The sequence below is a fragment of the Ammospiza nelsoni genome, chromosome 3, assembly GCF_027579445.1.
Source record: "Ammospiza nelsoni isolate bAmmNel1 chromosome 3, bAmmNel1.pri, whole genome shotgun sequence".
Classification (NCBI taxonomy): Eukaryota; Metazoa; Chordata; class Aves; order Passeriformes; family Passerellidae; genus Ammospiza; species Ammospiza nelsoni.
Window position 1 is genome coordinate 77,257,629 of NC_080635.1, and position 288,358 is coordinate 77,545,986.

Sequence of the window (288,358 nt, forward strand, 5' to 3'; positions counted from 1 at the left end):
CAATGTAATCCTCAAAAATCATGGAAACATGGAGTCCTGGGACAGCAGTGTTATTACTGTCCACTTGAGAGAATACAAAGTAGTGGGACAGAAGTACCCTATACCTACACACAATACTGCCTTCTTTTCATTGAAAGCCTGTCTTAATTTTCTCATTGAAGATATCCCAAAACCTCAAATAAATTAATTTATGTAAGCAACTTACATTTTCTTTTTCTTTAATCTTTCTTTGACATTTGTTTCTGGGCTTGGGGAAAACACTAGGCCAAAGGATGGTATTTCAGAAGCAGTGTTTTGTGCATAGGGTGAGCAGCTTTGTATTCTATAGGTGATATGCATTCCCACTATTAAACTTACACTGAGGGATGAGAGAATATAAATGTATTTAATTTACAATAATCTGTGTAGAAACTATCTTCTTACAGCCATAGCCATACTTTTAAACAAAGTACATTTCCTAATTGTACATTTGTTCTTTCCATATCTACGAATTCCAAGAAATATATAGGGATTATATATTTTATATATATATATAAATGTACATTTATATATAATGCATAGTCTAACTTTAAAAACATTTTCTGCTAAAGTTAGCAACAAGAGTAGAACATATCTAAATAAATATAGAAATTAATCAGTGAAAGAAGTTAATATAATTTACACTCAGATAAGCGAACAAAATTAAATGTTCCTGTCCTGGTATCTAGACCAACCATGATTAATAGGCTTCAACCAGTCCATACCAGTTTTATCTAGTGCTTAAAATGTTAGCTTGTCTTCCATTGTAAGCATCAAATATTTTTTCTGTGATTACTCAGTTGTTATTAATTGTTTATGTAATTGCAATTGTAAATGGAATGCTTCACTGATTCAGTAATTAGGGAGCTTGATTTTGAAATAATTTATTAGGTCTTAATTTATGTGCTGTGAAATCTGTTAGATCATTTGCTAGTCAGTATGTTGTCTAGAATAAAGGCATTTCTACAAAGGGATTTTAGGGTGAGGGTCACCAGTATAATCAGAAACATACTCAGTCTGGCCTCCAGCTAAAGATTATATGCTTTTAAGTGTATTTCTGTTTTGCAAAATGGCCTTTTGAAGACTTAGCCACTCCAACAAAATTCCTTTTTTCTATATAAAAAGAGAAAAAGCAATTATTTTGCACTGTTGTTTGACTTCCCACCACCACCAGCACCCTGTCCCCTAGATAGATGACCCAGCTGATCAAGTGTGAGAAGTACATAGTTCTCTGCACTGACCTGCCTGAACCTCTGGAATGAAATCTTCAAAGTTAGAAGCAAAAGTTGGCATGAAGACTAAGCAGGGATTTGATTAAAGATTTGGAGTTACCCACACAATAAATTGAACCAAACTGATTTTTGTCATGTACAAAGGCACACTTATGTTTTCCACAATGCATGGAAGGAAGTGACTGACATCAGTTGGCTTTCAGTGTCAATTTATTGTATTCATCCATACTCTTATTATAATAGAGGATTTGTCAGTATGTTCACTATAAAAAAGAAACCCAAAAAAACAGCCAGGACTGGGGCTGGTCCTTTTTTATTGTCAAGCTCAGCTGTTACAAATGATATTTGACTAAAGCCTCAAAGCTTGTCTGCTTGTTCAGGATGCTCTGAAATGGAAACCTTGCACTTTGAATGGCTTTAGAAATGTAAATGTAGAGGGGTTTAAGGAAAAACATGGGGCTGCTGAATATATTGCTTTGGGCAGGATTTATCTGACAAAATATATATATATCTATACGTCAATACATACATTTGCAGCTGTCTATATTGTAGACTTCTGTAGATGTCCATAGGTAAATGTCAGTATTTCAATTAATCACAGACTCTACATAATCAAAGAAGAGAAGTGTGGTTCATTTTAATCCAAAGACAGCAACTATAAAGTCAGATGTCATGGGCACACCCAAGAGTACCTGTGAGAAGGGAATTAAAGGTGACTGAACTGCAATAATATAAAGTGAGAGACAAAATTCAAGCAGATTCTGTAATACAGAAAATACAGAGGAACTGAGGTCAGGAGTTTGACTTCTAGATCCATTGTTTCATTTTATCACTCAAACATTGCCCCAGACTGCTTTGTAACTCAGGCAGAAGAGATTCTTGAGATTGATTTTGAGTTTGTGAAGTGAAGTGAATTGAATTTCTTCAATTCACTATAAAGTGAAGTGAAATGAATTTCACAGGAATGACCTGTAGTTTAATGCTTTGAAGGGGCTTCTTTTATCCAAGAGATTATCTCTTTAGATTTTTTCCTCCATTGTTAATGACATTTCATAGTCAAGGAACATATTTTTGAGTAATCTCACATATAAATATTTTGTCTCTGGAAAAGATGTAAACTACCATAGTTGTATCAATGACCATGGTCAAGAAATGTGCAATATTCAAGTTCATTGTCATAAGTGAAAATAAATTTAAAATACAAAGCAGGCAAAAGTCTGAGCCTTTCATTCCTCTTTTATTTTTCTTTCCAAACCTAACTCTTCATATAGTTACAGTCATGACCTATGCAACCTTCCTTTACTCTATAGTGTGTATTCAGCAGAAACTCCTAATTAACAACTCTCCATGAATATCAATGGTTCAATAAACAGAAGTGATAAGCAGATTTTTTTTTCTCTCAGAAGTTTTTTTTCTGGAGCCTGGAGAAAGCTAAAAATAAGTGGAGTGGGTTATTAGGAAAAGGAAGAAAATGCACATTGGAAATAGAGCAGGGTAAAAGACAGAGGGAGAAACACAACTAGTAAACATATGAAGAATAATTTTAAATGGGAAACAGAGAATATGGAAGCACATTTAATTGAATTTTATTTGTGCAATCATTTAAAATTTCCCTCAGATGCAGTTCAGTTCTTGGATATATTAATAGGATCTGCTGAAACCAGTGGGATAATAATGAAGGACAGATTTTCTCTCTGAAACTGAGATGGTTATAGTGTCAGCACAATCTGCAATCAGTGAACTTTTCTTATCTGGGAGCTTCAAGATTAGTTCCTAAAAGGACCTCTGAGAAGGCAGGCACAGAACAGACATTAATAAGTAAAAAGACAACTGTTCTTCATTTAGTCAGATTCCAGAAACTTGCTTTATCAGAATAACTGAAGCAAAGCAGAAAAAAAATGTGTATTGAGAAGCAGTTGTCAGAAATTTCCTTTAGGAGCTTGTGATTTACAGCTGAATTTTATTTCATTATTTTATAAATAATTCCTTAAAGATTCATCCGTTGTTCTTCTGTCAATACATTTAATTTAATGTTACCTTCTTTAAGAACATCTAAGCAAAGTTACCTGCACAATATCAAAAGCCAAAGTGACAGTATGGACTTTCTCAAGACCAACAAAATGCTTGTCAGGAGACAAAAATCATGATTATTTCTCTCACATGCTTGCTTTTATTCCCTACTTGGCTTGCTGCTACATTACCTGGATTCCCAGGGGTTTTCTAACTCTCAGCCAATAATCCTCACCAAGGAGGAGGAGGAGGGAGGGAGTGTTACATTTCTGTGAGAATCTTTGCAGTTTGTTGCCACCGAGTGAATTGGAACAATTTGGCTTTGAGGAAGTGATTTATATACACACATCCATCACATATAACCTGCTCTGCTCTGTTAACTCTCTGTTTGATCTCTGGAGGGTTCAGTAGATTAGGGAGGGTCTTCACACAGAGGTTTCATTAACAACCAATTGCTTAACCTGGCATGACTCCTGTTTGTGCATTTGGATGCTTTAAAGTGGGAAGAATAGGGGGAAAAATTGTTAATGGGGATCATTATTTACCAGTCCAGGAAACACCAATCATGCTTTTAGAGAGAATATGCCTCCCATTTCCTCGATTTTATGTTTTAGACATTGTAGAAAACAGAATTGAGGTTTACAATTTGAGCCATTCAAAAATGGTGATCACAGCATGTGAATTCTGACATACAAAGTATATCAGTAACCAGAGAGCATGAACTTAATTAAATTCATTATTTAATTACATATCCAGCCATAAGCTGGAAACCTGAACATTACAACCCAATTTAATGAGATAGTAAATGCAGGCCAAGCAGTCACACTTTTAAATATTCCAGATTAATGGGTCTCTGGTTACTGTCACCTGTTTGTCTGTTCAGGGAGGGGGGAGGCATTTGATCAAGTCAAAGAGTTGATATTATTAAACAAAGTTAAAGTTTGTTATAAAAAAAGTTAAAGAACAAAGTCAGAATCATAGAACAATATGACTATTCCTGCTACTGGTGGGGAATTTTGAGATATTAGCAGCATGCAGTTTTGGAAAACATCATCCAGAGCTGCAGCAGGGAGTTCCCATGCAAGCATAGTGCACTGTGTCTCTGCACTCTCTTACAAAAAAGGGATATTCTGTTAATGAAGGATTAAATGTAGTACTTTATGATATCTTTATAAACCAAATGACTGGTTTTAAACCAGCAAAGTGCTCACCATACTTTAACAGTTAACAAACTAGTGAAAGCATGTGAAAATTAACAATTTCTTATTGAACTCAAGAACATGGAAGAAAATAGGTATTAGTAATTTTTTGGAAATATGTGGAGAAAGTTGGCAGAGCAACTGTCAGGGTTTATTAGTGGCAACTATGGCAGCAAGACAGAAATTTGGCAATGATTATTAATATTTATTTCAATAACAAAATATAAAGGACAGTGTTCCATTCTGTCCTAATATTTGAATGCTTAAATATTATCTGTTATTAATGAATAACAGTGGTCCAATATATCCTAAATTCTGCCTATCCCATGCTCTCAAATCCCTCCCACCACAGATGTCCAGAAAAACAGATGTGCTCTGTAACATGCCCTGATATTTAAATGATAACAGACTATTGAGTACAAAGCTTTGGAAATTTATTCTCTTTCATATTAAAGTTACAATTCAAGCCTCAGTGGCATTTGCAAATGTGGTGATAACACATAAGAAAGAGAGAGAGAGAGAGATTGGATTTAGTACTTCATCGATAAAAAGCAGCAACCTTAAATGTATAAAGAATTTTATTGGTGGTCTGATGCTTTTCCTGTAGAATTGTTTCCTGTGTTTCCTTTACCTTTCATTACCTTTCCTTTTAAGCCTTCCCTTTAAGCCTTTAAGTCCCCTGTTCAGTTTCCCAAAATGAGCAGTCTCTTTCCCATGATTGTATGGGTATGATCACAGCTATATTCTTCTATATTAAACTTATCAAACTAAAGAATCTCTAAATCTAATGGAAAACAGAAAATTTTGTATCCATCACAATGTTTTTGTTAGCATTAACAATCACATCCTTGGATATATGTTTATTATCTATATGCAGATATTCATGCCCAGATATAACATTATATATCCTTATCTTCTTTATATAATTCTGAATTTTCCTCTGTTTTCTATAGTGATGAATTCTACAACGCCAGCAGCAACATTTAGAACCCCTCTTCACCTTTAACACCACAACATTCCACCACTGTTCCTCTGATTTTTATCTGTCTCACATGTTATCTGTTGTCCTGTATTATAGTTAAATCAAAGTTTGTGTAGCCAGGGCTGACCCTACCAGCCCACTACCTGGGACAAGGAGCTTTATCTGTTAGTACCACACAGAATGACAAGCTGCAAGTTCATTTCATTTTTGGTGAAAATAATTTTATTCCTGAAGAATAAAATTACATTAGAAGACATGGAAAGAAAAAGGTTGTGATCTATGATTTCTGTATTTAATTCATATGTCTTTTACATATTTGTGGGAGATAGAATAGCATGCAAACTGTGGGGGATTACAATCTTAAAAAGTGGTTTTAACAGTTTTGTAAAAGGACTATATATATTCCCATATAGGGTATTTCCCTGGTAATATTCTTTGAGCTCATGAAAATCACTGAATACAGTATTTGTTTATTTGTTTGTTTGCTGTATTGAAATCAAGCTTTCCATGATGATTAACATGAACAGGAGCCTTTAGAGATTTATTGCCAGAATAAGGAATGTCTCCTCTGATCTCTCCTGTAACAAATTTTAGATCTAGCCCCTCAGGAAACAGAAAGTACATAGTAATGAAATATTGGAGATTATTTTCAGTATGAAGTTACCAAAACCAGATATTGATTTCTACATTTTCTGGTCATGCATTTCTGGTTAAACATGAACCTTTTATTACCAGTTTTATCCTGACATTTCATAGTGGCTTACACAAGGATTACCATCAGATGTTGAGCATTAGGATGCATTGGCTTCTTAGGTTTACCTTTAACTGAATGTGCCTCTAGTCTCAACAAAAAAGGACTGGGTGAAATACTGAAAAGAAGCTGTTAATCCAGCTGGGCAGAGGTACCCAGCAGAGAGAGAAATGTGCTGCCACAAAGAGATAAAGGATGCACATAATCTTCTCTCTGCAGCTAGGTACACTCACCATGGACTTTTGCTTTAGGAATTAAGATACAGACAGCATTCATTTTCTATAAAAGATGGTATAAGATTTTCCTTTTGTTGTTTGCCAGATGGACACCCACCTTCACCCACAGCCAGCTCACACTGTGTTGAATCAGGGATTGATGCAGAGATGGAAACAATCAAGGGGAGCTGCAAGCACCGCAGCCCATTTCAAAAGCATTCCTTTTCCAGGCCATCAGCTGCAGCAGCAGCACAGGAAGCCTTCCCTGATTTTACCACTACTGAGCAGCAATTTGATGATGTTTATGCATGGCAGGACCCCACCAGCGAGGAGACCCACAGCTCTGAAGCACCAGAAGTGGTGTTCAGAGGAAGGGTACAATTGACAATGGAGCTGTTCACGGCACCAGAGCTGCAAGCCCATCAAGCATCCTCTCTATCACATTTATTGCTCTTTATTCAGCTTTAAAGAGGCTTTTTTATCCTGCACAATTTAACTGATATATGTGCTTTTCTGCTATTTTTCTTGTTCAGCAAATGAACATCGGGTTTGACAGACATCAGTGGGTCTAAGGGTTCATGGGTTACATTTATCTTAAAACAATGCTACAAGGCTTATCCCATGCTTCAGCACAGGCTGTCAAACATGTTTGTCCTCCCCATTACACTAACTAAAGCTGTTGTGTCACTGGGCTCTTCATGTCCCCTTTTCAGCTCTGCTAAAGGTCCCTTATCTTGTACTTTCATGGCATAATATCTGATGCTGAAACCACACAGAGAGAGAAGTCTTATGTGTGGCCCCCAGGTGAGCCTGTAACACCATAAATATAATATTTACCTCAAATATCACCCTCTTTCACTTGTGTCCTCTGACAATGCAGCCCTAGTCCTGGATTTTGCAGTGAGTGCCATAGCAAATAGACATCAAACACAGGAACAGGATTTTGCTTGATCCTATGAGAAAGCAAGGTGGGGAATCTGAAAATCATTATTGAAAGACTAAGATCTGCAAAAAAGTATCAATAGCACTAGTGAAAATACAGAAGAATTTCCCAAGGACTTCCAAAATGCATTAATGAATAAAGTTTCCCGTGCATGTTCAGTTGATGATGATGTCAAAAATATTTTCCATTTTAATAGTAACTCAGAAAGGTACTAAAAAGAAGCTCCTAAATGTAGAGTTTGCAGTGTCCAAATAACTTTCTGTAAAGGTTTCAGGGACAGGTTGTGAAGGAACCCTTTGGACCATTCATGGTTATTTTCAGTACATCATGAAACAACAGAGAAATTGAGGATATTTTAAAAGAGCAAATAAGACAATTGCATAATTATAGGCCTGTCACACTGACATTGATCCTAAGCAAAAGAGCTGGCTGAAGCAGGACTTGATTAATAAATTAAAGGAGGAAAATGTAATTAATGTCAATCAACATGGGATTACATCAAGCTAAACTGGTAGGTTTTATGATGAAATGACAAGTTTAGTTAAAAATAGAATCACAGAGAAAGCATATATTTAGATCTCTTTATGGTATTGATTTGGCACTGCCTTATTCATCTATTCATTTATTAAATTAAAAACTATGGTGACAAAAATGTAGCATTGTTCATATCAGCAAAATTATGTGACTGAGAGGTCTCCATACACACTGCAATCCATCACTGAAAATGTAGGGGGTTTTTGGATCCCCACAAGTTATTTGTATCAAAATCTAGGAAAAAAACCCAAACAATCCAGAGTGGTACAAGCCACCTCATAACCCAATCATAAACAAGTACTTTGATCCTAAATATGGCCACATATATAGTATTACCTGTGAGAATAATCACTCCTCTAGGTTGTAACCTCAAACAATCTCTGGAAGAAAAAAGAAAGGGGAAGAATTGGAGACAGAAGTATCAAGTTTTCAGCATGATTCCCTACTTTAAAGGATTGATACCATTACTGGCCACAGAAGGAAGGGAGGTTGCATTAACTCTGTGCTTGGAAATTCTGCTGGAGCGCCCCTGGTGTTGATACACAGACAAAGAACAACCCTGGAGACTTAGAGTTTGAGTAGAAGTCACAGGAATGATGTGAGGATTAGAAAACTTCTTTGTGAGGTACTTGAGCACTCAGTAAAATAAGTTTTGTCAAAGAAACAAAGACTGACTGTACCATATTCCTTAGGTACTTATTTAGGGACAAAATTTAATTACAGACAGCTTTTCAGTCCAGATAAAAGTGAAGTTTCCATTTCTATGATCTTAGGTAGAAAGGTTAGACCAGCAATTAGATAAAACTCAAAAAATAACTCAGAAAAACTTACTCTTAATGGATTCTTTCCTTTCCTCTCGGGCCTATTCCTTAGACCAATGAACCTTTAACTCTACTCTGCACAGTTGTGCTGGGAGGTGAACATATTCTCTCCCAAAAGCAGATTAAAGCTGATTGGGTGCTGTAATCTCTAGTGACATGGAAGAAAAGGATTTTAAAGCTCAAAGGCAGAGAGAATGTGCTTTTCATTCCTCTGTACCTCGGGTAATGCTCTAACCACCCATCTACAGGGCAAAAGCCATCACTGGTGATGATACCACTTTTTTGATGAGAAAGGAAAGAAGGTTGCTACATTTAATGTAGAACACAGTCATCCAAGAATACTCCCATCAACCATGTTCTAAAAGTATTTGCAGGCAATTTAGACAAAGCAGAAATATTTAGCTTCTGGTCCTTGAATACGGACTGAGCAGACCCCAGCTTCTCTCCTGTCTTATTGATCCACTTTTGATTACTTTCTGAAGGAAGGCTTAAGGCTCCTGAAAACTGTGCAATTCAGGAAGGAAATCATTTGCAGAACTGAGACAACTTTGGACTTGGAATCTGAAAAATAATTTTTATGACATCAGGAATTTAATTTCAAACTGAAGATGGACTTCACTGCTGTTCTAGGTCTTGTTCAGAATCCCTTATGTTCCATCATGGGTGCAATTTTTATCTTGTAATAAATAAAAAAATGCATTTGGAAGAAAAAAACTTAATAGAATAAACCCATGTGTCTTTTCATATAGATATGAACATGTTCTCTGATCATCATGATTTTCAAAACAAAAGGAGCATACAACAATATAAATGTGCATTTATACAATAATCTATAATTTTGCATAATTACATAAATATACTCATATCCAGTAGGTAACTTCCTGTAAATCTGAAAATGAAAATTTTAAATCTACATTTTCACTTTTCTCCTTTAACAAAATTAAACTTCACAAATAGAACTTTATATATAGTTCTTCCTACATCAGTGTAAGTTCAGACAGAGCAGACAATCCAGTAGCACTCAGCAGGGGTCTTGAAAATCCTGAAGAATATAATTTAGACCAGAATTTCCTACCTGAGCTTCACAATTCTTTGCTTTTACATTTTAGGTAGACCCTTAGCTTTATTTAAATGGTTTTTTTTTTGATTGCATCTCTAAAATATTGAAGTTTAATATATACAGCATCATTATCTTACATTGTGAAAACCACAAAAGCATAGGAAAGTAATAGCTTTCTTGACGCACAAGAGGATTAATTTGTATGAATTGAATTTTTCTGTGGTCTATGAACTCACATTTCATGGACAGGCCAAATTTATAGGTGGAAAAAAATCCTCATCCAGTTAAAACCTCATAGAAGCTTAACATAGAAACATGAGAGATGTGTGCTCCTAGAATTACCTTTGCAAATTAAATTTCCAGATGGAGCTCATTTGAGAGTATACTTGCAGGAGTGATTATTTTTTAAATAATGCTACAATTTTATTTAGTACATGAGTTTGGTATTTTCTCTCTTGCTTCAGAAAGCTATTATCAAAATTGTTTAGACACATAGAAAGCAATGTAAGCTAAAGGATGACCATTTTTATAATCAGCAAGTCAGTATCTTTTAGACTTGTATGACTCAAAACTTCCACAAAAAAAAAGTGCTGCTAAAGGCAAAAGCATTTTAAATCTATTATCATTAGCACTTTTCAGTAAATCCCTTGTATTTGTAGAAAAAGCAATAGTACATAGCACCTTTTACTTTTGCTGTGTACATTAGGACACAGCCATTTGGGCTACCTCCATGATCCTGATGACACCCATCTATAAGGTACAGGGGCACACAAAGACTTCTTAAAACATCACTATACAGACTGCTTCTCACTTTTAGAAGCAGATTTTTGAATAATTATTTCTGAATTTTTCTCCAGTACTTATGTAGATCAGCTGGATTCCAATAGTCATGGGGTTCCACTGCTGTCTTTCAGCATGTCAGGCTACAGTAGGGTTTTATTTGTCCACAAATCCTTAGCTAAGTACTCTTTAGTTGATTTTGATCAACTAAAATGACAGCAAAGGGATGTTGAGGCAAACTAAACTACCCAAAGGCAATTTTTAAAATTTTCCATTTGGAAAACATATGCAAATCTATATGGGTATAATTAAAACACATCCAGTACCACAGCAGAAAATGATGCCTAAAGAAGAGCAGGGGCTGTAATTCTCTGTGAGGGTGTCTCTCACAGACAGGCTGCAAGGTCATCCCCAGCTAACCACAGGAGCACTCAAGCATGTGATCTGTCTGGGAGCCTTAGTGGCAGTAAAACAGGCTGCATCCTCCCACTCTTCTTTAGGGGTGTATCAAGGCACACTGTGTTGATAAAAATCAGCATTCCCACATTCACCCCACCTGTCCAGGAGACTCTGTTGGCCATGAAGCATGATTGGTCCTGGTCAGAGCCGTCCAGGCTGACTTCTTGTTCCTGATCTGTCAGTCTGGATACACAATAATCACTTAAAAATCACAGAACACTTGCTCACTTTCAGAGAGCAAAGGAAAAGGAAAAGCTGGAAAGAGACTTTTTACGGGGACATGTACTGATATGACAAAGGAAAATGGCCTTAAACCAAAAGAGGGAAGATTTAGATTACACACCAGGAGGAAATTCTTCACTGTGAGGGGGCAAGGCACTGGCACAGGTTGCTCAGAGAAGTTGTGGATGCCCCATACCCAACAGTTTTCAAGGCCAGGCTTGATGTAGCTCTGAGCAACCTGGTCTAGTGGAAGGTGTCCCTTCTCAAGTCAGGGTATTAGAAGTAGATGATGTTTAAGGTCCCTTCTAACCCAAATCTTTCTATGAATCTGTAAAAGTGTGCAAAACAGAAAAGTAACAAATAAATAAGTAAATCAATCTTGCAACATTCTCCTAGACCTTCACAAAGTACAAACTGTGCCAATCTTTGTTATAAGAGAAACTATAAACCAAAATGTAGTCCCCAGCCTAGTCCTTGGCTGTGTGACAAACCACTCCTTAGCACAAGAGGGAATTTAGTGAGTCTTTCAAACAGCAAAACCACACACAGAGTCAGCCAACTAACCTGCAATTTAGTTATTCCCATAAGTTCTTGTCAGTGTGCACAACTAGTGTTATCACCTATAATTGACTGGAGGACTTCAATTATGCTGGTAAATTTAGCAATAATTACACATCTTTGCCACCATTCAGGAATTACCTCTCAGGGCATGGAATCTGTTTATACTCACTTCCAACACATTCAGCCTTGACGTGTTTGCTCAGCTCCATGGGTTCAACCAACCATAACGATCTCGTTCCTTACGTGAAGTGTTGTGCTCCAGGAAACAGCATCTTGAACCACACCGTGGTTTCTCAAAGAAACCAGTGTAACTATAAAGGACAATTTTTTTGGCACAGAAAGAAAAGCACCTTTTATCCTCCTAACACAGCAGAACTTACGAAAAAGAATTTCACTGGCATAGGAAATGGGTTTTGTGGTGGGTAGAGTGGATGCCCAAAGAAATCCGGGATCATCTTAAATATGCTCCTTTCTTCATTATGCTCATTATTTCTCAATCTCATCCTTTCTGTTTGTTCCTTCAAAAGAATGTTTTTGAGCCCAAGAGTTCATATCATTCCTTCTGGGAGAGCAGTGAGGAAAATGAGCCACTCTTGACAGATATCAGAGGGCATCACTTCAGGAAAGCTCTCATCTACCACAGTGCCAGAACAAGGGCTTTAGAAAAATAAAGCTGACTGTGCCATGTGATTCACCATTTTTTCCTCCAGTCAAATGTAGAATGATTTACAGTACCATTCCACTGCTGCTCTTAATTTTGCCCCTTAGGTCTCATGCTAGCAAGTGTTCTGGGAGGAATGTTGTGCTGTTGTACCCTCCTTACCTGGCAGATATCTTTGCTCTTCCCTTGAGCACATCCCCTAAACCAGAGGTAAGGGAAAGCAATACCAAGACATCTGGCACAGGCAGGTGAACCAAGAATGTGATGTATCATGCAAAGGGAAGTCTGAAATAGGGTCAGTTCATAAAAAACGACAGTGTTTACTTGTGACACACAGGTGCAAGCAGAACTCCAGCTAAAACTTTTCACATCACTGTATCAAACTAAGCCTTGGATGGGCTGTCCTTGCCCACTGCTATCTTCCCCCTCCAGTTTTTTTCTTGTTAAAGTAACAGATTAAATTAGTAAAACTAAGGGAAATTCCTGACACTGGTCCTGTGAAATGATACATACATGCTTTTTAATACCAAAAACTTTGCAGAATAAAACCTTATAAAATCTGTATGGCAAACAAAACAAAGTACTTGCTGCTGACACAATACAAAAACATTTATATTTAACAATATAACTAAGATAAGCCAAGAACACATGTAATACTGGAAATTGTTTCTCATAGCAGCAGCACTTCTGGAAATCAACTCCTTCTTTAAAACTTTCTTTCTCCACATCAAACACTTGTCAGGAGTGCTGTGGCTGCTCTCTTAGGAAACAACAACCACTGCGAGACCTAATTTCTGTCTGAAGGTTAATTAGTTTAATGCAGGAAATAGTCTAGTGGAGCTGGGGATTTCTTCTTCAAATAAATGAGTTAGAGGCTTGAGTTTGGTAAGAATTGCCTGAGAAATTGTGGCTGTTGGATGTGGTACTTTGAACAACAGAGCATCACTATACAAAAGGAGAAACAATAGCATTCCGCAAGTTCTACCTGAGTTGGCAATTTGTTAGGTTTTTTATTAAACACTTAGAAACACTGGAATAGCCTCATTTGGGGGTGGAATTGCTTCCTGCTTACTTTTGTTACACTCTATTTTGTTCAGTACAAACCTAATGTGAACCAGAACGTAACTGAGGTTGGAATTTGTGAATGAGCTGCAGAGATTGACATCTTGCTGAAACACAGATGCTGCAGTGAGAGGATTTTCCATCATGGCATATCAAACCACATTATTTTAATTTGCCTTCAACAATAGCAGTATGCAAGAGAGTAAAGAGAATTTGTATTTGCTGTATATTGATTTGCACAGTCAAGATTATCACAAAGATTTAAGACTGTAAGACACTGATCTCTGAAGATCATAACCTTAAAACCAGAGCATGTTTGGGCACCACAAACCTAATTACCCCAAATCATGTAACTTATGGAAACACTTATGTAGAAGATTATTTTCAAGCTGGCAATTTAGGTCTCAATCAGGATTTGATTTGCATTCCTTCTTCGATTTGTGGAGTTTGCATTTCTTCCTTATCTTGCCCTGATACATTTTCTCCTCAGCCCATGGCTGTAAACTAAAAGCCACCATGGAAACAAATCCTGTTGATATAGGAATAAAAGTTAACTCACTTTTCATCAGTAGGGTAACAGGAGAGGCAACTGGATGCACACAGGGTCTAACAAGCAAAAAGGTCACTTTATCGGATGTCTTACAAAAAAGGAGACAACTTTAAGGGGGTATTATATAGGCTTGATGAAAATATTTTGTATACAAACCCGTATTTCTGATTGTTTCAGTAGCCTGTGCAGTGTTTACTTGGACAGCTTCCCAGGGATTTCCTGCTTTTTCAAGGAGACTGCATCCTGGAGGACAGCATTTACATAAGTCACCTACACGATAAATGAGATAAGTAAAACACATGGAGGAAGCTTCTGATACCATAGGCATTATTCAGGAGAAAACCCCAAGTTTAATATGGAAAGATTAGCAACAAACTTTTTCCTCCTTTTGATATAAAGACTATTTTTAACCCATCAGGAAAAGCTGTTTGAACATACCATAGAAAAGTTAAATCTTAGCAAGAAAATACAGAAAAAATAGATATATTTAACATATACTAAGCACGACATAGTTTTAGAAACTTGGACTAAATGCAGTCCATAGTTAAAAGCATCACCTGGCAACAATGGCTGTTGGCAAAACTCCTAACCAGAGTTTGGGCTGCTGACAGAAAACTACAGATGACTTCAGACTATTTTACAATTTTGAAACTGATTTTAAATTCTGTTCTCACTTTTTAGACCATTAGAAATACCACAAAAGATCAGTGCTTAGAGGTGAACAGACTGTCTTTTTGTAAAACTTACTTATTTTTAACCATTTCAGCCAAACACAGCTTAAATTCTTGTTATAAGGAAGAGCAATGTGAGTTGTTGTTTTTTTTTAAAAAAAGGTTAAGACTCAATAAATAAAAACCCCTTAAACCTATTACTGCATTTGGTACAGGGCTGGTGAAAGCATAACTGCATGTGCTATATACTAACAACTCTCTACTTCCTATTTTAAATCACTTAATTAAAAATACCGTTATTGTTCAGCGGAACTGTAATAATCAAAAAACAATCACAAAGGTTTTTTAGTAGAATAGAATAGAACAGAATACATTGCTTAAAACCTAAATAACAGACTACTCATCATATTGATATACACCGAAGAGTTAGAAATGCCACTGAAAGCAATTTGGATGCAATTTCTATTATTATTTTAATATCCTACATTATATCCTTCGTTACTCATACAAGAAGTTGAAGTAATTCTAACACAATTACAGCTTTGGTTAAAAGGATGTTGGTTCCCAACAAGGCATCTGTGGAAGGATGGTTTTAATTGATACCATCCAAATCTTCTATGAGCAACAATCAACAAACAGACGGAAGTTACCACTGGACAATCCACAACATTGCAGTGCTCTCCAAAGAGAGCAAACTGAAGAGGAAACACAGTTTAGGAAATGTAAGGACTATGATGTTTCCATGTGTGTTAGAGTTTTTAAATTCAGCTCTGTTTTACACAGAGGATGGTTTAGGTTGTCCAAACACAAGCTTTTCATGCTGTTTAGACAGGGTACCTGAATTTTCTGTCTAGTACTGGCAGGTCCAACATAACACCTACAGAAAGGAGACCTGTAATTTCTGGAGAGGCAAGATTATCCTGTCACCCACAAAAGTGTCAGCTCAATGTTAGCTAGAATCTGAATTCCAGCAATCTATTCTCCATGTATTAAGTTAGCTGTTTGTATTTTTAGTTTTTCTGCTAAATAATAAATGAAGAAAATCCCTTCAGGACAAGAGAAATTTTCTGCTACACACCCTAGGCACTCCAGTAAGCAGCAGTACTCAGCAGTCATGGGATACACTTCATGAATGTACCTTTATGTTCTCCCATAATAACAACCATTATGAAAAAGACAAATTCATTCACGTGCTGAGTATCTTGAAACAGCATTTAACATATTACTGCTGCAAAGATATTACGACAATTCTTGCCAGTCTTGGCTGACATTCAGCTGATTGCTACACCTCTTTACCTCAGTTTTTCCATCTGTGGATCTGGACACATTTTTTAGAAATCAAGAGATATAGACAAAAATCACTGCAAGAAGCAGAGTGAGTTTTAGACAAATTTTAATAAGAAATGATAAGGACCCTGCTCATCATTGCCTAAATGCCTTAGTTACTGCAACAAGTAGCAACTCTGAAAAGTAGCAACTTTTTGCTTTTAAACAATGAGTAGAAAAAGCATTATTAGAGAACTCCTTACACAAGGTTTCAATCCCCCTCACCTCTTGTATAACTTCATTTTGTCAACAGACAAGGGGTGGTGCAATTGCAGAGATAAAGGGTTTATCACATTCTCCCTAGCTGTTACACTTTTCCCTAGCTACAGAGGTGTAAGGCAGCAGGCTACACAATTCTTGGCAAAGTTCATCCTTCGAATCTTCCACCTATTTTTCCTCTTTCTTACATATACCTAATCTAATCTACTTGAGATGCAGCTATTTTGCTAACTGGCTTAAGCAGGAGCCCAGTTTACTGCATTATTTGGATTCACATATGGTAGTGACCACAGGCCAATTACCTCTTCAAATAGACCAGGCACGTTTATTTGTGTGTGTGATTCCATAAACATGAGAAGACTGAAGTACAAGTCTGTGTTGCCAGCAGCAATTTTGTCTGCTTTCACAGTAGCAAAACAGAACCATACTTAAAGCTAAGAGACCAGCAAACTCCTCCTACCTTTGGAGCTTGCTAAAAGGGGCCCCAGCTCAGCAGTTTGGACACTGAGTGGCAAACACCATCTGTATCCTTTTCCCTTCCATAAAAGGAACCTTTATAGGAGTGTAAAGGAAAACAAAGAAAGATTACTACTAGTAGTTATAAATGAATAGTTAATCATCCAATAAGAATGTGAGTTCTCTCAAAGACATTGTGCTAAAGCAAATTAGTCAAAAATACAAAGCTATTGAACAAGGGTGCTCCAGTAAGCAAGTAATAAACTCAAGAAACCAAACAAAAATATCTCCCTAAATCAACTTTATAGCTGTTATTAAAATATAACTAGTTAAAAAAAAAAAAGGTTAAAACTAGAATTTGTTTTTTTTTTTTTTCATTTTACTCAGGCTAATCTTGAATTTCTCTTTCCTTCCTTTTGGTCAGGAAAGCTGAAGCACAGCAAGAGTGTCTACATAGGATTTGCTTACACAATTTTAAAACCAGTAAATGCAACAAATATTGCCAGGGGCACTGATGAAAGCCTATTTTTTGTTTCTTTTTTCAGTTCGCAAGCCCTAGAAATCAGCACTGAGAAGAAAAATAAACACAGTTTTGACATGTACAGTAGCAAGAATTAGCTTTGTACCCAGACAAGGAACAAGCCCTTTAAAGCAGAAATTCGTGGATTAGCAATCCGAGCAGCTCACATTGCATGTTTTTATTCAAGCTGCGACAAGAAGTCAGGCAGTGAAGCAAGGGCCCTTCATTGTGAGAGTGCGTTCCACACAAACAGCTCCAACAGCTTTAAGTTCTTTTTAGTTTAGGAGTTTGTTTGTTTCTAAAGAGAAAAAAAAAAAAAAAAAAAAGATAGGGAGAATGTAATTGACCCAGTTGGGAGCAGCAGGCTGGGATAGGAAAGGGGATACGCGAGACGCGAGCACCACCACGAGGCGGGCAGGGCTGAGCGCGGTGCGAGCGACCCTCGGGACAGACAGACAGACCGGCCGGAGCCCCTCGGGACAGACAGACAGACCGGCCGGAGCCCCTCGGGACAGACAGACAGACCGGCCGGAGCCCCTCGGGACAGACAGACTGCCCCGGCCGGGCACGAAGCACACGCGTGCCCAGCAGCACCTCGGGCAGATACCTACGAGATGCGGACAAAAATCAGCTAACCTGATTTCTCCGAGAGAAATTATTTTTTCCCAATCACTTGGAGCATTCCAATGAGATGTACAGCATCACCTGATTCTGATTTTTTTTTCCTTGGATAGCTGTTGGCTTTTGACATCCAGTACAAAAATATCTTCATAGCTTTGAGTGGTGTGAAAGCAAGTCAGTGCTTGGTTCAAGAGAGGCAGTTAAAGCTTTTAACTGGAATCATGCCAGTCTATCTTGATATGCCTTATCACTTCCTGTAACCAGGTATAAAGGCATGTTCATTCCCAAATAAAAACAACAAGAGGCAGGAAACATCATATCAGGGAAAATTGTCTGCACTTAATTCAGTGTAATTTCATTCAACTTGTTATTTTATTTTGGTTTTTAAGATTTTTAATAGCCATACTTGCTTTCTGGAAAAAATATCAAGTTTTCCAGTAAGTCCATCTTACTGGTTTAAGACAGCAGTAACTGCAAGTAAACCATCTTACTGGTTTAAGACAGCAGTAACAGCAGTACCTGTCAGATCCCTCCAATTGCTAGTTTATATGCCATCTGATCTAAATACTTTTCCTAGAGATTACTGATTATGGCAGTGGGGATTTTCTGCCATTTAGCACAAGATACATTTAAGTTCTTGACATCTCACAACCTTTGAAGTCTCTCAACCAGAAACTCCCCTGTACCTCTTTCATCCTACTACATTTGAAGGCATATCAGCAAAACTCTTCTGAAAGCAAGTATACATCAGTCCAGTGTAGTAATTTCAGCTCCAGCACCAATACAAAATTTAGGTAAGAATTGGCATGCCTAAATTATATGCCTAAAGTAATTTTCTTTTTTAGCACCATTTTTTTAGCCCTAATTAATCATGATTTGTAATTTCGATACTGAACAGCAAATCTTGAAAGATATCAGCACTTGGGTAACATATAGCAAATTAAGAATGTCACATTTCAACAAAAAGATCAATGCTCCTAAGACTTTGATTCCATCTACCTACCATTTCCCGTGATTTAGAAGTATTTGCCAAGATATATGTCTAAACTAGATGAAACTGGTTTTAATCTTAGCTTCAACTGGCAAACATGAATGTCTAATTCCTTCTGCACCTAAATGATTTTCAGCATTGCAATAAATTAATTTTGAAATCTGTCAATCCTAAATAAATCATTACTTTTGTCTGAAAGGACCAACACAACACGATAGAACTTTTCTTCCCAAATTCTAATGATAAGCATCCCATGTAATCTCCTCTCTCCTTGGGATCAAGTAACATCACTAATTTCTGTAAATGCAATACTTTGTTTAAATTACTGAGAAATCTATGGTTTTTATTATAATCCTTGGGTCTCTCAGTCTGTCCCCTTCCAGGTAACACTACAAATCATTATTTGCTCAACCTGAGTTTAAATTGATTGTCATTGCTTTTTCAAGGGGATGGAAAATTCTGTGAAAAGAGGACTTCACAAAGAAGTCAAAAGCTAACTTGGATTTGAGGGTGTCTGGCCTTCCCAATGACCTGAGATATTTGGATGACAATTTGCAGGCAAAGTCACTGAAATTTCTAATAATCATCAGAAGAGTCACTAGAGAAAAAAAAGCTAAAAAGAAATTCCAAGCCAGTCTGCAGTATCTTCAACTGAACAAATTCAACATGCCTGAAAGCAGCACAAGATGCATTAAATATTTCAGCCTATACTGCTGCATGAAAAAGCTTTTCCTGCAGTTTTATGAAATGCTTTGATACTCACACTGTATTCCCCTATGAATTCAAAAGTATTGTAGAAATCTTTGTAACAATATTGCTACAATATTGTACAATCCATTTCAGAAATATAAGAACAATTAACTGTGAGAAGTCTAGAACTATAGAATCAAAATGCAGTTATCAGCCTAGATGTAGGGGGTTTAGGATAACAAAGAGCTTCATCAAATACTTACTTGAGATCTGGGGTTTTTTCTTATTTAGTATGAATATAAACAGCTGTCAGAATGAATATGAATCTATCTTTAGTCAGCCCAGCATTAAAAATTTACAGTACACAAATAATTATATAATTTTAAATGTAAATAAATAGAAATATAAACTTCTCCTCCCATATTTGCCTAACTACCCTTGTACTTTCCATAAATTAAAAAAATCACACAAAGAATGATTCTGCAAATTAATCCTTTAAGGCAAAAAAAACAAACAAAACCATTTCATCTTTGACTTGTTTTATTTTAACAGCTTACTCAAAGTTAACAGTGCTGAACACTCTGTTCCTCATGCAAGAAGTATATTTAGTTTTAACTGCTTTCTAACTACCTCTACTCAGAGACAGTGTGGGATTTTTGCATTTGCAGGGCAGAGCATTTTTTAACTCAAGCCTTCTCTCCAGTGTGGCACAATCAGAATGTTCTGAACAGCTGGTTAGGAAGATAGCCAAGATGCAAGAAAGATGTCTGAGCCTCCTTTTCAAGGGCAGCCAACTCTTGTACTGTAGGTGCCAGAATATCCACATGGCCTTTATACAGTCCACCTGCCGAAAGAGATACAATCTAAATTACATGTTCAAAGTCACTTCAGCAGAACTAACAATGCCCAACCACAGTCATTCAGAGAGTTAATTACTTTATTAAAAAAAAAAAAAAAAAGCACAAAAAACCAGAACAGGTATACACATACTGTTGTCACTGGCAACCTATAGGCTGCATGTAACAAATGAGAGCAAAGAGCTAGCAGCCTTTTATAATCCATTTATTTATCACCTATTTTTTTTTATTTATAGTCTATTATTCTGTAGTGACACAGGAGACAACAAGGAAACTGAGCACTGCATAGCAAGAGAACTTGAGAGTAGTTCATCCTTACCTCCCAGAGCTCTCTTCTGCCCATATGTAACTTTCCCATCAAAATCATCCACTGGTACTTTTATGTCTGGTTCAACTTGGGCAATAGTGCAGTTTAAGTGTTCTTCAATCTCCCCCAGCAACTAAGAGAAAAAAAACCAAGAAGTCTTTAAGTACTCTTATGGTCCAAGACTAGTCCAACTAGTGTTCAGAACGGTCAGATTTGAGTAGTTTGGACAGGAATGGTACACAAAACAGTTTGGTCACAGATACAGAAGACTAACACCTTTTTATTAGCTCAGATGACACAACTTCATTTCCAATTTCAGTGTGGTTTTACCCTACCTAGAAGTCTTCATTTCATACACTACCCTACTTGCATGAATGAAGCTACTTTATAACACAGCTCATAGTCCAAGCTTATTTTACCACAGATGAGGTGTATTTGCCCTTCCTCATTAGAGAAAGAAGGCAAGTATTGCTTTTTAACATGCATTCATGGCTGGTACACAAATCCCAATGAAAACCTACTTAAGAGATAAACTATTTCCAGGCTAAAGAAACAACAGTTTTAAATGACAATTTCGCAACAAACCATCTAAACTAACATTCTCTTCAGGATATATATCTTAACAGACTTTGATTAGGAAGACTATAAGGAAACTGCAAGTAAGACTCCAACAACATTGGCTAGGAATATTAAAATAAATTTTTATAATTAAACAACTTACAGAACATGTAACTTGAAAAGTCTTCTAATTTCTTCTTTAAATGGAATCAAAGGTTACAAACACCCTAAGACTAGATTTGTACTTCAACTACACAGGTGAAACAGGAACTTTATTCTGGAGTCTGTTAGAGGAACTGGGGAAGATTTAAGCAAAATGCTTACCTGCATCTCATTGTACCATATGGTACAACCTCCTTCTTCCTTCAGCCTGGTGTTATAACACCCTTTTCCACGACTACTGCATACATGATACCAAACCTAGAAATAATGCAAAATGACCTCTAAACTTTGTGAAATAGTGTAGTACATTCATTTTGCCTAATTATAGCATGAAAAAGAATTCAGTAATCTGTTTATGTTCTCCTTCAATTAAGTAGGGACAAAAGAGCAATTTTTCAATGCAGGATAAGAAGGTCAGATAGCAGCTGGGGACAGAACCTCAGTAAATAATGTCTGTTCATCTTTGCTTTAGAGTATAATTACCTTTTCTTTTTCTTTTGCCACAAGGGAGATTGCCAAACCCATCCTGAAATATTAGGAGACAAGGGAGGGAGAAATGTATTTCAGTAACTATTGCCAACTTGTGAAACAACAACAACAAATCTCAAGAACACCTGGTGGCTGCTCTGAACACACACATACCTCTCAGCTCTGCCGACTCTCCCAATTCGATGAACATAGTTCTGTTTTTCATCAGGGAGTGTCACATTGATAACTGTGTAACACAGACAGTTCACAGAGAACACAAGATTTTTTTTTTAATGTATGAGCTAAGGTCAGAGATCAGACACCTAAAGTATTATTCTGATTGCTGCAATTCCTCTCCTTAGTCTATGTACATACTTTATTACAACAGTTACAGGTACAACCTGCAATAAAGGCTCTCACACTCTAATTGCTTTCTCTCTGATTATTTTTTGGCAAGAATGGAAAACCAAATTAATGATTCCCAAAAATGCCAGACAACAAAGTATTTGAGAACTTATGGTGAACAACCAAATTAAATATTGCCTAGTTTCAGCCTTTAACATCTACATCTCTTAAAATTATGCTATAAGCCATATTTATTTTAACTACTGGACAGGCACATATATTGAAGCTCCAGTGCAATTCAACAGGTTAAGTTTAAAAAACTATCTTACCATATGGTACACCATGAATATCAATTCCTCTAGCAGCAACATCTGTGCAGATCAGGAAACGGACATCTCCTCTCTGCAAAAACAGAGCTGTAATGAAGTGTGCTAAACACAGCAAGCAAAATCCCAAGTAATGAAATCATAGTCCTTTGCACTTCACCTTTAAGAACACTTCAAGTAAAGCATGAATAGTTTGGTGAATTTACATCCCTGTTTCTTTCCCCAGAACCATAAGGCAAACAAAACCAACAGTTTCATCAAAACTAAACTGTAATACTGAAATGTTTTTAAGTGACCAAGTACTAAAGACCTTAAAAACAAGTGTAATTACTATAGAGTTTAAAGTTAGGTTTTTATTTCAAAGTAAGCCTACTATCTTCTGAATTCAAACTCACAAAGGTCATACTGATTACTAGTGCAGATTTCCACCTACAGAAAATGTGCCTTACAATTTCACGAAGTGGGACATAGAGCATTTGAATGCAATTTAATTTAAATAGAGAACTAGGAACACAAATTAACATACAAATTCAGATATTGGGAGGTGAGGAAAAAGCCTTCAAGAATCTGCTGCATCACCTTAAATCTTTCCAGGTTTTGCTTTCTTTCTTGAGGTTTTCTATCACCATGCAGACAGACACATGAGAACTGATGTCCCTTCCTATCAGGGCCTGAAAGAATGTATATGCATTAATTACATCACATATAAACTATGACACAAAACCATATAGAACTGGAAAAAATTTCAGAGGCATTGTGGTTGAAAAAATACACAAGACAAGCAGTAATACACAATTTCTCCCTCCTCCCAAGAGCAGACCTATGCAGGCACTTTTCCTTACTCCTTCCTGTTTTAAGTTTCCTCGTTTCTCCAAATGCTTATCTTCACCTTCCTCCTCACACATTGCTTTCACTGTTCCTGTGTTTTCTTTCACATTTCTCCAATGTCTTTTTAGGTGTGAACATCTCTTCCCATGTCTCTTCCCCTTAATGACTATCAATTTTACTAGCATATTTCAGCAGAGGCACCATATATCTTCTCACTGGTTCAAATTTTGGTGCATGATGGGTTTCCATTCATTTCAGAACTATCTGGAACAGGTGCAAGACAGTTCATTGCTTTCACAAAGAGAACCCCTGCAGCTGTCTGCTACAAAACTCTGAATTTTATGCCCAGTCAGCATGCAAAAAAACTGAAGCACGATTTTTTTGTGCTGTGTCCCAGTACTCGTGATCTCTATCATACAAATTTGGTGCTGAAAAAACACAAAAGTGAGAAAAGTGAGCTGAGTTAGGCTGACATGAAAACATTACCTCCACCTTGCTGGATGAAGTATTGCTCCATATTATCACAGTCTATTTTAGTCCTGCAGAAGATAATGGCTTGATCCATCTTGTGCTCTTTAATTGCTCGAACAGTGTATTCTCCTTTTAGAATTTTAATAGCTTCAGACCACATTTCTAAATAAAAATAAAGAAGTTATTTCACTCAAATTGTTTAAAAACACGAAGAACCTTTGAATTGCATATCTTTGAAGTTCTCTAGCCTTCAAGTAGACAGTTAAACTTTCATTATTAGAGTAAGTAAGCTAAGCCTTCAGTTTCTACCTCTTCCTTCCACGCTCCTGTGCTCCAAGGTGACACAATACAGGAAGAATAAAAGCACTCGTTTCTTATACACACCAACAAAGACTTGCCTACAAATCTGCAATATATATATACAAGTCTCTTTCCCACTTCCCAGTTACAGAAACACGTTTCTCTTCAAGACATTGAGAATGTGGAAATAAAATTTTGGAGGAACATGACTCAAGGCCAGTATCTACTACAATTTACCTTTATTTCAAAACATTTACAAGAATGTCATGATTTCTTAGTGTTGCTCATTACCTGGAGTGTTGGCACCAGGCCGTGTATTGTCTTTTGCATGTACTTCATCAGTCTAGGAAAAACACAAACAAAAAAGCCCCCCAAGTCAGTAGCCCACTCTTCACAGAGAAATACTGAACTCCATTAACTTGTGACTAGGAAGAAGCAGAAGTTTAGAAGTAATCTTAGCATTCTGCTCTCCTATCAGCCATGTTTACCCACCTTTGGCTACAGGAAGGTCTTGTATTTAAGAATACAAAACTTATATTCATAAAAAAGGGCAATAAAACTATGTAGCCACTGGATAGGAAACACCTTTGAACAAAGTGAAGAATTGAAAACACGCAAACAAACCAGAATAAAAAGACTTTGTAAAATATAGTTAAATCACATTAATAGCAATTCCTTATCTTTTCCCCTACGCTAGCCTGAATCAGATATAAACTTAAAATCCAAAAGAAATAAACTCACACTAAGACTTAATGACAACACATGACAAACAGATGTTCCAAAGACAAAGAGATTAAGAAAAACCATAGATTTGTAACTGCATCAGAGTTGCCAAGAACAAAATATGGTTCCAGGTTATTCAGAACTTGAATACTAAAGACCTGAACAACCAACACCTTCTCATGTGAATAGGTGTCAGGTGTATGTAGAATCTGGAATCTCAAATGCAGTCTGATAAGAAATCCATTCCTGTAAAACCTGCTCATCTCACATGGGTTGGAGACAGAGCTACCTTATAGAATGACCCATCTTGGCAGGCTTATTCCCTCCTGGCAAGTCAGAAAAGAGATACTAAGTAGAGTTAGGCCACGGACCATTAGCTGTGAAATGAGTGAAAAAGCACAATGCCATGGTTCTCTAGTGCAAATCAGACTGTTACTCTATCAAGCTCCTCCTCAGTCATGTTTGTAACACTGAGCTGTTCAGAAACAGAGTTATGACACCACTGATATGATGCTGACTACCAGGGAACAAACCATTTCAGATTGAGTTGTTTCAATAGCCAGCAAAGATCCTTCAATATTAGGCCCCTGTTCTGAAGGTTAAATAAGGAAACACGGACAAATAACCTCAATTTTCACTTACTCTGATATGATTCTTGCCGAGCCTTTCCCAGAGTTTATCAGTTTTTGGATTTACAGGCACAACTACATGGTGTACAGTTTCAGGGACAGAATCTTCTCCTTTCAAATCTACCCAGGTAGGAAAATGCATGATTTTTTCGGATAGTTTTTTCACATCAAAAGAATGCAGGGTTGCAGAGCACACAATCACCTGAGAAGAAGAGAGTCACATGGACACCACTGAAGATAAGATCCTCCCAGTCCAAAAAGGTGAGAGTAGAACTGTATGAATGTTATATAGTTAAATAGCATAATATAGCAAAACAGAAACTGTTTGGATCTCCTCATCACAGGAACCACTCAGTTGGCAAGAGTCAGGCAACACAAAATAAGTTGATTAACTATTCTGTTACAGAGACCCAAAAAATTACTAGGAATAATGCAAAACTATTGAAAGCTGATGAATCAAGATTATTAATATGTTAGAAATCATAAAGTTTGTGTTCAGTCATGTTTGCTAGATTTATATATAAATAATTCAAAATAAATTGAAAACTCCTGAACACTAGGCTTCAACATCTAGGAAGCTAAAAATATTTTCACGGGCAATTACTGAACTCACTGAACACGCATTAGTTTTGGACAAGAGCTTTTGGGAACTCCAAAGAAGCATGCTCTATGCCAAATAATAGTCAACAACTGAAAGCAGAACACACAACACACCCCCAAAAATATTTAAGCAAACAAAACAAACAAAAAAAAAAAAAAAACCCACAACAAAAAAAAAACCAAACCACAAATATTTTATACCTGGAGTCTCTTTCCATCTGAGGTTATCTGAGGAATTTGACTATGGATTCTGTGTATGAAATCTGAATAACCTTGGAGGAGAAGGCCATCCTGTGTGGAGATGAAATAAAAAGAGATGAAGCTACAAATCTCCTCTCATTTCTCAGTCTTTACACTTGAGTTAGATAAGCAATACAACCCTTGTCTCAGAAGTTCCTGCTTTTAATTAGCTGGACAGGTCAATGCATAGCAGGGATATTATTACTAAGGAGGAAAACCCAGTAAAAATGTGGAGCACTTACATTATAGCTGCTGAGAAGCTCAGCAGCGACTCCTAGCTAACACCCCAAGGCATTTGATCTTTGTGAATATTCAGATGTACGACCAGAGATCAGAGAGATGCCCTTATTTCATAGCACATTCAGTACAACATTCACTGTCCTCAAGACCTGCTGGGTTAACTAACATTTATATTTTGTCTTTGTCCTTCGAGCTCCATGCAGTGGCAGGGACAGACTTCAGTATCTTGTAAATATAATTTGAAATGCATTTTCCTATCAGAAAAATTCTAAATAGATTTAACAGAGAGGCCAGAAGTGTGGAAGGGAAAACAAAAAAAAAAAAGTAGGTTACTATGGTTGCAAACAAGGAGAGGATTAAGGTGGAACAGTCCACAGGTACCTAACTGTTCCACTGAATTATCAAATACTATAGAATAATCATGTTTCACTTTTTTGCAATTATCATACTGCATTTAAGAACAGAATTTAAGTAGCACTCAGTTCTCTACATACAGCTTCATCCAGAACCAGGAATCTAACTTGAGATAAATTAATCTTCCCTGTTGAGACCAGGTCATCCAGCCTTCCAGGAGTTCCAACAACAATATCCACCTATGAAGTACATAAAGAGTATGAGTTGGTCCTGTAACTAACTAGAGACATGAAAAGTTTTATCTAAGCTTAACAATATGAAACAATTATTTTCTATTAATTATAACTTCATAAAATCCTAGAGTAATTTGTGTTGGAGGGATCTCTTGAGATTATCATTTGGTCTCCACTCCCCACTTTCACATGCAAATCAAGGACAATTTCTAGGTTACTTTAGGTAGCTGCCTAATACAATTTTCAGTACCCTTCTGGAAAGGGATCCTACAACCTCCTCTCTGGGCAACCTGCATTTTTGTTCTACAGTCATTTCATTAGCAGAATCTACCTTAGGGAGGAAGCCTTCCCTTTTTTGGGAAGTGCTGTGCCCATTTTTTCCTTCCCTGAATCTCAAGCTGTGTAATCTTGTTATCAAAAGCCAACAAACAGATTTGTTTTTAAATGGGGATAAATTTTTCTCAAGGTAGAAGGATACAAAATCTACCAACTACAGAAATAACTACAAATTTTGCCAGACAGAAAGGTTCACAATCAAGAACTTAGCAATCACATGGAAGTCGAATAATCTTCCAGTTCAAGTAGGCTTAACAGAAAATTTTTATTTTGGCAGCTAGAACCACTAGAAAATTTATCAACAGTGATGTGCTTTCACTTCCAAAAGTGAGTGTTAAATAAAAAACATGGCCCTGTTCACCCTACAGTGAGATTGAATCAATTGTACATTCCATGCTGCTGAAACCAGACCACTTCCTTCTATATAGGACTGATTTGTAGTGCAGGTTCATCTTGATAACTGCAGACTATTATTATTTACAAAAACAGGACAGAAGTTAATAGGAAAACTGCCTTGTTGTTAAAGAACAAATGGCAAACAATTGAACTTTCATTTTAAGATTTTCAGGAGTACTCAGGCTCCAAGAGAACTTAAGTGTATAGGTACTTGTATTGACATGGAAGTAAAGGAACAGCTGCTAGATGCTGCAACATGAGCTTCCTATCGACTGTACATTTTCGTTTTAACATGTTTATTATTCTTATTACCTGAGTTACCACCATTAATATCCTCTAGCAACATCATCAATTACTTGGAACCCAAACTAATAAATCATGAGAAAAAATACAACTTACACCTTGTTCCAGTACAGAGAGTTGATCTCTTGCAGCCACTCCACCAATAATAAGCAGTTCCCTAAAATTACATCAATATATTCGACATTTACCCATTTACTATAGTCAGAAGGTACACTTAGAATCAGTCTTCAGACAGATGTTTTTATTGATAGCTGACAATTAACAGCTCTGAACAGTAATTTCAAGAACAAAATAATAGAAAAAATTAATTTTGAAACTCATCCTTTCACATATACTGTACTTCAGTTCAAGTGAAACTTTGTTACCAAATTGTAATTGGATGTGATTATCATCGTTGTTTTAAGCAAATTAGCACCGTAACAAGTTTAATCTTACAAAAAATGTTTCTTAAAAATCTTGAAGATAATGTAACTTAGTTCACTAAAGTTTCCTGTGTCTTGAAAGTTAGAAATGCAAATAACAGTAAACTAAATTAATCGTTCATTGTAGCCTGCCCATTCCTATTGCTTAGTCCCAGCAATTCTAGCAAATGAACTCTTATAAACAGATCGCAGTTTAGAATTGGGAAATGTTTAAGTTTTAGAAGCACAGTTGTCTCTCAAAGCAGAGACAACTTAAACCCAAAGCAACTTACAGATGAATCATTTTTCAGAATTGCACCTCTACGATAATTTGTCCTGTAAGCACATTAATTAAAGAGAACAGACCCTGTATACAACTATTTGAGGGAGATGAAAAACAAACAAAATGAGGGGGTAGAGGGAGATGGGGGCATAGGAAAATGTTTAGAAGAAGGGCAGTAAGCAGATAATGTTTTTAACCAAGAGAAGCATGTGAAGTATCATACTAGTTATCACTGATAATTAAAAAAAAAAACCACCTACCCACCAAATTTCTTGTATGAGAAAAAGGCAGTCCACTGATAAAACATACCAAAACCCCCTAAGTGGTCTAACTGCAGTTGCATAGTCAGAAGTTTGGTTGGTAGCAGGTTATTACTGATATTATTATGGTTGCAGATTATGGTTCACTTACTACAAAGTGGAACCTACTCCCCATCTCCACATGAAGTTACAACCATGGAAAATACCACAAATGCAACTAACAAATTCACTTTTACCTTAATTTGGGATTATCAACATATTTTTTGAACTGCTTCACATTGTTCAAAGTTTGTTCTGCCAGCTCTCTTGATGGTTCCACAATCAATGCTTTTGGAGCATTTGGCAGGTTCTGTGCTTGAACGACTTGGGCATTTCCTAGGTGGAAAAAAAAAAATCACCATTAAGATAAACTCCATTCCTATTCTGGAATTTTTTACTGGAAACAGATCTGGATTTTCTATTAGTAATTAAAATCTAATAATTTTAAATGCTCCATTGAAAGGTGATGTGATTGCTTTCTCAATTATGAGTTACTTCAGAAAAATGATCAGAACTTACAAGTGGGTGTACTAGCCATGCAGGATAACCCATTGCATTGTGGAGCATAAAGACAGAGACATTTTTACAATAACAGTGTTGAAAAACTTAGCTGGACTTATTTTATGTGATATACTTCTAAATTCAAAATATTGATAACTATTGGTGGTTTAACAGTAAGAAAATCTGATATACTTTCAAAAAAGCATCAATATTTCTTCATTACTGCTGTATTTAAGATCTTTCTGATTGCAATTAAAGAGATTCAAAGATGCTCTGCAACATAATCTGAATATAGAGATAAGAGAAGTTTGTAAAAACCCAACCTACCTGAGTGTTGTGATTTTACAATACTACCCTCAGGAGCCTTGCAAAGGCCAACATAGCCATCTTTTGGTGGAAACTTGAAATCTTCTTCACCAAAATTGAATTTCAATTCGGCATTCTAGGTTTCAAAGAAGTTGTGTCATACACACAGATTCAAGAGACCACATAAAATGAGCAACAACTCAGTAATGAAAAAATCAGATTGACAAGGATATAAGCAAGGTCTTTTCTTCTCCCATCTTATACATTCCTCTTCCCCAAGTTGCTGGAACTTAAACTCCCAACCAAACACACAGAAAAAAGTCAACAAAAAACCCAAAGAATTTTTTCTGAACTTGTACATCTTTCTAACCACTGAAAAGATTTTTTGCTAAAACCTCTACTGCTTGAGAGACAGACTCAAGAAGATTAACTCAGAAAGATATAGTACTACCTTACAGTAATGTTAGAGTTCAGAACAAATGAAACAGGCTATCTGACTTTCAAGCTATTTGCTTGTATCAGTTGAATGGCAGTATACAATAGTTTATAACACACAACATAGCACTGTTATTAAGAATTAGTTGTCCATTCTACCTATAAATTCAAGATTAAAATTTGAATTTTAACATTTAGCTTAAATGTAAATAACTCAAAGCTATTTTATTACTTAAATGGTACTCAAAGCTACTTTATTACTTCAGCAGTGAATACTGGTAAACCAAAGAAAACTGACTTTACATGCACAACTGCAGTAACTGTAAGTGGCTATGCAAATTTTATACTTAAGTATAAACAAACCCGGAAAAATTATAAAAATCTTGGACATCTGCAATATTCCTGTTACCTTCAGTACACAAGCTGCAAAAAGTGCTTGGTTCCTTATATGTGGTGGGATTTCAAATGCAAGGCCAAGGTCCTTCCCTGAAAGTAGGGTTGGTTCAGTCAGACTCTGCAAGTGTGTGCATTTCTCTCCTTCCCTCCCCTCCAGAGAAAGCATCCAAATAAAATTCCAAACAAAGAGAATAAAACTTACCATTTTTGGAAAATTTTATTTGTCCTTTTTCTGTGTCTAGATAACAGCCAATTGTATCATGCATAGTGAACTCCTGCAAAAAAAAAAATGTTTGTGAAGCTAAGACATTTTCTGTGCATTAAGACAACTTAGTGCTCATATTCTGTCAGTTTTTAGTGTTCTCATCTCTCCCTAACAAATGCTGATTATTGTATAAGCAAGTTCAATTTATTTCAGTCAGACCATTGTAAATAGGACACACATTTTTATTTGGTTACAAGTCTTCAGTAAACTGCCCAACTGATCTTGATATTTAAACATTTATTACTGCTTAAAATTTACGTCAGAAACCGACACAATGGCAACAATACATTTAAGTAATTTACCTGGAAGTATTCTGCATTATGGAAAAGCACACTATCACATATTTATTAGCCAATGTAAATCTAAGCTTAGAACACCAAACATGACATCAGAAAACTGTATTTTAACTATAATAAAAGGCTAATGCTTGAAGATGACACTATATGAATATCATGTATGCTTAAGTGCTTTATTTTAGTAACTTAATCTGCTAATTTTAAAAGTATTCAATAACATTTATACATTATTAAGTGCTTCCAATCAGCAGCTCAAGAATCCCTGTTAACCAGGCTACAGTAGTCATAAAAGTTGCAGGTTTTATGACATTGTGGTGTTATTATCAACACAAAAAAATTAGAGTTTCTGCTTTAGTACTCATTTATTTATGTTTAAACATCTCAATTCCACTGCTACACTACACAAAATCCATTACAGATATTCCCAGCAGACACTTCAGAAGTGTACATTAAGGTAATGGCAAACCCAACTCAATAGCCAGAAGTAGTGCACTCTGTGTTTTAGTAGAAATTAATAATGCATTTTGACAGATTACAGAGTTGTGAAATTACTTCTATTTTAACTTCTAGTAAACAGAATATGATGCCCTCACTTGCATGTATATACAGTGTAAACATATGGGTTGATTTATTCAAGCTAAAGATGAAGTCAGTCAAGACAAATCTCAAGAGGTCAATTAACTTTTAACCTGTAACACACAGCAAAATTTTAACTTCTAAATAAGAGTCAATATAATTGCAGTATAACCACTATCATGTCTCAGCTTATAACTGTTTTGTTGAATCTTTTAATAAGCTTTTATGCAAAAATGCTTCAATGTTCCATTGCCCTTTTGCCCAGTGAGCCTCCCTTAGCAGTGAGCCCTATTTCAAAAGACAGTTGATTGTAACAGCACAAAACTAACATGCAAAACTTTAAAAAAGATTTCTGCCAAATGCAATTCAAGCTTACCTCACCATAGCTGTCAAATTGCTTGTTGTGAGATTTCTTACCAGTGCCACCAAATCCAAAGCCAAATTTATCAGTGCCTGAAGACAAGACAATAGGTTTTTATCTTTTGGTTGACACATTATGCTTTTTCCTTTTGGTATTAGCAACTGAAATTTCCAACACTATCACATAAACAAATAACACACAGTGCTAACCACTAACTTATGACCTGGATGTACACCAAACCAGATTTATTGATTTTACCAGTCTCCAGTCATCTTCATTAAAAATAAAAAAAAAAGCATGAAAGGCAGAAAGTCACAGCAGACAAGAAAGCACTGCCACAACCAAAGACTTCCCCTTACAGGAATTAAAATACTTATACAAAACATTTTCAACTCCCCAATATTGGGATCCTTCCCGAAGACTTCATTCTCTGCAACACTGGAACAGCACTCCACCCATTCTATGTCAATATAAAAACTACCTATAGGTTCTTCAGAAGGAAACTTACCCAGATCTAGTGAAGCCTGCATAGTTGACCAACCAACTCTGCACAAGCCTTGGTCATGACAGGAAACTTCATAGTAGTATTTGCCTTGAAAAGAAAAAGAAAGGATCTAATACAATACCCAAATTCATTAAGGTGGTTCAGTCTTGCTACTTCCAAGACCATACAAATCTAACATCCCAGTCCTGCTGAAAGTGCCATGAAATCCCCTACACTGTGTTTGTGTTTGTGTGAAAAGGTTGATTGTATACCTAGGTAGGAAACGAAGAAAGAGCAGGCAAAAGAGACTCACTGAGAAGTAGAGTGTGAAAGGCTCTAAAGGAGTGACAAGCAAGAGAGAAGTGGTCCTACTCAATGCACAGGACCTGATAAAACTCGGGACACAAGGTTCTGCAGAATCAGAACCAGACCAGCAGCATGCCCCAGCATCAACAACTCCTTGTGCCACTTGAAGAATATCCAGCTGGCTGTTATGTACACACAGACAACAGAAATATCTGCACACCCCATTAAAGGAGACTGTTTAGGGTCTTGCTGAACATGCTCCCAGAACCACTGGAGTATCAGGATGACTCTACTTCTGAGTCAAGTGTTAGGGTTGGCCTCTCACCTACTGCTACAACCACAGAACCAAGAAATTTTTGAACATCTGCATGAAGTCTGTGAGGAAACAACTCAAAGTACTGTGTGTATAGCCATTTCCTAAAAAAAGGCATTCTGATGAATATTATCTACAATTCTGCCTCCTGCAACTCAGTCTCCTATTGATGCCTGAAGATTTTTAGCTTTCTCTGCATACTTCATGTATTTGTAGCTTAGTAGAGTGTTAAATGCCTAGGTATAACTTCTAGTACTTTTCCAGTTCTCTTTGCAATAGGGAACAAACTGTTTGATACATTCTTAGAAGTTTTGTTTAGTCCTGCTTGTTAGTTTACCAAGGACATTTTATTTTGTACCACATATCGCAGACATAATAAAGGCAGAATCTGAGGACCAGGGGGAGGACTCCAATGGGGCAGAATCCAGGGGGAAGGGTTACCCAACCAACTGCTCCTCTATCTGGAAAATACTGGCTGGATATTCTAACTGTCCAATCTTATAAAACTATAGGAATCTAATTTGGGGTGTGGTTCTCACCATATTGTGCACCTGAAGGCTTTCAAGTAAATGTTTGCTTTTCTATTATAAGTTTAAGGTTGTTTGGGAAGATTTTGTTCTACTTTCAGGCATCACTATCAGGGAAAAGGTAATTTACAACACAAGGAGAACAAAACTGAGGTATATGTAACTTCCAAGTCTTAAGCTACTAAATTTGGTCAGATGGATAGAAAGTTTTTAATGCAACCATCTACATTAACAATGGCTGACCAGCAGGCATTTCAGCTGAAACTTTTCTGGAAGAGTATTCAAAACACATCACTTTATATGTACCTTTAGTCACTCCTCTAGTCGCTCTGCATCCATGCCATTCTTTTATTTCTCTGCTTTGACAACACAAACCATCCGATCCAATCGCTGAAAATCACAAGACAGTTTTAGTTAAAGAAGTTGCCTGCTTTTAAAAGAAAACTTCATGCATTCTTTCCTCTAGTTTATTCTTTTTTACCAAGCAGAAGTTCTCAAGTGAACAGCGGGACAACTCACCAAAAGCTGATCCTCTGTCATAGGGGTTCATTTGCCATTTATTGAGCACTAAGTTTGAAAGACAATAACAGAAAAAGCATTTAATCCACAAAGCAAGCCTGAGAAACTCAAATTAGAAGTGCAATTGTTTCTAGAGTGTGTGGCTCAATTTTCTGGGGAAATATTTTCATTTCAATGAAATTCATATAAGCTCAAATGAAGGCCTACAATCCGAAGGAAGGGCACAAATGCTTAATGCAAACGGATTCTATGGAAGTTTAGATTATTCCATTAAGAACACAGATTAAGTTACTTAAAATTGCAACTGCAAACAATGAAGACTTTTATAAAATAAGGTGCTTCACACAATCACCATCAAATTCAGATAGAAAATATCCAAAACTATATTAAGAAGAACAAATATGAAATGCATTATTTGCCATTTCTGTTCCAAGCTTACATTAAGGTATCCTTCAGGCTGTAAGCTAAAATGTCATTACTAAGGAGCTAAGATACATGCACATAGAATTTTTGACTTCATTTTTCATATGCCCAACAACATGCTATAATAAAATACATACATGACTTAAAAAAAAACCAGGTGCCATTTCAGTTAGGTTTACTGAGTGTATTTGTGCATTCATATTACATTCTCTCAAGGAGGATTTGATTTTAACTTTTTTAAAGTTGACTTTACTGTCACCAATGTAGCAGTAGTTATAATGATGACAACTTCTATAACATCTTCAGAGTGTTGTTTGTGTAAATACTGCTCATTTACATAAAACCCAATCTTATCAGTACCAAAGACTGGACATGGTTATTGGCTTTACAGTTTCAAGCCTAATTAAATTGATGCATAATAGACTCTCAAATACTGTGAGGATATTATCAAAGTTACAATCCATTCTATATGGGTGAGTTCCAGCCCTATGCATTTCCTGCTCAATTCAATGTTTACTAGAAGAAACAAGATTATCAATTATTCAATTCCAAACCTAGGCAGGTGCCAAAAGGAACACAACAGATCTACTCGGCACAGCAGAATTGAAAGATCCTACACTGTTATCCCAGCCACACAAAAATATGTTTGAGCCCAAAAGAGATTTCTGCTCAAGCTCACTTAAGAGGCCCAAACCAACTCCATGGTGTCATAGCTGGTCTCACCTAATCCTGCAATAGAAAGATATCTTTTAACTCCTTCTTTTAAGGTGGACTGCTACCACTTCACATCTTGCAAGGCATTCACCTAGTATGGGGCTTCCAGAAGAATGCTGGAAAGCCAGGTGTGGATCAGCCAGCCTCAAGCTGAAAACAAGAGCATTACTAAGAGTCTGCAGTCAAATGCACACCAGTTCTTCCCATGACTCCACCACTAAATTTATATTCTCTGTTTAATAAAACACTAAATGATGATATTTACATTACTCCAAATTATGGAAAAAATATTTATCTAATGGCAGGTTAACTTTACTTTTAAAAGTGACAAAATCAACACAAGTTAGCAGAATTTTTAATTTAAGGAGTGTGACACAAAAACTTACCTGCCCCTCCAGTTTTAATAGTGGCTTTTCCTTTCTTGCCTTCCATTTGGTCTTTCAGTGTTTCATAAACAATCTGGATAACTGGAATGCTGAAAGCCTAAAATGAAAAGTCACTTTCATTCCACAAGTTATACACTTATTTCCAGCCTCATTTTTGGGTGCAATACCCACAGCCAGAAATACTGAAATACATTCCTACATATATGTTGGTAAAGACTATTACCAAAAATGCTTAAACATATATAAACATTCTTCCTGCATTCCTTAAAGACTATTACTTTCTGCTAATATAAATTTGATTACTTACACCAGTTTTTCCACTCCCGGTTTCAGCAGCCTATAGGAAGAAAAACACAAGAGTTTTACCAGGACTGTAAGGTCTGTTCTAGAATTCTGTTTTGATAAACTAAGTTTATTTTCTAGGAAGTATTATTTTGGCTTATGGAATGAAGAAGACAGAGAACCATAAAAGACACGATGAACAAGGCATACTAGTCTGATACTTTCAAGACTATTGATACTGCAGCATTGGCTTGGGCAGTATCAGCCATGTTCCATACAGAGCTGGGTCAAGTATTTACAGCCAAAAGGAGCAGATGAAATCAGACAGCCCTCATTTATGTGACAGTGCCTGTCAAGAAGCCAAAAAATAAAGCCAAAAAATTTCATCTGCAAGAACAGCCAGAAACACACTAGTAGCTCAAAGAGAATATACTTTCTATTGAAGCAGGACAGGAGAGCAAGTCTAACTATGGACCCATCCAGAAAATTCACCACACAAACAACAACTGAAAGACACAGGATTTCTAAGAATAGGCTACTCTGCCTACATACCATAAGCACATCACCACCTCCTAAGATCAACGGGATGGATTCTGCTTGGATATCTGTAGGGAGACTACAGGAAAGAACTCATTAACACAAAAAAATGTTCTACATCAATAGAAAAAGAAATTTTCGCTTATCTAGAAATTCACAGAAACCAAATCATCTGCAAGATAAAGCAGGTAACTGCTATTTCTCCTGGCTTGCAGTGGATTCAGCTGCATCTTGGTAAGAGCACTACATTTCACATCATTATGCTAAACTATAAAAAACCCCCTTATTAACTATATATTCCTTGTCTTCTTTTCTTCAAACGAGTTTTTCTTTAAAGCCACTTATGCTGACCTCATTTACATGATTCCTGTACAAAACTGGAAGAAAAAAATTAAAGACAACTAAGCTCAAACAGCATTTCCAGACAATCACAGCTAATTAATATTCATATGAGAAGAACTACATACATTAAGTTTGTCCATACTGACAACTTTCTGAATGACAATTCAAAACAAACTCTGAAGTAAAAACATGTTGGCCAAACAAGTAACCAAACACAAGAATAACAAATTTTTTACAAGACTGACACACATGCGCTAAGTTTGAGAAACACAATCATAGATCAGTCTGGAAAACATGCACTAAACTAGCATTCATTATGTGACAGTATTTCATCTAATAACCCCATGATACATATAAATAAAGCAGAGAGGCTTCTGTGAAACAAAAGAAGTCAAGCACAAGCAGTGACACTCTGCCTGCCCAAGGTTAAATGTCAGAGCTGCAGTCACAGTTTGTGCTCTTCAGTCTCTCACACTGCAGAGAAGCATGAGAGATGCAATGACAGTTTAAGGAAAACACACATCCAATTTGCTTTAATGTGACAGCAGAGGTGCTTTAAAAAGCATGTCATACATTGCTGAAAGGCAAATTAGAGTTTGCCACACTCCTACTTACAGCCAGTCCATCTCCTCCACTGCTTGAGCTATCTCAGGCATAACACCCATTTCTGTAAGACAAGCAAAGAAGGATCAAGCAGTGTTATTAACCTCACATTGCCCAAAGATTGCCAAGCATCAACACTTCCAGCTACAGACAGAACCATGGAAAACCACAGAAACCAAAAAACATGCTGTTTAGGGCAACAGCATGTGCAGCCTTCACTCCAGCACCCACTGATGGAGACGTTCTCCCTCCCTCACAGGCAGCTTTGAGAGATGTCCCCACTCAGAGCAGAGTAAGTCAGGCACACACAGGGCACAGGGGCAGATACAGACTCAGCAGCAAAGTGAACACACTGGGAACAGAGCCCCATTCCAAGGGCAAGGTATTTATCTATGCACCTCTAAGGAAACTGCCTATGCAGACAACAGGTCAGACTTTGTAAATCACAAATACCCAACTTTCCCTACGGCTGAGGTGCAAACAGTAGAAAAAACCTGATCCTCTAAGGACTCAAGTTCACCAAATCTCGCCTGACAATAAGAACACAAGGCTTTGATTTTGACAAAGTTATTAATGACAGCCATCTTTTAAAGTTTTTTTCTTGGAAACCCTTCTGGCAAGCTCATCTCAAGGTCTGATGGTTGTACCTCAGACACAAGTTAAACATGGAGCAACATGCTTGTACATTGATGAACAAATCCTCTGTACTTAAAAAGAAAACAAAACAAACTTGCAGCTATTCAATACAGGCAAGAGGAAAGCAAATCCTAAGCAACCCAAATGCTGGTACCATCAAAATTACAATTTATCTGTTGGCTATCTCCTTGGGTATACATAAGGTTACTCTAAATCAATTCCTTCAGCTACAAACATGCACCCTTATGAGCAGAGGTTTCACACACTGGCCTCTGCACTGCCACATGCTTGCCACAGCAAGCACATGCACACACACTGAGCTGGGCTGCTGCAGGTGGGTGTGCACAGCCAAAGATGATTATTATTATTATTATTCCACTTGCTATAATACAAATGCTGTAAGAAATGTGTTTTATTTGTAATGTGATTGCAGGAAGCTTTAATATTTTCAAGTGCTGGACTCTAATCCTACAAAAGTAGACAATCCACACAAGCAACAAAATCAATAGCAATCAAAACCAATTCCTACTAATTCCAAGTTGGAAACAAGTCCATACTTTTTTTTTTCCCATATACTTCCAACTCACACAGTTTAATTCAATATAAAGTACACAAATTTAATCAAACAATGACACCATGACATTTTCCTCAACTACATCCAAATTAATCCAAACTGACCTCTAGATCTTGGGAAGAAGCTTCAGCATTTCCCCCCCATGATAAGATGCAGGAAGTTCAGTTAAAAGGAACAAATTAAAAACCCATATACATTAAAACTTTACAGAACTCTGATCTTGGCTGGCTGCCTAGTTCTACAAATATCTACATGGGGAAGGGAACACAAAGAGTGAGGCTTCCTCCTTTAATAATAAGCTTTTGGATTACAGTTTACTATTATATACACCTATATGGTTTATATAATATATATAGTTTGCTAAACCGTATCGCCAAGCAGCGCTTCTCTTACAAAAAGCCAGTTATTAGCAACTGCTATACAGAGAGTAGTTATGATAAACCTCCTGTTACTGAAACCAGCCAGCATGAGGAACGAGCCTAACTTCTAAGCAGCCCCTTTGCTAGATGCGCATATGCAATAAAACCTGCCAAGCCATTCCGACATCAACTTCTCACAGCCTACAGAAGGCCGAGAACACGGGGAGAGGCACGCACATCCCCCGCAGGCCTCGCAACCTCCAGTCTGATCTATGGTCAGCCACACACCCTATCGCGGGCCAGGCTGGCAGGGCGGCCGAGGAGCTTCCACGGTGCCTCAGGGAGCCCGGGAGCCGGCGGGCAGAGGCGAGAGGCTCCCCCAGGGCCGAGAGGCCGCGGCCCCCGCGCCACGTACCCGAGAACGCCGCCATCTTCGCCCCGGGAGCGCCACGAACACCGCAGCGCGCAGGCGCGCGGCCCGGCCTCCGCTTTATGGGGCCGGGTGGGCGCAGGAGCCGCCGCGCCGCGCGTTCCGCCCCGGCCCGTGAGCGCCCCCGAGTACTGACGGCCCAAGGCGCCTCAGACTGAAACACACCGCATATACACGAACAAGGATACTTTATTCGCCAGGTTTTACAGAAACTTCTCCAAATTCTGCACCATCTTGTTCTAGGGTAACTTCTACTGACATTAAACGCAAGAACCTTCGGGGTTTTTTAAAAAACAGAATGAGATTGCAAGTGCAGAAGTGCAGCTTCTACAGTTACATCAGGAGCCAATGGTGCATTTGTCTGCTAAGTGGAAGGCACGGCATGAACCATTGCCTACTGCTTTCCACTGTGAAACACAGCCTCAGTCCTTCTGAAGGCAGCATGAGACACAGACACATCTGGGTCAAAAGCAAAAAAAAACCAAATCAAGCATCTCTGACAACGTAGTTCTCTTGGGTACTGTGTTGCAATTTGAATACTGGTTTTGTCCAAATAGATTGTTTCAAAATTTTTTTTAAACTTGCTGAGCGCCACTAGCTGTTAACTTACACTGTAGAAACTGGTATCATGCAGAGAAAAATACAGCAGGGTACTTTATACCCTTCATACCAGGCTGTTTGCATTGCAACGGTTTCTCATGTATTAATAATTCCTTTGGGAGTATCTTCCTTTGATGTGCCTCTTTTCTTTCACTATTATTCGCTATATCTGTCAATCATTAGTTTGTTGCTTTCAGGTAAATGACAAAACTAGAGATTTTTTTTAAAGGCACAGATGTGAATAATGCACAGATTCAACCATGACTAAGAAAACCAGTTTATAGGCAGACCTTGATATCAATATATAGTGCTGCTTGTTAGTGTGGAACGTGGAGTGTAATTTACGATACATCTCCCACAATTCTTTGAAACTTACAAACAAAATGTTATACTATTTACTATTGCTTTACAAGCTACATTGTCAAATATAGTTAAAAATATAGAAACAGCAAAAAGGCATTTTTTCTCAGTAGTTGTTTCTTCTTGAAGTCTTTCCCAAGCATGCAACAGAGCTTTCATATTGCCCTGAATCTCTAGTTTCAAAATTTGAATTTTTGTTTAACCTAATTCTAGGATACACAGTTGCCTACAAGAGCTTACTAACACAAGAGAAAATTGGACTGCAGGAGCAGAAGTGTCAGGGTGTGAAGTAATTTTATTTCTATTTTACAAATGCTTTATAAAGTCGCAGGAAAGAGGCTGAAACATCAGTTCTTTCACAATTATTTCACAGAATCAGATTGGGAAAGATATCTGAGATAACTGAGTGCAACCTGTGATGGAACACCACCTGGTCAACCGGACCATGGCACTGAGTGCCACGTCCAGTCCTCTCTTAGACAGCTCCATGGACAGTGACTCCACCAACTCTCTGGGCAGCCTATTTCAATGTTTAACAACTCTTTCTGTGAAGAAATCCTTCCTGGCGTCCAACCTGAATCTACCCTGGTGCAGCTTAAGCCTGTCGGCTCATCCTATTGTTTCTTGCCTGGGAGAAGAGACCAAACCCCTCTGGCCTGGCTCCAGCCGCCTTTCAGGTGGTTGTTCAGAGCGTTAAGGTCTCCCCTGAGGCTCCTTTTCTCCAGGCAAACACCCCCAGCTCCCTCAGCCGCCCCTCATCAGACTTGTGTCCCAGAGCCTTCCCCAGCTCCCTGCCCTGCTCTGGACACGCTCCAGCCCCTCAATGCCCTTCCTGACGTGAGGGGCCCAGACTTACAAACAAGCTCATTTTATCTGCTTGAGAGAGCTGAACGCTAGGAACTCTAACTCGTACGACTGAAATATTTACAAGTCCTACGTAGCACCATTAAAGCCGCAAGAACCACTAGCGAGAAATCCACCTTTTGCCTTTTCCCCCACTGCTTGCCCCTATTCGGTAAGGGCGCAATCCATATCCCGAGGTCTCGGCTGCACCGGCGTTCCCCGCTCCGGGCCGGCGCCGCACGAGTTAAAGGCGGAGCGGGTTGGCCCCCGCCGGGCGCCGTCGCCGTGGCGGCGCGGGGAGGGCGGGACGGCCCGGCCCGGCATGGCCGCCACCGGCGGGGACAGCGGCGGGGCGCCCCGGGAGCGCGGCATGGCCGGCGCCGGCGAGCAGGCGGAGGACGGGGAGGAGAACATCCTGTACGACCTGCTGGTCAACACCGAGTGGCCTCCGGAGACGGAGGTGCAGGTGAGCGTGGCCGCCGCAGGGCCGCGGGCGGGGGAGGGGACCGGCCCGGCCACGTTGGCGTGGGCGGGGAGGCGGCGGCGCTCCGGGGGCTGCGGGGATGCGCCGGTGCCTGCGGGGCGGCTCAGCGGGATGGCCGCGCTGCTCCTGGCGGGCACACGGGGTGATCGTGCGACCCTTGTCCCCTTGTGCCTTCGTGTCACTTAATTCCCACCGTGGCTTGTGCCACCTGGGATGCCTTGAAGTGTTTTTTGCTTATTGAACAGGGTATATCGCGTTTTACTGTTGAGCTGGCACAAGCTCAAACCCAGCATTCAACTATGGTGACTGATGTCCAGGTGTCATCTCTAAAAACTGCTGTGCAAAGAGATGTGGAGTCTGTGCTGGTGAAAATACGACCTTCGTTGAGTTTACCTTGTATGAGGAGAATTAGATCCTCTCTCTGGACTCCTGTATCAGTACAGTTCTGTCTCTATTTGCAGGAGTGGGGTAAAAGGGAAAAATATTTCACTTTTATGTCTGCAACGAGCACAGATACCCATTTCTGTTTTCTTAAGCCAGCACTTAAGAAATCACAAAACACTGTTCTTGTACTGCAGGTTTTTAGTTGTTTCTAGCTGTTCTTCTTCCCAGGTCACTAGAAGGGCTGAGAAGCTCTTTCATCTTACCTTTTTCATGTTTTTCTCTGCAATGTGCTGAGCTTGCTGCTTCTATGTCTGCTCTTGTCTGACTTGGATATAAAGGATGCAAACAATGTGTTTTTATTTCTTTCTTGTAGTGGCTTTTAAGTCCACTGGAGTTTTTAATGCATTTCCTCCTGAAAGTTGGTAATAGAAGCATTTTAGCAAAGTTTTGTGCTTAATGAGAACAATTGAACAGAAAAGATGTAAAAACACCACAAGTGGAAGAATGTACCTGTTAAAAATTACTAGAACCATGCTCAAAAAAATAGGTTTTCATTTATCAGAAAGATTTTTTTGTTGTTGCTTTTGATTTGTAAATCCTCAGTTGCAGCAACAGGTATGGGTGTTGGAAAACATGATTGCACTATTACCGTTTATTAGCTTAATAGGTTATTTGTGCAGATAATCGATAGTTGCACCTATTTTAATTCAACTGTGTTGAGAAATGGTAAGTAGTCTTTGTTTTTAGTAGCATATGGAAACAATTTTCCTGTTGGAAACCATGAGGAGGACTTGGGTATGATGACACCAGGCTGTGGTTCTACAGCCCTGTTAAGGGGGCACATTTCTGACAAGTGCCTTTTCTGCTGCCATTAGTGTTGTTGAAGTTGTACAGTAAGTTGATTAAAGAAGTGTTTAGTCTGAGACACAACCGTGTTGTTTCATCTCCTTTTGCTAAGTGGTCCCTTTAATACCCCTGTAGGTACCAAGGGGGCTGTGAATGGTATGTCAGTGAGGTGACACCTCTCTTCAGTGGCAGCATGTGGGGGTGCCAGTATAAAGTGACTGTGTAACCACAGTCTGAGGGTCTTCATCTGCCCTGGTAGTCAGAATTTCTAAGCATTGTTGAATTCTGCTTGTCAGCTTAAGCAGATGGTGCTGTTTATTTTAAACTTGGTATTTCTTGCCTATTTATTTTAAAGATAATACCTGTTTTCAATAGCAGAAGTTGCAAGGTTTGAAAATACTATGCTGTATAGTTTGCTTGGATTTACATTCTTTTTGGAAACTGTCAGTATGAAGGACACTTCTGATAGTCTTTTTACCATTTTAGTGGGAAATTGATTTTATGCTGACAACATAGGCAAACAGATTATTTTGTCAGTATGAGTCAGGTTTTGCCTTAAGGTGTCTTAACAGTGATATTACTTAGTTGATTGTCCTAAGCCACTAAGTGTCCTTAGGTGACTTTCCCTTTGGAACATCTGTCTCTTTTAATCCTGTTTTTTTCACACTGTTTGGAAAAAAATCACACCCTACTTTCTTGTAGAACTGAATCTTTTGGAATAAGTGAGGTATGGAGTGGTAGAAAGGGAAAGAAAGTTGAATGCTGCGCTGTGAAATGAAATTAGTTGTCTTCCTATGCAGTAATTCAGGCTACAAAGCCAGACCTTAAAGTTTTACAGGTATTTATTGACTTTATTTTTTCTGTTATTTCATTTAGGATGATTAATTTTTAATTGCAGAGTACTAGAACTTACAGCTGTAATTATTGGAAGATGAGTCTTGTGATGAACATGTGAAATCTTGTTACATTCAAGACATTGATGAAACTGGCATGGATCTCTTAGACTGAATGCCCAAATTTGCTTTAATTTTAATTTTTGTCAGTATTGTCATTTACCTGTACTGAACGTTCCAGTAAGAATTTTTTTGAGGGAAGAAGAGGAGGGGTAGGGGAGGTTACAGCAGTTATTTGTGAAGGAAACACACAAGGAATTGATTTCAGCAGAGAGGAGAGTGGTGTGGAAATCAAGCAGTCCGTGTTCAGGATGTTGATGCCATTGTATATAATGCACTGTTTGAGAACACTGATATATATAATGGGAATAAAAGGAATTACTGAGTAGTAGATCCATGAAAATAGTGAATGAGGCAGTGGCTGTGGGCAAGGTTGCAAGAGAAGACTTGTGAAATGATTTATGGAAAAAAAGGCTTATTGCCTCTATTTCTCTCTTCTTCAATTTATTTTCCAAAATGTATCACCTGGTCTTGTGGTTTTGTTTTTTTTTCATTACACTCTGATGTTTTGAGATTTCCCCAACACTCACCAGCTGCTGTCCCCCCAGTAAACTTGCAGGGTATGGAAGAAAATCCAAAACTAAGTGGGTGTCTTGTCAGCAAGAAAGTTACTTAGATTTTATTTCTGGAATACTGTAGGGAAGGAGAAGTTGAAATTGTTTTCCCAAGAAGGAATGAATTAAAAAAGAACTACAGCATATCTGGTAACCACTGCTATAATTGAAATTATAAGAGTATATTATAAAAGTAAAATTCATATCTTCAGGATGTAACAGTAAATCAGTTTTGCAAAGTGTTGAAGATGTGTGGAATAGCAGCCTGTAGTTTAGGCTCAGGAGCAGACACTTTAAATATTAAAAAAATTCTAAAGAGATGTAAGCAGTTTTAGAAAACGTTTTTTACTGGGAACTTCCCCGTAAACCAAAAACTTTTAACAAGCTCTGCTTTTAAGGTCCTTAGGAAATTGCAGCTCTCCCTGAGGTACTAGGGTAGCTGTAAGAAATAATTTATGCTCTTGCTTATTTTACTATAATGCCTTGTTATTTCCTGGCTGATCAACCTGAATGTAAAATGTTATCTATTAGTACAGCTGTGTTTGCTTCTTACATGCTGCGAGATGACGGCCTGGTTATTTGAAAGACTGTTTATGGATTGCCAACTTTGCCTGGAAAACTAATCTTTAATAATTTAAATTTGGGAGCCCAAATATTATTTTTAAGCAATGACATACTGCAGAATGTTGATAAATTTGTATGTCTTTCAGTGTTTACTACTTTGTAACTTGGTGAGGTCTGAATATTTCAGTTAACGAGAAATTTGGTCTAGGTATTTTATCTTGAATGGAAGAGAAAATTCAGTCATTGCCTAATGCTTAGTTTGTGGTGCTGTAATATTCTCATTAGAAAGGTATAAGCACGATTGCTTATTTTTAGGATTTGTTTGTGGATCCTTCCTTGTTGGTTGTCCTTGTTCTCGTCTCAGTTTTGTATCTTTTTTTCTGCTTCTTACTAGTAAATAATTTTATCTCTTCTTATAGATAAGAATATATATCCTGTGTTGTTTTGTGTTCCTTTTTTCTGTGTTTGGAGAGTGCTTTCATTTGTGTAGTGACTGCAATTGCTCCCTTTGCTTAAAGTAGAGCAGGGCAGGTGGAAAGGCTGTGTGAGATGCTGTGGAGTATAGGTGGTTATCTGAGTGGCCATATTGCATGGTACACAATGATGTAAAAAGGGGGCTTTTTTCAGAAATAGTTTGTTTTTCTTGATGTTTCTGAAACTTTAATGAGCAGTCTTTAGGTAGCTTAGCACTTAGATATTAGCATAATATGTTGCACACCAAGTACTTTGACTGCTAGGCATTACAGATCATTGTGGCATTTATTTGGCATAAAAAGAGTGCTTTATAATACCTTACAGGAGAACATAATCAGAAGGCAATGTCTTTTGTTACTACCCAAAGATTGAGGCAAAGCTGAATCAATAGACAATCTGTGGCACATTTTGTTTATTGCATCTTGGCATTTAAATGATTTGGTATTATTACCTGTTTCAGCTTATGCAGTTAAAGTAGACATTATATGAAGTGGTGAGTAATAGAAAATACATAAGGAACTTGAAGGCTAGGAGCCAACTTAAACTTAATCAGTGAATGTATGTATGAGTATTGTATTTAAGTTAAAATGTGTGACATGCTGTCTGATGATTATTATTGTAATTGCAGCCAAGAGGCAACAGAACACATGGTGCATCATTTATCATCTCTAGAGCAATTGCAGGTAAATATTACTTGTTCCTGCCTTCATGCCTTCTAAGACTGTGTGGATTGCTTGTAAATTTTAAAATTTCTGCCCTTTAGAGTGCCTAATGATGGAAGTAGAATACAGCATTTGTTTTCAGGAAGATGTTTTCTGATTTTGAAATGGCTGTGTTATTTTTATGTCAATTTTGTGAGCATTCTTGTCTCCCTTAGTTTGTTGGGACAAATTAATAAACCATACATCTTAGAAATTAACAAGCTCTGTGTTTTGCAGAGCTTCTTAATTTCTTGCACAGCTTGTTTTGCAGAGCTTTTTTTGTGTTTGTATTTGAGCAATTTTTTTTTCCTCTCTTAACATGCTTGGCACTGGGTTGTCTGTTAGTTCTATGAAGAAGTTTTAGATTCTGATGATGTTACATTGCATAAACCCAGTGTTAAATGGCAGTGACTGAATTGTATTTTCATCCAGTAGGAATTTCTCTTAGAATTTAAAAAATGTGCAGTGGATTTTTTGTTTGTTTAGTTTGTTTTTTATTTGGCGTTTGCATTTATTCTAACATAAGAATTCGTTGTCCGAGTATAAAGGATATTTCCCTCAATACCTTTTTCTTTAATGAGAATTTGAGATTCCCTGTGCAGTAACCTGGAGTGGGTTTTAAGACTACTAGAGGTGTAATTTTTACCTCTTTCCATTATAGGTCCTGCATTATTTTTGCTTCGGTACATCTGGTACAGGTAAGTTTTACAAGAATGCTGCAAAAAATATTGGGTAATATTTTTATAGCTTTTTGATTTGATGGAAAGTAATTCCTGATGGGAGTAAAACTGAACACTTGTTTAGAATATTGTCCAAGGAATGCTTAGAATACCCACTTTTCATAAATTGAGTTGCAGCTGAAGTCTAAATAGAAGAAGACTGGTATGTACTAGTTTGACTTTGTGCTTTTGTCAGAAGCTGAAGTAACATTGCAGTTGGAACAGGTTTCTCCAAACACATATTTGTCCTTTCCACTCCCAGCTGAGATACTGCCAAGGAAGCTGTTGTGAGGTTTTTTCTTAAGCCTCATTGACAGATATGATGTCATGACAGAGTTCGCTTCCTTTGGAGTAGTAATTTTGAATTTTCTTTCTTTGACAATTCAAACTCATACGAAAAGCTTGGTAACTGTTTGAGCAGTACTCATGCCATTTATAAATGTAAGTTTTGATTCAAAAAGTCATGAAATGGTCCCAGAAATTTGTTGGGGTGAGTACAACGTTTCTGGAAAATCAGTCATTATATGGCTCAGCAGGTTTGAAGATAAGAGTTTCCTGTTTTAAAGGATAATCTGTTATGTGGAAAGGGACATTAATGTGACTTCCTGTGAGAATGGTAGTGTACTTGAATTTGGCAGGGAATGCTCTTTTCCCTATTGCTAGTGTTCTACTTTATTTTTGTGCACCTACTGCCCCCCACCCCTTTTCTCATGAGGGATTGATGTTTATGGGCAACATATGGTCGTGTGAGTCTAGTTGTACGAACTCAGTTGTAGACAGAATTCACCTACTTTTCTTCCCTCCCTACAGTAGTCATAGTTAAAAGCTAATTTCAGGTTCTTATAATTTATTCTAGTTGCTGTTTTCATGTATTTGATAAAAGAGTTTTGGAGGGAGCTTGGGAGGCCTCTAGGTTAAAGTCCACTAAAATCAGGAGAACACTGAATTCCAGCTGAGTTCCTTGCGGCTCTATCCAGCTAGGTCCTGGAAAGGTTAAAGGATGGAGAACCCAGAGAGTTCTCTGGTCAGCCTGTTCAAGTGCCTGACTGTCTTCATGGCAGTGAAAAAAATCTCTTTTTAATGTCATCTTGGACCCTCCTTGGTTTTGAAATTACAGAGACATTTAGGTTGGAAAAGACCTTTACGGTCACTGAGTCCAACCATTACCCCAGCACTTCCACGTCCTCCAAAGGGTTGGTCATAGTTTCTTCTGTTCCAGCCACGTACCTCTGTTGCTCCCATCTTCCTGGTATCAGTGAGAATGCTGCTTTTCTGTTATCCTGAAGCTTTCTCTTTTTCAGGCTAAACAAATGAAATTCCCACAGCATCTGATGTATTGTAGGGCAAGTACTTCAATCCCCTGATCATCTTGGTGCCCCTCCTGTTTGCTGGTATTCTTCTTTCAGTGAGTGTAGCAAAACTGCCTGGTGACAGATTGTAAAGAGTGATAAATGAATGATTAGTTCCCTTAATATGCAGTTTTGTTCTGTTAGTAAAAACAAGGCTGTTGTTAGCCTTTGTCGTTGGCAGGGTGCAGTGTTGATTCATGTTCAGTTGCAAACCCTCTCAGGTAACTGATGGGTGCCTTGAAGCTGAGTTGTGTGGTGTGTGTATCTCAGGTGCTGCATTGGTTCTCTGTGTGTTCTGATTGATCCTGATGGTTTTGGTATTTCAGCCCTGCAAAGTTTTCTCTGCCCACTGGACTGGTTCGCCTGGTTAGTAAGCAGATCAACTGGCACCTCGTACTTGCAAGGTAACCAGCTCCCATGCTTTGCCATTTCTGCCAGGAGTGAATGTATTAATGCTTCCTCTGCTCCTCCACCATCCCCACTCAGCCATGATGAGTTGGTGTTGTGCTGAAGATGGGCTTTTCTTTCTGTTTAAGAGAAATACTGGAGGCTCTCACAGGTGGCCTCAGTGTGCTGCCTAGGGGCTTCTACCTGCTTCCCTTCAGTTAGTGCCCCTCTCACTCAGGGCTGAATGTCTGTCTGGCTTTTGGGGCAAAGTGACTTGCAGTGCAGTCATTTTCAATTTCAAGTCCTGAATTTAGTTGATTAAAGACTTAAAACTTGACAGGATGCATAATTTTAAAATAAGCAATTAATGTTTGTGGAAAGTGAATGCATACCTTCAAGACTTGTCTGCTATTCCATGCACAGAGAGAAGTGGGTTCCAAGGCTAGAGCCAGCTGTTCTGCAGGAATTTTAGCAGCATCAGTGAGATCACTGGCTTTTAAAGTAAGCACAGAAAAATGGTTCAGTGACATGGTTACATGAAGGCAGTAGGGAAGGTTTTAGTTTATGTTGTATGCAAAGACACATAACTTAGTGAATTATGATAGTTGTTTATACCAGGTAAAGCAACACATAGTTGTGTGCATTGCTGTTGTAAAATTATCTATAAGTAACATGTGACTCTGACCTCTCATGCAGTGGGATTTTAGACCTTGTGCTGTTTTCTTAGTGCTGCTGGAAAGGAGTGGCAGATAGATTTCTCTGAAATGAAAGCAATATCATAGCATGGATATTTGATTTTTAATAAAAACCTGATATTTCCTATTTTAATATTTTTTAATTTTTAAATGAGGCAATTTATATCTAACCATAGAGAAAAGTGCCTAGGACTCTGATGCACATTCTATAAGGAGTGGACTTTAAATGAACTTTCACATCTGTTTTTTCTTTCAGCAATGGTAAATTGTTGGCAGTTGTTCAAGACCAATGTGTAGAAATCAGGTAACTTACTATTATCTGTTACTTCAGCTCTGGAGTTCTGACAAAGTGTTTCTGGTCATTTGCTAGCAATACTTTTACAGATTTCTTTTTTTGTTTTGCAATGTTACATATTGTGAAATTTATCCATGGAATGATCGTAAAACCAGGCGCCTAAAAAAAACAAAACCCAAACCCAACATAAAATGTCCTTGACTCCCTCAATTATAACAGATGTGTTGATATAAGTATATATTTGTATCTCTCTCTCTGTTTTCAATATGTGAAAGAAAAACAATCAAGATCCTCAAAAACACTCAGCACAAATGATGGTCTTTCTAACCTTTGCCTTTCTGCCCCCTCTAGAAATTCTCCCCTATAAATGGGACAAGGAGCTAGTACCTAGTGTTCTTCTCTTGGAGTAGCTGGCATGCATAATACTTCACCTTATTTTACAAGTGGTGTGGATTGCTGTAAAGACTGATGCTTTCCCTTTTCTTGTGCTCTCTTAGGAACAAGCTCTCCTTTGCCAGTTCAAGAGCACATTTAGCTGTAGAACAGATCTTGATTGAGTGTGTTTACTTGCTTCACAAAAATCCATTTGCTAGAAGGTCAGACCTTCCATTTATATGTAAAAGAAGCAAGTGTATGAAAATTGTTCAATCAAAAGTGGTGTGAGCACCATAAACGTCAGCTTAAACACTATAAAATAAATCTTGTGTTTCAGCTGTATTAATGTAACTATATTCTTGCATTGTTTCTAAAATTGTAACCTAGAGAATACTGACTAGGTTTTTTTTTTTCTAAAATTATATGAAGCCCTGAGATGATGCTGTCCTATTTTGTACAGCATTACAAATAAATGAGAGATGTTGGTATTTATGAAGTTGCACAGTCTCTAAAATACTATTGTTGGTTACTGTAGCTGCCTGGAGGGTGAAAGTTACTATCTGCTTTTTTGAACAAGTAGTTAGAGGCATGCAGGCCTTTGAATTGTGCATTTGGAATATTTTTATAGTGTTCTGTTACAGAAAATTGAACAGTGGATTTTTTTGTATATAAATTCATAGGAGTCTTATTTCTGCAGGTCTGCAAAAGATGACTTTGTATCCATAGTTGGAAAATGTCAAGGTATGGCAACCTCTTCATTATTACTTAGTGTCATCATTGTTATTCATACATTGCTAAATGGTGGTGTTGGTTTACTTTAGCTTCTTAAAATCATTGGAAAGAATCTCTTAATAATTTTGCTTTGTGACTAGCTCTGTTACCCTCTCTCTGCCACTTCTTTCTATTCTGAATATATGAAACCTGAATTTGCAATGAAATTATAGTTAGAACTAATGGCTCTGGGAGACATACATGGTTTTTCTTTCTTTACCCTCCTCTGAGAAAAGCTTGTAATGCTGCTAAGCCCCCTGCATTTTTTGATGCAATTGGCTTTTTGTTCTGTTTAAGGGATTATATTTATTTTTTGCTTTTATTAATAATTTTATTCTTTTTTCATAGTGCCAAAGGATCCTAACCCTCAGTGGAGGAGAGTGGCATGGAGTCATGATTGCACATTACTTGCTTATGCTGAAAGCAGTGGAACAGTCAGAGTGTTTGACCTGATGGGTAGTGAGCTTTTGGTCATTTCACCGGTATGTGTTCTCTTGGGTTAAATACCAATATAGTAGAACTTTTTTTAAGGATCATGGGTAATTTCCACTTTTTGACCTTTTTAAAATCATGGCTTAGTTTGCTATAAATGCTTACACTGAAAACCACATAGAAATGGACTTTAAAAAGTTCTACTATAATACACCCACCATAGGATCAACAAAAGTCATGTGTAACCCTTACAACAGCATAAAAGGATATGTTTTACAGCTGTCCTAAACTGTGATACATCTGTAGGTGCATCAGCCAGTGGAAGTATGGAATCACCACAATTTGTATTAATAGATAATAAATCTGGACTTTATATGCAGAGTCAAATTGTAAATGAAGAAATATTTCTGCCAAAGTACTTTGCTTGGTACAATATTAGATAATTGCTGTTGACAGGCCCCACACAATATATTTTCTATTTTGCATGTTCAAAGGGTGTATTGAACTGGTTTGTGAAGGTGGCTCAAGTGTATTTCCTCAATATATTGTCTTTGCAAACATTGTAATAATACGATTTCTTGATAATCAAGATAAAAGAAAATGTATTTAGTTTTAACTGAAACTTTATTTTTTAAATACAATATAGTTAATTTAACTTTCTAGTTCTTTCAGTAACAGAGACACTTCTTTAAAAATCCCCTTTCTCTCCCAATGTCTGCCCTTATTTTTGGGTAAAGACAGCAAGTTTTCCAGGCGATCTGAGTTACGCTATTGCTGGATTGATCTTTCTAGAATACAAAGCAAGTGCCCAGTGGTCAGCTGAGCTCCTTGTTGTTAATTACCGTGGAGAGCTGAGAAGTTATCTTGTGAGGTAAGCATAAATTTTGACTTGCTTTGAGATGCCACAGTGAACTTCAGAGAAATTCTTTCTACTCTTTAAAGAATATAAATCTGAAGTAACGCATATTTTTTTTTTCCTGGCATACCTAGTGTTGGAACAAATCAAAGCTTTCAAGAAAGTCATAGTTTCAGCTTTGGCAGCCACTATGCCCATGGGATAACAACTGTCATTTACCATCCTGGTCACAGGTAAGTGTTCTGTTTGCTACTTGACATTGATATGTAAATGATGAACAAAAAGTGGCAAAATAAACATTGAAGTATGTTCGATAGGGAGGGGGAGAAAAATCTATTCCTGCTAAAATTGGTATTTAGGGCATCAGTGATAACAAGTCATGTTTCTTTCTACTATGAAAGAGGAACCTTAGTTCATCTTACTTGACTTTCATTATTCCATTAGTAAAGTTATGTCCTTTTCTGTTTGAGTACCTTGCATAAGCAACATGCACTTTTTAGAATGTCAGGAATAGGTTCAAAAGAGGTTTCTGAATGTGATGAAAGATGGGTAATGTTGAAGGGTAAATTTAGAGGTTTTTTTTCTTGTTTTTTTTCTTTTTCTTTTGTTTGTTTCGGGATTTTTTTTAGTGGTTTTTTTTTGTTGTTGTTGTTGCATTTTGTTTTGTTTTTCCATCTGGAATTCACTGCTGGACTTACTGGTGAGCTCATTGTAACTGAAATAAATCCTGGTTAGCCTATTATATATGCTTAAAATGGGTCCATTTTTTTAGTATCAATTTGTTATGTACCAAGATCAACTCAGCAACTCTGTTTCTATTTCTCTTCAATTGTAGGAACCAAACTTTGTTCTAGATATTTTTCTTGTATTAGATCTGCTAGGATTGAATCTTTCAGTGCAATATTACATGCAATGTTACATCACTGTATTTTTTTAAATGGAAATTAGGCCTGGCTATAAACTACCAGAAGAAACTGTTGAAAAAACTTCTCATTCTTCAGTATTAAATGAGCTGTCATATCTATCTTAGGAAAACAAATTATTATTAATGAGATGTAATGTTCTTCTAGCTTATTCTTTTTAAAGATTATTTTGTATATGGCTTTTTCTTTCAACTTAATTAATATTTAGTGATTTCACATCATTATTACTCAGTATACTGACTTTACAGTTTTGAGGTAATAGTTGTGGGTTATGGAGCTTTGGTAGCACTCCATGACCAGACAGCAGAACCAACCCCTTGTATCCTTTCATCAGATCAGGTTTAATGGTTGTAGTATTTCCTTCTATGTGCAGCCTGTTGAGTGGCTTAGTAAAGTTGAAAAATTGACACTTGAAAGAATGGATAATTGGATGGAATGGATGGAAAACAAAAGAACCAGAGTTTTTCCCCTGATGGATGCAAGTCTTTTCTGTTTTTAAATGTAGTCTGTGGTAGAAAGCTTGTAAATTTGACATTGGAGAATTCCAAATTTGTGGGTAAAGTCTCTTGCTGAAACTTTCTTGTTATCCCAAAAAACCCTGGAAGTGCGTGGACACAAGTACTTGAAAGTTGTGCATTAAAGAAAATTGTTGATATGCCTCAAATTTTTAATTTTCAATAATGTGTTTGATCACTTAACACATGTTCAACTTTGTCAGTTTGTGCCTTCTTGCATTTCATTTAATTTCAGGTGGTGAAATTATACTGATCTTTCTTCATTGCTTGTAAGGCTTGACTTACTGCATTACTGTATTACTGTGTATTTGCTCATGACCCATTATAGTGCAATAAAATAGCAGTTAAGAACTTAATTTACTTAATTTTTTCAGCTACATGTATGGTAATTGCAAAGAGACTATGTCAGTAGGGAATGTTTCTGAACATGTAGGAAAACTTGAAACTATACCTTTTGGAAAAATCCAATGATGACTTTTACTGTTGTGGAAAAGTTTTATGTACCTTAAGTTTGATATCTAGTGCTGGTGTTCTCTTGTCATCCTGCTTTCATCTAGGATGGAATTTACAGTGCATTTTAGTTGACAAAACTTAAATGTCTGCTTCATTGTGAGCTCTTTGTAAACTCAAATCCAAGGTTCAACAGCTGCTTGTTTTGCTATCCTCATCTGGAACTGAATGTGTCATTTCTGGGTTATCTGCAATTGCTGCAGAATGTGTTTGATACTAAAGTATAAAGTTTGCAATGAAGGGCTTGTGATGGAGGAGTTAGAGGGTTTCAGATTTATCTAAAGTTTTTGTACCAAAATTGCTAAGTAAAGAAGGGCATATCAAGTTTTTCTCTATTACCTCAACTGAGCTTGTTCTTGAGACTGGTGTTACACTGGTTATCTTCAACCCAACTTTGTACAAACCTATGGAGTGGAGTACAACTGAGGTACTGCAAGAGCAGCCAGTTTTTGAGGCTGGAGGAACTCTTTTAGATTATCTAATCCACTCCCCTTCACCTCAGTGTCAACTAGAGGAGGCTGCTTGGAGCCACGTCACTGCAAGTCCAAGACCTGCACATCTGTGTCCTCCCTTAGGAGCATGGTCTGTGTCAAGGCCTCTGAGGTGCTGGGGAGCTGCTCCAGAGGGTGCTGGAGACTGAGCCTGGCAGCACATCACTGTGATTTTTTTTAGATCGTACACAAATACAGGGTCTAGCCATCTTTTTCTGCAAAATGCTGCACTCTAGGCCTGGCATTTACATAGTTATTTCCCATCTTTTTCTGCAAAATGCTGCACTCTAGGCCTGGCATTTACATAGGTCTTTTCCCAGGTTTTGTTGAAAGGGTTCCTGACCCCTGCCAATCAGGTGTCTCTCTAGAAGAGAAGCTCAAAGCACCCTTTGATTAGGAACAGTTGGCAGAACTTGCTAAAAGCTTCTAAAGCATGCTGGCTAGCTCTTCCTGTCAGTGACAGGCATTGTGAGGTTCCTCAAAGGCTTTGCAGGAATTCTGTGATGGTCTCAGGAGTATGTAGCTGTTTAAGGATATAGGAATGAAGCCTGGAAACTGCTGCATGTTGGCTGGGCCATGTGTAGAGTACATGTGCAAGGAGAAAACATTAGTCTTCCTCAAGTTCATGTCTCTGGTTGCAGTTTTTGGTGAAAGTGACTTCTTTTTTTCTGCTGTAGGTTATTCTTAACACCAGAGAATAACCAAAACTCTTGAGAACTTTAAGCATCATTCTTGAGACAGATCTTACCACTTTCTACAACTATGTGAAAGGTGGTTGTAGCCAGGTGGGGATCAACCTCCTCATCCAAGGAGCCAGGAAGACATAGAAGAAGATGAGGCTTAAGCTGTTCCAGGGGAGTTTCAGATTGGACATCAGGAGGAATTTCTTCACATTAAGGGTGATTAGACATTGGAATGGACTGCCCAGGGAAGTGGTGCAGTCACCATCCCTTGAGCTGGTCTAGTTGACATGGTAGTGTCTGATCATAGATTAGTCTTGATGATCTCAGAGGTTCTTTTCCAGCCTGATGGTGCGATTTTGTCATTCATCCATGGTATAAAATTATCCTGCTGTAGGTTAGTGACTAGCAGGAGACTTGGCATGATTAAATAAGCTTTACTGATGTCTTAAAAAGGATTAAATGTGGAAGGAATTTTTTTTTTCCTTTATTCTTTCTTTGACTTTTGGAGGTGTAGTTTTGGCATCCTGGTGGCCAGAGCTGTGCTGTGTGAGCGGCAGCCACTGCTGGGGGCAGAGCACTTGGGGAATGGTGCAGCCTTGGGAAAGGGGTCATGCAGCATTCCCAGGGCAGAGTTTGGGCTCCTGCAGTGGTGCTTTTTATTGTGGATACTTTACCTTTTGATATGTGATTCATTACAATTATGCTTCCAGACTACTTTTCTGAAAGTTTTCATCAAAGTAGTGATCAGTTAAATATAGAAGTGCTTGTTAATAAGGTGAAAGGGCTTCAAGGGCAAATACTGTGATACGGTTTAGTGTAATAAAGACAAGTTTAGTGTAATAATTACAAGACTTACATAAAAGTTTTTAAAATGCCACCTGTGGCATTAGTGTAATGATTACAGTTTAGTGTAATAATTACAAGACTTACATAAAAGTTTTTAAAATGCCACCTATGGTATGCAACAAAAGTATTACATACTCATGTATAAATGGTGCAGTGGCTTTAGAAAACAGAATTGACAAGCCTTAATGTGTTCAGTTCTTCAGTGAAAGAGAAGTAGCTTTTGTACAACATCTGAATAAATGAGAATCTGATGCTTAAACAGAATGATTGGAACTTGTTATATGCTTAAGCAGTAATTTTTAATCATTTTTGAGGGTAAGAAGGAAACTCAAACTTGTGGCCAGACTTACTGTATTCTAGATGTTGGGAATTATGCTACGAATAACAAATGTTACTTGAATGATATTGAAGTTTTTTAGATTTAAGGGTATTTATTCACAAAGTTTATTGGGCTGTTAAGTGTCTTGGTATATTTAGCCTTTTGTTACCCCAAGCAAACTGCTATAGACTTAAGAAAATTAAAAAATATGTGGCAGTATGGCAGTATATGAAATCATAATGCATCTTTATATATATTACAGACTTCTCCTTGTAGGAGGCTGTGAAACAGATGAAGATGGAGTATCTAAAGCAGCTGGTTGTGGAATATCTGCTTGGAGAATTCTGTCAGGCTCTCCCCATTACAAACAGGTCACTAGTTATGAAGATGATGTTAGAACAGTAAGTTTGTCTCCTCATTTTACTGGAAAAATATTGTCAATGGAAGGTCAATAAATATCTCTTTATGAAAGATGAATTTAATGGGATGTTTTGCTATTTTCTAAGCTATGATACATATGTCTAAACAGTTATCTTTTTCCCACAGCATCCATTTTTGCTTTTTCTGTAGTATGATCTGAACTTTAAGTTCTTAATTATCACTTGTGGTTTTAAAACCAAAAACAAGAAGAAAGGAGTCTAAATTTCCAAGCTACAACATTTTTTGCTCCTAGCTGTACATTGGGATATATTACCTGTCTTTGTTGGAGAAAAGTTACAGTTTGTTCTTCTGTTACTTCAGAACAAAAGGCAGCATGCCTGAAATAAATATTTCAGTTTAATTATAGCTCTTGATTTCTTTTGCTTCTAGTAGAAGTAAATGTTTGATTTGGTAACAGCTTGGTTATACTGAAATAAATTTACTATATTCCAGGATAAATTCCAATGTTTACTCTTATATAGGTATTGCTTAGTATTACAAGTGAGTTGTTAATTTAATTGCAAATGAGGAGTGCTTTTCTGTGACATGTATACCTACTGAAGTTGATAGAATGATACAAACTGGATTTTATTATGCTTGCATTATTTTAACGTAGGCAGTCTTATGGAAGTTTAAAAATAGTTACATCACAGAATAAGCTGAGTTGAAAGAGACCCACAGAAATCATCGAGTCCAACTCCTGGCTCTGCACAGGATACCCAGAGTCACACCGTGTGCCCAAGAGCGTTGTCCAAACACCACTTGAGCTCTGTCAGGCTGGAGCTGTGACCACTTCCCTGGGGAGCTGCTCCAGTGCCCAGCCACCCTCTGGGTGAAGAACCTTATCCTGATATGCAACCTAAACCTGCCCTGGCACAGCTTCAGGCCATTCCCTCAGGTCCTGTCCCTGTCACCACAGAGCAGAGATCAGAGCCTGCCCCTCCTCTCCCCTCCCAAGGAAGCTGTAACTGCAGTGAGCTCTGCCCTCAGCCCCCTCCAGGCTGGACAGACCAAGTGACCTCAGTCACTGCTCACAGGCTTCCCCTCAGGGCCCTTCACCATCCTCATGGCTTTCTTTGGGCACACTGATGGCTTCATCTCTGCCATATATTGTAGCCCTGCTGACTCATTCAACTCACTGTCAACCAGGACACTTTCTGCAGCACTGCTCTCTAGCCTCTCATTCCTCAGTCTCTGCACACAGCCAGGGTTACCTCAGATACACAGTCTGGCACTTGACCTTGTTAAACTTCATATGGTTGGTGATTGTCCATCTCTCTAATTTGTTAAGGTCTTTCTGCAGAACCTCTAAAGAATCTTGCAAAGTTATTTTAGTATTTTAAATATGACTTTATTTTTGGTGGATGGAACTGTGGGAGATTGTTTTTCATTGTATGATTTGTTTCTGTTCTTACAGGCACAGAGAAGAGGATTATTAAGGATTATGAATTTAAGATTTTACAGCAGGCGAGGAACAGAACAGGTATTAAGATCTAGGTCTACCTCAGAAATGTATTTTACGAACGTAATTGTCTATTAATGACTACCTGAGAGACTGACTGCAAGTAGGTTGTAATTTATGCAACTTAGGAATTAACATTCTATTAAATTAATCAAAAAGCTTTAGCATTAAATGGAGTAGCTTGCCACTTACTTGGTTTTCTTAAAAATCCACTTAGTTCATTTGCTGAAGTTTGAGTCACTGGGTTTCAGGAAGAGGTCTAGAGATGTAGAGTTCAATATTAAATGTAAACCCTTATTCAAAAAAGAAAGGATTAGAAGCCACCTAATTATTTGTTAATGAATGTGATAATCAGACCATGTTAGATGTGTTATATATTCTACAACACGAAAGTAGATTGTAATGATGTTTCTCAAATAAAATATATGCCCAAAGAATAAGAACAAAACTCAGCCTTCTGCACTACATGTGTTTCACTAGAAAACAACAAAAAAGCCTCAGCCCACAATTTTCACACCATGTGGGAAAGAAAAAATGGGTGGATTCAAACTAATAATTTATGGCTTAAGTAGGGCAGACAGAAGGACTTTACTTTTACACTTTGAGATACTATGGAAACATTTTGCTTATTAGCTTCCAACGTTTATTATGGGTCAGACTTCTATTCCCAGGAGCCTAATGAAACTGCTGATCAGAATCAACTTATTCTTAACAAATTCTGGGTATAGACCTTATGTTCTCCTCTGCCATGAATGAGTGTTAAACCTTGAATGTCGTGCTGAAGTGTAGGTGTGTGCTTTCTGTATTTCTAAAGTGTTGTACGTGGTGCTCATTCATGGCTTTCTTCTACATGCCTTAGGAACTTCCCATGCAGTACTGCTTTTCCTTTTCTTATCTCTTGTCTACTTGTCATGTATAGCCTTGGTTTGATTCCTTTTTCTATCCCCCTTTCCCTTCTTGTAAGAGAAATTGTTTTCCCTTCTTTGGCTTTACAAGGAAAGAACTGTAAAGAATCTGTCTACCACCTTCACTCTGTGTCCTTCTGAGTGGAAAAATGGCTGATCTGAGTTAGAAATGACCTTAATAGATTCTTGGGATGTTTTAGGTGGCTGGTTGAAAGAAGAAGTTGCCTGCTTTATTGGAAAGGGAAAACAAATCTTTCTGAATCTTTCTCAAGGGTGGAACAGGGAGAGATTTTATTTCCTTCACTGAGAATGCTAAAGATAAAGCTGACTTAAGCTTTTTTAGCTGAAAAGCTTGTATTGCATGTAGCTGTACTAAACTTCAACTTCATTGCACTTGCCAATACTAAATTAATGAAGAAATATGGAAACTTATTTATCCTTGAATGTTTTGATTTAATTTCAGAGATTATGGCTTGAATATATAATGTATAGTTTTTATTCCCAGTGTGAAATTAACGTCCCATTTAAAATATGATGGACACAGCAGCTAGAGGACTTGTATATTACAACTGGCTACACTGGGATTTGATTCTTAGTGTTGTTAAATGACACTTAAAAAATGTGAAGTGCCAGCCTGCTGAGTTTCTCAACATCTTTTGCTGTTCCCTTAAGCTGATGAGCTGTTTACAGGGGCAGCATTGCCTGCTTTGGCAAAGGACTGATTAATTTTTATAGATAACAGGGCTTGGGTGATAAATTTGAGTGTGTTAATGACCACCCAATATCTAAATCTCACAGCCAGAGAATTATTACTGACTGCTGAGTAAACATTTACTTCCTTTCAAGATCAGTTATCTGAACAGGTTATATATTTTACCTCTGTGTTTCTGGGTCCTTTAACAGTCTTTTGTTCTTTGTCTGTTGTGCAGGCAAATTAGCTTGTAAAGAGAGAAGTTCCATTAGAAGGCATGTACAATTCCTGGGCAAATTACAGTTGAAAGTGCAGTACTGCAGCTGCCTAAGAATATAGTCAGAGAATATGAATTTTTTTCTAATAGAAATAATTCTTAATGGGTTTAAAAAAAAACCTTAATGCTGTCCTTTTCAATTAAAAACACATTTTAGGCATTGATTTAAGGAGTGCTCTCAACAGCTGCAAACCACTGTACAACAATAAACATTTCTTGATTGTCATTGCTTCTCTGGCATACCTAGCACTTTAAAAAGACTAAGAAATAAAATAAAAATAATAGTAAAAAAAAAACCTCCCAAGTCCCAACAAACACACTAACCTGAAAAGAATATTTTTTATCTTAAAATAATACCTACCAGTAACATTCTGCCATTTAAACTTCTTAATTGATGGATGTCAGCTAACCTTTCTATGCTTCGTTTGTGTTGGGATATTTTCTGAGAGGGGTGGTGCTGGCCTAAAAAGAATTGGTTAGCTGCGTACTTGGAAAAATTTAACTGTGAATCTTTATTAAAAGGTTTTTTAAAGTGAGCTAACAAAATGGAATTTTAGGAACAATGTAATTTTTGGGAATCTGTATCCTGCTGTCTTTTAGGGAAGATGAGACACTTTAAGAAATTAATGATCTTTCTGAAAACATAATAGAGAGGGGTGAATACATGTAAAATGTATTTTCAGAAATTGTCATTTATTGCCAGTGTCACTAAATTTGACTTTAAAATGTAAGTGTGTATTTAGAGTGTCTTGTGGAAATAGCATACAGATCCAGTTGTCAATGTGCTGGATTTTGTGAATCCTTAAGAAGGTATTTTGCCTCTTAAAGTGTCCAGAGCTGATGGAAAACTTAATCTAGGAGAATTTTTGTAGCCTTAAAGAAGTTAATGTATAAATGCTGAATTAATTTATCTATATAGACTTATTCTGATATTCACTATGTTACTACTTGGTCTGTTGTCACTCGAGGTTCTTGGATTTTGATTCAGTGTCCTGAAACGAACAGTGTTCTCCTCCAAGATCTCTTATTGTCTGATTTCTTGTATCCCTTTTTTTGCTTTCCTTTAATTTAAGAATTGGATTTGTAATAATACCAACCTATAAGTTTGCTCCCAAGGAGGAAGAGTTGTACTAAGCTGTGGTTTGGTCAGTCTTTCTTGAAGACTATTAAGGAGCAATCAGGACAAGAGAGTCAGAATAGTAGAAAACTGAGGCTGCTGGATGTTTTTTCTGTGCAGAGAACAACCTGTGCTTTTCCCTTCAAGCAGCTCTGCATTGCTGTCAGGGTGTTCTCTTAGGAATGCTGCACTTCCAGGTTTTATTTGCCATATAACAGCGTGATACAGAAGTTTACATTCCTAAAGATTTGTTCATGCTAAGATAGTGGTCTTCCTTTATGCAGGTTGTTTTTATTCTTCCATGTCGCAACTGATCTCTTACTTTTTTCTTTTAGAATAAGGGTTTTTTTGTTTGATTTTAATTTAAGGTATGTTAACTTTTCAGGGTGGAAGATTGTACAATTTTTTGTTTCTCTAAAAGAGAGGAAAAAAAATGTATTTGGAGGAATTTTTTGGGGTATTCCTTGGTGTATATTTTTATTATGTTTGTTTGTTTATTTGCTTGGATGCCATGTTCGGCAGGATGGAGTTTTCAAGATGAATCTTTCTCCTGATGGAGCTCTTTTGGCAGCTATTCATTTCTCAGGAAAACTGACGATCTGGTCTATTCCATCTCTCAGACAACAAGGAGAATGGGACCAAACTGCTCAGGTAAGAAGAATGTACATGTTTAGAAACTTGAATTATATATCTTACTCTGCTCCTCTAGAATTGTGTTTTTGTAGGAGTGAGAGGAGTTCAGGTAACTGTGTGTTAGCTACACACAAGCTTCCCAGTCAGCTCCATGTTTTTCAAGAGCCCTATACTTACATTTATTATAATCTTTCTATGTTACTCCCATGAACTGTGAACTTGAAAAATTAAGAAAAAGAACCAATCATGTTGCAATGAATTTTTCATGAGGCATTTTGGTACCAAGTAGGTAACACTGTTAGAATTAGACTACAACACCATTAGACTGAAATGCAGTTACAGAAGAGAAGTAGAGGCTAACATGGCTAAATTTGTTTCACTGGTTGAAACTAAATTCTGGATGTCTTAGTGTATTCTATTCCTCCCTCAAAATTTACCATACCTGGTTCCAGATGATGCTGTAGAATATTTTCTTAATCAGTTTGCTGTTAAGTCCGATGCTTTCTGCAGGAATTATTTGCAAAACTAAGTAGAGGAACTTTCATTAGGAATTTCTCAGACACTGGCAAACTTTTAGTGACTTGTGTGAATTAAAACACTGGAAATTTAAAGCTAATTAGTTTTCAAAGAAAAAAACCCCAACTTTATTTTAATGAGGAAATGCATTCTGAAAAGTGAAAAATCTGAAGTGAAGCACACTAGTATGTGAAGTGTTGTGATTTTCCTCCCATTAATTTCTTGACTAATAGTTAAAGAAAGGCTTTTCACTGGGAGTACTGTATGCTATGCTCTGAACCTGTGAGATATAAACCAATATACGTTCCAAGCAGGGTAAACAAATGGGATCGAAATGTAATTTCAAGCTTATTTAGAAAAGCATTTTCAAACAGCAACCAAAACAAACAAAACCTCGAAGAATTTCTGTTCTAGTGTTGAGATGAGTACTGTGTCTATAAATGCATATCTATTTATCTCTGTTTTTAATATATACTTCAGACAAATTTTGCTCAAGGATGCTTACAGTGAGTTGTATTTTTTCTTTGTTTTTAGTAATAATGAGTATGTATTCTGAAGGAGCATTCAGGACTTCATAATTCAGTGAGGGTGATATAAAGGAATATTTAGTGCTTGACTATTCTCAAAATTTTTTTATAGGTGAAACTGGTGTCCAAGTATAATGTGTATTTTCATAATATGTGTGAAATTAAATTAGACTGGCCTTATGTTTACTTTTAATTAGTAGACTCTCCTCTTTCTACTGAAAAATCAAGTCTGAAAAACACCTTCTGCTTTATCCAAATGTGCTTTAGTTATTTCAGCTTCCTGTACTTCCACTGTGTTGCACTTGGGGGCAGGATTTCTGTCACTGCTAAGTCACGTTTAAAATAACAGCACTGCAACCTAATTGTAAACCTTGTGGTGCCTCAGTTAATAATGCTGCTGCTTTTCTTGCACTAGTCTTCAAAGGGGCTTTATATTTCTGAAAACAGCTGGGGAAAATGCTTAGAGAACTGTGCTAGACTGTCACACAGGGCCACTACACAGACTCTCTTGGAGATTATTTTATGTGCCTGCAGTCCTGTGTATAGACATGAAAAGCAAACACTTGGCTTTTGATTGCTGGAGAGGAGAACCTTTATTTCTGAAATCTTTTGGGTATGATTACTGTTTAAAGCTGGTCAGGCCATGACTTGTGGTTTTGGTTTTTTCGTTTTTCCTTTTAATTGTTTGTGGAAAGGTACAATGGTGCTGCAGCAGTTGTATATTTATGCTTGAGAAGAGTTTGAATTTGTAGAGAGCATTTTAATTGAAAAATGAGTGGGTCAACTACAGAGTAAATAAATGGATCCTGTGTTACTTGCATGTCTTTTTTTTTTTTAGCCTGGCTATGATGAGCTTAACCCAGACTGGAGACTCTCTAGTGAAAAAAGAAAGAAAATAAAAGGTATGCAGTACAGTTAGATCATTATTTTATATCACTGTGGAGTTAAAAATAGTAATGCAAATACATGAGGACTGAAATAGCTGAATTAAATCTCAGTCAGGGTGCCAAAATTGCGTGATTTGAATTTGTAGCATGGTAGATCTAAATGACTGTCACAATAGGTTTTTTTTCAGATTCTCTTTTAGGAATGCTTATATAGCTATAAAAAAGTTGATATTTCAGTTAGCACAGGATTTCATTTTTTCTTCCTGTAAATGTCTAATAAATCTTGAAAGGTACTTTAATTAAAAGATACCAGTTAAAATTCTAAAAACAATTCTAAAGCAATTTCCTCTAACTGGATTTACCTCATCGCACTCTATTATTTTCTGAAAGCTCAGGCCAGTCTGAGCAGCCATTTAGCACCTGGTTATTGCATGGCTGTTCCAAGAGTGCAGAGATCAATAGCTATTCCATGATCCATTTGCTGCTGCTTATACACATCTATATTATTAAAAAATTCCTGCTTCTTTTTAATATTTTCTTTGGAGATTCTGTCTTCAGGTTAATTCATCTGACTTCATACGTAGGCACTGCTGGTTAAGCACTATTTAAAAAAGGAATAATCTGACCTGTTTGTTAGTGCTGTTTGGGAAAAGGTTGTTTTCATCAGAGAAGAGGGAAGTGACATGTGGGGGCGAGCAATATGATCCCACTCTCTGATGAGCCTTTTATCCCAATACCCAGTTACCATAATCAAGACAGTGACTGGAAATGCTATAGCTTCCATCCTCAGTCCTAGAAACTTTCTCGTTTACTTGGTTTTTTAGTTTAACATTCCTAACAACATTCTCTTGGAATATGTTGATATGTTTACTTGTCCTCAAAAGTACTGTAGCCTGTTCTGATTTTCACTATTAGGTTTGTTGTCATGTTGATGGCCTGATAGGTAATGAAGTAGATCTTTATCATAGATGAAAAATCTGTTAGTTTTCGTGCAAGTAAATCAGTTTACTGTGAATTTTTTCCAAATAATTTATATATATTATGTTTGTAATTGTGACTTTTTTTTTTGTTCTCAACAGCTTTATTTAATACAAATATGGTTTAGTAAAAGATAACTGATATAAAATACAGACTTAGTGAACCAAGGTTGCAAATATAACAATAAATATCTGTTAAATTAGACTGTATTTCTTCATAATGGCAGTCTCCTCTGTTCTTACCTGAGGTTTAACATTATCTTTCTTTATATGGTGCATTCTTATTTTAGATAAAGAGTCCTATTACCCATTGATAGATGTAAATTGGTGGGCAGATAATTCTGTCATCCTTGCTCGCTGCTCTGGTGCATTGACTGTGTCATCAGTCAAGACATTAAGGAACCTGCTGGGAAAGACTTGTGAATGGTTTGAGAGTTCTCCCCAGGTCACTTCAGCTCATGATGGAGGATTTCTAAGTCTGGAGGTGAGCAATGCATAAGCAGGTATCCTTGTGGATTGCAGTATAACAGTTTGCTCTTTTATATGTGATCCTTAGGTAGGGGGGTTAAAATAGAAGATGTTACTGCTAATAGGAAAAGTGATTCTTCTTCCTTATCTGTAGATGGGCATTGCAGGGGGGTTCTGAACTTGCTGCAGCTTAACTGTTCTAAGAAAAACTTGATCAAATAATAAATAACTTCTGGAGAGTAGAAGCAAAACTCCTGGAACGTTGAGTCTCAATGAGAGGAAACTTGCAACAGAAAAGAATTTGTGTTGACAGTAACCTTGCATTGTATGTTAGTGTTCTGAAGAGCATTGCAACCATCCCTCTTCCACTTTGAAATGCATGACTCATAAAGAAGGAGTGAACACGTTTCACTTAGACATACGGAACACAGTGAAGGCAGAGCCACATAAGAGATATATTTTTTTGTTTATTTTTAGTAGGATTCCAGAAGGGAGTAAAGGATAATAAAGTTAACCAGTAATTTTCTTTAAAACAGAGAAAATTACTCCTTTTTAAAGCTTATATTGAAATAGGTCTTAAACATCTTAATCAAAAGTTTAACATTAGAATCAGAAAATCTCAGTACAAAGCTTGTGTGTATGTTTTTGGAAAGTTGTATTGTTCTGGAAGTAATATGTACAGCTTGTGACTGGCATACCACAGCCTAAGGATGTAGTCTGAGATTGCATTGAATAGAAAACCTTGATTTGAACAGCTGAGAGTTGAAAACACTCCTGTATGCTGCAGGAAGCTATAGAAAGTGTGGAAAGCTGTCTCCACTGTTCTGCCTTATCTTGGCTGATGCAGGAGGTGTAGGGTAAAAGTAGGTTACTAAGAAGCCTTCACTTTGGTAGGTGAGGGATGAAACCTCACATCCAGGAGACAGATGCAGTCAGGGTTTGTGGAACAGGTTAAGCAACCTGAGAAACGAAGGGTTTTAAGGAGAGAGGGAGGAAGGATGTTGATTCTGTAATTTGAAGTGGAAGATGTACTCAGTTCTTACTAAACTAGTTAAGATGTGCTAGGTGGATGCTTCTTGTTCATGTTTTCTTGCAGTGTGAGGTGAAACTCGTTCCAAAAAGATTGCGCTTGGAGAGCAGGCCTGGTGATGAAGATGAGGGAGATGATGACTCAGACTCAGATGAGGAGACTTCTGCTAAGGACAGATACTTCAGCTACCTAAAGCAAGGCCTGTACTTTGTAACAGAAATGGAACGATTTGCTCCTCCACGGAAACGACCACGTACTATTACAAAGAATTTCCGCCTTGTCAGCTTAAGATCCACAACTCCAGAGGAACTGTACCAGAGAAAAGTGAGTCTGGAAGGAAAAGTAAAATCTCTTTTAATCAGCTTTATTTAGAAAGAGCTTTTTCTTTTAATTCCTGCTGTACTGACAAAAGGATTTAGGCACATATTTCTGAGAGTCTCTTAACTCTCAATGTGCTGTGTCACCTGATTAAAGGGATCCATTTTTAAAAATAGCAGTATGATAACTGAAATGATGTGATGTTTCCACTGGGAGTCATTGTGTAGCATTGGCTTGGCTAGTCTTGGACATGTACTCGTGTTTGCATGTAGTGCAAGACTTGGCATATATATTGAATGAAATCAGTTTCACTTGTTGTTGGCCCAGGAGTGGGTTAACTTACAGTCTTCTGTGAATGTTTTGCCTATTTTTTCAGATATATGTAACACATTAAGCCTCTGAGTCATTCTTACCAAACAGATACTGCTCTGTTTTTAGGGATCTTGGACAGACTGCTTTGTCTGTGCTATTCCAGTTGTTCTGCTGGTAAACCAGCCCACTCTGTAACTCTTACAGTTCCCAGGGAATGCTGCTGTCAGACTAAATATGATGTATAACTAATATAATGTTACCTAAATAACATGTTCCTTTTATTTGAGGGGAAAAAATCTTTGATTTTCCAGAGGTGTCCATCAGATCTGAATCTTACTTATCTATATCTTGAACCAGTCTCTTTCCTACCTGCTTATGCATACCCACAGTAATTATCCCTCTGCCTCTTTCAACACACAGAATTAACAATTCATTGTTCAATATGGAAAATCAGATGACTTTAATTTTCACGTGTTTGCTTTTTAGATTGATAATGAAGAATATGGGGAAGCTTTGTCTTTAGCTCAAACATATGGCCTTGATTCTGATCTTGTGTACCAAAGACAGTGGAGGAAGTCGGCTGTTAATGTCGCTTCAATTCAAGACTATTTGGTGCGTTTGTGTTTTGTGATTTTTTTTTTTTAAGGCTTTCTTATCAGACTGTCTGTGTTATCTTTACAGGAATGGAATTCTCAATTGTGTTCTAATTTATGCAATGTGAATTGGTGGCAGTTTGAAGAATTGCTCTGAAAATTCCATTTCATGTCATGTGTAAGAGAGCAGTTTAACTGAAGCCCTGATCTAGAAACCTTGGCAGCGAATGAAAGTCTTTTGGAATATTTTCTAACTTCTGTTAATAGCAACACGCTTCCTGTGTGTAATCTCTTCCCCCACATGCCGCAATAGATTATTGCCTGGCAGATGAAGAATAATAATTGGAAATATCAACTGTTTATACTTCAAGTTATTATAGAAAATAAATTGTGAAGGTGAAGTTGGTACAGTAGCTGTATCACAAAGTTTGAATAACAAAATTTACAGTGAACTCTGGAAACTGTAACTGATCTTTTCAGTAGAATTCAACATGGGGTTTTTTTGGCTTGGAAGAAAAACTGCTAACTCAGCAGAAAAATGGTGTTTAAGTTGTACAACCTCATGGTTGTGGTAAACTATTAGTAATAGAAATATACTATTACTATAGAACAGTAATATATAGTTCAGTATTAGAATAGCAGATAGAGTATGGTATTAGTAATACAGGTATATTAGCGTATATATAGTAGTATAGATAGGTATGTCAGTCTAGTATTACAAGAGATCAAGAGAAGTGTATTCTATATCTTTTCAAGTCAGATATTGACTAAATGTTAAAATTTAGCCATTCCGTATGTGATCTGTAATGTCAACCAAAGATCAGCAGATAAGGCAAATATATTGTGTAATTTGGGTGCCTGTTCTGTCACAGAATCTTAGTGAATGTGAAGAAAATGGTATTGAAAATTACTCTAGTGCTGTTGTGGAATTTATACACTTGGTGTATAAAACATGTATTTTACCCCCAAACCATCACATTGTATTTAGTGTAAAAAGGAGTAAAGTTAATTAGAAAGTGCACATAATTACTTCTGTTCCAGTTGTGGAAGTTCTCCTAAGTAATTTGATATTTCCATGCCCTTTTCTGCCACATATATATTCCCCGCTGAGGGGATTGTGTTTATTTTGTTCTCATCTCTTTTGTTGGTTTGCATTGTCAGTCACCAGGGGAGCTTGACATTTTCTTAAGAGGACGAAATACATGAGAAAACTTTATTGTAATCTCTGATTCTGTTGCTTTGGATTGGACTGCGTAACGTTGTGTCTGTTCTCTTGTTCTTGGACAGAGCAAAATCAAGAAACGTGCATGGGTTCTTCATGAGTGCTTGGAAAGAGTTCCAGAAAATGCAGATGCTGCTAAGAAGCTGCTTCAGTATGGCTTGAAAGGCACAGACTTGGAGGCTCTTGTGGCCATAGGAAAAGGAGAGGATGGTGGCAGGTTTGGGAAGAATATTTTTTTTGTTTGTTTTCTTTTTAAATAATGGTGTATAAAGTATTTTATGGTAATTTGGTAATTTTTTTTTTGTATCAACCACTAGTGAAAATATTGGGAAGCTTTTGTAGGACATAAAGAAAGGTCATGCTTTGACTCAGACTTATTCTATAGATGTCCATAAAGTACCTATATATTTTACCTATGTATGTATATAAAACACAGTGTTCATTGTAAATATATGCCCTGTAATTTCTTCATCAGAGGGAATTTCTGATGTCAATATTTTACTATGAGAATCTGTTTCTCTTGCTGCTTCTGAAAGCTGCAACTAATCCTATAAATGTGTTTGGTTATGTCTTAGTTGTATTGATCAAGCAGAAGCAAGACACAGTAGAGACAATTGTCCTCAGTGTTCAGTTTCTGGTGGTAGAAATAGAAAGAGGCTGTTCTTTGTGCAGTCTTCTATTGCCATTGTGTGCTGGAGAGCTGCTGCCAATCCAATTGCTGGCTGTGGAATTTAGAAACTTCTATCAATTTTGGATTTGGTTTGTTTTAGGGAGGGAGTGGAAACAGAAGTTGATGTCTCTTGTTGGCTTGGGAAGAATCCCTGCTTGTTTAAAACACAAAAATTCAGTATTTTTCTATAAATATGCAGATTTTTAGTCAAAACATAGACAAAAGGCTGTTTTAATATGTTTCTTCAAAAATGATTTAATTTCTTTTTTTCCCCCTTTGCTTAGATTGTTGATTTTGTCTTCCAGATTTATTTTACCAGGGGAAGTGGACATTGAAATTCCCTATGAAGACCTTCTGTCACCAGATGAAGAAAGGGATACTAGAAAGAAAAAGGAGACCAAAAAGTGTCAAGAACTGCTAGCATCAGTAAACTTCTCAAAGTAAATGAAATGTTAAGCCATGTTTTATTCAGAATTATAGGTTTATAATAACTACACAGTTGCAAGAACATAATTACTCATATATATTATTCCTGCTAGAAAAGTGGTATAAATTTTAATTGGCATTATATTGTGTCAAGTTCTCGGTTTAGTTAATTTCTTGATATATCCCAGTGCACAAAGTCATTAAAATGTGTAACCTTTGTCTTCATATGCCTGTGACATAAAATATTAATGGCAAATGTGAAAATTCCTGTTCTGAACACAGGCTGACCCTGGAACAGAAGGAGCTGTGCCGTAGCAGGCTGAAGCTGTTAACTTACCTTGATCGCCTTGAGACCTATGAGGTGAGTTCTTCTGAGTTCTCACACCCCAGGTGTTCCTGCAACTTTTGCAGCACCTCATCTTACCATTTTTTGTTATTTATTGTGGTATTAATGTTTATTGCCTTGTTGAAAGGCTATAAACTCCAGTCTATCACTGGAGAAAAGTAAGATGTTTTCTGTTTGAGTGACTGTTTCTCCTGCTTCACTGTTTCCAAAGGATGGCTTCTAGTCTTGAGAGGTGCAATTGGGCAAAAGCCTGCTTTGAGCATCCTGTGTCTGCAGGGAATTGAGTTATGCAAATACAGGGGATGTAGAGTTCAGGCACGGTTACTGTGATATCCCTGTCTGTCAAATTGACAAGTTCTGTGCAGGTTCTCTAACAAATCTTTTTCTTCCATGAGCTTACAAATGTGATAGTTTTTGGAATGTCAAACTGTATTTTACTAGGTTTTTAAATTTAAAGTTTGCAGTTGGTAATGCACACACTCCCATTTATGGCTTTTACCACATCCCTGTAATTAATGATGTCTAAACCTTAATTAAAATAAGGCAGAAAATGGTTTTAGCTTATCAATCAAAAATGCATCTGTTTTTTTCATACTGAAACAAAAAACCCAGCATACTTTTCAGCATATATCTCATACTTACTCATCCTAGGATAAAAAGATGTGTGGACTTTTTGATGCTTTTGTAAATCTTGTATAAAAAGCAGTCTTTTTTTTTTTTTTTTTGAAGGAAATCCTTGGAGGGCCTCATGCAGCTGAACATTACGATGGAGAATTCTTTAAGAAGTTCAGAAATCAGAATATTGTACTTTCAGCAAGAACTTACGCTCGGGTATTAATATTTATGTTGCTAGAATCCAGTGTTGTTTTGATATTGCTCTTTGCACTAAAGTGCTTTTTCCTCCTCCTTTTGAACTTGGTTGAATCTCAATGGAAATTTAAGAGGTAGTGTCTTTGATTTTAAATAAATGAATGCTGTGACCCTGACCTTGTTTTTTTGTTGCTAAAGAAAATTTTAAAATGAACTGTTTGTTGTATGACCTAAACTTTCTTGCTCATTTTCATTACATTGCTCTATTTTCAGTCTAAATCAGTCTTAAGCTCTGCAACTTACTGTTCTGTTCTTTAGGAAAGCAATGTGAGAGCCCTGGAAATTTTGTTCACTTTCCATGGATCAGCTTTACTTCCACACAGACAGGCGATTCTCTCCAATTTCCCAGAGACCACTTCGCCACACGAGTATGCTTTGCTGTTACCTGAAGCTTGGTAAGGCTGCATTGATAGATACTAACTCAAAGGGAGAAGATTTTTAGATTAATACATAAATTAGTTTCCCTGTATGGCACTCTGTTATTGGTTATTATCTGGAATCAAGAGAGCAGCTTTGTCTGTATGGGTTTTGAGTTTACCAGTCATCGTTTTCAGCTTTACTTTGTGCCCTTTGTGGAATCCTTTTGGTCGTTAACAGGAAAGTTGGGATCTAGAGGTTCTTTACTCCATTACATATCTAAGAGGGAACATGGACTTGTCTGACCTGAAACTGCCCAGATTTTCACCTGTGTAGTACTGGTCTTTAATTGGCTTGTGGTAACAGCCACTGTTAGGAAAGGAATAATACAAATGTTTAGGTCCCTGGAAGCAAATGCATTTTTCTGGATTTGTTTTGTGAAGTAATTTAACACTTAAGCAGTCAGTAACTTCAGAAACATTAATCTTATTGGTACTAATTCTTCTGTAACTTGGTAAGGTAGAATTTTGAAAAGCTTCAAATACAGACTTTCCTACTGTTTCATTTCAGCATAAAAGCTTATTTTATTGTAAATTTTATTTTTCTAAGAGAGTCTTCCTTGAACATCATAATTAAGTTCTTCATATTAATTAGAAGAATTTTTTGCTTTTAGAGTGTTTCTTTTCAACTCTTCAATTATGATATTAGTTTTGAAGCAAATTGTTCAGTGCTCATAAAGAGATGGACAGATTTCATTATTTGGTACTTTACAATAGGACTTTGAAGCCTTACTTAAAGAGGGAAAGTTTCTAGAGAAGCTAATAGAATTTTTTTGACATTATTATAGTCAAACTTTCCACTTCAAGGTTTTGCCAGTCCCATTTGGGCAATTCTTCTTTTACAATAGGGTTTTTCAATTCATTCCCCTGAAACTTTTCCTAACTCAAAATACTTACCAGTTTTGTTGTCTCTGAAGAGAAAGAACAGTCTTTATTTCATGATAGCTAATGCTTCCCTTTTTATTTGTTGGTAGTATTAGGAACACATTTAGTGATTTAATTAAGGTATGAAAACACTTGTTTTATCCTTTTCTTTAAAGTACAAGTTATGACCATGAAGAGAAATTATTGAAGTGTTTATAAATTGGTAAAACATATTCAGTTTTTCTCTTTTTTTAAGGTTTGGAGTGTGACACACAGGGAAGAATGGTCATCTTAAATGTGGTTACGGTCCATTGTTGGTCATAAATAGGGTCCTTGCGTTTCTGAAGGGTTATTTGTTCTTGGTTTTGTTGTTTTTCTTTTTGTTTTTATAATTTTTTTTACTTTGTTGTTCTGTTTGTTTACAAAACTGACTTATGTGCCAAGAGACAAGATGACAGCTAAAATAAAACATTTCACCAGTGATCTAGTAGTAAAGATGGGAAGTTATGGGGTAAGAACTTAGTTTTGTCTGCTATTGAAAAATGAAAGTATATATTTTGAATTTTTATTCTCATAGCAGACAGAACTTTCCAGTGCTAGGATCAGGTATGTGCAGGTTCACACTTTTTATCCTCCAGATTGCAGAATAGACAATACTGTGTGTCTTTTGAAGTTTTTGTCTTTGGACAACTACAAAATGAAGATGAGATTAACACAAATCCCATACACTTATAAAACCAAAAATACACTGTATATTTGATATAAGCTTTTCCTAAAACTGTTTCTCTGCTACAAAACTGATTGCTCATAATGTTGTTAAATATACTCCCTAAATCAATACTTTAGTTATATGATTAAATATGTACTGATGGCAGTGTCTATCAATGAGACCAATATACTAATGAAATAGATTTAAGTTGTAGACAGTGAAATTTTCTTACTATTTTAAGGAGGCTTCTGGCAATTCTTGTGTCATATGAATTGAAGAGAATTGAAGTTCCTGGTAATTTTTTTGTGACTTTATTGTCCTTGTCTCTTTGGTGGTTGTTTTTTAGGGAATTTATTAGGATGGTAAAATTGCTGACATTCTGTAGATAGGGGCTCTCTAGCTTATGTAGCTTGTAGATACAGGCATCTCAGGACAAGCAGTGAATCAATGTTGATGAACTTTGACTTTAGGCAAATAGATTCTGAATCAGGAAAGGACTGTCTGGTTTTCCTTTTGAAATTTCACACTGTTGCACTTGGGAAATAGGGGGTTATCCTTCAGGAGCTTTTTACCTCTTAGTTGCAAAAAAGGCTGCTCTCCAGTGATTTCTCTTAGATCCTTGTTTTTTCTGAAAATTTTCAGTCGCAGTATTTGTACCAGTAGATTTCAGTAGGGTATTTGGTGCATGTGATGAGACCACTGGCACAGGTCAGCTGATGGCATTGCCTGGTCAGGAGTGCAGCCTGATCCAGTGGCCTTGCTTAAAGAGCACCTTGTTCATGCCTTGTTGATGCCTTTGTTGCTCAGTTTCCTGCAGCTCAGACCCCTGCTGATCAGAAACGGTTTTGGTGGAGGTGTCTTCTGCATCTTCCTCTATGGCTCTGTGTGTGTTTGCGTGTGTAGGATGAAGTTCTGTTTTGAATTTACCATATTGTTGTGTCTGTGTATGCTGCACACTTAGAACAATAAGGGGGTTGATTCCCAGCTGGAGCTCTGTGAGGTGACACTCATCCCTATGGGAATTCACTGCATTGCTCTATGCTCACTTAGTTCTTCCATCTCAAGGGAAATCTGGCAGAGGAGAAACATGAGATTGTGTAGCAGGTGCTGCCTTGTTAGTGCATGGAACAGATGAAGTGAGTAAACAGGCACCTCCATCTACAGCCCAGGGTAAGAGCACTGAAACAGTTGCTTGCTGTGCACCTCCACCAACATGAATACACATTCAAGTGCTTTATATGATGAACTTCCTGACTAGTAAGAAATGTTTTTGTGAAGGTTGTGTTACAACTGTTCATCTGTGTCCTTCAGTTCACCTGCCAGCTCTAAATTCTAAGTACCTGCTGAAAGAAAGGTTCCTTTGGTTAGTGCATTCTGTAGGCATAAAGTAGGTGTTTTTCTTGTACTTGGACATGTAATTTACATCAGGATGGCATTTAAAGGGCAGTGTCACAAAAATTTGAGATCTTGTCAGTCAAGGAAGAGCTGGCATAACAAATGGAGGAAAAAAGTAGATTTTTTTTCTCTTTTGTGACAGGTTATTAGGAAATACATATATTTTTTTCCTGTATCTGCTTGTAAAAAGTCTCAAATAGTAGATATACTTTTGTTTCTCATTTTTGGCACATATTTTATAGCTTAGCATCTTTTGGGGTTACTCAGAAGAGTTCAGGAGTTCTGTGTCTAAGCAGGGAATTTATTTATTCATGAGACTTCTGCAAAAGTCTGTGATTTAAGTAAGCTCAACAGCTCCCTAGTTGAGAAGGAATCTGAAATAAAAAGACACATTGGTGGCTGTAAATGGTATTGGTTTCAAATTGGTATTGTGATAGATGAACATTACTAAGTAATGTGTTTTTGCAGAATTCGGATTGTAGTGTTTTCCTACTCTTTTCATATTATTTCTCAGCTTCTTTTATGTTGATGGCTCCTGTATCTCTGCTGTCTCTTATTGAGATTCATGCTCCTTCTCAAAGAGCCATCAGATGCACAGACTACATCTGTTAAGACAACTAGAATGAAGGTGGTAAAAGTTCAGGCATTCAAAGGAGCTGATAGCTCTTTTTAATCTCTGTTTTAATAGCTATAGCTAGTGTTCTTAGTCTGTAGTTAAGACTGTTGCCCTGAGGTTTTTAAATGTGATCTAGGAAAACAGTGTTTTACTGCCATTATAAATATGTAACCAGAGTATTTTTCCATTTTTAAAAGTTTCTTATCCTTTGTACTAGGCCGAACTGCTGTATTATAACATTACTGCTCACATTTTCAACTCACAGAAGTCTGGAACTTCAAATGTGTGGTTCCCTCAGCAGCCATAAGTCTGCTATATTGCACATTATGCTATAGTAAAAATCTTCCCCCTAAGATAGCATTTTTTAATGTTTCTGTGTTTTTGCTTTTTAACTTTTTCAAATACCGGTGTTCGGTTGTGACATAAAGTGAATTTTTACCAGAGAGTGCTGGATGAACTCCATTTGCCTGATGAACTGGGATAGGAATGTGGAAGTATCTCCTAAAAACTTAGTGAAGGTTTTAAAACCTGAAAATTTCCATGTAGTTGACTTTCATCTATGAATGAGTAAGTACTACTAAGAGTTCATAAGCAGTTGACTTTGCCTTTTCCATAATGATATCTTCTCCTGAACTAGGTTCTTAGTTATTGCCTGTGGCACTGTAGCTTCAATAAAGCTCTTAGAGGTTCATCTCTTCCCTTCCTTATATGTGCATGTAAATAGATTTGATAATGGAATGTCTGTGGAACTGTCTAATATATAGTCCCCTCTTTTTCATATTATTTTTTTTTCTTGTGAAGCTAAACTTTTGGTTTTAGTGTAATTCAGAGGTGTTCATGTTAAAAGAATTAATCTCATGGTTAGTTCCCTTTTTGAATTTGCTTGAATTGATTTGTATAGTGCTACAGTGAAAATAATAAGGGCCTGTGTTTTATATGCATGTCTTTTATCTTTGCACTAATAGGAAGAAAAAAACAGTTCAGAGGAAGAAATGTAGTTAATTTCAATGATGTATTTGGTAGAAAAAAACAGCAAATCTTACCTTCTACTATGAAGTAGAAAAAATAATTTTTTGAGAGAAAGATTAACTTGTCATGATGACACTCATGCTTTTGTCTGGATTGACTTCTGGTAGGAGCAGGGAAGGTTCTTGTCCATGTAAAAATGAAGCAGTGATTTGGAGGAAGAGAGGCTCCTCTGCAAGCTGCTTGTGTGTGAATCTGTGATAACAACAGGAATAGCTCATTTATAGCCAGGAGGCTGCTGCAGACTGTGAGCTGGTGAAAGTACCATAGATGTTGGTTGTGAGGAGCTTTTGAAGAAGAGAATGAGAACTTGAAGCCATGAGGGAGATGTGGAGAACATGAACTGTCAGGGAGGAAGGAGGGAGGTTTCACAGAACCTGCTGTTCTGGAGCTGAGGTGTCATTTAGCTGAGAGAGCCGAGTATGTTCAGCATGGAGGAGGTTTCAGACAGGCCAGTAGCAGCCTTCACATAACTTCCTGTAGCATGTGAGTTGAACTGTGGCTGTTTATCCACAGAACATTGACAGGATTTCCTTTGTATTTCTGGCTAGTTAATGCTGGACATATTCTGACTTCATCTACCATGTGTGTCTCTTGCCTGCATAGTCCTGAACTGGGGTTTGGCTTGCCTTGTCCAATCTTCTGGTGAGGTGTACCACTGCTGTTGTCTCATCTGTTCATTGTTCTTTTACAGGGTTTAGAATAAAATTTCTCCCAGGAACATTCATTATGCTTTATAAATGTACACTTCTGAAGTAGTATTTCATGATTTGGTGGCAGACAGCTTTGATCTTACTTGGAGTTCAGCTTTGTCTTTAAAATAACTTTCAAAAAATCAAAATGGGCTATTGCCTTACAATTTTAATTGTATGCATGAAGAAAAAAACCACAGTGAGTTTCTGAACTGTGCTTGTGTGGTGTTAGCTGACTTTTCTGATGTTTAGATTATTCATTCTAGGTTGTTTAGGAGTGAAGAAAGTTTCCCTCTCCCCAGATTTTATTAGAGGTTAGCCACATCGTTAAAACATAGCTTGATTTGTTTATATGAAATCAGTTACAACTTTCTCCTCTGGTGGCAGAGCTGCTTCAGAAGGCCTGAAGTAGTCACTACAGTGTGCATGGCAGGGATTCTGAAGGTTAGCTAACTGTGGCGGGCAAAAGCTGTGGGATACCTTTTCCACTGGTTTATGCAGACCAGCTTTCCCAAAATGCAGGATGTTTTAGGCAGCAGCTGCACTTCAGTCTTGATAAATTTGTCACACCCTATGGGTATTTCTGGAAAATGAAGCACTTCTCTCTCTCTGCTCACCACTTCTGTATCTGGTAGTATATTGAGCAGTTGGAAACCTAAAAATACATATAATCAGTTCTGTAGTTACATTTACTAATTCATTGTTCAAATTCTATAATGAAAGAGGAGAATGCTTTCATCCACTATGAACAATGCAATACATATCCCAGCTGTTTGAGACTGTATATCTTGGATGCATTTCTTATATTTCATCCTCAACTATGGAATAATTGTGACATAACAAAACTGTTTTAGAGATATAAGAATTGCAGAGCAACAGAAAGTGGCGTTGATTTCCCCATTGCTATCTGAGAAGATACAGCCTTTGGACTAAAGAGTTTCTAAATTAAAGGAAAATAGAATATTTTAGTTATTTTATATATATAACACACAGGCTTCCAAATGAGGAATAAACGAGTGTTTCAAACTATTTTTCAGACAGGGAGACATGATTAAAAAAAGACAGCAAAGGTTTATCTACTTCCAAAATGTCCCAAACCTACTTCTAAAAACATCAATGTCTTTCACCAAAAAGATACTGTTTCATAAATGTTTTGGGGCAAGTTGCACTATGCATTCAATGTGGATGAGTTTACAAGGGAAAAGATTTAAAGAAAAAATACTCTGAATTTTCAACTTGAAGAGTCCTGGAGACAGGCCTGTTCTATGAAATGCTTAAAAGGGAAAAAAAAAGCAAACCCACACAGCTGGTATTGGTAATTGAGTGAATTGGAATCTGACCTTAAAACTGAGTTAGACCTTCCTCTTTTGAAAGCCTGTCCTTGGAGAGAAAATAATCTTCCGGATTCAATAAATGCAGTTGGTATGATACAGAAACTACAATAGCAGGAACTTCTTTTGTCAAAGAAAAGAATGGGAAGGATTGCCAAGCCAACATAAGCAATAGAGTGAAAAGAGCAATACAGGAAAAGTCAGCTCTTTTTGAAGAAGCAGAGCTGAATACCTCCATAATCAGTCAATTTACTGGATTTCAATCATATTTATTCTGCTGTTGAAAAGAGAGAAGGTTAGAAGGTGGGGGAGAAGCAGTGGCTCAGGAAAAATAAAAAATACCTCACAGCCATGCTAATATTTGCATACAATTATAGTATGGCACAGCTGATAGTTTTGTTTGTTGGGAGAGAAGGCCACCTGCCTTGGTGACTGCAGTGGTCTGTCAGCAGCCATGTCTGGAATTCCAGGTGCACATGTCTCTGACCTCTGTGGGGTTTCAGGTACAAGAACAAACCTGCAGAGTTGTGTAGCACCAGGAGAATGAGCTCTGGATCCAGTGCACAATGCATAAACAGCAGGCTGGCTGTGCATTCACACCTCAGCCCTGCTAGATCTCTCTCTGGGGTGCAGGGCATGTGTGGAGGTTCTGATGTGCCCCCATTCAGCTGCATTTGCTGTACAGGTGTTGTACACAAAGCATTGTAGAAAAATGTGAGTTCCGCCTCTTTTCAGATACATGTTCAAACTTCTGTACCGTTTTGTTTCTTCTGTATGCGTGAATTTTCAGACTGCAATGGTATTTTGACACCTGAAGACTTTTTCAACTGACTTGCTTCCTTTTTAACAACTATTCCAGAGTTTTGTTGCTCTCTGTTTCTGCATGAGTCACTGAAATAACTGAGAATAGAAATCCAAGGGAAAAAAACTAGTCTGTGCTAAAGCATAAGTATCAGTTAAGAACAAACCTTTTGGTAAATGTTGAGATAAATATAGCATTCTAATCTTTGCCTTTATAGAGGGCTTAGGTACAGGGATGTCTCATCCTTTGTTTGTGTCAAGACTGGTTTGTTCCAGTCCTTGTATGTAATTTCAAATACAGGAGTTTTTATTAACTCTTCAGAATGAGGAGAGATAGTCAGGACAGTTGGACACAGTCATGTAGGGGGCAAGAGGAAATTATATATTTTATTAGTATTGTTGAGAAGGTGAATGGAGATAGGAGTCATCTCTGAGTGCTCTGGGTTCTGCTAGGGTTTTTTGTGTGTGTTCTGAGCTCACCAAGAAACTTACATGTTAGAAGTAACTTTGCATAAATGCTGATTTATACTAGGATAAAAAATCTAAATATCTTGCAGCTGTATCTTTATTGGTGGTGTTTTCTTTAAGCATTTAGAGAAGATGGTTTCTGAATGCTGCTTGACTCTTAGTGAGAAGTTAAAAGTCTGAAATTCCTCTCCCAACTTACTCCAGTGGTGAACCTGAATACTTTTAAAAAGGCAAATGGAGCCAGAGCAGAAAATACTTTAAAAAGTATTTTCCATGGCTTATTCATACACCTGACTTAAAATATTTAACTCTTAACTTTTTCTGCTGTGAGAAAGGGGAAAAAGATAGAGGTAGACATTTTGTAGTCAAGTTTGCACTGCATTTCATTTCTTCACCATGAAATGAAAAATCTTTTCCTCTTTAGTGTTTCACAGTGAGGTCTTTTAATAAGCTTTTATGAAAGACTTCTGAAGTATTCGTTTAGCATTTCAGGAATTGAGGTGTCTGGACAACTGTGGGGTTCAGTCCCGAAAAACCTTATGCTGAAACATAGGTAGACTTGACCAGAAGGCAAATGGCCAACAGTAGTTTTCAGGAGAGGAAAATAGGTACAGGCAAACACACTGCAACATTTACTTGAAGTTTCTCAAGTGAGAAATAACATACTTCCATAAAATATGGCTCAGATATCCTCAGCTAGATATTTTCTAGATGTGAACTTTCATGAGATTTTATTCCAGTACAGTATTCAAATACATGGTGGTTTATCTTCTATGCCATGCAGCAGGTAGTTAGCAGCTCAGCTACATATTGTGTAAAACAGCATCTGCTGTTTATTGTAAATGAGGCCCAGTCTCATCAGGATTTACAGTATTGTAGGAAGTAAGTACAGTGAAATATCATTGCCTATTTAAGTGAAATGATAACATGAACAACATGGAATCAGTCTTGACATATTGTTTCTTTCTTCTAGGATTCTTCACTCTGCTCTGGCATTTAGAAAAGGGACATCATACACTTCTTGCCTCTAGTCATTCATATTGCTTGTCTCTGTACTTTTCACCTTTATTTTTATTGCACTCTTTTGAGAAAACAGCCAGAGAGTTGCACATTGCTTTGTCCCTTGATGGATTTTGGAGTTGCAGAGAAAGGGGAAAGGAAAGCAACTTTCACAGAGGGCAAAGCCTGGGAACCTGAATTGAGTGAGATCTTCCTTAACTGTTTTTTTTTTTTTTTAAGCAGTAAACCTTCAGCTTCAGTTGACATTATAAACCTGGGATGTTAGGGAAGTTATTTTTAATGTAGTCTTTATGTAATTAATGACTTCTGCTCTTCGGAAAGGATTCTGTTTTAAAGTCTATTGAAAAAAATATTTTAAATAGTTGGTATTTAAGGGCAAACCCAAGTGGCTTTTGTGTTATAGAAAAGGGGAAGGATGGGATAGGAAAGAAAGTATAAATGTTTAGCTGGGAAGAGCAAAATGCAAATTATTTTCTGAAAATATTAGGGATATGGAGTAGTTGCATGTCTGTAAAAAGAAGCATTTGCTAAGAACTGTTAACTTTAGGCCGAGGTGAGTAACACTTGCATGAAAATTAAACTTTTTAGTCTCTAATACATGTATGTCAGAGTGAGTAAAATAACTCAACTATGTTATAAATAATTGGAGGTTAGAAATGTGTAATTTGTATTATTACATAACCCAGTTAAAAATATGCAAGTTTTGCCAAATTTAGTGGTAAGCCTTTTATGCTACTGAATCTGTAAAGAAATGACTTCTTATTTGGAACTATATGTCCTGGATGGAACTTGCCTAGATGTGGATGTCCACCACATGTATGGCAAGTATGCTGGATGTGACAGCAAAATTATGAAGAATATGTTCAATGTGGTATTTGGCAGTGGACAGGCTTGGGTCACTAGAGTTTTCTTTAACTTCTTTCTTCTTTTTTTTTCTTTTTCTTTTTTTTTCCTTTCTAATTTCATATGGAGGGGATTGTAGCATTAGGGTTGTGTGTGTGTATTTTGAGATATTCTGGCTCCTTGTGATACAGATCTCATTCATGCAGGGGTGGTTTTAAATTTACATTATAAATATCTGTATTTGTTTATTTGTAGTAATTTTCTTTTCACATAATTTTTTAGTCTAAAGAGGAAAATGTTGAAGTTTAAATACCCATGAAATGTGTGCACCTCTTTCCTTACTATTTTGCATGACTTCTTTCTCTCAATAACAACCAAAGCAACCACTGGAAGAACACCTAAACCAAAGAAAATTTCTTCTGGGCTTCTGAGATTAGATAGCAAGATTTATTTGGGTGGGAAGCTCTTACTTAAGAGAGTCATAAAAGTGCAGGTGACTACTGGGAACAAGACTTTGCTTTCAGAGTAAATACAATAAGTGACATGTGCAGCAATTTTCTTAAGGAGTCTTGCTGTAATTATTTACTTACTGGCTAAGTAATTGCTCTACTGTCAGGTAAAGGCATCAGAGACTCTTGCAAAAGCCAGATTTTGGAAGAGAGGGGTAGGGGTATAGTTTGTGTTCTCTTTAGTGGAATGATGGAATAGGTTGTTTTGTAAAAGACTCTTAAGATCAAGTCCAGCTTCAAACCTAACACCACCAAGTTCACCTCTGAACTATGTTCTTAACTGCACTCCTCCATGTCTTCCAAATACCTTTCAGTGGTGGAGACTCGGCCAAGAGGCGAATGAGAAACTGACGGAGGGTCAGACCTTGTTTTACAGGTTCCTTGGTACTCTTTGGGCTGTTCTTAGTGGAGCTGTGGGTAGGAATGGGACTAAGGGAAGGGCAGGATCTAGTGCATGTTCTTTGCTTTTTGATTCTTCATCCTCTGAAACTGCTCAGGCCCTCAGGCTGCTTTTAGAACTTCTATTGCCAGCTGGTCCTTGCCAGAAGCTGAATATTTCTTGCCCTTGTAGTTTATAAAAAAATAATTGCTATTCTATTGTTTTACTAATAAAGAAATAATCTCAAATGGGCCTGTAGGACTTGACTACATCAAATAATTTTAACCAAGTACATTACAAATTTTGGGGACAGAATAATAGTTAAGACATTAGTTTGTAAGCTAATGTTGGAGGAAAAAGCTATCTGTAATGTGAAATTGGAATTGTTACCTGAAAATCTTCTCTTAATGTTATTCTCTCATAGTAGTTCTGGTACAGTTTTGCAGACACTTGAAACAGCTGCTGAAATGAAGCCCTTATCTGTTTGCTGTATAAAAACACCTTTTTTCCCATTAAGAAGATATGTTAATATTAAAAAACCCCACTTAATTCCTCCCAAAAGAATGACAATAATAAAACAACCCCAAACCAAGCCAACCAGCTGAAAAACCAAACAAGGCCTCTGTCACATGAAAACAGGAGGTCTCCTCAAACCCTTCATGTTTGATTAGTCTGAGACCCTCATGCTAGACCAGTCTGTCAGTGTCTCATTATGGAGACTCTTCATGGAGTGGTGCTAAGTGTGAGGGCAGTTCTGTGCCAAACAGAGACCCCTCCTGGGTCTGCACACCCTTATTCAAGTGAGTTCCCTGCTGCCAGTGGCTGACAGCCCCCTTGAAGGACTCAGGCTTGCAGGTTATGGAATAACACTCTTTATTAATAAAATTGTGACAGTTTAAGGTTCAAGGATTGCTGGTGATAGTATCTGACTGCAAAAACATATTCGAAGCAATATGCATCACATAATGTAGCTCTACTCCCTAACAAAAGTTAGCTCAAAGTTCTCGTTTGGTGTGTACAGAACATGGTTCTTACCCAGTGGACATTCCTGTGGGGGAGAAGACAGGTTCAGCCCATTGGCTGATCCCAGAAGTTGTGATGGAGTCTTTCCTGACTTCTCCCCATTCTTCTATACTATTCCTTTACATTTAAGGAAGAAATTAGTATAAAGGTATATACTTTTATACCTATGCAGTGCGGGTTGATTGTATCTTGGAGGCCGGGAATGTTGGGATGGGAATATGCACCAGTCCAAGGAGAGTATTTTTCCCATGGTTGATGATTCAACAGCAAGATATCTTCCTTTATCTCCTTTGGGTTTTAGCTGCTCTGGGATTTACCAGCTAAAAAGTACTGCTGAATTCCCTTCTCTACAAGGATTTCAGCAGAGCCTGGCCATGGTGTCTACACTCTGCTCCACCTTTCATTTAGGCCCCCTTGGCACCTATTGCACGGGGGAAATCAGGCACACTGACCTCATTCCATGCATAGAGGAGCAACTGCATTTTCCTCTATAATTTCCATGCTGTTACAGCTGTGTGTATAACTTTGCACTTTGCTTTAATTTTACCCCCAATCTTTTCCCCACCTTCACACTCCCTGCCTCCCCAAACAAAATAACCAGCCAGCCAACAAACGTTCCCTTCAAATGTCTTCTTAAGCTTACTGGGAATGAGAAAAAGTTTGCTAATATAAATTGTCTTAGACAAATTTTATTCTGCTTTCTTTTCTGTTAAATAGAACACAGAAAAGGAGAACATTATCATTGAAATATCAAGTCCTGCTAGTACTGTCTTGATTTTATATTTTGGAAGACATTATTAATCACACTTTGGCTTTTCTGGTATTTGACATTTCAGCTGATAAAGAAAATTTTTTCACTACAAGCTGGGCCTTCCATAATAACATTCTCAGGTATGACATTTGAAATATGACTGTATTAATTTAGTTTATGAAGTCAGTTTTAAACATTAAATTATGTTATTTAAGATTTAAACAACTACAGCACCCCTTATCCCCAAAATGTATTGGCTGATGATGAATCTTTCCAAAATAAGAAAGTTGCTTTATTCCTGTTTACACCATAAATGTTAGTTTGGAGTTTTCGTTATGAATTATTTTTTAATGATGTTGCTACATGGTCCAAAATTATAAAGACAGCCATAGAGTATCTTGTTCAGGCGAACTAGAATTGAAAGCAGGTGTTACTATAGCTCTGACACAGGAATTAGCAGTTTTCCATCCTCACTCCTTCATTTGTTTGACGCCTATAATCTGCAAACCTGTCTCTACCATTTTACTGTTGCATTACTACAGCATGTGTAATTTGGAGGGTTGGAATGACTGTGTTAAAACGTAATGTATTGCTTGCTAATGCACAGAGGAGGGAAAGAAAAGAGTGACCAGTGTTCTGGGTGAGATGTGTATGGGGCAGGGCAGTTTATGGGCATGCCTTGCTTTGTTCAGTGAGTTTAATGGCTGTTGCTAAACGAGATGGAGTTACTGATTTTTAGCTTATTGTTTCAACTCTTCCTGTATTGTGAAATTCATTTGTTGGTTGGAGTTCTGTTTATTTTTAAGGTACTGAGTTACAGTGCTGCTCTTCAAGGGATGAGAAGATTGAGTCAGTTGTTAGTTTATAAATAGAGCTGGCCTATGTAGTATAGCTGTTGCTGTTTATTTTCAGGGTGAGGGAAAAATGAATTAAATTTAAGATAGCGTATTGTTTCGGTATGCTGCGCCTCTAATGTCTCTACTTTGTACATGGTTTGTTTCCTATTTCTACAAGTGCCAGAACCCATAAAGTACTGCTCTTCCCCATTGGTTTATGTTCTGCATAGCTTGACATGGTTTTCTAGTGTTTTATGCTGCATAAACAGCTAGCCTTCTACACCAAGCCATAACTAATCATTCTAGTAATAATCCATGATGTTCTTAACCTGCATCTTAAACAGGTTTTATTCCCCTTCAACCTCAGTATTTAGAAGGTGTTTCATTGTAGAAACTTGTAGTCAGAAACTCAGATTAAACTTGAGATAAGCATAGCAGGACATATGTAGTTTCAGTATGAAGATTTGTGCTAAAATTTGAATGATTTTTTTTTTTCCAAGTTGTGAATATCATAGGTTTTTACTCATTTCAGTCTCTTGTGACAGCGTATGAAGTCAGAATACTTAGTGTGAAATGCTAAAAACTCTGAAAATGTATAATGAGTTTTTTCCTTTGTTTAAAGCATGGTCAGTAAGGAAATTTATTAATCTTTTTTATTTGCCCTTTAATGGTATAGGTAGAATATGGGTTTGTATGGATAACATGCAGGGAAAACCCATACTTCTAAAGCTGCACTAAGAAGTAATGAATCTTAAATAATTGATACTGTAATTGACTGACATGCCTTTTATGAATTCACTGAAATATTTTTTGTATGCTTTGTATTCCATTACTTGAGTGCCATAGAAAATTAAAAGGACATAAAATTATGTAAAGCTTCTCTTTTTTGTCATATCAGCTACAAGAAGGGGACATTGAAAATTCTTCCTTGGAATGAGCAGAAACATCGTGAAGAAGACTGGTGTGAAAAACAAGAATGCAGGTAAGTATATATAAAAGCAAAAATAGCAAGAATTTGTTTACTAATTCTTAAAATGTGGGAATTGACCCAGAAAGACCCACTATTTTTGTACACACTAACTTGTTTTTTCAGCTTTCTAAGGGACACTAACTGAGCCAAATGGAAAGCAGAGGTTGTGCAAACCTGGATCTTCAGTAGAGAGTGTTCTCTTTCACGATCTGTTGCATGTTTGAATTCTCTTACTAGTTCAGTAGAGAGGATTCTTTCTTTCATGATCTCTCTCCTGTTCAGAATCTTTTAGTAGTTCCTTTGCTGACAAAATCTAACACTCACTATTGTAGGTTGATCGTATAATTTTCTTTCAGAAGTTTTAGGAAAAAGACTGATGTTAAAAAAAAATAGGTAGATAAGTATATACTTAAACATATACTTATTTTTTTTAAAGGATGGTTATTGAACCGACTTTGCAAGATGAAGGCCAGTTTCTGTATGAAAAACAACCTGAGTTACTGAAGTACAGGACTACTGACCTTTCTGTAGATCTCGTCACAGATTGGTATTTGAGCAGAGCACAGGAAATTGAAGAATATGCAATGCAGGTGAGAATAGCAGTGAGGAAATGATGGCTGAGCAGCCTTTTTCAACAGAATCCTTAACAGTCTTATGCATATTAATAGGACACTTCTCCCTCAGTAATGTACACTCTGTCTCAACTTGATTATGGCTTTTGAAGTACTTGTTTTTTCTTCTGCAGTGTACTTAGGCTTGTTCTAAAGTTTACTCAGCCAAATTAATCCATAGAAATAAATAAGGAAGCCACTAGATTCTGGTTTACCATAGCAGACAGTAGCTCTTTTGTAATCCATGAAAAGTGTTTCCCATTGCATTTTATGTTTGCAATTGAGGGAGGGAAAGTTGTGCACAGCATGTTGGGAATGTGTTTTATGACCTGTCACACGCTGCTGTGTTGTGTATATTGATACATGCCTGTCACACATGTCACTCTCATGTCAGTAAATGGTACTGTCATGATTTCTTCCTGGCAGTTTTTTGTGTTTCTATGGGACTACTATGCAGCTTATTTCTGCTTGATTTTCTTTAAATGTTAAAAGTGTTTGAAGCTCTGTTGCACATAAGAACAGAGCTCATCACTCGTGTGCTCTGGTATTTTATTGCTTCTCAAGCCAATTTAGCTGCATGAAAAGGAGGGTGACTGAAAGTATCACTATAGGTTAGTTCTGATTATTGGGTTCTTCTGTTCCACAAGTCTGCACTCTACCAGGGCTCTTTTTAATCATGGTTGCCTATGATCTTAACAACCAATCAGTGGGTATGGAAATGAAAGCAACTTCTAAGGATCAGTTAAATTATATAACATACAAATTACATTGCATTCTGCTCTTCAAGACTTATGTCTGCCTTGCTGAATATTTACAGCCAGTATTGTGTCCTTTGAAATCAAAACAGAACCTTTCATATGAAGGTAGTTTCAGTCACTGGAGAAAGACTGTCATTGTTTTTCGTGATGTAAAATGCAACAATTAAAATTACTAAATCATGGTCAGCTAGAAAAGTCATATTGCACATCAATTACCTGATTGTCTTAGTTTAGAGCAATCCTTCATATTCCATATGCTGAGATGAGCTGTGTAATCTCCAGAAGGACTAATGTTCTAATTTACATGTCTCTATATGGTGGTTGGTTAAATGCATGCATCTTGGTTAAAAAGATCTAGCAATATCATCCCCTAAGATTAAGCATTTTGTGTGCCCTTCATAAAGCTGAGAAGGGAAATCCATTTAGGAATATGCAGTCCACAAAAACTTCTAGGAACTTCAAATTACCTATTAAGCAACAGGGGAATAAAATAGATGTACAGAAAGGACTCAGATTGAAGGTGGTGTTTGGCAAACAGTTGTACAGCAGTGTTTTTTGAATTATTTTTCAGGTTGACTGTGCTCTGTCCCTTGTTCGTCTTGGCATGGAGAGGAACATTCCTGGTCTGCAGGTGCTTTGTGACAATCTGATCACCCTTGAGACAGTGGTTTATGAGACTGATGGTGATCGAACTTTGACTTTGAAGGAACTTTTAGAGATGAAGGACATTGAGAAGCTGAGACTGTTGATGAAGAATGTAAGTATTTTCAATAAATCAATAAGTATACCTTGAAATCCAGTAACTCAGATTACCCTGGATCCTTTGTATATAAAGATGCTCATCTTTCTGGTGAACTTCCATCTATAATTCAGTAAAAATTCTAAATTTTCAGTCTTTTTTTTTTTTTTTGGTAGTAGGGTTTATTTCTTTTCCTTTCTAAAAAAAAGCTAAATTTGCTCAGTTTTCTCAAAGACCCACTTTATCCCTGGCTGAGGACTCAATGTTAATAAATCCTACTTGGAAAGCTTGCCTTTTCATTGGCCTATTTTTTTAAGGATCTTCAGTGTAGCTCTTGATGATGCTGCAAATACAACATTGAATGTGTTGCTTGGATGTTTCTTGGTGTCTTTAAATATTATCATGAAATTTTTATATTTGCCTCTGCACCAGATGTGTGGTTTTTGTCTCTGTACTGAGCTTGAGCATGGAATTTCAGAATAGAAAAAGACCTCTTGGAAGGGTTGCAAAATAGCTAGAGATGGAACAGGGATCTGAAATTCAGTTGAAGAACACATAAGCACCAGAGGAAAATAGGAAAGTACTCAGAAATTAAATATAACTCTTTGTTGTTTTGTTGTTTTTTTTTTTTTTGGGGGGGGGGAGTGGTTTGGTCTTCTGTTGTTTATTTGGTTTTGGTTTTGGATTTATGTAGCCACTCATGACTTGTTTTTCTATTTTGCATTCTTGTGAATTGCAGAAGGCAGTGCTACTCTGACATGCTTGCATGGTCTTTTACTCATTCTGAAGCTTCAGGAGGAAGGCAGGCTTTCCTCACATAATGGCCTTTCTTCCTGTTCTGCTCAGTTTCCCCAAGCCATTGGGTAGCAGGAAGATTGTTTCAGTGTTTCATGATGTAGTAATCTGTTTGTGATAGGTGAAGATAACTGTTTCAGTTATATTGATCAAAAAAAGTTCCATTTGTTTTTTGCATTTCCTGCTTGTTTTGGACCTGTTCTTAGATTTCCTCTCTGTAACTCTTTGTGCTTTCCAGTCTTCAGATGAAAAATATGTGAAGAATGTTTATCAGTGGATGATCCCTTTCCTCCACCGCTGTGAAAACCAGTCCCCTGGTCTTGCAAATACCCTTTTTAAAGAATACTTAGTAACATTGGCAAAGGAGGACTTGACTCTACCTCTGAAGATATTTCAGAATTCAAAGCCTGATGTAAGTAAAGAGCTCTGCTGATGATTCTACTAGTTTCTTTGGAAATTCTTGTCCTGGAGAGATGAATTCAGAAATAGTTAGTTCATCTAAGTCAGATCATCCTTCTAATCTTTCTCATTTTCTTGGACCCAAGATTTGTTATGTTTTGAAAATATAGAAAGGTTTTGCCATAAATTATAATGCAGCTAAACTGTCTTTGATGAGACTGTCAAACTAATGTAATAATGATTCTAGCCTAGTAGAATAAAAATTATTGAATTGATTCTTCTTCTAAGCAATTTCCTGGTGACCTGTTTGAAGTAAATTCTTGGCATATTTCCTTTATAAAAAGTGGATATGAAAGAGTTTAATGATGTCACTTTTTTTCTTGAGGAATTTTACTAGGAGTAGATTTCAAGTTACTTCCCCCTCTCCTGCCTTCCACAGCAAATGTAAAGAATAAAGTGGGGGCCATTAGAATTGAGGTGAGAGATGAATGAGTAAGGGTTGAAGTTGCCTTCTGTGTGAGTGTTTCATGCTATTTCTTTGGCATAAATAATTATTCCAGAGCACACATGCACATATTTGCATGCTATTGCAATGAGTGTATGGACAGAAATCAGCCAGCAAAGCACAACCACAGCTATTTTATGTATGTTGGTACTGTTGTACGTATTAAGTAAGTCTGACAAATGTTTGCAGCAGTTGCCTTCCTCTGTCCTGCACCCTTTCCACTTCTCAAATTCAGAAAGGGTATAATGGCATACCACTGTTCTTTCAAGTGTCTGCACTGCAGAAAACTAGCCAAGATAAGTTTCTGGTTGTGACTTTACCAGTTTGTTAGCAAGAGACCTTCTAATTGCACCTAAGACAATTTATTTACTCGGAGTACACGTATTTTTATATTGAAAAGAAAATTAACTGTTCAATTAGAAGCAAGAAATAAAAACCAGTTTACATTCTTTTCTTGTTAGTGTCAGCCAAAAATTATTCCTGATCAGGACCAGCTTATGATTACGGCGTTGGAGTGTATTTACAGCTGTGAGCGAGATGACCAGCTCTCTCTCTGTTATGATATTTTGGAATGCCTTCCACAAAGAGGATATGGGTAAACATTTTCAGCTAGTTATTTGTAAATATTTTAGAAATATTAAATATGGATGTTAATTAATGCTTTAAAAAGGGTTGTTAAATTACTAAAGGATAGACAGAGTTACTGGAATATTCTGATCACCTCTGAGTAGCTGTGACTGTAATGTGTGTATCTATAGACTTCTGCTGTGTGCATATTCTACCAGTTACTGCAGCAAAACAAAGGTTAAAGTAGCAGCCTAGACCAAGGCTTCTGTATTGTTTCTTAGACTTTTACAGTCTGATGAATTGAGACCAAATTTTAGTGCTGCCTTACTGGTTTTGTTACAATCGTGGCATCTTGCACTTAACTTAAAAGCAGCAATACGTCCCTGTGAGAGAGGGGAGATAGAAAAACCTATTGAGGGACAAGTAATGCTCAAGAAAGGGAAAGCTTGAAGAGGAGAGATCCTGTGATCTGTGAGGTGCAAACTATTCTTCCAGTATCTTTTACATGAAGGAAGAGAGAGCCTGAGAAAAGTCTAAGGAAGAAGGAAGACCTTTGCTCTTGGGAGACTGAGGGGGACCCTCTAGATTTTAATTGTCTTTACAGCAAGTAGCCCAACAGTTTTAATATTTACAGGTAAACATATATTTGATTTTAATCCAGGAGTCAGACTGCTTATCTTCATATCTATGTAATACGAATTACAAGAGGAAATGATAAGGAGTATGTGTATATGTATATATTTAATTGTGTGATATCATTGCAGGCCTGAAACAGATAAAACTAAAACTCTTCATGATGAAGTAGACGAACTGGAACAAATTCTTAGGTATTTAATTTTGCTAAAATAAATAGTGTATTCTTACAGAAATCACTAGGCATAGCCAGGAACTCTTTATGATAAGAAACCGGAAAAAATACTTACCTTTTTTTTTAATGCTGTCAACAAGGTGATCTGGTTTTTATATTTGGAACATAGATATTTTGAGTGGTTATATCTATTTGACTGTTATACATCTCTGAGATACTTTTCTTGGAATAAAAGGTTGGGGGGTTGTGTTTTGTTTTGTCCATTTTCTTGGGGTTTTTTTGTGGGGGGCTTTGTTGGGGATTATTTTGTTTGATTTGGGGTATTTTGTTTGTTTTATTTTGGTGGGTTTTTTTTTTTGTTGGGAGCTTTGTTGGGGATATTTTTTAATTTGTTTGGTTGGGGATTTTTTATTTAGCTTGTTTTATTTTTGGTGGGGTGTTTTTGGTGAGGAGGAAAAGGGTAACCTGAGGTATTTGTTTTGGTCTTGATACTTTATAATGCTTTGAGTGATTAAAGACTAAAACTGTGAAGGTGTGTCATCAAGTATTGGTGGTATATGTTTACCATCCAGTAGTAGTAATATATTTTAAAAAACGTAGGTGATGTTACTGTGGCTAGTTGATACTGTAAGGGATTTTTTGGGACTGTTTGCATTTGCAGTGCATGTTTTGAGAGCTTTCAGAGTGCTGCTGCTGCAGCAGTAGCTGCTCAGCTCTGCAGGGCTCTGAAGGGCTGGCTGTGTTTGCAGCGTGGCGGAGCTGCTGGAGAAGCACGGCCTGCAGAAGCCGGTTTCCTTTGTGAAGGACACCAAGGACAGCGCCGAGGAGGCTCGGAAGCTGATGGTCAGGCTGACCAGGCACACAGGGCGCAAGTTAGTATTCCAGGGGGACTGGGCGAGAGCAGGGGAAGGCGCTGAGGTAACAGAGCCTGCCTGCCTGCTTCCTGGCAGCAGGGAGCTGTGGTGTTCACCCTGCAGGCAGTGTACATAAACACTTTTGTTGAGCTGGTGATTAATGTGATTAGTGTTTTGGCTGCATTCTCCACAGTCAAAAATCTCTGCCTGCCTTCAAACCTGCTTTAGTATGTTCATGTGCAAGTAAACAAGCTTAAAATGCATACTGGCTGCAAAATACTGCAGGATGATGAACTGTGAAAGTTAACATGTTGTAAAGAAGATCCTTTAAGACCTTTAGAATTTTATTGAGAGTGTAGGATTTGTAAAATAATTCTTTGGTTTTTTTGGCATGTTTTCTTGGAATCCTTGTAATAGGGTAATTTATTGATTTTAGGTATTGATTCTACCAGTAGAATATATTCCCCGTGTAATTTTTCAGTTTGTCTAGTTTGACTCATCTTTCATTTAACTTATCTTTCAAATGCATATGAATTGTTAAATGGCTTTTGGTATAAGCAGGTAAAACTTTTGAATCATGGAAAACCAGGCATAACTGTGGGTGATTTGTCTTTCTTATTTAAAGGAAATATGCACAACAGTTTTCCGTGATGGTAGAGTGTTACTTATATTTTTAGTAGTTTGAAAGCTTTTTAAGACCTTTAGAAACTTCACTTTAGAAAGATCAAGACAATGCCTCTGTAGGAAAAATGTTGATTTTTCCACTACTGTTGGAGACCCTTTGTTTTGCCAAAGTAAAAGCTAATGCCACATGAGAAAATCACTGTTAGCTGGAACTAGCTCATGCAATTTAAAAAGGTCTTTTTTTTAATCTGAAAGGCTCACGATAATGTCAAAAAACATTCATAGTGTTTTTACTGGTAAAAGTTTTGGTAGAGCACAAGAAGTTTAAGCTTTGTGGATAAGCAGAGATTCATAGATCCAGAGGGTCAGAAACCTGAATACCACTAAATTTTAAGAAACAAGATCGAGTTGCAGCTTCATTCTCCTGTGATTGCATGCCATTGATTAGTCCTTTGAGATTGCCTACAATGAACAGCAGTTTAATGAGCCTCAGTTGCTGTTACAGACTTGGTTTTGCCCTGCAGTTCCCAGATCAGCAGGAAGATAACACTCCCAACTTCCTGATGTATTGTGGAACATTATCAATACCTACTTGGGAGATTTTGAGAAAGATGGCTTAAATCCCTGTCTTATCCCACAAAAAAAAAAAAAAAGAACTTTGAGTATTGCATTGTTTTCAAACCATTTTATCTCACAGATACTGTTTTAATATTCATTAACATTAAAAGCCTTCTGTCTTTGAATCACTTCTGGTTAAAACTCGAATTAAATATTGAAATAAAGTTCAGAAAACTTATATTTTTGGTGATGGAAATCTACTGCTTTTCTTTGAGGCTGTATTGGAGAAGCGAGTATTTAATTTTAAAAAATGTTTGTAGGCAACCGTCCGTTGGTGAGGCGCAGTGGAAGGAATTGCTCCAGGATATGTTGGACATGCAACAGAAAGTGTATAGGTGCTTACATTCAGATACTTGCTATGAGGTGAGTTTTTTGTCTTCTTACTGGCTTATGTCCCAAGTAAGCTACATGTTCTTATTTCATATTGTTGTTCACATGTTTAAATACATTTTTCTGTGTTATTACTTGGTTGCCTACTGCCTTTTTTTCCCCAGTATTTTATTTAAGTAAAAAATTTCTGGTGTTTATTAATTTTATCTAAAGCTCCTCTAATAAATACTGTGTATATCTTTTATTAAAATTCAACTTTTTCAAAAGTTGAGTCAACTTTGTGAGATTTTCTTACATAGTCTGTAATTCTGCGTACAAATGTATTTAGCAATAAACACTCCAGACTAATGAAAATAAAATGTTATCTTCACTCAAGCATTTCTTAAACATGGAGTTTTGGTTTGATGATATTATCCAAGATCATTATAGGATTATGGACTTTCTGCTGCTTGCAATTGAAGTAAAATTTTGTGAGATGAGAAATTTAATTTGAATGAAGGTAAAAACCCTTGCATGTGCATAAAGTCCAAACCAATGTCAGTATATGCAAAAGATTGCTGTTAGACAGATGTAGAATTTGCTGTGACATATATTATTAATTTACATTTTCACTTCAATGTACTGCAATTTATTACAGATGCATTAGTATGTCACCTATAATTAGTGTTTATATCAATAGAGAAGCAGGTTTTATTGCAATTTACAGAATTAGTTGCTTATGTCTACCCCTCTGATTAGCTCTTAGGAGAAGTTTTAAAAGCAAATCAGAAAAAAAAAAGAAGGAAAAAGACAATGCTATTCAACTTCTATATAAGAAAAATCACTCCTTTTCTGTAGTTGCACGGCTAGAAAAACTGCAACATGTTTAATAGCCATGTTTTTTTGGTGGGCTACAATTTAGGGTACTTGAATTTTTTTGTAAGTGCATGTTAAGAAATTGTAATACTAGAGCACTCTGCAAATAAGGCATTTGCTTTACTCAGATCTTAATGTAATTTTTCTATTACCATTATTTTTTAACTCTGAAACATGATTAAAAAAGAAACACAATGATGTGTTTTGGAAAAAATATTATGTAGGAGTGCTGAAAATGCTTTGCAATGTAGTGCTGTCATATGCAATTATACTTTGATGAGTTCAAAATTGATAAATTGGTGAGGCAGTAAGGATTTGCAATCCCATGTGATGCCTGCTTGCTCTCTTCTTTTTCCATGCATAGTGAATTCTGTCTTTTTGGCTTCATAAATTTTGAGAGAGGTGAATGTTCTGTGTGTGATCTTTGAGGGGGAAGAGTCAGCTATGGTATTTTGCATCTCTTGCTGTTCCTTGAGGGTTGGTATGTTGTGAAATGGAAGATAATCCACTTGTGTGATGTTCTTGAAGAACCACTGAATTGTTTTCCTTTCCCAGAGCATGAGATGGTTTGGAGAGGGTCTTCCTAGACAAGAAGTATCTTGAAATAAAGTGTGATTGGATAGAGTGCTAAATAGTCTCCTTCATGCCCTTTTTCAATGAAAGATTGGACCAGATGATCTTTTGAGATCCCTTCCAACCTTGGCTCTACGGTTCATTTATCCTCTTGAATTTGTTACAAACTTTTAAACCTTTGATAAAGGCCATATTGCTGCAGCTGTGGTATTTCTGAAATGATTACATTTTTTATGTTCCTTTTCATTAACACAGTAATGACAGTACTCAAGAAAAAAACAATTTTTTTAAGGAATTGAGGTTGAGTGTCTTAAATTGGGCAAAATTTCTACCTCTAAATCAGGTGTTTTGTGGCAGATGCTGCATTATATGAGTTTGCATTCTTTGAAGATAGTCTTGATTGAAATTTAAAGAACAGCTTATATACTCAGTTCTTAATAAATTTAATTAGTTTAGGAATACAAAATTTCTTCTTTTACATTGTTGGTTTTAAGTTCTTAATAATGAACTGCCCTTTCAGATTCTTACATTGTATTAATACCTGAGAATGTAGGTATATCTTGGTGTCTTAAGTCACACTGTAAAAAGACAATTGATTTTTTTTTTTTTTTTTTTTACTTCCAGCAAATAGAAACTAGTTACTAGTTAATTTTATCTTTACTTAAGTGCATTGTAGAAGTACTTCCCTTGGTAGAAGTTAGATTTTCTGCTTGGACTGAATATATTCTTTTGATTCAAATATCCTTGTATTCAAAGGGGTTAATGCCATACAATACAGATGCCAAATTGAAGCTACTGCTCCTGCAGATTTTTCAATTACTGTTCTTTCTTTTAGATATTCACCGAAAGTCTCCTGTGCTCAAGCAGTGTTGACAATATCCACCTGGCTGGGCAAATGATGCACTGCAGTGTTTGGTCAGTGGATCTACCAAGTTCATCAAAAGGGAGGCCACAGTACCGAGTCAGCTATGCCAGAAGCATTGAACTGGTTTTGGCTGCTGGTAGAGAATATTTCAATTCTTCAACCAGTTTGACTGATAGCTGTATGGAATTGGCCAGGTACCTTTACAACCATCCTATGCATAAACACAACTGATGAAATGTTGTCATAGCATTATTTGCTAGTATCACTCCCCCACCCAGTCTTCTGTTGGAAATGTTTTTCATAAGCAGGCTCTGAAAATACAGAGTAGTGTTGCTTTTCATGCAAAGAGTTTAAAGACCCCTTTAATGCCTAAGGGTTCTGTGACCAGCTTTTCTCTTAAGGTTTTATGGTGATAGTTCAAAATACATTTAGCTGAAATACTTGCTGTGAATGTGTGACCCTGTGTTTATTCTGTTTAATAACATGTTTTGGTTCTCCTCTGATTTACCTTCAATCAATTGTTTCATGGTAACTTAACTTGAGTTTCTGTGAGTGATTATTGTGTGTAGGTCTCCTAGTAGCCTTTGTGTATGAGTTGGTTTAGGTAGAATGTATTTACAGAATCACTAGGGTGGAAGAGGCCTTTAAGATCATCAAGTCCAACCCATGCCCTAACACCTCAGCTAAACCATGGCACTGAGTGCCACATCCAATTTTTTTTTAAACACATCCAGGGATGGTGACTCTGCCACCTCCCCAGGCAGACAATTCCAGCTTCTCTGTAGTTCTTCTATTCCACTCCTATTTTAATATTGAGCCTGAAGTATTTGTCAATATGCCTGAAAAATCTGCTGGATTCAGATGGGATTTTCAGCTAACATGCAATTTTGTTTTTGATTTAAAATGTTTATTAATTAATGAGTGGAGAAAAAATAGGGCAGGCTGGACAAATCAAATATTTTCCTAATCTAATGTGTATGGTGATTTTAGCCATATAAAATGAGATGACTTGCCATTTGGACGAGCTCAAGACATGAAGCTCATAATGCTCATGAAGTTCAGCAAGAACAAGTGCCGGTGCTGCAGCAGGATCTGGGCAACCCCTGGTGTCACTCCAGGCTGGAGGATGAACAGATCAGAGCAGCCTGGCTGAGAAGGACTTGGGGGTGCTGTGGGTGGGAGGCTGGACATCACCCAGCCATGTGCCCTTGCAGCCCAGAAAGCCAAATGTGCCCTGGGCTGCATCCAGAGCAGCGTGGGCAGCAGGGGAGGGAGGGGATTCTGCCCCTCTGCTCTGCCCTGCCCTGGTGAGACCCCACCTGCAGGGCTGCACCCAGCCCTGGGTTCCCAGCATGGGGAGGACATGGACCTGTTGGAGTGAATTCAGAGGGATGAAGCACTCCTGTGAGGAAAATCTGAGGCATTTGGGGTTTGTTCAGCCTGGAAAAGAGAAGGCCCTGGGATGACCTAAATACCAGTACCTGAAGGAAGCCTGCAAGAAAGACAGACTTCTAACAAAGGCATGTAGTGGGACAAGAGGAAATGGCTTCAGGATGGAGGAGACTAGGTTTAATTTAGATGTTTAAAAACATACTGTGAGGGTGATGAGGCACTAGGACAGATTCTCCCCAGAATTTGTGGATTCTCCATCTCTGAAAGTGTTCAAGCAGCTCTTGAGCAACCTGGTCTAGTGGGAGGTGTCTGTGCCCATGGCAGGGGATTTGGAACTAGATGATGTTTAAAGTCCCTTCCAACCTGTGGCCAGTCTATGATTCTGTGATTTTACATGTTCATTTTCTTTGTTCAATGTGCATTAGTAAAACTACATGTGACTACACTGTACCAGAATGCAGCTTGTATTTAAAAAAAACTATCTAAAAGCTTATTGCAAGAATATATTATTCATATGATTTAAAAACTCTATTTAGAATAATGTGCTCTTAATAATTTCATGCATTAATTCATCCTCAGAGGAATTTAGTGGGGTTTTTGTTATTTTTTTAATAAGCTTTGTTTTATTTTCTGTACCTAGTTGAGGAAACTGAATTTGTGACAATGACTCTTAGTGTTTCACTTCTGTTAATTTTTTACAGTGTTTTGCTTTTATAACTTCTACTATATGGCAATACCAAAACACTATAGTGGTAGAAGAAATATTTCCCAAAATAATTATGTATTTAAGTACATAAACCTTCAACATCATCTGTAAATTCATTGCAGATCTAAATTCAGGAGGGTTTAGGGGATGTGCTTATAACAACCAGTAGAAGGCTATGCCAAAATAGAAATTCATTAAAACATTTAGCCAGCTATAAGAGATGAACTGTATCAAACACCTCACATGTGCATTACAAAAGCACTTAGTATTCTGACATTTCATAAGCACATTTAATTTCTGCTGGTGGTTGTTTTGTTTTATTTTACTCACCAGTTAACTTCTCCCACAAGTTTAATTTAAAATGTTTTCCTCAGACTTCAGAAAAATGTGTTTGTTCTTATTTAGGTGTTGTCTGCAACTTATTGAAGACAGTCCAAGTGCTGTTCAGGAGGAGTTGGACCTCATTCGTGCTCTGGGTTACCTGGAAGAGTTTGGTGTGAAAATATTACCGCTGCAAGGTACTGCTTAATTTTATTCTTCATATGATTACTTGAATTATAGGCATAAATATGCATGAGAAATAGTTACTATTACATAAGTGTGCTATGATTAAAATAAAGAGTCCATATACTGCCTCCAAGCAGTGTACAGGCACATAGAAAAACTATATTTTTAATAGAATTTTTTAGCTTGTGAGGTAAGAAAAATATTTGCATATGGTGTCTTTGTTTTTTTGACTTTTAGCACAACTTTAAAATAGAATATCAAGTACATGAAACTCCTGGTGATTGAACAGAAATTGAGCTCATTTTTTATTTACCAAATAATCTGCACTTGGCTGTGTGCTTTAAAATAACAGGTATGAGAGAAGTACTTCTTGTCAGGCAGTTTTCATGTCTCCACTGGGTTGTTTCATTGTGAAGTATATAAAACCCAATGACAGTGGAAGTGAACTTTTGCAAGGTATTTCTTCTGATTCTGTGCTAAAACGAAATCTTTTGTAGCTCCAACTGCAGTGGAACAGAAAGGTGTTGGACAAAGGTTGGAAAGAAGTTATGATTATGTACAATGAAATTGCATGAACCCTACTCATGGAACTGGCAGAGATGAGCACTAAGACATGAGATGTGCTGATGATAATGTTTTACTTCTGGCATTGTGCAGAGAAATACTGGGATTTATGGAAAGCACTTCTGGTACTTTCCATATCATGGAAAATGAAGTAGATGTTGTCAGCAGCAGTTGTTACATTACTTGGTGCTCCCTTTTTGTTCTCTTTTCTTCCAAGTATTTATTCAAGTGAATTGATGCTCCAGATGTTATAATCAGAAATATTAACATTTCTGGACTGAGAGTGTCTGATTTTTAGATCTTGCAGTATTGGTCTGTTGATTTCTAGAGCAAAATTATTTTTCAGTCTGTTTGTTCAGCCTGTAAAAGGGTACATGTATTTTCTTCAACTTGTTTTGATGTGGACACGGAGATATCATTTAAAAAAAGTAGTGACATAATGCTGCATTAACAGAATGTGTAATACAACTGATCTAGATTAATTAGAATATGTGAAATCATGCATGTAATTTCATTAATGATCCTGACATCCTTGCTTCAGTATCTTTCATGTAAATCAAATTAATCTAATAAGATTAAAATCATGTTTTCAAGTTTTAATGAAAGCCTTTAAATGATCTGTTACTTTGACAGAATGTCATTAAAGTAGCACTAAGGATCAGCTGCAGCAATAGTCTTTTAGCAATAGACTTTTGTTTGCAGTTCTGTGTTTAGTTGTCTGTAGATCTTCCCCCACTTCTATTTTAGCAAAGTTAACAGTTTAAGTTTATGGACTATCATTATGCTATGTTGTAATAAAATCGGGTTTGAAGACTCAGTATTAAAATAAAATGTGAAGACAAGTTCATCTTTAAGTGCTTGACCCACAGTATTATATCAGATTACTTTTAGTTATATAATGTATTAAAAATTCCTGCTTAAATAATCAGTGACTGAAAACATTTTCCTGATGAATACTAATATATGCCTGTGATAGAATATTAAAAATGAAACTAAAAAGATGACCTTTTCCTGCTCTTCCATTCTTATTCAGTTTAGTCTAATTTCCAGAATTAACAGTTTTCATTATATTAATATGTCTTTGCTCTTATTTAGAGGCCTAATATCCTGTTTTAAGCCCAATATGCTAATGCAGAGTTTATCCCCATGCAGCCATTCACTCTTACTGAGTGTTAAGTGGGATATCTGCGTGCTGTTCCTCTGTGTTCTGAGAACTTGCATAGTATGAAAGCATCACCTTTTAGAGCAACAGCCTGAAGTTAGCCACCCACTAATGAGCTAAATAGAGCACTTGAATCAGTTAATGATATTAAATTATGCAGTTAAAATAGTTGTTTAATTCTTGGTATATTTTTTTAAACACAGTACTGATTATAAGCTGCTCAGGATATGGTTGAAAGAACCTTGTGATTTGCAAGCTATCCTTCCACTTCCTCAGGAAATTTTAAAGTAAATTAAAAAGAGCTGAAGCGTTTGCTAATGACAGTTCTTTCAGTCTGTATGATGTATCTTGTCCATGCTAAATAAATGAAATCTTAGTTGCAACATTCTAAATAAAAGTTAATGCCTGTATTAGCAGTTTAACGGGATATTGCAAAAATTATAATTAAAAAAAAAGTATAAAAGTATATCAGTTAATTGTACACATTTTAAAAGAGTGAATGTGAAAACATGAAACAAAATAGAGTTTCCATTCAGGTCAGTTCTCTCTTTTTGCTCCCTTCACAGCCTGACTTGCTAATGATTGGAGCTGGATATCCTGTGGTGTTATTTTAACTTTTCTGTTTACAGGTATAATTGAGGATCTGCATGCAAGCAGCTTTGAGCTAGTTTTCAGATTGTGTTTGCATTCTTGTATTCCCCAGCAGTCCTTCTGCCCTGAGCAGGAACACAGCAGTCAAGTTCATTTGTGCAGTCTCTAAACCAGTTCTCCTTTCAACAGTGCGCTTGTGCTCCGATCGACTCAGTCTCATCAAGGACTGTCTGGCTCAGATGTCAACAAACTATAAACAGCCTGCTAAGCTCCTGGGACTGGCAAACCTGCTGAGGGTTGCAGGTAAGCTGTGCTAGTAAGACACTGAACTGCAGTGCAATGAACGTTCATGTTGTGCTTTAGGGTATTTTAGGTGATGGGTAGAATATGAATTCAAAGATACCACTAAAAAGTCACCTGGAAGAGCAGTCATTGGGGAGGAATGAAGCATTTCACATGAGTGGAATATTTCATCTGTAAAACAGCTGAAATGATCAGCTGCTGTATTCTGCTAATACCTGAAATAAAAAAATGCCTTATCCAATCTAGAGTTGGAGTAAAGGCTGATTTCAGATTGGAGGAGTTGTGGCTGAGAATATCTTGTTTTACAGTTAATTGGTAGGGAATTTACTGAAATTACTGTGACTGCTATTACCTCTATGAAAGAAGGTAGCCTGATTTAATAATAGTTTCATTTAAGATACAGGGGGAAAAATAATCTGTAAAGCATGAATTTTAGCTGTTACACTTCAGTCTAGGCTGCATGTATCTCCTTTGGGCACTAAAAATAATGCATTAAGTTGAGTATTCATTGGAAGAGCTTCAAAGATTGAATCCTGAGGATATTAAGGAAATTTTTTTATGGCCTACCCAAAGTATCTGCCTTTTGATTTTTTTTAATTTTGAAAAATACTTAATCAGTGTAGCTGTAAACACCATACTGCTGTATCTTTAGGCTGTAGAAATAGAATATAGAAATATAAAATATTTTATATTTTATGGCAGGGCATATAAAATCAATGCATTCCGGCTGTGTTACTAAAACATGCCTGGCTAATTCTTTTCTCCCTCTCTATTTGTTAAATCATTTCAGATTTTTTTCTCACGTTTTCATGAGGCTTAATACTGGCTATTTTTTGCATAGTATTATAAATAGGAAGGGAGATCCTTGCAACTGTTGTGTGAGGTTGAGAACAGAGGTATGGAAATTAGGCTGTTGACCTCCCAAGACACCTTGATTCTAAGGAAGGGAGTCACAGGAAACGTCCTCACTCTGGTCAGCACAGCATTGCTATGTGAACGGTGGAGGAGGGGGTGGGATGGTACCATGATGAGTAGCTGGATCCAATCTACATATTAAATATGTAATCCATAGAAAAACTTAAATGACAGTTGTAACTTCTTTTTCTTTGCTTGTAAGGCTTTTGGGAAAAAAAACAATTCTCCCTTGGTTCATATGACAAGATTACTGTACTGCACTTTCTTTCTCCTCTCTGCTTTGTCCTATGAACATGAAGTTAAAATTCATGAATTTTTCTTAATATTCTGGGTTCTTTGTGTTAATGCTGCTGATTTTTGTTTTACCTTCTTTTTAATTCTTAAGTAATTATCTTTGTGTGAAAGAAGGAAAACCAGTATCCAGAGACATTCTATAAAGCTTTGTCCAGTAGTGTTATCCTAGTGCCTTAGCTGTAGGATTTACAGTGCCCTGGTATGTGCCTTTGAAAAGAGATCAAACTCGTGGCTCCCATCTCCAGAGACTGAAAGATGGCAGTCCCTGCATAGTATGTAGAGAACTTTAGGGAATTTGTATAGAGTTCATTGATACACTAGTGTCCGTGTGCTAGTGTTACAATCACAGTGACAGCTACTGAATCACCACTGAAAAGAGAGATTTAAGATGTATTTAAAGCCAGATGATAAAATGGCCCCCCAGTTTTTCTCTTCCATGCACTTACCAGGCTAGAGAAAAGCAGAAGATGAATGTGTGAGATGGTAAATTTTTAAACAGGTGAATGATTTAAAAACTACTACTTACTCAACTGGTGACATATATACATAGGAAGTGTGGGGCTCTGACTTTAGTGGTTAATCTTGAGAGTAATGCTGATGGTTGCTCCTATGGTAAGTTGGGAATTTTGGTAGTAAAATTATATTTCAAGAGTGAGTAAGGAATACACTACTTAGACATTTTTCTCTTATGATAAATATACAAGTAACTTGGTCACTTTCAAAGTAATCTTTTGCTTATAGAATAACATTTATTTATCTCAAAGGAAAATGCAGCAAGACAACATTTTCAGTAGTGACTTTCTGTGGTGAGGGATGTGAGGTGTTTTTTAAATTTTGTTTTACATACGTAGTTGTAAGATTTTGTGATTAAAAGCCGTTTCACTGTCACTGAAGGATAACTAGTTGTATTGCTTATAATGGAAAGCTGTCATCTGTAGAGAACATTCATTTATGAGTAAGATACGGATTTGGTACAAGAATGTCATAGTTGTGAATTTTATTTAAACCGAATTTTTATAGGAGATGGTCTATTGAAAACAGATTTATTTAATTTTAAGAAACTCATTATTTTTTAAATATACTTGTTTGCTTGTTTTTCTGGATTTGGAAGCTGTAAATGGCATACCAGTGTTACTGCAAATTTTTTGTGTCTGGCTCTCTAGCCCACTGAAAAGTATCCACAGGATTAGCCAGTAGCATACAAAAGAAACATCATTGTCTTCGTTTCAAAGCATGCATGTAAATACAATATTTTCTCAGATTATTTAAGAAAGGCTGTAGAGCGTTACTCTTTGGTCCTTTGTATACCTCTAATGAGTGATGGAATAGGTAACCTTACACTGAATTTAAAGAGTCTTAGAATTTGAGTAACTAGGTTATTAATACCTTTCAGAACAGTTTTTAAGTGTAATGCTGGTATAGCCTTAATCATAGTCTGTAATGAGGAGCACTGTTTAATTTGATGGTAGAGATTAGAAACAGGATTTCTACAGGACATGTAGTAATGGTATTTATGTATCTGTCAACTTGTAATTTAAGTTACTGAGTTCCAGTGAGTTATTAATATTAATTAATACTATTAATACTGTTTTTAATATGATGAAGAGTTATATTAGGACTTGGTAGCTCTGTTGTGTGATAACAAACACTAGTATTATTCCACAAATTACTTTATAGACAAAAGGGCAGATCCTGCATACAGATTCTAAGATTTTTGAATTAGCATACTTTAAATTTAATATTAGAAAAGGTAAACCTTCCCTGCAGTTTTAATATGGGTAGTCTTTGTTTGCAGGTGTAAAACTACTGGGGAAGGATATCATGATTTCTAACAGCTTCTGATGAAAGCAAATGGTTTTGTTGAGATATTTTGGGATAGGTCTGGATTTTGAAAAAGAGGATTGAACTTTACACACTTAATGAAGAATTAGATAAAATGATGCCAGGTGAAAGATTTGAGATTTGTCCTTAATTGGTTTTCACTGCTTACACAATTACCCTGATCTATGAGCCACCTTTGCTCTGTAAGAAGTTCTGATTTTGTCCTCTGGAACATACTTACTGGTATTGGTTATGCTTGTTTGAAGTTGTAGGTCCCTTCTGTTCCAAATCCACTTTGTATTGTCTTGTGTTTTGTCTGTTCAGTGGAGAAATTTGTTTCAGTATTTTCCCCTCTTTGCTTCCCCTGCCACTCCACCCTGTATAATTACTGATTGGAAAGACCTGCTTGCTGCATCTGTCCATGTCTATGTAAATTTTTTATGTGTGTGTCCATATAGAGCATAAAGTATATGCTGTGTTTTATTATATGTAATAGATAGCCTATAAAATCTTAAGAACATACATATTTTAATTTAAATTTTAAAAGAATGCATTTCTGTGGATGCAAGGGTAGATTGCACAGAGTCATTATTAAGGAGCTTTGTGAAATATGTATTCTGAATACGGTTTGCTTTGAGAGCAACGCTGAAAATTAGTAATAGAATTTATATTCATATTTATCAAAGTTAAAATCTTGCTTAGGTAATGATATATCAGCTAACTTCTTAATTGCTTTAAAGTATTCAATTAATTACAGTGAACTCTACTTAAGCCTCATGTCACTACCTCTGTAAAGTAAGCCCACAACTGTTATCTTAATTTCACAGATGGGTAAAGTGAGTGAGGAAGAATGTGCTCAGCATGACAGCCGGAAAATCTGCACATGCTCAGGGAGCTGGAGCTGCTCTGTGTCTTGCAATCCTCACTTAATTTGTGCTCTTTGTTAAGAATGGGTGTGACAAATTCACTTTATGCAATTACTTGAGTAGATGTGTACAAAAAAAAAGAGAGGAAAAAAGCATCTGTATCAGAAATCAGGAGCATCCTCTCTACTCTTACTGTATGTCAAAAAGATCTACTGAGTGTTGGTCATTATTTCCTTTGTCAGACTCTCTAGAAATGTCTCCATTATTCCCTTTTCTCTGTAGTAAATTTATTTAATTTTAATATCCATAAGTGAATCTATTAGCTTTAAGCTTTGCTGAGATTCCTTAGTTAAAGCTTATTTTTGAAATCTGTTGTTCTTAACATTGACTTTCTTACATTTGGAATTAACAATGTAGATGGCTTCTGGTCTCCTAAATCTAGGTGACATGGTATTTCTGAAGTACAATGTTGATATCATTTGACTTCTAAGTTTTAATGGCATGATTTCATTCAGGATAATGTTATTTTATCCACTCAAAAATAGCATGCATCTTACCCAAGGTATTTCAGTAAGATTTTTTTTCATATAATCCAGATTGGATCCAAGCTTTTAAAAAGTATTTCAATATCTTTTATTTCTCAAGGAAAAAAATTGTATTGTTTCTGAGCTTTCATGTTTTTTATCTCGTTATTTTTATTATAACCTCAGAATCATCTAGGGAATCATCTAGGTTATCCCCTTCCACTTTCCAGTTTCTGAATTGGAGTCTGTCAGGTGTTACCATTAAGGCTTGAAGCAGAATTACTATGTAATATAATCAGGTCACAATTTGAAGAATTTTGTCATTCCTGTCTTGGTTTTAAGTCATGGATAGCTGTCAGTATGGCAAGGGAGACAATTTAGACTTTAAAACTTTTCCTTTTATGAAACTATTATTAAAATACCATCAAATTATGTGTTTACAAAGCTGAAGCAGTAAATTTTTCTATACCTGAATGGAAGATGATGACTAAACTGCAGCAGTGAGCATTATCAGTCACTGCATGGTTAATGAAAGGTGTGTGGGAAAGGTGTGTGGCTTCACTCAGGGATTCAAGGAGTAACACTGGAGCCAGTGATTGTTCTCTGCCATAACAGTGAGTGCCAAGGTAATGGAAGTGTTAGTGAGTTATCCTTTTATTTTTACACTTGTACTTTTTTAAAACATGCAGAGTTGTATTCTCCTGCATCAGAACTCCTTGGCTGAAACATTGGGGATGGGAGACCTGATACCATACAGCTGCTCAAGCACAGTTAAAGAAACCCTTCCTTGATCCAAATGTTCTTCCTTTCTTTCTTTCTTTCAGTACCACTCATTTTTAAGTGGGCATAAATAGCAGTGATTATTTTGCCTGAATTTGAGGGATAATAGTTTGATTGTTTCTCTTGACTTTGCTTTGTGTCTGCTACTTAGTCAGATGTCTCTGTAAGAAGTCAAGCTGTCAGGGTGAAGTGGGCATCAGGAGTGGCAAGTACGTGTCCCTCGCTTAGAGAAATGACAGTTCACATTTAGCTTGTGAGGATAGAAGCATCTCTTTGTCATCTGTAATTGCTTTTGCCCGAATGAGAGGTTCCCAGGTTCCAGAGGGCATAATTTTGCAACAGGAGAGCCTTGAATGTGATTAATTTGCAGCATTGAGTGCTGGCAGTATATTGAGCAGGAGGCTGGAAGATAAAATGATGGGAAGCTAACCTGTTCTCCCAGCTGAGTTAGTCGTGATGTGCAGGGATTAGGGGAGCCTTGATTGAGTTCAATAATTAGGGTAACTTCACTTGCCTGAATGTCATTGAAGTGCAACTGCTACAGCTTTCCTTTTGAGAAAGCTTTAAAAAGAAATTTACTTTGTCCGTGGTGATGGATCTGCAAAGTGGAGCTAAAAATAACAGCTATGCAATTCAAGAACATGTACTCTTTAAATGGTTTTTGAAACTGGATCTGTTTAACCTTCTGAAATATTTGCATTTCACAAGTTGTAGTAATACAGTTTCATAAACCAGTGCCCTTTTCAAATTACTGTAACAACACTGACTGCATAAAATTGCTTTTAATAATAGAGGAGAAGCATGAGCAAGAGGCTTGCGTTTAAAAATCCACTTGTTTTTATTCTAAAAATTCTTTCCTAAATTAATAGTTTATTTTTTCTGTGCACGTTTTGTCACCTTCTTATAGAATGCATGGATGTACATAGTATTTTGAGCACAAGACTGGACAAACTAATGCCAGCAAATTGTTCACTATAAATTGAAAAAAGCTTAAAAAAATATAGATTACTAGTAAAGGGTGATAGATATAAATGTTATTTGTATTGACTATAAGTGGCTTTGAGATGGAGATGAGCTGTCTCGTTAGATTTTCATCTGTGAATGCTGATGTATTAAAATTGAGGTCAAGACGTTTTTCTACAAAGATTCTTGATGAAACTTTAGTCAGAAGACTTCAATAGTATCTAAAGTCTAACTTTTGATTCATAACTAGTGGAAGAGGCATTGTCCAGAAGGTCTGGTGACTGAGATGGAGGTGGTATGCAAAAATTAGTTTCAGTTCTACTCACTCACTTTATGAGGTTACAGATGTTTAAATGCTTACATTTTCTGCATCTCATGCATTATTTGGAGCCATGAAGTGGCAGTTTTAAATGGATCTCCGTATATTATGAGAAAACAAACATTTCAATTATTTTCTTGTACTACAGTACAAAGATTATTTTTTTCAGTGTCAGGATTTTGATTTATATGTCACTTAGCTTAAATATCAGTTTTGATCCTTTGGCCAACACATAAATACAATTTTCAAAAACTTCTTTTTTTTTAACCTTGACATAACGTGCCAATTGGTTTGGGGTTTTTTGCAAGCTTATGGTGCCAATGTTTTTTTAAAATACTAGCTCCTTTTATTGTTTCCTTCAGGAAAACACAGGCAATTTTATTTTTGTTTCAGTTTCAAGAGGGGCTTTTCATGTTGTGGTATATAGTTCTTAAGAAATAAAGTGGCAAGCTTAAGTTGACCATTAATTCCAATTAACTAATAATAAGTTTGATTTTTTTTTTCTTACAGGAGATGATCAGATGGAGCGAAAAGGTCAAGTTCTAATCCTTTTAGTGGAACAGGCTCTCAGTTTCCAGGACTACAAAGCAGCTAGTATGCATTGCCAGGAGCTCATGGCCACAGGTGAAGTAAATAAATACATGATGCATGAGGTGATGAGGTGGAAATCTGAGTTCTGACTTTTGTTTTACTGTGAGGTGTGGTACTTCAGATTGTTCCATTTCATTAAAATAGCAGTTACATCTTGTTAGTGGAAGTGCACTGGCATTGAATAGAGACACAAACAGCAAATACTGCATGGAATAAGGGTGTACTGAACTACTGGATGTGTAACCTCAGGCAGCTTTTCTGAATGCCTCTGGGAACAACAATTTCTACTTCTTTCTACACTGTAGCCTCCTCAGACAGGTAAAACCTTGCGACTGCAGCGAGCAGGAAAGCGCAGGTCTTTTAGAAGTCTACCTTTCTATCAAAACTCTAAAGATATTTATATGTTTGTGCTATTTATATAATTTGTGTATGTGACAGTATGAGTGAAGGTAAATGAAATACATGTGTCAAAATACTAAGGAAGATGGGATTTGTTTCTTTGGGTCTTTTTTTCTGCTTTGGGAATGAGGGGTGGAAGTTCAGTGTGTGTTGAGATTTTTTTAATATATCAAGTGTTATATATTTTATACTTTGTTTTTGTTTTTTACAGCCACTCCAGCAAGGTTTTCATTATCATGCACTGAAATAAATGAGGATTTTCTTATTGTAATATGTAAAAATATAGGATGTAAGCTTACAGATGTCTATTTTATTGTTATCTACAATATGATAAAAAATAGTCTTTTATGTATTTGGTCAGTCTCAAGTTGAGCATCATCTCTGTTTTATGGAGCCTTTATGGTTCCTTTTTCAGGGGATGTTAAGCCTTGACAGAAATACCACATGCCCTCCTTTATCTCATCCAATGAGAACTGGGCAGCATCCTCCTTTCAGTTGTGATAGGGAGTGTGTTTTGTGTTCCCTTGTAGGTTATTCTAAAAGCTGGGAGGTGTGCAGTCAGCTGGGGCAGTCAGAAGGCTTCCAGGACCTGGGCATGCGCCAGGAGCTGATGGCCTTTGCGCTGACACACTGTCCCCCCTGCGCCATCGAGGCGCTGCTGGCCGTGAGCAGCTCGCTGCAGACACAGGTACCTGCCTCTGGAGCTTCTGTTCAGTGCCTCCCAAAGTGAAGGGCACTTGGGCTCATTTTCAAGCTTGTTCCCTTAAGTTCTACCCTCCAGTATATTTATATTTGTTCTGCTCTGCTCTTCCACTTTCACTGTTATATTTCAGCAAATGAGGTCTCTTTCTAAGCAGTTTTGTCTGATGAATTGGTTTCTGAAGTGGAAAGGCAGTTGTGTTTTCTGTCTTTAGTATTTTTCATAGCTTTATTGATTGCCTGATTTAAACATTTTATTTAAAAATGCAGTTGGTGAAATCTCAAAATATTTTCCAGGTATTTATACTTTGTAATTCATCTTCATTAAATGCCCACATAAATGTGTATTAAGGGTTTATTAGATGATTTTTATGATCTTTACCCAATATGCAATGAAATTATTTTCTCACAGATTTCAGTGATGTAATGGTTTTAACAATGGCAAGAGGCTTTGTGTCTGAGCAGTCTTTATTAATTCTGCAGTGACTGACTTGATAGAGTCACATGTTAGGTGTTGAGCTGATTGCAGTATATATGTGAGAACATGTAATTGTGGCATTTAAATGCAACTTATGTCAAGGTGACATAGCAAAAGTTTTATTTTGAATTGAAGGGCAGTAATTTAGGTTGTCAAAATGTTAAATTTCTGTTCACTGTAATTGTGGCTAGGCCTACATACTATGACTTGTTTGAGTTCATAGTTATCTTAGTTGTCTAAGAGTTCACAGTGTTCTTAGATTTGTAATTGTATAATAGAGACATCTTAGAGGTCTTTGGACACAGAATGTAAGAATGGGGGAGAAGGGAGTCATAGCTACAGCACGTGTGCAGCCTGATTAAGGCACCTGCAAGAGTGTAGTCTTTTCCTTAAAAAATCCCCTGAACAGAAGTTTCTGTGAGACTACAAGCAATGTGAGAAGGTGGAAGTTCTGTGCAGAAATTCTACTCACAAAACCATTGTCCTGTGAAACACGTGTCTTTGTGGAGTTACCCAGTGCTTCAGAGTCTCAGTTCAGAAAATGGAGGTTTTCATGACATTTCTTTCCTCTACATTGTACAGCACGGCACATAAAGTTAAAAAAAAAAATCTTAGATTGTGGGAAAAATATTGCACAAAATTCATGGAGAAGGAAAGGTCATTTTGTCTAGGGACTCCAACAGTGAGAGGATGTCAGAGGTGCTGTGTTTCCTTCTTTGCATCTTCTCTTGCCCCCTTTTCTGTTATAGAAGCCTTTACATCAGTTTCTTGGGTTTTCTGTGAAATCAGTCATAATTCTTTCATTGGCTTCTTTGCTTGGCAAAAGATAATATTTATTTCATGTTTATAGATTCTTTATCAGGCTGTGAATTACCAGTTCCTTCCTTCTGAGGGAGGTGAGAATTCAAGTATCTCCGGGCCTTCTTTGTTGATCAGTAAGGATACAGAAGTAAGTTTTAATGTGAATTTTAAAGGTAATAATAAAATACATGATTCTGCATTACTCTCAAGAATGGAATTTGAGTTTTTGACAACATCTGTCTGCTTACTAGATAGAATGAGCAACATTAGACATGTAGTACTTTCTGTTGTTAGATTAACTTGAAGATTTTGCTTCTGTATTTATACTTTGTTCTGAGTTTTAGTTGCTTCTTCCTACAGTCTTAGTGCCATTGAAAAAAAACCATAAACCCAGAGGCAGGAAAAGTGCAAAAAAACTTATATTAAAATAGACATTTATATTGGTTTAGTTTTTTTTTTTTTTTAATCTGTCTCAGTTGCAAAGCAACAATTTTAAACCTGAAATACTTATTTAACCAAAAAATGTTTTTTAATTAAACTTATTTTTCCCCTTAGTTCTGTGCATCATGAAGTTTATTACTTGTTACTTTATAATGTACATACATTGCATGTGAAATTATTTTTATGTGTAAGATCAGAAGGAACCTTGAGTTCAGGCAGGACAACAGAAAACAAGTCTGATTATTCTTTCTGCTTTTATATCAATTATTTTATGCCTATATGTGTGCAATTGCAAGTACTTTTGTCTCTTTAAATAAGATGTAATTATTTACCTATTTGTGAGAACAGGAATGTTTTTCACACTCTTTGAACTGGAAAATTCTGTATTTGATGTATTTTTTTCTCTGTGTTTGGTTTAATGAAATAGGTGAGTGATAAATAAATCTAGGGGTGAGGAGAGGGGATCAAAAGCCTTAAAGAAATACAAGAAAGAAGAGATTAAAAGGGGTGGTGAAAGAGGGAAGGAAAGAAAGAAAGAGGAGGTTCATGTTGCATAGGGTGGCTTTTTGAGAAATTATGAGAGTTCCAGCCTCCTTGGAGAATGTGTCCATATTTTGTGTATGATTTTTATGTATGTACATATGTATAGGTGTGTGTAAACACACATGTGCATGTATATGTATGTATATACATGGATTTGTAGACATACCTGTAGATGTATGTATTTGCATATATATAAAATAAACGGCAGGAAGATAAAATAACACTACAAACAGAATTCAGAGGAATAGGGCCAACATTTTGTGTCTGCCAGAATCATCAGTATGAAGAACAGGTCTGTTTCACTGGCACAAATGCATTTTATTTTCTGGAAATCCATAGATGCATCTCTCTGAGTGGGAGGTTATTAAGTAGATGTTAATAAAATTTATATGGGTGTGGATGCATATGTTTACAATATTTTAATGTCTATAAAAATTTGTCATGCATTACCTTTCATCTGCTGAAGTACTGTATTGAGGCAGAACAATTAGACATGCATATAAATGATTCAAAAATTTATTCAAAGGTTTATCAGAGTTGAGTAAACTCGCTAATTAACTTTGCTATCATTTCAGTTTGCATATTGGAAGCAATTTTCATTATGCTGGAGAATTGACATTCAAAAATTTCTCCAATACAGCTTTCATTTCCCCACCCCCTTAGTTGTGGTTGATTGTCTCTTTAGAATTTGAAGTAGGTAGACAATTGACCTGGCAAGTTTGTATGTTGCTGCACTGAGGTGTATTTTCTTTTTCTTTAATAAGGCTCCTTGGCATGTCGTGTTTCAGACTGTTACACTAGGAAATAAAGTTCTGTATATTTGCTAATTTTTTTCCTTTTGTTCTCTCCCAGTTGACTTGATAGGGATTTAGAGCTTTTTTTTTTTTCCATTTCTTGGAATGACACGGGAGGAAACATAGCCAAAAATTTACTCACTGTAAAGCTTTGCCTTTGTTACAGACATCTGCAGTGTTAGAAAACCAATATATTCAATAACTGCAATCCTTGTAGTCACACTTCATCTAATTCCCTGTGCTTCACCTTCATCGTCTTGCACAGAATTTTTGTTTCTTTAAAGAAAAAAGAAACAAAGATTTTTCTCCCTTTTCTTGTACTCCTTTCACTTTCACTTACCTCCTGATTAACTTAGAGAATCCTCATTTCAGGGAATTGACAAATGGTTTTTCTCACTTACTGATACCTTTTCAAATTGATGCTCTAAGTCTAAGTTTTCTTATCCTGACTTGATTAAGGTCTGGCGTACATGTATTTGGGTCTGGCATACATGTGTTTGGGCATCCCTTTTTCTATTGCATTCAAAATACCTACCTGTAAGTATATCACTTTTGCTTTTTAAACTTTTAGTGACCTTTTTCTCTCCCTCTTACTTTTTTTTTTGTCTAGCACTGAATTATTATTCTCCATTACCATTTCTTCCCTTATGTCAAGCAACATCCTCAGCTGGTCATACTTTTTCATCAGCTTTCTCTTGGTGAACTCTTCCCTAGAAATTCCTGATATAATTTCATTTTTATTCAATTTTTCCTCCAAACTATTTCCCCTAAAACTTGCAGAAATCTTGATAGGAGTCTATATATAGTCTATGTAGTCTATATATATCATAGACTGCTTAGAAATGGTTAATTTAATATTCCTCTCATGATGGCTGCAGCATAACTTTTCTCCAGGTTTTTGGTGGTCCTCCTCTAAAAGAAATTAATGAATGCTGTGGTAAAGCTGCATGTCATTATTCTGTAGGAGCTAATGCATGTGCACAAGCTTTGTGTCAACTTCTCACTGTTGTCTGAACTCATGGAATCCATTTGAGAGGTTATGCTGTGGAAGCTGTCATGATTCCAATGTACAGATTGTTTCTAAGCAAAATGTTAAGTTTCACCAATCCTCATCCTTCTTACGTCATCATCTTTTTTACTTGTGTGTGCTACAAATTCCTAAAGAGCGAATCTTATGCTTCTCAACCAGAATATCTTGGTGAGAAGATTAAGCTCTTGATTATTGATTAGTGAAAAGCCTTTCAGAATATTATTGGTAAAATTATTAAATTCAAATAAAATGCTTAGACATGAGATGCTGTGTTGTGTATAAGCACAAAACAATATTAATCAGTTGCTTTGTGAGCTCTGAATTTATTAAATCTGCATAATATTTAAATTATGTTTACATCTGTTATAAATTATTATTTTGTCCATATCTGAATATGGAAGCGTAATTACTGTTACATGGCACATCAACCCAAGAGAAATTAGGTTCAAAGTTTTATTTTTAAATGAACTCTTGATAGAAAAGTGGATATATTTTCTAGACATTTTCTAGAGAAATTAATATGTTCAAATTATAAGAATTATTTTCTTATAATTTGAACAGATGTTTAGATTATAAGAATTATTTTCTTAAAGGCTTCTTAAAGAAAAGAAAATTTTTGATTAGCAGAGCATTAGTGTCTGCTTTTCCAGTTTTCCCAAGCACTATATCTGGGAAAAGACAGGATCTCTTAGAACATTTGTTTACATTAAATTGGTAGGTCACACATTGTTATCCCAGCTGCTTAGAAATTACTAGAGAGTCATGATCAGTTATGCTCTTGTCCTTTAGCTGCTGCTCCAGAATGTCTCTGTCAGATCTGCAGGTGTTAAGCAGCTGTCTTAATCACTGCTGCATCTCTCAGGCACTCATCAAAGCCTGTGTTTCAGCAGCTGAATCAAATGCATTGTGTCTGCTTAAGACTGGGTTACTTCTTTTTTCCCATGATGTTATGGCCCTAGTAAGAGCCTGAACATTCAGTGACTCTTGAACATTAGTGTTGTCATCTTGAGCTGAATCTTTTCCATAGTCTCTCATTTAGGGTCTGGTTTGTCATTGCAGGACTGGAGCTTTCACTTGGAGTGGTTCATAGCTGTAACAGACATTGAAAAAAAAATTTAAAATCCCCGATACAAAACCCTCCAAGGCACAAAAGAACCACATGTAGGTTCTACATGAGTACTTATGTAAAAAAAGGCTGTTTTAAATTCCTGTTTGGCAATGGAAGGTACCAAAAAGGGAAGAGGAAGACCTAAGGTGTGATGCTCTGTTTTTGAACAGACTCTCTTCTATCTCATTTCATTTCCTTCATAGTCTTGACATAAAATGATTCTTAACATACAAAGTGTATGCAGTGTATGGTTTTTGCAAGTTTTAATCCTTGCACCTTGACTAATTGTCATCAAAGACCAAAACCAATCCTAAAATCCATGCTGCTGTTGTTCTAGTTTATTATTGTCTCTTGTGTGGCTTGTCTCACAAACAGTTGGCTTTGTTATTTGTTCTCCCATGAGACTGTTTGGAATTATATAAGTGTGTGTAGGAGCCAAGGTGTATATATAAGTATTTTAGCTGTTATTTTAAAGTAACTTGATAATTCAGAATTTGTTGTCTTTTTTTATACCATTTAGATTCAAGCAGATTTTCAATCTGCTAATTTGTCTACTATTTAATAAGTTGTTGCTGTTATTATTTTGATTTTAATCAGAAGTGCTTACTTTATAAACGATGTCAGGAAGAATTAATAGAAGAAAATAATTTCTCCCAAACACCTCTCAGAACTCCCAAAATATAACTTCTCCCTAAAGATCCAATTAAATGATGCCATTAAAGTTGTTTTCTCGAGATGGGATCTCCAACCTTATTTAAGAAATACCTTATTTTGCGAGAGATTGATTTGAGATAGCAAAAAGTTGTAACCTGTAAGTGTTGCTGTTCCAGGTACAGAGTAAAATGTCTTCTCAGAAAACAGAATTTCTGTTTTTTGCTGAAAAACTGTAATTACTTGTAAGAGGGAAATTATTTTTAAACGAAAGTCAGCAGAGTTTGTCTGATAGTAGTAGTGCCATAAGCATTAACCCCTGCGTACAAGTTGGCTCATTAGTTTTCATACTGCTGAAGGAGGCTGATTTAAAGAAAAGTGCTTTGCTCAAATGCAGTTGATAACTTGGGTGGGATGGTTTTTTCTCATTCTGTTTTAGTTTGGTTTAGTTTTGGTTTAGTTTTCCTCCATGAAAAATCAACTAGGTGTGTTGCAGCATCTACTTGAAAATGGTGGCAGAGAGGAATTAGTATTCTGTATTTAAAATAAATTACAAAAATTTGTCTTACTTAATACTTAACATGGTTTATTTAGAAAACACATGAACAAGAAATTCTCCCCCCAGGCCACCAGACCTAGGATTTTCAGTTGCTTTTCTTTTTTCAGAGCAGAAAATTCTGACAGGTTGTACTTGGCATGCACTTTCTTAATTTGGTGAAGCAAGAGCTGAAAGTCCCAGTTTATCCAGTTGACTCATTAGTGGTGCATCTGTGAAATGCACAAAATGATTTCAAAAAAAATTAAAACAAATGCTGAAGGACTAAAGATGAACCTGCTATTTCAATGGTCAGCTTGATGCAGTAATTTACTGTACGTTATAGTAAAAGGTACTAAAAATAAGGTTTTCTACATGAAATTATATTTTATTGAAGCTGATATGTTTTTCCTCTGAGGTTACAGTGGGTCATATTTCTCTTCAGCATAATTTGGCATCCTTTGGCTCTCGTGTTTGAGGTTTTGTCATTAATTAGTAAATTGTAAACTAATACTTTCCACGCTGTTATACAGGTAGAATTTTTCTGTTCCAATATACTTCAGTGTATGGGGAAATTAATAGTAGGGTTGTTAGGGATAACCATATGGCTGTTAAAGTTTGCTATATGAAGGAAAATATTTGTTTTTTGTTGTGAAAACAGTGTGTTTACCTCTGTATGCTAATTATATGTTTGTGATTAATGTGCACGCATTGTAAAGCATGCAATTAACACAAACCTTTGAGAGCTGGAACAGCACAGATCAGACAACATGGATGTTCTGGATATTTATTTAAATGCTTTACATAGGAAGAGCTGGTGTAGAGAGCCCCATTTGTGGAACATGTATCTACTCTTAAGAGTGGAGTGATGTGTGAGTTCATACTAAGTGAAGGTATTTGTGCATGTATTGCAGAAGAAGTTCTTGATTGAGAAACGGTTTGGATTCTTGTAGTCCTTTAGGCTGGCTGGTTTTCAGTATTTTGTGTGCCAGCTGCAAAATTTGAAAGCTTGATGATACTTTATTACTTGGTCCAGAGATGTATATTTACATCTCTACTGTTTCCCCTATTGGGAGTTAACTTAATTAATGCTACCTCTGTAAAAATACAAGATTGTCTCTAATATCAGCTTTCTTGAATTGTCAAAGATTAACTTTAGTATACTCAATCATCATGTTTGTAGAGAGGTGATTATTTTAGTGGAAACATTCAACATTTATGTAGAACATTGCCATTATAAACTTTGGAATTAAAACCGGTGCAGTCTGTGGAAACAGGGGATGATAACTGAGTAAGGGGCCAAATGTTGTGCTGATCACACCGCTTACTTCACAGTGAAACTCCTAAATCACTTTCAGTTTGTCTTGTTTATTTTTGGCAACTGCTGTCTGAATTAATGGTCATTGATGTGTGTTATTAATAGAGTGTGCCTGAACTCTGATGCATTTGTTTGGCTTTAGGTCACTAACCTAATTACAGCAGGAGTCTAACCCTTGCATTGTGTGTTGGATATGTCACAGGATGAAAGCAGCGTCTCCTCTGGCCAGTCCGCTGATTTGTTGTACTGGACGACATCCAAAACCATGAAGGTGTTGTCCAACACAACTCTGACTACCAAAGCCATGCTGCATGCTGTCAGTGATGGGCAGTGGTGGAAGAGGTCCTTAACTTATCTGCGACCACTACATGTAAGGGATTGCTGATGTGTCCCCAGATGTTTACACATTTGTGATACATTAGTATAAAAACTCGGCTCCTTTGAAGGAGCTGATAGCTGAACCATCAAATCCATAAACAAACTACAGACATCATGGGACTGTTTGCAAGGAAATCCCAGTGAAGCAAGGGGTCTAAAGCTGTTTTCTAGTCTATTCTCTCCTGTTTTTTAGCATAGTGTTAGAAGGCCTAATTGAAATTTGGCAGAATTTTAAAACTTCGGGGAGCAAAGCATAGTAAAGCCCACTCTTTAAATACTGTCATCTTGTATTCAAAGCTGTTCCTTTGCAGTTTCTCCTTTCTACTTTCTCTATTTCAGTGACTTTCTATAATGTTTGTGCCACTATTTTCTGTGATACTACTTTTGAACATGATTCTCTTTCCTTTTTTAAGAATACTGGACTTCATTCAGAACTGGTTTATGTAAGATGACTCCTTTGTTGCTCCCCACTGAATTCAGTGATCTTTTCATTTACAGCTGTTTCCCTTCTGCATAGTGTTAACAGCATTTTTATGAGCTTTTTTACAGCTATAGGCTCAACTATGCTTATTTTTCCCAGGGCCAAGAATTTGGAGATGTATTAAAAAGTGAGTCTGGAGAAAATGCTACTGTGGAAAAACAAGGCTGTCATCCATTTTATGAGTCTCTAATTGATGATCCATATATCGCAGAAGTAAGTTACAGTTACAAAGTCTGCAGTTTTTTGTTGAGATCTTATAATCAAGTGAAAATACAGACTTTTTGATTATATGTGTGACTTGAAATTCTGCACCGTAGTAGGAAAAATAATTAAAATTAAACATCCTTAGAATTAAACAAAGGAAAGCAAATAGAGGAACTGAGTTAAGCAGCTGCATGTGATGCAAGTGATCCAAATAAAAATGCAGGTGTAGAGTGCCTATGTCAGTTGTCTTTTTACTTCCAGTCTGAGGTCAGCTATGGAACATACCAGAACAATTCCTTGGAAAGCTTTGCAGAAGTGTTGCTGAGAACAGGGAAACTTGCAGAGACAAAGAGCGAAGGAAAAGACCTACTTCCAACTACAGAAGGTATGGACTTATTGGATATATTCCTTCCATGTATAGTAAATACAGAAGTATCTGTGGTTTAAGTGTGGAGAATTGCACAGAACAATCTGAAGTATTTTCTGGGTGTTTTGCATGAATTGTGATGTGGTTCAATGGCTCTTGTTGGTAAGAAGTCTTGTTAGAAGTAGCTGCAGTGTTTTCAAGGGAATTAGTGACTTAGAGTTGCTCAGCAAAGACTAGAAAAATGAAAGTTCTCTTTAAATAAGCAGAAATTGTTATTTGGGAGTTGGCAATGATAGGAGGAATTGTTGAAGGTTTCCTGAATATGACCATATACGGGTCATGGGAATTTGTAAGCCATTATGAGTTATTTCTCTGTATGTCTGCATATTCAGATTCTGTGCCACTGTTTATCCAAGTTTCAGTATTGCAGGTTTATGGTAGTATTTTATTTGTCAATTAATGCTTAACTACAGCTTCTGGAATTGTCAGAATTTTTGTCTTCTTCTGAAATGTCTACATGTTACAGATTATATTTAATAATTTTTTAACAGACGCAATTTCACTTTTTAAAAAAAGATAAAAACCACCTGTAGTTATCTTTCCTTTTGGATATCTTCTGCTGGTTTAAGAAATTAACTGTTTAAATATTACATGCTGTTAGTGTCTTTTGAAGGAAGATAAATGTATTATACTTGGTTTGTGGTAAATTCTGTCGTGAAAAATGAGTATATTAAATCACTTGCTAGATGAGAAGTTTCAAGACAGGCTTTCCTCACAAGCCACACATTTACTCAAAGTGTTTCATGAAAACCAGCATATTTGTCTTACAAGTGTATGATTCAGTAGTCTGAGATATGTGGTGTTTGTACAGATAACTGTGTAGTTCTAATATAACAACACTGTGAATCAGAAAAGGTTGGCAACAGCTTGTATAAATTGGGTGTGTGCGTATTTTGGTCTTTACATGCTCTCTTAATGCAAAAAAATCCTTTAAAATCAGTACTTAAAATCTCATTTGTTGTATGCTGAATGCTCATAGGCCTTAAGCTTTGATTCCAGTGTCTTAAAGGAGGAGGGGGGGCAAGGATTAAAAAGTATTTATTGCTTCCTTAGGGAAAATGATTTACTTGGCAGATCTGTGGAAATAGTTCCTGCTCTAACTTGAGTAATTGGAGCTGATTGTTTACAATTCAGTGGCTGCTTTTGAGATGGAAATTTCAGTGTTGGGGACTTTTCCTTGAAGAAGAAAAGAAATTTTAGATTCTAGCTTCCGTTTTTGAGCATCTATCTCATTCCTTTTAAGTGTGAAGAATAAAATTTTTGCCATTAAATACTTCTCTTCCACCACTTTTATTCTGTAGTCAGAGTTTCACTTAAGAGTCCTTCCAGCTGTGCTCTGAAACAGAGTTCTGTGTTTTCCTCTGGCAAAATGGACTGTGTTTATTCTGAACTCACCAGTCCTTCTGTATTACACCTTTTGGTAGTCAGTAAATTGTTCTTAAGCATAACATAGCTTTCTCTAAATAACTGGATTAATAATTTACTACTTGTGGTGTGTTTAGCCCTGTGTTAATGGTATTGGATCCCACCTCTTTCCCCTTAAAGCTTTGCCTTGTCAATTCTCATGGAAGTCTTTATGATGAGTTAACACATTCAGGATTGTGCAGATTGAAAATATACCTGTTGATAGCACACTGCTGAAGTTTAAGGAATCACACAGATATGAATCCCGCTTAATATTCTGCATTTTTATCATTTTCAGGCTTCCTGTACATTTTTGGGTAGGATTTTGCCATACAAAACTTGAATGCTGATATGAGGTGTCAGCTACTGCGCTGGTCTAGTAACTGCAAGCATAAAAGGTTTCAGTTGATTTTGCTGACAAGTTTGAATCCCAGCTGTTTGCTTCTAGCTGTCTTGTAGGACAGCTACAGCAGCAGGTTTCAACTCCATCAAAAGAACTGAAGAACCTGGAGGGAGATGCAGTTTAGCAAAGAAGTCTTCATTGTACTTGGTACTTTTTCTTAGGAGAGGCTGGAGTAAGCATCAGACTTTATTTACTATAACAGTGCCATGTGCAGTGTGAGAGACTGGCTAAACACTTCCCCACTGACAGAATGCATCATCATAGAAGGGTAGAATGGTTGGAAGGAATCTTAAAAATCATCTCATTTCAATCCCTTGCCATGGGCAGGTATGCCTTCCACTAGACCAGGTTACTCTGAGCCCCATCCAGTATAGCCTTGATAAAACTCTGTAATAAAACTCAGGATCTCTTGCTGCTTTTTTGGATTGGGTAGTGTTACAAGCCTTGCATCTTGACTTTTCTTGTCCTTGCTGTCTGGATGTAGGTGGTAAACTGAGTATTTCCAAGTGAAATGGTAACTCTCATCTCTCTGAGTCCTGTAAAGTGCCCCTTCCTCAGCTGTGGGCTGATAGTTCACCCACACTTGGTGTGGCTGAGGCCATGTTGTGCATCTCTCTTTAACAGGAGTTTTGTTTCTCCTTAGGCCTTAGGGATTGATCAGGAGGTTGAAGATGAAATTTGAAAAGATGGCTGTATATCCTTCTAACCAGATTAGGCACTAAACTCAGAGTAAACCCAAGACAGTCAGTCATACCTATTAGTCCTCAGGGGTTTTGGAGCAACTAATACCTTAAGGTTCCCCATAATTTTGTGGTTAGTTGTAGATATGTCTGTTTAACTTCAGTATATGCTTCTAAGTTTATTGAGATTTTATCATGGACTAAATGAACAATTGAAGACTCAAAGCAGGTTTTGCATTTTTTTCAGAGGAAAGCCCATCAAAAGTGAGTTGTGAAACTTTCTATGTATGGAGAAATTCCAATTTTCACAGATAAACCATTTTTTTAATACTTAGCGTCTCAAACAGGCTGTGGCATAAAGACCTGCATAGGAAACAAAAATATTTATAAAATCAAAATATTTTTGTGTTTCTATGAGAAATTAGTGCTTCAGGACAGCAGCATTGGCATTTTGCTTGTCACTGCCTGCCCTCCCTGGTTTGCCAACCCTGTAATGTCCAATCCCTGTGGCAAATTCCAGATTTGGTAGTGGTCTGAAATGACATTAAGTTCTTGTAAATTTTGTGAGGATAGGTGATAGGACAGAATGTCATCCTGCTAATGTCTGGAGCCTGTGACTTGAACTCAGCCCTGCTAGACTGCAGAGGATTCTTGCATGGCTTCCCTGGGAGACAGGAAGCTGCATGAAATTATTTTTGCCTACATGTATTTGTGTGTATGTAAAGTGCACATCTAAGTATGGGTGCATGAAAACCTATCATGAGCACACTAGCATGCAGAAAAATTATTGAATTTTTTTTTCTTGGAAGGTATGACAATAGAGGCAATTCTTTCTTCTTACATACGTTCTGGGAGTTGGGATGCCATTGTGTCACACTTCATGCAAAATGTGAAGAAAATCATATTGTTTTCTGGCCCTGTATTGGTGCTGTGTTCTTTGTAATTATTGCTATCCTAATGGTGAAGATCAGTTTTTGCAAGTAGTCATGTTGGGGATGTTAAGTTGAAAGGGAACCCATATTTTATTGTGTACTCAGAGGTTTTACTAGCATTAATTCTCCAAAGAAAGGGAAAAGAGAGCAGAACTGAAACTCTTCCTCCTCACTTTTTTTTTCTGTTATCAGAGGAGGAGCCAGCAATTTTCATCAAGATTTTAATATTAGATATTTCTGGAGTTCTTACTATCTTTTCTTGGACAGCATACAGGTTATTTAGAGTGTAGCAGAAACAATCTGTCAGAAGCAAGAAGCTGTCTGAAGCACAGTAAAAGCCATTTGAAGCATAAAGGATAGGTGCTGTTGGACAGGCTTATGTTGCAGCCTCTGTGGTTACTTGTCACATAGAAATTTAGTGCTTGTATCTGGCTGAGGACCAGCATGTAAATCCACTTCAGGCTGATGGCAAATTAATGATAATCTTAAAATTGTAATTGCTCATTCAAGCCTTTTATAAGTCATTCTTTGGAACAAAGAATTAACTGTGGGAGTGTGTGCAGAGTAATTGGGTTTTTACCAGCATGCCCTCCAGAGGAGTTTATGTAATGTGGGAATTAACAAACAGGTGTTTGAGACTTCCTTGAAATAAACAAAGAGCTAAGTTGCTGCAAGATAGCTTGTTCCTATTGAAATAATATTGTTATTAATAACATTAGTAATAATGTAATCTATAACAATGGAAACAACCCCTCCCCCTAAGTGTGTATAATGCAGGAAAAGCAGGTGATTTTTGTGTCAGTTTTACCAGAAGTATATGAGTTTATAATCAGAATGCTTATCCTTTAATGAATTTATTAAAATTGCTGTAGTACTGATACTTGTTTTCAGTATGTGGCAGAACCTTTTTGTGGTGTTTCTTATGATACTTGTGATTTTTATTTTTGATTAAGGCAGAAGTTTTTAATATGATTTGTTATGTTCAGTGATGAGGGAATTTGAGCTCAGGCTTGAAGAGAAGACATTTTGTACCATTCCTCTTCTTGGTATCTTCGAACCTTTAGAACATTACGTTACTTCCTTGATTTTGCAAGCAAAATATTTGCTTCTTGGAAATCAGTACAGGTGGTTTTGTTTAGCATTTGTTGCTGCATAATCTCATTCTTCTTTGGTTAATGCATCAAACACTTTCCCTGGAAGTTAAGGTAAAGCTGTGCTGCAGTTTAATTATATATTATCTCTTTCTGGATTGTGCTGATAAGTGTTTAATTAAGTATGTCTGGAGTGCCTCAAGCTAGTGTCTAATAAAATATAGTTGCCCTGAAAACATTTCATTTGCTAGCTCTCAAGGCCAAGTGGGTCAGAAATCCAAACTTTGTGTCTGCTCCATCTCTGTTGCAGTTCTGCTACAACTGGCAAGTGATGCTTTACCAAAAGATGCGGCCTTGTCTCTTGCCTATCTGCTTGCACTGCCACAGGTATGTTGACAGGGGCTTTGTTTGTATGGTTTTGCCAGGAAAGACTATTCATAGCAGAATTCCATTCGCAAATTTAATTTCCTTAAGATATTAAAATCTTAAGTATTCAAATTCATTGTAATACACATTTTTACAGATTGGGCTGGTGCATGTAAAGGAAAGTGAACATATGCCATTGGACGTTCCATTGAGCATGGCACTGATGAAAAGATACATTTTCCTACATAAAATAGAAGTTGGACCACCAGACTGACAGTTCTAATGTAACTCAGAAATGTGGATAATATCCTTGTGGTATAGAAGCAGCAATAGTGTAGTTGGAGAAATGTTTTGGTTAGGTGCAAGGGGAAAAAATGTAGAATTATCTTTATGTATGGAGGTTATTGATTTACTTCTGTGCCAGAAAAACACAGAGCTATTTCTAAATGATAGCAAATAGCTTTTTAGAAAGTTTGTACACTTAATGTTGTATGCTTACTAGTTCTTTCATGTAAATGAATTCTCTATTTCTTCTAGGTGGTAGACGCCAACAAATGCTTTGAAAAGCAATTACATTCTGCGTTATCTCTCCAGCTGGCAAGTTATTACTATAGCCTGCAGATCTATGCTCGTTTGGCACCATGTTTCAAGGACAAATGCCACCCTCTCTACAGGGTTAGTACTCTTTTCTTTTTAAAGCCACATTCATTAATGTTCAGACTAAAAGCTATTCTAAAAAGCCAGTACATGAGTTAAGCCTGTTAAGGGGCTGATCTGACTTACACTGTAAGCAGACTGTTGTGTTACACATAATTATTCTTCTACAGTGCTGTAAACAAACAAGTACTTCACAATTTGTGGAGGAGTTTTTGAAGCACAATATCAAGTGTCATTTTTAGGTAACAGCACTATCAGTCTTCAAAGTATCTTATAAGCACTAAGCAGGAATGAGTATAGCTTATGCTGTTACCTTGCAATACTGTGTCCAAGGCAATATAGTACTTCCCAGGAAAAGTAAAGTCCATTTTAACAGAAACAGTGCGTTTCAGAAAGTTTCCATAGCCTCACCTAGGGTGTTTTAGATTGTATTTCAGTTTACATATGGTGTTTTGAAATTTATCCTCATTCATAGGGAAATTTTTTTATTTCCTTTGACAAGTTTCTGTTTTTGGAATGACACTACTTTGTCTGTTCTCCATTGACAGTGCTTAAAGCAGTTTTCATGGTGAAGTCTGTACTAAATGGAAGAGGTGGCATACAAAAGTTTAGTAAGGCACTGATTGCCATTCTTACTAAGGTGCCTGCATAAAACCCCTTGTTTGCTCCAAGAGAGCCTTTCTGAATTTACACCAGTTCTTTCCTCCTGTGAAGAAGCTCTCTGGACTGTTTGCTTTTCAGCCTGTCTCTAAACTGTAGCCAAAAGAACACTTCTGGTCACAAGTTTTCTGAAAAGGAAGTAATCACCACTGTGGCATGAGAGAATTGGTTTTTACCATGTTAAGAATGACTCCTGATTTACAGCAGAAAGCCTGTTTTGATATTCGCCCAGTTCTGCAATTAGGAAGCCTTTCATGTTCCTGCTGAGATGTTCATTTTTCTTTCTTCTGGTTAGATGCTAAAGGAAAACATAGCCACAACTGTGGGGCTTGAAAAATAAGTTGGTTGTGAAGAATTAATTCCTGTTTGTTAAAAAGTTTTCTTTGAGCCTGTACATCTTCCTGCTGCATGATAACTTTAATGAAAAAAGTTTGTGGGTTTTTGTGGGGCTTTTTTTCTTACTTTAGCTTTTTCAAACAGTCCTATTTTACAGGAAAATCTAAGCAGCCTTTGGAAAGTGCAAGTTACAAGAATGAGGACAGAGATGTTAGATTGAACTATTTGTACTCCCTACTACTAAGCAAAGTCTTATCAATGGCACCATGCAATTTATCTCTTAACTGTGATGTGATCTTTGGCTAATCTTTTGTTCCATCTTGGTAAAATACTGTATGTGACTGTGATAAATAGTGGATTCTAATTTGTATGCTAGAAATAGTAGGTTCTATGTTTAAGCTACTCTTAAACAATAGCTTTTGAAAACAACTGTAGAAGAAGATTGAATGAAGAGCACACCAAAAAAACCAGGAAAAAAACCCCACCAAAACTGGCCTGGATGCCAGTAAAAAAACAACATAATCAAATACTAATTTATAATTCATTGTTACTAATTCCAAGGGTATTCAGTGAAGGAATGTCACAGAGGTAGAAAACAAGAAATAGAAACAGATACTTTTAACCAAAATAAACATGCTTGTTTTTTTTTTCCAAAAGCCCAAACCAAAAATGCTAAATGCCAGACTTAAATGTCCAATTTGTGCTTAATTTTTATGCAAAACAGACATTTGCTTAAATTTACATCTTAGATGGTGTTAATAAAGAATGGGTCCACCTGCAAGTTTGTTCATAAATGCTATTCTAGTTTGTGTCCATGGGAGTAGATCTAGCCATGAGTTTTGGGGTTTTTTTTTGTGTTTTCTAAGAGTTCTGTGTGAGGAAAAGAAAATTGATCTCAAACTTCAATGAACATGTTACACTCAGCTGGAGATGTCATTCTGTAGTAGATTGTCTTCTGACTCATGGCACTGGTGGCTTGCATCATCTTTATCTTGTGGCTGTTTGTGAAAGCAGAAGTGTATCCCTAGGTCCTTTGCCTGCCTCAAAGCTGTACATTATTCTCAGAAGGAATCTGAGTGCATTTTTGTCGATGAGAGTGTAAAGACAATCCTTGTTTTCGCCCATTCTCACTCATTACATGGCCAGTAAATCTGGCGCTTCAGCCACATGCTCAGAAGGTGAAACCTCAAGATCATTGAGCATTTGTTTCTGTCTACTAGCATCTGAGTCACAGTAGCTGTGATTTTTCTAGTCTGGTGAATCAAGTAGTATACTGTTGGAAAATGATCTGAATTTAAAGAAAACTGTATGGAAGCATGGAAAAGTCTACACATTCTGTGTTTCTCATTTTAAAATGACATTGTTTGAAAAGAGCTCATGAGTGCCTCTGGCAGAACAGGAGAAATGTTGGTAGAATGGAAATGATGGAACATAATGTTACAAGGATAATGAAAAATGCAAGGAGAGCTCCTCTTCTGTTGGCTAGGACAGACTTTCAAGACTTGCCAGTTAGTCAAGAAAGATATTTTGAAGCAGTGATTGGGTCTGTTGCATGAAGGCTTGTTACTTTTTTTCTTTGTTTTAGTTGTGATGTGAAATACTGACAGCTAATATCTATGCATCAAACCAGAGTCATAAATTGTCAGAAATTCTCACTATCACTTTTTGTATTGTTGATGCCCAAAAGGAAATCATCTTGATAATTTCAGTTTCTGGTAAAGTTATTATTTTGCTTCTAGGACAAACAAAGGGATCTGGCTGTAAAGCATTACTTTATTTTGTGCCCAAGACAATTTCAAATTTTAGTTGTTATGATAACATAAACATAACAGTCACACTTTAAGGCATCTGAGCTATATTACTTTCTTGTCCTGAGGAATATGTTAAAGAAGCTCTCTAACCTAAGAAAACTGCAGATAAAGGTCAGAAGAACAGAGCAAAATTTCCAGGAATGGAGTGTATGTGGAATGTACTGGTATGAGAAGACTAATTACCCTTTGAGGACCTATAGTTGTTTTTGGTTTAGGTCTGTAAGAGGGTGGTATTGACTTTTCATTGCAGCCCCTGTGGTGCTGTGCTTTTGCATTTGTGGCTAGAAGGGTTGGTAACAAGCCTGTTTCAGCTGTTGCTGATCCTTGCTTGCACAGCATCCAGGCTGTTGCCCCACTGCCACTCTGATTCACCTCACTAATTCCCGGTCTTGATGAACAAGAAGAAAAGCTGTACAACTGACCAAGGAATTTGCTGGGTAATTCTTCTTGTTAGCAGCTTATCTCCTCATTCGTCCTATCCTGGTGATCTGATAATTGACCAGAATAAATTGCTTACTCTAGAAGGGAGTGAAAATGCTTAATTATCCTGAGGTTAATTAATATGTTACGTTCCTGTCCTCATGCTAATACTCTGTAGTTGAGGTGCTTCTGTTGTTTTGAAGAGGATTATTTTACTGACCTCAGCTGAGGGGGCAAGCTTTTTTTTGGGGCATCAAACAACAGGTACAACAAATACTGCTAAGTTGCAGAGGGGAACAGGAATTTGCACATAATAGCAGATGAAGAGATTTGCTGTTAGCAGAAAATTCTTAGTTTTTTATTTTCTTCCCTTATATGTTACTTTTCAGTCAAGAAGGTGAGTTTGATTCCTGTCCATTTGTGCATTGCAGCTGACAGTATGTTGAAGTGGTAAGCTCAGAGATTCTCCTTAGTGATACTTCTCTTGCTGTGGCCTAAAATTGGTGAAGAAGCTGGGAGTTCAGTCCCACAGAGTTAAATAGCCAGATATGTATTTAGCCTTGTGTATGACAGGGCACATTTATGCAGTGAACCTGTGCTCTGTGCACTTAATCTGCTTCCCTTTTCTGTTACTTGCTTCTTTGGAAAGCCTCTGTCGACATCTCTAAGAGGCAAAATTTGGTCAAAAGAGGAGTGCTTTGAACTTGGAACGGAATGTGTGGAAATTTCTGTTGGTCTGCCAGGATTTCCTTCTGCCAGTATCACGTGGCTTCCAAGGTTTTGTTGTTTGTTTGTAGGTGTAAATTGGTATAAATTATAAATGCGGTTATATTAATCCAGAAATGTAAGACTCCCAGCCATGGTCTGTATGCTACAGCTTTATGTAATATTCCAAATACAGGATGTTGAAAATAAAGACTTAATTTGAAATGGAAATAGACATTATATAAGAAGGCTGCATACAGGAAAAAGGGAGGGAGGCCGATCTGATGCATCTGATAACAGATCTATTACCCTTACTAGATAAGGTCCTAATGGCTTTAACCTGGCACTCTAGTGCAGCTAAAGGTTTAAGTCTCTACAGGTGGTAATCTCTAAATCTCTTACTGGAATGCTCATTAAACAGTTGCGTGTTGTTTTGGATATTCTGTCACATTCCTAAATTATGACTTCAGTTTACTAGAGAAAATATATACATTTTTAATCTCAACTTGCATTTATGTACATAATGTTTTACATCATGTGCATAACTAACATGCAAAACTGACAAACGGTGTCAGGCAGTCTTGTTTCATTTTGTCTGGACATTCAGCTTTCCATTCATAAATGCTATGGCTAGCACTAGGGCGTTAGCACTTGGCGAGTGAATCTATTGAATTTGATGGTACTTCTGTTTCCAAGTCCAGTGCATACCTGATAGTTAGAAAAGCAAATACCTTGAATTTATGGTGCGCTATTCACTCTCGCATTGGTCTTCCTTTGTGCGTGTAGACTCTGTGATGGAGAGGAGAACCAAGGAAAAGGAGGGCAGTGGCAGAAGGCACCATGAATGGGACTACCAGGCAGACTAACTACTGATCTGGGGAGAGTTCAAAGACCCTAGTGTCATCAGAATCCTTCTCTAGATCATCAGTAATGGATTCTGAATAAAAGTGGTCTCAAAACCTGCCTCTGTAGTACTTGCTGTTGACTCTTTCCTCTCTAAAAAGCAATCTCCAAGCTTCTATCTCTTGTTTTACCAGATTTCAGTTAGTTGAAAGGACAATTCTTCCAATCCATTAATAACTTCAGTTTTCTGGTTAGACTTCAGTGTGAAAACTTGTGAAAGTATTTTGCAAGATTTCTGGGTATTTGATTTCGTTTGTGTGTGTGCTCTTTGATACCCTCATAGGCCTCCAGCCAGTGAACAGAGGCCATGCTGATCTTTTCCCACCAATCTCTTAGTGCTCAGTGGTCTTTAATATTTGTTACATAGTCTGCCATCTTACTAGGGATAGACATTTTACTTGCTGGGCTACAGTGCCTATGAAGATCCCTTTTACATCCTATTTTTTCAGATGGAACTTGCACGCTGGCATGTTATTTTTAAAAATATTTGTTGGTGCATCTTGGCCTGCCATTTACCATAATTTCACAGTTGTGGTCCTTCAGAACTGAGGGATGAATGCCAGCTGCGCATAAATGACACCTTCCAGATTCATTTAACTCATGGGGCTCCTCTCCCCCACCTTCAGCAGTGAGGGCTGACACAAAGGTCTCATGATTCCTACTGCTATGGACTTATTCATGACTGCTCCTTCCACACCTTTTCTCCATGGGATCCTGCCACTTCTCTAGCTGGCTTCCTGATTTTGAGCACTTTTCCGAACTTTTTCTGTTAGCTTTACCATTCTTTATAAAACATGTTCCTGGTGCTTTATTTAGCACTTAAAATTTCCTTTCTAGCTTGTCATATTTTGTGAGTTTTCCTCATTGATTTGCTTATTTTTCAGTGATGTCTCAACACATAATCACACATTTTCAAAATGAGTGAATATTTAAGCTAACAAAAATGGAAAACTCTATAAACTGTGATGTATCTAAAGGCTTAAAGCTTAAGTGAGCTCTCCTGAACTGCCAGCAAATATGGTTACTTTAGAACATCATCTGGTATGATCCCTGAAAAACTAATCCAGCAATTAGGGACAATGCAGCCAGATTGTGACAAGTAGATTCTTTTGGTTGTGATGTGTTCGATACAGATAAGCCAGTGTTTCACAGATCTTTCTTTGTTAAGAACACAATATGACAAAGTATTGCCATTCTTAGTTGGGACCAAATAATATTTAGGTGACTCAGAAAATACCCTATTGTTAAATAGTTGTTAGGTGTTGCCCCCAATCCCCTGTTTCATTTCTTCAAGATAAAGTGTACTTATGAAATGAGACACTTATAGTCTTGCTTATTTCTATTTCTCTAGGGTTATATGAGCTATTCTGTCAAATCCTACTTCTGAAAGCAGAGCAAGTGTTATTCTTTAGACAGCTGTTCAGAAATTTTCTTTTAGAAAAGAGGATCTTCAAACTAGCCTTTCATTTCAGCAGAGGGTTGAGTTTTAGCTTGCCCACGTTTCTCTGGAGACATACTAGTGACTTTTCTTGTGAGGGAGATAGCTGGGATAAGTGCTAATGCTTTTCCTTCTTGTGAAGTTTTTTCCCTCTCTGGGACACAGTGCAGAGGTGACCAACAGCTTTTTGAAGCAGTCTTACACTAGTCAAGCAGTTTTATCTTCTCTTTTACCTTCCTTTTCCAAACTTCTGTAACTGTTTTCTCCAGTCAATGAGCATCATAAATTTTGCAGGCAACCTGCTTGAAATTTGCTAGTCATCTAATTATTAAGAACATTTTAGCAAAATTTCATTCATCTGAGTTGGCAATACAGGTTACCTTTCAATTGCTGAATTTCCTTCGGGTGAGAGAGTAGGCTTCTCCGTCCCTTTGGTTTTTAGTTGTTTGACTCCTTGCTGGTGGGGTTTGTTGGTTGGTTGGTTTGGGTTGGTGTTTTTTTCTTTTACATCTTGGCAAATTGAGGCTAAATGCTAGATTGGCCTCTGTATTTAGCTGAGGAGACTACTAATAAAAATGTATATCTCAATAATGTAATGTGATCACTGAGAAACTTGCACTTCTCAGAAGTGCTAGCAGTGCTATTGGATCAGGATGAAAAACATCTGACTTCTTGCATTTTAATAGCTGTCAGGGAACAGGTAGCTAATTGTTCTTGTAGCTCTTAGGATATCTAGTTTTTAATCTTTAAATTAGTAAAATATATAAATATTTGCATGTATCAAGTTAAGTAACTGTACAAATTAAAAAGAAACAGTATTGTACTTAATCTGAAATTGCATAATACTGCAGTAAAGTTTTGCAGTAGGAGTGTATGCTTGTCCCAAAGTCTGCATATGACTAAAGTTGCTACCATATAGGCCAAGATAAAAGGCATATTCTGAAAGAATAGCCAATTACATCATTTATTCAAAAAGAAAACACAATGATTTGTTTTTTAGACAAAAGGGAGATAGACAGAAGGTTAGGATTATTACCAAAAACATGGCACTTATTTACTGAGAGTAATGCTGACTGCAAATAGGAAATGAATTATATGCTATGAATTTAGTAGGCACTTCACTCAAAACCATGTAGTAATTTTCTATTTTCAGAAGTGTTCTTTCAGTTGACACTTTAACCTTTTATATATCATGTGTTATTTTCACTAAAAGAGCTGTCAGATGAAACGATGAGATTTTTCTACCTCAACCTGACTTATCAATCAGAAAATCTGTAAGAGAGCACAAGGTAGGAAAAAACCTATGAAAACATTTACTCTTGGGAGAAATTATTGCTCATTCTTGTTGGAATAGCTGATAGAAATCAAAGCATAAAAGTGTTTCTCTGAGGAGAAGCTTGACATCAGCCAGTGACGTGTGCTCACAGCTGAGAGAGCCGATTGTGTCCTGGGCTGCATCAAAAGCAGTGCGGGCAGCAGGGCAAGGAGGGGATTCTGCCCATTCACTCTTGTGGGACCCTTCCTGCAGTGCTGTGTCCAGCCTGGAGGCCAGAACCTCAGAATGGACATGGACCTGTTGAAACAAGTCCAGAGGAGGCCACAGAGATGCTCAGAGGGAAGCAAAGTCTGAGAGAATTGAGGTTGTTCAGCCTGGAGAAGAGAAGGATCAGGAGAGACCTCGTAGCACCTTCCAGTACCTGAAGGGGCTACAAGAGATCTGGAGAGGGACTTCTTACAAGGCCGTGAAGTGACCAGACAAGGGAGAACAGGTTTAAACTGAAAGAGGGAAGGTTTAGACTGGGTTTAAACTGAAAGAGAGGGTAGGTTCAGATTAGGTATGAGGAAGAAATTCTTCAGTGTGAAGGTGGTGAGGCACTGGAACGGGTTACCGAGAAAAGGTGTGGATGCCCCATCCCTGGAAGTCTTCAAAGCCAGTTTGGATGGAGCTCTGAGCAGCTTGGTTTCGTTTCAGCTGTCCCTGCCCATGGCAGGGGTCTTGCAACAAGAAGATCTCTAATGTCTCTTCCAATCCAAACGATTCTGTGTTTCTATAAAAACAGCACTAGAGCAATTTGTTCAACTCTTCAAACACAAATCACTTAGCATAACTGTAGAAACAACTGCCTGGACAACACTTCTAATTACTTTTGTTTTATTATGGAACAGCAGCCTCTTACAATTTTTGTTGGTTTTGTTCCTGCAGCAGTGCTGTGATCCAGAAGTGATTTTCTTTTTTTATACTGTCATACATCTGGAATGAAACTTTAAAACATTCAGGGAAAAAAGATACATTTGCATGAAATCTATGGTAAAAGAAGGAAGGGAGGCTGGGGAGTTTAAATCCACAGTTGCCTTTCTGCATCTACATAATCCAGACACAAATTTTTTAGTACAGTAGGAAATACCTTGTTTGCAGTACCATGTACCATACTGTGGTGAGAAGCATTTTTTTAAGAGTATGGCCAGGCTTTAAAACCATTATACTTAATTATAGCTGAGACATTAGAGTATGCTACAAAAACTTCTGCCAGATGATTTAAGATTTTAAATCTGAAACAGAATATTGTTTTAATGTCTGAATGTGTAAGACTTACAGTTTAACAATAGAGATGAGCCATAGATTCTCTCCTTCATTGTTAAAATAAGTTTGTACCACTTGATCCTGATGCATCTTGTAGCTTACAGAAGGTATTCTGGTAGTTATTTTATATTGACCTCGTGTGATTTCACTGGTGAGTGATGAGATTTGCTGCTTCCTGTAGCCTTTTAAGAAATGGTCGTGAAAGCTGATCCTGACCAAAACTGTTGTCACACAATATGTGTAGCTGCAGCAGTGGAAGGAGAATAAGGTTGAGGTATCCTCACATTTGAGTTATATGACAATAAAAGTTTATTTCTGAGATGTTCTGGTCTTCCATTTGAGCCATATGTTTTATCTTTTGCTTTGGGCAGATCACATGTGAGACAGCTGTGATATGGAAGGTTGGCTACCCAAATTCATGTGGTGCTGTATCTAAGTTAGAGTACTTTTGATTCACAGCATGACAAAAGTCTAAGTTGAAGACAGGTGTCATTAATTTAATTAATGAAAAGCTGTCCTGTGGAGAGATGGAGAGTATTTCTTCAGTGAACAGGCACGTTCAGGATTTTATTTCTTGAGTGAACTATTTTGTTCCTGTAAATCTTTTTTCCTGCTTCAGTATGTGAGGAAAATTATTGTCTTATGTGCTTCACTTCATTCTTTTTCTCTTGCCTTCCCCTCCATCAAATTTGTAGCACATTGAATCTCTTGCTGCAAGGACTGTGGCAGTTGCTACAAGGATTAGGGACAGTTTTCCTTTCTGAAATATGAATGCATTCTAGAGGTGTGGTTTGGTTCCCAGCTGCACTGGTGATGGGCAGTAGCTGCAGAGGCAGGGAAATGGGCAAAGTGCAGCTGTGTGTGCAGCAGGAACCCTACACCCTGCTCCCTGTGTGTGTGTGCAACAGGAACCCCACACCCTGCTCCCTGGTGTGTGTGCAACAGGAACCCCACACCCTGCTCCGTGGTGTGTGTGCAGCAGGAACCCCACACCCTGCTCCCTGTGTGTGTGCAGCAGGAACCCCACACCCTGCTCCCTGTGTGTGTGCAGCAGGAACCCCACACCCTGCTCCCTGGTGTGTGTGCAACAGGAACCCCACACCCTGCTCCGTGGTGTGTGTGCAGCAGGAACCCCACACCCTGCTCCCTGTGTGTGTGTGCAGCAGGAACCCCACACCCTGCTCCCTGGTGTGTGCAGCAGGAACCCCACACCCTGCTCCCTGTGTGTGTGCAGCAGGAACCCCACACCCTGCTCCCTGGTGTGTGTGCAGCAGGAACCCCACACCCTGCTCCCTGGTGTGTGCAGCAGGAACCCCACACCCTGCTCCCTGGTGTGTGCAGCAGGAACCCCACACCCTGCTCCCTGTGTGTGTGTGCAGCAGGAACCCCACACCCTGCTCCGTGGTGTGTGTGCAGCAGGAACCCCACACCCTGCTCCCTGTGTGTGTGCAGCAGGAACCCCACACCCTGCTCCCTGTGTGTGTGTGCAGCAGGAACCCCACACCCTGCTCCGTGGTGTGTGTGCAGCAGGAACCCCACACCCTGCTCCCTGGTGTGTGTGCAGCAGGAACCCCACACCCTGCTCCCTGTGTGTGTGTGCAGCAGGAACCCCACACCCTGCACCCTGTGTGTGTGCAGCAGGAACCCCACACCCTGCTCCCTGTGTGTGTGCAGCAGGAACCCCACACCCTGCTCCCTGTGTGTGTGCAGCAGGAACCCCACACCCTGCTCCCTGTGTGTGTGTGCAGCAGGAACCCCACACCCTGCACCCTGTGTGTGTGCAGCAGGAACCCCACACCCTGCTCCCTGTGTGTGTGCAGCAGGAACCCCACACCCTGCTCCCTGTGTGTGTGTGCAGCAGGAACCCCACACCCTGCACCCTGTGTGTGTGCAGCAGGAACCCCACACCCTGCTCCCTGTGTGTGTGCAGCAGGAACCCCACACCCTGCTCCCTGTGTGTGTGCAGCAGGAACCCCACACCCTGCTCCCTGTGTGTGTGCAGCAGGAACCCCACACCCTGCTCCCTGTGTGTGTGCAGCAGGAACCCCACACCCTGCTCCCTGTTGTGTGCAGCAGGAACCCCACACCCTGCTCCCTGTGTGTGTGGGCAACAGGAACCTCACACCCTGCTCCCTGTGTGTGTGCAGCAGGAACCCCACACCCTGCACCCTGTGTGTGTGCAGCAGGAACCCCACACCCTGCACCCTGTGTGTGTGTGCAGCAGGAACCCCACACCCTGCTCCGTGGTGTGTGCAGCAGGAACCCCACACCCTGCTCCCTGTGTGTGTGTGCAGCAGGAACCCCACACCCTGCTCCCTGTGTGTGTGTGCAGCAGGAACCCCACACCCTGCTCCCTGTGTGTGTGCAGCAGGAACCCCACACCCTGCTCCCTGTGTGTGTGTGCAGCAGGAACCCCACACCCTGCTCCCTGGTGTGTGTGCAGCAGGAACCCCACACCCTGCTCCCTGTGTGTGTGGGCAACAGGAACCCCACACCCTGCTCCCTGGTGTGTGTGCAACAGGAACCCCACACCCTGCTCCCTGTGTGTGTGCAGCAGGAACCCCACACCCTGCTCCCTGTGTGTGTGCAGCAGGAACCCCACACCCTGCTCCCTGGTGTGTGCAGCAGGAACCCCACACCCTGCTCCCTGTGTGTGTGCAGCAGGAACCCCACACCCTGCTCCCTGTGTGTGTGTGCAGCAGGAACCCCACACCCTGCTCCGTGGTGTGTGTGCAGCAGGAACCCCACACCCTGCTCCCTGTGTGTGTGGGCAACAGGAACCCCACACCCTGCTCCCTGGTGTGTGTGCAGCAGGAACCCCACACCCTGCTCCCTGGTGTGTGTGCAGCAGGAACCTTACATGCTGCTCCCTGGTCGCCCTTGCTCATGTGCTCTCATCTCCTTGTTTTGCTAACCATGAAGATGTTGCTTGGTGTATGTGTCTCCCTCTGGAGCATGAGACCTTTCTTAGGATTGCTTAAAACGGTGTAAAAGGAACCTGATGTTACAGGGATCTGGGCACAAGGGAGCCTGTCCTCTTCCTTCCTTTTGGATTTCTGTGGCTGAATGCAGTGGCAGCTTTTGCCCATTGCCAAAAGATTACAGTTCAAAAAGTGATGGAAATGCTTTGCAACCTCAATCCAGAGAGGTCTACAGTGTCAGTTTTGTCTTTGAGGTGATTATGAGTGGATTGGCCTCTGATCTAAGCAGTTTTTCTGATCACTTTTTCTGATCATTTTTGTACTGCAGTCTGTAGATTATTTACATTAAAAACAGAATCAAAAGAGTAATAGGTTATTTAAGAACAATTGGATGGCTTCTTGGTCTTAAAAGAAGGAAGCAAGCCAAATAGCATTATAGTGATCTATTATTATATTGGTGATAAAGTGTTCACAAGAGAGCATTTTATTTATTTTTTATTTTATTATTCTTTTTAAATTAGTATTACCATAGTTGTAAAATTATTGCCACTTCCTGAGCAGGAGAGGAGCAGCATAGTAGATCATATTTTTTGTTTGTTTGTTTTTTTAAATTTGTTTCTGATGCATATAACTGAATTAAGTCTTACATAGATTGGAAGAGGAAAGAAGGCATACCAACTTGCCTGGAAAAAAAGCCACTAAAATTGAAGATTAACTCAGGCATAAGAATGAAGATATTCCAAGATCAAAATCTCTTATTTGCTTATAAAACCAGTGTTGCTTTTATACTATTACAGTGGCTCACATATTGAGGGTCTTCACTGATGTCACTTCCAGAGGGTGACCAAAAAAAATGCTTTAAAACATTTAGTCAGGTGGACCCTGAATCCCTGCTGAGGGATTGTTAACAACCAGTGGGGCAATAGGGATAGAAAGATGACCTGTGCTGAGTAAATGACATTTAAGAGCATGAAATGAAATTAGCTTTGTGCTGAAGTGATGTGTGCTTTTTGTTTTCTCTCCATTTTTTTTTTTTCTTAATTCCTAGGTAAGGCCTCTGCCAGCACAAGTATAATGTTAGCCCAAGAGCTGAGTGAAATGCATTGGCAGGGGGTTCCTGAGGGATTTCCCCTTGTAGTGCTAGGGAGGCTTCTGAGTTAAGGGTGTTAATACATTTGGGTCAGTTCTTTGGCTTCTTTGGAAACTTACCCTGTGTTTACAATGTACGCATGTAAAATGCCCTTCCTGCATGATCACAGGAGAGAAAGCTTTTTTCAAACATCTCTCTAGAAGTACTGGAGGAGATTATCTGGCAAACTGGGGAGTTGGACACCTAAGCACAATTTCTAACTGGCCAAAGGACTCTGAAAAACCAAGAGAATTGTATAGTAGCTCTTTGGGGGTTGTTGGTGTGGGTTTTGACAGGTGATGTTATGAAGGGAACAAGTTGAATATGGCATCTTATTGGTCTTACTTGTCAAAAATAATTTGTATTTACACAAATTGCTGTCTGTTACAATTTGAAGAATGTCCAAAAATTGAAAAACTCTGTGAATGTTTCAGTAAGATTCAGACTTGACTGATTTTACTGATTTTTGTCTTGGCCAGGTACTGTTACTAGCTAGTTGTTACTGTTTTTTCAATTAAAATTTGTTAAAACATTTTTTGAAAACTGGTGATCCAGCTGTAGTGATTTTTCTTTCTTACAGTTTCATTAGAACAAGCATTATGTCTAATTGAATTAGCTATTTAATGGATGTAGAAATAATTTTGCTTTTCTTCTAAAAGATATTCATTATTTAAAATGTGAAGATGTTAAAAAATGAGTACTTAAAATTAAGAAACACAAATTCAATGCATCTTGATACCTAACAGAAGACTGTGGGATTTCTCTAATTTCGGATTCATATGCTGTGATAGTTTAGGCCATAGGTTTTTTAAGAGGTAAGAGGATAACACTTGATTGAAAGATTTCTCATGGTGAATAGAGTAAGACAATCTTTGGAAACTACTTGCAGTAAACAAACTTCAGTTGTGTTTTCTTAATCTAAATGTATAATTTTTATCTTCTAGATTGAATAGTTTGTACTTTATTTTGCCACTTATATCTGGGGTTATATATACATGGGAATTCACATAGTGTCAGATTCTTTTATTCTAAATTTGACATTAGTAAGACCAATAGACCCCAAGACGTTATTTCCAAATAAGGTCCTTGGGACCATAAACAGGCAGCATGGAAGATTACACACAGGTGCTTTTACGGAAATATACCACATGGGGCCTTAATGGAGAGAGGGGAAAGCTAACAAAAGAGAGCAAATTTACTCTCATAGGTTTCCTGAGGAACCTGTCTTTCTCAGTGCACTGGAGGTTTTAGGCAATGATGTTAAACATGTTTCCCTGTCTTGCTCCGACTTACCCTGTCTCCATGCTTTGTTTTCTAGTGTATCACATAGAATGAGATACCAGGGTACATAATAAGCTGTGGATGGGTTTCCAGCTGATATAATTGTGTTGTAGAGGCACTGCTCTGCTTGCCTGTATCTTTTTGTGAAGTTTTACTATTCTACTACCAATCTCCTAAGCAGCCTTGAGAGAAGTGCTGCTGTTGTGTATAAAACCAATGAGTTTGCAATGTTTGGAGGGCTTCAGAAGTGCAGAGTGAAGAGGAAAAAGGATGCCCTGTAGCATTTAATGTGTCTTGGTGAGCAGCCTGTCAATTAAGATACTTGGAAAAAAATCAATTTAGAACGACCAGCAAGTCACAGAAAAAATAAAGCACGCCTCAAGGTTTAAACTTTTGGTGCATGTTTTACCCAGCTGTGCACTCAATGTTCATAAGTTTATCTTCTAATGTAGCAGAATAATTCTGTAGTAAAAAACCGAAGTATATTGCTTGGGTACACTCAACATTTTTGAGATCACAGCAGTTACATCAGCTGTTTCTCTTAGGAAATACTTCATCTACACTGGATCCTAAGGTATCCTAAGGTTTTTTTGGTGGCTCTTTTGGAGGTACTCCTTCCTCAGTGGATGCCACACAGAAGTCACAGTGCACTTTTGGGCATTGAGCTGGTGTTGCCTTCATTTTTCATGGAAGAGAGAAATCAAGGTATCAAGTAAGCCAAGTGTTTAGATGTTACACAGAGCTCTGTTCAAGTGGAGGTGCCTAGGCACAGCCACTATCCAGATGTTGAGATAAATTGGAACACTCCGCAGTACATGCATTCTTTTTTCATGCTTTGTGTTCTAAATTGTTGCTTTGCTATGAGGATTTTTGACTACAGAAGTTAATGGTTTATAACAGATGCACTTGGTGTGTAATTTCTAACACAGAAAAATAAGTTTTATTTGGGATTAAGGTATTTTGAAAAGTGAGGTTGCTTAGTTCATAGATGATCAGTGTTTTATTCTTTGAGGATTCAGAGTGTAGGCAATGCTTCGAGTAATTTGTGGATCCTGCAATACTTCTTTGAAAGTATTAGTTCTCAACACTTAAAAGCTATTCCTCTCTTCAATCTTCTATCAGAAATTCAGTAACTTTTCTTTTACTTCAGTGTTTGATTAATCAGTTACTTAGTTTCAATGTAAATAAAAGTGAGGAATTTAAAAACAAATAAATTCAGTCATAGTGAAACATTTGTTACTATTCATTTGATGAGGTAAGTTTGGGGTTTTAAAAAATATTTATATCATATGAAGTAGTCTAAAACATTCCAAAAGGATAAATTATGATAGCAGAGCACATGGGCCTTACAGAAAATTTTAAATTCTGTTTACTTAAAATTTCTCAGAAATGGAAAAAAATCTCCTAGTTTTGAACACAGGGATCAATTATGTATTGATAATTCTTTGTTCAGAATTAACAGGGATTTTTTTTTTTAGTTTGTTGTTTGTTATTTTTGCAGGCTGATCCAAAAGAGTTGATTCAGATGGTCACAAAGCATGTTACTCAGTATGCCCAGGCAGACTGGCCTGAAGAAATCAGCAGTTTGATAAATCAGCTGCATTACTACAATGAACGACTGCTGGACTTCACTCAGGCTCAGACTCTGCAAGGACTTGGCAAAGGAGTGGACGTGCAGAGATTCACAGCGGATGCACAGTACAAGAGAGAAACAATACTAGGATTGGCAGAGTAAGTAATTTTATTAGGTTTGTTTCCTCTGTTTCGGGATAGAGTAGCTTTAAGCTTTAAATTAGGAGAGTAAATGGAAAGTAGTGCTGACCTTTAGAGAGATAATTTACTTGCTTTTGAGATTTACACTGTAATACAGCTGCAATTGGAGCTTTTTCTATGTAACTGCTCTACTTAAATGAAATGTTGCTCAAATAAATGGATTTATAATTGAATCTATAACTCTTCATTTACTAACTTCTAATATTAAAATTAATCAGGGATTAATGAAAGCAGAGCATAGATGAAGGTTTGGTCTGTTTCTTTCATCTCCTGTAAACCTGCCCTAGCAATCTATTAAGGTATGCCCATGCATCAAAGTTTGGAATGAACTATAGTTATAAAAAAAAAAAGAGTTGTTAAACTGTATTTTATTCTTAATAATTTAGTTAGAACAGCTGTATATCACTGTATTTTTTCCATGTAGTCATTTGGAAGTGTTTCACCACATATGTTCTGATATTTAGCATGCTTTTATCTCATCTTTCAGAAATCCAGAATAGAAAAAAAGAAGGATATAGGATAGTACTTTTCATATTAAAAGTACCTTTAATTAATATCTGCATGCAGGTACTTCAGGCTGTGAACAAGTCATGAATATGACTTGTGTTTTAGGGACAGTCACAGCTGACTAGTTGACAGACTGTCAGAGAAAGAGTTCTCTGCAATAAGAAGCTTTAAATATAATCTCAGATTTTCAGCTGATGTCTGCATAAAGCTTTTGAAGAGCATATTTAAATACTCTCAGTTTTCCACATGTGTAGCTACTCATAGCTACAATTCCAATAGAAGTTTGCTACTAAATGGAATTGATATACCAAATAAGAGTGGTTGTATGAGGTCAGGTTTTGGACACAAAGCTGATGCTTTATATCTGTGAAATTTGTTCCTGCATTCATAAAAATAGCTTTTGTCACTGCAGATTTTGTCACTGCATTCATAAAAATAGCTTTTAATAGTCTTTTAATGTTTCCATTCAAATTGCCTGCTTTGTATCTATTGTTACTAAGCTCATCTGTCTGGTGTGTCAGTAGGTTACATCTTGATGACTACCTACAGAAACTTCAGTACAAGTAGTCTTCTCTTATTACAGATACTCACTTTGATTACAGCAGGATAACTTACATTTTCACCCCAGAGTTTATAGATACTGTCTCTTGTAAAATAAAGTAAATATGAAAAGAAAGTTCCTTACAGTAAGTAGAGGTAAAAACGATATGAAAGGGTTAGAAGTGGCACTTCCATATTGGGCATTTGCAGAGATCCAGTTAATTACTTGTTCAGCTTGCAGTTTCCTTGCTTTAATCTCCTCAGTGGAGTCTTAGTCTGCATTTTCTAATGGAAAAGATGCACAAATTCAATGCAATTGTGTAGCATATTTGTTCTTACTTTTTAATTAAGTGCCTCATGTTTTTTAATCTTTCATGAAGTGCTGTTTGAAGGAGCAACACCTGGAAAAGATTACATTTTATTTACAAAACAGCTTTTTGGAGCAATTTGCTACAACTAGCTAACTGGTAGTAGGCTGCATTATCTTCTGTATTTGGTGTATATCTTTGGAAGCTGTTGGTTATTGAGTTTGTGCCACTCTTGGGTAAGCAACACCAAAATACATCCAAAGTGTGCCTGTGCTCACCTTCAGTGAGGTCTCCTTTGGCAGTCCTTGGACTCAGACCAACAGGCAGGCAGGGCTGGGCATGAAAAAGGGTGTGTAAAAGAAAGCTAAAAGATTCTTTGCAAGGTAATGGACATTTTTTCAGCTTTTCATTGTGCAACAGCTGCTTGCTTTTGTCATTACCTTGACAATGAATAAATTGCTTGTACTGTTCTTCATTTATATGGTATAATTTCCGTAAACCACCACTGCCTTAGGCTGCTGCTGCATGCCACTCTAAGACAGAAAGGGAGGATTGTGGTATAGCTTATAAAGTTCCAGGAGGAAAGGATTCCACTAGTTCCAGGAGCCACTCCTGATTTGTATGATTGACTGGATTATTTTGCAACTACAGCATTCATACCATCTTCCTCTTTCACTGAATCACAGAATGGCTGAGCTTGGAAGGGGCCTCTGGAGGTCATCTTGCCCAAACTCAGGCAGAGCCTCCTCAAGGATTCACATTAAGTACATTTTAAAGAAGTTGTTCATGACAGACCTATGAGGAAGTAATTACACACAAATAGTGTTTTTCTTGGAATTATCCTGGAGATAAAAGATTGAACCCAACCAAACTGAAACCAAAACCCAAAAATCAGCCTTAACAGTATTGCCTTTATGCCAGCCTAGAAACAAGAACCATTCATCTCTGTTTGAACCAAACTATACTGGATTAGTAAAGATTAATATGAAGTTAACTTTGAGCTTTCATATTTTACATGATCTCCATATCTTGTTTTGTAAAAGGGTTTATGCACTAACAGAAAAGTAGTTTTTAATATTTTAGGACAGAATGAGCTGGACATCTTCACTCCTTTTAGTCTACAAATACTGGGAGTGTTTTTGTCTGTGAACTACTAGGAAGAGCTTTGAGGATTTATATACCAGTTGTGCTAAAATACTGTAGGTGTTGCAACTAAATCAAATAAATGCTAACTGTGATGAGTTACATCCTTCATCACTTTGTAATTGAAATGGAATGAAAACTGAGATTTTTGCTTTAGCACAATGTTGAGTAGAAATTGCCATTGAGAACCAGTGTTTGTGGTGTAGGTTCCTGTCTTTGAAATATCTTTGTAGTTTTTTTTCTTCTGTTTATTTTTTCCCAGATGGAGCACCAAGTATAAGTAAATGCAGAAGGACACGCTTAATGTATTTTTATTTAAATTTTTTTCTATGTTCTTGTTTTATGAAAAAGACATAGTAAGTTTTCTAACATAAGCATTTATTTTCATATTATGTCTCATAGGGCTTAACATAACTTTTCCTTATTTTCTCTCATGCCTGTCCTCTACCAGGACACTTGAAGAAAATGTCTATAAAATTGCTGTTTCTTTGGCTCAGCGATACAATGTTCCACTTTGGGAAGTTTACATGACCCATCTGGAATTTTTATTCACTGACAGTGGGTAAGTTGTCTCCTCTGCAAATGCACATACAGTTCTGTTACATAGAAATAAATGTTGAAGTATGACATAATTTAATTATATTGGGAGTGGAGTTTGGGTTGTGTGTTCATTTGTCTTGTGTTGGGATAGTATGGGAATATTTGTCTTTTCCACGTAATGCTTCTGCAGCCAGCTGTGAAAGCTGCTGTTGCAGGCAAGGTTAAAAGTCCATGTGTGTCTTACTGTTCTTCAGAGTATTCCAGGACTTTGTTTCAGTGTTCAAGTTTCTGTAACTTTGAATGTTGAGTTCTCCCTTGCAGTAGCAACTTATCCTGGAGTTACTCTGACAGTCCCTGTAATATATCCTGAAACCTGATAGTTTCTCTTTTACTCTTTTTTGCTCTTTATTGACCTCTATTCTACATAATAGAGGAAATAAATATATCCCTATTCACATTGTGCATCTGTTCATATTAGTTTCATTTTTTGATAGAGGCAGGGTTTTTTTTTTAAACAATGTTTTACTGAAACTGTTCTAGCCTAAAAGATTATGGCAGACCAAGCCTGGCACGGGTGTGGCATAACGGGAGGGGTGCTTATAATGTCTGTTCCACAGTGGCTTTAGGACCTTTATTTTTAAATTTATGTGTTTATTTATTTTAACCTCTTACATCATGTCAGGCAGTTTTTGCCTACTGAAAGAGGAATAAACCCATTTGATGGAAGACCAAGCTACTTGCCTGAATAGCACATGCAGATGACAGTGATGTAGAACTCCCTGTGTAATGCAGCAGCTCTTACCTACTGTTCTGACAGATATGATGAAATGAATTTGGTTTGTTTCAAGTGTTGCAGTCTTAAAGCACCTTTAGCTTGCAGCAGTGTTGGTACGTCTCTTAACATTAACTATTAATTAAAAAAAAAAGCATTGAAACATTTTATAAAATGTGAGGCATAAAAAACAAAGCCTAGTGAATTGTCTGGAGAAGATGAAATAATGTTCTGAGATTTTTCTTCACTTCCTCCAAAAAACAGAGAAGTCGTACCCTCTAAATTTTGATGCTGCTAAATTATTTACTGCTTTAAACAAAACAGACAGTCAGGATATAAACATGGCAACACTGGGCTGAGTGTGAAAGAGCCAGCTGCCTTCTCTGGGACTTGAATATTACCAACTGTTTTGCAACAGTTTTCTATTGTTTTCTTTGTTCTTGTCCTCCTTGATTTAGTATTCATAGAATTCTGAAATCACAGAAGTACAGAGTAACCATATTTTCTCTAGTGAAATTCAAAGAAAGTCTTAAAAGTTGATCTATAATAATAGCATGATATGCTGCTGAGCATATTTTTGTATCATAATCTCCTTTTAAAATTGATTGACAGCAAATGACCATTACAGTATATTTGAATCTTGGGATTATGGCATTAATAATAGATGTTTCATTATGCATTCATTCTGAACTGAAATTAAGTTTATTCTAAGACTTAATGTCTTTAACCAAATACACAGTATTTCTGTAAGCCACTTTACATAGGGAGAAGCTCAAAAGAGCTTCATAGTTTGAATTAACATAGTTTGTATTAACTATTCTTTTGATTATTTGGTGACAAAGAATTAATGACTTTTTTGTGAAATATGAGTCTGGAAATTGTTCAGAATGACATTTTATAAAAATCAAGAGAAAACGTAGTTATTTCTTTTGAGGAATCTGATCACATTTGATTATCAAAACTCTATAAATTGGAATTTACGATTTTAGCAAAACAAACTTTTGTCTGTCACAGAACCTCTTGTTCCAGAATCTTTCTGAACACCACCATAAACTCTTCCTATCTGCAATCAGCCCTGCCCTAAAAACACTGCAAACATCTGCCAATCCTGTTCATGTAATTTAATGCTCAACTGGCTTTTAGTTTCAACTTTGGGTATGAACACAAAAAAATAATCATATCACAGTCTTGAAGTACATCAGGTCGAAGTGTCTGCTTTCCCCAATATGAAGAGTGGATGGTACTTTATTTCTATTATTATACTTGTTTTCATTAATATTGTAGAAAAAATAACAAATAAGAAGAATCTGTAGAATTAAAAGAATGCTTGTAATGTTAACCATCTTGAGATAGGTCACAGATGTAAAAATAACTAAAAAATATCTTATTCTCCCTAAGAAATAAGTTAATTTTTAAACTGAGAAGGTTGTATTTGTGGTGTTTGCTATACAAAATCATCTTTAAGAATGAAACAGAGACATTTTACTTGGATATTAAAGAGAAGCACTAACTTACAGCATGTGTATTTGGGGAGGGAAATTACGAAATTCTAATTTAATCAGTTTTAAAGTAGATTTTCCTCAGATTTAGGTCAAACTTTGAGTTGAGAAAGATAAACTTAAGATGATATGCACCCATATGCACCCATTTTTCTCCCAGCCGAGGGAAAAAAGAGTGATTATCTTTTATGTAGTCAGCTGGAGATGTCTGAATTCATACTGTGAAAAGGCTAATGTATTCTTTTTAAAAGATTCAGGAAAGAATTTCCTGAAGCAGTGAGACTGACTGAGGTCAACCCAGAGCTTACTGATATTTTCATAAGCTTTCATGGATGATAATTTGAGAAGCAACTCGTGAAGCTATCAAAGTCTTGGTAAACTGTCCTAAGCATTAATAATAGTGCCAAACAGATTAATTGCTGGGCAAGACCAAATTTTCAGTAATAATATCTCTCAAGATGTACACAGGTACTCATCAGCTACAGAAAACAGAATGTAATGGATTGGGAAAGCTTCTAACTGGGCAGTAGGATCTTTGAACATCATTCAGCCACAAGTGGCTGGTTAATATGTTTAATAAAGTCTTCCTTCACACATGTCCTGGATGTATTTTTATTTTTACATATAGCTATACTCCCAGATGTGAAATCCTGCTTTGAATTCCACTTCAGTACTCATAACCCTTAATCTGCATGTCCAAGGTAACAGGATCAGGAAATACAAGAGTTGCTTAGCTGTTGTTTATAGAGTGTACAGTTATCTAAGTGTTTGTGAGTGAGACCCTAAAGAGAGGGAAGGATTGTCCTGTCTCCCAGGTGTGCCGCTGTAAGAGTCTTTCATGGCACATCCAGGCCTTTAAGCAAAAGTTATTTCTACACACAGGTTATCGACACTGCAAATAGAAGAAAGAGCACAAAGTCTTGGTCTGTTTGAGACTTTGAAAAGCAGTCCTGAGACCTTTCATGAGCACATGGCTAAATATGTTTACCCAAGTATTGAAGGCCAAGATCACCAGCGGTTGCTTTACTATTTTACACTCCTGGAAAACTGTGGCTGCTCAGAAGTGGTGAACCACGCTCTTAAACCTGAAACTCACATACGACTCCTGAAAAAATTCAAAGCGGTTGCACCAGGTAAGAGAGTACCTGTTTGTTTTCTTCATCACTGTATTTATTACTTTATGATGTAAGTATTGGGATGATTATACTCAGCTAGTTTGTTTTCCTGGTAATTGTTTCTTTTCTGTGAGCAAAGGAGATGAATACAATTAATTTAGTTGCAAGTTCTTTTTCTTTGTTTTACTGGAAATTTATTTGATTACAGCAAGAAAAAACAAGAACATGTTTCTGTTAGTGATGCAAATTAAAATTATTGTTGATATTTCATAGTGAAATTTTAAATGAAAAATGTCAAGTTCCTAGAGTATAATTTTTAACACTGCAAGTTTAACATGAATATTCTCAATGGGCTTAAGAAAGTTTACCTTTCAAGAGTCTGAATTACAGAATATATTAGGGACTTTATGCATTTTGTGTTTGTCTGAAAGAGGATATTTTTTAGTTATGTTTTACCCTTGATACTACCTTTTCCTTTCCCAGAATTACAGCATTGTTTGTAGCCCTACATTTTCAGACAATTACTGTAAAATACTCTGCTGCTAAGCATTCTGGAACTTGAAATACTACTTTCAATTTGCTTGTTAGTTGGATACTTTCTTGAATTTTAGTTGTACAACACCAAATCCAGTTTCAGATTGAAAAATACACACTGTATGGCATTACCTCCTGTGAGGATTAATTAATTGATCAGTATTGGAACCTAATTTGATTTGGACACTAACTGTGCTGCAAAGTTTGAAGAGATGGTGCCTATGAATTCATGTATTGCAGGAAGAAAAAAAGTCAGTTTTTGGAGAGGAGGGGTAACCCTCAGTTCTTATTGATATTATTCAACAATCAAGTTCTGTGATGCTTGCCAAAGAAAATTCTGCCATGAAATTATTGTTTCATTCATTTATTTAAGCAATTTATTAAAAAAAAAAGTCCTGGGAAAATATGTCAGACATAAATTCATCAGTTTGTGTGGTAAAAAATTAAATCTTTGTACTACATGCCTAATCAAAATTCTCAGTGTTCAGCACAGTTTAGAGGTAGGAATGAAGGAACAACAGCTAAGTGTTTGCAGAGGTTGCAGGCCCAAAGTGTATGAATAAGAACATGGTAATAGAAGTCAGTTACTTCAGAAATTATATGCAGAAGAAAACAAAATAGCATCATTTCTAGAAATACTTCTGCTGTTGGTAAATTAATTGCAAGGATGTTCTTCCTCTGGGAAGCAGAGTAGTAGCATGACTCTTGATTATATAAATATTGATGTAAATGGATCTACATGTCCTATCTCTAGCTGGCCTTATTTAGTTTACTTGTAGTTAGTGCCTTACAATTTTTCCTAAGCGGTAAGTACCAGTTGTTACATGATCAGAATACATATTTTAAATTAATGAAGACTCATGCTTTGACTTGCATGAGGTTTTGTGGGATTTACATTTAAGTTCTAGCATGATTCTATATACTATATATATGTTCTTGCTTCTTTAAGAATCTGCTTTTTTCGGGTTGTGTCATAGAATCACCGAACAATTAGGGTTGGAAGGGACCTTAGAGGTCAACCAGTTCCATATCCCCTGCCATGGGCAGGGGTACCTTCCACTAAACCAGGTTGCTCAGTGCCCCACCCAGCCTGGCCTTGGACACTTCCAGGGGTGGAGCATCCACAGCTTATCTGGGCAGCCTGTTCCAGTGACTCACCACCCTCAGAGCGAAGGATTTCTTCCTTGTATCTAATCTAAATCTACCCTCTTTCAGTTGGAACCCATTCCCCCTTGCTGGAGTGATATATAATGTTCAAATATGTTCCATGGATTGAGAAGTTTCACATGCATCAATACATAATAAAATCTAAGTCTGTCAGTATTTATGTTTGTAAAGGGGGATGGGCTAGATTCTTTTTAGTTCTGCAGATGCTAGTGTATTCATTATTTCACATGTCATTTTGGAGTGTGAGTAGATTTAATTATGAATAACTTTTGCCTCTTTCTCCTTCTGTCACTAGGTCTTAATTACAAAAAACTAACAGATGAAAATGAAAACCCTCTGGAAACATTGGAGCCCATCCTTACAAGTCAAAATATCTTATCTATTTCCAAACTGGCTCCCAAAATTCCTAAAAAAGATGGCAGCATGCTGTCACCAAGTTCTGTTTATACTGTGTGGTTGCAAAAACTTTTTTGGAATGGTGATCACCATCTCATTAAAAAAATACCAGAAACCATGGAGGAGTGGCTACATGCGTATGAAATGTGTTCCAAATACTTTGATAGACTCGATCCAGATGATATTGCTACTTTTATTGATGAAATTACTTTTTCTTCCAAAGCTGTCACAAAGGTAAGGAGATATTTTTAAAGAATTTTGGTCCTCAGGTGAAGCATATAATATATGAGTTCAATATAGTATCAAGAAGAAACTCCCAGGAGATGTTACAGTTTTCATTTTGCAGTATTTACAGATAAATTTGTAAACCTTTCCCTGCCTACCTTTTCTTTTTATGACAGCCAGTATGAAAAGAAAGGATTTTTATTCACTTAGGGAAGTTAGATCTGTGCATGTGAGAGTTTTGATGGAACCTCAGAGACCTCATGTGCTCATTGAACTGAGAATAAGATATTGTGTATTTCATAGAGTCATTGAGTAGTTTGGGTTGGAAGAGACCTTAAAGACCATCAGGTTCCAACCTCCCTGCCATGGAGGATTTCTGCATTTCTTGCATCTATCTAATATAATATAAACCTGGCCTCCTTCATTAAAGCCATCCCCCTTGTCCCATCACTACAGGTCCTTTGGAAAGCTCTCCTGCAGCCTCCTTTAGGTGTTGAGGGCTACTCTAATGTCTTCCCAGAGTCTTCTCCTGTCCTTACTGAGCAGCCCAGCTTCTCAGCTTGTCCTCATAGGAGAGTTGTTGCATTCCTCTGCACATCTTTGTGACCTCCTCTGGGCTCAGACAGTCCCACTGTCCCTGTGTTTCCTGTGTTTGACATAGATGTTAAACAGTGCCAGTCCCAATACCAGCCCCTGAGGAGTGACACTTGTCAGTGCTCTCCATTTGGACACTGAGCCCTTAATGCATCTCCTTGTGTGCAGCCAACCCAGCCAGTTCTTTATCCACCAAGTGGTCCATCTGTTGTATCCATCTCTCCAGTTTGTGCATGATGCTGAACAGTGTCAAATGCTTTGCACCAGTCCAGGTAAATGACACCAGTTGCAGCTCCTCTTTCTTCATCCAACAGTTCTGTAACCCTGTCAGAAAAGACCACCAGAATTGTCAGGCATGATATGCCCTTAGTGAAGCTGTGTTCGCTGTCACCAGCCACCTCTGATTTTCTGTGCCTTACCATAGTTTCCAGGAGGATCTACGACACGATCTTGCCCGTCACCAAGATGAAACTAACCAGCCTACAGTTCCCTAGGTCGTCCTTTTTTAAAAATGAGGACTATTATTTCCCCTTCTAGAGTCAGTGAGAGTTTCTCCAGACTGCCACAACTTCTCAAATGGATGGACAGTGGCTTAGCAAATTCATGCACCAATTCCCTCACAACTCACAGAGGCATCTCATAAGGACTTAGGACTCGTGCACCTTCAGGTTCCTTAGATGGTCTTGAGCATGAGATTTTTCTGCAGGGGCTTATTCTTCACTCTGCCAATCCCTTCATTTGTTTTCTGCAACTTGGGTAGCATGGCTGGAGCACTTGCTGGAAGGCTGTTGCAAAACTGTTATTGGGTGACACTGTTTTCTCCATGTCTCAGGTAACCCCACTTCTTATTTCCTTCCAGGGAGGACCCACATTTTCCCTAGTCTTTCTTCTCTCACCAGTATACCTACAGAAGCTTTTCTTGTAGCCCTTGGCATTCCTGGCAAGATTTAGTTTGAGCAGTGTTTTAGATTTCCTAACCTGATCCCTGGCTGCTGGGATAGTTCCTCTGTATGCCTCACAGGGTACCTGTCCTTGTTTCCACCCTCTGCAGGCTTTCTTTTTAGTGTTTTTAGTTTTTCCAAGAGCGCCTTGTGTATCCCTGTAGGCCTCCTAGCATTTTTGCCTGACTACTACTTCTTTGGGATACATTATTCCTGCACTTGAAGGAGGCTATGCTTCAATATCAGCCAGCCTTTTTGAGTCCCTCTTTGCTTTATCCCCTAGTACTCTACCAGGCAAATCCCTGAAGTCCAGAGCAGTGAACTTCCTGTGCACTCTCCTCATTGCACTAAGGATCTTCATGGCTGCTGCAGCCCAGGCTGATCCTGATTGTCACTTTCCCCTCCAGTTCTTCCTTGTTGGTGAAAACAAGTTCCAGCATAGCACTTCTCCTAGGTGGTTCCTGTATGACTTGGAGAAGGACATTGTCATCAGTGCATTCCAGGTGCCTCCTGGATTGCCTGTGCCCTGTTGCATTCTCACTCCACCAGACACTGGTGTGGTTGTATTTATTTACTGGCGCTCATCCTAAAATGCATTGTGCCGCAGGCTTGTGCTTAGTACCAAGCTTTTGCATTCAGAATAAGATGTTCCACAGAGAAAGTATTCTGGCCCAATGCATGTAGTTTCTAAGCATTGTAATAATGTAAATTATAAACTGTTGTAATCTCATCTGGCTGAAAGCCTGGTTTTGAAAGAATGCACTTTCAATGCACACTTATCTGTTACCAGATATTACCAGATGTGGAGTTTCTTTTTGCCCAGTGAAACCTACTTGAAAGGCTATTTCTAGCATAAAGATTTAACTATGCTTTCTTACATATCTTTATTGTGAAGCACAAAAGAGAAATGAGATTTCTTAGATTTTACTCTATTAAAAGATCTAGAGACGTCTTCTCTAACTTTAACTGAAATGAAAAGGCAATAGTGTCCAGGGGTTTTTTTTGTGTCTATCTTCTTTATTTTTGTTTGTGACAGTTTTTCTGAGGTATTTATACACCATGTTTAATGAGGTGAATTTCAGTTTGTTCTGTCTTTAAATACTGTTTTAATGTCCCCACAATATTAGTATAGGTTTATTAGAACCCGTCTAACCTGTGTCTATATCACAAGTTGGTGAAAAAAATTCTAGCTGGGTTAATAAGAAACTTTATCAGCACAGAGTTTATGCTGTGATCTGACTGTCAGAGTAGACCAGCATGTTTTCTTTAGTTCCATCAGCTGTCTCTGAAGCCTTTTTAGCAGAACTGTTGTCTTGGCTTAGGTGTTTTGTTCCCTTTTATCTCATAAAGGTACTTTTTCATTCTTATGAGCAATGATTCCGACTCCTCCTGAGATGTTAATTGCCAGACTTGACCATGAACTGAGGTAGCAAGGGCATGGCTTGTCTAATGAGAACGATGTACTGTCTTTACATGTGGTCATTGCAACAGACTACTTGAAACTCTTGCTGTTAATGTTTCTTGAGTATTTCAAGGTTATTTCTCCTTTATTCCAGATGAATGGTACAGGGGGAGAGTGGATATCCTCCACTGTGTCTGTTTTGAAACACCTTGATTATTTTCCTTTGTTTCTGTTCAGGATTCTAATACATTTTCTCTACGCTCCTGAGAGTAGAGAGAAGGAATTGCATGAAAGAAACACTAAGGGCAAGATGATTGTGGTTTGTGGTCAGGCAGAATTTTGTAGTAGAGACCTGTTAGCTTTCTGGCCATGAAAGATGCTCAAGAAATGCTTGAAACAGTTGGTCATATCATCTAATGTGCCATGCACTGGGTTTGGGATTCACAGCTTGCAACTAGTTTTGCCTCAGGATCCTGTTCACTTCTCAAGTAGAATTGTACAATGAGAAATTCTATCATTGTTGACCCTGGAAACTTATCTCTGAGGTCTCTTTCCTCTACTTTTCATCTGGAAAACACTGCATACATAAAAGCAGCCTTTTGACTTGCACCTGTTACTTAAATTTTATGTGTTTTGGGGCTGCCCTGGTCATGTGCTCACTCTTTTAATCTCTAATTCAGCACTTCCTTTCCAGTCTAGTATTGTCACCAAATACTTTGCTATATCAGTTTTCTATTCCTACAACAGATGCATATTTAAGTATTTCATGGAAGTGCTGATACTTAGTCAAAATGCAAAAAAACCTGGTAGAAATTAGTAGAAATTAGTTACCACCTGAAAGATGAGACTCAGTTCCCAGGCCTTAAGGGTTCCTTAAATGGTCACATTGTGTGGTGGGAACTGTGTGAGCAGAGATGCATCATAGTGGGACTTCAGAAAACCATAGACCTAAAGTAACATAGTTAATGTTGTTGAAGAAGGTATAGATTGATGCAATATTTTTTTGTGTTTGTGGTAAATGAAACAGGCAAGGACCTTAAGCCTTTGTCAGTGCCGTCCTCACACATTGAAGGGCTGGTGCCTTGACCACAGAAGCTCACTGCTGCAAGCAGTGGAAAGGTTCCTGCTTGTGGCACTTATACTCAGATATGCTTTAACTCTGTATAACTATTTAAGTCTTTCTGACTAAATAATAAATCATTCAGTCTCTGTAATGTTAAGAAAAGGTTGTCTGTGTGTATGGAACAGATTTCTTTCTAAAGAGGAGATATTCCAAATATTCTTTGGAATGACTGCTCATATTTTTGCATGCATTTTGAATCTGTCACCTTTTTTCCTCAGCAGCTCTGTTTGCTTTTAAATAATGTTGATGTCATAGTTTGTTAATTATAGCAATGATCACATCAACTTCTTACCATGATGATTTTCCATTTGTTCCTGTTTCTGTGATCTTTGTGAAGCATTTTAGATAGTTCGGGGATTTTTTTTAAATTCCTTCATTGCCAGCATTTTGTTCATTGTGCTAGAGAGTTGGTTATGTCTTCAAAGAACCATCTGTTGTGGAGCTCATAGGTCATTGCCCTGATGGTTTTTTGATTAACAATACTCTGGAAAAAAAGCCTAGCACAACAAAAACACAACTGAAAACAATATTTTTAAATCACTGTGTTTTCATTATTGAACACACGCTACAAATGGAGCTTGGCACAATATGTTGATTAGAAGAAGAAAAGGCCACAGCTTTAGATGGGAAAAACAGAATAAAAAGCAGTGGTATCATCAGTCTGGTCTTCTGTAGAGAAAGAGAAGCTGAAATTTTCTTTACATGGGTACTGTATTGCAGACTTCCATCAGACTACAGCTGATGATGTTTTTTGTTTAACATTCCATCTTTTATAACTTCTTTCCCATATTGTGATTTAAAAAATTGAAAAGAACTTTTCTTGCAACTTAGTGATTTCAGTTGAGAGGTTGACTTATTTTCTCCAAGTCAGTATACTCTTTTGACCACATACCAAAGAGGTGTGGAATGAGAAACTGTTACAACTGAACATTACCCTGCATCATTTTCTTGACTTTAGAGACATTAAATGCTGTTTAAAATAACTGTATTAAAAAAGCTCAGTTAAAAGAAAAAAAAAAAATGCCAAGGCCAGAATATTGTTCACTGTCTTTTGTCTGGCTGATTGGCTTAATGCTGTATAAAACACTGAGGAAGACAGGGCATGACATTGCCTGAAGGTGTACAAGAAATGTTCTTACATAGCGTGACTGCATTCAGATGTTACTTTTTGAATTACTTGGCTTCATTTTATCACTGTGCTCCAGTTCAGTAGGTTTGCCTTGCCTGACCTTGTGTTGTTCATGGATATTGACAGTACTTCTTTTTCTAGTATCAGTGCAAGTTACTTTCTTGTGCCTTTCATTTTATATAGTTATTTTAATTAAATCTGCTTTGAGAGTGGAATAGGAAACTTTACTAATATCTTTTCTTTAACTTGTTCCTTAAACTTCCATTTAAACTTTTTCCAGATGAATTTTACAGGGTCTGGTAGGAATGAAGTTAACTTTCATCATAGCAGCCTCAATGGGGCTGTGCTTTGGATTTGTGACTGAACAGTGTTGATACCACACTGGGATTTTGACTTGCTGAGCACTGCTTGTACAGTGTCAAGGCTTAATTTTTATCTCAACACCTCAGCCCTGAATAGTCTGCAGGTAGGCAAAAAGTGGTTAAGGGACACATCCCGGACAGCTGACTTGGGCTGGCCAAAGGTGTGTTCTGTGCTATCTAATGTCATGCTCAGTGGTAGCAAACAAAGAGTTGGGTGAGATTAGAGGGATTGAGCACCTCTGCTATGGGGAAAGACAGAGAATTTGAGTTGTTCAGCCTGGAAAAGAGAAGGCTTTGGGGTGACCTAATTGTGGCCTTCTAGTACCTGAAGGGAACCCACAGGAAAGATGGAGACAGACAAGAGCATGATGGAGACGGGACAAGAGAGAATGGCTTCAAACTGGAGAGTAGGTTTAGATTAGACATTGGGAAAAATGATTACCCAGAGAACCTGCAGATGCCCCATCCCTGGAAGCGTTCAAGGCCAGGTTGGGTGGGGCTTGGAGCAGTCTGGTCTAGTGGCAGATGTCCCTGTCCAAGGCAAGGGGGCTGGAACTAGGTGATCTCTAAGCTCCCTTCCAACCCAGGCCATTTTATGATTTTGTGATTTGGCAGCAGGAACTGCACCCAGCTGTTCCATCTGAACATCAAAACCCATTTTTCATTAGAAGGGTGAGTGAACACTGGCACAAGTTGCACAGAGGGGTTGTTGAGTCCTCCCACATTGGAGATACTCAGGAGCCACCTGAACCGTGGTCCTTGGCCACTGGCTCTAGGTGGCTCTGTTTAAGCGATGCCCTTTGTTGGCCCTTTCTACCCATTCTGTGTTTCAGTGTTGCTGGCATCCCAGGTTCCTGTGCCATTAAAAGAAGTGGAGCTGTTGCCATAATCTCACACTTGCACGTTAATCACTGACAACAAGACTGGCAGGGTCAGCATCTTCACATACAAGTAAATAATACTCATAGTATACTTTATTAAGAAGTACTTATGTACTCTGAGGAGAATAGGCTTATGAGATGAGTTTTTACCCTGAGGAGTAAAATCTGTTGAGGTGAAATAGTATGTGATGTTCTTTGGTTTTAAAAGAGATTTTTGGGATTTTTTTATTACACATTATAGTCTATAGATTTTAGAATCTTCTTAAACTGCAAAAGCTTTTTAAATATAAAACTTCACTTCACATGCAAACAAAGCTTGAACTAACCCCTAAGCTACGTTTTTATCTCTGGTTCTGATACCAAATCTCATTTCTGAAGCTGACTAGAAGTACGGAAGAGAGCTAGTCACGGTTTGGAATAAAATAACCAGAGAAATTATATGTTCATAGTGCTGCATTTTGGCACTATGCAAATGTGAATGCAAAATTAAAACAGCCTTGTGAAAAAGCTCTATTTTCTTTCTTGTTTTTTTTTTTTTTTTTTTGAATCTGAATGCTTTATTCTGCATGTGCTTATGGCAACATGACTTCTAAACTGGCAGTATATTGACACTTTCCTCTAGGATATAAGTTAGATGGAATACTTAAATTGTTTGCTTTTTGCATCACTCTTAATTGCATTTTGAACATTAGAATGTACACTAGAAGAGAAAAAATTAAAATATGTAGCTGTTTTCTTCTTTTGTCATCTTTATAAAATGGATATATAAATCCAGCTGTGGTTGTTAGATTTTAATGTGATGTGGAGGCTATGGATTTTTCCTTGCTTAGAGTAAAACCTGATATTGAGGCCTTGTTCACAGTAACAAACTCAGTTAATTTGAGTGGGAATGGAACTCTGTTGCATTTGAAACTGTATGGTAAAATTCCCTTTGTATTGTGTTCAAACTGGCAAACTTTCTTAGCTCTAACAATAATGTCCACTCATTTTGCTTTTATCCTTAAAATATCCAGTAGCCCATTAGTGTGGTTCACAGCAATAGCACAAAAAACCAGGAGTAATCTATAGATCTTTCACTTGTGACTTTTTATCTAGGGAGTTTTACAGTATGTAAACTGTAAAGCTTTCCACTAAATAATGCTTATCAAACTTTTTATGGCTTTGGAAGTAGCTAGTTAAATTCATGCTGTAAACATCTCTTGGACTTTGTATGAATAATGCTGTAGCAGTTTATTTGCCTTCTTTTATAATAATTCATCTTATTTCCTATTCACTGTGTCATACAGATTTAAGCATTTTTATTCTATTCCTTGTGTATTTCAACTTGAAAGTTAAAATTGTTTATGTCTTTGCTCAGTATTGCAGCAACTAAAACACCTGATGTTAAAAGTACCCAATGCTTTGGGTTTAGAGTTCAGGCAAAGGACACTCCCACCCATTGGAGAGTATATTGCAAGCATTGTTAAAACGTACTTGAAGTTACAAATGAGCAAATCGTACATGAATATCTAAAATCATACTTTAGACTTGGTTTTGGACTTTGAACCCAAGCTGTGTCTGACAGAAAAGTCAGACTTTGTTTCAGTTTAATGCCTAGATACAGCTGGTTGTACAGGTCTTTAAAAGTATTTTGTATCGTTACTGTTTTGTATACCTTGGGCTTTAAATAGATTGATTTAAAAATTCTCAGTCCTTGTGGGGTTTTTGCTTATGGTTATGGTCTTATATTTTAAACAGCGGTCTAAACCTGACAAAACTAATCTTAGGTGAGTTATCAGTCAGTCTTGTAAAGCAATTCTCACCCATCTCTCAGTGAAGAGCTGGAAATGAAAGATTATGAGGTGGCAGTATACAAAAATAAAATAATTAGGAAAAGAAGTTCATATGGTTTAAAATGAACATGAGTCAGTTAAAAGAAGGATAGCAGAAGAAAGTAAAGGAATACTGATCATTTTAATAAATGACAAGTCAGAAACAAAGTTGTTGACCATTAAATACTTCATTTAGTTTTATGCTGTGTTGTGGAGCCACCTGACCTCTTGGCACTGCTGTAATACAAATAGTAGTGTACAGGTAATGAATGAATAAATAATTAAGCAATCTTTTTCAGCTGCCAGTTGAAGCCAGGATAGAAGTGACTAAGAAGGCTATTAAGGCAGTCAAACATCTTTCTGAGAAATCAAGAAAAAAAACTTCAGATAATGACATGAAAGATGCTGAAAACCCATCTGCTAATTATGAAGAAACACTGAATCATTTGCAACAATCTCTCGCTCATCTGGAAACACTCACTCACAGTTTTATCACTTATTTGAAAAGCAGCAAACAGGTAATGATTACTGATCAAGTGCTTGCTTTGAGTGTTACCATGACTAGCAGTGATAGACATCAGTCGTCTGTCATATTTTATTAATGTTTTCTACCTTTGCTTTTGTTGACCTGGGTTTTGAAAATTCAGTTCTGTCAATCTTTTTTTTTTTCTCAGTATATGTTAATTCCTAGCAGAAAGGAAGACTGATACAGCCCTGTAAATAAGCAGTACACTGATTAGTGTTCCAAAAACTGTCTGTTCACAGGATGCACTACAGAAGTATGGCTATTTATATGATCTGTCAAGGTCAGAGAAAGACAAAATCCATGAGCAAGCAGTAGCCATGTGTATAGATGGTCAGCCCCTGGACATGGTGCAGCAGTTGCTGCAAGTGGCTGTTGGAGATCTAGGCCTTTCTCCTCGGGATATTGTCCAATGTGCTATCAAAAAAATTGTAGGTATATTAAGGTAAGCACAAAACTTCCTTAACTAAGTATAAAAATCTTTCTTCTGGATTTTTGAAAGGTTTTTTCCCAATGTGAGTTGGTGTGTTGGTTTGTTGTGATTTTTGTGTGGTTTTTTTTGTTTTTTTTTCACTGAATACTTGTTTACTTTTAATGTCTGGATTTTGCAGTAAGAGGAAAGCTTTTTGTTTATGTTTTTGTTTACCAATAATTTCATGTTATATTTTTATGAGTTGGGAAATCCTGAGCAATTTGAACAAAGACAGACCGAGCTTACAGGCGCTTTTTAGTTAAAGCATTGGCTTTACAGCGTTGTTCCATTATGTGTATGTGCCCTTGGGAATTTTTGTAACATTTACAACAGCACATAATTCTTCCTGCTTAAACAGAGTTAAAAGGCATGTTTATTGGAAATAGTAACTCGTGCAGGTATTTGGGCAGCAGAGGCCTAGTAACAGCTTCTGCCACAACAGTGTGTCCTACCAGAAGTCATGTAATTTCCATCTTTGGAAAAACTTGCTGAGCCATTTCTAGGAGCTGGGCTTTTTTTGTGCTGGTTGGGTTTGGTTCATTAGAAATATTTTATTCCCCCTCATTTTTTAAGGGAATGCAGGGAAGCAGGGAGGATAATTTTATATAATCCATTTTAAATTGAACAGATACTTCTCATTTAACTATTCATGCAAAACTCTATTGTGAAGTATTTCTGTTTCAAAGAGATGTATACATGCATGCATGCAATAAGTATGAAAGAATATTCTGCTGTTAGATGTCTGGTAAATAATGTTTAGCACTTCTAAGACCAGTTTAGAGAGATAAAACTTTGAGAATTTATCCTGTTGTTCTACATGCAGAAAAATTATATGGGCAGGATGATCTGAATGTATACACCAGGAATTGGAAAAGAAGTCTAGCATGGAAAGTTTGCTATGGCTCTACTGTTTCTTCAGCATGCATGTATATATTATAGCAGTTTGAAGTGCCACAGATGAAAAGAGGGTAGCCTGTCAAATTGTTTGCAGTTCTCTTTGGCAGAAAATTGATTTCTCCTGTCACTCACTTTAAGAATGTTCACAGCATCCCCAATGATGATAGAGCTTTTGCACAGCAACATAAGTAATAATCTTTCTTGTCTGGGTTTGTCCATTTGAAGAAGAATAATTTAGCTTTAGATGACAACTGTCCTGCTGTTCCTGACTAGCAGTGTGATGTATCTGGATACAAAGCTCACAAAGTCCAGTTATTTTGACTATAATGAATCTCATTAACATGCAGAGTATGACAAACCTATCAAAATTCTCCTTTCTACTCTGCTTCTTATCAACACTTTTCTGCAAACTGAAATTCTTGTTCTTTATTTGCATTGCAAGGCTGGGATGGCTGCAAGTTGATTTAAAGTTCTGGGACAGTGACTGTCTCCAGTAACTCCTATGCAGCGCTTGACTGGAAAGAGGGGAATGACTGTCTCATAGAGAAAAGTGTAGTGGCAAAGATGGGCAAATGAGTTGGAAGTTTCAATTAAGATGGCTTGGTGTGTGTTGTGACCTTATGTGGTCAGTAGAAATGTTCCACTCCCACTCTGCTGCGTTTTTGGGAAAGGATGAGAAAGAAAATTTTGATATCATTTTGATCAATGGAAGGTTTGTCTACTACAATTATAAAGAACATGAAATGAAAATCTAGCATCGGCTAAAATAGAAAATACTTGAGATAATATCCTCCCTATGATGAAATTCAGAAAGGGTTAATATTATGAAGTACTACATATAATCTAAATATAGGGAGGAATTAAAAGAAAGGTTGTTACTTGACATCTCTTAAGCCTGCTGGTATTCCTGTTGTTGTTATGAATAAAATTGGATTAATCTCTGTCTTATGCTCAGATGTTCACTTTCAAGATACAACACAAATTACAACATCTTGTTAAATACTTGCATTTCTACAATTAAAGAAGCAGTCTTGCCTGTGTAGCTGGGAAAGACAAACTTTTACTCGATAAATGCAACATTTCAAGGGAGTACCTTTTTTAGGTTTATTTACTGGAGCTTTGATATGTTACACAGTGTGGTTATTTTATACAGTAGTTTTGAAAGAGATTTTGTTGGAAAATTCTTTCTTTGACAATTAACCTTCACAGTAGCAGCTGGAAGGCTGTGACACTGAACTTGGATTTCCTATAGCTGTGTTGACAAGAAATGTAATTAAGGGATTGCAAACATAAGTGGAGGAGGCCTGTATGGATGTGAAAAATTATGGTAGTGTCAGTGATTTGCCTGAAAATTAAGCAACAGTCCACCACTTCTGTGACTGAAAATATACATCCTTTCTTTCAGTTGCATTAACTACAACCACCCTTCAAACACAGTAAAATATCTTTTGTTATTAGCACATATAGTCATTCTTGCAGAAGAACCTTCTAGAAAGTAATGTCTTCATGAAAGCTGAAGTTACTTTTTGGCTTCATTTTACAGCAGTGTATGATATGACAGGCTTAACAACTTTGATACCTTCTCTGAAACAGATTTTTTGTTAAATATAACATAGTTATTTGCCTAATCTAGCATTTTTAAATTTGTAAATCATTAAATTGCAATTTTAAGAGCATTTTTAAACTACTTTTGTCTCCATTAACTCTAGTTTTGGCACACAAAATTCAAAATAGAAACTCTTGCATTGGTATGTGTAAAAGCTCTCCACAGAGCATGTTTTCATATTTTACATGATTTACATATTGTGCACTTCCTTGTTTGCATGTAGAAACAGCCACTATAAATAAAAATCAGTTGCCTCTTCAATAGAAACCATGAACTCGTGGAAAACAAAACAAAATATTTTAGCAACTATGGTCTCCTGATTAGTCCTACTAAGACTCAGTTTAATTCCTTGCCTATGATCTCTGGCCTGGTGGATAGGAAACATTCCGTGATCCATGACTGCAGGCATGTCCATGGTTGGTCAGTCAGGAGAGACATTTTGTCTGTTGAAGACTTCATGGTTTCCTTCACCTGCTGCTCCCAGAGTTCTTCTCTTAGATGTCCACAGAGATATAGTGTTTTATGAAATTTCACCAGGCAGCGAGCAGGAAAGGTTTGGTGGAATTTTGAGTTCCTTGTTCAATGCCCACTGTTTGTTGAAGAGGATAAATCCAGCTTTGTTAGAAAGAGTAGCTACATTAACATGGAAAAGAAAATCAGATTTTTTATTACCCCATCTCATTTGAGCAGAGGTAATATAGACTAATTTTGTAACTTTTATATAATGATTTTGTGGTATTTTAGATGGAAATAATGGTTTATGATTAAGACATTTATCCCCAGCTTTGAATGGTAACACCATTAGCCTGTTATTTCCTTATTTTCCTCATATTTAAATATGACAAAGCACAATCAGAAGAAGGAAAATAAAGCTGGAGTATTTTCAATCAATACAGTAATTAGGTTAAAAAATTTAGATTAAGTTAATTTATTCTTCCAAGTGTTCTTTGTACTTTATTCTGTTTGAGGAATGTGATTAAATATGCATCACTTTTTCTGACACTGAACTGAAATCAAAATAAGCCTTTATCAGTGTAATTACAGCAAGCTCATACCTAGGAGTTTTGAGGTGAACACTAAATCATGTTCTTTTGTTTAAAACATCCATAAAATAGCATATAATCTGTGTGGAAGACTAATCCTTCATTAATTATATTTGTTTCTGTTAGTAGCTGCTTATTTTTAATCATTAATTATTAAGAAAAGAACAAGGCAGTAATCTGTGGAAACTTGACAGGATTATTTGTCTCAAGAGCTGTCATCTTTTTTTAGTTCCTCTAACCATTAGGCAGTAAAGGCAGTATTAAGCTTAAAAATGGATAGCTTTCAGTCTTTTTAGCTTTTTAAAAGATTTCCTTATTCTAGATAATTTTGGCTTACTGCTTAGATTAACCTTTTTTCTCCTTTCCCTGTGCTTAGTAAAAGACACCTGTCTGTGTCTGACAAACTTGAAGCTTCCTGTAAGTGTTCATACATCTGTTGTTCTGGAAAATCAACTTCACAGATGTATTGCCAGAAACACTGAATTTTTGTTTTGGGAAATGCCCAATTAGCTTTTGTAGATAGATTTCTTTTGACCCATTTTGGTTTGGTTTGGGTTTGTTAGTTTGTTTGGGGTTTTTTTGGCGGGGCGGGGGGGTGTTTTGTTTAGGGTATTTTTGAGGAGCTCAGAGCCTGCTTGTGGCAGGAGCTACCAACTTTCATTTCTGATTAGAGATGAAGGTTTTTTGAAGAGCAAGCACTAGTACTGTCCAGAACTGATCTCGAAATTGAGAATACCCAAAATATAAGGTTTGCTGGTCAGTTTCCTTCGATGTGGTATTCATGTACACTAAACATAAGTGAGTGCAAGCAGAGCAGGAAGAACTCACCTTCTGTACACTGTACAGTCACATAATAGTTTGGTCTGGAAGGAACCTTTAAAGGTTATCTTGTGCAACACCCCCTACAATGAGCATGGACATCTTCACCTAGATCAGATCACTCAGAGCCCATCCAATCTGGCCTTGAATGTTTCCAGCAAAGGAGCATCCACCACCTCTCTGGACCGTTTGTGCCAGTGTCTCACCAGCCTCACTGTAAAACTTCCTTCCTAATATGTAGTCTGAATTGACTCTCTGGTCTGTCACCATTTTTTCTTATCATCCCCCTTCAAGTATTGAAGGGCTGCAAATCTCCTGTTTATTTCTGTTTCAATACTCATTCTCTTCCTAGTGTGTAAGCTTTACAAGTATTCCAGTTTCCTTTTCATATGCCATGTTAATGCCCATTGTAGATGTGTTTTTATTACAAACTTAATTGAAAAAAGGGCACAAAAAATGGAAAATTGAAATCTGACCTGTAAACAAATCACTAACAAAATGGCTTATAAAAAGAGTGTTAATGAAGTGTCTTATATCTTTCTTCACTCTAGGGATAAATTTTTCTAGCTTTTTATGTTTTAAAAGAAATTGAAACCTCTCCTAATGCACGTAGCCAGTTGCATAAAATGATTTTTTGAATACTAGTCTGCCTTTTACCATTTCCACACTTCTGCCCTAAGGGTTTATTTTTTTTTCTTTTTCCTAAACAGAATGCTCAGTTCTGTTACATCTCCTTTCTGTGAAAATACACTTTTTTCTTCTTTTTTTGCCTTCTGAGGATGAAGTTTTTGGTAATGGATTTTATCTTTTGGAGACATATCATGTATCTGAGAGTTTAAAACCCTGAATATTTCTATATATTCGGTACTATAAATTATAATTTGGCTGTTTCCAGATATTCTGAAGATTTTTAGAAAAATATTGAGATTCAAGCTTCACTCATAAAAAAGTTATTTAGCTTCCATATGCTAATACCAGTACTAAGAACAGCATTTTATCAGTCATATGTACAATGTATTTTTTGAAGGCAGTGTTATCTGCCTTCTACGCCTATTTCAAACTTTAGAAGTGCAATATAATAATATAAAATGAGCATGCTAAATTTTCATCATGCAACAAATCATCTTGCATCTGTTCTGAATAGACTCATATTGATTTTTAATCCAGTGTTGTTCACTGTAGTGGTGGCCACTTACTAAGAAAATAGGAAAGATGAAAATTCTAAATACAGGAAGACATTAAAGGTTATAACGATTTAGGTCTCTATTCCATATGATATAGTCACTGTCCAGGAAATATATTTATCTTTCTGATGCAGTAAATGACAAAACTGTAAATATTCTCTAACTCTTGACAAAAAATATTTTGGAATATCACAGTTATTTTTGCACATTACTATCAGCTGTGTAGTATTTTGGCTTTAGATGGAACAGTCAAATTAGTCTGGGCATGTGTTTGTTATTGGAAAGAGCAGATCTAGGAAGAGGCTGACATTTTTCGTATCAGAAGAGCTTTGACATGGTGATGAACTATGGAGAAAATACCCTTTTCCCTGGGTTTTTCAAATCATCTGCAGTCAGATAACTTGGTAACTATTTGTCTTTTTTTCTCTCTCTTGAATGCAGCTTTGACAAAGTAAGCCAGGCAAAGCTGTTGTTTTTCCAGTTCATCCAGGCATCATTGCTGCTCAAGTGGTTTCCATGGGGAGACAAAGGGCAAAATCTGTCCCTCTCTCAGCACTGATCTGTTTAATGGAAAACCTTAGCTGAAAATGTCACTTTCATTGAGTTAGGAGCAAAGCTTGCTTTCCTACCAGAGTGGCTTTGGGTTGTATGTTTGTTTCTTTTTGCACCCAATTTTTACAACCTTTTAACCTCCAAAAGAAAAATGTATTTTAACTGAAACATCTTGGGATGGGAGTGGTGGAGATTTTTCGATTCCTCTGTGCACAGAAGCTGCTGTTCCATGGTGGCTTGACCCCAGAGAAATCAGCAGATAGGATACTACTAACTCAGGTTCCAGTTGAGCTAATTTAAGCCAACAGAGATGCTGCAAGAGGATTTGGACAGAAAGTATGGTGACATTTATTTATAACTTTTAGGTCCATTTAGTTCATATTGATCTTTAAGGTGGTGAGATTACAAGTGAATATTCTGCTGACCTAATTAATCTGTGTTAGAAGCACTAAACTTTAACTGTGCTTTTCCTTTCAAGTCTCATTTAAGAGTTCTAGTATTTTTTCCCACTCTTGTTGGTTTTTGCATTACTCCGACATAAAAATAAAGCTGCTAGTTAAGAAGCAAAAATTGAACATTCTTATAATTATTGAACAATTCATATAAATACTACAAGTGCAAAAAATGAGATATGGTATTAGGGACCATTTTAATTGTAGCTTTGTCTTCCCTTAATAGTGGAAATGGTGACTCATCTACAACAGAGAAAGATCCACTCAGAGTCCTTGAAGGTATAATTTCTGCAGTGCATGCAAGCGTTGAAAAAGGGTAAGAGCTTCCTGTATGGATTCTTTGGGTGAGACTTTGAAAGATGCTTCTCATGAAATCTTTGAAGGTACAATACTGAATATGAATGATTTTTCTTCATGGATATATATAATGGGTTTGCACTTAATTTTCTAAGACTTTATTCTGGAACAGGCTATCATTTTTCATGTTAGAAGTCTGAGCCCTGACAGAAGCCTTTACTTGATCATTTGGAAGAAAGCACTGAACCTAAAATTTAGATAACTATGTATTATAGTGAAATGAGAAAATGGTTTTTCAGCTGTGACTGCTGCAGATTGTATATCTACCAGGAGCATGTCACTGCTTTTGTTTTAATTTAGTTGATAAATTGCAAATTATAATGATTCACTTTCAGATATCGTAATTTAGATATCTAAGTTTGTCCATATTTGTAAAGTATAGTGCAGAAATAATTTCCCAAATGCTGTGTGATGCTTCACCACATTTTTTTCTCCTCTTTTGGGAATGTCCTTACTTCAGATCACATAATGGCCTCTATGTCTCACTGACATTTTCCATTTCACTTCCTGTAAAGAAAAGGAAGAAACAAAAAAAAAATCCTTTTGTTACCCCCAGATGTGCAAATGAAGAATTCATGTATAATAATGATAATAAGATTCCCTACTTTCTGGTCGCCACACAAAAACAGTTACACTATTTTTTTGAGGCTTCTGCAATGAAACTAAATGAGTTGAATGTTGGATACTGAAGTAGACTGAATTGATGTAAAGATTTGCCGTAAATATAATTTGCAGTATTCTAAGTTATAAAGGACAAGTCAGTACTATTTTATTCTGAGATACACTTTCTGGAGTCTTTTATTTGTATACTTCATCAACATTTAACTGCTGAAACAGTAGTCTGGAGTGAAAGTAATTATGATTGCAAGAGACTGTTTATATTCCTTTAAATATTTATTTATTAACTTAAAACTCAGCTACTCAATTTATGAAACAGAAATATTTTCCTCAGGAATACATATGTAAGCCTCAAGTGCACGCTCTACAAACTCTTGAAATATTCCAGCAAGTCCCTTTAATTCCCAGACTTTTAATTTACAGTTTGAATGCCACCTGTTCAGCAAAGGCATGTCTAATTCAGCTGGAGTTCTGTGCTAACAGCATCATTCAGACAATATTAAGCCTAAGTTAAATTGAAATCCCTGTAATATGAAAACCTCACATGTCAATGTTTATTATTTCATAGCTGCAGGACAGGTTAACTTGGTATTTTCTGTTTCATATTACTTTCTCAACTGTCTTGTTAAGACAAATAAGGGAACATTAGTTACAAATCACACTCCACCAGGAGCCCCTTGCTCGGCTTCTTTTTTTAAGAAAAAAGTTTGCTTGAGTTTGAAACATTACTGAAAGTTAAAACAGCATTTACTCATTTGGTATCTGTTAGTTTTTAGCCTCCAAGGGACAGCCCAGATTATTCTGTCTCCAGCTGTGAACTGCTTGGTCAGTTCATGGTGATCTGTGAACTGTGAATGCTTCCACACAGTTAAAATGTATTTGATAGAATTCACTTTCTGAATCAAATTATTTACTTAAGAGTTTTCCTAATTAACAAAGTCTGACCCTGAAACTTAGGAGTTTTAACCTCTCTCTTTTTTTTCTTTCTAAGGATTTTGAACTTATTACAATCATTATCATGCTAAGAACTTAGAATGATCAAGCTGGCTAGAGATGGTACAGGAAAAAAAATAGGACTAGAGCTGTGAATAGGAGAAAATAATTTGTGTGTGTGGAATGGAAAGAAAGGGCTTTTAAAGGAAGAAAAAGGGTGCAGGGTGACAGTATGAATAAGCATTCCAAGATAAGTGTCATACTAAAAATGTAAGCATTCAAGCTGGTTTTCCGTAAAATCAGATGGTGTGGTAGTACAGGCATCAGTCAGGCCTGTACCACCCAGACCCCATGAAAAGTCTTGGACTTCCAGATGCTGAAAGCCAGCAGCACTGTATGGTACCAGGGTAGTTTATGGGAGAATATGTAAGTCTACAGATGGATTCCTATGGTGTTACATGGTTGTTTGAAGTCCAGGAAAAGTTCTTCTGCCACACAACTATGCTCCTGGTTTACAAGGGTTGGTTTTCCTGCAGCCTCACAGAGGTCAGAGCTTCCATTTCCTGGTGTTAGGTATTTCTTACATCCTGAATGTGCTTTTTAAGTTTTAAAAATGCATGTAGTATTTTCATTATGATTATTACCTGAGACTGTTTAACACAGTATTATTTAATTACAGGGAGAAAATAGTTTCTTCAGATGACCTTCTGGAGTGGTTGAGACCTTTCTGTGGTGATGACTCCCTGCCAGTGAAGCCTCGCATCAGGGTATTGCAAATTCTGGAGCAAGCCTTCCATCTCAGTGATGAGGATAGCAAGCTGCTTGTGTACTTCAGGACACAGGCTGTTCTCAGAGCCTGCTGGCCTGAAACAAAGGTATTAATACTGATTGCTGCAAATTACAGCATTAAACTGTTGTGTGTGAGGATTACATAATGGATCACTGGTCTGCAATATATGGTTGTGATGCATCCTGCTGTCTGGAAACTAATCCTACTTTCCTTTTTAAATCAAACTTCTGATACATTCTGATTCTTTGGAAAACAAAGTTACATAAAAGTAAAGGACTTCTCTAATTTTTGTTTAGGATCAGGAGTACATGATACTGAACTTGATGAAACACTAGTGATTTTCCTCCATTTCAAACATTGACTTAGATGTTTTTGTACCTTCTTTCTTTTCTGACCATTTTTTTCTGTCAGTTTTATCTTCCATCTTTATCTTCTACTTGGTGTCACATTTGGCTCAGAATTAGAATGATAATTACTGGCCACTGGCCAGACTCTTTTAGTCTTGAGCCTTTAAATATTATTGTATGAATGTTTAGCAGTCTTGAAATCATGTGAAATACCTCTTGCTGCATGTAGAATTGTTCAGAAGCAGAGTTACTTTTTGTTCATTTTCTAAGTGCCTCTCCCTATGCCAAGACCTTATAGAACAAAAATAGAATATTTCTAATAGTTCCCAAAAAAATCTATGAACAAACCCACTTTATATTCATATAATACAAAAGCAATATCTCAGTTTTGACTTGCTGTGCTAAATTCATCCAAGGGAACAATCCTAATAAAAATCTTAAAAGGAAAAGAAAGTACTTATCTCTTGGTTTCTTTGGAAATTACTTTTTCTCTTGTATTTACAGTAATACCAGCATTTAACTCCTCAACTACTATGCAGGTGTCTGTGATTGGATTCTTCATTTCAATCCTCTGTCAGTATTTGTGTTGCCTGTGACCTGCTTTCCAATTCAAAATAATTTCCAATTATAAAACATTCAACTAGAGTATGTCTTAAGAAAACAAGATACAGGCATATAATAGCTTTCAGCCATGTTTGTAGAAGACAGAAAAAGAACCTGTATTTGACAGAAGCCTTATGAGACTCATTACAATTGTGATTTTACTTTAAATATTTATCAAAATTTTATTTTCTCCCATAGTTTTGTATGTCAGGATGTATAACTTTGCAAAAAGAAACTCTCATCCATTTGGTTACAAAACCTGATTTTAAGACTTAATTGAATGCATTTCATATGCTGCTGTTTCATGTGTAGCTCACGGCCCACCAGAACCCCCAGGGCTCCATCAGCAGAGCTGAGACAGCCACAGCTGTGCTGTCCCCACCTGTGCTGTTCCAGGAGCAGCACAGCTGTTAAACCTTGTGCAAATTTTGCTGCCTCACTCTTCCAGCCTGTTCAGGCCTCTCCATATAATCAGCTACTTTCGGTTTCCTGAAGGGATTTATAGAATACTCCTAGTTTGAAGCAGGAAAACCTGGTTTTCTTTTTGTGAGGGAAGAAGTTTGTACTGACTGAGCAACAGTTCATCTGCTCATCATAGAGCTGCTGATCACTTCAGTGCTTCACACTTTTCCTGATGAGTAAGCAAGTAGTGCAAGAAGATGTGTAATAAAGCTTGAAAAATGCACTAGATAAGCTCAAACCTTTCAGAGATAACTGTATGAAAATATGTACACAACACCATAATACTAATTTCTCTGTATATACTATTTATTGTTTAGCTAAGTGTAGAAGTAACTTTCATGCTTAACAATAGTGAAAGCAGTGCTTAAATGTACATACATAGAAATCATTGGTTATGCACCCCAGTTTCTGCTACAGAGTGCAATTATAAGAATCCTGTTGGAATATATTAAAAGTTATTCTCATTTTCATGTCAGCTCAAGCTCAGTGTGGTTGATAAGAACCCTTTCTTTGCTTCAAATATTTTGTGCTAGGTAACTAATGTGTTATTAGACAGCACAGTCATGTTGGCTTGTCCATTAGATACCTGTCACTGAAAGTCAAAGTTCTTCACAAATGTCCAAGAAAAGAAATAAGTGGGCTTAGATGTATTTATTTTGGATTTTTTCCTCTTTTAGTCAGCTGATGTCAAATGCAAGTCTACAAATTGATACGAGAAAAGCAAGTGATGGCCTTGTTTGAGGTCTTACTAAGTTTGCATATTTTGTGAACTAACAAACAAGGAAAATATAATCATAAAATAACAGATTGAAAACTATACATTTCCCAGTCCTTTAGGTATGTTAGTGGAACAAGAACGCTGCAGAAGTCAGTGCTTACATGGTTGCTGGAAAGCAAAGAGAGAGGTTTCTGTATGAGCTTTGGCAGAGCATTATGGTTAAGACACAATTTTCTCATGCAAGTTCACACTGAAGGTACGAAGACCTTTAAAAGCAATCCTGTTTATACAGGAGGGAGTATTGAAGGACAGCTTAAAAGTTTAATCAGGTTGCTGAGTAATCCTGGAAGAAGTAGTAAACAGGAGGAATCTCATCTTTCAAACTATGTCAGTCTGCCTGCCTTGTCTGTAGGCATCACTTTCACTAGTATCACTACACCTTTATCAATTTGGTCATCCTTTCTCATCCAGAAAAATAATTTAAAAAACCAATCACATCTTAAATAAGTGGGGAGGGAAGGGGCTGTGGATTGAATGCTTGTTTTAGATTTTATAGGAATGTATTTAAAGGTTGGTTTTCAGGGCTTTTTAATGAACTTTAGATTGCAAATAGGTCAAAAATGCATTCATTATCTTGCTTCCAGATTGTTGTATTATTACTTGTGTGGCATTTCTTACATGCTTTTGGGGGATCCCTCTTCTCCTATAGCAGTCCTTGGCACAAAAAGGAACAGCAGATATTATAAAGTATGAATATGGATTTCTATTTAATAAAGATAATTTTAATGATATTGCAGTGTTCAATTACCAGAAAACGTGTGAAAGCCACCCTCAGTGTGCCTACTAATCCTCTTAGACAGGCTTTGCATACATCAAGGAGGGACTTAATATTTAATTATGCTCTAGGTGCTGTAAGTAGTGGTCCCACAAATCAATGTGCTGGGAAACAGGCCAGCTCCTACAAAATTAAAAATGTACTTTATGGAAGCAGCTACCTATCAAACATTCAGAAACACAGTGATTTCCAGTTCTCTAATGATTAGTTAACAAAATTAAAAATTCAGGGGTCCTCATTTTTCAAAGGCTTGAGAGTCTTTAATTCACATTCCAGTAGCATCCCACGCTATGGAGGAGGAGGAGGCATGCCTTGTTTTAATCCCCTTGATGAATTTTATCTGAGCTCTTCAGGTTCTGTAATTTTCTAGTTAACTGGTGCATGAAAAATATGGGTCAAAATACTGGCTTTTTCTATATTAAAAAATGTTGGTGGGGGAAGAAAGACATCATTTAGAATGTTGGTATCAAAATTTATCTTTATTCATCTAAGATGGGAAATCAATTTCTTTTCAAATAGTATAAAAATATAGTCTGTAATGACTCAGTAGTGTCTAACAAGCCTGAAGTGTCAGCTAACAGGTTGTGTGTTTGTAGTTAGCTGTTCAGCTCAGTGACCAGTTACAAGGCATAGGTTACAGAAATGAGCTGGGGTTTGCCTCAGGAAGTTACAGGGGCACTAAAAAGCTTCTGGAAGTACACCAAGGCTTACTTTCATATACAAAGTTATTCATTGTGAAGCTTCTACAAAACACACCTTTTCTTAAAAGGATTGTTTCATTATTATGCAAATGAAAAATGTAATTACTACTTGCATGCCACTTAAATGCAAATAGCTTTGTCATTTAGAGAAGGTAATCTCATTTAGCCTTCTCCCTCATATTGTTGTATTATAGTTTTTTCATGATCTTGGGGTATAGAGAGCTGCTGAGGGCTAAATGTTCTTGAAAATTTGAAGGAATGTCTATTAAGGATTTAAAAGTGTAACTTTGGGTGCTTCTCTTATTTATTTTTTTCTAAAGTTTAGCTTTGAAATATTGACAGATTAATTGGTGTTTTGTGTGTGTGGGATGTGCCCAAAACATTTTCCTTCTTTCCTGCCTGTCTGGCAGTTGATGTATGGCATATGCAAACTTGTGTCTCAGCAACCTCAGTAATGTCTGCATTGACTTTCCGAGAGCTTGGGGTGACTGTCGAGACTCCGTTGCTGCTTTGTTCATATTTTAACCCTGTTAATGAAAAATGGTGTTTCTTCATACTAGTTCCTCGAGAAAAGTCTCAATGGGAATATCAATGTCCAGTGATTTTCATCTTTTTCCCATTTCCTCTTCTTATGTCATAGATTTAAACATGAGAAGTCCATTTTGTTGAAGCCATTTATCAGGTAACAGTGGAACGTGTATTTAGTTTGATCTGGCAAAACACAAGGGAAGGAGCTGTATCTGTTTTATCCTCAGCCATCTTTATTTGTGAAAAATGCTTAATTAGAAGAAAGATTTATGTTCCTATCAATTCTGAGTCAATTTGTTATGATGTTGTTTGTAATTCTAGAGACATTGTTTCTCTGCTGGTAATGCATAAAAATTAAGCTTAAGAAATTTAATTTAAGTTTTAATTAATATTTTAAAACACTAATTTCCACTCCTTGAAGATGCAATTAATCCATATGAAAACATGTGATTTTTTTTTTCAGGGAACATAAATTGTAGCGTGTATGATTAATTAAATACTTTTAGATGCAAATGAAATATTCTCCATTAACTACACAAGTATAGCAGATAACACAAAGTGTAGAGAAAAGCAGCAGTGTGAGTGCACACAAGTTTTGAATTGAGCCCTGGGCCCTGCAATGCTCTGTGACCAGTAGCAGTGGCTTCAAAGGAAGATAAGAATGTTCTGGAGTGGATTGATGGGGGATCATTCACTTTCTCTCATAGGTCTTTTGTAATGAAGGTTTAAGTGCAGAATGGTTGAAACAGTGTATAATCAGTTTTGATCCCAGAAAAATTAAGAGCTTATTAGCAATATAATCAGACTTCTGTTATTATATTTCAAAGAAATCGGTGGATAAACTGTGATTCAACCTTGGGTATCCCCTGCTAAATTTTCAGCCTTAGAACACACCATGCATCACTGAGCACAAAACATGCTGAAACTTTGTGAAGGAGGGATGCCATCCAGAGGGACCTGGACAAGCTCAAAAAGTGGGCCCATAGGAATCTCATGAGTTTTACAAGATCAAGTGCTGGTGCTGCACCTGGACTAGGGAAAGTCCTGGTGTCATCCTGGGGGATGAGCAAACAGATCAGAGCAGCCTGGCTGAGAAGGACTTGGGGGTGCTGTGGGTGGGAGGCTGGACATGACCCAGCCATGTGCCCCTGCAGCCCAGAAAGCCAAATGTGCCCTGGGCTGCATCCAGAGCAGCGTGGGCAGCAGGGGAGGGAGGGGATTCTGCCCCTCTGCTCTGCCCTGCCCTGGTGAGACCCCACCTGCAGGGCTGCACCCAGCCCTGGAGTCTCCATGAGCAGAAGGCTGTTGGAGTGCATCCAGAGGAGGCCACCAAGATGATTTGAGGGAGGGAGCACCTCTCTTGTGAGGAAAGGCTGAGAGAACTGGGATTGTTCAGCCTGGAAAAGAGAAAGCTCTGGGATGACCTAAATATGGCCTTCCAGCACCTGGAAGGAGTCACCAAAATAGATGGAAAAGGACTTTTTATAAGAACCTGAAGTGACAAGACAAGGGGGAATGGCTTCAGACTGGAAGAGAGTAGGTTTAAACTAAGTGGTAGAAAAAAAATCTTTACTACGGTCATGGTGAGGCACTGGAACAGGTTGTCCTTAGAAGCTGGGGTTGCCCCATTCCTGGGAGTATTTTAAGGCCAGCTTTGAAGGGGCTTTGAGCAACCTGGTCTAGTGGAAGTTGTCCCTGCCCATGGCAGGGGTGTTGGAACTGGATGCTTTCTAACGTCCCTTCCAACCCAAAACATTCTGTGGTTCTGTGACTTAACCTTTTTATGTGATTTGTTAAGTTTTGTGGTTTTTTAGGATATTAAAATCCATAAAATCAAATTTTTTATTCACTACACTTTTCCCCTTATTCTGTTGTTTACTCTCAGTAACCAATTCCAGTCACACCTCCTCCACAGCTTTTTCTCTCCATAAGTATCCTCTCCTCTATCTCAAAACCCACTGTGATATGTAGTACACCTCCTGAGAAAGATAATTGGAGAAGTGAATATGCTGTCCTTGTGGAAATTAAGACTCCATGGTTATGCATCCCAGCACCTTGATTGCTCTCTTGACTTCATCTGTACATCAACCAGAGGTCTCTGGATTTCATTCAGCGAGGCTCAGGTTACTGTTTTGACTTGATTAGACTAATTTAGCATATTTTAAAATGCAGTAGTGTTACCATTGTTACATTTTATTTGCCATCAGAGAGTCGTTTACTTACCTAAGACTTTTTTTAAAGTCTTTTGGAGGTTTCTTTTGACATAAACTAGCCTTGACAATCATTTGTCTGTGTTTTTGTCTTTTCCATGCTTGCAGTCTCCCCAAAACATAGTTTACGTAAACAAGGAAGCAGCCATAAACCCATGAGAAATTCTAATTTTTACCTTTACTATTTGGTTATAAACCGCTTTTTTTTTGTTTACATTTTTGGGTTTTTTTCCTCTTAGTAGATTATGCCCTTCAATGTTTCTAGTCAGGAATGTAGTTCTAAGCCCTTTGAAAATATAAGTAAATTGTAAAACTGTTTTTCTTTAGGCATTTTTAGTGTTAGTATCTTAAATGAGCGTGTTTTTATTAATAACTGTGACAATAGATGCTGTCCTTTTTTCCAAACAGTTTTCTTATTCCATCAGCCATTGTGCTTGTTGACAATTCTTATTTAGAGATCTGCAAACTCTGTATCATCTGAGTGACCTCACTCAGGTATTCTTAAAATAGTTCTTACTTAATAGGAATTTGTGATATTTCATGTTGATTGAGAGAGTGAGGGGCTCTTTTTCCACATTGCTGCTATTGTTACTCAGGGACCCAGCTGTCAAGACTGTGACTGCATCAACTACACCAAATCAAAAAGAAAACCACCAACTGCAGTGCTTCTGTAATGCCATTTGGTATGACAGGTGCTGCCTGCCCTATTCAGATTATTTTTATGGCTGCAGCAGAGCGACTCACTTATTTCAGTTTTTACAACTTAAATAATTTTGTGATAACCATCCACCTGGTATTTTATTTGCTCCTGCCTAGATCATAACAACAATGAAGGAATTCTTCTTCTTTTTTAACTGGAAAGAGTTATAATACTGAAAGAGTTAAAATACTGAAATAACTGGAGTTGACAACAGTCTTCTGTTCCTGTAAGACAGTGTCTTAGTTTAGTTGGAGTCTTTCTTTTTAGAAATACATCTTTGACTTTTCTAGTCCTGCCTATTTGCAGGAAGATGTTTTGGAAGTACTAATTCTGAGAATGTTTCACTTACATGTAAACAGCTTTTAGAAGAATTTTTCTTTATTAGCAAGAATTGCAGACTTTGGTTATCAAGACAGCAGTTATGCATAGAGGTGAATACTGTGAGCTTGTGGATGCTTGTGGATGCTGCTTGATGGTAGTGATGATTAGAAGGGAAAATTAGAAACCACTTGTGTATGATATGAAGGAAATGGCTGAAGCTGAGTTAACAGTTTAAAAGACATCTATAAAGATGAAAATCTTGTAATTTCTGGGCTGGATCTTCTAATGCTGTTGTCTGGTCTGTTATTTATATAATATATAAATTCTGAATTACAAAACAACGATTAGTAGTTGATGCATACACAGAAGATTACTTAACGTGCCTGTGAGTCACTCACGTTGCACAGGTGTTAGTTTTAACTATACATGCATCCAAATTTTTACATATTAACACACACCTGGTCAAGATACAATTTAAATAATGTGTGTTAGTCCTGTCTCTTTCAGTTCCATCTAGCTAGCTATAGGAGTCTTTCAAAAGCATCTTTTTTTTTTTCATTATTTGCTGTTATTCTCCCTACCAATACCTATGTACAGTCCTCAGAGGTTTTCTCTGTACTTGCAGATTAGGACATAGTCTCCTGCAGAATACAAATGAATGGATTTTGTTTTCTGCACGAGTTACTCATTTTTATGCATTAGGCAACACATTTGTGTTTATTGAATCTATATGCATTTCTTAGTGAGCTGCATATGAAGCAGATAAAGAATTAAACAATATATAAATCACTTCAGAAGAAAAAAGTTCTTGAGTATTTCTATAAGAACTCAACATGTGGCTGAGCCTTAGTTTGATTCATCACCAGTAGGCTTCTTGTTGATTTGTTTTTTTAACTTGAATCTCATAACTTGCATGTCTTGTACACTGGCTTTAATTTGAGCAGGATTTTACCTGTTCTATTATGTGCATCTCTTTAGTTTCTGCATGCAGCAAGCTTGCATATGTGCTCAGAATTCAGTAATGGTTTTAATATGTGAAGCCCAGCTCTCAGGAAAGTGCAAGAACGCCTGACTTCAGAGTTCTTCCTCCTCTGGGATATAAGGCACGGGTTGTGAACAGTGAGTTTGTTCATGCAAAACTCTTGATTTCAGTTTTAATTTTGAATTTATTGCTTTAAGACTGTAGTTTTGATAGCAGACACTTCCCTCTGCTCTGTCTGCCAGTGTTTATGGCTTTCAGTCTAGGTCAGAGCCGCCCCTGGTCAGTGAGTTCAGCTCCTGGCCCTCACAGGACACCCCAGGAGTCACAAGTCACACCCTGTGCCTGAGAGCACTGTCCAAACACTTCCTGAGCTCTGTCAGGCTGGTGCTGTGCCCACTTCTCTGGGGAGCCTGTTCCAGTGCTCCAGAGAACCTTTTCCTAATATCCAGTCTAAACCTCCCTGACACAGTCTTTGGAATGTGGTTGGGGATTTTTCTATTTTTTTGTTGGTTGGTTTTGTTGTTTTTAAGTAACCATCCCTTAATAAAACTTGCTTTGCATTAACTGGGAAAACTCCATAAGCATAGCCTCACAAAAAGCTGCTTTCAAGCAAGGGAATTTAATCTGCAACAAACTGGATCATGTTCTAGCTGTTGTGTTTTTTCATTAAACAAGAGCTAAATCCTGTCATTATACAGGACCATTTTGTGAGGCCAATGAAACTGGTTTTTAAAGTTGCCATGTCTCAGCTGTGACTTACTACCACATAAACTTCCATTTACCAAAATGTGTTGAAAGTAGAATTATCAAAGTGTGAACTAGGCTAGATAGAGAAAGCAAGATCAAAACAGCCTATTCAACTCTGACAGGCTCCTTTGCCCTTGACTTTCTCCATCCTGTTTATCCTGGCCCATATGCTGGTGGACCAGTGGCTGAATGATATTGTGGTTTGTTTTTCCAAGCCTGTTGTTAGTCTCCCCAGCCTGACCCTGTTATGTCCTAGAGGATTTTCCCCTCAATCACAATTTACAAGATGTTTAATGTGGACTTTTTTAAAAGAAATCCTAGTTTAGAAATAATGGGATGCTGGTGTATGTTGCAGGGTATAGCACTTTTGGTTTTGCCTTGAAAAAGGGTTTACTGTTGCTCTAGCATGTGAAAATCTTGAATAAGATGTTTAATACGTGCTTGTGGTTTTGCATTGTTTCACAAGTATATAATGTGTCTAGCATCAAAGCTGATAGGATTTCTAACATCTTGAAACAGTTTGAAGATGATGAAGTAAATAATAGCCTTTAAAAACTCCTAATCTTACATGTGCAGAGTCAGTAGCTGTGCAATTTCAGGAAGAGTTGTGTAGTGTTGAAGATTGTTTTTGGGGTTTTTTGACTGATTTTTGCCATTTGTGTTCATATTAGGAATAATTGACTTTAAAATTTCTATTTGACTTGTAATTTTATATGTCCTTTTTACAAAGCTTTTAGCTTTGCAGCCTTGTACTGGAGGTAGGTTTCAGTAACTTATATTTGTGCAGACTTTCAGTAGCTGCATAGATACCAGCAGAGCAGGGAATGACGGATTACAGCCTGTCAAAGGAAGGACTGCTTTCTCCAGTGGCCAAACCCTACTGGCCTGTTGTATAGGAAGGACAGTTTCTTTGCTGATTTAGTTAATTAGATTGTGAGCTCTTTGGGGCAAGGCTGCTGAATTTTTGAGCTGTGAACAGCACATCAAGATGGCAGTTACAGGAATGCAATCAAATTGCTACCAATCCTTTTAGTTGTTGTTAATAAACCACGATAAGCCCTGTCTAATAAGTGGAAATTTTAGCATCAGTGTTGCCTATTTCAAATTTGAATAAAATCTTTGATGTCACATCTGCCTATTACTTTGAGATGCAGCACAGATAAATTCTCTATCACTACAGCTTGGGCAGGGGGGTGGGGAGATGTATGAAATCAGCATTTTAGAAGGAAGTTCTGAGAAATTGCAGAACAATTGTCTATTGTAGCAATAAGGGACCAGTCAAATGCCTGCTTAGTGCTTCTATTTTGAATGCCATTTTAATTCAAATTTATGCTGCAGTGTTGAACATGAACATATTTTGAAATACTTACATTTACCATCTGGTAGATGTAATAAAATTAATTTTATAATCATGTAAAACAGTAAGATTTTGGTTGCATTCCTTGGTAATGGTAAATTTTTCTGCCTTGAGGACAGGGAGTTGCTTTTAAGCATGGATATAGCTTTTCTCAATAAGCAAGCAATTATAGTGAAAATATTTTTCTGATTTCATTTATAAACATCGTTATAATTTATCTCCTTTGTAGTCAGCAAAACCTGTTGATGAAAGCTGTGGCTCTGTCACACTGACACAGAGTAAAAATTGAATTTCCAGAATAGATACCAGTGGGCAGAGGGAGGTCGGAGTCTGTCTGCATTAGTTTTCCTGCTCACCATTCTCATACAGAAATAACATTTTTCTGTTATCTCAGAGAGAGAGTTGAATTGACTGGATCTTTTTATTGGCATTTCCATTTTTTTTTTCAAACAAAAGGCACTCTCATCAACCAAGTCAGTCAGCACCAGATTGTCAAATTAAATAGCATTAGCAATAAAGCATTTACAGGTCTATCAGATGTGTCTGTCCTGTTGGATCAGGAGACCATTACATTAGTGGATATCTGTAACTTAAGGACACAGTTCAGAAACAGCAACATTTCAAAGTTGCTGTAAATACTGGTTTTAACTTTGATTTCAGGAGTGAGATAATGTACCAAACTGAACCACTGATTATGCAGTGTTTTAGTTTGGTACATTATCTCACTCCTCTGCCATGCCAGAGGCTTTTTTTTTTATCAGTCATGTGTGATTTCCACAGTTTTATTAAACTTCATCATTCTTCAAGTGCATCATCTTACAGTTTTTGTAAAACTTTAGGTTTCCAGAAGCTACATAACTAACTTGTGAGGCAACTTTTCATATTTGGACTCCTTCATCCATACCACAGGTGATGAGTATGAATCAAATAACAAATCTGTAGAATAACATTATGATTCAAAACTTAGTGCATTGAAAGTCAATAAACTGAGTGCCTTAAACATTTTGGGCATCTAATAGGATCTAATCTGTGAGGAAAGAGTCTTGTAAGATAAGTCCAAAAGATTTGATCATAAGGCAGAAAAGTTGGATTTATTTGAAGAGAAATTTTAGGTGCACCAAGTTTTTAATTCAACGCTGAATCTCTCATAGGCTATGACAAGCTCATGCTGTTTGTGAAGCCAGTATTTTGCTTTGTGAATTTCCTGTATGATTTTTTTTAAAGGAACCATTACCATATGCAGATGTTTGTATATTCTCGATTCTGAACATATGTAGTCCCTCAGTAATGAAATTGTGTGTTTTAACAGTTTAACATAAGGTTTGGCTTTACTTAATTTGTGTTTTGTTTTATAATCTATCATGAGGATAATTTCTACAATTAATTCCCCTAATTGACTTTCCCATTGTAGTAAATATTTGTGCAGCCTTTTAATGAGAAACATGATGCCAGCTGTGTTCTACTGCCAAAGAGACTGCCTGAAACTGAGGACAATCAAGTCAGAATTGAGCAAATCTGTTGTTAAAACTGAAAACCCTGCTTCCCTTTTCCTTGCTTTTGTTGTTTTGTGGTTTGTTTGATTTTTTTATTCCACTTGTTTTTCATATTTCTTTCGGTTCATCTGAAGTTCATGCCTAGCTATGGACCTCATTATTCTGTTTATTGACAGGTTCTTTACAGGCACTTGTGTTAAGAGGGCTCTGAGCAGTTCATGGTGGGTTATCTTGGCATGATTAACCTCAGAGTGATTTAGAAAGATATTCTGGGGGTTTGTTTAAAAAAAAAAAAAAGAAGGGAAAGCAGAGCGCTATTGTCCCAGTACCCTGTTTACAACATTCAGAGTCATCTGAATAGATCATCCAGAATTGCTACAAAGAGAGTGTTCAATTAAAAGTGGATTTTTTTTTATTCTATTATTTCAACAAAACAGAGATGACTAGCCACAGCACCTCATCTCAGCTAGCTTTCACTTTGTGAAGGTGAAATTTCTACCTTATTACACAGAGCTTACTCTGTTTCTGCAGTGGGAGGTATCTGCTTCCTCACTGTGCTCTCCCCAGACTCAGAAAGCAAAGACAGTAATACAGAGCAAAATTTAAGTTCTCTTAAATTTTCTCTGTGTGTTTTATATAGATCAATCCATCTGTCTGTCTAGATATATGTATGTATATACATACAGACACATAGTAAATATAAATGAAAACCTCATTCCTATGTGCTGTTTCAAGATATTGCTTCCTTCTAGCAAGGAACTGTCACTGAAATCTCTCTTGCTTCACATTAAAGGGAAGTGACATGCATCTAAAATGTCATAAAAAGAGTGAATTTTCTCTAGTCTTTTAAAAAACACAAATCATTAACACCATAGAAAGTTCACTTAATTTTTATTACTCTTATTGAGAAACATAGGTGACTTGAAAAAAATGCCATTGTAGAGAGAAATGCTGCAGAAATGCTCTCTTATTTGAGAATAGAAAGGTAATTCTTCTGATTGACTTCAATTGAATTAGCATGTGTTCTGTCATGAGCAATCATGTTGCAAGGATCTAGCTGTCCAAAACACAAAATTATGGTGCTAGATGAATTAAGCTCATAAAAAAATGTAAACCAAAATTTGTAAAGATGCATTATTAGGCTGAATTCCTGGAAGTCAGTTCATGTTGAGTAGGATGTGTGATCTGCTCTCTGCTACTAGTAGGGGACTTTCTCTGATGGCTTTTCTCATGTATTCATACTGTCTTTGCCATTTATTGCCATTTTTATGATTATCATCAGAAAGATCTTAAAATTTAGTCTGTGTTTTGAAGTAATGTGCTGTTTGTGAAGATATAGTAAAATGTACTCAGTGGGCCATCCAGAATGGTATGTACTTGGTTTCAGTATATAAAGAGCTAGTTTTCTGAGAAGAGGTTTGGGGATGGGTAAGCAGTGTGAGAGCTTCTGTTGTCTAGCTAGTACTTAACTTGCTAAGATGGTGAATTTTTTGGAGCCTTAGAGGTTAAACTCTTCTGTTTCTTTTTTCCTTTTTTCTTTATCTCCTTTCTCTTTTCAACCTTGCCATTTCAATATCTAGTATTATAATACTATATATTATCAAGTATATATATTACAAGTGGGTAACGGATGTCTGCTATGTGACATTTGCAGTAAAGAAAAATATTTCAAGTGGACAGATCTAGGGAACATTTTTCACTATCTGAAATGTATGGTGCTTTCAGATATGCTCTGGAGACAGAACCAAACAGTTTTTCAACACTAAATATTTTAAAGTCACAGATCATGTAGGCAACTCAATAAATGCATCAGTAATGTTTGTTTTCCAGCCTCTTTTGAAAATTTGCCCTTGATTTATCAGAGCCACTTTGAAGAGATTGGGATGCGATCTTTAATCTTTCAGAGTAGCTGTAGAACTAAGGAAGACTTGGTCCATGTTTGATGTCTTAGAACTACTTGGGCTGAAACAGAAAAGTTAACATTTAATGCTGTGTATCTTCAGTAGAATTATAAGATGAAACTGAAGTGCTTGATATTCTGAAAGTTTCTGGACTCTGGAAGAAAAGTTCAGCATTAAAATGTTAGTAATAAGAGGGAGCTACTTTGTTATTGTAGCAAATAATTGTTAAACTCTAAAAACTTGTGTCTGTCAGGTAGGCAGTGAATTGTTATTCCGTTTGCAAGAGCCCTCCTGGTGTGATATCCAAACTTTTAAACAGCAGTTATTTCTTATTTAGTAGCAAGTTGGTTCTCATTTACAGCACCCGTCCTTCGACAGTCAGACCTTTTACCCTGCATATATTTACCATGAAACTGCAGGCAGTAATTACGTTTAAAAGAACCTGTCATCAGCTGGAGTGAATTCAAGTCCAGGCAAAAGCTGCAGGTTTGCAACAGAGATAGGCACTTGTCCCAAGACAGAATTGTCTGGGAGCTGATAGGGCAGTGCGGTTTTTTTTCCCTTAGGTTCAAACACCTGTGCAGAGAAATACTGTATTGTTAGCAAGCGTTCTTTGCTGGGGAGATTAATTGAGAGGCATCTTTCAAGGCTCTTTTCTAGGTGACAAGAGATATGGTGCTGTAAATTTAGACCAAACTATTGAATTTTCATGGATGAGGGAGAGTAGTACATATTAGGAAAGCACTGGACATAGCCATTCTTTGAAAATGTGTGTGTATATGTCCAAAAAAGAAATTTAAGGAATTTTTGTTTGTTTGAAGAAGACAGAGATCTGATCCTCTAAACTAATCAAAGAATGTACTTGTGTGAGATTACGTTGTTCTAGGAATGTCCACCTAAGTCATTCCACAGCTTCTGTGTTCTCGCATTTTATTTGCATGTAGTTGAAAATGAGAGATAAGAAAATGGGTTTCTGGGAAAATTATGTTCACTGTGTTTCCTGCATTATTTTGGAACAGTGATGTTCTTCACAGATAGTTTAGCAATTGCTTTTGAATCATTGATTTCTGGGGGTAAAAGAATAACCTGGTTTAGTTAGTTTATTTTTTGTCTCTTTCAGGTAGAGATAACAGATATTGAAAATGAAGAAAAAAGATACCATCTCTTCCTGGGACTTCTAGAGTCCAGTCAGAGTCTGTCTGAGTTTCAGCACTTGGTCCTGCTGCTTCAGGCTTGGCCGCCAATGGACAGGAGCAATGGGTGAGTGTTTCTTCAAACAGCCATGTAAGAAAAGAGTTCAAAGTCTAGCTTGATACCATGTTGTTCTCAGTCCAGTAGCTGAATGGTCAGTGGCTGGTAGGAGTGCATCCTTTGGAAAGGGTCATACTGGGAAGAATAAATGGTTAATTTAAAGCAGAGTTGAATCAATCCATTTCTTGTAAAACCTGTATATACACATGTGTAGTCTCTGTGATGAAGGAAGGCAGAAAAACATTTTATTGCCTGAACTGTAGCACAGGACAGTGTTCTATCTACTTATAATTTCAAGCTACATGTTTTGCTCTTGTTTTTAGCAGTATAAACAGAGTCCATAAAAAAAGAACAGAAAGTTCTGACTGTTCTTTATATTCAAAGTTACACTTTGCAGAACGGCCTCTGAAAGGTGATGGATGTGGCAGGCAGTCTGCAGGAGGCCTGGGAGGGTAATGGTACCATGAAATGGCACTTCTCTTGTCTAGATCACTACCTGTTATTTCTGTCTCTGAATAAAGCATCTAAACCAATTTAAGATTAAAACAATTATAAGACTTCAGAATTGCACTCATAAAGTGGATATTAACTGGAAGAAGTAATTTGGAACATCCAGACTATAGGCAATAAAATGTTTTATCAGTTCTTTGGGTTTTTTTCTGTGACTTTCTAAATAGATTTGAAAGTATAGAATACAGCAGCTAAATTTTTAAACTATTTTTTTAACTAATCACTTCTAAGATACAAGTATTCAAATAAACTCGTGTGGAGAGGCAAGGATCATGTATCTTTCAGAGAGCAGTAATATTAATAAATTTTTTGGCTAGCCATGTCTGACAGTAGTTAGGTTAGAGTTATTTAAGTGGTATTTATGTTGGATTACTTAGGGGTATTGATTACAACCTATCTTAACTTGGGGACTACATTCACACACAAAGTGTTTATGTACATTGATTTTTCAGGAAAGTTAAGGCTTATCTTTTTCTGAAAAGTAACTATCTTATGTTCGTGTAGAGAACTGGTGGGTTACAAGGTAATCTGTAAAAGTTTTTCACATTCAAGCTTGCACTTTGTTTGGAATTTCTGGATAAGCAATAACCTGAATTCTTTAGTGACAGTTTTACAAGCCAAAAATTGTTTTCAGTACATTAGGAATTACAAGGACTGCTGTGGGATCTGTCACAAATTCATATTTCAACTTCCATTTTAAGTTTCAGTTTTGATTGTAATTGAAAATTGGATGCCTCAGTGTGTGGGAACTGTCAAATTTTTTATAATCTACACACTACCTTTAACCAAAATCTAAAACTTAAAGAACGAAAGGTCAAGTGAAATACTGCTGCAATTAGCAAAATCTGTTTTCTTTGTGCTGAACAGAAAGACGAAAGAGTTTGTGAAAGGAGAGCCCTTCTTGTATATGGGCAGTTCTTGTCTACCGTTCTGTTACAGAGTACATTAAAAAAAATACATTATTATATCTACCTTATTATATCTACCTCTTGGTGTTACGATCCTTCAGTCTGACTTCATCCTTCCTACAATGAAGACCAGAAAGAAAGAAAGAAAGAAAGAAAAAAGGTGTAGTCACAACTAACTGTGGATCAGATTTCAGAGTGGGGGATACCTCTTCCACTTCATCAATCTTGGAAGTGAAAATTTCTGCAAATACCTAGGTCACCTGTATCATAACTCTTTTAGAGTCCAGAGTAGTTGTTATGGCTCCTAGGCAATTACACAGTCACAGTTCTTCCCTCTTCTCCCCGTTCCATAATTCCACGTTAGCAGCATTCAGCTTTGCTTGGCAGCCTAGGGGTTTATGTATGTATGTGTGCATGTGTTCCTGAACAGCCGATCTTTAGGATGATTGGGCGTAAAGAACAGGAACTGTTTTCTTAGTGGTATTTTCAGCCATTTCATTTTAAAGCAAGTTGTATTAACAAATTTATGAGCAAAGAGGCAAAGAGGAAAGCACCAAGAAGTTAAAACTATATGTAATAACATGTTTGTTTACTCTTTACTCTTTTTTTCCTCCTCTCCTTCAGAAGGAGGGTCATTATTGCTTATTGTTTCCAGCCAATGTAACAATCCTTACAGGAACTGGGGAATTTAAGTGTGAGTCATGTGAATACTTAGAATTTAGGTTTTCAACCTAGCAGTAAATACCTAATACTTAGAATTGAATATAAAGCTGGAAAACACAATTTACATTCTGTAAAAAGTTTAAAAGGAAGGAGAAATAAAAGAACTAAGATTTGAGGGAGTTTTTGGTAGGCTTTTAATTTTTGTAACCTCTGTGTTAGTAAGTCCATACGTAATGGTTTTTTGAGTTCTTGTTTTCTGAAACACTCCAGGTAAAATAATACTTATTATCACAAGTATGATTCTCTTCTTGTCATAATATGCTGTGTTTACTGTGAGAAAACAGAGAGGTAGTTTGGTTGTTTCAGTCAGCATTCAAAGCTGTACACTTCTTAAAATTTTATTTTCATTCCCCTGTTATGCATGCATGCTTCTCCACCCAGATGGCTCCTAGTCAGGTGTCATTTTAAACATTTCATAAAGGTGTTTCTTAAAAAAAAATCATTGACAGTACCTGAAGCTCCGCAGTCCTTTGGAACTTGCTGCCTACATTCAAAAGGCATTTTTTATATTTATTATAAATATTGATAAGGTGTTTTGGAACTGAAATAACCCCAGTGTTAGAGACTCAGTACTTTAGTTCGCTTTTTTAGTCTTAATCCTGGTTTTTCCTCTTTTGGCGTTGGGAGAAAAATGTAAGGTGTTTCTGCTGTGGTTTTGAAGTAATTGCATTTTTCATGATGAGAAATAATTTTTTTACAATTACAGTTACTAAAGTAAAATTCAGGAGAGAAGAAAACTGAATTTTTCCTATTGGTATCAGATTTTGGTAACTTAATTTTGGTTTTAATTAGAGATAGCAGATAGTTGTTAATAGAGCACAGGAGTTATAAGGAATTGTGATGAATAAAGCTTTATGTATGTAAACTATATAATCTGATACTTAAATAAATTTGCATATGGCAGGCCTTTGTGGCCTTGCATATTTCCATTTATTTTTGTGTTTTGTAGTGTGATTTTTTGTTTCCTTCTTCTGATGGAAAATTCCTAGAGATTTTCTTAATGTGCTCTGGGGGCAGCAGCTGTAGAAATGGAAATTGATTTTGACTCTGAGCCTCCAAGCGAGAAATGGATCACAGAGCAGGAGCTATCCCTTTAACCAGTGGCAAAGATGGAGTTTCAGGGATTTTTTCCTTCTTCTGCCATGATTCACAGATTCAGTGCCTCATGTTGTGTTTGCTGAATAATCTGGCATCTTGGGGTTCGACCCATCACATTGAAAGGAGCAGAGAGGAGGAGCTCTGCTGTTCCCAGCCAGACTTCTGGCAGCTCTGTGCTCAGTGACTGTGACTGATGGAAAGGCTCAATTAAGTTGTCAGAAGGAAGAAAGACAATGACTTCTATTTAATTTGCATTCAGAGTTTCCCACTCCTAGCTTCTCTGTCTGGTTTTCATGTTGGGCTGTAATGACAGCTGCTTTTGGGGCTGCCTTTACTTGTTTACAGTGTGTACTTTTGGAAGTGGACGATGAGCAGGAGAGAGCTTTTATGTATGAAACAGTAGATATCTGTGGTTGTCCCCTCCAGAGCTGTCAGGCAGACACACTTGGTATGTCAATCCAAACAGACTCTCTTAACAGACTCCATTTACAATTATATTAATGTGTTGCTTTAACAATTGCTGCAAAATAATAACTTGGAAAAGCAGCACTTTGACAGCACTTTACTGCTTCTTGTCACATGTACTAAATGAGTATCTTAATTTTCACTAAATTATAATACTAAATTGCCACTTTTGGTCCTGCTGTGAGTTGGTTTTTTTGTTCTTCTTTTTTTTTCTTTTAAGTTAAAGTGGAAAGTTTACCATGTCTTTGGGATGCTGATTACTGACCAGAGAAATTGATGGGGTGATTTTTAAAATAGCTCTTGTGCCTTCTTAAGTTTATGCACAGATGAACATAGAGTTTGTGTTATTGTGGCTTAATAAAATCATTATGTAAGCTGTAACTGTGCATGCTTTTAGCCCACTGTAGGTGGGAATTGAAATGCATCAACTTAATTTACATTAGAAAAATGGCAGTGTAGGTGTGTTCCAGTGTTGTGCTTTGTGCTATCAGTTAAAAGTGGTCTGTTACCCATTTCTGTCACTACATCCACTCCTAGCCAGTACACCTGTTCCTAACAAAAGTATCCAAAATATCTCCATGATCTACCAAATAATGACTATAGGTGAAAAAATGTAAAAATGTCGCAGCAACAGGAAAAAACTTCACAGTAAACACTGTGTTTGCTATCCTGCATGATGAAATTTACTTGTATCTACTGTCTGCCATCTGTTTATGTCTGATTCTGTAATGGTGACATAGCATGAGGTTCTGTGAGGAATTAAAAGAACATTTTAGATATGTAAAACAAATGTAACTGTATTGATATCTACTAGCAGAGTTCAGATGCAAGTAACTTCACTTCCTTACCCTTTTTGGATGGGCTGTGGAGAAAAGTTTATTTTTGTCTATACTCATTCGACCTGAAAATTAAAATGTGAATCTGCCTATATAGTTTCCTCTCAAAAGCAAGAGACAGATACTTGAGAAACAGAAGCTGTTAAAATGTGATCAAAGCAAACAAAATTAGGAATGCTGGATTCCTGTCACCCCTCTCTTGATACCACTCTGCTTGGGAAATTAGCTGGTGTGATCAGTCTTTATCTGGTGTCTAATTCCTTAGGGTTTGCAATAAGCATGTCATAATTCCATGTAATTTAAATTTCTTTGTTGTATTGAAAGAGTGATGGCATTATGGACCGTGACTTGTCTCAAAACTTTAATGTTTCTTTCATGAAGTTGTGCTTTTAAGTCACATGAGAAGCAACCTACAGAAAATGCTATATGTATATTTATATTTTATATGCATCTCTTTTTTTACTGGTCAGATCATGCACAGATGATAATCCATGGGTGAAACTGGGGACTTTTATGCTGCAGAAGTGCCCACCTGAGGAAAAGGAGAAGACAGGAAATGAAATTCTGAAAATTTGCCGTTCTTTGTATGAAACAAAGCACATGCTCCCTGTCAAGGTAGGTTTTAACTTTGGGTGTCATGTTTATGAGTCCTGTTTCAAGGTCCCAGCCACGGGTGAGATGTTGCTGTAGTGGATGAAGTCCAATGGAGAGCTAACAGCGAGGCTGAGAACTGGATTCAGTCTGTCTTGAGAAGAGTTGACTGTGGGAGATCAAGTGTTTAAGTAGTCAAATGAGGAAACAAGGAGAGGAATTAGTGAGTCTCTTTTCAGACATGCTCAGTTATGGGACAAGAGGCAATAGAGACATGTTACATCATCAAAAACTCTCATTGCACCCAAGGACAACATTTTTCATCTTTAAAGTAGTGAAATATTAGAATGGATCTATCTAGGGTGGATGCCTAGAAGAGACAGGGAGAATCTACCTTTGTAGGTATTTAGGTCTTGAGTGGATCACAGGCAGTTTGATTTTGTTGGACTTGCTTCAAGTTGGAGGCTGGTTGGATTAGCTGATCTTTATAAGTCTGTTTCAGTATAAATTATTCTGTAATGTATTTGTAGAAAGGCTTTAATAATCTATTATCATTTAAATCAGTGTTGCAAAGATTGTTACTTGAATTTTCAGTAATTCTCTTACCAATAAATCCTTAAAGATTTAGTGAGGAACCCCTGAAAAACATGGCGATTGAAAAAAAAAATACAAGTAATTGCTAAGTAGTAACTATGATATTCTAACTTGTCTTCCCTAAGTATGTATGTATACTTCAATACAAACATCTCCTCAGTATAAAATTATTGGAAGTGTTTTGTATGTAAACACTGTATATTAATGAAGACAGACTGGAGAAGTTCTTAATAAACTTCACACAATTTCAGAGTAGTCATGCATATTTTTAGTAGGCTGATTAATCTCGTATAATTATCTTTATGCAGTCACTGTCTGTAATAGAAAACAGCTGATGTTAGAAAGAGAAGCAGAATAAAAACAACACATTCTGTTTAAAATACAGACAGGTGGGTGTGTGGGTTTTTGTTTGTTGTTTGTATTTTTTCCTAATCCAACACACTCATCTGAGTCAAGTTCTGAAATCTTTGTAAAATGTGATTCCAGAAGGTGGCAGTAAACTGAAATAATAAGTACATTTACTAATCCCACCAAAACTCATTGCTGGAAGGCAGGTCCCTGGGACTGGTATAATTATATGTAACTTTTCTTTGTAAGGTGCTGAAATGATACATTATAGCTTGTAAACTCATAATCTTAGTCTGCATGGGAGTAGCTGAATTTTGTTGAAGTAGAATGTTCTGCCTCACCTCAGGGACTGAGGGAGAAAAATCGCCGTGAGTGTCACTGTCATACAGCAGTCAGTTCACCAGGAGTTCTGCTCAAGGAGGGTCATGGTTTGCATTTCTCTTAGTTGAGTAAACTTCTCCATGATCTCCATGGCAAGTCACTGTTTAAACAGAGTTTTGGTATTGATATACAGCTTTGGTTGGAAATGCCTTGCTTTGTTTTTTGGTTTTTTTTTTTTTTTTTTTTATATTACAGGATGTTGAAAGAGCTCACCATGTAGGTATGGCTTTACAGGTACAGATAAGAAGTTATTCCAATCATCAAGGTTTAAACAGCCTTACTGATGTAAAATACCTTTTTATGGCTAGAATGCTATGCAGTGACAAGAAGTTGCACTAAAATGTGTAGCTGTACAGTTACCTACAAACACAGGCTGTATTCCTGTAAGTCACTGCTTGGGAAGAGGAGGAATGGCATGTATGAATTTTAGTAATTTATTTGTATGTATGTCAACAGTACTTAGGTGCTCAAAGATTTGCAGCTCTGTTGATGAATAAGGTGGAAATGTGATCACTGACAATTAACCTGTTTAGATGATTTGACATTTCAGTATATAGACTGAGTAAGATGACAAATCTGGAATGATAGAATTCTAAAAACTGAAACCAGTTAATTATCTTGAAAAACATTTGCCATTCAAGTTCTCCCCCATTACAACCTTGCCAAAGATTGTAATGGAAAACACATATAACTTCAATTCTTGTGGTCTAGAAGTCAGAACAAACATTTTTGGATATAGTCATGAAGGATTTAACTCTTTTTTTCATTCCACTCATTCCATTCCTACTATCTATCTAGCTTTTTAAGCCAAGTACTTTTTAAATGTCTTTTGGATAGCTATATAGCTTTAATTGTTCTGTGTTTGCTTTGTGGGATGGTGTTTTGTGGGGTTATTTGTTTAGGATTTTAATTTGCAGTATTCAATGGATAGATACCTGCATTCCTTTTAGTGGAAGAAAGCATTGTTTTATTTGCCTGGAAGACACATGCTTGGACTGTCCAATATCTGCACTGTCTGATTAATCTCTTTAGAAAGGGATAAATCATTCTCCACCCCGTAATTGTTAAAAATGTGACTCCTCTGAATATCTCATGTTCTTCTCTCAGCCTATGGGTCATGTGTCAGTTAACATGGGAGAATGCATCTAGTCCCTTATCTGTAATCACCCTGAGGTCCTAGAGGCTGAGATACTTATCTCCTGTAATAATACAGCAGACAGTTGGTCTCCTTTTTTTCTAATTTTTGTAGCTAGTTTTTGTTGGGATTTATATATGATTTTAGATTGTGTGATTTTGTCCATACACTGTTGTGTCTGCTAATTTTCTTCAGATAATGTTGAATTTAAATGGTGTTTTTCAGTCTGTTTTTAGCCTCTCCAGACATAATGCTGTTTGTACTCATCATCTGGCCCTTCAGGCCATCCATGAAAATACTGAATAATACTGGACCCAAAACAGACTCCTATGACATATGGGTTATTTGCCTTGCTGATGTCACAGTGAGCCACTGATAGCTGCATAACTAGAGAGAAGACAAAAGTTGTCATACAAAAGTTTCAGCTAAATAATGGTAATTCAGATTTTGAATTGGGCTTCCCTTGGCCTTTTCACAGATAACATCAAACCCCCTCTAAGCAGTGCCTCTCATGGCAGGCAGCAGATATTTGAATGCTTTCAACTGCTCACTGCACAACAGAAACCCACTTATGTTGCTCTGAGAAGTGCTGGGGGTGACGCCTTCTTTCCTGGGCTTGGGTTTTCAATTCCTGTCCAGAGCAGCCCTGTAGTCATTAGTGGCAGTGATACAAGTTGATACTTGTACTATTTGGACAGTCTTCCATGGCTGGCAAGCTGTCCAGTCCCTTCCTGTGGAAAAAGAAATGCAGTTGTTGGAATGTGTCTTTCTTCTTCAGAAGAGATTATGACTTCTTCTGTACTTGGGTATGGTAGTTAAGACTGAGTATGTCTGCTAGACATGCTACCATCAGGCAGAAAGTTATTCTACTTGTCCAGCTGGTTTTGAGAGGGAAGTGTTTCCAAGCATGATAAAATTGCTGTTTTGCTCAGATGTATTTTATGACTCTCAGAATTTATTTTTCTGAATATTGGTGTGAATACATTTTCAAGAAAAGACGTGTAGAGTGACTCCGTGACTTTTCATTCAGTAAGTTTGCTAGAATGGCAGGTATGCAGCTCGGAAGCAATCCAGTGGAATATGAAATTACCATGAGTTTAATAAGCATGTGAATGCTCAGACAAAGCATTTATTTAGTCTTCTTATTCCTTGATCCACATCATATCATTCACAACAATCATGCCCATTCCACTAAATTGGGAGGAGCTGTTGACTTCCTCAAGGACAGAGAGGCCCTGCAGAGAGACCTGGACAAATCACAAGGATGGGCAATCACCAACTGTGTGGGGTTTAACAAGAGGAAGTGCTGGATTCTGCACCTGGGATGGGGCAAGCCTGGATGGACAGACAGACTGGGGCAATGAGAGGCTGGACAGCAGTGCCACAGAAAGGGACTGGGGATCCTGGTGGCAAGTTCAGACTGAGCCAGCAGTGCCCTGGCAGCCAGGAAGGCCAAACCTGTCCTGAGGGCATCAGGGACAGCATGGCCAGCTGGGCACGGGAGGGGATTGTCCTGCTCTGCTCTGCACTGGGGCAGCCTCACCTCCCGTGCTGGGGGCAGCTCTGGGTGCTACAAGGTAAGAAGGGCATGAAACTATTGCAGAGTGTCCAAAGGAGGGAACAAAGATGGTGAAGGGCCCTGAGGGGAAGTTGTGTGAGGAGTGGCTGAGGTCACTTGGTCTGTCCAGCCTGGAGGGGGCTGAGGGCAGAGCTCACTGCAGTTACAGCTTCCTTGGGAGGGGAAGAGGAGGGGCAGGCACTGATCTCTGCTCTGTGGTGACAGGGACAGGACCTGAGGAAATGGCCTGAAGTTTTGTCACAGGATTTAGGTTGGATATTAGGAAAAGGTTCTTTCCCCAGGGATGTTGGGCACTGGAACAGGCTCCCCAGGGAAGTGTGACAGCACCAAGATTGACAGAGTTTATGAAGCATTTGGACACTGCTCTCAGGCATGTGCTGTGACTCTGGGGGATGGTCCTGTGCAGGGCCAGGAGCTGGACGTTGATGATGCTTGTGGGTCCCTTCCAACTCGGTATATTGTGTGATTTAAAGCATCAACAATCAGTAGCAGTACTGAATATGAGTTTAAAGGAACAAGTCTGAATAAGAGAACAAGGCTTGCCTTAGTGACTCAGAGTTTACTGTGATGGAATATATCCTTCTAGGCTGTTTTTCTTGAAGGTATAAATTTGGAAAAGCCAGAGAGCTTCCTGTCCCAAGCAAAGCTATGTATCTGTGCAGTACATTATATTTGAAATATTTAATGTCTCCTCATCTTCAAATAATAATTAGGCTTTTAGGCTCACGGCTGCTGAAACTATGCTACTAAATGTGTGAATCATCTTGGTCATTAAATTGTTACAGTTATCATTAAAGTTCAAAAGACATAAAAAATACATGACTTGCATTCTCTTAGCTTAATATTTAGCTGATGAGCTCCTTTGACAATTGCTCTCAAATTGTTAGAGTGAAACAGAGAGCATCTCTTAAGAGATGGATACCATTTTCAATGTAACTATCATACAATATCCAGTGTCCCTAGCGTAAAGTGCCTTGGAAAATGGGACATCTCTGATGGGCCTCGTTCAGAAGTGGTTGTGACAAGCAACCTAAATTCTCAGAAATGACAAAAAGGGAAAGGAAAGTTATAATTTGATTTATAATATAATTTGTAGGTTGAAATACTTTTTGACGTATAAATGGACGAATCACTACAATACTGAGGAAAATACAACAGCTCGCCTGTAGGACATGTTGTTTGGTTGTTTAACTAAGGGACAAGGTAAAGTTTTAGAAGTGCACAATAGATTTGTTGAGGGATGTTCTATAAAAAATACCTTATGTATAAAGGTATAAAACACCTTATTTTAGAAGGTATTTTCTGGACAGTTTTATCTTGAAGTTGTGTGATGCTAAATTTATGGTGTATTATCAAATATGGGAAAATAGATCAATGGCAGAAACTTAATTTCCTAAACCTATATTGTGTAAAATATTGTATAAAATTTTGAAACTTTTTGCAACAGAAACATTATTCAGCTCTGGTATGTGCTGTTATTTCCTCTTTATTCTACTTTTTTGATTGCATAATTGAGTTACAGAATTGTCACAGGTGTCTGTCAACGTTTCTTCCTCTGTTTTGCAGTATTTCACTAAGTACAAATATGTTAGTCCCACAGAGAGCTGTGGGACTGCTGTTATTTTTCAGTAAGACTCCTGGTTGTAATGGTGATTCAGTACCTGCCTTGTCTTAATCTAAGAAATGTTGCACTTTAACCCGTATTCCACATTTTTAAAATTTGTTCTTTCTAGTTTCCAAGGATTTGTTTCCAACAGGGAGTTCATTTGTTGTGGAAGTGTGGTTTTCATTTTGTATTTGACATAAAATTTTCATAAATTTCATTGTGAATGATGATGTTAGTAACTTCAGCGATCACACTGAGAGAATTTACTTTTTATTTCAGTGTATAAAAGAATTATGTTTGCTGCTGCTTAACCAGTCCCTCCTGCTGCCATCCCTGAAACTGCTGGTAGAAAGCAAAGACCAAGACCTTCATGCTGTGGCACTGGAGCAGATAACAGCTGTTGCTAAGGTATGAACAGTTGAATGAGCCACCTTTCAGAGGCTGAGGTAATAAGTTAGCTCTTTTATCCTGGTGTAGTAAGCAGAGACTGCTGAGACACTTAACCATTGTTAAGGTTTTGCACAGCTATTGTGTCCACAGTGAGCAGTAACACAGGGCTGGTAAGAGCTTTTATACATACTTGAGTGATTAAACCTCATAGCACTTCCTTTGAATACTTGGTGTGTGCTGTTTTATGTCAGTGTGGTGGAACAGAAACTATTGTGATACATGAAGTAGGTTGTTACCTCTGTGTTCATATTCCCTCACTTTGGGGTTTTTAAAGTGATAATAGTATGACTCAGCTTGTTTCTGACAAATGTGGCATGTGTTTATATACACTTGGAGAGCTGTTATGTCACTGGTTTTGATGTGATGGGATGTTCGGGGACTTTCCTGCCACTCTAAACATACTTGGTGCCAGAGTTTCTGGAGGAGAAATCTAAATACTGTCCTTTTCTTTGGGCGAGAACTGGAAGACATTAATGCAGATGTCACTTGCTATATAACATTACATATAACATGTCTTTTCCCTGTACATTTGCTTTTCAGCAAATAAGAAGGAATGCCCAAAAAGCTGAAATTTAGTCTCCTAACCACAAATTTTCTATGTTTTTTGCAAAACAATTGCATAAATATTAACCACCAAAACAATAGTATATTGATTGTTTTCTTTTACCACCTGCAATTTTAGATTTTATTTCTACAAAACAAGGCTTTTTGGTAACTTTTAAACAAGATGATCTCATTGAAAAGCAAGCACAAATCGGATAATCTAATATATGCATGTACTTTCTAATCTGTGTTCTTGTTAGCCTTTTAAAATTGACTTCTTTGACTAATTCTGAAGCTTGTCAGCAGGAGTAAGTGTCCAAATACATTTTATTTAACTATTTTTAAAGCATAATGCTGTGCAGTAGCACTTACTGAATGGCTACTAATTGTATTGCTCTTGAAACTGGCCATTTCTTTCTAGTGTGCTCCAGCTTTCCTACACTCTAAGCTGATTACATTATATTGGAGTTTTAGGGCCAGGAACCTTATTAACTTCTTGCTGGTATAAAGCATTTTGTATACCTGTGCATGCCCAAGATAATTTTGGGTTTTTTTGGCTTTCTTTTACAGGAGGCAGCTTGATAAGTTGTTTCTAGTTTTTCCTTCTAAATTCAGTATTAATTTGAGCATATAGTTCTGCAAGAGTGCTGAATAACCTAGAATTTTTGAAGCAGTTAGCTTTGGTCTAATGTTTTATTTTAAGTCAATGAAGATTTAAATGTTGACTTTATTACACCAGGCATAGAGCTTAGCCAGTACCTGGAATGTGACAGAGTTAGAAAAGCAGCTAGTACAGAAGAGTGCTGTGCTAAATGTAAAAGCTGTTCCTATATTGTATAAAAAGTACCTCTTACTCCTTGTTTTGTATGCATCTCTTATGATTACATTGTTTGCTGTTGTACTGAAAGAGCATATATTACTTAGCTATGCCAATGTTGTTTATTCAGTATCATTTTCTATGCATACTTTTTGCATTTTAAAAAACAGTATTCAGTATTCAGGCAGTTAATGCTTTTTGTCAAATTCTAAATTAATTTTTCATAGGAAGGCCATTTCTGCTTACATTAAACAGGAAACAGACAAATAACTTCTGGCAGAGGGGAATCATGGCTATTGATTCCCCAATCCAGTGCTAACACAGCTCCCAAACATGGCTGTGAGAAAAATACAGCACTTGCTTGCTGATAGGATGTATTAGTTAGCCATTTGTTGTATGCTGCTGACAGCTTTATGGATGTTTACAGTTAAGGATGATGCTGAAGTGCTGATACTAGAAATTGTGCAGCTTTTGCCTGTAATAAACCAACCAAGTTTTTGCGTAAGCTTTTTTGAAATTGCAGACCCCTCTTTTTATTGTGTATCTTTGAACGAGCTGCCACTTGTCTTTTCTGAGTAACAGAAATAACTGTTCTTCCCCTATGTTGTGTACTGTGTGAGTAATTTAAAAAAAACAGTTTGCCTAAATAATCTTATTGCTGCTAATAGAGCCCTTAAAAGTCAGATTGTTTTTGAGAGGGATTTCAGTGTTGTCTGTGCACTGTGCATTTTCAGAGATGAAAACTGATTTTTATACATCTGAGAGAGCAAGTCAATACTCTATTGCCTGTTGGTACCTATCATGTTAAAACAGCTAACAAGTGGGGGCTAATATAAGCAGTGCAATACTTGTTCAATCAATACTTTAATAGAAAATGGAATAAGCAAAATGCTTTAGTCTGAAAAAGTACCTCAGCTTTATTTGCATGTTATAATTTCAGTGATGAAGTACTGAATCTACCTTCATAACATGTTTTACTGAAAAATGTAATATGAACAATCACACATTTTGTGTGCAATAATGGAATTTCTAGTGTTCTCCAGTGTATGCCATTTATGGCTATTGACTTTATGGGGTTTAATCTTTTAAAAAATAGTTAAATTATAAGCTAATGGTGATTATGATAAAATATCTTTCTCCAGTTTATTTTTCTAGGATTTTTTATGTCACTTGTTTCTCTTCCCCTTATTTATTTGTTTTAGAGATCTGTACTCCAGGAACAAATAAAAAGAAAAGCATTTTCATCTCATATTATACTGGAGAAGGGAATACTCTGGGAAACTGCAGTTTCAGTTCTTTACTGGTGTTAGGTCATCAGAAGCCCTTCCCTTTGATAACTTATGGGGTTTCTGATGCAGGAATTATAGGTGAAACTTTGCTTGTTAGTAATGCCAGAGCCTCTGGATGCCTGTGCAAACAGTGCTGATGGGGAATTGGATCATCTAGTTCCAAACCCTGCATGGGCAGGGACACCTTCCACTAGACCAGGCTGCTCAAAGCTATCCTGGCCTTGCACACTTCCAGGGCTGGGGCATCTACAATTTTTCTGGGCAACCTGTTCCACCCTCACAGTGAAGAATTTCTATCTAGTACCAACTCCATGCTCTTGTAAAACATCCCTCTCCAGCTCTGTTGTACTGAAAGGCTGTTGTATGGTCTCCCCAGAGCCTTTTCTTCTCCAGGCTGAAAACCCCAACTCCGTCAGCTAATCTTCATAGGAGAGGTGGTCCTAAAACAGTCTTCATCACCTTCTCTAGACCCATTCCAACAAGTCCATGTCTTGTGCTGGAGGCTCCACACCTGGATGCAGTACTTCCAAGTGCTCTCTATAAGGGCAGAGGTACCACTTGAATGCCTACACCTCAGTGCTTGGAAGCAGATATTAACCAATACCTAAATAGGAAAGCCAAGGGAAAAAAGTCACTTCTCCTTAATGTAATTATCCCCATTAGATCTTTTACTCGTAACCATGGACATTGTGTGTGGGCACCATGCTAAATCTGCGCTGACAAATTCTCCTGAAGGAGAGATGCATATGAAAAATGAAAGCTGCTCCCATTTAAACCTCCCAGATTTTACTGTAATGAAAAAATTATCACCCTTAGCATGGAGTTCTAGATAGGCATATAATGATGTTTCTCTTACATATACACTCTGATTCTGTCATTATTGTGGGTCATAGTGTATTCACACAATATGGAAAGTGGCTGGGTGTTAATTTGTGCAGAAGATAACCTGCACCTCTGAGACCTCTTTAAACTGCAGTCAGCTGCATTCCACATCACTGGAACAGTGATTCTGGGATTAGCAATATTCTTAGTTTTATAGACTAGTTAGTCTTGGGATAGCAAGGGCTCTGCATCTGCAGGCAGATCAGAAGTGATTCATTGGTAAGATCTTGACTGAGCTGTCTGCCCAGAAAAAACAGCTTTTTAAAACTGGGATAGTAAGGTGCTTGTTTTTTACTTGCTGGGTTTTACTGTCTTACAGACTCAAAAGAATGATTTTGAAAATGAAAATGTAGTGTGTTTAGGAGTCTGTGTCTACTGTAGGCTAATATTTGGTATGTATGGCAAGCAAAAATAATTCTTGAGGTTGATTTCCATTAATATTTTTTAAAATGTAACATTTTGAGGATCAAAATGCCATCTGGAACAGCATCCTGGCTTGAACAGATGGAAGAATTACAAGTCCAGTGAGGAGTAAGAATGGGGCAGATGTACAGTATTTCTTTCTCTGAAATACTACTTTGCAAACTTCTGGTTATTTTCAGCTGTATGTATCTGCTAAGTAATTGCCAGTGGTTTTCTTTTCTTGGTTTTGTGCAGTTTTTTCCTAGATTTGGATGAGCTTTTACATCTTCAAGTATTATTTGACAGAGAATTCAAGAGCGAAAAAAGCCTTTTTTTTATTTTCTTGTAATCTGATCCCACTAGGGTAATTTGATACTTTATATTTTTTTACTGTCTTAATAAGATAATGTTTTTAATTAATCCCTTTATAATTTTGGTGATGTTGCTATCTGCCCTATGCCCTTGGAGCTGTCTCTTTTTTAGTTTGGAGAGTCATAGTTTTGCTGAGCAATTTCTTGCATAAAAAACTTACTGTACTCTCTGTGGTGTAGTTCTTTAAAAATATATGCTTTCTGTGTTTGCCTTTTATATTGTTTTAGTAGGTTTTTTTTATTTTAATGCTTGTTCTGATTTAAAATTAATTTTAAATAAATGTAGTCTTAAGCTACAGTTACAATGCATTAATTAAAAAAAATCTTACAGTTCTATTTAAACAGAGCTGTTCAGTGTATAAGGTGTCTCACTTAAGGTTTGTAAACATGTATCAATTCATTGACAATCTCTGTAAGTTGTTGTCTTTATTTAAACTAATGACTAGAAATGTTTTTATATGTGCAATTGATACCCCCAAAATTGGCATGACCTGGAGCTGTAAAACTGGTAAATTAGTCAGTTGAGCTTTCTTTGCTGCCTACTTTTAAATGCAATTCTCATTAACCCTTGGTGTCTCTGTGTTCTTCCCACACCTGCCAGACCCCACATGACTTCCCAAAGAATGGTGGAACAGGCAGTGGCCTTAACTGCACAAAATGCATTCACAGGGTCTGGTTGCCATCATGTGTCTCCATCCAGTTGCCTGGAGATAACTAAATTACAAAAATTTCCTCTTCCTTACCAGGTCTTCAGACAGTTTGCAAGTCAGAAAATGGGAAATCTTAAACAGTTTAAACCTACTGATCTGTTTGGGCCTAAGGATGAGCTGTGGGGCACAACCCAAGAGCCTTTTTTGTGAGCTGTGTTGTTACGTGTGAAACCACACTGATCTCATTTCTTTGTGAGTGCAGACAGGTTTCTCTGCTTGTGGGTTGCATGGGTATCTTCATCCCTGTAGCATAGCTCAGATGTGTAATGGTCTGTGCTAGGAACAGTCTTCTTTCAGATTTGTCTCTCAATTTTGTACATTTGTGGTATATAAAATCACACTAATTTATAGCAGTTTTTCTTAACTGAATAGTAGCCTAAAAAAATTTAATTTTAACCTTGCATCTGCTTAATCTCACTACTGTAATTCCTATTTGCATTTTATGTTCATAAAATCAAACAGTGAAGCCCTGTGTAAAGTCCCATTCTACATACAAGTTAAGAATAGACCACACAGAGCTTCAAGGTGCGAGAGGATATCCCTTCAGCCCCATTTCAGAAGAGATGGCAGCTGTTTGGATAATGGCTTAGTGTGCTCCATGGTGTGCTGCAAGATGCCAACACTAGAAATTTTGGAATCAGAATTGTTTAGGTTAGAAAATACCTGTGAAGTCTCACCATGTCCAGCTGTTAACTCAGCACTGCAAAGTCCTCTCTAAACCAAGTCTCAACCACTTCCCTGGGCAACCTGTTCCAATGCTTGACAACTGTGTTTAGCTAATATCCAATGTAAACCTCCCCTGGCACGACCTGAGGATGCTTCCTCCTGTCCTGTCACATGTTAATTAGGAGAACAGGCTGACCCCCATCTGACTGTAATTTCCTTTCAGGCAGTTGTAGAGAACAATAATTCCCCTGAATTCATGGGAAATTCAAATTTCCCCTGAGCCTCCTTTTCTCCAAGATAAGCACTCCCAGATCCCTCAGCAGCTCCTCATAAGTCTCCAGACTCTTTCCCAGCCCATTGCCCTTCTCTGGACGTGCTCCAGCACCTCAGTGTCTTTCTTGCAAGTGCGAGGTGCAGGACTGGACACGGGATTTGCGGTGTGGCCTCACCAGTGCCAAGTGCAGGGGACCATCCCTGCCCTGGTCCTGCTGGCCACTCGATTGCTGATCCAGGCCAGGATGCCACTGGCCTTCATGGCCACCTGGGCACACTGGCTCATGTTCAGATGTTTGTTGGCCCATTTTATTTAATGATCAGCCTGTCTTCAACAGGAAAACATTTCCATCGTTAACTTTTGGCAGTTACCAAATAATTGAAGACTAAGATTGGAGAGCCTGAAGGCTGAACATCCCTGCAGTTCTTAGAACTGTTTTGTAAACTGGACCTTCTGTGCTAATTAGTTTAAAAATGGCTTGATTACAACTGTGAAGTGTCACTGCCAATCTCCCTTTGTGCAGTAGTTATGTCCTGTGTAGCAGTTGAATTGCTCTTCAGGGGTGCTAAATAACTTATCATAGGGTGTTTATTACTTGCTGATACCCTGGTACCAATCATGGATGTTAGCACATAATTTTTATAGAAAATTAAGCAGAAAGTAATCAGGCAATTTTCTTTTTGCTTTTAAACTGGGAGGTGGTTTTGTAAATGTACCATAATTTGATAAGTTTATTTGTAACTTAATAAGGTGCACTAATTGAAAACTAGTGCACCTTATTAAGTTACAATAAAGTAACTTAATACTATTGTCTAGCCCTCCTCTGGTCCTGTTTTTATCACAGAATCACAGAATGGTTTGGCTTGGAAGGGAGCTTAGAGATCATCTTGTTCCAATCTCTTCCATGAACAGGGACACCTTCCACTAGACCAGGTAGCTCAAAGCCCCGTCCAACCTGACCTTGAAACACTCCCAGGAATGAGACACCTGTAGCTTCTCTGGACAATCTGTGCTAGTACCTCACCACCCTCACAATAAAGAATTTATTGCTAATACCTAATCCAAACCTGCTCTTTTACAATTTCATCATTCCTCCTTGTCCAGTCACCCCCTGCCCTTGTAAAAAGTCCCTCTCCAGCTCTCTTGTAGCCCCTTTTAGGTACTGGAAGGTGCTGTGAGGTATCTCCAGGGCCTTAATGTCTCCAGTCTTAGCATCTTGCTCTGTCCTCATAGGAGAGGTGCTCCAGCCCTCTGACCATCCTGGTGGCCTCCTCTGCACTCTTTTCAAAATGTCCATGTCTTTATATAGGGGATCTCAGAGATGAGTGCAGCACTCCATGTTGGGAGGGCAAAGGGACAGAATCCCCTCCCATGCCCTGCTGCCCACACTGCTTGGGATGCGGCTTAGGATATGATTGATTAGCTTTCTGGGATGTGAGGGCACATGGATGGTTCATGTTGGAATTCTTGTCCACCAGCATCCCCAGGTGCTTCTCCTCAGGGCTGCACACAGTCCATTCTCTGCCTAGCCTGTGCTTGTGCTTGGGATTGCACCAGCCCAGATGTAGGTCCATGCACTAGGACTTGTTCAATTTCATGAAGATTGCTCAGGGCCACCTCTCAAGCTTGTCAAGGCCCCTCTGGGTGGGGCCCCTTTTTTGTTTGTATGTAGTTGTTCAATTGTGCTTCATTAAGTGGTAAATTAACACAGCGCTGTATTTCAAAGAAACCAGGAAGGACCTATCAAAATTAACTGAAATAGAATTTAAAGTATTCTGTAATGTTATTTGCAAAGCTACAGACAAGATTCTCAAGAGAGAATTGTGTTCTCATATATCAAGTTACCACATTTTTTTGTGGCATCCAGGATGTCTCTCAGAGGTAGCAGCTCTGTTTCACATCTTTCAATATGTTACATTCTTTTGAAAATCTCATCCTTGCTGTGGGTGCTGATTGAGCGTGTGAATGTTGCCTGTCATATTAACATGTGAAATGTAATGTAATATATTAATATAAAGAGACCAAAATTTAATATACTCTGCTCTGACCTTCCTCAGATTGTCATTCTTGATATAGAGCTAAATGGTGTGATCTGTGCTGCACTGGGACTGAAAACCTGTGAAAAGTCTATAAAGCTGGTGGTGTAATCCCAGACTGTTAAGCATTCTTATTCCTTAACTTTGTGCAGGTCAGATATTTATATTAATGTGGTAGAGTGTTAAAGACATACCTTTACATATTCTGACATATGCAAAGCCTGTATCCCTGTAGGTAATCTGTGAGGAATACTCCTCTCACTTTGAAGGTCACACTGTGCAGTCAGAGCCATCATGACATGTCCTAGCTGATGGCTGTACCTGGTAATTAATTGTTAATTACTTTGAATTTCTCTTTCTTTGCAGGTTGATGATTCTACTTGTGATGCTGAAATACTCTCCTTGCTCCTCAACGCCAAGCTGGTGGTGAAGTGCATGTCCACGGCCTTCTGCCCACGCCTCATTGACCACGTCCTGGCCAACCAGGGGCAGGGGGGCTGGGATGTGGAGGAAATTGCGCAGCAGCTTAAGGAAGCAGGGTTCAGTGCAGAGGCCGGGTCTCTCCTCATGGCTCATCGAGGCACCCATCCTGCACTCAGGACTTTCACTACTGCCCTTCAGGCTGTTCAGCACTGGATCTGAAAATGTTGGACTTATGCATTTGTCTGCATATTTGCTGGAGATCTTACACAAAAGGGAGAAATTGTTGCTCTAGTAAAGTAACAAAGTGAGTTATTACCTACATTTTGTAGAAAACACACAGCACACAGTAAATTCCCATATACTTCTAATTGTTTAAAAAATTATTGGTGCAGACTGTATAATTCTGTTGTATGATTAGCAAAGCAATGAATCTGATCATCCTTTCAGATCAAAGATAAATGGTTACTCAGTTACATATAAATGAAACATTAGTGGGGTGGCAGGCTATATACAATTTGTCTTAATTTCTGTAAGTAATTTACTCTTGTCATAATGTAAAACTAATGTAAAAATATAAAGATATATATAGAGCAAAAAAAGTCACAAGAGTGATTTTTGAGAATTTCAAAACCTTAAAATTCTGTATTGTGCAATGTTGTTATCACAGCTTTTGTTTGCAATAAATAAAATATTTTGCATTTAATGTGCTATCTCTTTCAGCCTTTCAGGCACATAAATATTTTCTTTCTTCAGCCCCTTTTCTGAAATTCCTGTCTCTCCTTACTGATTTTTATTCATGAGGACAAGGTAAAGTCTAAGAGATATTTTTCTCCACCATTTCGGAAGCCCCATCTTAAATCCTGAACATGTGTTGATACCATTGTGAATGTACTTTCAAAGTATTTAGTTACATTTTTCCTGAGTTATGAAAAATTGCATAAATCTGTATATTTGCAGAATTACAGAATATGCTGCGTTGGAAGGGACCCACAAGCATCCTGGAGTCCAACTCCTGGCTCTGCACAGGACCATGTGCCTGAGAGCCGAGTCAAAATGCTCCTTGAGCCTCCGTCAGGTTGCTACAGTGGCCACTTCCCTGGGGAGCTGTTCCAGTGCCCAGCCACCCTCTGGGTGATAAACCTTTTCCTAATATTTGACCTAAACCTCCCCTGGCACAGCTTCAGGCCTTTCCCTCAGGCCCTGTCCCTGTCACCACAGAGCAGAGATCAGAGCCTGCCCGTCCTCTCCCCTCCCAAGGAAGCTGTAACTGCAGTGAGCTCTGCCCTCAGCCCCCTCCAGGCTGGACAGACCAAGTGACCTCAGTCACTCCTCACACAACTTCCCCTCAGGGCCCTTCACCATCTTTGTTCCCTCCTTTGGACACTCTGCAATAGTTTCATGCCCTTCTTACCTTGTAGCACCCAGAGCTGCCCCAGCACGGGAGGTGAGGCTGCCCCAGTGCAGAGCAGAGCAGGACAATCCCCTCCCTTGCCCAGCTGGCCATGCTGTCCCTGATGCCCCCAGGACAGGTTTGGCCTTCCTGGCTGCCAGGGCACTGCTGGCTCAGTCTGAACTTGCCATCAACCAGGATCCCCAGTCCCTTTCTGTGGCACTGCTGTCCAGCCTCTCATTGCCCCAGTCTGTCTGTCCATCCAGGTTTGCCCCATCCCAGGTGCAGAATCCATCCATTTTTCTGCTGAACATCAGATGGTTGCTGATTGCCCGTCCCTCTTGATTTGTCAAAATCTCTGCCTTCAAGGGAGTCAGCAGCTCCTCTCAGCTTTGTCTCATCTGAGAACTTGCTCAGTATCCCTTCAGTCCTTCATCCAGGTCATTTATGGAGATGTTGAAGAGCTCAGGGCTGAGGATGGAGCCCTGTGGAACCCAACTAGTGACAGGTGACAAGTCTGATGTTACCTCATTCACTGTCACCCTTTGTGACTGACCCATGAGCCAGTTGCTCACCCATCCCATTATGTGTTTATTCAGCTGTGTGCTGGACATTTTGTAGAGATATGTCCTGTAGGAGAGAGAGTATCAAAAACCTCACTGAAATCCAAAAAAATTACAATGCTCATCCTTTCAAGGTGGGTTACTTTGTCTTAAAAGGATATTTGGTTGGATAAGCAGGACTTTGCTTTCGTGAAGCCATGCTGGCTGTGAGCAGTGACTGCATTGTCTTTCAGGTGTTCTCAAATATCTCACAAAATAAGCTCTCTAATTTTACCAGGGACTGATTCTAAATGCCTTTCTGTCTCATTAAGACAGAACATTTTTTTTTGTTGTTTTCAGAGGTTTTTTAACAACAGCACTGTTTATTACACTGCATTACCTGAAGGGTTTGATGTTTTGTGTTTACAGACACTCTTAAAATTAGTCTGTGAATCTTTTGCCTAATCCTGTGTTCTAATTTTGATGTAATAATGTACAGAAACATTGTATGTTATAAGATCCAGAGGACATTGGAAGCAATCTCTAGGGTAATGTACTGTAACCTCCTGCTTAAGGCAGGATGCCTGTATGGCTGGAGTAGGTTTCTCCAACCTACATTCAGTTGGGTCTGAAAAACCTCCAAGGATAACTGTATTGATTGTTCCCATGTTGAAAAGCTTCTTGTTTGTCCTCTTGGGATCTGCTTTGTTTTACCAGCTTTTACTGACTGTGAAAATGGCTCAGATGTCAGCCTTACTTCCCCATTGCACAGGATTTGTAATGAGACTTTTAACAATGCTTTAATTCTTCAGATTGTTAACTTATCTTTTGTGTTTGCTAGTCCCAGCTGTCCTTCAGTGTTTATGGGAGGTTATATCATGCATATATTAGTATACATTCCAAATTCCAATTTCTATCATTCAGCTATATTGCCTTAATTCTGTTCTCTTATGTTGGCAGTCCCAAGAGCCCCAGACTAGTAAAGCAAGCATATTGGAGTTGCAGAGGAAAGAAAGGAAAAAATTAAAGAAGGTAATATTATTACCAAGTGGTAACCAGTAGATGTGGGCAAACAACATGCACACCTCCAGCAATAAAACTTTGAGATATTCTGTAGAAGATATTTCAATACTTTACAGTGAAGCCTTTTGGCCTGCAGGTTTTGTTCTCATGTTGGTAAATCCAGTGCTAGATTTTCTGACCATTCTTGTTCAGGATCATGAGGAGTTTGTGTTTAGTGTCACTCTAAAACTGAGCTGTAGAAAAACCTCTAATGAGTGTTATTGATCTCCTGTCCATTTTCTCATTTGCTGGCATTACAAATCCATGATCAATACTTTCCTTGCAGCCTGTATTATTCCTGATTTATTCTGTATTCAGAACTTTCACCTGTAAGAAAAAGTATTACTTTAGTATATATAGCCAAAATTATCAGCCTATATTAGTGTATGTTGCAAAGAAACTTTAAGAAAAAAAGAGAAGAGGCACATAACAAGAACCTATATCCCAGTATCAGCCTTTTACTATCTTCTGTACTTCTGTATTGCAGAATAACATTTAATTCTCTGGGATTGAGTAGGATACATTAGCAGGTGCTATTGAGTTGGGTTTGGATTCTGGTTTTTGTTTTCTTTTTTCTTTTTAAAGGTTAAGAAACTCACCTTGGTAGTAGTTTTAGGCAGGTTGTTGCTATACTGAGCACTGAACAGTTCAGTTCTGTCAGTTTATTTGATTTGCAATTGGGATTTGTTCATAATACAGCATAAGCGGATTTTCTTTTCCTTTTTTACCTCAAACAATTCCACATTCTGGAGATATTTCTGCTCCCAAAAGGAAGTGAATAAAGAGTTGAGTTGTGTCTCCAAGAGCAATGCTTCCTAGGGCAATTAATCCTCTTTTGTCTGAAAGACACTGACAGCGTTTGGATCTTTAAGGAGCTTTTAGCTGCTTGGGAGACAGAGCAAAGCAGCAAAATATATCACCTTGCTTTTGAATAATTAGAACCAGAGATTAGGAAAGAAAGATCATAACTCAGAGTTTCTTTTTCTGCTGGAAATACTAAGTATAGCCGGTATGACATTGCGATACATGCAGAGTAGACACTTCTATTTATAAACAAATGTTGCAATTTGTTAACAAAAGTGCAATTCAATGAGTAGGGTGGCTACATGTGATTCAGATATTTTCCTTGTATAGTGCTAGTTCTTGTGATTTACTGTTTGTGACATTCTGCACAGTGAGAAGATGCTTTGAGAGTGGCCATCTGGTACCAGAGTATGGCCACCCCCAGCACAGAAAAGACATGGACCTGTTGGAGAGAGTCCAGAGGAGGCCACAAAAAGATCAGGAGGCTGGAGCACCTCTCCCATGAAGACAGGCTGAGAGAGCTGGGGTTGTTCAGCCTGGAGAAGGCTGCAGGACACCTCATAGCACCTTCCAGTACTTGCAGGGGCTTGTAAGAAATATGTTTATTTTAGTTTAGTTTATTTATTTATTTAGTTTAGTTTATTATTTATTTTAGTTAGGATAAAGTTTTTAGTAGGGTCCATTGTGATAGGATAGATAATGTAGAAGAGGGTTGATTTAGATTAGATTTAGAAAGAAGATTTTTATAATGAGGATGAAGAAACTGGCACAGGTTGTCCAGAGAGGTGGTAGCTGTCCCATCCCTGGAAACACTCATGGTCAGGTTGTATGAGACTGATATACAATTGAAAATGTCCCTGCTCATTGATGACCTTCAAAGGTCCCATTCAACCCAAACTACTCTATGAATATGGATACCTGCATCATAGGGGTAAGAATTCCTACACCTGCAAAAACACAATATTTTTTTGTATTTTTTGTGTATTTATTGAGATATGGAAGGCAGGAGCAGAGCTGTGCCTTGTATCAAAGGTTGCAGACACACCAAAAGTTCCGGGGGCATACAAATGTTTCTCAATTCGATTATTTAGCTATTACTGAGCACCTGAGGTAGTGTTTGCATAGGATTATTTCGTTTGACACTGAGCTCCCTTTCCACAGTGGTAGCAGTAATCTGAAATTGCTCTCTGTGTGTTACAGTTAATTTATGATTATGTTTCTCTTGTACATCTGTGGTTGTAACACTGCCCTCTCCTCCTTGGGCCACACCATGATCTCAGAAATGCTCATTAGGCCTCAGCCTTGATGAACAGCAGCTGGCTGAGCTTCTCTTGAGCTTTTCAGAAACACTCTCTGCTCCCAGGAACTTGCACTGTCTGATGAGCTCCTGGTTTTAATGAACAGCCTTAGAAACTTAGAAAATGCCTGAATAACAACCCAAATGGAACAACATTTTTGTAGCTGAACTTTCAAAGGAAGTTACTGACCTGAATTGTGGTCAGGATGGGAAATTACTATGACTAAAGCCCACCCTCTTGTGACCCTATGAACAATGGTCGCAAGTGAGACCCCCTGAGCTCTCCTGGACCACAATGGGCTGTGGCAGCATCTCTGATCACTGTGAGCCAGAGAACCCTCACGTTTATAGCATCTCTCTCTGAGTGAGACACCACTGTGAGCCAGAGAACCCTCACGTTTATTTGGAGAATGGCTGCCAGAAGCTGCCAGAGCCTGGGCTGATACCCCCACTCCTCAAGGATCAGCCTTCATCCTCTGAGAAGATCCAAAGGCACCCAATGTGAGTACTTCCCTGAAAATATGGGGAATTTTCACAGGGATATATATGCTACATGATACATATTCCTTTAAGTCTGTGTGTGTGTGAGTATGAACATGTTAAAGTCTTGTGAATGTTTCTTAAATTCTTAAGTACTTTAGATTCATAAATGAATTAGGTGTATAAGTGAGTTGCCATTGTGCTATGGTAAATTCCACAAGTATATTTCATAAAATTGTTTAAATTAAGCTGTTGATTAAGTGCTGTTAAGTTTAAGTGCTGTTAAAAACTTCAGACCTAAGCCATTGGTGACATGTGGGGCTAAGTTTGGCAAGGCTGACTCAGTGGGAGTTGATCACTCAGACAATATGTTTCATGAAGACTTTCAACATTTTTTGATCAAACCATAGGTCTCAAAAACTTGTCTTCATTACCACCCCTCTGATCTCTGAGGACCTGCTGGAACATTCTGATAAATTCCTACACCCTTAATGCAACAGCACTTTGATGCCTTTATAATCTTTGATGCCCCTTTTGTAGACACAGAAAATAGTAAACCTGAATGTCTTTGGCAATTGCCTGCACTTGAAAACAGCCTGCTCATTTTGCTGGAGACGTGGCACATGATGAAAGCAGAAGTATAAAGGTCCTCTGGATGGTCAGAAATAGGCTCTTTCTTTTAACTTGGCTAAAACATCTGCTGTTGTGGTTCTATTCTCCACAAGAGCTCAGTGTCCTTAGCTTTCATGTTTGTCCTCAGCAATGCTCTATTGTACCGGCTGGAAATGGAGTATGGAGTTTGCAGAGTGAATGAGCATCCCTTTATAGTTGAGGAAGATTTTAGCAATAAAAGGACAGAGCCTCATCTTTCCATAGTGCTTGGGAAAGTTGTGGTTTAACTACAACTTTCAGCAGATAATTATGACAGCTAAAACTTTAAAAAATATAAATCCCTCTCAAAGCTTTTCTGTCTGCCATGACATTCAGAAACATGAAAATCTCACTTACTTTGATTTCTTCTTATAGCGATAAATTTCATCTGTCATTTTCTTCACTTGCTTTGAGATTGGCTAACAAAGGGGATGGCCTGGTGCTCATGCTAATGACTCTGCTGTTGAACAAAGCAGGGTATTTTATCATGTTGATTGAACCTCCATGGGACACACTAAGCTGTGCAAACAGAAGATAAAGTCTGACATTACGTCCAGCTCAATCATAGCTGGATCTGGCAACCTGGTCAGCATTTCTACCTAAAAATAAAGACTCTGCTTTCTGGAGCTGTCTGGGAGCAGATGGAACAGAACCGGACAGCTTCCCTGTTGCACAGCCATGTCATTTCCATATCCCAGCTTCCTGTACCATTTCTCAGTAGCAGATACAGGATAGTTAGTGTAAATTTTTGGTATATGCTGTGGGTTGACCCTGGCAGGTGGTGGCAGGTGCCCACCAAAGCTGTTCTGCCACTGCCCTCCTCAGCTGTGCAGGGGAGAGAAAATATTAAAAGGCTCTTGGATCAAGATAAGGGCAGAGAGAGATTACCCTGCATTGACCATCACAAGGAAAACAGATTCCACTTGGGAAAATCAGATTAAGTTATTGCCAATCAGACCAGAACAGGGTAATTGGAAATAGAAACCAAATATTAAAACATCTTCCACCCACCTCTCCTGTCTTCCCATGCTGAGTTTCACTCCTGATTTTCTCTCCCTCCTCATCCCGGCTGGTCCAGAGGAATGAAGAAATAGAAAATTCATCATAAATAAAATTTAACATAAAGGATGTGATTACCACTGAAATGGAATTGTCTGCTCAACATGTGTTCCTCTCGCTCTGACATCAGCATCTTCTGCCACGCTGTGCTGGCACACTAAATGTCTCTAAATGTCGTTTTAGACTACCCTCCTAGGCTTCCCATGCTTTCTGGGCACAGTAATAGGAAAACCAGCTCTACACAGAGCTCTGATTTATAGTCAAATGGCCTTCATAATCCAGGTACACAAAGATTCACAACAGCCTTTTTCCTTGACGAGCCTTATCTGCCTAATGTGCATATAAAATAATTATTCTAATGAGCAAAACAGATATATGCTGTTTAAAATAAAAAAGTAATGTTTGAAAACAAACAAGCAGAAGGAGTTTAGTCTAAATGGGAGAACAATAAAGAACACAAGCTGTGAATGAAACAGAGGGGTGATTTTAATTATTCTGATAGTACCATCTGCACTGGCTCTGGCTAGAGAGGAACAAGGACACAAATGCAAATTTCAAGAGTGTGTGTGTATCTGAATGTAAATTTCAGTAATGTGTATGTGAATACATTCAGTATCCTATATAATCTTGAAAAGGAAATGGAAGTGCAATTTAAGGTCAAGTCCTGGGATGTTTCTTTTGTGACCTTTTCCATTTGATTAAACACTTAAAGACTATTTTGTCCAAGTGATGATTTAAGTGTTGCACTGGTGAGGTCACACCACAAGTCCTGTGTCCAGTTTTGGACCCCTCAAGAAAGATGTTGAGGTGCTGGAGCGTGTCCACAAAGGACAATGAAGGGGTGACAGGTCTAGAGAGTGAGTCCTATGAGCAGTGGCTGAGGCATCTTGAGGTGCTCAACCTGGAGAAAAGGTGTCCCAGGGGAGAAAACTACTTGAACTCCCTACAACTGCCTGGAAGGAGGCTGTAGCCGGGTGGGATTGGTCTTTTCCCAGTCAACAAGCAACAGGGCAAGATGGCATGGACTCAAGCTGCAGCAGGGGAGATTCAGGTTTGACATCAGGAAAAATCTCTTCACTGAAAGGGTAGTTAAGCTTTGGGATGGGCTGCCCAGGGAGATGGTGGAGTTACCATCCCTGCGAGTGTTCAAGAAATGACAGAATGTGGCACTTAGGGCTATGGTCTGGTTGCACTGGTGATGATCGGTCAAAGGCTGGACTTGATGATTTTGGAGGTCTTTTGCCACCTTAATGATTCTGTTGTTTCTGATAAAGACACTGCAGAGAAAAGTAGAGTGAAAACAATCCTTGGTGATTTTGGACTTTGGAGCTATAACATTACACCCCTGTTCTGTACCAAAAATGTTCCTAAGATGTGATATTTTTTAGTCTTTGGCACTTTCTTAGACTGTTCAAAATTTCTGGACATAAGTGGATGAAAAAATAGAAGAGATTGTGAGATACTGCTTTCATATAAAGCAAGTCCAGTTTGAGATGGTTCAAGATTCAAGATATTTAAAGTTAGAAGTTTTGGGTTATTGTTAGCATTATATCCCGGTATAATCTATATCTCTTCAATGATTTGACAGGTCTCCATAGGAACAAAACACCTAGGTAAATATTTAGGTCTTGTGTTTGCTCTTTTATTGAGCATAATGATGGAGAAATACCTGAAATGACCACACCAAGCAACTCTGTTTAATTGTGAGATTTTCTAAAACATCTACAACATTAAGGAGTCTGAGGGTCTTGGTCTGGAGAGGAATGACAGTATTGCATCTTCTTCATAGAAATGAGCAATGAGCAAAGGGAAATGAATGAAGATGACTACAAGCTACCATTTGTAATTAGACCTTTAAGAACATCTCAGTTTAGAAAAGGGCAGGAAGTTATTTTGGAACTTTTCTCAGTGGTTTTCAGGAGGACATGAAAAACACAATATTTCTTCAGATTTCATATGTATCAAACAATATTTTAAGAGCAAAAAAAGAGGGACAGACTTGGTTTTGACTCATAAGGTTAGTTTGCTGAAGCCTTAGTACTAGCTATCAGTCTTCTGAAGCCAGAGGACTGGTTTTCTTAACATTCCTATGCATATTTCTTAACATTTCTATACATAATCATAGTTATGTATAAAACTGTCAGCATTGAAAAAATATAGGGTAAAGAAAATAACTTTTGCACTTAGCATTTTACTAGCTACAGCAGCATTTGAACACATTTATAGCTAATTCCATGAAATACCACTAAAATACTTTCCAGTTGCCTACATGAGACCTCTAAAAATAGTTGACATTTTGATAACTTCTCTGTATTCTGCTTTAAATGTGGCGAATTATTATTGACTTTAAAAGCTGGGTTTACCATTCTGTGACCTGAATGTCAGAGAAGTAAGGGAAGAGCACAGGTCATGTTTATGCCAGTGTCTTAGTTGTAGCTTTATCAAAGAGCAGTGCCTTATACACAAAGCAAAGTGTGAGCAGATGCTCACTCAGGTTCTCATTCATCTCAATGTATCTAAAAACTATTGGGAAAGCCTCAAGGTCTTCAGGACCATCAACAGTAGAATAAAACAGGGAGCAGAATCGTCTCTCTATGTTAAATCCCCTGCTATTGCTGTGATTGAAGGCACTGGCAATGTTCTGCATATTTCATTTATTTTCATGGCATTTTGTGGCATTTGAGATTTTCAGCAAGGATTTAATTCTGTTCTATGCTGTTGAGAATTTCCGGTGACAGCCTCGAGTAAATGTTCTTTCTGTTCTGATCTATTGTCCCATGGATGTAATGTGTCCTGAGAGAAAACCAATTGGTACCAACAATTAAAATTACCTGGGAAGATCTATTTTCATTACCCTATTACTTATTGCAGCTGCTAGTTTCAGCTTTTGGTTTTGACCACAGTTCAAAAAGTAAGGATTGCATCTGCAGGTGAACAGAAATCAGCAAGCTGGATTTTGTTATCCCAAAACAGCGGTGTGCTCCATCAGATCAAATTTCAAACCTACAAAGACTTAACCAGAGGAATATTGTAACTGTGGGGAAAAGAGTGGAATAATTCCTGGCATGGCTAGGACAAGATTGAACAACACAACCTCTTGTGTTTACAGAGCTGCCACTGAGGATTACTGAGAAGTGTCACACAGCCATGCATGGGAAGAAGTGGTTGACAGCTAACATCTCAAAGCCCTGCTTTACTGATGAGTTTGGCTTAACCCTAGGCCTGAGAGCTCTCTCCTCGATTAAGGGCTAGCATTTAGCACTGCTGTGGAAAACAGCTTTTTGGGGCTGTTTGATGTCATGGGTGTTAGCTTTGAGTGCTTGGAGCTGGCAGCTTTTCCAGCTTCGAAGAGCTGTGGATCACTCTGTGTTGCTGTATACATTTGTAACTTTGAGACATTGACCTTACAGGAGGAAATCGCCCTTCCCCGTTCTTTGCACGTGGTTTGCACGTGAGCTATTAAAAGTGAACTGTGGGGCAGATGAAGGAGGCTTTGTGTTTGCTTCTTCTCTTGCATTATGCCAAGATTTTTCCCTATTGGCCTGGAGAATTTTAGCAGTTGTTACGACTGCTGTGGCCCCAGTGATGTACAGGGATGCACAGTCACAGCTTCTAACATTACCAAAAAATTTGGCAACCTGAAGTAGGGCAATATCTGTGTATCAGAACTGTAACAGTACTCTGTGTATCAAAACTGTGACAGTAATTTTATTGATTTCTTTTTGAAACTTTTTGAAACACCCTCTGAGGAGTAATTTAATTGTAGAGACCAGCAAAGAGGACATGTAACTTCAAGACTGATGGAACCAATTGAAATTTGAATTATCTTCTCTCTTTCCAATGACTCTTTACCATTGAAATTTTTATTAAGACTACTAAAATTACATTACTAGTGTAATTTTATAAATTGGATACTACTCATGTATTCAGCTTCCTATTTGCAGAGTTCATGAGTGAGAAGGTGGTTTTCCAGAGGTGTCCAGAAACTTTGCTGCTTGGCCAGCCTGTTCCTCTCTTTTAGAGCAGCCAGTAGGCTCAGTCAGATTATGGATACTTCTTCCAGAGATTCACCAGAAGAAAGAACAGGTCCTTTGGCTCATCTTTCTATTGAACAAATGGAAGAAATTTCCTCTTTCTAGAGCTATTCCAGACATTTGTGATGGAAAATCAAATTAATGAATGCAGCCTTACTTTCCTGTTAGTTTCTTGCAGACAAGCTTAGAATTTTCTTTTAAGATTTTTCAAATATTAAAGTAGCTATTTTTATATGAATTTTATTCTCCAGATTGCTTACCACAACTAGTTACTTTTATGAGCTTCTAAGATTTTTAATTAATGCTCATTTGGCTAAGAGGATTTTAAAGGCCAATACACGCCATTGTTTCACTCTGGAGTACTTAGCTAAAGCTCTTTTAATTTTTGCTGCTGAAAGTGCATTAGCATCTGTGTTATGTAAATTCCATAGATATCCCTGTGTCTAACAGCAAAAATCTCTTTTACAGATGTTTAGAATAAAATGAGAGGATCTTCAGACCCCAGGACTATGAATTCATGGCTTGGATCCTAAAGCCTGTTTGTGAGTAGTTTATGGCTTGGCCCAGGTGGGTACTGTGAAATAATCTATCTGCCAGTAACCAGGTGATGTTATACAGATGTGTTAGGTCTCTACTCTGATTTAGCAATGATTTGTCTGGCCTGGAACTAACTCTATATGGTGCTTCTTATTAACCTGTAGGAAGGAGCAGGGCTTGTCCAACCTTCTGTCTGTAGCCTGCCAGCAAAAAGATGGGTGAAAGCTCTTGCTCATAAAAAGATGGATGCAGTGTCAGCTCTTCCTGTGGCTAGGCTGAGTTTAACAAAACATTGGTGTGATGTCTCCTTTCCCTCTTAGACCTGGTGATTCCTGTGAGTCTGAAGCTGCAGGCCTGAATGGTCCTAGGCAGGAGTGGGTTGACTGACAAAAGATTTCTCCTTTGAAATTTTTCAGCTGGACCAGTCTTGGAATTATTGGACAGAGGACCAGCCCATGCCTTAGGTTTAGTTTTTTCTTTAGGGCTACTAATGTGGCTTCTTACCTAATATCCTTCCCAGTTTTGCCCCACAATATTTTGATTAGGCAGCTTCTAACCTAGTTGGTTTCACAACAAATAGAAAGGACATCCTGTGTCATCTTGTGCCCCGTTGTAAAATATTATAAAGTCCTTTAAAATATTATTAAGCCATGATAGCCTTTTTTTTTCCCCTTACCAATTCTTGTCTTATATGTACCCAATACAAAAGGTTGTCCCTTACTGGAAATAAATTTATGTTAGAGAATCTTCTTTAAAAAACCTTATTATTAAACATACAAGTCCACATGGTCATCCTATCACATTTCTGCACTACAGAATGTGAAGTCCCTTGTTCTGTGGGCAGGGGCTTCCCTGGGATTTTGTACTGTTTCAGGTGTGTGCATTTCCATTCCTTTTAAGCTTCCTACCTTCCCACCCCACATCCATCATGTCTCTGGAAACCCTAGCCAAATTTGTAGTACCAAGTCTTCGGGACTCATTTGTTTCTTTGGGGATGTTGTGTTTTTTGGTTTGTTTTTTTTATTTATTTTATTTTCAAAATTTAATACCTTTAAAAAAATTCTAGCTCAGCCTAAGTTATGTCAAGTATCACTTTATCCTTGAGTATGATCTCTATGCTGAGCAGTAAGATGCGTCTGTCTTTTCTCATTAAACCTCTTCCTTATCCTTGACTTTGAGATATTATTTTCCCTCACTTCAAATTCATGTTTTCATGGATATTCTGGTATTGTATTTGACATTACAGTGCAAAATGTCTAGTTAAGGTAATGAAATCTGCAAACTAGGATGAAAAACCTTGAAAAAACAATGTCCTTGGTAAGTCAGAAGAAGTGGCATGCTCTATCTGCTACCACTCTGCTGCTATACTAATTTCAATGTTAACATCAGAACTCCAAGTCTGATGCATTTAGCAAATAGCTAATTTGCCCTTAAAGTTTGTCATTTTAAAAATAGCACTCCCAGCCTCTTGTAAGCAAGCAATTCCAAGTACATAGCACAAATAAATTCCCTGCAGATCCTTTTTCATCCCAGTCATTAACCAAAGAGAAACCAGGTCAAACATCCCCATCACTTAGAAAGTCAGCCCAGGGTAAACAGACAGGAGCTGGGCTCTGCACTGTGGGTATTTACCCTGCCACTCTGTTTTGAGCAGTGGTGTGACAATAACAGAGGCCAAATTAGAAGCTGTGCTAGGTACTTTCCATGCTTAATTACTCCTAGTACTTAACTGACATCATGTTGAAAAGCTTTGTTTTGTTTCATTTTCCTAAAACTGTAATGGAAAAACATCCCTTTCTCAAATTACTGTTTGCATTTTGGGGAATACCTCATTGTTGCCTCTTTCATTATTAAGAAATTTATATTTTGAAAGGCTTTTTAAAACATTGTCTTTAGTTTCAACAAATAAAATTCTTTGATTTCTCTTTCTTCATTTTTTCTTCATGTTATTTTTAAAACACCTTCCTTGCTTTCTCCTTGAGTTGCTAAATTTTATTTGAATTACTGTACCATAGTTATGGTCTTGTCAATACTTTGCAGAGTAGAACAGCTACTTTTCATGACCTTCATGAAATACTTCTCTACCTTCATTAGAGAATTACTTTTGCTCTGTACTCATGCTCTCAACTCATTTTATTTGTGGTTTATTGTAGCCTCAGCTATGTTTCTGCAGTGGTTCTGCTGTGTAAACAGTCTCATTTTTATATTTACTACTTTAATTCTTCTTTCTCAGGTGTACCATTTTTTTTGGTTAAATTTCATGGCATTTCTTTGATAAGGGGCTGTAACCATGTCCTTGAGAATCTTTAAGGTGTTTTCAGCATCCAAAAATTGGTTTTGCTTTCAACCGTATCACTACAGAAAATTCAGAACATAATTCAAAACGTATGACAGAGCTCCTGTTTCATCTCCCACCATTCCAGGCTAAAAGTAACTATTAGTAACTATGCTAGGAACATGTTGTGCTCTCATTATTGTCACTTGGTTGTGCGGGCAGTTAATATTAGCTTTGCCTAAACTATACATCTCTAATTTTCCTATGTAAATATCAAATTCCAGAAGTTTTACTAAAGACAAGATGCTTAAGTTAAACTTATTCCCCCTAGCTTAATATCCCTGTGTATTGGGCTTGTGTGGCGAGTTGTTGGTGGCTGGGAGGGGTCACAGCTTCCTTGAGAAGCAGCCCCATGTCCAGCAGAGCCAATGTCACCCAGCTCCAAGATTCAGCCACCCCTGCCAAGGCTGAGCCCATCAGCAGTGGTGGTAACACCTCTGGGATTACAGAGCTAAGGGAAAAGGAGTTGTTGTGCAGGAGCAATTGTGGCCAGAGGGGAGAGGAGGGAGAATATACGAGCAGAGCGAGCCCACAGGCACCAAGGCCAGTGCAGAAGGAGGGGCAGGAGGTGCTCCAGGTGCTGGAGCAGACTCCCCTGCAGCCCCTGGTGCAGCCCGTGGAGAGGCAGCTGTGCCCCTGCAACCCATGGAGGTCCATGGGGAAGCAGAGATCCACCTGCAGCCCATCGTGGACCCACAAGAGAACAGGTAGATGTCTGAAAGAGGCTGTGACCTCATGGGAGGTCTGTGCTGGAGAAGGCTCCTGGCTGGAGCAGCTTTAGTGGGCTCCTGGTCAAGCCAAGTCAATTCACCCTGTCAGAGAAGTAAATTTCATTATTGTGCCATCATGGGCTTTAGGAAATCCATTTTTGTATTTATTCTCATATTAATATAGTGTCCTAGCTATAAAAGAAGTGTTTCAAATTTTTTTCCTCTTTTATATATCAGGGTTTGATCTTAAATTCCCTAGTGACTGATGTATTTTTATTTCCTTTTGTGTAAAGGTAAGAACTTTTTTTCCTCTGGAATGTATCTTACCTTCCTTGAGCTCTTTCAGGAAACCATTAATTATTTGGAGGCTGTTTGGCATGTTCCTGACATTTATTCAGATACCTAATATTTATCTGTATATCTTTTAACTGCATTATTTTCAGCAGTTTCAGTTATGCAGTCTGGGCAATACAAACACTGACCTTACTCGTCTATTCCTCCTTAAAACCTAAGTCTCTGGTGATTTCTTGGCATGAAGCTGTGACAAGGGAGGTTCAGGCTGGACATCAGGAAAAGGTTCTTCACACAAAGGGGAACAGGCTCCTCAGGGAAGTGGTCACAGCACCAGCCTGACAGAGCTCACGAAGCTCTTGGGCAATGCTGCCCAAGATGCTGAACATGGTGTGACTCGTGCAGAGCCAGGAGTTGGACTTCAATGATCCTTGCTGGTCCCTCCAGACTCAGGATGTTTTGTGATACTGTGATTCTTTCCTGATAAGCACAGTCATAAAAACTTTGTTTAGATTTTCTGCTAAGGCTATATCTGTTCCAAATGCTTTTTTTGCACCTTCGTTGTCTAGTAGCCCTAGAGACGCTCTTGTCAGGCTTTCTACTTCTGTGAAGGAGTAGTTTCTATTTGTTTTTATGCCTTTAGCAACGTTTTCCTCCATTTTTTTTTTGCTTACCTTAATTTTTTTGAGTTGTTTTCTCCTTCTTTATTTGAACATGACTCAAAAGACCATCTTATTTCTAGCAGCTTATGCTTCATGCTTCATCCCTGCAGACAATCTAGTCTTAGTTTGTGTTTCAGGAATAGCTGGTTATATTTTCAGCTGTTAGGATGATATATTTAAACCATTTATGTCATAGTTCCAAATTTTGCATCTTTTGAATTTCATGTGTTATCTGAAAAAACCTTTTTCTTTTTTTCTAAATTTATTTTTGTGTGATGTCTCTTTTAAGATAAAACACTTCATTAAAGCTTTGGGGGAGAGAGCATTCATGCTTTTAACCTGATGAGTAAGTGAATGCATGTATGAAAACCAAGAATGCTGCCTAATGTAGCTGTGGTTCGGTTTTGTTTGGTTTTGTTTTGTTTAGATTCTGGGGTTTTACTGTTGTGGTTTTCCTGTTGTTGTTTTTGGGGTATTTTTTTGTTTTCATTTGTTGTTATTGTTGTTGTTGGGGTTTTGGGTTTGTTTTTTGTTTGTTTTTTTTTTTTTTTTCCTGCTCTCTTTGTTGAAGAGCGGCCAAAGTCTGTTTTCCTGTTTGAGATTTGACATCCTGTATTCTATTCTGTATTTGAAGGAACACAGGCCTTATGACTTTGTCATTTTTGCACTATGATTTCACTTTCTGTCTGCTTCTCCACTAAGTGGTAAATGCAGGTGGTGCCATCAGGGAGGGAGTTCTTTAGTGTTTTGTGCAGTAACTTGCACGTTGCCTCCAGAAGCTCTCTCTTGCTGTTCTCTCGATTATGGCATGTTGCTGTACCATTGCTGTTGTCCCTGGATTTGCTGTTCAGGTGCTGTCTAGAACAGCAGCACATTGTTTCCTCCTGGTCAGAAAAGTCACCAGAAGGCTTTCTAGCAACAAAGCTCTTGTCACCAATTGTCTTGGTGACTGGATCCTTCACCTGCATAACCCACCTTTCCTTGCTCTGTGAAGGGTGAGGATATTGCAGGGCAGTGCGTGGCCATTGTGTGGAGTAGCCATCACCACAAATGGGCTTGGGGACATCATGGTCTTCTGAGACTTCTCTTTTGCATTGTGAATATTGTGAGCCTGCAATGAAATCACGGCATCTCCAGACAGCATTCCTCCTTTTGCTCATAAACTCTACAAATAGGAAGCTGCATAGATAAATGTAATCTTAATAAAAATGGTATTGATAACGTGTCCTATAGAGTCACTTGAGAGAGAGAAACAAATTAAAATCTTGGTTAGTTCAGTAAATCCTAGAGCTGCACATCACTGTAGAGGGACTTTAGGGTGCCAGTAGTCCTCAGACAGGCAAGGTGAGCATGAGGAACATCAGTTCCACTGATATGAATGTGAATTAAGTGCTCAGCCTGCTCAGGAGCTGAACAATTCCCACCAGCTACAGTACTGGGACTCTAAATACCTTTGAAAATCAGATCCATCAGATTTGCAATGTGCCATACATAGATGAATGAGTGGTTATTTTGGGAAAGGTTGGTGCATGAGTTATACAAGTGGGAGACTCGATGTACAAATGATTTTTGGCATAAGAGAACTAGAACTATGTCAGGCAATGCAAGGGGTCCTGATTCCCACATCGATTTCTGAACTGTTCTTTTCTTTTGTTGTTTTTTCTAAACACAGTGACCTGTAATAGATTTTATTTCTGTTTCAGTGCCCTCTGGTGTCCGTATTTTCTTTTCTTTAGTTCTGATTTCTTCTTCCATTTTCTGGCATACTTATGCACTGAGATGTCTTTCAGCTCAGTCCCTTTGTCCCCTGCACAGTTCTCTCTGACAGGTCCCATTTAACAATACTAGTCTGTCCTTCTCTCAAAAGTGTTTGCAATGTCCTTGGTTTGTGTTATTTATTTATCTCTGTCTTCTTTTCATCTCTTCCTTATTCTTTTTTATAAACTCCAAAATCTGAGGTTTACTATTCCTCGGACCACGCACCTGCAGTGGTTCCCATGGCAACATGATTCTGCAGCCCCCAGCTGTTTCATTCCTCATTCTTATTAGCAGTTTGCTGGATGCTGGTAAAAAATGCTGTGGGTTTGGAGAGGCAACCTTGCAGCTGAGAGCACGAGCATTTAATTACTTTGAAACTGCTTGTCTGGTTGTAAGTCCAGTCACTTTACCTGGGCTGAGAACACAAGCCAGCTATGACTATTTTGCAATCTCATCTCATTAGTTGTGCTTCCTTGTAATCTTTGCATATCTACCTTATGCTTAAGTTGATAGCTCATACTCAATCCAATTATTTCTTATGATCTAAGCATGTTCAGATTGCTCTCATTTTTCCTACGTCTTTCAGGAAACCTGAAAAATAACTGCATTCCTTTAAAGGAAATGTTTAAAAAGCTTACTGCAGACAAGCAGAAGCTGGGCTGTCAAACCTCCTAAGTGCTGTCACAAAAATACTTCCATCATGTCCCTGAAAGAAAAGTCCTTATTACTTTGTGATGGGGTCTTGAGCAGAGCTTATATTGAAAGAATATAATGATCTTTCCATCTGCAAATCTGTCTTAGTTTTATGCCCCTCATCACAGTGGAACTTGAATGTCTAATGAAGAGAAATGGCCGGTGAGGATTCAAGGAGAAAATCAATCTTATTTTACTTAGGTCTTACCTAGCTTCAACTAATAAAAGTGCAGTGAATTAACACCTGTTGTATTATTGCCAATAGAAGTGGTGCTGTCTTAAGGACATTTGCTTTATATTTGTTTTATTATTCCCACGAAAAAAATGCAAAGTAAATACTATGAAAAAATATAAATAAACTATTCTGTTTTTTTTTTTTTTGTAACTGTACCTAATACAATTATATATATCTAAAACAATGGGTTAGACAACGATACACAGTTTGAAGTACCAGTAACATGGAAGATATGGTTTAGCTAGAAAATGAATTCTTTTGACAGTCAAGCAAAAAGGAAAAAACCCCTCATACATTAAACCCCTGGTGTCAGAATTTGAAGAATCAAGTTATAAGAGAAAGCAACAGAGAGGAACTGTCTGTGAAAATAGGAATTTTAAGATGGCCAAGTAGAAGTTTTTTTGAAATCCAGACAGATGCTGGATAAAGCCAACTAGATGAGCCACATTTGTATCTGGTTCATGAAATACAAATTTATTGAAATAAAAACATCATTGAAAGGTGTTATTTTGATAACTCTTTAAAACAAGCTTTCAACATAGTTTAAAGATGATTGTAATCTTTATTTCTAAACTACTTCACTGAAAGAATTATTTTGGCTGCTTTTATAGCTACATTAAATTGTAAGAATTATTCAAGTGTGATATCATCAATGGTATAAACAACATTATTGCATTTTGTTAGGGCTTTTTTTTTCCTTTAGAATTTCTCTTATGCTTAGCTCCATAAAATTATTTTAAATAGACCAGAAATTCAGTGTCCTTATTTTAGATATATTTATGAAATTGTAGATTTTAAATTTTTTTTCTTCTAAATTGCTAAATAGACCAATTTATTTTGTATTTTGCATGAAGAATTTATGTTCTATGTACTCTAAAAAACAAAAACTGGAGGGAATGTGAAGGATCAATTACTTGCTTACACATTACTTCCTAATGTGAAGGGAAGAATTAGTAAAATTGTTGGTATCTTCCAGTTTGCTTTTTTCTTCATGTTGGAATAAAGATATGATTTTGAATGAAGGATTGTTCCCATCATCTTTTTTAGTTTTCACAAAGCAAGTAGGCAAAAAGGCACTGCTCTCTTCTAACTGCAGCCTGGTGAGCTGGATTCTCCTCTCGTGGCCTGGTGACCTGCAAAAAGATTCAGCACCTACAGAATAACTGAGGGGTCTTATGAGCTTGGGGGTGTATTTCCCACCCCACAGACTGTTCTGTAGTCCTGCCTCTTCAAGTGAATTCTTGTGTTCTGAACAAGTGTTAATGAAGATATCCTAGAAACCTTTTAGTGGGGGGGAGGTAAAAAACCCCCTGAAAACTGTCTACAGAATATGGGCAATACAGGAGTTTTACAGTTCTTGGGTATACAGCAGATATTTAATTATTTGATTGAAAGTCTTTATTCTGTGTTTTGCATATGTACATATGTACACATTTACTACAGAATTGGTGCTCAATAAGCACCAGTCTCAGTTCCTGTGGAGTGCTGAGACCTGCACTGCCCTCCATAAGCCTGCAGTGCCCTGGGGGAGGTTCCTCTGCGCAGCTGAGTGTCTCAGTAGGTTTAGTGTTTGTCCTGAACAGATGGGTCAGGTTTATGGGATCACTGAATAGTTTGGGTTGGAAGGAGCTTTAGCAGGTCACCTAGACCAGGCCTTCTGCAGTAAGCAAGGACATCTTCAACTAGGTCAGGTCGCTCAGAGCCCTGTCCAACCTGACCTTGAACACTTCCAGGGATGGGGCAGCCACCATCTCTCTGGACAGCCTGTGCCAGTGTCACACCCCACTCACTGTAAAAAACTTATTCCTTATTCCTCATCTATACCTACCCTCCTTCAGCTTAAAAACATTACCCCTTGTCCTGTCACTACAGACTCTATTAAAATAAAGTCTGTCCCCATCTTTCTTATCAGCCCCCTCTATTTACTGAAGGGCTGCTGCAGCTGGAGCTGAGGACATGGGCACAAGGCCCAGAGCTCTGCAGCCAAAATTGGGTGTGCAGGACCCCAGGAAGAGTGATTACAGGCTAGAGCAGGAAAAGACTGAATTTTAAAACCGTATCTTGTGTTTCCCAGATCTGCATTGCTCTTCTGTGAACTTCAGTTTGAGTGAGTAATCAGAGCTGTGTGCTGTTCTAAATAAATGGAGCTATCTGCTTTTTGAGTCATTATTTAATCACTGAAATTAATTTTGTTTTCATAAAGGTGTAGTGTGTGATTTGAGCTAAAAAATATCTGCTTTCATTCACTAAAACTTTCTCTGCTTCAACATCTTATTTTATTTTTAAGGATTGTCCAGTAGAGTGGACACAAGATATGGATAAGTAATTAATTAATTGTTCTAAAATTAATTCTAATTCTTGCTTTATAAAGGAGAAGTCCTGCAGGTTTTAATGTATTGCTCTATTTCAGCCCCAGTACACTCAGAACAGTATAGCTGGAATGTGTTGAAAAAAATTTAGTTAATGATTCAGAACATTTTTCAGGCCAAAATGAACTTGCTAATTGTGGAAAGTGGTGATTTATGTATATATTCCTATGTGGAGTCCAATGGTTTATCTATCTGTGCATGTCCACACACTATGATAAATACAAAAGGATTCAAAAGTTAAATAGTTGCAAAGAAAATAAATTATACCTGTATTGCGTATCCCTTTCTGCAGCCACAAAATCCGTAAGCATTAGATTAGATTATGGAGGTAGGGAGGGTGGGAATGCCATTTAATTTTTTTTCCTCGTCTGCCAGGTTGGAAAGAGTCACAGCAGACAGAGAAATTGAGTGTAGACTGACCATCCACAAACACTACTTTCACCCAGCTGCCCCCTGCAATTTCAGCATGGTGTTTGGGACTGAACTACCTCTTCCAGGTAGCAAATAAATTTTTTGTGTCAAAACAGTCACAGTTCAGCATTTGGCTTCTTACTGCTGAATTTTTCTTGTTGAATGAAAAACGATCCTATCAATGTCACTTGCAGAATTCAGACCATCTGATGGGAATGAGAGAAATAATAGTTTTAAGCTGACAAGGTAGGCTTTGAAATAGTCATGCTGCTGCTTTATGGGAACATTCTTCTGCTGATTTTTTTTTCTTAAACGTGTATAGTATAAAAACTATCTCAAGAAAGATTTGGATTCTGACATGAGATAAGAACAGCTGTTTTTAGTGCTGAGAGCAGCTAAGAAAGGCCACTGGCATCTTCTGTGATATGACTATAATATCTGTGATATTATGCAACCATGTCTTGTGCCTGCACTCTGAATTTGTCTGGGCTACAAAAGTTTTCTGGTTTTGTATTTTTTTTAAATATTTTATTATGGTGCTGTAAGTGGCCCCTGCTGTGTGTACAGAGGATCACACTCACTTGCCAAAGGGAGAATGATGCTATGTATCCAATATGTGCTCTTCACACAGTAAGGAGACAGTGTGGTCAATGTGCTGATGGATCTTGTCACAGGCAGATCAAGACAGAAACAGCAAATCACACTGAAACTAAAAAAGAAATCCCCAGGGACTTGCTGAGCACTATGGAATAGTTGCCATAAGCATGCTGTGCGAGGAACAAAAGCAATTACAAGTTAACTGGCTTAATTGGTTTGATGAAATAGAAAGGAGATGCTGGGTTGCATGCCAATGCCTGCCCAGCTGGGGCTGAGGAGGAAGTGGCTTCAGCTGGCCACAGCTGTCACCCTGAAATTGCACTCCATCCTTTGTCTTCCTTCTGCCTGACACCTCAGCACAATGGGTAGTTTGGCTTTGTGCTTCTTCGATTCTAAAGCACCTTCAAAAACTTCTCGTGGGACTGCCAATATTAATGAAGAGGATTGCTGTATAGTGAACATCCATAGTCATGGATGCTGTCCTGGCAAGAGATTTCCATGACTTAGCACTCTTTTAAGCCTCTCGCCAGTCTTAGTTGAAACAAAAGTTAATTTGCATTCACAAAATCTTTTCAGACTTACTGGGACAAGTCTCCTGTCCCAATAGATAAGAGTGCTGCACTGAGCAGGTGACACTCCATTCCAGACTCGGATGAGGATTAGATTTATAAAAGCATGTGCTGTCTTGACAGGATTGAATTTAAAACCAGAGCATTTAATATCTGAGACTAGAGTCTGCCTGGCCCCAAGCACAGGGCTGTGCCCCATACAGGGAATAACCTGGCTCAGCTCTCTGAATACAGAGCTAGCAGCTATGTTTCTCATCAGATTGCTGGGGCTGTGATTTACATGAATTTGGACAGGCTGTTAAGGAAGTCAAGAATGGTCATGAGAAACGTGTTTGGTTTAACAAACTAGTTAGAAGTGCTGATGCTTCTGGAAACAAAGTTCCTTTATACTGCCCGTGGAGCACCTAGTGAGATCCAGGGTAACAGCTACCCTTGTGAAAGAGAAGATGAAATAAAAGATGATTTTATTACTTGAGGAACAGCTTTAATTCAGTCTTACCTTTCCATAGTGGCATATAAACCTTCTGTGTGTCTTGGCACCAGAAACATATTAACAATGAATAGTTTTTGTTGGTGGTTTTTTTGAGATACCATCTGTGCAATGAAATGCAGATCTGCTGGAATGCTTACGTTGTGGAAAACAAAGCTGGAAATGGAGTTGAACTTTACAAACAGTTGGGGTCAATCTACATATAGCAATTACTTTTGTTGTCAACAGATTAGAATTACCAGCTCAGAAAGGTTTAAGAGAATTGGGCCTCTTTTAAAATGAAGTGTAAGCTACATGTAAATGAGCCAGTGCTGCCTCAAGCTCCCTTTCAGTCCTACCACGTAAGACAGGATTGCAGGGACTTATTAACTACCTTGGTGTGGCTGTGGCAGGAAGCCCCAGCAGAGCCTGAAGCTCCATTCCACTGGTTTATGCACAAATACATTGTCTGCTGGTGTCTGTACCACAATGACAGAGAAAGGATGTCAGTCCTCAGGATTCTTTCGCAGGAGAAAAAACGTTTCAATCAGAGATGTGCAGTAATCATGTACCATTTACTTCTCATTAGTATTTACTAGTGGCAGCAGCAAGTGTGCTTGGCTGATAAACTAAGTCAGAAGGAGCAGAGTGGGACAACCCCTCAGTACAGTCAGGGTGGGAAAGGGCCCATTAAAATGATAAGACACAGAGACTTTATCTGTGACTCAAGACTTAAAATGGATTTAATAGCTGCTAAGCATGCTGTTGTTTACTGAAAGGTCAGCATGACTTTACCACGAATGAGATAGCAAATTTTGCACTGTTTATGTTTTGAATGCTCAATGAATGCATAACAATAAAATCCCCCAGACATATGACGCCATTCCAAACTACTGTTGAGTCTGCCTCAAAACTACCTCTGATATTTTTGTAAAGAGGACCAGGCACAGACATATCTAAGTAATAATTCTCTTGAAGGAGCAAGAAGTGAAAGCCTATTCCCTCTAAAGTGAACCCAATGGTAAAGTATGCAGCAAGAACCTGATTTACTCTTGTTTTCAACATTTGTCTTAAGTGCAGTGCAAATGAAATGAGGCAAGGGACCTTTGTAAGCTCAAGTTGCCATCTGTAGTAAGAAAAAGAATATTCGGCTGGAACTAATTACATGACTTTAGGGATCTTACAAAAGGAATATCCAGAGAATCCTCTTGGTGATCCATTCTTTTTCACAAATCAAAGTAGGTGAAGAAAAGAAAATCCTGGAGCTCAGCCAGGGGTGATGTGGATGATTTAAAACTAAAGGTCTTGTTTCTGAAAAATGGCAGTACCCTGGTCTGGTGCTTCAGCCAAAAATGGTTGTAAAATTGAAATTGTTCATCTTCCCTTGAGGGCACTAATTCTGCCAGCCAGCAACTATCTGGGACAGCCACAAGTGTCTTAGAACAGCAGCTTGAAAGGAGACAAAGTGGGTGTTAGACAAACTCAGTCTTCCATGAATAAGTTTAGCAAAGAATCATTTGGCTGTAAGTTCTTGTTTCCAGGGCTAAGGTGTCTCATGCAATGAAGTCAAGCAAGGCAGCAGTGTTTTCTTCTACCTAGTCAGAATATATATTTTCTCTGGTTATAATAAATATGGAATATGTTTAGAACTCTTTAATTTTTCAAGTTTTTAATAGCATATTTTTTCATTAAAAATGTCCAGTTTTTCACTAGATGAAGTGATCCTGGTTTTTTCTGCTGTAGTGGTAAAGGTAAGCTAGATCCTTGGGTGCTGGATAAGGATTGTAGAGAGTAGGATAAGAGGGTAATTTTCATCTTACATTGCCAAGTCAGTGGATTAGTAATTTAAGTCTTTAAAAATACAATAAAATTACTGAGAACTTAGAACTGATTCATAGCTGTCTTACAGTGAGAAGCTTAGGCAGATGAAAGTTCTGCAAAAGAAGACTGTGAGGTGTTTTAATATTTGGGCACAAGACTCTCCTAAGTAGAGCAAATGGAGGACTGAAAATGTTTTGTTTTTACAGGTAAGTGTAGAACTATAAATACGTCAAAGGCTTTGGCTGAGTCAGACTTTTTTTAACAGTAGATATAATAAACCACTTCAACAAATATTTTTTTAAAAAGTGATTTCTTTAACCTTTTACTATTTTGTTGGTATTTTCTCTCAGATGACCAACCTTTAGTAAAACTCATTTAAAATTTTATGCAGTAAATGCATGGAATAATATCTTGTCAGGTGAGCTGATCTCCAAAATTCTTTCCTTTAGAACTTAACTAATTTATCCTCATCTTATACTCAGTGCCCTTCTGCACACAGATGTAGATTAAGGCACATAGATACCCTTCTACCTCACCAGGTACTGTTACTCACATGTAAAGTCAGCTAGAAGGTGTTCATTCTTCAGTATCTCTCCTATATTAATTTATTTGGACAGTTTTCAAAGCTACTTTTTGAATTATTTTGTCCACTTCCTATGATTTTATCAGCTGAAGAAAGCCTCATTGTGCTTTCAGATTACATTACCTGTACTTGTGTGATTTATTTACATAATTGTTTCCATTTAGAGATTTCACTGCTCACTAAAACTGGGATGTGTTACTGCAGTTTTATAATTGAGAGAGTTCAAGAACATAAGGTTTACTTTCGGACATGAGCTAAGATAATGAAAAATATTATTACCACCATAACTTCAAGAAATGCATTGATTAATATTTAGTAGAAATAACCCTTCATTTACTCTGATACTGCAGAAATCCTGTAGCATCAAATTAAAGCCATTTTGGCTGGCCATGGAGCCCCCCCATATAGGAGAGCTACTTAGAAAAAGTTTTACTCTCCCTTAAGGCTTAATCCTATGCTGTTCTTCATGGCTGTGATTCTGCAGTCACCCAATAGGAATATCCTGGAAAAAAAATCCTACCCATAACAGGAAAGTTATGTAAGTATGTTGTAAGCATTGTAAGCCAACACCAAGAAACAGAAAAGGGAGGAATATTGAAAGTCCTCATGGCCCCTTCCATTTCCTGTTCTGAGGTCCAGACACAGTGTGAAACGTGTTTCCTTAAAGTCACAAAAGTAATCATTGCTCCAGAGGTTAAGTAGACAAGAGAAAGGAGAGGAAAGATGTATTTGCAAGGAGAGATGGAATGATTCACGTGTTCTGACACCTGACAGAGGAGGAACGCTCCTGAGACAGGAGCAGAGGCAGGGACTAGCAGCACTATCCTGGCATCTGGGAGGGAGAAGGTATGGCCTCAAGGTATGACCACACCTGGTTTATAACATTGGTGTCTATTGCTGTTAAAAGAGCAGTGTGTAAACAGGAGAGTGCTCTAATAATTACAGACATGTTGGGTAAAACTTTTAAAACTCATCTAGTTTGTGTATGCATGCCTGCCCAGCAAGGCAGGAGTCTTGCAGAGAAGAGTACACAGGCAAGACAGAAACAAGAAGATTGTTTCAAAGAAAAGAGAAGGAATCCTTTTAGAAAACTTTTTTTTTTTTTTTTTTTTTTTTTGTGGCGTTCAGTGTGTGAATCTTGTAGGTAATGTCATGCCTTCTACAGGAATTAAAAGTGCTGCTGGGTTTCTGTGAGAGGAGGCCTAGCAGGCTGACCCCAGGCTGGCTGCAGTGTGAGCTGTCTGGCAGAACAGCATCAGACCCATCTGCCCCAGCAGCAGAGCCTTCCACGCATCCCCTGCTCCAGCCCTTGCGCCAGAAATCAACGTTACAATGATTTGCACTGGGGTAAACATCAAAGGGACACCCTCTCCAGGGTAAAACTGAGTCAGGGTAATCCCCAATATTATATCAGCAAACATTACCAGGAGTAAGGAGTGGGTTTTATCTGAAGTATTTATCAATTTTGTGTCATTAACTGTCTTTGCCTCTTGAATTATTTTGGATTCACAGTTTGCTGCAGAGTTGTGTTGTCATTTTCTCTCCTTTGCCTTTCCTAAGAATTTAAATGCCTGTTTGCAACAATTCAAAAGACACCATGAACAGATAACCCCTCACTTTTCTCTTTAAGCAGAAAATCCTAGAAATGAGAGGTGGAAATTACTGGCATGTCCTGTGTGCCAGCAGGAAAGGTGACAATCTGGAAAGCAACTTTGCAGCCAAGGACTTGGGAGGCTTCATGAATCCCAAGGATCCATGTTGATCCCATGGATCCCAGATGAACATGAGCTAGCACCAAAGGCAGCAAACAAAAAAGGGACAAAAGTTCCCCTGGCTGCACTCAGGAGTGCTGCTGGTGGGATGAGGGACATGACCTTCCCCTGGACACAGCACTGATGTAGCAACACCCAAAGTGCTGTGTCCAGCTACAGGCTCTCCAGTGCCAGGGAGGGGAGGCCACAGCGGAGAGGGCGCAGTGAAGGGTCTGTACACACCTGATGATACAGCCCAAAGAAGATGGAGCCAGATTCTTTTCAGTAGTGCCCACTGGCAGAACAGGAGCCAAGAGACACAACCTGAAACACAGGACTGCCCACCTGAACATCAGGAAACACTTTTCTCAGAGAGGGTGACTGAGCACTGGCACTGACAAAACAGACCCAGCAGAAGATATAAAGGATCTTTGGTCTGCGTTTTAACCTCTAACTAATTTTGTGATGGATCTTTGTTACTTGTGTGAACAATTTGTTCATTTCTCAGGTGAGGAACATCTTCATGGTACCTTCAAAACAAGCTTTATGCTTTTAAAAACCTTAGAAGGATTAAAGAGCAATAAAAAAGAAAAGCACGAGGATTATGCTTTTGGAAGTTTATTCTGTGGTGAGAAAGAAATTGTATTATCCATTTCATATGTGCTTAACCAAATCTCTATCAGCCTCCTGAAAATAAAGTAAAATGTCCCTTTCTGATGAAAAGCACCTCAGTAAAACCAGTTAATGTGATTATTATGAGTTTATTTGGATTCAAGCAAAGTCTTTTCATGCTAAAGAAATTTTATTTGGCAGTATTTAAAAATGACAGAGGAGCTGGTGTCTCAAGTGCAGTATCAGAGGAGATGAGAGCTTGGAGGGAAAAGCAGTTGGTGCTTGTCTCCCACTGGCTTGTCTAATGATGTTTTGATTTGTATAATTAGTAGCAATAATATGGGTGCCCTGGTAAAATGACTATATTCAATTTTGTGGATCAATAATAAACACTACCTATATATATATAAAATATATGATAGCATATATGTACAGGCATTTTTTAGACTCAAGTGAATTAAATTCAAGGTCTTGGTTCTAGTAAGTGGCTTGATAAATTGAAGCTGTTAAAAAGCATCTTTTCAAATACTTTTACAACTGTGGATGAGAAATACTGTAATATCTAAGTATTTTTATTGTAGTAATTTACATTTCATCTTTAAACTTTTGATTAGGACAGACTTGAAAAAAATACTTATTTAATATTGTATCAAGGTAATTCCCATTTGCAATTCATTTAAATTTATTTGCAAATGAATATTCAATAATTTCTGTTAACCTGCAAATTTCTGAAAACACTGGTTTTAAGGACTCTACAGGCAGTAGTGAGCTTTTTTATTCTTAAGTTGACATAATATTTAGAATCTTTCTAAATATTTGATTTTCTCTCCATTTTTTAAAAATAAAATAACATTCTCAAATTCTATTTTCTTACAGACTTGCCTGTGCTACAGATACTAGGAAGCTTAGCATATCATATTGATACCAATAGTCCAGGAATATAAAAAATTCAGAAGGGTTATAGTTGTGGTCTCCCCTTACCTGGCTGCCTAAATGGAATTTAGCACAAAGTCTTAATGCTGTTGTGTGTTTTTATTTTTGGAGCCTTTGCTACCAGAACCTCCTGGGGAAGTTTTGTACTGTTCTAGAATGAAATGGGTTCCACCTCACCTGGTAACTGTAGCAAAGGTTGATCCTCAGAGCTGAATCAGCTGGAGAAGAAAAGGTAGAAATCTTAAACTTCTAAAATTGTAATAAATTGCAAAATATAGGAATAATTACAGAAAGATGTGAAAATATAAGAGGTGTTTTCTCAAAATGTTAACTATCCAGGAATCTTAAATATTTAATGCTGAACATTCTGTGAGTAAAACATTTACATTGCAAATAATGACATTGTACTGTGACAGCTCGTGCAAACTGAAAACTGCATTGTACTTGGTAGTCTGGCATTAAAATAGTTCTTTATTATAGCTTACACACATATCATTAAAGATATAATTCTGAAGGAGTCCCTGGGATGACAGAATAGTGCTATCCTCTTGTCTCATGTGACCATTGCAATGCTTTTTCCTCTCTTTTTTCTTTGAAAAATATCAAAGAATAAAACTAAACTTACCGATAATATAGGGATATATTAATAAATATTGGGCCCTGGAAGCTATTTCATAGATTTACCTGTTTCAGAAGTAGATTTGATATGTTTATCCCTGACTTTAATTTTAAAAGGACGGATACAAAACAAAAGCGGAAAGATGATTACTAAACAAGAAACCTGCAACTCCTGTAAAAGCGTGCTCCAGAATTATTTTGTTGAATGTCCCCAGATGGTTAAATCTGTTCTGCCACCTGTTTATACATCACTATTTCTTTGCCTGAGGAGAAGGTTGGCTGTGATCTTGGGTCTGGCAACAATCTATGACTGCCAGTTCATGCACCTTCGCAGGTATGTGGTTGGTTTGGGTCTTTTAGGGGTGGTGGGATTGTTTTTAAGTTTGGTTCAGGTTTTTTTTTTAGTATAGTGTCAGTGTAGGGCAAAACTAATGGCTTATGGCTGCCAAAAGAGTTTGATAATGAATGCTCCTTATTTTTGATGGTCTCAGAGTACATTTTTGTCTTCCCACACAAAAATGTGAAATGTTTGCATTGTTTGACCTGAACCTACCTGAAGATGAAAATATGAAGGAGACTGACACACTTTATTGTGTTCAACAGGCATGATGACAAATATGTACACGCCTGCAATGGCCAAAGACTGCATTGTGCATGAAAAAATATGAATTCTGAAAACTGTGAGCACCAAACAGTGCAAACAAACCTCATAGTTACAGAGGGATGCTGCAGAGCCCCAACAAGCTGCTCCTCCTCCTCTTTCCCAGGCCAAGAGTTAACTTTCTGCAAAGTGTCTCAGCTCTGGATGCTTAGGGCTCTGTAAGTCACATTCCTGCTTCATTCAGGTGTGGCTGCTGCCTGGCTTTTATTGTGCTTTAAAGTGGACCCAGGTGCATTTTTGAAATGTATATTTAGAAGAGCATATTATTGGCATTGCAAAGTCTCAGAATACGGAAAATTAGCTTTCTTCTGCTCTGTTCACTCTGGCTCTGCTTCAGCTTCCCTCACAGAGTCCCTGAGGGAAGTACTGCAACCTTACCTCTTGCCCTGGAAGTCATGGTACGTGTTTTCATTAAGGTAGAGGGAGATTGTGGGAATTCTAGAGGTCTTTTATAATTTAGCAACCTTCTAATAACCTGTGGCTGGGGGGAAATGTTGTGAAACTTGCATTTCTTGATAATAATGGCAGACAAATAACATGATTTTTGATCTGTATTACTTCTGAGATTATTTCTCCTATGAAATGCCATGATAATAGGAATGCTTTCTTCTTCTCATGGTTATCATCTTCCTACAGTAATTTTTAGCAGCAATTGTCATTGCTTGTCTTTTTATTTAAGAAAAAATTTGCTATCTTAGTTTCTATGTGATTGGGAAATGTATGAGCTTCAGAAGCAAGCTATTTCCTTTGTCAGAGAGTTGTATGCACACAAATGCATGAAACTCATCCTTGATCTTGTCTTGAACAATAAAAGATTTATAATGAAAAAAATCTGCTGATGACAAAGTCAGAATACTGGAGAACAATTATGGTTTATCCTGTCCTTGGCTAGAGACTTCCAGCTTGCCTCCAGCCCCAGTCTGCCATAACCAAGTCACAAGCACAATTTTAAAGGAGGTCACAAAGCCATTGGTAACACCAGCACAAAGTGTGTTTTTCAGGATGAGCTCTTGTAGACATAGCTGAATATTTTTATATAGTGAAGACTTTTTTATTTATTCAATTTTCTTCATGAATCTCAGCTTGAGTTCTCCTGAATTCCAGCAGCATCAGGGCAAAGAGAACCAAACCAATAAATGTGTCTCAGCTCAGTGGAGGAAGGGCAAAACTCCAAGTTTCCATGTAGCAGGTTTTGAAATAATGGTGTCTCACTATGGCAATTTCAGGCTCACTGCCATTTCTTAGTCCTCTTCAAGACCTAATTTTCCATCATAGTTGTTATAGTTTTATTATTATATATTTTGTTATAGTTTTATTTTATATAGTATTATTATATATTTTGGGAAATCTCTTTTACTATTTAATACTATGTACTACCTACCCCAGGCTGATGGAATAGTTCTCTTCTTCCTGGGATGGAGGAACACTCAACATATCCATGTTGATTTCACTTGTTGTATTTGTGGTGCTGTTTGAGCTGAAATAGAAAAAAAATTAAAATCTGTTACTAAAGAAACCCCTTCAACAGTCAAAGAATCTGGCTTAAGCAGAGTACCACTCAAATTCCCATGACTTTAAGGAATTAAGCCCAGTTTAGTGTTATTCCTCTGAATAGGAATAGGAAATAGGAAGGCATATAAAAGTGAAATAGGAAAGCAGATAAAAGTTTGATGTCATAGAATCATAGAATGGCTTGGTTTGGAAGGGACCATAAACATGATCTAGTTCCAGCTCCCCTACCATGGACAAGGACAGCTTCCACTGGACCAGGTTTCCCAGAGCCCCATCCAGCCTGGACTTGAACACTTCTAGGGATGGGGCATCTACAACTTATTTGGGCAACCTCTCCTAGTGTCTCACCACCCTCACAGTAAAGACCTTCTTCCTAATAGCTGATCTCAACCTACTCTATTTCAGTTTGAAGCCATTCCCCTTGTCCTGTGAGTACAGGCTCTGGTAAAGAGCCTCTCTACCATCTTCCTTGTAGGCTCCCTTCAGGTGCTGGAAGGTGGAACTAGGTCACTCTGAAGTCTTTCCTTCTCTTCTCCAGGCTGAAGAATCCTAATTCTCTCAGTGTTTCCTCATAGCAGAGGTGCTCCATCCCTCAGATCATCTTGGTGGCTTCCTCTGGACTTCTTCTGACAGGTCCAGGTCCTTCCTGTGCTGGGAGCCCCAGAGGTGGATGCAGAACTCCAGACTGTGTGTCATGAGAACAGTGTTCTCTAATTTAATATTGCTTCTAGGACATAAACTGCTGTTTCTAGCCAGCATCTGCATTATTTCTATTAGTGTGTGTAGATCTCCTTCTGTTGATGGAGGTTGAATCTATTACTGCAGTTATGCCAAGGGCTAGGTATAATTTGCAAGTAAGTATATATGAAATATGTTCTTCTTCTTCCCATCACAGAGAATATAAATCTTCTGGATATTCTGCATGTACAGCCTGATTTGTTAACTCTGAATGCCCATGTTCTCTCCTTTCAAAGACTCTTCTGTCAGTGAAGCAGGAGATCATCCCATAAACAATGTCATTTACTAGTATTTAAAAGGATTTAATGTTTCTTTTCTGTGCCACTTGCTGAGAAATAATCCCCCAGACTGGCTCTTGCCATGAGGATTAATACTTCCCTAAATATCAATATTAAAGTGTAAAAAAATCATTCATGCCCATGTCAGATGCACTGACCTTAGCTTAGCTTTTTTTTTTCTGCTGCTTAAGCAGTTGGAAATGAACTGAACTTTCTAATCTAATTCCAGAGAATTTTCATGATACAGAATCATATGTATTGAATAATAAACAATAGTCTCAAATTGTCTATTTCTTGTTCTAAAGACTGATCTTAAAAACGACTTGGTTTTACTTTTTTACTGTAAATGAAAAGCTGTTTTCCCACATTTGCTTTACATATTCTATTAATTAAGGTAAAATAAAATTCATTTTGGACTTGAAAAATGCTATTTCTTTCCTGCAATCTGCATTTATAAATTGAATTAGCTCATTTCAGTCAACTGCACCTTCCAATTTAAAACTGTCAGAATAAATCATAATCACAAAAGATATCTCAATAAACAGGCTCTGATAATCTAATTCCTGAGAGGACATTTCAGAGTCAGCAGACTTTTTTTCACCATCTTTTTTCTCAAGGAATTACTGAATATAGGCTTCTTCAAGCGAAACTTTATGAGTGGTAGTCCAGAATTCATTAGAAGATCCTTTTCCCATGTATATTTGACCATCCTATAGGTACTTTGAAATGAGCAGATCAAACTGTGCTTGTAGTGTGCTCCATAGATTGCTTTCAATAGCTAAACGCTCAGACTAGTACAGTTACAGCTCAGAGAGCTTCAGTTGTTGACACCATAAAGTTGATCTTTATCTGGTATGAAACCAGATTTTCATGGAATTAACTTCTTAGTTTGATGAGAGGTTTTGTGTGAGGAGCAGCAGAGGGAGCTGGGGGTGTTAAGCCTGGAGAAAAAGAGACTCAGGGGAGTCTCTTAATTGCTTTCTACACCTCCCTGAAAGGAAGGTGTAGTGTGGTGGAGGTAGGGCTCTTCTCCCAAGTAGCAAGAGGCAGGACAAGAGGCATCAAATTGTGACAAGGGAGGTTTAGATTAGGTATTAGCAAAAATTTCTTCCCTGAAAGGGTTATAAAGCGCTGGAATTTTCTGCCCAGAGAAGTAGTGGAGTCATTATCCCTGGAAGTGTCGGAAAAATGTATGGGTGTGGCACTGGAAGACATAGATCACAGAATCACAGAATGAACCATATTAGAAAACACCTTTGAGATCATCAAGTCCAACCTATGATCTAACACCTCCTCATGGCACTGAGTGACACATCCAGTCTTTTTTAAAACATGCCCAGAGATGGTGACTCCACCACCTCCCTGGGCAGACAATTCCAGTGCCCAATCTTTCTTTCAGTGAAGAAATTTTTCCTGATGTCTAACATGGTGGTGGGGCTGTGTTGATGGTTGGACTGGATGATCTTAGAGGTCTTTTCCAACCTTAACATTGGTATCATTCTATGATTTAACTCGCTTTGGGCTCCTCAGATTTTGTGTTCCATCTGGGACAGAAAGGCAACAAATCCCTGCAGTCCTCAGGGGCTAAAGTCATGCGTGATAAAAACAGTTGTTTGAGTGTTCTGGTTTGGGTTTGTTGCTGTTCCAGGAAAACACTTCCATGTTCCACTCTCTCATTTTATGCATTGTCCTGCTTCTTGGCAGATGAAGTAAATGTAATCCTCCATCCATTTTAGAAGATGGATGTTTAGAATCCACAATTTTGCAATATTCAGTCTTCCTTGCCCTGTCTCCAAGCAGAAGCAGGTAAGAATAAATACATGCTTAAGGTCACTTCCTTACCCACCTCTCAGTTATAAAAGCATTATAATTTAGCTTGGAGGATGCCTTTGGGGTCATCTTGTTCAACCCACTGCTCAAAGTTCCAAAAATGGATCAGTTTGTTTTGAGCCTTTTCCAGATGAGATAAGAATATTTCCAGAAACATTGATTCCTTAACCTTTAGAGGAATCATATCCCAGCACTCAGCCACCCACTGAGAAAAACATTGCTGTAAGTTTAGGGTCTATGATAGAGGTGGCATAAAATATGTTTTAATCTCTGATTTAGGGTTATCTAGAAATTTCAGACTCCAGACTAGGAGGCACTGTTGGATTAGGAGTTTTTAATGTTGTAGGACTGTACATTTACCTAAAAACAGGACTAGGGCCTATTCTAATAACCATTTTGACTGCATTTGCCAAGGGCTATTTCTTCAATTCCAGTCCACTAATTTCTCCTGGTCCTTTTTTTTGTAGTGTTCTCTGCTGAATTAAATCTTCTTGCTGAGTCTGATACCTTCTCTTCCAAAGAAAGGATCCAACAGAGGGGTGAGCAACAGAAACTCCCTGCTAAAGAAAGTGCTCAGGCTGCCTGTTGTTTTGGTGTGTGGGAGATCAGTTCCCAGATTTATAAACAAATGATGAAGTAAAAGGCAAAGGAGTGGACAGCTGAGTAGCCATATAATACATGGACTTGAAAATTGAATTTATAAAAGCTGAGGGTGTGAGAATGTGAGAAGAAAGAAGAAATGAGCCAGGAGACAATACTGGAAAGAAGAATATGTGGAGAAAAATAAGAGTGGTTTGTTCTTGTCATATGGAATATAAGATAGCTGTATACTTGTTTTCATAAGCAGATGGTCTCACTTTTTGTAGCAAGTTGTACTGCAAATTGGAAGTACTTCCAAATACAGTCAGGTAATTTTAAACATAAATACAGAGAGTGTAGCATTGACACTCTTTAAATATGTGACTTTTGGATTCTGCCAAATATGAGAAATATAAATCTTTATGCAGCATGGCATATTATAATCAAAATTATTTGACTAAAATGGGTTATGTGGTTCATTCCTTCTTCTTCAGTGTTAAGAAAATTTATACCAAAGGCATAAAAGGATGCTATTTGACTTTCTTCCTGGCCACTTTGTTTACAGCTTTTCACTGCATCTGTAGCACTACATTTTGAGGTTCCTGTATGGAACGTCCTTGAAATTTGTACAGCCAAGCACCTCTGTGCAGCTCAGAATAGAAATAAAAGACAGACTTTGTTCATGCTAATTTGGATTTAACAGCCAGTAAGGGCCAAGACAGAGAAAGTATTGAAAATTGAGTTACAAATTCAATACGATAATCCTGTAAAAATATACAGATGTTAAAATTCCATATTCTGAATTAAAAAGCCCTGTTCCTCATAAAATCAGTGTATTGTGGTATCTCTCAGTCATAGCAAGGGGAAATGGAAAGTAAAGTGAGAAAACTGGGAAGTAAAGAGAAATAGAGATAGACTGGGCTTTAAAATAGGAAAATTTCAATTTAAAAGGAAAGAGTAGGAAATGAGAAAACAATAGTGGTAGCATTTTCTAGACAAGATATCATAGCAGTGATTTTCTAGCTAAATAATTTTTAAAAATGTATTACTGATCATTAATTGTTTTGTCACATGAAAGTTAAAAAGAGAAAATATTAAAATAACTGTCTCAGCTGTTGACAAATTTCATATTTTTCAATATGGATTTATTTTTAAATTCTTATATTTTCTAATTCCAGCAGACATTTAGTGAATTTATCATTGGGCACTAAGTGATTTCTTAGCCAAATGTCTGCTGACTATAAACAAGATTTAAAGAAATTGAATTTTTATTGTTGTTTTTATCAGTGCTTGAGACATTAGAACACATCTTCATTTATCTTTTTTGAATAGTGTAAAAGCATGAATATACAAAATAGAATGAATATATAAAATAAATATATGAAACAGAAGAACAGGTTTTCTGAAGAGGTCTTGTGTATTTTTATTACATTTTTATCATTTTAGACCTTTAATTTTTATCTTTTTTGACAAAAAATCTTCTGTATAAATTGAGACATTTAAGGCACTAGGCTTTCCTTCTGTTTAGGATATGGCATTTTTTTCAGTCTGGAGCAATATTTCTAGAGAGGAGAGATGATGAAGAGACAGATCTGAAATAAGAATGTCTGTAGCACATAGAACCACATTATGTTTATAGATTTGTGCAGAATCCCAGAGTTATTTATAGTAAAATGTGTAAAGTGGCAGCTGGATGCTTATTTAAAAATTTGTATCACTTTGAGAAAGACAATAGAGAAGCAGCTTCACTTCTGGCTGGTATTTTAGAAGTCTTTGCTTTTGTTTTGCTGTCAGATGATTCAGCAGTGAATAGAGAATCAGGTATTATTTCACTTACAATTAATGAAAATTTTATTAACTAGAACTAACAAAGACTTGAATTGTTGTGGCTCTGGGTTTTGCATCTATCTTCAGACTATCAGTAGTGTTGGTTCCATTGGCCATCTTTTCTAAAATTTCAACATAATAATGACATATATATTCTTAAAAGATCTTAATTTAAATCATAAATATATCATAAAAATATAATTATAATATACTCCCTTTTTCATTCCAAAATTTTTTCCCAATAATTTCTATTTATAACTTTTAGCCATATTTTAGTTTGCTGTCCAAAAATACTGTTGTGCTTCTTAAGCAGAGAGATATACCTCCTATTAATGTATGTACATAATTAAACAATATAGACCAAAAAAATCACCATCCTTTTGGGTCTGTTTTCTTCTGTGACTTACTGCACCCTACTGGGTTACTGTACATTGGTTCAGTTGCAGTTGTCTATTCTTTATCCACCCATAAGATTCGATTGACCATTGCATATAGAGGCTAAAACATTTGGAGGAAAATTCCAGACATTGTTAAATGTTTCAATATGCAGGTTAATAAAAGGGCCTTTCTGCAGTCTAGGATGAATTTCATGTGCAGCTTAAGGCTGTGTAGTTCTCATCTTCTGCAACAGTGCCCACACCACCATGTTAGCATATCTATTCCCTTGTGGGCTTCCATCACAGAGCTCTGCTATCACAGATTAAACAGCTCCCCAAGTTACTGATGCCTGGGATGGGTTTTACATAGGCTTGCACATATTTGGTTTCTAAGTCAAATGGAATATATATAAGATCTCCCAGCTGTGTAAAACAGTCTTCATTTAGATACAAAAGGGTGTGTTGTGATGTCATCCTTGAAGCTCAGGGGGTTGCAAGAGGATGGCAAAGTGTGTTTCACTTTGAGAGTTTCAGTGTTAGGTATTTCCTCAGCAGTAACTGGGGAAGCCTCTACAAGAACTGCTGTAGATGGATGACCCACTATTAGCTGGATTTGAGCTGATGACCTTGACATAAAAGCCTTTATATCTGAAAATTAATCTCCAGGTTTAACTGGCTCTTGACATGTCTGCTCTTTACTGCCTGTTCTTTTACACTGCTGAGAAAATGCTGGGGTCATTCACAAGTCATTAAGTCCTGGGCTGGTGATACAACTCCTACACATTTTTGCAGAGCTCTTACCTCTTTCAGTAGTTGCAGACTTTGTCACACAGTCTGCACATCCACAAGTGGGAGCAGGACAACTCCATGAGCCCGGTTACTGCCGGAGCAGAAACCAATCCTGCAGCACCAGGTGTGGGGTGGCAACCTTCCCCTTCAAATGCCAGTTCCTGCCTTACTTTGCAGTTATGACTATTGCTTTCATACCTCACTCATGGCTAGATGAGCTCTTCTACATTTATATGTGGTTTTTGTAGCTTTCTAGGACTTTTGCTTTGGTAATGTCAAGTTGCCATCTTTATCGAATACTGCAAATTGCCTTTGTACCTCTGTTATTTCAGTGGCTCAGAAGAAAGACTTCATCCCCTCATACCTACACCAGTGGTATAAACAATTAAATTTCCTTGGATTTGTCAGACTATTTGAGGAAAGAAACTTTCAAGGTAAGGCTCAACTGATTAAAGATTAAGTACAATTTCATAGCTATTTCCTGAGATGAAGTAAACAGAAAGACAAAGAGCTCTTGAGATAAATCAGGTAGGATGCAACAATCTGAAAGGAAAAATTCAGTTGTGTCCTGTGGTTCAACATATAAAGCACATGATTTGATGGTCCTGGTTTCCTAAAGAGCCTTCTGTTAGGTCTGATTCTTGATTTGTTTATCTATGTTAAGGACATCAAGCCTTTTCTGTGTCCCAAGGAAGAAACATGGAGAATCCCATTATTTATCACATTTTCCCATGTACTTTCCTCTATAAACTAACAACTACAGCCAGGCTGATAAATGAAATGATAGAGGGGCTGTTTTCTGGCCTGAGGCCAACTGGCATGGCACAGATATATCCCTCCAGCTGGATTCTCTGACACCCCCAGAACAGGATGACCGCACAAAAATTGTCTGTTGGGGCTCAGCCAAGTCCTGAGCTGTGTGCACTGGGGGGAAGCCTGTGCTGATGTGACACAGAGCTCACTAAATGTCAAAAAGTACAGACAATTGCATGCTATTGCTTCAGCCTGTGCTCTCAGCCTTTTATTTCCCCAAAAGTGTGTGGCTAATTTGGATGATTATACCCATTTCATCCCAAATACTTCCTTTTCATTTTATGATGTTACATAATAAAAATGGTAATGATTCGGTCTTAGTTTAAGGATTAAATACCTTAAAAGATTTTTTTTTCACCAGAATTTGTCTTCCTTCCTTGTATTTTATGAAAAAACATGCAATTGTTCCCCCAAGAAAAGCTTGAACCTGTTACCAGCCAGTCTGCAGAAATAATGAATTCCTAACATAGTATAACAGTTATCTTTGCCAATTAGTCCACCTGAGCGAGTTCAGCTAACAGGTGCATTTAAGCTCTGTGAGGCTGCCTTCATCACTCTCTCAGGAAAGAGGACAGCTATGCTGGTTTCTGAATTAGACATTGGAAAAAAACCAAAATACCTGGCTCTGTTACCTAGCTGTCTCTGTGATTGAAAGCCAGTCCTGCAGAGGCTGGTGCAAAAAGAGTGCCTGAGACTGGGAGTTGTGTGTCTGCCTGAACAAAGAAATGGAAAGCAGCGAAAGAATCACTAATCAGCCCTTATGAATGTTACTGATTTTAAATTACCTCTTGAGGAAAAAAAAAAAACAAACCATAGATTATAATTAAACTAAAGAATAAGTAAATCTAATTTCAAATGTTAAGGAATTTGTAGCATTTCTGTTGATTTTGCGTACAGAGAGAGTTAATATAGATGTGGTAAGGAAATATCAATCCTGCCTGCACATGGATTTGAGCAGACACATTTTAAGAGCAACTAGCTAGGCAGTGGTTTGTATGATATAGCATGTAGAATATGTCACTTAGGTTTTCTCCAGTATGCCAGGCAGAATATAAATACAGTATGTAATATACCTCCATTGGTATTTAGAGCTGTAAAACATGACTAAAGGGTAAATAAAAAAATACCCTGTGGTTTTAATGTTATTTTCTACATGCCTACCCATCTTTGAACTTAAATATTAATAAAGCCATTTTACATGAGTAAATTATTAAAGCCTTCATACCTAGTCAGAACAAAGACATGTCAGAGATAGATTTTGATTTGAAGCTTTGTCAGTTTTGAATGTAACACTCAGGTTTTGTTCTGTGTCATTAGTCAATTTTCTCATAGCTTCTCTGTCAGAAAATTCAGCAGTGTTACTTATCTCCTGCAAAACAGATTTTGGTACCATTCCTTGGCTGAGGCTTCTTTGAAAGAGAAATTAGTTTCCAGAAAGGGATGCCATGCAATCCCAGGATCCAGTTAGTCTGCAGCAGCTCCCCATCAGACTCTGCCTGATTCCATAGCAGCAAACCAAGCACAACCTGGGGACAGTGTGAGCACACTGTCTGATTATGCTGATCCCTATTAGCATGATCCCTAGTATGTTTTTGGCTGTGTTTTAAAGCAGAAACATTGCAAACAATCGGCGGTCCTGATTTAGCAGTTTGCAGGGGTGAGGAGTGATTCCCAGCGACAGTCTCTGTGCAGCCCCCTCATTTGGGTGGGAACAAATTCATGTCTACCCCCTCATCCTCAGGGCTTAAAAATGGAGGCTTGTTTTTTTATCTCCTTGTGTGCATACACCTTCTGACATCATGTCTACCTTCCTTCACTTTTAGACAAAAAAATGCATTTCACAGAAGCACCTAAAGGCATCAAGCATATTTGCAGCAGACAGTCGAGCAGCGTAGTGACTCCACTGTAAAGCTGACATTCCAAATTTCTGCAAAAGAACAGTTAGGTAAAGACAAGCCCTTATGAGGTAAAAGTCAGGAACAATTTTCTTAGTGTAAAAAGGCTATTTACTTAGTTAAAAGGCATAAGATAATTTACTTTTTAATTGAGATATTTTGATAAGAAGGTCCAATGATAAGGAATGAGATCCAGTGAGTAGTAATAATCCCTAAGTACTTCATTTTGTAGGCAGCACAAGTCCTGCATTTCACTACTTAATTGTGATTTTTTTTCCAGTTTTGTTGTTGATGTTTTTAAGCTTGAAAACTTGGCCAGTTGCTATTTTGATTATTCAGATATATTTCTGTTGAGTTCCCATTTCTGGAATATTTAAGTAGAAATGCTATTTTCTAAGTGAACACAAATCTGATGTGCACACTTCTTCACACGATATCCTGAAAACATTTGTGAGCTGTGGGCTGATTTTCTAACCCTCTGTCTTGCATTGCTGAATCTTGTACTCACTAAAAGAATTTGCTGAATGTCTTGTCTTGCTGTACTAACTCACTGCTGTGTCATCCCAGGGTTACCTCTTGTCTGCAAAACCTTGTTCCTGGTATTTCCCACAGCTCATGTTATTAACTCACAGAAGGAGCAGATTGAATTTAGTTTGAAGATTTTGAGCTGACAAGTCCTCAGGTGTCCAAGCCTTTTCTTCTCTCTCTGTGTTTCCTAATACTGAAGGTGAAATCTAGGGCAAGGAAAATTCACTGCCAGGATGTAGTATTTCCCCTTTTTCACTGTCTTCAAGATTTGTACCAGGGGGACTTTTCCTATTAAACGACACTTAATGATTTAAGTAGAAAAGCTAAGGATGGTTCAGAAAAATATTAAACTACCCATGTCCATTATAAGAATATTCTAAAGGTGGCATTGTCTCATCTGACTTAAGACATTTTATGGCAGAACTCACTCTCTCTGAGCTCTCTTTTTAGTTATTGAGGGCAAGATGATCTGATTTAGACTTTCAGCAGGAAAGGAATTAATAAAGTCATAAAAATAATGTGAAAGCTGGGGACATGAGAAAGAATAATGGCCAAAGAATCTTGTTTTCTGCAGAGGCGGCACTTCGGGATCATAGAATCACAGAATATACTGGGGGACCCACAAGGATCATCAAAGTCAAACTTCTGACCTTCACTTGAACTTTTCTTAAACTCTTGTCAGGCTTGGTGCTGTGACCACTGCCCCAGGGAACCTGTTCCAATGCCCAACCATGTTGCCATATATTGAAAGAGTTCTAGAATCATTACATTGCAAGGGTTCCATATTGCCAGAGTTTCATACCTCCTTGATGTTTCTTGTAGGCATCTCCTCCAGGCACTGACTCTTGCCCAAGTGACTCTGTAAGGTTTTCTGTGTTGTTTAGGTGGCCTGGAAAGGCCCAGGGATGGCCTTGAAGAGCCCGGCGCTTCAAAGGACGAGGAGAGACTTCTGATCTTGTCTCAGTCTTGGTGTTTATTAATTGTTTATCTAAAAGAATTTCTTTCAGCCCGACAGAGGTCTGCACAGCAAGTCAGCCATGGGCACACTGCGAGCCCCCGGGGCGGTCACTTATCTTTATACCCGAAGTTACGTGTACAATATTTATCATTTTTCCCCAATACCTTCTACCCTTATTAACCGGTGCACTTTTAGTAATAACCAATCCCAAAGTGCCACCACCACCACAGAAGATGGAGGCCAAGAAGAAGAAGAAGAAGGACAGGACACACCCCAATTCCTCCATCTTACTTCTTTAGACCCCCCTGTACCAAAGTCCTAAACCCTGTGTTTTACACTCTAATTAACTTATCCCTTCACCATACACCCAGTGAATTCCTCCCAGTCCTCATACAGGTCTCATCTCCTGTGTAGGATCAAAATCCTGCCACCAGACACTTCTGGCAACATTCCAGGATTCCCAAGCCCCCCCAAGGGTGGTCTCGGCCACTCTGCACCTCCATCCTGAGGTGCTGAGATCCCACGTGACTCCAGTTCCCCTCAGCCAACCAATCCACTCTTTTATAACACTCTGCTGATTGGCTACAGCTGTGGCCTGTTAACATCAGGCCTGCTCCTAATTCTTAATAATTGGCTCAGCTGCAACTCTTTAGGGGGTAAGAATACATTCTATACCACTTTCATTTACCTATACTGCATCCCCCTACACAACCACCCTGTAAGTGAAAAATCTTTTTCTGATATTTAATCTAAACCTCCCCTGACACAGCTTCAGGCCATTCCCTCAGGTCCTGTCACTGTCACCACAGAGCAGAGATCAGAGCCTGCCCCTCCCAAGGAAGCTGTAACTGCAGTGAGCTCTGCCCTCAGCCCCCTCCAGGCTGGACAGACCAAGTGACCTCAGGCACCCCTCACACGGCTTCCCCTCAGGGCCCTTCACCATCCTCATGGCCCTCCCTTGGACACTCTGCAGTAGTTTAATAGTTTTAAAAGTTAATATTGTTTTAACATATTAACACCCAGAGCTGCCCCCAGCACAGGAGGTGAGGCTGCCCCAGTGCAGAGCAGAGCAGGACAATCCCCTCCCGTGCCCAGCTGGCCATGCTGTCCCTGATGGCCCCAGGACAGGTTTGGCCCTCCTGGCTGCCAGGGCACTGCTGGCTCGTGTTCTGCTTTGTATCAAACAGGACCCCCAGGTCCCTTCCTGTGGGGCTGCTCTTCAGCACAGGCAGTAGAGAATCCACATGTGAGGCAACCCTTTTAGAATCAATCCAATTTTTAGAAAATATACAATCAATCAACAATAGGCATGAATCCAGGTAAACCAGGTTTAATTGGCACCTCTGAGATCATGGAATGATTTGTTTTATTAAGGACAGTCTGTGATTGAGATGAACTGAAAATGAAGTGTTGAAAATTAAATATCATGGTTTAAAAATGTTCTTACTCTACACTTACCAGCATGTTTGGAATAGAAAAATAAATGATCTTATGATTATGACATTTTGTTTAACGCAATTTTTTCCCTGAGTTTTTCCTGTATTCCATCTCATTTCCTGTGTAACCCAAATTACAAGTGGAGAGCTGTCTATGAGCCACCATGGTCCTGACATGCTGTTATGACCAGTGCCTGACTGTCATAACAGTGGACATTGAACCCATCTGTCCTGGAATGTAGAGATACTGAATGGGAGCTTATGCTGGGGTGTTTTTTTCTTTAAAGCGTAATTTCTCATTTTGACCCTAAAAAAATAATTAATCCATTGTAGAATTCTCTCATTTGAGTATTTGTAAAGCACTGTCTGAGGTAATTTCAGAAGTGTTCTCATTGATAATGTCTGAAAGGTTTATGACATGCCAGAAACTGCACAAATATGGTGTGCAAGCAGTGGGAAAGGGAAAAGGAAATGGGGATTATAAACCTGACACTTATCTTCAATTTCCTCTGCAATTCTGGATGTTAAGAGGCCTTTCTACAGAAATAAATTGTAGAGATGATACATCTTAGCTTCAGAAAAGCTTTTGGCATTGTTTCACCCATTTTACTTACAAGAAAAGCTGTTGAGATGTTCTTGAGGAAAGTACCATAGCATGGGTGAAAAAGAGTTTGTAGAAATGTACAGAGAGAGAAATTTCATGGTGGACTTTTTTTTGTTTTGCTTTTTGTTTGGTTGGTTTTTTTTTGGTGGGTTTTTTGTTTGTTTCTTTTTGGTTTTGCTTTCTAGGTTTTGGTTTTTGTTTTGTTTTTTGTTTTTTTAATGGAAATATAAGACATCTAGATCTTGTGCTGTTAAATTCTTCTATTAATCACTTCAATTACTGTTGTTTCAGACTACCTGAAACCATGAGATAATGAAATTATTTTGAAGTACAGATTAGAATTCAACAAGTTTTAAGATATTGAAGATATGATAAAAAAATAAGACAAATCTCTTCAAGACAACACAAGGTACTGTAAATTGATGGGAACAACTAACTACAGATATGGATCTGTAAAGTGATGTAATTGCACTGTCTGTTTGTCTTGGTATGGAAAAACAGGAGTCTGCTAATGAAGGCAGGAGCCTCCCCTGAAATGGAGAATGTAAACCCTCCCCACCCCTCCAAATTGCTATAAATTTTAAATTAAGGGTCTCTCAGGCAAAAATATGGGACCAGGAAATAACAGTTCGTTAATAGGGAAGGGAAAAAAAAAGATAAAATAAACAATGCAGCACACTAGAACAACACTGGCAGGGTCAGAACCCAACCTGACACCCTGTGGGTCAGGGTGTTGGTAGCAGTCCAAATTGGAAATGTGGCTGTAATCCTCCTGAAGTGTCAGGTGTGGTTCTGTTGGAGCAAGGGGGTCCTGTAGAGAAGGATGTATTCTTCCTCTGAAGATCCAGTGGAAGAAGAGGCTGCTGCTGTTCCTCTGGGGAATCCATTGGAGAAAGCCATGCTGATGTCTCAAAACCCCTCAGGATTATATCTGGGTAGCAATGCTTGGCTCCTCCCTCTGGGCGGAGCATCTCACAACGGGATGTTACAGTTCTTATCAGTCATGCAGTGACATTCAATAGTCTGTTATCAGCAGATATCCCCTCCCGAGGGAGGTGTGAATGTGGTCACTCAAAGAGAGAGATAAGGCAAACTGCCCACTTGTCAAGGATAATTTGCCATACAGATGGTAATTGAAAACATCTTGCATTGCAATCTGGAACACTGTTACTCAACAGCCTTTCCCAGGAATGGTTCTCATCTGGGTAGGAATGGACTTCAGGAAAGAAGAACAGGAGGTGGTTAAGGCAATATGATATGTACAGAAATGACTGATGACTGAGGCTGTGAATGGGGATGCAGTTACTGTCCACAGTTACACAGTTTTGTTGCAAAGAAGGGGAGGTTACCTTTTCTACAGATTGAGGGTAGATAAGAAGTAACCTGTTTGAGTTGCCGCAGGAAACAAAATCAGTTTACACATTTAGAAAAGATATTTGGAATACTGGAACTGTAATGTAATGCTGGAATAAATCTCCTGGGAACTTTGGAGATTTCCTGCCACTGAATAACTTAAACAAAAGAAAACATTTGAGATTTGTCAGCTTAGATAAGTTTTCAGGTCCATTTTTGCACCATTTAAACTAAAGTCTGTAAATTTGGTGGATTGTGTTTTCTGTGGGAAGCAAAACTTGAAGATTTGCTGAGTGTGTGTGAATTGCTTGGCTTCATTACTGACTGAATAAAACTTTCAGCACTGGCCAATTTTCACTCCTTATTTCCACAGAAAAGACTAGGTAGCAATAGCTGTGGATATGTGCTTTCTTGAAAAATGCTTGATCCTTTTTTTGCAATCTATTGTTTTTATGAGTAATATCAAGAAAAATAAAGAGTGGTAGGAAAATCCCATATGACAATTCCTAATTGGAATATATTTCTTCATCCAAGCCAATAATTTACATTAGTTGAATAACAAGCTGGGTTTTAAAAATGCTCATTTATTGCTTACAAGGTAACAGGTGGTTGATTTGTTACCAGATGTTTTTAGCACTTTAAATTTTAGGATCACTGCTTATATCCTGCTATCTTCCCTAATACAGTATTTTTATCAGCTTCTTGTAGGCTGAAAATAACCTATGGGTCAATATTATTTTCAGTGAAAGTGAATGTTTCTCTCAGTATTTTTTTTGACCTAAGAATATTTTTGGTGCTTCACTAGCACAGGCAGTAAATAAAATGAAATAGGGAGAATACAGGATGAAAGAAATACAGCTAAAAGTTTTTGAAAAAATAAATGATATATGGCACATATTTTGTGCAATAAGCAGGGTCTATCTATTAATAAGTCAAAGCACATTTCTTTAAGATATTTCACAAGTGCTTATTTGCTCACTGATAAAACCATATTAGCCCTTCATACTGATCCTCAGCAGTCCCACAGACCTTGGTTCCACTATAGGATCCTGCTCTTATCCATTCCACCTGAGATGATGAATAACAGCTATTTTTACACCTATTTGAATTTAATATAGTTTACAAAAGAATGTTGGTGGGGGGGTGTTTGATTTTGTGTATGTCTGTTATAAAGAAAAAACTGGGATTTTTTTAGTATGTTTTTATTTTTCCTATGGGTCTGTAATGAAGAAAGATGTTGATCCACCTTGGATGAAGACTTGCAGTCCTGGTTGTCTTCTATGCCTTTACATATTCTTAAGATGTTGATAAATTTTTTCTAGATGGTGATTAGATGTTTTCTTGTCTGTCTCTGAATGACACAACTGCTCAGCACCTCATCACATGTAATGCAATCCATCATTATGTAAGACAGACAACTTGAGTTTTATAATGAAATTCAATGTTTTGAAGATTTAGACCAGAAATGAAAATTGAATGTTTTGAAGATTTAGACCAGAAAATTGATACTTTTATCTACTTATTTGTAAATTAATAATTTACATTAGATTTCTGTGCATTTCTATTAGTATTTCTTGTATATATACTGGTGCCTTTCTAGAACCTGACATCTGTTAAGAGATTTTTTGAACTTCTGATATTTGTAAAGGAGAAAGCTCTCAAGCTTTATTCCATAGCTTGAGGTATGGAATTTTCATTGCCTTGCATTCATTCAATTATGCACCTTTAGAAATTGGCCTGTCCATCCTCAGTTGCATTTTCCAGAAAAGGTTTAGCAGTTTAATGGAACAATAGTGAAGAAAGACAACATTTACAGGCCTGAAACAGACCACTCCAAAAGCCGGAGTAACAAAATTTATTGCACTGGAACTTTGTCAGAACAGTTGGCATGGGACTGAGGTTTGAGTGGACATAGGGAAAACAAGATTGAATCTGTTCCTGAAGTTCATGTACAGCTCCAGCTTCTCTTACAGGAATTCTCCATCATTCTCTGGGAATGATGTTCTTCATCACAGCAGAAACTCCTTGAAACTGGGTTGGGTTCTCTTCCTTATACCTGGAACCAGAACCACATCCTCTCTTTAAGTCAAGAACCTCCTGGCCACAGATGGAAGACTTGTAAATTGTAAAGACAGGTAGTGAAAAATTAGAAAATGAACATATCTATTTGGCCCTTTACCCCTTTCAATTCAGAAGCTGTGTGGGTTATAAACTCTACATATACACTCCCCAGTCTTTTTTTGCCTAAAAAAACACCTGCCTCACTCAGTGAAAAGAATAGAAATCTAAAGAGAAAGATCAACTGAGGTTGTTCAGGTTAACACAAATCTTGCATTTCTTTTTAGTCACTGAGAACATGAACAACTGTTTTTCATTAACATGAGTTTTAGCTCTGTAAACAGGCATATAGTAGTTGTAAGGAAAGGAGTGACTGTATACAGGAAGAAATCTGTGCAGAAAACACAATAATTTACCAGGGATTTATGGACTATTTCTGATAGTTGCTGTAGACTTCTATGTGTCTTCCTGTGTTACCCAAAGTGAAACATATTTTTCTTTCCTGTTTCTTTGCCCTGTTTCTAAAACAGAGAACTGCACAGTGCACTGGGACATAGAAGGTCTCCACCCTACTTATGTTTTATAGTTCTTTGCCTTTAGCTTGGACAGCTTTGGGGCTTGATTTTTTAAAATGTCTTATGTACAGTATAAAAGAGCAGCATAAAGAAGAAATTGGGGAGTTTGTGTGAATCATGACATAAATATTTATATATGTAATAAATACTCTGGTTTTGGGCTTGACATGTCTCAAATGAATAAAATCAAACACAGTAAGCTACTGATGGTAGAAGGGGAACTGTTTAAAGTTTAGATTAGTATGAGATGTGCTTTTGGAGGAGAGAGCATTCCACCTGATTTTTCACATAGTTTCTACATATTGTGAGTAACAAGTCCATTAGGGAATAAACTGAGACTCCAGTTCTCTTCACATTAGTTATTTGATGTTTTTGATAAAGATTTTTAGTTGCTTTTTAGATGGTCCAGTGTCATGACAACCAGCTCAGAAACAGATTTCATAGAGAAAGAGTTTATGTCTCATTAATCTCTTGATAGTATATCCACCTTGGCACAATGGGAGTTTTGTTTGGTTTTTATAATAAATCATTTTTATGAAAGTAGTTGGTTAGCCTCATCCCCTCTTTTTATTTTCCTGGGGGGCTTTTTGTTGGTTTTTGTTTGTTTGCTTTTGTTTGTGCTTGCTTGTTGTTGTTGTTTCTATTTCTTTGTGTTTTTCTGTTTGTATTTCCCCTATGCATAGTTTGAGATATATAATCAGGTACAGAAGGGACAGTTATTAATTTATATAGAAAGAAATTAATTTGACATGAAGTGCCTTTGTTTAGAAAAGCATGATTGTATTGCCTTGCATGCTGTGGGGTTTGTGCTTTGAAAATTTATTCTTTTGACAAGATTTAATTAAAGTAAATTCTACATATAGTTGAATGTTTTACATCTTACAAAGAGTATGATTACTAGTGACTGCAAGTTTTGTCATGTAATTGCCCTGATGGTCTTACAAACAAGAGGCTATGACTCCCCATTATAAGCTGGAAGGAGGAGGAGGAGATAAAGATCTGATTATATGACAGAGAGGAAGTTTTATGTCTTTGAAACATCATCTTAATACCTAACAAACTTTGGAAAATAAGTGCAAGAAATCCAATTTGTTGCTGCGGCAAAGAAAGTCACCAGGATGCATCAAGAGGGACATCACTGGCAGAGAGGAAGGCACCATCCCACTCTACTCAGTGCTTGTCAGGCCAGACCTGGAACATTATCTTCAGTTTTGGTCCCTTTTATACAAAGGTGACATGAACAGAATGCAGAGGGTCCAGAGAAGGGGTCCAGAGATAATCCAAGGTCAGGGAAGCCTGACATATGAGGAAAGGCTGAGAGACCTATCTAGGTGTGCTCACGCCTGAAGGATGAAGATTTAGAGAAGGCCTTGGCACCATGTTCCAGTATTTAAAAGGTGGCTGTCACAGACATTCTTTGTGAAAAATCCTTTCTTTAGAATTTTTCCTTCTGGAAAGCTGAGGCCCCAGAAAAAGAATGTAAACAATGGTTATCTGCTGCTGCGGAATGCAACAGGTGCACCTGTGATTGGCCCATGTTGCATGTTTACAATTAAGGGCCAATCAAAGGCCGAGCTCTCTCTGAGACAGAATCAGAGATAGCTCCTTTGTTTATTCCTTCCTTTTCTATTCTTAGCTTAGCAGCTTCTGAGACTTTTCTTTCTATTCCTATTAGCATAGTCTTAATGTAATATATATCATAAAATAATAAATCCAATTCTGATCATGGAGTCAAGATTCTTGTCTATCTCTTCATCCCTGAGGAACCCTTGCAAGCCCAGCAACATCTGGTGACCCTGACTGAGGACAAACACCAACAGGTGGCTACAAAGAAGATGGAGTCTTCCTTTTTAGGAGGAGTCATTAGGGGTGATGGGTACGAGTTAATTCTGGGGAGATTCTGATTGGACACAAGGGGAAAAGTTTTCACAGAGAAAATCATCATCCCTTGTAATAATCTCTCCAGGGAAGTGGTGGATTCCCCCATATTGAACACCTTTAAGATTTAGCTGGACAGAGTGCTGGGCCATCTTGTCTAGACGAAGATTTTACCATGCTGTTACCAAGAAAGGTTGGACCAGACAATTCTTGAGGACCCATTCCAGCTTGGTATTCTGTGATTCTGTTAACAGACAATTTGAATGAACATTAAATCAGTACCTTGTTTGATGCTTTTATCTTTTTTGAAATGGAAGTATACATATTTATATTTTTAATGAATGTCAGCTGTTAAAAGCGTGTATTTTGAAATATTTGTGAATATTTAACCAGTGATATTCCTAAATATTCACTCTGCTTACGATTGCACCAGTATATGACTTCATAACAGGATTTAAACATTATTATTCCTATAATATGGTGTAGTAAAAGATTACTGATTAAATTCAGGGCTAAGTGAATAATTTGTTATGGAGGTTAATGAATCTTTCCAACAGGGCAGTTTGAACCACAACTTAACATGTCTCAGAGCCATCGTTCTCAAATCTATTTTTTTTCCATCTTTCATATTTTTACCTGGGTCATCCTCCCACCTGCTGCTGCTTCTCCCTGCACCCTCAGCATTGCCATGAGCTGACATCCAGCCTCCTCTGGAGTGGTGACCACTGCTCCCTGTTCCCTCACAGAACTGACCTCTGGCACAGCTGGCTGTGGCCTCAGTATGGTACAGTCCCCTGAGAATTCTCACAGTCCAGCTCCCAGTGTTTCCTCTCCCATTGTTTGGGTTACTTTCCATTCTCCCACTCAAACTTCATCCATAGCACATCCAGTCTATGTTTGGGGAGGATGGACACTTTTCTTCAAGGACTCTATATGTACACCTCCTCTGCAGCCCTGTTTCCTGCAATTTCCCTGACTCCTGCAGCTTCTTGCAGATTTGCACCAAAACTGTTTTCTCCTAGACAGGAAACTTGAAACTGGTTACACCAGAAAAAAAAAGATAACATTTCTGAAGTCTTCTTTTCTCATTGTGGCAGGTGAGATGGAAGAGATGGTGATTAATTGGAGCTGCTTTAGCTCCTACTCACATCTTTGTCCCAGTGTCTGTTGTCTTTAGTTAAATAATGGGCTCTCCCGATGGAAGTCACAGTAGAAAGTCACAAGTAGTAAACTGCTAGTGAACAGAGTGATCCAGTGAGAGAGATTTGAAATAGAAAAGAGGATAGATGAATGTTGGATGGACCATTCTTGGGGATTCTTACAATTTGGAGAAGAATAATGTCCCACAATTGAAGGACATAGACCATCTTTTCATAAGAGATGAAAGGCCAAATGTCATACTAAGGACAACCAGAAGGACTGTTTGAGCTACACAGTCTAGACTGAGGAATAATTTTTTACATTCTCTTTCCTGTGTTTTGAAAAATAAGAAGCCTAGAGCTTGACATGAAAATTTGAAATACTTATCTGTGTAATGAGTGTATAAAGCTGAACAAGGTAACAGGATGTTTATCAGGCTGCAGTATAAACAGAAAGTCTATGACAAAATGAAAGGATCACAGCAAAGTACACTCTAGAAAGATTTTTTTTTAAAATTCCATTAATGACTAAGCAAATTCAAACTTTCTGGCTAGTGGAAGAATCCCAAAATAAAGATAACTCAAATTTTAAAAATGTCTTCAATATTTATCAGCATGAAACATTACTTGCTTTGTTAAGTTATATGCATATAATATAAGGTGTTTCTGATCTGTTGATATTTGTTCGTATCAAACTGTATCTTATTAAGTGTATCTACAGAGATTACAGAAATATCAAGAAATTTTTTTTGTAGATGTGATGTCACAGTCTAACATCCTATTTCACATTTCTAAATCCCAAAAGCACTTGAGAAAATAATAGGGGTTATTTTTCTTCCCTTTATACCTTCTGAAAATAAAATTCAGTGAATCCTACACAGATTTCACGGACTATCAAGGCATAGCTAAGATGAGAATCCAGCTTTCCCTTTCAGTGATCTATACCTTGACCATGGCTCCTTGTTTCCAAAGGCATGTAGACTGGATAAATAGGATGAAATCTTATATTCCTTGTAAGGTCAATATCTGAGACAACTAAGGCAGAGGTAGAAGGAGAAATGGAGGTTTGGAGTTGAAAAGAAATTGTAGGATAGATGCTATTAATTTTAATTTGAGGTTCCTTCCTTGTTTAAAGGTTAAAAGCTGTAAAGTGTTAACAGTTAGATGTTAAAAAGAAAAAATTATGACTACCCTGTGTATTTTGAGAGACAAATTCATGCTCATGCAGATGCCAAGCCACAACTCCTCTGCTCAACATCAACTTGTATAAATTAAGCAGGATATAATGGAAGAAATAGCAATGAAATGATACTCAATCTGTAGCTGAAGTGAAGGTGACCTTTCCTGTTAGCATGATTGGCATTTTGAAGGACAATTTGCTGCATCTGAGAAAAGGTCCACATCCATTAGTTCTTAGAAAAATAGGCTCTTCAAAGAATGATGCCTCAGTTTTCCTATGACACTGTCTGAACTGAAAGTGCAGTAAAAATATTTTTGAATTGTCTAAAGCTTTGTATCTTACGTTGTCCATATTCAAAAGGAACAACTGTATATAGAAATTATATTTTAAGAAGTTGTAATTATTCATGTATTTGAGTATTTGAAGGGAATTTACTATTGCTTGACACTGAGAAACAAGAGATCTGACTTGTCAAAACGATGACTAATTTTAGTAAGGACATGGATCTTTAAATTTGCTATCAGTGCAGCCAGAACGAAAGCAAAGAATTGTAATACATTTTTCAGACTAAAGAATAAAGTACTTTCCTTTGGCAAATGTGAAAGTTACAAATCTCTGCCTTACACTAAACAAAGCCTTCTATCTCTGTTTTTCACCAGCATTTCTGATATTTCTCATACCTAATTATAACATGTATTTCCCTTTAATCAGTGGTACATAATTTGTTTTGTCATGCTTATAAATGTGCTTTTCAGACATGCTTATTGAAATACATACAAAGCATCTTCCTATAAAAAATATTTAATGATACAAATGTATAGAGATTTCAGGCAAAAATACTTGTAGCTTTCTAAATAGTATTTTCATTTTTAATAGTAGACTTCAGAAACAGGAATCAGCCTTTTATTCCTTAAATTTAAGGTGTAAAAAATACAGGAAAGTAAAATACATTTCCAGAGGTTTCTGCCCTATGTGCATTTATAGATGTAAATCTGATGACAAAAGTAACAATAAATGTTAAAAATTTTTCTTGGAGGCCAAATCTCACACCAAAAACAAATTATGAAGACCAGAATCTTATTAACAAAGGAAGTAATGGTTAGATATCAAACCAAGGGCATCATTATAAGATTTAGCACTGGAGAAGGTGTTGCTAAGGAAATTGATGCTAAATATTAATACAGTGAAATTAGAGTTCTATTTTATGTCCTTTATTTTGTTATAAATATAAAAGCTATATTTATACCATCAAGCTGAACAAGCCCAGGACATTGTCCCAGCATTAGCATGGAATTATTCATAGTCTTAAATCATTAGTACATTCCTTGGCACATTTTTTGGTTTTACTGCTTAGCACTAGCCTAAATAATGCTAGGTTTTGACTTAATAAATTAATTCATGGACTTATAAGGTAGAATAGACGGAACCACCTTATTTTAGGAAGAACAGAGTTGGTCTGTATAGAATGAAGTAGACTGCACTGCTGGGCCTCAGGATAAGCAGACAGATCACTACACATTTTATTTCCCAGTTCCAGCTGAGGTAACTGCTCAGACCCCCAGCTCTTTACCACACAAACCACACAGGAGGGAGAATCTCCGCATCTCCATATCCCCATCAGAATGGCTGACACTGGAAGGGGCCTCTGGACATCATCTCACTCACCCTCCCTGCTCAAGCGGGGCCACCTACAGCCACTTGCTGGGGACCATGTCCAGATGGCTCTTGAATGTCTACAAGGAGGGAGAGCTCACCACCTCCCTGGGCAGCCTGTGGCAGTGCCTGATCAACCTCACAGAGCAGAGATGTTTAGACAGACCCTCCTGTGTTTCATTTTGTGCCTATTGCCTCTGGTCTTGTCTCTGGGAGCATTGGAAAGAGCCTGGCTCTGCCTTCTTCGCATGCCCCTCCAAGAATTACCAGTCATTGATGAGATCTCCCCTGAGCCTTTGGACAAACAGTCCAAGCTCTCTCAGCCTTTTTTCTTAGGGCAGAAGCTCCAGTACCATCACTTTAGCAGCTCTGCACTGGACTCTCTCCACTGTCCATTCCTCTCCTGTGCTGGAGAGCTCACAACTGAACACATTATTCCAGGTCTGACATCATCAGTGCTGAGTAGAAGGAAGACTGTTCTTTCTCACTGTGAGCTCCAATCTCTACATAAATGCTCTCAAAAAAAAAAAAAAGAAATCGTAATTTTATATTCTTAAAATGTATTTATTTGCCCCTCTGTTGTGAAGAAGTGTATGGTACATTTTGACATTTATCTAATTCAGGATTCAGCCAAAACACAGAAAGTTAGTTATTTTCTGTGAATCAAACTGCTGGTTCTGGGCTCTGCCACTGTCACAACTGTTTCATTGGTGCAACACTGACATCTCACTCAGACACTGCTGGGGACAACTTCCATGTTCCTTTCTCTTTGCACTGTAATCCACACCTGGATTGAACAGTTTGGTTTCCTGAACGAATTTCTTCCTGGTTAGGAAGAAAATTTACTTTCAGATTGGGTTCCACGAATAGTGGCAGACTAAACAGGCAGCCTGCTGAGGATGAAGATGACTCCCAAATCTTACTCCTTTTTGCATTGAAATGCTTCCATAATATCTTATTTTCAGCTTTTTTCTAGCCATGAAGTGCTGCCTGCTGTCCCCTTTTTCAAAATATTTCAGAGAATCAACTTGTGCTAAAAAAAGCAATTAAGAATATGTATTTTTGTGATATTGCACAGCTTGGTTTTCATGTATGCAGGCAGATGGAAGACATTCCTGGTCTTGCTGAAGGAGCAGGAGCAGTGTGAGTGACACGACAAGTAGGGATGTTGTCCATGTTGGTATTGGCAATCTCCTGCTGGACCCTGAGGCAGCGTGTTTAATTCAGTCCTGGCTCTGCACTGTCTTCATGGGAACCATCTCAAAATTACATCTGTCTCAACTTGTCCAGATGGAATGGCTCTGTGCTGAGAGAAAAAATCACCTCTGGAGGGCAATCATGTCTCCAGTGACAAGGAAACAGAGATGACTGGTTTAATTTAGACCTTAATTAACAATCTTGCCAGGTTCTGTTTCCCACTGGGAAAAGCACCAGAAACATTTACAGTCCAGTTTAGTCAAACACTGCACATATTTAAAGTGATTTTTTATTCAGACTCTTAAGCACATGCGTGAGTCACACAATATAATGAATTCAATAAAAGTATTTGAATCTAAGAAAATGTTTAAAGATGCTTTTGAAGAGAAGCTCAGGCAGGAACCATAGGAGATTTAGCTCACTGCCTTCCTAGCCTTGTATAAAGAAATGGGTTGAATACAGATAACATTTTGTCAGGGGTCTTGATATATTTCATCTGTCATTACACAGCGTGCTGGGTTTCAAGTTTTCAAGGACAAATTTTATTTTTATTTTATTTTTTATGCTTGTTTATTTTTTTGCATACAATTTAATCAATAACAGTTGTTAACTACCTATTCAAATTCCTCTTCATGTATGTATTCAGACTTTAACAGTGTGCTGCTTCATGTTCTCTTTTTAAGATGAAATCACTTCAAAAAGTTTCAGATCAGGAACTCTCGGGTTTTTGACTGTTTTTTGACTGTTTTTTCATTGACCTATAGTTTATCTGAAAAACACAGTCATCCTGAAATGAGATGCTGGCATAATAAGGTAACCCTGTTCCTCCTAATTCTGCCCTTTCATCACATTAGATGTTATCAGGAATTATTTTACATGTAGTTATATATAGTTATATGCATTTATATACTATTATCCTCACAATCCATCTTCCTTCCTACTCAAGTGAATCAGCTTACTAATATATTTCTATAAATGACAATAGAAATATATTAGTAAGCTGATTCTTGAGCTAAGAATTACTTAGCTCAAGACTGCTCATGACCCAAACTTACTTAATGAATTAATAATTTAGTTTTCTTTTCATTATAATAATTTGGTCTATTTATGAGTAGGAGAGATTAAAGGAAAAAATAATTTTTTGGCTGCCAGGAATATTTTTGCTGTTAGTATACAAGCCTAATCAAAACTAACAAAGTTCTACACTTATTTGGCTTAGATCTGAGCCAAAGAAATGCTTTCCTGATTCCTCATCTCAGTCTGCCCTTTCACAGAAAATGTCAAAAGTTCCAGAAGATATACTATGAGTTGTTGATAATTTTGAACAAAAATGTTTGCTCACACTTAGCAATGTTTCCAATTGTATCAGTCTGAAACAGACCTCTTAAATTAGAGCAACAGATAAAATACTGTGCAAAACGTAGTTTTGTTTTGTTTTCTAAAGAAAATGCATGCATCACTTGAAGCATGTTAAATTTGAACATTTGGAAACACTTTGTTTTCACGATTTAGAAAAACCTAAATGCAAAGAGGATGTTATCACAGTAAGTAATTTCATTTTCCAGTGGTTTTACAGGCAACAGTGGTGTGGTAAAATACATGAAATAAAATGGGGTGGTGGTAGTGGTAAGGATTATTAATCTGTGCCTGTGGTAAATGCAGCAAGCTTAGCCCATGAAGGAGGCATGACTGCATCCTCTGGCAGATGTTCCCTTAAAGCAAGTTATTGCAGGCAGAGGGAAGTGAAATAGAATTTGCCTCTAGTTTTTGCCTTTCTGTGGCATCAGACTTGGCCCATATGTAGATGCTTACTGAAAAGGCATCCCTATAAGGATAGAGTACTCATTAATCTGAAAGTAGCTCTCAAAATGAACTTTTACTTTTGCATCTTTAGGAGGCTATAGGTATAGGCCAGGAATGGAAATGGTAAATGCAAAAAATTGTTAAAGAGGAGAAAACTTCCTGGGTAGTGCCCTGTTTTGCATTATCATGCACAAGCTGAGGGGATGATAAAATGAGCTTTCATGAGAGGAAAGTAAGAAAAAAGTAGATCTTATTGTTTACAAGCACATAAAGAGTGTGGTCTCCTTTCCACTGGAGAAAGGGTAAAGGACAACACAGTAATCAATAAAACCAATCAGTCACATTAGGAAAAAGTTTACTTTGAACTGAGAAAGAGTGTGCAGGGAGAAAGAGAGGAAAAAGATAATTAAGATATGAAGATGGAAACCAGAGTTTTTACAGTTTTACAATTTTGTTACTTTGTCAAATCATAACAGTTCATTTCCAGAACAGGCAGGTCTGCGCCTGATAGCTGGAGAGGTTTTACTGAAGGCATCAGGAGAAGGTATGTCCTATCACAATAAAAACCAAATGCAGTCACCCCTCTGAACTAGCAGCTGAAGGTTAGGCCCTGTAAAATCTGTGTCTTAAAATGAAAACAGATGACCTTCTGAGGCAACTCAATTTTACTCAGGGGCTGACAAGCACAGAATATTTAAGTTCCTCTTACAGTTGTTGAGCTGGTAACCCCCTCCTCACTTTGTTACTGGTCTTTGGGTGCCTTTTACTGTGCCCCAAATTGAAGCAGAACACAGACAGGAATACAGAGCAGTTGTTTATGTGTGTCATGTGAAAAAGGGAGGTTTCCTCAACCCTTAGTGTGGGGAGATGGACTTGACCCCCCCATATCATTAGTGTTTGATTTGTCTGTCAGCATCCCAGGAAAGCTGGGGCCCTTGTGCCTGACCAGTCTGTCAGTGTCCCTTTCACTGAACAGTCCTGCTGGATCGAGGGTTGATTTGACTGACTCGTTCAGGGAAACGTGGAAACAACATAAAGGAGACTCCTCAGCAGCTCTTCCTTTTCATCTGGATGTGTTCCCTGCTGCCAGTGACTGCCAGCACCAGTGAAAGGCTCACACCAACAGTTTATGGAATAACATTCTGTATTAATATAAAATTGTGACAGGTTAAGGTTCAAGGACTGTTGTTGACAGTATCTGACTGCAAAAATGTATTCAAAGCAGCACACAGACAAGCTGTAATCCCCAATAAAAGCATTCAGCACACACAGAGTGTTGTTCTTTCCCCATAGGTGTCCCTATGGGGGAGAAGACAGATTCAGCCCCTTGACTGATCCTAGCAGCTGTGATAGAGTCTTCCCTAACTTTTCTCTATTCCCATCTTACTATTTGTTTGTGTTTAGCTGGAGCCTGTGTGACTCCAGGCATGCATACCTTTGTTACTGATTGGTACAGAATTCTCTTGCTTTGATTTTCAATAAAATTCAGAGCCCCTGACCAGTGAGGAGTGGCTGTGCCTTGGAGGTGTGGTACCTTTGGGTTGGAGGTGTGTGTTAATGTTACAGTTAGGTTATAATGAACCAAGTCCATTTGAGGAGAGGGATTTGAGCTCAGCTGTTGGCTCAGCAGCAGGACATCTCCTCTCTCTGCCCTGGCTGACAGGTGCTGGGTGGTTTTTCAGCTGCAAAGCCACATTGAATTCCCCTCCCTGTGAGGATTTCAGCAGAGCCTGGTCGTGGTGCCTCCACTCTGCTCCCTGCTCTGTTCCATCCCCTTTAGCAGGGGCTGTGGCTGCAGACTGGGGGTGTGGGGAATCACCATGGAATAAATTACAAGCGTGGCAACTGCACTCCATCCAGGGAGCAGCAACTCTAATTTACCCTAAAATTTCTGTGCTATTGTAACTTCTGTTAGCATGTGAATATAAATTCTCAGTTTCTTCTAATTTTACCCCCATCCATCTTTCCACTGTGTGCTAACATGGGCAACATATCTGGGACTTGTGGTGTACCAGGCCGAGCAGGAACAGGCTGGTCACCCACAGCACCCAGCAGGTCATTTCTGGTCAGCCAGTCACCAGCCTTGTGGGGAGGGATGGGTCTGCTTTGCTCCTTGGAACAGAGTGAGTTGCAGTTCACACACTTTCTCACACGTTTGCAGCCAATTTTTCTTGTTAAGACTGAGCTGGTGTCACAGAGCTGTGCCAGAGTAACGCCACCTCAGGGCACCTCCTGTGCTGGGCTGGGGGCCACCAACCCATCCTCTAGGACACATCCAGCTGCTGATCAGCTGAGGGCTCTTCAGGCACCGCTGACTGTGCTGAGAAGATCAACTACGATGATGCTTAGACACTTTGGCCGTAAATAAATCCCCCAGGTAGATATCCTGACCTTGAACTGAATCTTTGTATATTTGATTTCTTTCTATCCTGTTTTTTACCTGCATCCCTGTCCCAGAGATCTGGTTACACATTCATATAGGCTGTTACTTTCTGGAAGTCTTTAGTACAGGAATATTTATGTAGAATTCATTGTCACCATACTGACAGAACTCCAAAGAGGGTCATTATCCTCTATGCTTGTCTTCATTAATTATGGAATTTTAGTGTGGGTGAATTTTCTTTTAAAGGCATTCTAGAGAAATTCTTAGTCATCTCTATTGAAAAAGAGTAATTTTTTTTTTTGCTAGAATAAGGCAATTTTCCATATCAATTTGGATAATTTCTTGTATCTCTTGAGTTTTTCTCTAGATTTTCCAGCTCTTTCTACTAAGGTTTTCATAATATAGTATTTATACCTCCTCAAATATTAATTTGCACTTGCTATACCTTTCTAAAGGAACCAGTTGATACATTTTACATACTATTAATTTTATAGTGATCAGAGGAAGTGTGATGACCCAAGATGTCTGGGAACGACCAGCAGTTCTTCACCATGAGCAAATTTGTCTGGCTAATGTAACTGATTTCTGATGAAATGCTTTTGATGTAATCATCTATGGCACTCTTACACCCAAAATTATGAGATTTAGTTTGAGTGTAAGGTGGGCAGGAGACTGGCTGGAGAGAACAGGAGAGGACCCAGACAGTGAAACTTCAGGTGCTAAATACTCCCCCACTCTGGGGACTTTGGTTGTGCTGAGCTCTCACCTGACCCAGGGACTTTGTGCCTTAATGACAGATCAGAGTCAGAGTCCACACTCCTGACATGCACCTCCCAGTTTTGTTTCCTCTGAGAAGGCTGAAATTTGCCTGAACAACCTGTTAGGAGAATTTGGACATTAGCTTGGCAAAATTCACTTCTGGTCTGAGCTAAAACAATATGTGGAATCGTGTCACAGGGACTAGAGAATTTTTCTCCCAGGAATGATGTTTTCTGAAGGCAAGTCTTCAGTTAGTTGCATGTGTCATCAATCTGGTTCAAAAAACACACAGAAATTCTAGTCTTCCTTCTCATCCACTGTTTTTTTCTCTCCAGAGTGTTGGTATCTTTAACTGAGAAGTTTTTCTGACTGTAAAGTTTTGGGTTTGTTCTTGCTTTGTTTTCCAAAGATAGCACAGAACTGTTTAGTTACTAGCTCACATCACTAGAAACAGCTTACACTGACTGAATGCAGCTTCTCTGGGAAGGTATCGTGGGACTGATACAACAAAGAACCAGCAAGAATTGTTTAACATTGCAGCTCAGGACACAGGCATCTGTAGATATCTGTGGTTTCTCATGAGACTTCTGTGAAAAAAAAAACAACCTCGAGAGCCACTGAGAAAAAGGCAGACAGAACTTTAATAGAACAGCACAGGGTTGCATTTGGTCAGTTAGAAAAGTGCTGCATGCAGCATTCGACTTTAAAGCACTTTGAAATTGAGGGACATGCTGATAGGTAGCATTCCAGTTCCTCTGTAGAAAGATAATAGTGAAAAAAGAGCTAGGAACATTATCCTTGTGATTTTTATTTTGTGAAATACCTATGTCTTTGTTTACACCAAACAGTATATTTCTCACAGAAATGTCCCAGTGTTTTATTTTATACTTTGCTGATCTGTTGTTTCTACATTAGTAGGTCCTTCAGTCTTTTAAATCTCTTCTCTTCGAGGGTGTGGGTGATAAAGGGAAAATAAAGGAGAGGACATAGTCTTTCCTGTAAAAAAAAAAAGGTGGAGAAAATTATCTCTACTTCAAATATTACTGGTGAAGAAAGTTTAGATATTATCTATAAATCTTTTCTCTGTATTTAAAGAAAAATAGCATCTGCTTGTACACATCTTTGAGAAAAAAAAAAAAATATCCTGTATCGAAAATCTACGATATCATTAAATGTGCGGAGATTCCATAATTTTGGCTTTTCTTAAAATTAGTTAGTTTATGTGCAAAAGCACTTCCTCAATAAAAGGACAAGCAACCAACCTTGCCATTGTTCTACAGGTGAATATAATCAGTGTTAAAAATTGAGAGAAAGACAGAGGAGAAGTTACAGTTTTTAGGTAAGTATTAAATATGGGATTGGTGTTAAGCAGACCCTTGTTATCCCCTCTTATCACTCAGTATCTGATGAGGTTTTCCTTTCAGCCCTGGAAACTATTTGTTACACCCAAAAATTCTTAACCTATTAATTCCCTTTAACATTGAGGAATATTGCCAATAATTATTTGTAAGTTCAAAGAAGTTATAAATGAAAGTTCAAAGAATTTGCCTGTAGCTTTTTTGATACCTATAAAAATCATGATTTATCAAAGAAGCAGGATTTTTCATTTAAGAAGACTGACTGGTTCTTCCTGTTACACAGAGTTCATTTAGAAATCTTTCTAATTTAAATGATTATTTTAATCAATGCTTCTGAAATTCACCAACATATAATTCACAGATCAGCTACCTTCCCTCACTTTTAAGCCTGGTTTTCTTTAAGTTAAAATACTGGCTCTAGTTTTTTACCTGTAAGCTATTGTGAAATTCACAGGTACATTTGAGGGTTATATCTCTACTTTTGCTAAACTTTGAAAATGAGAGGGTTTTTAGCTCTTTACTGTGTTTTGGTTTACACAGAAGCTACAATGGTGAATTCCTGTTTGGATCTAAAACTCTCATTTGATGGATAGGGATTCTATTTCATGAAAATGAGGTACTTTGAGAAAACGTTATTAGGTTTACTGTTGTAATCAGCACTGATCATAGTGGTGATATGAATTATATTAATTAGTATTTATTTTATTTATGTGCTCTGGTGGGATCTTCAAGAGATTAAAACACTGCATGATTTAGATATTTCTTCTTATTATTAGCCAGGTTACTCTCAGATTACTGAGAGGTGTTTCACCAAAAAAGTGAAGGGAAGGGTTATTTTTATTACAGAGACTTGGCACTCTATAGGAAAAACTTAAAAATGTTTGATGAAACAAACATGAAAATATGAAAATAAAAAAAATATAGAAAATTCTTTCTTCCAAAGGAAATGCAAAGGCATAAGCCATTGCTCAATACACAGAAAATGCTTTCTGGATATCTGAGAACAGACTGAGAATCTTTCAGTCTGATTCCTTGTCTAGAAAACTATCAATGACTGCATTTCTGAGCCTGTATGTTTCTTTGATAATCATTATATGACTATAATAATGTCTTCTTGGGAAATAAGTGTTGTCTTTTATCACAAATAAATGAAGCAATGAATTGAAAATATTGGGATGAAATCTTTAGATTTATACTTTTTTTGGAGTGTGCAGTACTGTACCTTGAAATTTATAGAATTAAGAGAATTTCTAGTTATAGAAGAAATATTTTTTAATTTTATGAGGATTTTATTCCCAATTGAAAACATATAAGGCAGGATTGTTTTCATAAAAATGTAGTGTGAAAACATCCCAACATTGAAGAAGGCTAAGCAGCTTAATTGTCTGAGAATTCTATGAACAGTGATATAAAGGTGTTTTTTTAACAACTAATCTTAAATGATGAACAGTTAATCCAGCTACAGCCTACAGTTGTGGGAAGCAGGAGTTTGGTAATGCCATAAAAAGAAGAAAAGAAACATCAGGACACACCAATTAAATAATCTCCCTCAAATACCTTCTTTAGCAGTTATTTAAAATACAGATAAATTTTTTCCTGTATGACAAAACAATAGGTTTAGGGAAAAATCAGACAAAAACCAATGGATATGCAAAATAAAAGCCAATGAAAAACAGTTGTCTTTTGGCCCTGTTGCGTAAAATATCTCCATACTCACTGGAGAGTGTAGGGAGCTAGGTATGCTGCCTTAGCAAGTGTTTGGAGCACTGTCCAGCACTTACTGAGAAAGGTGATCCATTGTTGTCCAATACCATCCAATACAGGCATTCTCTAAGTTACTGGAATCCTGGTGGTCTCAGTTGGGAATTCTGCATAGGAATTCTGGCTTTGAGTCACTGGAAGCAGGACAAGCTCTAAAAACAGAAATGAAGCCCTCGGTACCAAAGGGTTTCACTAGTCCACTGATCTGTTTCTAGTCCACTGATCTGTTACTGGAGAAAGATAAAACCCCTCAGCCACTTTATTTCCTGTTTAATTTAATTTAATTCATTTTTCCCCCTGGTTACCCCACCATTCATGCTCCTCAGCTGTTGTTTTTGTGCTTTGTCAGCACAGTGGAGGTGAGGCTTATTCAGGTGACTGATTCCATCTATTCTGTATCACAGGGATATTTTCACATTATGCAGATAGGCCATTACTGTTTCATTATAATGTGTCATTTTTTCCTTCATATATTCTGCGTCATTAACTGAACCACTGCTCTTTAAAAGTCTTTGGAATAGGTCTTCTGTGAGGTTTAGATATACATTCTCTCAACAGTCTCCACCATGGTCAATTCATTAAAAAATATTAATTCTCCTTTCTCTCATCCTAATGTATTTAATTTGACTGGAAGCTGGAGCTGGAAGTTTAAGATGGTCTTTTATCTTTGCTTATCAGCACCTGACGAATCCCTGTAACTGCAGCAATACTTCTGGTGAATCATTTGCCACCTCATCATCTTTTGTAAAAGGTGTCACCCGTGGTGCTGCACATCCTGGCTCCACAGTGGCCTGGACACTGTCCCACTGAGGGCAGTCAAGTTGGAACAAAGCTCACTTCACTGCATCTATTTGGTGCTACATTGGCCAGCTTAACAGAAATAAGATCAAACTAATACTTGCTTTTCTCTATCAAAATCAGGAAATCTGGTTCCAAAATAAATAAGGTCTATGTAGTGCTGTTCACATTTTACTATATATTGAGTTTACCCTCACAGTCCTCAGGGGTACTGCTCTGCTCAAAACTAAATGTATCCAGAAACATTCTTGAACTTCGGTTCACATGTTTGATCTTGCAATATATTCCTGTTGAGATAAATGGATTTTGATTGAGGTAGAGAAATAGGAAGTATATAAAGCCTCCATAAACAAAACCAAACTAAAATGGACACAGTTCATTACTGCAGACCTAACCACTATTTCTGTGTTTTATCCAAGCAATGTCTCATTTTAAAAGCATAACAAGATGTTGTTGCTGGAACTCTAATACAGATATTTTTCCCTGGTCTGTAGTTTAAGAACCTGATCACTAAATTGAAAAGATTATTCTGTTTGTGTGTTACTGGTGTCTTTGCACCACTTATATATGGGATGAGGACAGGCACTTCTGTTCAGAGTCTTTAGGTCAATGGAACAAACCCCCTTTTCACTGGGAACAGAGACACAGATTTGAATTTCCCTGTGCTGATTAACAGACAAAAACAGGTGCCTCTTTGTGTTGGTTCTGAATGGTAACAAGGTGCTGTGCTAATTGATGGATGTAGTCATCTTTGTGTGATTTTCCATGCTCCTAGTATGCTTTCAGAGGCTCAGGTTCTCTGCACTCTCTGGATTACAGTGAAGTTTAGAAGGGAGGGGTATGTGTAAAATGTTGGCCTGAGAATTGCTAGAACATTAGAGAGAATAGCAATTTTAAAGTTTCTCTCTCCTGTATTTTAATAGGCACAGGAAATACTATTTTTCCCCCTACCTTGTTCTTATGTTTCTGTTCCTTATCTATTTCTTTTTTATCTTGACTGAAACCACAGTCAGGGCTGTAGTTCTAGCAGTGAACCATAACTTCCAAGCTCAGTGATCTGAAAAATAACTGAAAAAAAAAAAAAAAGAACTTATTAAAATGAACTGAGAGATATTCTTAAATTGAAAAGATGAGGGTTAGAGGGGTGAAGGAAGAGGAAAGCAAAGTGTTACATATGGGACTGAAAAGAACCTGCAACAAATACAGGAGACTTTTGGCAATACAGGCAATTTTGGATTGAGTGTTACTGCCAAGCATTGTGACTAAAGCATTGCAAAACTATTTTAAGAATTTCTGCATTTTCTACAGTAAGCAGTACAACAAATAAATGTTTAAAGGAATTCTTTCTTAGTGTTCCAACATTCTGTCAATGATGGTAAATAAAGAGCTACTCTGCATAAGACAGAAAATCTTATACATTTATTGAGGACTGATTTAATGGTCTATAATTAAGTGAAAATTGAAAAGGAGAAAAATGTAATGATGAGCAAAATTTCATAGCTAGGTTTTTCAGTTGCCAAGTGCTTTAGAAGGCTGCAATTTCACAGCAGGGTTGGTTCCAGGAGTGGAAATTGGACGTAAATAATTCCAGACAGTGTAAATGTAAATTTAAAAAAAAAATAATTAAGATGCATATTTTGTCCTAGTACATTCTCTATTAATAATTATAAACTAATCACAGAGCTATGGTTTAGAAATTAACTTATTAAAAAAAATCTTTAACTAATTGACTTCAATTGTAAAACTGTGACTAAGAATATTTCAAACAGTTGGTCAGTTCTGGTGTATTATTTCATTATGATTGCCCATAAAATGGTTGGGGTGTGTTGGCTGCAGAACAAGAAACACTTAGGCTATTACAAATCAGTTATTTTCAGGTTTGGTATAAATAATCCTGCACCCTAACACAGCTGTTGTCACTGACTAATAGCGCATTTACGTATTTATTCTTTTTTGTTACTGTTTTTGATCAGTGGTCTGTGTTTTTTCAACAGGGATGTTGTTATCATCAGATCCTATTTATTAAAGAAAGTTATAGGAGAGAATAACTCTTTCTTTGCTCCCAAACTAGCTTTACTTGGGGGATATATTGCACACTAAGGCAGTAAAAGGGAACTGTTTCTCTACACTCACACAATTGACTTGGAGACATATTTAAGTCTTTGGACTGGCTTTGGGGTAGGTTTATTACAGTGCCAAACCAGCAGGATGAATGTTTCATTGATGTATTTTTATCACAAGATGGGAGTACTGTGGGGCCTCTAGGACAGGTAGCAAAATGAATAGAGATTGTGAAAATAATCTCTATTCAAATAAGGCAATCCACCAGAGCCAGGGATGAACTCAGTATGAAAACAAGTGCTCTTAAAACAATTTGTGTCAATACACAATCTGTGTGCATGATGTATTCAAATCTCCTGTCAAACAGAAGGGCTCTGGCACAGAAAAATGCTGATTATAGGACATTGCAATGGACACAACTCTGTACTATTTCTGTTATTGATGGGACAGAATCATAGCCTGGCTTCACTCCTGGGCTGAATTAAGGAGCTAGTTTAGGAGTCAACCTTATTAACTGGTAGTTAAGTGCCATGAGCGTGTCTGAGATTGGAAAGATGCAAGAATGGAAACAGTACATTTCAGCATACAGCAGATTTGACCATACCAATACATCATGAAAAAGGAGTCCCAAAAGATAAAGAGTAGCTAAAGGTGGGCAAATGTATGAATTTGACTGTTCCACTTAATAAGCGTCTAAATAGTTTTTAAGTTGTATTTTAATTAGAGTATTCCGTACTTTCTTATGGAGTGCCTTAGATTTTTTAAAATAACTAAATGGATCAAAATTATTTTTTTAATGGAATGAAGGGCTAAAAAGAAGATACAGTGAACCAGAAGCAACTACTGCTTTTATGGACACCTTTATGTAAAATCTAGATAAATACTGGCAAAATTTTTCAGTGGATGAGCGATTTTGGTAAATCCAAATAACAACAAAAATGGCTTTACAAACTAAATGAACCTTCAAATACTTTATTGCAACTGCCTTGGCAAAGGACTTGGTACTTCAGTGATAGACTATATTTTCTGTATATTCTTTCTGCTTCAGAGTCCTTAGGTCAATGGTTCAAACTCCCTTCAAAATCCTGGATTTCCAGGCTGAGTTACTTTTATTTAATTACAGTGTTTCCATTGTTTTAGTATATAAAGGATATAATTAAGCTGAATGCTATTTCCAACACTATGTCAATATGAGTGGGAGGGACAGTTGATGAAGGTAAGATTATCGATAACAACAGAAGTGATAGAAGAAAAGTTTTGGGAAATGTTAGTGTCTCAAGGGGACTGCAGAGAGGTTTTCCTAGAGAACCATTATGAAATGAGACAAATTCCATGGGTTAGCTGCTTCTTTCCCATCACAGTATCCTCCACAGGCTCAGACAACCATAAGGGCTTCACTTTTTACTGGTTGAGACTGTACAATAAAACTGGACAACATTCTAAAGTTAACCAAAAATGCTCAGTTTGCCACAGTCAGCTTCTTTAAATCTGGCCTTAAACATACTTATATTTACAAATTTATAAGGAAACCTTCTAAATATAAGGAAGTTTTATAATATATTTAATAGGAGGACAAAGTTAGCCAATGGACTGCCAATGGCTAACAAAGTGGCTGATGTGAAAATTCACTGCAAATGCTGCCTTATTTTTTTGTTTTGATTCTTGGAATTCATTCAAATGTGTGGATAAATCCATCATTTGAGCGTGTGTCCCCCTGCATGTCCCAATGGGAACTCACCTGATTTCACAGGGTAGTTCACTCTACATCACTCTGGTTGTAACTGTAATCTCATTTGAGTTCATATCTTAGTGTGACATGTGAAAGAGCCTGATTCCTAGGAGATGTTTCCACTCTGAAATGTTTTATTTATTCATAATTACATGTGTGTGTATAAATATCTATATATAGAGATAGATTCAATTTAAGTAGAAGCTTTTCAGTTCCGATATCTTCACTTACTTTTCTAACTCTCTAGAATTTGTTAAAAAATCTAGACGTTATATGATGGTAAAATTACTGTGTGCACAATAATGTCTGAGTATTTAGTCATAAGAGCTTCTGTCTAACATTAGCTAATGTACATTTCTTAATTCAAAGTAGCAGCAGTTATTATAATCATTATAATGGATGTTTTGGTTTATAATACAATTTGCCATACGATTCACTTATAACAACATTGTGTGTGTAACAAATATAAATGGAATTTTGCTTTAATATCTTATCTGAGAGGAGTCAACATCTCCCGACTTTTGAAAAAAGAAAAGACAGCAGTTTTGTGGCTGGTAAATGAAGAAAAATATTTCAATGCCAGACATAAAATTAAATTATGCAATCAAACTAGTAGAACAATCTTAAGATGAAACCTGGTTGCAGCTATCTACAAAGTCTAGAGGCAAACATCTGGCTATGTTTTTGTCCTTCGGGTATGATAAATTTTGCTAAGAACAGCATCATGAAAAACCCCAGAAGAACAAAGTGGCCTGGGAGAAAACCAGAAGGTAAGAGAAAAACATCTTTATTTATTCATCTTACCTTGACTTTTTCTGATGCTAGGTTTGCTTGAAGTGAAATAGTTCAAAAGTAAATTCTGCTTAGTGCTTGCCTTAAAAATTGTTTTGTTCTGTGTAGTTTTTTAATATTTTCTGCTGAAAGGAAAATGTACTAGTACTTTCCAATAATTGATGTCAGTTAGCCTTCAGTGTACTGGGGCTGTGGTTAGTGATGCCACTGAAAACCTTAAAATTTATCTCAGTAACAGGTAGATCTTACTTTCTAAAAGGAATGGGTATTGTGTGGAGGCTAGAGACTGTCAGTTATTGCAGACACATTAAGGAAGATTATAGTAGCATCCAAAATCCATTTTACCTTTCCATGGAGTGCACTATGTATTTGTACTGTATTTACCTTCCGTATAAAATGGAAGTGAATATAGTGAAACCTTGGTTCAGGGCACAAGATTCTGAAATGGAAAATGCACAAAACAGACAAAATATTTGAAAACAAAGTGCTGAAGCTCTGGGAAGCTTGTACAGCACAAATAGACCTCAAGATCAAATTCAGACAGTCCATTCTAGTTCTCAGTAGGATAGCTGAAGAGGGTTTTGCCCTGAGGCATTGCTTGCTGCTAGACTTGACTGGTCCTTTCCATCTGAAGATGGAAGGACTGTTTGAGGTCTTCAAATTTTCTATGCTGTCTGTTCATATTTGGCTGATTTTGTATGAAATGGATCAGACTGTATTTATACTGTCTTTTCTACCAGGAGTAGCTCACTAAAGTGGTAGCGCATACCTGGAGGAGCATTCTGTTATTAGCACGGTGGACGCTGTCAAATTTCCAAGGGAGTTTTATTTTGATCCAAAATTTGGTGATTTTTTGGTAGTTTAAAAAAAAAGTTTTGAACGTCACATTCAATCCATTCACATTTTTTCAGTTCTCCTATTCACATAAGAGACACTTATGTATTTTTAAAAGCTAGTAATTCTCCTTCATTCCCCAGTGGAATTTTTCTAAATGAAGTCTAAAATAAATTAGTAAATACCTGCTTGAGGCAGACATCCAGAGTGCAGGCTTTCAGCATCACTGGTTGCAGAGGTGATCAGTAAGAGAAAATATCAATTGACAGTTTAAGGTGAGGGGCAACCAGCTATAGTTCCAATAGTTTTGATAAGTAGGTGGAGCTAGAACAGGTATTGGATATGTTTTCCTCTGGAGATTTGTTTTCAATTCATTGTTTATTTTTCCTTGCCTAGATTTAAACACAGAGGATGAAATAAGTAATTTCATCTGAGGTCTGCTGTAAAAGCTAATGAGAGCTAATCAACCTAAACCTCAAATGTTTAGGTTGATTATCAGGAAATTTTTTTCTGACAGTGACATATATTATGCTTTGGGATTGTCCAGATTGAAAATAGCTAAAGCCAAACTTCTTGGATCATACTGGCAAGGAGATGGAGGTTAAGAAAGTACATTCTGTGAAACAGCTGCATAAAGCAGGAGAAGGAAGTGATGATCAGAGAATCCTCTTCATCTTTTAATGTCGTGACTCTTCACCTTTATTTAATTTGGAGACTGTTCAGTTCTTCATGTATTTTGATGCCCTTTCTTCATTATCAGGGCAATATGAGAGTCACTAACATGAAAGAAAGAAAAGAGTAGCAGCAAGAAAACACCTCTCAAGTCACCAATTAATCATAGTGTGGGTTTTCTTCCAATGCACCTTCTTTCCAACTGCTGACATATGGTGCTCATATGACCAGCTGATTTGCAGCATCACATCCATACATCTGCCTGTCAGATAAGTCTTCTGCTTTTGTAAGCTAGCTTGGTGGCTTGGACTCTGTGAGGCAGTGCTTAAGGTAAAGGTCATCCAGAGAGACCACATGGGTTTAGGAAACGAAAGGCAGGGGAGAGGAAGTATTCACTTAATCCTCCCTTCTCGTATTCAGTCCATTTTTTTTCATGTTTTAGGGGCAGATGTGCAAGCTGGGAAGTTTTCCAAATTCATTTTTCAGAACATTAGGTCCTCTCAACATTAGGCACACTAAGCAAATCCCTCTTTGTAACAATTTTGCCATCAGCACTGAAGAGGAGCTGCTTTCAGGATGAAAATAGATGGCTGAGAACTTGGGCCAAACCAAGCAATTTGGAGATAAAATTACTTGGAAAACTTTTTAGCTAGTTTTCACACCCTCTCTGGTCTACTTAGAGTTCTTCAAGCCTTTGAGCACTTACATAAAAGCTCTTTTTACATGGAGTGTTTCTGAAAAAAATGAGAAAAAACCCCAAAACATAGTACATGACAAAGAGGCTGACAAAGGTTTCTACAAAATTCTATGTATTAGACAATGACTCGCATACCCCTAGTATCTATCAATAAGCTATTGATCTGATCACAGAGTTTCTAAATATCCAGACATTGCTACTTAACTATGTCATTTTTTATTTCATTGGGTTTCTTTCTGCAGTTTTGAATAGTCTAGAAGAGTAATTTGTTTTCCTAATAAAGAGGACAGAATTTTGGAAGAGTAAAAAGAAGTATTGATTCTGCCTTTCATTGAGCAATCTCAGTTCTTCTTTTTCCTTCCTACTACTTTGATGAGATTCCTAGTGGAGTTTAGTTCATTACTGCAGAGTCCTTGAATTAGACTCCCCTCCATCTGCAGTAGCTCAGATGTACTGGTATTCAACAGAGTTCAATTGCTTTCCTGTGCTTTTAAATAATAAATTGAAGAGACTGGATTGTAAATCAACTGGTTTTTCTATTTATTTTTGAGTCTGCCTTGTTTATTACTATCTATATCTACAGGGAAACAATGCAGAAGAGTGGTTAGTTAGATGAATAACTTTTTGTTAGGTTTTTTTGGACAAGGATTTTAAAATATAGGGTTTGCAATGAAGGTGAGGGAAAGACAGACAGATGGATAAACTTGGAATTAAGGCTCAACCCTGCTCCTGAGTGGTTCAGACTGTGAGAATCCTCAAGTGGAGGACTGATTGTAGATGACTTTGTCTTTCAGAGGGATACACAATGTTGAATTACTTGATTTCTCCAGTACTGGTTGTACATATCTTTTGTTCTCAACACAATTTGTCTTCCACATCCTCTCAACCAAAGGAGGAAAATTAACTTTTAAAACCTTGGTGATTTTATAATGGTGATGAATATATCTGGAGGGAGATATGGGGACTCTAAATCACCATAATCATAAATCACACTTCCAATGATGGGTCATTCACAACTTCTGTGGGTAGTCTTTTGGAGCGTCTCAATACCTTAATTTAAAAAAGAATGAACCACAAAAGTGTTCTGTAAGTACAATCCTGGTAAATATATATATATATGTATACACACACACCTTTTTAATAAGCCCCCTTTATATATTGACAGGCCACCATAAGGTCACCCTCTCTCCTCCAGGCTGAAAACTCCCAGAAAATGGCCTATAAACACACCCACAGAAGGATAAGTGTTTCCATTGAACAACTTTCCATTATTTGAGAACCTTATCAGTCTAGTAGAGAATCTATGTGCCTCTACACTGGTAACCTCAGCACTGCCTAGAAGCTGATTTACTCCTGTACTTTCAAGTTAAGCACATGACTAAACATTGTTTAAATGTGAACTGTGTTGTTGTTATATTCAAATATTTCTCCACAATAAATTTAACTCATCTGTTGGCTTCTTAATACTGTCCACTGTATAAAATAATTAAGAGAGGATTCAAAAGAGGTTTCAACAGTAATGAAAAAGATTCCCTGTGTTTTATAACTGGATCACATTAAAGACTTGTATTCACAGCATCTCTAATAATTCCCAGAGCTGAAACAGGTCCATGCCAATGAGTCTAAAGGGGATGGGTTCTCTGTTTACACAACTGCATATGCAAAAAAGCTATGTAGTCCTCTAAGGCTCTTCAGCTTTAACTAATTAAACAGGGATTTTGCTGCTTGTCAGAAAATCAGCCAGGACACAAGCAGCTATGGGAAACTCTTCTATGCACGTAACTGCCTTTGGGCACCATGCCACTGAGCAAGAGAAAAGGGACATGGGAAATTGAGCTGGGGGAATTCCAGTCACAAGCTATAGAATTAATTCCCCTAGGATGAGGATAGCCTCAAACATAATTTCTTACTGCCTCCAGTTTGTGGCATATTTTATTTACTGTATAATTTCTATTACAAGAGTACAAGAATATGCATATAGATGTTATTAAAAAAGAAAATAATTTCTATTACAGGAGTACAAGAATATGCATATAAATGTTATTAAAAAAGAAAAAAAAAAAACCAAGGAAAAGACCAAACTAACCAACTGAACCAAATGAAAATGAAAACAGTATGCATCCGTATTTTTCCCTGGGAAGGTGGTATGAGGAGAAGTGAGCCATGCATAGATGATGTTAGAAACTCTGCTTTCATGCTGTAGTAAAGGGCAGAGCTGAAACTGTTCCACTGTGCATAAAAAATGGAAGTGATGGATGTGGATTTACACACAAAGGAAATTAACTGCTGTCCACAGCTGAGTCAAACCTTTAGTGCATTTATTACTGCAGCACTGTATGCAGTTCAATTATATACACAGAATTAAGATCTGAAATGCTGTACTTATGTACATATCCAAGAAATTATCCCTGTTAGATGTCCCTTTTCTCCCTAATACTCAGTGAGTAGGGGAAAAGGGGTCATGACAGATATATATTTTCAGTAGTTAGTTCTGAGGAGAGCTTCCATAACCATTCAGAAGGGAACAATGTGGGAAGAGTTTGGTGTAAATAGTGTGATGAGTAAAAAGTGGGCTAACTCAGAACAGGTATTTTTTATCTTTCTTTTTCTAGGCATCCAAAACACAAATCTGCTTGGAATGTGAGTCAGCCAATGAAAAAGGAAAAAAAAAGAAAAAAAGAGAGACAGAAGTGCTACTGCTTCAGTACTTCAAATAGTCTAAATAGTCTAATAGCTAAATGATCCAAATATGGGAATGCAAGTTCGAATTTCTTAAAGAGAGTAAGGACTTGAATTATAGAGTTTATACCCTCAGGAGTTTATTTCTCTGACTACCAACCTATTTGATTGCAGCTGGTAATTCTGTGTGTTTCACTTCATTTAGCTTTAGACATTCAATATCTAGGCAAAAAGTTAAGAAAATTTTTGACATTCTTCTACTTAAAAGATCTAAATAGAGATTGAAGTGACTCATTTCAAATTCAGGTAAGACATGAAGAAAAATAATCTTCTTTTTTGTTGTAAGAGTGAACAAACCCTGGTAGAGGTTGCTCAGAAAGTCTGTGGAGTCTCCATCATTGAATAAATTCAAATTACAGTTGGAATGCTACTGTGTGCTTGTTTTTTTTTTTTTTTTTTTTTTTTGTTTGTTTGTTTGTTTTTTTTTGGTTTTTTTTTTCTGTAGAGTGTACTCACTTTAGCTTTGGTTTCCTAACACATATGAGATGACTCTCAGCTGATATCAGCTTTACCTGAAAGCCAGACTGGCATGCTGAGAAACAGATAGAGGTGGAGGAAAATTGTTAGGTATATGGTAAAGACCACAGACTGAGTCTGTGTTAGACACAAAATTAAACTAAAGTCTTCGGAGATTCAAGCTACAGCATTCTCATAGCAGAACTACACTTCCACGTGTATCATGTCAACACATGGCTTTCAATTAGAAGCCTTAATGTGAATGTTATATACAGGAATAAATCATATGCACTTGGGAAGGGCACAAGGCAAGACATGTACAGCAAAATGACTTGCAGTTGTTTCAGTGCTGAAACACGATAATTACACACTCATGGTTGTGACAGATACATCCCACTGAAACATTTTCTCTTCTTTTGTCCTTTCTTCTGACTAGATGAGATTTCATAAGTAAGAGACCTTTTCCATATCTGACAGTTCTTATTACATTCCTCTACTAGGCAATTAATTCAGACCGAAATCAGAACAAAAATTAAAATTTAATATTAAAAAAGGGAGAAAGATAATGCTGCTGATTCTATATTATGTATCATGTCTATTTTGACTGTAGCAAGGTATAATTTCAAGAATGATGAGTAAAAAATGATTACCAAAATTACTGTTTACACTTCTAAGGATGTCCAAGAATAGATTTAGTAGAAATTCTCATATGATTGTCTTCTAAAGGCATTTCTTTCTTTAATGACATACAAAAATGGAATTGCAATTTTACTTTCTTGAATTATATCAAATTTAAATAAATTCAGGTAGTGGAGTTTGACCACATCTCCAGCCTAATGCATGTATAACTATTTAAAAGAGTCAGAGGAACCTAAATGAGAATTGTGTGTTGCTCCCTTTGAATGTGGAAAGTAACACCTTGAATGAGGACAGACATGTTAAGCAGGCAAAACTAGATATACAGCAGTTTTGAAGCAGTCTGATAAGGCCAGATTTTTTTATCTATTTGAAATCTGTGTTTTAAATTTAAAATAGTAGTGGGAAAGAATTTTTTTTGTTTTTTTTTGTTTTAGTGGAAGCTTTCATTCATACACAGTAAATCCACAGTTTTCAGATTGTTTTGTGGATCTAAAACCTGCTGTCAAATGAAGTTGGCTAATTGCACTAAAAGCTTCTCATTTTTGCTTTTAACATAAGAAAATCAAATATACTTGTTTTGTTTGCTGCAGGACTCACCTCCCATGAAACTGATAAATAGCACAGCTGTTTTGTATCTCTGAATGGCAGGACAGGTTCTCTGTGACTGATTTCTGTACAGAAAAAGTGCACTCAAACTCCCCCTCATTTCTTGATTCTGCCATTCCCTGCATGGCTAAGGGCATCTCACTTGGCCGTTTCTGGGACCTAAAATAATTACCCAGTCTCTTCAGAATTTTGCATGGCTTTCCAAATTAAGAGGAAAGGAAACAACACTATGATATTGCAGAGGTCTATTATCATCTTAATAAAACAGACAAATATTGCTTCAGGGATTCTACACTCCCTGCACTTCTTTTACCAGGAAAGCCTGCTCAAGCCACACTCTGATGATCTGTTGTTGCATATCCTGGGCATGCACATCCAAAAATATCTTGGCAGGGACTGTGTTCAATGGATGATTGTTGACCTTTACTGAATCACTTCCCTAATGTTTGGTATTTATGCTTTTAATTTATATAGATAGTACAATGTTCCTACCTTTTATAGCAATAAACAGGCTTTCAGGCATGGCAACAAGTACTAGAGCATTAAAGTGATTTTATTACTAGAAGTCCTATGGTCCTCAGTACCCTGGGAGGCAAAGAGAGTGAAAAGGAACTGAATGTATCAGGGCTGCTTCTTTTAGAGCATCTTTCCAAATGTTACCAGTGAAGATTTTGGATTTATACTAAGAATCCTCTAAGTGGGAGAGACATTCCTATTGGCATTAAAAATTCCTGGCAACTGTATTTAGGTAGAAAGAGATGTGATTTTTTAAAAATCTCAGATAAATGCTAGAAGACACAGAGAGTCTTCTGTAGAAGAGTGCTATTTTTAACCTGAGAGAAAGCTTATGAATTTATTATTTGTTTTAGTAGATATGGTTATCTTGATAGCAGGTTTATGGATAGATGTTGCAGTAAAAAAATTGAACTAAAAATTTCTGGTTTTCATTCAGAGTTATGGGCTAGATCCTAATTAGCCACAAGGGCTCAGTGCCTGTGAACAGTCCAGAGGATATCCCTGCAATGTGAGATCTGAAAGCAATTAGTGCTGCCATTGAGAAGCATGGTGCCAGTCCAGTTCTCACTGTTGAATTTCAAGAAGCAGATGAGATGAGTCATTGCTGTGAATAGAAATCATTGATATCACCACATGCACTCCCACATATCTAGGAATTAATCTGTCATTTAATTTGATCATCGTTAAGGCTCACGTACTTGCTCACGGTAAAAACTTCTGAGGGCTGGGACATGGGAACAAATTACACCTTGTACCATTTTACCTGCTTTTTATTAACCTGTTTGTTCTTTCAATCCCATTTTATAATTTCCGATTAATGCACCTTAGCAAAGCCGATCCTGCTGAGCACACATCAATTCACTGTGATTTAGGCAGTTAATCCAGATCTAGAATATTTCTTTCTCTTTCCTTTTGCACCTGATGACCAGAAATAAGTTCCAGGGAATCTCTACACATATGTGACACTTCCACATACATCTATGTAGAAATATTATACTAGTTTAAAAATATTGATCCCTATGATGTTTGCTTCAGAAATGCTTTAAATAAAAGACAGTGTACTATTATCCAAAAGGGTGGTAACTTGGAATATCTCTTTTAAAAATAGAACTCTTAGCACAACTGCCTTTTTGTGGTAAAGTGAAAGCTGGCTTTGGATATCAAATATCTCCTAACATTTCTTATTCCATCTGGCAATAAACTGAGCCTGAGAAAAAAATATTATGAGCTCAGACTTTGGTTATGCATTTTTGGAGAATAAAATAGTACACAGTGGTGCTGCATTAATCAATGATGTAAATACAAATTAAAATACAAATGTCCTAGACAGGCTACTGAATCTTCAACCAGTTATGATGTGTTCCTCCATGGCAAACTGGGCAAGTCCTGTTACCTGTCTACAGCAGATAGTAAAGATGCAAGTCTTACGTGAAGACCAGCCTGTGGTCATGTAAATGGAATGTGCTAATAGGGAAATACAGGTGGCCTTTCTGCTTGTGCCCTTCCCCAGGAAAAAAACATTTGGAAGATCATGATGAGGAGTGGTAATGAAGCTTCCTTGCAGTCAAAGTGTCCTTAACAATTCCCATTTTGTGGCACTTGTTATGTTTCTGATGGATGAATGGCAGCTACAGCTCAACTCCTGATGAAACACAGTCTGAGCTGGCTGATGCAGAGATCAGTTAGAAAAAGGGCTTGTGGTGGGTGGTGAGGGACTTTTCAGTCATGAATTGGTGGAACAGCTGAAGTTGGAAGGCATCTCTGAAGGTCATGTTGCCCAATGCTGCTGCTCAATCGGGGCCACCTAGATCTGGTTGCCCAGGACCAGGCCCTAAATATATCCAAGGAGGGAGAACCCTCACCTCTTGACTTCCCTGGGCAATCAGTGCCAGCACTCAGTCACTCTCACAGTGAAAAAGTGTTTCTCAATGTTGAGGGAGCCTCCTGTGTTTCAAAATGTGCTGAGCCCTCTCGATGTGCTTTTATCCAGCATCCATGACAGATTTTTTAGGCAGAGAAGAAAGGACATTGGTTATACGAGTTACACTTTTGAAAGGAGAAGAAGGACTCATGATAGTTTTGTGTATTGGTGTAACCTTCACTTTAAACTAGCCTGATTGCTAGACTAAGGTAGGGTTAAAAACAATCCAAGACCTTAAAATAATGTCAGACCTCATACTAGTATGCTAGTAAAAACTGGAAAAACTGGAACTTACAAAATATGCATTGGTTAAACTGATTAATTTGAATTGATCCATCTCACATTAGTTCTCTGCAGAGCAACTCAGGTACTTCAGTATCCAGAGATATATCTACAGTAGGCATCCCCATGTCAATAACAGTCCTGCTATTGATTCAAAAAGGGCTGTAAATTCTAGCCTCTTTACTGCTGCTGTTGCACTGTGATCAGTACTTGAGCTAGCTCAATTAAAGATGGCAGATGTAGCTAACTTCACTGCAGTCTTGGATTCTATGGCAGACCCACCTTAAAAATGCAAAACTTTTACTTCAACACAGGAAATGAAAAGTAAAACCCCAATTAATACAGAGCAGTACCAGCCAGCACTGCTCTTTCTAAAACTGATATTAGAGTAGGAAAAGTTATTGTTCATTATACTGTTCTATTTGCTTAGGAAAGAGTTATAAACATTCAGTGCACTGTGATGCTGAGTGCTGCTCCAAAAGGCACAGGGCCCTCCTGGAGCATCATGTTCATGCTTTGGCCAGACTTACCATATATAAAGCCTCCATTTTTAACATGCAGTGTGGCCTGTTTTGTAAGTGATGCTGATGAAGTCTGGCTGCTTTCAGTGGATGTGTTTGTCCTGGGTACAATACCTGTGCACTCCTCCTGTGCTCCACGATGTGTCTGCCTGAGGACAATGGATATGATGTGCACAGTCCAAGTTCATAGACAGAGATATTTTGTGGTGGGGAAGATAAGATAACTACCTATAAATTTTAAGCCCAGCTACTCATGAATAAGGCCAAAAGACTTGGAAAAAAATTTTGTTATTTTTCTATTTTTCTCTTCCAATTTTTTCACTGGAAGAATTTCCTTTTGGGATAAACTCTCCAGGGAAAGGCACAAGTAACAAAAACCTATCAAAGACACTGGAAGGCTTTTAAATTAATTAAGAAGAAAGAATATGTTAGAGAAATTTCCTCCTGGACATATAAAAAAGGAGCTTCAAGCCACATCATTATCCATGCTTGAACAGAAGTCTTTCAAAGGATCTAGATTATGTATATTCTTCAATGTGCTTAGCCTTTTTAAAAGTTTTTAATTCTCAAAGGAGTAAAATAAAAAAATCCATAAATGAAAATTAGATATGGAGTGTGTGCCTCTAATCAAGAAGTGACACTTTCCCAAATCCCTGGTATGTTGAGAAATACTGCTGTTTGTTTGCTGGTTACATCCGGACTTGGATTTTACCAGAGGGGACAATGGAGTTGGTGTCACCAAGTACAGCTATTCCTTATTTGGCTGGCCCACTTCCAATAAATAAGAAATATAATTGACTTGTGGCAGGTGCACTGAAAATTCAGAGTGTGTGTCAGAAATGTGACAGAACTCCAATTCAGTAATGCACTGCACACAACAGAAATGTTGCCCCAGTCAGCTCTTTGCAGAGTTCTTTAAATGCTGTAATTCCAGTAAAATCCACTTTTTACTATCTTATGGCCACATATTTACAAAATATCCCAAAGGTTTTGTAAACTCAAAAAGAACAAAACAAAAGCTTTGACTGCTGATGTCAGAAAGCCTCCCCACCTGTACTTTATCCTCAGAAAATCATAGTCTGAACACTCAAAGGGTAGGAATATTGTAGCATGCTTTATTACTCTCTTGAGTAGTGTAACTTTACTGAAATATTCTGCTGCCAGGCATCTTCCACACAAATGCACATGAATAAAAGCCAGTGCACTTAGTTTCTCTTCTTCTTTTACCTTATAATAATACCTATAACAAACCAGAACATTTTCAGAGAGAAATAATACAAGTAGAGCAGAAAACAAATAACCAAATCAATCTTGCCTTACTTCATACAAGTTTTTCATACACAATCCATTCTAAAAAAATTAAAATATTCAAGCAAATAAAACTGACATCAAGTTCTGCAAGAAAGATTTTAACAGTATCTGTGTTGTTTGTATTTAAGTTTTCTTGTCTGCGTTGTAATTGTTAGCTTCATTTATTTTCTACTTTGGGAAAGAAAACTAGAATTCCCTCAGTTTGTACTTCTAGAAGGTTTCTCGTTGAAATATTTTGAAGTAATTCTGAATTAGTGTTACAAATGATAACCAGTTCCTATCTAAAGTACATCCTTGTTGCTAATCTTGTATTAAAAGTTCCTGGCGCCAGCAGTTAAAAGAATACTTACAGCACCTTAGAAAGAAGTTTAGTTTATATGATATGAACAAAATACCCGCCATCAAAAACTTGTTTTCAGTGTGATAGAAAGAAGACCATGATAATGACTTTGCCTCTAGTCTTAGGAAGTCCTGCCACATAAAACTATAAATTTGAGATTGAAGTGTTTTTTATAATGATAGGTTATGCCTAATGAGTTTATAGACACTGGTAAGTATTCTGCAGACCGGCTGTTGCTCAACCCAAACTTTTAATGAATACTTTCACAAATTAAACGTTAATTCCTTATTTTATGTATAACTATTGCTAAATGATATAGAATCCTCAATATATCTTTCTTTACATACAATTAATTTTCTTAATAAATGATATTTAATTATGGAACTGTCGCATCTTTTTAACACCTGGCTAAAATTTTACTCTGATGATTTCGGTCATTATCAATCACTCGATTATCTTATTGCATCTTTCAATCTAACTGAAATTTTTTACAAATTATTTAAAAAGACATTATCTTTCTCAATGGTGATAGATTTTCAGCTGATTGGGATGCTATAAGTATATCCTTTAGTGTTTATCATCATGACTGAGCTCAACCTACCACATAAGCTTTACACCATGCACAGTTCTACACTTTCTCATACTAGTCTCTAAAATTCTAGGAATGAAGAAAAGAGTGTAACTGTTGAAGAACTTAAATGTGCATTATTCAGAAAAAAACCCAACTAAGTGTAACTATCTAAACAAACACAGAATAAAATAATCTGGAGAGTTTCAGCCAGATAACTGCAAGCATGAGGGCAGAACAGCTATTCTATTTTGCTCTGAAAAAAGGGATTATTTACTTTGTCACACCCATTACAATAATTTACATCCATTAGTAAAAGACACTTTAAAAGACACTTAAAAATTTCAGACACTGCTGTCCACAGGCTAATGCTATTAGGAATACTATTTATGGAATACTATCCCCACACTTATTGTTTGCATATCACCTGTAGGTGAAAGGTTCTGGATAGAGCTAAAAATTATGTTTTATCACAGATCAATCACAGCTAAATTAATCAGGCTCTGGGAATAAAAGCTCAAAATTCTGAGTGTTATGATTTCATGTCTTATGTGGGTAAAATTAAAATGACTTGAAACTTATGTATATCCATTTTGAAGGCTACAAACCACTTGGAGAGAAACCAAAGAATCAAATGAATATTCAGAGCTTTAGGAGATGTGACCTAGTACAGCTGTATTACCTAGAGAAGACAGGCAGGAATGAATAATGTTAATGGATTTTAAGTGCAGAAAAGTTGGCTGCAGACAGAAAGAGGAGAAAGTGGTGTTCATAATTACCAAGCATACTACAAGAAGTAATGAGATCGTATTTCAACAGAGATGAATCAGTCTAAAGATTAAAACCCCTTTCTTTTGGCAGTAATAGGGGAACAGTGGAACAGACTGCTGGGAGAGATTGCAGCATCCCCATCACTGGAGGATGTTATGATCAGCCTAAGAAAACATCTATTTTTAGGTTCCTACAGGTCATATTCCAGGGGAGAAGGAACTGGTGTCACAATTTGTTCTGTGGTGTAGATGAGACTATATATCAAAGGGCTACGTGGTGTTCAGAGCAAATTTTACAATGAAGAGGAAGATGCTAAAGAAGGACCACCTCAACTCATATCTGTGTTGTGGACCTACTTAAAGTAAGAATTTCTGCCAACAGCTGATGGCTGGAAAGGTAAATGACAAGAGGTGTATAACAGAAGACCGTTCCTGTTTTTACTGCTACAATTTCTTTGCATTACCAGGTGTAACTTTTCTCAAAAAAAAAAAAAAATCAAAAAATCGTAAGCCAGATGAAAAACTCTCAATCTTCTTATAAAAATTACCCCTATGGTTTTTAGCAGAGGGCAGGGGTGTAGGCTGGGGGGATGGGGGGAGAAATAATCTTGAGAATATTTGCAGTGAGTTTATCAAGTTCAGCTTTAATGTCTTTTTATTTTTTTCACTAACTAGTAATCTATTTAATTTGGGTAACTTTAGTCAGCAAATAAATGTTACTTGGAGGCACCTTCTAAAAGCCACCTATCCAAACAAAAAACAACTACAAGAAAGGAACTGGTTTCTAAATATGGAAACATTTTCTCCAGTAGGATAGAATCATAGAAGCCAGGATCATCCAGTTTCAACATCCCTGCCATGGGCAGAGGTGGCCTTTCACTAGACCAGATTGCTCCAAGCCCCATCCAACCCAGCCTTGAACACTTCCAGGGATGGGGCATCCCCCAGCTTCTCTGGGCAACTGGTTCAGCACCTCACGATCCTTTGAGTAAATAACTTCTTCCTAACATCAAACCTGCACCTGACCTCTTTCAGTTTGAAAACACTTCACCTTGACCTGTCACTATCTGCTCATATAAAAAGCTCTCTTTAGGTAGGAAGGTGCAATGAGTTCTCCTCAGAATCTTTTCTTCCCCAGGGTGAACAACCCCAGACAATGCCCTCACACCTGCTCCTTCATGAAAGACTATTGAATATTTCAATATGACTTGAAAATCATCTTTTTCAATAATCCAAACTACATACATCTCTCAGCAGATCTGTACATGAGCTTTTATAACTACTGGGTGCCTCCAGTGACTGGAAATGCACTTTGCCTTATCTCTGGCAATCTATAAAATGGCTATTGGTTTTTTAACCTCCAGTTTAATACTGACAGCTGATTTTGACTGCAAGTTAAGAAAAATATTGAGTTCTTTTGATGTGACTTGATACATATGTTTTCAGTTCTACAATTAGTGATTACTGTGCATCACCTTTTTCTGGAGATAAACTAATACAAAGGTCCTCTTTTATAGCACATTTTTGAAAAACAGCAGGTTATATTATATTGAGAATTAATATTATTATAAACTTCCATCATAAGAGATAAGAGGATCTTTGGAAAGAAAATTACTGTAGCAGTCACCTGTGTGCAAGAGATCAATACTATTCAGCACACTCCAAAATCAATATACAGAAGTAAAAAAGAATTAGGAAAAAGAAAAAGTGTCCAAAAGATTGAGTTGCAACTAAGCTTAATTATATTGACTGCAGAACAAAGAAATTAAGCAGCTATTAAAAAATCCCAAAACCCAGCAAAACCAAATAAGCAACAAAAAACCAAAACTCAGCTGCTCACCTTGTTCTTTTTCCTTTTCAGACAAAATATGACTTCATAATTAACATTGATAAATCACATGCAGTGTGATGAGAACCACTCAAAAGTTTCTGAAGCCCTACCGTTCCTGGATGCACAGGAGTGCTGAAGTCTTTTAAGATGTGAGAAAAGTTCTATAGGTCTGACACCTTCTTTGGGGTGAGAAGTTTTTTGTGATTTGTCAAAAATAGTGAAGCTTTCCATGGGAACACTGTGGTTTCCTTGAAACATTCTCAGTGGATCTGTACTTGTCAGTGGCAGTGTGAAGCCAGAGGAGAAGGAACATGACAGGGGAACAAACAGCCTTGCCCTGAAGGATCTAGTATAAGATTAATATTTCCAGCCTGGATCTCAGAGATAAGGAAATTTGATGTATGCCTTCCAGCTTCCTCAGCCACTAATTTACTTACAAACCTGGAAAAGGGACTATCTTCTTTTGCTTATAAAAATGTACGTTTCACTTAGTTTTTGCCCCAGTTAGTGATACAGGATGAAGGTTTCCAAGTACCTAGATGCCTATTTAAATGTCTGTTCAACATCAACCTTATAACCAGGCCTTTTTGTCTTAGAATTATGTTTCTGGGTACGCTGGCTTTGTCTGTGATAGAGCTAATTTTCCTCATAACAGCTAGGATAGGGCTGTGGTTTAGATTTGTGATTGAAAATGTTTTCAGTACTGCTGGGCAGTGCTCACACAGCATCATGGTCTCTGCTGCTCCTCCCCACCCCAGCAGTGAGGAGGCTGGGGTTGAACAAAGAACTGGGAGGGGGCACAGCCAGGACAGCTGACCCTGACTGAGACACAGAATATTCCACACCAAACGATGCTCATCACATAGAGCTGGGGGAAGGGGAAGGAAGGAGGGGGACATTCAGAGCAATGGTGTTGGTCTTTCCAAGTCACCACTACTTGTGATGGAGCCCTGTTCTCCTGGGAGTGGCTGAACACCTGCCTGCCTATGGGAGGTGGAGAATGAATTCCTTGATTTCTTTGCTTGTGTGTGTAGACCTTTATTTCACCTATTAAAATTATTTATATAAACACATGAATTTCCTTGCTTTTACCCTTTCAATTCTCTCTTGCATACCATTGGGGGGCAGAGAGTCTGTGGCTGTGTGTGGCTGAGTTGCTGGCTGGGGTTAAACCATGACACTGGGATAAAACTAAACCAGAACTGGGGCTTGACAGCAGTTACTAACAGCATGCACATTCAAATGTTCATCTGTGCAGCCACACACTCCTCAGCAAATTGAATTGTTTTCTGCAGTTTGAAACAGATGAATATATTCTTTTGTTTTTAAAATTCTTTCCAGGATTTGTGGAGAAAGTTATAAAATAAGGCCTTTGGGAGAAGGATAATTACAGAGTTCAAAGCTAAATAAATAGATGTTAACAACATCTTTTTATTCTCAGGCTCAGTCTCTTTGTAGAGTCTGTATTTATGGGGCACAAAGTATCTCTGTTTTCTTTAGTATCGATTGATTTTCACTTACTGCCTGAAGCAATCAGTAGTTTTTGGACACTACTCACCATCTCTTATGAATTCAGTAAGCTGAAAAAAAAAAATTAACTCAAAGTTTGGCTTTGGTAATACTGCACCACCTAGTCTGAAGAACCGCGTTGTTGCAATACATGATCTGATCAGACATCATGACTTCAGAGGGTACTAAAATTAGACTTTTATAGGAAAACTCTGGTCACCAAAAGTGAGCGCATAGGTATATAAATTTCAGTGACTCAGATGCTGTGTTCTTAAGTGGCAACACTTTGGAAGGCACCAGAAAAGAGACAAAGAGCAAACATGTCATTGTGGATGCCTTGTTCCATCTTTGACTGAGCAGAGCCCAGGGATATTCATTGCAATGTGCTGACTTTACCAGCAGCTGATGACACCTGAACACAGGTAAATGCTGCTGTTCAAAGGTGAGGGAGTGGAAAAGCCAATATCAAGTGAGCACCTGATATTCTGAATCACAGGTGAATGGAAATGATGATTGTGAAGCACTCAGTCAGACATGGCCTGGTGCTCACATACCAGGTGAATTTAAGAGGCTCCTCAGTTGGGAGAATCAATACTAGATATCAATAACTGGCTGATTTTCAGAAAAAGTTAAATGTTGCACCACCTTTCCATTTCTCCCCACCATACTAATGTTATCTGTTTTTGGTGCTTTTATCTTTTGAGTCACCTGCTGATATGAACTCTCTGTGATCTTCAAGTCTCCAACTTTCTGAAGTCTTGGCATGACTCAGCTTAAGACATTTTTACTTCAAGCCACTAAGTAAGTACAGTTTAGGGGATGCTTAAATGCCAGTGATGAGACAGACACAATGGTCTGACTGCGCCAAATAGCAATTTTTGACAGAGATTTGTGAGTCCTTCACTATGACTTTGGGAAAAAGGTAGGAGGAGGAAATTATTGTTACCTGAACACAGGGTAAAGAAGGTACCAGAGTCAGAAAAGCTTTTCACACCTAAAGCAGGATACAGGAATCTCAGTCCAATGCGACATTTCACCTGCAGCCATACTATTTAAACTATTTTAGAAATTTTCCTTTTTTACCTGACCCATTTTAATGTACCTAGAGCTGTGTAAAATCTTGTGTGCCTCACCAGTTACAGATTAGTTTCCTATAGCTCTCTCCTGTTTGATTTCTCCTGTGCATAATTAGATAACTACTTTCACATTTCAGCCTTAGCCAAAGGGTGGATGGAGAATGATAATTTGGATTTTTTTCTTTTTTTTTTAATCATTTGCCCATTTTCAGGCAGTGATTATCACTGAGGCCTCCAGACATTTCTCAGGCTTAACTAAAATTAGCTAGTAGGTTCAAAAATTACTATGGTTGGCTGAGAAAAAGCTTTACAGAGGAACAGGCAGGCAGGCAGTCAGACCACCACACCTACAGATGGATGAGGAAGCCACACAGTCCTTGTCAGTAGCCAACTACAGGAAGTAGTCATAATCAAGGAGGTTAAATTGGATTTGATTGAATTAAGCAGCTTAATGAGAGATT

General features: G+C 37.6%; 2 protein-coding genes across 2 annotated transcripts; one reads left to right on the forward strand and one right to left on the reverse strand.

Moving 5' to 3' along the window:
* Positions 1 to 20,076: 20,076 nt before the first annotated feature.
* DDX1 (DEAD-box helicase 1) lies at positions 20,077 to 39,803 on the reverse strand. Its single transcript, XM_059468817.1, has 26 exons — positions 39,770 to 39,803; positions 37,798 to 37,849; positions 36,856 to 36,919; positions 36,329 to 36,358; positions 36,022 to 36,118; positions 34,499 to 34,546; positions 34,286 to 34,369; positions 32,858 to 32,941; positions 32,365 to 32,441; positions 31,054 to 31,126; positions 30,865 to 30,941; positions 30,042 to 30,156; positions 29,411 to 29,549; positions 28,327 to 28,387; positions 27,103 to 27,201; positions 26,330 to 26,419; positions 25,542 to 25,730; positions 24,468 to 24,519; positions 23,892 to 24,038; positions 23,157 to 23,248; positions 22,581 to 22,653; positions 22,081 to 22,153; positions 21,922 to 21,964; positions 21,601 to 21,696; positions 20,731 to 20,851; positions 20,077 to 20,398 (listed from the first exon to the last, which is right to left on the reverse strand). The coding sequence occupies exons 1-26, from the start codon at positions 39,783 to 39,785 to the stop codon at positions 20,268 to 20,270; spliced, it is 2,223 nt and encodes a 740-aa protein (XP_059324800.1). The 5' UTR covers positions 39,786 to 39,803; the 3' UTR covers positions 20,077 to 20,267.
* Positions 39,804 to 41,886: 2,083 nt separating this feature from the next.
* Positions 41,887 to 202,737, forward strand: NBAS (NBAS subunit of NRZ tethering complex). The gene is made up of 52 exons (XM_059468667.1): positions 41,887 to 42,053; positions 46,475 to 46,529; positions 47,209 to 47,245; positions 48,942 to 49,019; positions 49,954 to 50,001; positions 51,065 to 51,108; positions 51,487 to 51,620; positions 52,308 to 52,441; positions 52,561 to 52,659; positions 56,976 to 57,114; positions 58,551 to 58,616; positions 62,108 to 62,236; positions 64,100 to 64,163; positions 65,416 to 65,609; positions 66,690 to 66,947; positions 67,740 to 67,865; positions 69,134 to 69,285; positions 70,044 to 70,178; positions 70,447 to 70,525; positions 71,240 to 71,341; positions 71,639 to 71,775; positions 85,958 to 86,041; positions 86,466 to 86,619; positions 87,970 to 88,155; positions 89,171 to 89,344; positions 90,298 to 90,431; positions 91,168 to 91,230; positions 91,961 to 92,083; positions 93,568 to 93,670; positions 95,901 to 96,124; positions 98,434 to 98,546; positions 101,042 to 101,155; positions 108,148 to 108,261; positions 109,158 to 109,315; positions 110,655 to 110,753; positions 117,228 to 117,395; positions 117,984 to 118,097; positions 118,350 to 118,473; positions 123,336 to 123,412; positions 123,929 to 124,066; positions 139,735 to 139,964; positions 142,956 to 143,066; positions 146,198 to 146,448; positions 148,427 to 148,761; positions 157,295 to 157,513; positions 157,761 to 157,963; positions 164,770 to 164,859; positions 167,131 to 167,326; positions 182,267 to 182,406; positions 187,408 to 187,552; positions 193,451 to 193,579; positions 201,978 to 202,737. The coding sequence occupies exons 1-52, from the start codon at positions 41,910 to 41,912 to the stop codon at positions 202,251 to 202,253; spliced, it is 7,143 nt and encodes a 2,380-aa protein (XP_059324650.1). The 5' UTR covers positions 41,887 to 41,909; the 3' UTR covers positions 202,254 to 202,737.
* Positions 202,738 to 288,358: the final 85,621 nt, after the last annotated feature.

Excerpts from the sequence above, each read along its gene's own strand:
- DDX1 (XM_059468817.1), bottom strand. Across the intron at positions 28,388-29,410 it reads GTTGATAATCCCAAATTAAG|GGAACTGCTTATTATTGGTG; the intron begins GTAAAAGTGAAT and ends ATGTAATTTTAG. Across the intron at positions 27,202-28,326 it reads TCTCTGTACTGGAACAAGGT|GTGGATATTGTTGTTGGAAC; the intron begins GTAAGTTGTATT and ends TGTACTTCATAG.
- NBAS (XM_059468667.1), top strand. The coding sequence starts at position 41,910 with ATGGCCGCCACCGGCGGGGACAGCGGCGGGGCGCCCCGGGAGCGCGGC. Across the intron at positions 52,660-56,975 it reads ATTTACCATCCTGGTCACAG|ACTTCTCCTTGTAGGAGGCT; the intron begins GTAAGTGTTCTG and ends TATATATTACAG. Across the intron at positions 62,237-64,099 it reads AATGGGACCAAACTGCTCAG|CCTGGCTATGATGAGCTTAA; the intron begins GTAAGAAGAATG and ends TTTTTTTTTTAG.